The 256,268-nt window shown below is 33.1% G+C and overlaps 1 protein-coding gene across 2 annotated transcripts; it reads right to left on the minus strand.

The window, feature by feature from the left end:
• Positions 1 to 13,885: 13,885 nt before the first annotated feature.
• On the minus strand, positions 13,886 to 122,959 carry LOC140452511 (synaptic vesicle glycoprotein 2B-like). Of its 2 annotated transcripts, none has more exons than XM_072546819.1 (7): positions 122,813 to 122,959; positions 33,135 to 33,445; positions 25,724 to 26,047; positions 21,268 to 21,810; positions 18,878 to 19,140; positions 17,693 to 17,852; positions 13,886 to 14,381 (listed from the first exon to the last, which is right to left on the minus strand). In XM_072546819.1, exons 2-7 carry the CDS (start codon positions 33,329 to 33,331, stop codon positions 14,198 to 14,200), a joined length of 1,671 nt encoding a protein of 556 aa, XP_072402920.1. In that variant the 5' UTR covers positions 33,332 to 33,445; positions 122,813 to 122,959; the 3' UTR covers positions 13,886 to 14,197. The 2 variants fall into 2 exon arrangements, with proteins under 2 accessions (XP_072402920.1, XP_072402921.1); XM_072546820.1 differs by lacking the exon at positions 122,813 to 122,959 and adding an exon at positions 81,857 to 81,881.
• Between the last annotated feature and the right edge of the window lie 133,309 nt (positions 122,960 to 256,268).

Genomic DNA, 256,268 nt, shown 5'->3' on the forward strand with positions numbered 1-256,268 from the left:
TTGTTTTTTGTCTAATCTTAAAATACAGTCAAGTTTATGTCATTAATTTGGTTTTTTTTGTGTTTTAACCATTTTTAGCACATGTAAGCCTATTAAATGCAAACGTTTATTAAGAAACAGGTTGACTCCCGTGGGACATGGTAGATACCTCAGTTAGTTAGAGCATAGGCACGGATCGCTTAGATTGTGGGTTCCAACCCAACCCGGTGTCTGTTGTTTAGACATTTATTACTTTGGTTGGTCTTTATTATGGCTACGTTAATTCAAGCTTAAAATGTACCTACTCTGTTGCGTTGTTCTAAGATCTAAAGTAACGCTTACTAAATAGTAATAGGCTAATGGATAACTGCGAGACTAACAAGACTCTTGCTGCAAAAGCAAGACCAAGACCGGGAGCGGAATACCAAGACCAAGACCAGGTGTATTGGCGCAAGACCAAGACTGTCTAAGTCTCGTCTTGTTCTTGCATTTGAGCAACACTATCGGAGACTTTTGTTGAAAAAACGTAGTACTTTCTTATTATAAATCGATACAGTACCCACATACTCTTGAGCTAATTCTCATACTTTAGCAGTTTGCAAACCTAACAAAAAGTTGCTTCCTTTATCCATGTGTATAATATGTTGAGTCTTATTTTTGGAGTGATTCTACACCTGTTCTTTCTTGGATTCAACGTAAGGATGACTGGTCTGTTTTTGTTTTTAATATAGTTCAGGAGATTAGAAATTTAGCCAATCCTGAGTGTTGGAAATAAGTACCTGGTTCTCTCAATCCTGCCGATCTTCCATCAAGAGGCTGTGGTGTTCGGCAATTTTTCGACTCTCGATGGTGGGAGGTCCCGGAATGGTTGTAGAGAAAAGAAAATGATTGGCACCAACAAAAATTAGAAGTTGATGAAGAAGAAGTCTGTACCGAGAAAAAGAAAAATGCCAGTTTGTCACTATTGAATATGACATCTGACGATTGGCATCTGCATTACTTTTCTCAGTACATAAAACTTTTAAGAATAATAGCTTGGGCGCTACGATTTTGTTATAATGCAAGAAATTCAAACGAAAAACGTACAGGTGAATTGGTCGCTGAGGAAATCGATAAAGCCGAAATATTTGTATTGAATCTAGTGCAGAACGAAGCGTTTGGTTCAGATACGAAACGAATTTCCTCGCTAAACTCGTTTCTCGATGAATTTGGAATACGTTTAAAAACTCGCGTTACTGAGAGACTTGACACGAAAGATTTTCGTCTGCCTATCTTACTTCCGGGTGAACATTTTTCTTTAAGTTAATTTTGATCCTACACAAACGCTCTTGTCATGTAGGCACACAAGGACTACTTAGTGTTCTCCTCGAAAAATATTAGACTTTAAAAGAATGGAGGCGGTTCCAGAGACGTTACCCCAAGAGAACGTTGGTCGACTCCAGTTTGAGGAAGAACTCAGTAAAAAGAGTGCGGGAGTGATAAAGAGCAGAGCACCCGATTTAAATGAAAGATATACGCATTGTGACCGGGTGGTGAAAACTCCTTTAAGATTTAAGTGGTATTTTCATGACTTTTTTTTTATTTACAAATTCGCATCAACCCGAAGGTTATTAGCGAGAATCGGATTTACAATATTAAATATATTATATATTAACAAAATTAATAGCTTTTAAGTAGTTTAACATATTTGTGAATGAACAATTTGTACCAAGTGCTTTCTCTAAGTTTATTGAGATACCATAATTGATTCTTGCTGTGGAGAAAACTGGACAGTCTACAACAACATGTTTCACCGAGAGTTTAGCGTTACACTGCTCACATTTTGGTTCGGATTCTTTAGTAATTAAGAACTTGTGCGTGGCACTGGTATGACCTAATCTAAGACGAGTTATTGTCACTTGATCCCTTTTTTTAGTGGGGAAACATCTCCATGGTTTAATGTCCGGTTTAATATTCCGAAGATTGGACACTGAAAATTCCCACCGGTTTTGCCACTCACTTAGGATCCGCGATTTGATAACACTTGAAACATCACTAGCTATCACGTATTTCACAGTAATAGAGTCAGCGGAATTGACGGCTTCACGCGCACACTTATCTGCTTCTTCATTACCTCTAATACCATTATGTGATGGGATCCAAATAAAGATTACCTCCTTATTACAATTTTCTATCTCTATCAGATTTTGTTTTATTTTTTCAAGAATATGATTCTCTGGGTATATTCTTCCTATAGATTGTAGTGAGTTTAGTGAATCAGTCAAAATTATATATTTCTGATTTGGTGAGGATATAATATATGTGAGTGCCTCGTTAATGGCATATAATTCTGCATTAAGAGTACTATAGTGTATTGGCAACTTATATTTTTGACACATATTAGAGGATATAACTGCTGCGTTGATATTCCACTATATTAATTTATTGAACTCTATTTTATTAAATAAATTTATTCAATGATTGGTTTGTGAGCAGTCACTGCCTGTATCGGATACTAGGTCGTGTGGGATTTGCATCTGTGTTTTAGAAGAATTTTTCTTAATTTGGTATTTCGTGTCTTTGTAGATCTGTCTTGAGTATAGGGATATATTTTGCTTAACATATCGATGAGAGCTGTAAAGTTGTTTGTATAATTTTCAACGGTAGTAAGTGGATCGGGTGAATTCTTTATGTTGTCGAATAGGTCTTTTATCTGAACATCTCTTAAAATAAATGATGGTGACTGCTGGTTTATGAATTATTCTAGAGATTTACCTTTATTTTGTTTTTTCTTAGGATTAAATGGTATTTCTGCTGGACTGGTAAACTTCGGTTTATTAGTGGTATCATTGGAAGGCGGAGAAGGACTTAAGGTATCGTCAATAGTTCTTTTTGATCTGTTCTGTGGAGATTCAATTTTCATATGTAAGGTAGTTGTTTCGTTCGCAGTTTGTTTTATATTTAGTTGATTTTCTGTAGTTGGGGAGTCTGTTTGACTTGAAGTAGATGTCGGTGTGATGGTTGATATTTCTGGAGGGCTACATGTTGAGATTTCTTCTGCTGTGGTTGGAGAAGTAGGATTTGGGTTTGGATTGATAGGGTTTTTGCAGTTAGTTGCCGTATGCCTATTTTGTTTACAGTTGTAACACGTTAGGTTGCCGCTTGATAAAAAGATTTTATATGAAGTATTATTGTAATTAATTAAAAACGATTCTGGAATTGTGAGATCTGTTGGGCTGATAAAGATTTGTCTCCTAAAGCCCATTATATGATTAAATTTGGGTAACGGTGCACCAATTTTTAAAAAGGACATTGTAGATAGAATAACAAGCCCCATGGATTCAAGTTCTTTAATTAATACATCATGAGGAATGGATGGGCATTAGAGAGAATGATTCTTTCGGAGGGAGTTATATACCGTCGAGATTGTATAATCTGGTTATTAACTTCAATGTTGCCGTTATTTTCATTCATGAATTTTTCTACGATATTTTCAGATGATAAATATAAACATATTCTACTGTTTGATAATCTAGAGCAGAATAGTATATTTTTTGGATGGATGATTTCTCCCAGGGGGAGGAGGTAATCTTGCATTTTCGCATCTTCAATGGAATTAAAAATAATAGCTTGCCGTTTTGACGGAAATTTTTGTTGTGTTAGTGCGGTAGAGTAACTTCTTTGTGTAGAATTATCCATTTGAGAATTGCCTGGTAAATTTATTTCATTGATTTGCGACATATTCGTTGATGTTTAAACATTCCTAAAGACGGACCTGTCCGCCGCCAGAAAAAAACCGGCCGGAGATACAGGTCAATGGTAATTAAATGTTTTTGTTTATCGTCAAGCAAATGTGGATATGAAAATTTTCAATGATGTTAAATACGTACTAATTACATATTTTCGGTGAAACTCACAGCAAAACTGCACCTACAGACTAGCAAAAGTGAGTTCAGTTGATCACTAATAACTTCACAAAGCGTAGTCAAATTTTGAAAACTTGTTCTCACTTAATTTAAACTATTTTGGAGAGTAAAAATAAACACATCGTTCCGATATACTATCAGCGACCTGGTCTTTCATGCCTTTTTCGTAACTCTGTTTACGACATTTTCGTCTGAGAATATAGGGAGTATCGAATATCATATTATAAGAATATATACAATTGCGTAGATATAGTTATGGTTAATCATTAATCAGTCGAATTTGTACCACCGAAACAAACTGAATTAAATAAAACTTTAAGTCACATTTGTGTATTTTAATACAAAAGTAATTTTTTGTAATAGAAATTTAATTTTGTATTTTTTCGAACCAGGAGTCTCTTGCGAAAATTAACCGTAGGACATTCCTAACGTAATAAATGGGGTCTGTGGAGAAGTCGATATAATTTCAAACTTTTTGGCGATGCAAATATCGTAAATCCATCAAAATAAACCGCTTAAGATGGGTGCGCCACGTTATGCGGATGGATGAAAGTGATCCTTCTAAAATAACCATACTAAATAGGCCGGTCGAAAGAAGAACAAGGGGCGACCTAAACTCATGTATTTGGTATTAAGGGAGATTTGATTAAGGGGATGGAGAAGACAGACACTCGACAGGGAAGAATGGAAGAATGTTATGAGGCACGTCAGGGCTCACGAAGGGCTGAGGCACCAACTGATGATGATGAAGTCTTAAGAAGGAAACAACTTTGAAGTAAAACTATTTGTTGTATATAATGCCGTCTGGTGTTGGCAGATTAAAAATGGATAGATATACTAAATGGTACAAAAACATTATCTGGAAGGTATATGATAGACTAAAAAAAGGACTTCCTTCAACGGAAGCTGTTATTCGTTGTTCTTGTTTGACAGGATTAACAGTGGTTACAGTTGGACGTATTGTGCGTAAAACACTGAAATATTTTAAAACTTTTAAATACAAATCAATGCGGACGAAAACCTATTAAAGAAACCCAAAAAATATTCTCCGCGGGACTGTACATACGTTTTTTTTTGACAATAGGGCTCCAACTCTCATAGCTGTAGTAAAATAGACGAAATCGATAATTAGCCTAAAATTAGATGATCTTAATTATCGATATATAAAATGCTACCGGAATTGCATTTTAACAGATAACGAGGAAATAATATCTTCCTCTTCTTATTGCGCCGTCTCCTTTCGAAGGTTGGCGATCCAAATGGCAATTGTAGCTTTGGAAACTGCTGCACAAAAGATTTCTGTGGATGAGCAGTCAAACCATCTCCTCAGGTCTTTCAACCACGAGTTCTGGCGTCTTCCAGCTGATATATTGCCCTGCACTTTACCTTCCAATATGATTTGGAGTAATTCATATCTTTCACCTCTCAACACATGACCCAAGCATTGTATTTTCCTCTCTTTGATTATGCTGAGTAATTATTTTTATTTACTCATGCGCCGAAGTACCTCACCATTAGTAACTTGGCGTAAAGAAATAATATCATGGCACCATAATTATCTACAATCAATTCGGGAATATCGTGCGGCGAATAGAAAGATTTATTACCTTGACGAGACTCGGGTTAATGCCGGATATATAATTGTTAAAGTTTGGCAATTGTGATGTATTGGCAACCATGCAGTGCGGTTACGTCACAATCAGCTGGGAAGAAACACGGGACGAGACCGACGGAATGATCGTTAAATTAATGTATATTTATTTGAATTAAAGTCGGTAGTATTTCCTATACTGTTGTTATTATTTACAACCCGATCCGATACATATTATTTGGCGACGAGGATGGGATCCGTGTGTGTGAAAGTTTAAGTGCATTATTCGTCCCGGTGATAAATAAAGCAAATTGTGTGCAAGATGGCGGCATTCGGAAACATCGAACAGTTTAACGTGGGTGACTCCAAAGATTGGGAATCATACGTCGAGCGTATGGATTTTTTCTTCACGGCAAATAACATTACGGACCCTGATAAGAAAAAAGCTACATTTTAAGTTTGTGCGGTCCAAATACATACGAGATTATTAGATCTTTGGTCACGCCGTCCAAAGTGTCTGATAAAACTTATGACCAAATCATAGTCCAGTTAAAAAAGCATTTTTCTACAAAAACGTCGGAAATTGTGTGCAGGTAAGTTCTATCGTCGAAATCAACAGACTGGTGAGACAATATCTGTGTATCTGAAAAAATTACGAAAATTGGCAGAACCCTGTGGTTTCGGAACTAGCCTTGACATAATGCTACGTGACCGACTCGTTTGTGGTATTACCGACAATCGCTACAGCTAGCCAAAGCTAGCAAAAACTAGCAAAAGTTGCTAGCCACAGATAAGTTAAAACTTAAGGACGCGCAAGCCACGTGCCTTGCACACGAGGTGGCCGTGGAAAGTTTGACGGTGCTACGAGAAAGTGAGTCGAGGACAGATGTAAACGCGGTAAGTTTTCATAAAAATCAACTGGGCCAGTTCAAACAACAATTAGCTAATCGCGAAAGAAAGAAATGTTTTCGGTGCGAAAGGGAACATTCTCCTGAAATTTGCGAACACATTAAATCAACCTGTACATATTGCAGGAAAGTTGGACACATCGAAATAGCTTGTTTTGCTAAAAAGAAGAACCAAAATCACAAACGCAAAGTACATCAGATTAGCGTTTAATCTACGTCCAATACCGAGCCGGTTCAGGGGAACACTCAGAATATTTTTATCAAAGTGGTGACTATGAATTTTCGTTAAATAACGTGACGTCTGATAGCATTACCGATAAATATTTAGTAGATGTGCTACTCAATGACCAAAAAGTGAAAATGAAGGTTGACTCGGGCGCGAGTTATTCAGTGATAAGCAAATCAACCTACCATAAAATCTTTAGTAAAAATCTAGAAAAAATAGATAAATTTAGTGTTATTTTACGGGACTATCAAAACACAGTGTTACCCACACTGGGTAAGTGTCAAGTGGAGGTAAAGAGAGGTCAAAGATCAGCAACACTTCCTCTCATAGTCACGGACGGCAATCGCGCCAGTCTACTCGGAAGAAACTGGTTTGATAGTTTAGGTTTAACAATAGCTGGGGTAAGTCAAATTTTATCAATGAATAATTATTATTCAGAAGAATACCCATATTTATTTAATACAGATTTGGGATCTTACCGGGGTCTCCCAGTAAGTTTTTCGTTGGACAAAAATGTAAAGCCGGTTATGCGTAAAGCTCGTAAAGTTCCATTTGCGCTAAAAGACAAAATCGAAGTTGAACTGGACAGGCTTATTGCGCAAGGGGTTTTAGAGCCGATTACGCACCCAAAAGGGTGCACTTTTTGTGACTGTTTGCAAAGAAAACGGGGAGGTTAGGATTTGTGGTGACTACAAATCCACATTGAATTTAGCGTTAAACCCGGAACCTTATTCAGTGCCATCGGTACAGGATATCTTATCCACACTTGCGGGCGGTAAAGTTTTTGCAAAACTGGACATGGCGCAAGCTTATCTGCAATTAAGTGTCAACCGCGAAGCTGCTGAAGCACAAACAATAATTACTCATAAAGGGGCTTTTAAATGTAATCGTTTACAGTTCGGTATATCAGTAGCTCCACAAGTTCTTCAAAAATTCATAGACACTAGATTAACGGGTATTCATGGTGCACCACCTTATTACGATGACATTTTAATTGTCGGTAGCTCAGAAATAGATTTAGATTAAAAGACGCAAAGCATTTGCGCAAAGAAAAGTGCGTGTTTCAAACAAAAACTAGTTTCTTGTGGTTTACGCCCATTAAAGACAAAATCGCGGCCATAACTGGTGCACCTGCGCCAACCAATAAAACCGAGTTGCAAGCTTTTCTTGGACTTTTAAATTTTTATCATATTTTTCTAAAGGACAAGGCAACAATTGCGAATCCGTTACATGCACTGCTCCGAAAGGATGTTCCCTGGCAGTGGCGTGGTATAGAACAAAAAACTTTCGATTTATTAAAAGAAATTTTCGTGAAAGAACCTGTGTTAGGACATTACAGTAAACAAAAAGATTTATTCTTGACGTGTGATGCCAGCCCTTACGGAGTAGGTTGTGTGCTTAGTCAACGTGATGATGAGGGACGTGAATATCCAGTGGCGTACCATAGCCGTACTCCATCATCTACTTCGACAAATCGACAAAGAAGCACTGACCATAATATCGGGCATTAAAAAATTCCATGAATATGTATATGGCAGGAAAATAGACATAAGAACGGACCATAAACCATTGTTGGGTTTTTTTAATCCGAAAAAACGTGCTCCAGAGATACTGTCACCCAGAATGCTTAGATGGGCTCTTATGTTATCTGCTTATGATTACGAATTATGTTACGTACCAGGTTCAAAAATTCAGAATGCAGATGCTCTTAGCAGGTTGCCACAAAAGACGTTTCAGATGACGTTTTGATGCTTGAGAACATCCCAGAAAAACTAACCTGTGCCAAAGACATTAGAAAGAAAGACCCAGTATTATCTAAAGTTTTGCAGTGGGCTTGGAAAGGTTGGCCTGATGAGAAAATTAAATTTTCAGACGAATATACTCCTTATCTACTACGTAAAAACGAAATTAGTTGTTATCAAGACTGCCTGTTATGGGGTATATGGGTAATAGTTCCACTTGTAGGGAGGAAAACAATACTGAATTTGCTACACTCAGCACACCCCGGAATCGTAAAAATGAAGTCACTGGCACGCTCATATGTTTAGTGGCCAAATCTCGACAAACAAATCGAACACCTAGTAAATACGTGCAGCGAGTGCCAGGAGTCTAGAAACATGCCAAAAAAGGCTCCAATCCATCCGTGGGAGTGGGCTAGAGCTCCATGGACAAGAGTACACCTCGATTTTGCCGGTCCATTTAAAGGAAAAATGTTTCTGATTATCATAGACTCGTACTCGAACTGGTTGGAGGTTAAAATCGTTCCAAATACCTCTAGTGTTGTGACTATAGATATATTACGGGGTTTATTTGCCACTCATGGCATCCCAGATGTCGTCGTATCAGATAACGGAACTTGTTTTACATCAGCTGAGTTCCAACAATTTTTAAAGAAAAACCTTATTAGCACATTACACCCCATTGTACAACAGGGAGATGCCCATCAGAAATATTAATGAGTCGAAAATTGGGTTCATTATTTGATCGTTGACTTTAGAAAAGAGATGTTATCTAAGCAAGAGAGTAAGTGGTCAAAAGTGGCTTCCTTCCAAAATAATTGAAACCACTGGACCGTTAAGCTACAAACTTTAAACCCCTGATGGTAAAATTTTACGTCGACATTCTGACCAAATCAGAATGTCGATTTGGTGTGTGACCAAGAAACAACAGACGAAGTGACACCGTCAACCTCGATGGAAACAAAATTACTCGTTACTCCGCAACCGCTGTTTCTGCATCCAAACGAATTTGTTCAGCTCAATCCAGAACCAGAAATTGTAGAGCAGGCCGCTGAAGTTAAAAAGTCACCTGCTCGAATAAGGAAACCTCCAAGGTATTTGGAGGACTATGATGAGTAGATTCATACAGGAGGGAGGAGTGTAATGTATTGGCAACCATGCAGTGCGGTTACGTCACAATCAGCTGGGAAGAAACACGGGACGAGACCGACGGGAGGATCATTTAATTAATGTATATTTATTTGCATTACGTTTTGGAGTGATAATTAAAGTCGGTAGTATTTCCTATACTGATGTTATTATTTACAACCCAGTCCGATACATATTAGCAATATAGAACAGTAACAAATGCTTGGCAAGCTTTTGTTATAAACAAAGGTTTATTGACAGAATTGCGAGTACCTTTAGACAAGGGCCAGGACCATAATTGTCGCCCATATTGGCAGTGATACTGGTTTTCTGCAAAATGGCGTCTTGTTTTTATATCGAAGAAAATAGGGTATTGACTTATAAGACGTGAACATGCTTCGAGAAGTGGTTCTCGAGGGTATTGTTAGTAATTCTATTATATTGTTGGATAATGTATCTTATCACAGCCGCCTTGTTGAACGCATTCCAACGATGGCAGATCGAAAATCCGTCAAGTAGAGCTTCCTACGACAAAAATGTATTCCATTTACAGAGGATAGGGTCAAAGCAAAACTAATGACAATAATCAAGGAGCATCGTAGTAAATATCGTCAAAGTGCTGTTGATTTGATGGCTAGACTTCGTGGCCTATCTCAATTACGATTTTTTTCGATGATTATATTATTAATTTATCGTTTTTATTTGTTAGAAATCGTATTATTGTATCTTAGACTACTAGTCACGTTTACTTTCCTATTTGCCGATATATTAAATCTACGGGTTTTCATGTTGATTGTTCTTAGCTATTTTTCCATGACCTATTTTCTGCTCTTATTTTAATCAAATCGTCTTATTAAGTAACCCATTAATTATATTAATTGGTTAATTATTAATATTAATTAAACCATCTTAAGCATACTATATACATATATCCTTTACTTTTTCTCAGGGAATGTTTGTATCTTCATTATTATATATCCGTAATTATTCAGAGATATCTATATGGATAGATATCCATATCGATAGATTTCTCTCTTCAATCCTGACCCCCCGGAGGGAGTGTAGTGGTCATCGTCATGTCGTGTATTGTCCGTCTCCAAAGATCTCTGTTTCTGGTCATTTCTTTTAACTCACGCATAGGTCTTTGGCATATTCTTGTAATTTGATCGATCTATCTTCCTCCCGATCTTCGGCCGTCTACCTTTCTTTGGATAATCTCTAGATCTTTCCATGTTTTTTGTGTCTGCTCTTATAACATGTCCAAAGTATTTTAATTGTTGGAGATGGACTTTGCTGGATAGCCGTTTGCTGAATTTAGCTCATTTAGAATTGAATTATTTGTCCTGTGGACGGTCCACCAAACATTCTTGTCCAACAGAACATTTTAGTGGCGTCTATTTTTCTTCATTCCGCTTGTCGTAGGGTCCAATATTCACATCCGTATGGTAGTATTGAGAATAATAAGCAGTTGATCAACGTCATTTTTAGAGTTCGTGGAATTTGAGAGTTCTTCCATAATTTGGCCATCTTTCCTTTTGCGACTTTTTCTAGATCACATCTACGTTTTATTTTTTCCTGTAGTGACCCTGTATTTGTGATCATTGATCTCAGATATAAATATGACCTCACAACCTCAAACCGGTTAATCGTTGTTATGTGTGGAGATCCTATGTAGTCTATCCACTATCATGACCTTTGTCTTTGATATTTGTAACTGCAGACCAAATATTTGACTTTTGTTTTCAACCAGTCGTATGAGATCAATTAACTCATTTTTAAGAAGGGCTGTGTCGTCTGCAAAACGTTGGTTGTTTATTTTTCGGCCATTTATTGAGATGCCCTTTTCCCATCCTTCAAGCGCTCTTCTCATAATATGGTCACCATATATATTAAACAATTGTGGAGACAGTATACATCCTTGTCTGACTCCTTGTTCGTTTGAAGTGTATCAAGCACTTTAACTGTTCGAGTTGTGTGTTCCAGTAGTTCAGTTATAAGCGAAATTAACTATTGTGGTACGGCTACTTGTTTTAGTATCTGTCACAAGTGTTGCCATTGACCCTATCGAACGCTTTGCGATAAGCTATAAAACAAATGTATAGTGGGATATTGAATTCTCTGGATTTTTCTTTTATTTGTCTTATGTTCAGAAGATGTTCTCGAGTATATCTGTCTTTGGCAAATGCAGTTTGCTCTTGGGGTATTTATCTTTGTAGAAAAGTTTTCAGTCTTTCATTGATTATGTGTAGCATTATTTTGCTGGCACGTGAGATAAGAGAGATGGTTCTATAGTTGTCGCATTTATGGAAGCTGTCTTTTTTATGTGTTGTCGTTATTGTAGATTTTGTCAAGTAGTCAGGCCATTGCTTGGAATGCCATATTTTGTTCATGTTTGTCAGAGCAAGTGAAGCAATTTTATTCCGGTTTCGTCTGTAGCTTTGAACATTTCTGTTGTTATCATAACTGAACCTAGTGCTTCGTTATACTTAAGTTTACTGATCGCCAGTCTTACTTCATTCTCGAGTATGTTAGGTTCTTCTTCGATTTCTTCAGGAATTTGTGGAACAAGTTCCTGGCGTTGATCATCTTTATATAGATCCTGGCAATATAATTTGCATGTTGCTATATATTCTCTGTTGGTTCTCAGGGTTCCTGTGTGGTCTGCAACGACCCAAGTTCTGTTTTTAAAGTCTTTTGTTATGTATCGTATTTTTCTAAATAGCCTTTTGGCTGATTGTTTTGATCATGGGTCTCAATTTCTTTGCATATATTGTGATAGTATTGTTGTTTATCAGCTTTGCACCTTCGTTTTATGTCTTTGTCGAGATCTCTTAAACTAGCTTTTCCCCTTTTACTTTGTACGAAGATTTGGCAAAGATTTCTTTTTAAGGATTTCATCTATTATCCAGTGTTATTGTTTCACTGGATTATATACCTTTGAGCGATTAATTGGTATTGTTACACAATGTTTAATAGTCTTCCATATTTCTTGTGATGTAGCCTTACCAGTAGAGGGCATACTTTTTTGAACTTCTTGAAGAAGGTCGTCCTTCTTTCTTAGTTCTATCCTCTTTGTCTCTCTGCATTTGTTGGGCGCTTTCAGTTTGAGTTTTACTTTAGCTACTACGAGGAGAGTATGGTATGATCCACGTATCGCCCCTGGATATAATCTGACTGTTTGTATTGATGATCCCCGGCGAATATTAGTGAGGATTTAGTCAATTTGATTTCTAGACCTATCTCCAGAACTTTTATAAGTATAACGTCGGCATACATGGTGTTTAAATCGAGTATTCATAATAAAATAATTATTTGTGATACCAAACTCCATTAAGCGCTCTTCTCTTGCGTTTCTCTGACCTATGCCAAACTTTCCTAGTACATTCTTTAGGTCGTCATTCTCTGTAGTGTTGCCGACTTTTGCGTTAAAGTCACCACATATTAAGGTTAGCTCTTTATTTGAAATGTTGGTAATTGTTTCCAATTTTTCGTAGAATTCCTCGACTATAATGTCGCCACTGTACTGATTGGCGCATAAACTTGTATGATATTGACTTTTTGTGGTTTCCAGTTTAAGGAGGCTTTCCAGTGGCCTTCCAGTTTAAGGAGAACTATCCTATCGCTCACAGCTTTATATTTGACTTTACTTTTGTAATCTTGGTAAGAACAAAATGGCAGCACCTGTATAGTTCTGGGTCTCACTGCCAGAGTTGCCATTATGTGTTCTAAAATGGCCTTCTTCTAACCAATGCGTTTTAGCTAGTCCAGAGATGTCAATGTTATATATTGCCAGCTCTCTTCCAATAATTGATAGTTTACCTGTGATTATCTTTAGCTCTTGTATGTTCCATCTACCGACATTAATTAATTTTCTGAGTTTTAATTTCTGTGGACTAGTAGCTGAATTTCCACACGATGCCTGATCACTAACATTCGCGTGGCCGTTGGCCCATTTTGCACTCCTTGACCTGGATTCAAGGAAGCGTCGGTGGTCACCCGGACTGCGAGACACCATCCGAGGCATTTAAATATTGATAGCTATCCATATCATATTAACATTATTTGTGTTTTTATGCTGTGACTTCTATTTTTAAGTAGTTTCTGTGGTGATATTTTTTTTTCTGAAGTTAAGATTCGATTATCTGTATAATGACATAGTTATGTTAATTCGTATGCATCGCATTCTATATCCTCTTCCTGTGGTTTTCATTTTTATTTGATTTTTTATTTTCACGTTTGTTTGCTAAGTTGTACTCAGTTATTATCTACTTTTTCTAGCTACATTTCATTTGCAATCTTATAATTTTTTATGTTTCTTTTCTATTTGTTTTTGATTCTACTTTTGTTTGTTGGGCCATTTTATATTATTTATGTTAACATATAGGTAATACAGGTTTTCTGAATAATAATATTTATGTATATATTTATTTATTTATTTATTTATTTATTTATATAATACATGACGAAAATGTATAAACTCTATCAACTAAACTAATTTTTCTTACGTTACTAATACTAATTATGAAGATATATTTATCTCCAGGTGAATTACAAAATGATCATTTTTTTATTGATTTATGACTTCCTTAAAACGGTTCATCTAAATCACTACAAAAATGAACCAAAATGTAAATAAATGGCAAACATATTTTCTTAACATAACAGAAACTTAGAACGCAAGTCAATCTTCATAAAATATGGTTAGATGTGGATAGTTTCGTCTATTGAAGTGGTTTCTGAGTGGTGTTTGGAAGGAACAAGCAGAGAAGACCTCCTCCTATCAATAAACCAGTCACGATAAAAGTAGGTGCTGGACAGTATAAGTCAAGTAACTGAGCAATTACTATGTTTCCGATTATGCCACCAAGACGAGCAGCAACCATGGATACAGCAATACCTGTAGCTCTGTAAGAAAACATAAACAAGTGAAAATCTTTTTTTTTTTATATTTTTGCATTGGTTTAAAACATTAAGTCAGTAATTCCATACAAATATTAGTATTCATTCATTCAGGATTGTACAAGGAGGACACTTTCACTCTCAGGGATGAATACCATAAAAATCAGGGATGAAAACCACGGATAGATAGGTGGGTAACAAATAGGTACACATAAAAGGAAATATCCATTCAAACTATCAATTTTTCATTTACATCTTTAATTTAATTTTTTGTATTATCTTACTTAATGGTACATTTCAGTTTAATGGCATCTTTAAACCTGCTTTCAGCAATTCTTCAAGCAGCCACGTACTGGTATTGAGATGTAATTGACAGTTAAAGAATATGTGGTTTAGATCAGCTGTGCTAGTTCTCCAATCACATTTATCTGTTGGGAGAACTCCGATTTTATGTAGATGTTTCGGAAAACATCCATGATCTACTTTTATTCTTAGTTTATTATAGTTCACCGATCTGAATTCAACGTCTAACCCATTAAAATTGGCTATACTGTTTCACATATGCAATGAGATCACATGTGGTCAATTCTTTAATCAATATATGTGAGTGCTTTAGTGGATTTTTAGCTATTGAATCCGCAATACTATTATCCAATATATCTAAATGTACATTAACCCATACGAATTTAACATCATATGATAAATATATGATGACATATGACATATATTTTAATATGAATATATCGCTGTTAACTGTAACTTTAAAATGTTGTAATGCATTTAATACTGATAATAAATCACTGCATATAACAATTTTGTTCCACGGATTCTTACAACACAATTCAAGGGCTTTCTATCTAACACATGCTTCAGCGGAAAAGATACTGGATTGATTATTTAGAGTAAATGCTTTTTTAATCTTCATTTTTGGTACAAAGTAAGCACTGGATGTTACTAATTTTGAGCCATCTGTATAGATTGTAATATAATCTGAATAGTTACTTCTCCTAATCTGAATAATAAGATCTCCTTGAGAGTATTATGACAAAGTTCAGTTTGGTATTTAGGAATAATAATGTTTGAGGATAGAACACTTGTCAGGTGTGGTATGTCCAATAATTCCCAAATAGTCCAATAATTACAAGGAGAATTTATTAAATTAAGTTCATTGCAAGTTACAAATGCTTTTGCAAGTGGTGGGGAATTCTTTTTTAAGAAAAATGATCAGCTGTACTTAATTGATTAATTATTTTGGCTTATAGTTGCAGCGATAATATTGGATTAGGAACTATTTGCTTGCCAAATATTCTCTGCGTAATGAGAGTGGGTTTTTAGAGGTGGAACCAGTGTGCTTTATTTAGAGTGCTTTTCATCAACCTTAACACAATTTTCCAAGCTTTAAATTGGATTCTATCAAGTTTACGTAAATTAGATAAAAATTTAATGCAATATTTTGATTTGCACCCCACGATCTCTTACAAAGATTTTAAGAAAATTAATACATTTTTCGCAGCGACTAATTGTGTAGTTAAAGTCCAAAGCAGTTTTCTGTCAAGTATTACACTATGGTATTTGAATTCTGAAACAACTGTTATGGCATTGTCCTGTACGGATACAGTGTAATCTTTAATGGGGTGTTTTAGAAAAAAATACTACGGTACACTTTTGGTACAAAATAGTGAAGCCATTTCACAAAGTGGAGCTAAAGTTGTACATTATATGTTTTAGTTCAGCAATACGTTCGATGTACGTTTTCTTCTCTAAAGAGATGACAATATCATCAGCATATTGTAAACAAACAATGTTGGTTAAAAGTAGTGGACTTAAAAGAGCTCCCTGTGGAATGCCTTTTGATGTAATCATTGGCCTTATGATATTATGACCTATTCGAATCGATAGGTTTCTGTCTTTATATAAATCTGATAGTAAATATGCCATGGATTTTGTAACTCCAAGAAATACAAGTTTATTACACAGTATGTTTAAATTAATATTGTCATCAACACTTTTTTATGTCGATAAACAGTGCACCTGTTGTCATGGAATTGTAAAAACCAGTATTCCCATTTTTCGTAACATAATGTATGAAATCTGATCTGGACCCAGCGCTGTGTTGTTAAATATGCATCTCATCTTAATAGCATATTCCAGTTCGGATGATGTTATTTCTTTTAGTAAATAATTTTTTTCGTCTATAAGTCACCTGAGCGAGGTATACGTTTGTCAACAAAGGGTGGAGATAGCTTCTGTAGAATATTTTCTACAACTGAAGGAGGAGCATGTTTAATATTTGTGTTGTTGTTGTTCAATTTGTAAGTGAAAATTTAAATTATTAAAGTACCATTCAAATTTAAAAGAGAAATTCCCAGTGGTCGACTGTAGGTATACCATAGTTAAAAAAAAATTACAATGAAGTAAAAACTTCTTTTTGTACAATGGTATAAAATTTTATTATTAAAATTTATTAAAAATTATCCAAAATGGATTTAAAAATTTTTCCGAGCGTTTTCGATCCTATTAGATCATCCTCAGTAAGTTTTTTATAGGTACCATTATTCTCATCAGTTATTTTATCCGTAAAACAATGTAGCCATTACAACATCGGTCGTGACATCCTACACTTATTGACTCGGTAGCTTGTAAGCTACCTCTTAATTATTCTAATGGAATATTTTTAGTTGAGGGAAATTTCTGTTTTTTAGATATTTGAAAAAGTGGTTTAAGCTTAATTTCTATCAATTATTATTTGAGGTGAAGGAATTCATTCCTGTTTGTACTACCTTAAAATTCCTAGCTGTTATCTATTATCGATAACTTCATTATTCATAAGAACTCTTGAATCTCGTTTGTCTTGCTAATCTTATGAATCCGTAGTGATTTCCGTAGCACTTGCCTTAGGATAGTTGACCCTTCCAGATGAGAAGATAATCTGATTGTTTTTCCGATAACATTGTTTTTTATTTCATGCTAAGCCTGAGCACTCGGTGTCAAGTATTATTATTTGTGATTAAACTTTTTTTTATTTCTAACTAATTTTTCTCTCAATTTGCTAACCACTTTAATACAATCCATACTGCTACGACCTGGAGTCTATGGCGATGGGTTTTGGAACATTGTATCATCTTTGAATTATGGAGATATCTTTAAGTGCAGGTATATTATTATATGGAGATATTTTAATTTATGTTGTGTAGAATATCTTACCTTTTGTAAGACTTTTATGTTGCGAAAATCCTCTTAGTATGAGGCTGTTTATATGGAATAATTTTAAATAAAGATGTTGACAATGATAAAAAATATTATTTGTTATCTTTTACCTTAGATGAGTAGGGAAGATTTCAGTGATGAGGGAATCTAAAGCAGCGTTACCGCATGAAATAACACTACTGAATACTGCAGATACAATTAGATTATGAGTCTTGTTGTAAACGAAATACATGCATGCTGAGCATAATCCAGATGATACTGTACTGAACACTGAAAAAGAAAAAATAATTAGCTAATTAATATATGTATTACATAGAAATGTAAGCAATAAAATTACATATCCTAATCAATATGTAAAAGCACCTTTTAGCGCTACAAGCCTAGGTGGGTATTGGCTGACTGTACAACTTTTTTCCAATTGTCTCGGTCTTGTGATGTTTATTTTTTATAGATCTGATTGGATGTTGCCGCTCAGAATCTCCCTAAATCAGTTTAACAATTTTCCGTTATGAAGTCTATGTATGTGCACACTTTAATCGTTGAGATTTAATCTCCTCAGGAAAGAGGTTTAAGAATAAAGAGACGTGGTGGTGGTTAAATGGAGTACAATAAAAAATAAAGGGGAAGAGAAAACTATACAAAAACTGGCAAGAAAATAGTTCCGACACATCGTCAAAATTATAAGGTCGCCAAAAAGAAAGCTTAAACTATCGACAGCAAAAGCTAAAGCATGAGCGAATACAAATATATATGATCAACTTACTACCAGGAAGCGTGAACCAATATATAGAGGGTGATTCGTTGGGAGTTCTAATCAGATGTTTTAGAGAAATTTTACATAATTAACATCTGGAAATTTAGGGTATTGGGTTTTTAAAAGATGTCAATGAAATTGAAAGGAAAATTCTATAAAACGGCCATAAGACCAGCTATAATGCACGAAACTGAATGTTGGGTAGTTAGAAAGAATTAGGAACAACGAATGCATGTGGTAGAAATGAGAATGCTTAGATAAATGAGTCGAGTGACAAAAAGTTTGGACTACTTGGGACTAAGCTTTTTTCCCGAGTGTTAAATCAATTTTATTGATCTTTTCTTTCCGAATGTATATTAAATATTGATTGCCTTTAACCGAATCCGAGCTTCAGTTAGATACCAATTTCTTAAGTTGTAATACACTCTTTCACAAAGAACCGTTTAGTGTAATTTGTGTCGAAATATACTAAATTAATTATAACCTAGATTTCTGGATAGTTTTACACAATTTATTAATAGATATTTTGTAATAAACTTACCTAAAAAGAATTTTCTACCCAGTCTGTCCATTCCCAATACAGCAATAATGTTACTTGGTAATGCAGCAGACACTGTTATCAATGATTCTAAAAATACAGATGATGAAATCTTGTCACTGCATAAAACGCTGTCACTATGACTTCCACTACTGACAACGTAGTCCACAACTTCACATACACCAGCTTCTGCGCCGTTGTGAATTTTAGCGTATTCGTCAAATCTGTTAAACATTTCAGGGAACCACATCATAAGACCGTAGTATCTAAAAGCAGAACGAAAAAAGAGTTATGAAAAATCATCTATACATAAATCAGTTTTTTCCCATTCTTTTGAATGTGGACTTAATCTATTAGCCTAAAAATAAGTTAATTTAATAAGAAAGACAAATAAAACAGTGGGTATAGTGGCAGAAGGTTTAACTCGATCCGTTTACAATTTAAATACCAAGTGAGAAAGGTAACAACATTTAATATTGAGATGTGCACAAATGATATGTCAAAAAAATTAAACTTTGTGAAATAATGAATTGCAAAAAGAGATTATGACAAGGTATAAAAACAGTTATTCCTAAAATCAGTAAAAAGCTAACAAAGGATTAAAGATGACTATAAAATAGCAAAGGGAACTGGCAAAGAATTTAATGAGCTAAGAACTAGTTATCCAGAAGATGAGAAATATGGGAAACAAAAGATTATTACAAGATTTAATAACCAGTCACTAATGCGATGAATTTACGTGATCAGTATATTTACAAACAAATCCACCCAATTGGCATCTTACGCAGATGATATCAATATAATGAGCAGAGCAAAAGATACGATAGAAGAAACTTACGTTGAATTGAAACAAAGTGAAGAAGTTGTAGGGCTAGCAATAAATACAAATAAGACAAAATTACTCGTACAAAACAGATCAAATAGACTACAACGACGACTCTTTATAGATGATATAAAACACGTGAACAGATTCAAGTATTTAGGAATAAGGAATAAGGTCGCAAATAATAAACAAAAACCTGAAATAAATAGAAGGCTTATGCTAGAAAATAAACGATATTTCGCCATGAACCACATATTCAAATCGCAAGATATTCACCGGAAAACAAAACTCCGAATCTATAAACCAATAAGCAGGCGCATAGTATGTTAGTAATGCGTTAAATGTGTTCAAAAAAAAATTACGGAAGATACTGGACCCAATCAGTGAAAATAACAACTGGCTAATTAAATGTAATAAAGAAATATACAAACGATATAAAAAACCAGCACTAGCACAATACACTAGGCTGCAGTGATTACGGTAGGCACGACACGTGGTCCGGATGCATGAGAGAACAATTCCCAGAAAATTACTAAACGCAAGAATGCAAGAAAAACGACCTGTTGGAAGACCAAAAAAGAAATGGAAGAACAAAGTAGATGAGGATGCCAAAAACCTCCTAAAAACACGTTCATGGAAAATACCAGCAGTAGATCGAGATCTTTGGTGAATCTTACTGAAGGAGACAAGGCCCGACTAGGGCTGTAGTGTCATTGGATGGATGGAAATATAGTTTAGGAAGCAGTAAGTAGATCCATAAAAAAATTTATTTTGAAAACTCTTCTGACTTGGAAGCCAGCAGCATATAATAGACTATATTTTATACTACTTAATAAACTAATTAGACAAGCAACGCTTATTGATGTGACGATCACTAACAAAAATAATTTGTGTGTTAAGTATAATCGAAAAAGTGCCAAGTGTAGATATCTTCAGATAAAAATAAGTAGACAATAGGGAATAGAAACTGTACAGATGACACCTATAACTTTCTCAACTAGCGGTGTTAGTCTGAAGGCCCTCTTATGGAAGAGAAAACATCTGGGTCTTAGTGAACATCTCTATAGGACCATTTAAAAGCCTGCTAACCATGTTCAGATGTGTCAGAAAATTTATTTTTGGTGCCACGCCACCTGAGGGAGTGAGAGCTGTACCTATAACTTAAATCCTGATACGAATAGGTACTATTATAAATACTCTATGGACACGTTTATTTAATAAAATATCTGAAAACACTCAATCTAGTTTATGAAGCAACATGTAGACTGCAAAAAATATATTTTGAAACATAAAAAAAATAAATATTTGTTTTATTTCAAAAATTTTAGTTAAATTTATATACGTATAAATTACATAAAATACGTAATTTATGTACGTATATTTTCAAATTTAATCCTTAAAACCCCAGGAAAGTTGTTTACTAAGCCAATCAAGCGAGCACCGTAATTATCCCGCATTAATCAGAAAAGTAAGAAGAAAATCCACAGAAGTATATAGATAAATACATATGCGAATCTAAACATAACAAACAGGAAATCTACTTTGATAAAAGAAATAAAAAAGTACTTACCCAATGTGAAATGTAAAGTTGATGGTAATTGAAATAACTGTGAATTTCAAAATTGGTGAAACAAACAATTGTTTACTATTATCTAAAATATCAACAAGCATATTGGTATATTTGCCTCTCTTTGCAATTTTGGCTTTTTGTTCCAGAGTGAGCTCTTCTTGTTCGAAGATGAGATGTTTAACTGGATAGTCTTCGGGATCATTCCCGGTGTTTACATGGTAAATGTACTTAAATATTGCAAGAGCTTCTTCACTCTTACCTTGTGTAAGTAAGAACTTGGGACTTTCTGGCAAGAAGAACAGTAAAGCCGCCACAATAAAGGATGGAAATGAGCAAATGAGAAGAAATATTCTCCATGAATTATACACAAAATACTGGTTCTTGAAACCAATATCTGCTGGAATAATCAACCATGCTAATCCAGCTACAAATAAGTTACCCAAGGTCCAGAAAGCTGCCATGAATGAAAGCATGGAACCTCTCTTGGATTTAGGTTGGAATTCCGCAAAGTATGACCAGATTACTGGTCCGCTGCCCCCTAATCTGGAAACAAAAAATAAAAAACTTTGTTAATAATCTACGTAAACTAGAATATAACTTAATTATAGCATATAATGAATACAATATTCTGTACATTTATTAAATACAATATTGTAATAATTGCAACAATGAATACAATATTCTGTACTTTGTACAGTTTTCTCATTATTTATTATGGGCTATTAACCCATAAATCCCTCAAACTTTCCGAAAACAGTCATCGGTGCTCTCCGTTTTGCATGTATATTTTATATACTAGAAGCTCCTAAGTAATCGAATTTAACTTGGTGTTTAATTTATTCTCCGTCTATTTAAAATTTACTTAACCAGTTCCTGTGATATTTCATAAAAATTTTGTCTATTGAACACACATAAATAATCAAAATTTTTATTTAAAAAAATGCTTTATAAAAGGTATAATAATAAAAACCCTATCGGGCTACATCACAGAACGTTTTCGGAATTAATATTCCATCATCAGTGCTAACTGGATGTACATGTTTGAAGCCACTAAATATATGGGTAAAAACACTTTAAATATTGTTAGATTAACGCCAACTACAGGAATTTAGTTTCCTTGTGGACATACATAATTGTTCCTCTTCTACCGTTAAGTGTCGAAGGCAATATGTGTTGTATATTGAAATTATCAGAAATCTTTATTTTCTGTAATTATAATGCCGATTTCCACGAAACGGTTGATTCAAAGATTTCTTTGTGACTCAATACCATTGTATAGTCGAACATTTTTATTGTTTCTTTTATCCACATAAAAACACGTCAGACTGATGTTGTAAATATTTTAAATTTCCAGCAAAGCAAGTATACATAGTTTCCTTCTATCTTTCATATAATAGATGTGGGTACCTACTACATAGTCTTTTGGTCGTTCTAACGACCAAACGTAGACGTTCTAAACATAAAAAGTATATTTTTTTCTATTATAAGAATGTAAAAACTAAAATGCGGAGAATAGAAACCAACCAGATAATAAATATTATACAGATTATGAAACTGATTTAGTACAATAAAAAAACATAGTCGGTACAAGAACTACTCAGAAAATCATCATCATCATTGGTGCTACAGCCCTATAAAAGAGCCTCGACCTTCTCAAGTCTATTACGCCAGTCAGTTCTATCCATTGCCAACTGTTGTCAATTTGCTGCGCCTACTTTTCTACCATCCTCATCTACACCATCCCTCCATCTGAGTTTTGGCCTACTCCTACTTCTACTTCCCACGGGTTGTGACATAAGGATTCTTCTAGGAGGGTTGTTCTGCTGTGATCTTGCCAGATGTCCTGCCCATCTTAGTCTTCCTATTTTTATAAGAGATACTACGTCTTTACCACCAAATATATGTTTATATCTGTGATATATCTCGTAGTTGTACCTCCTTCTCCAAACACCATTTTCACAGATGCCACCGAATATTCTTCTCAGGATCCTTCGTTCAAATATAAGCAGGAGGTTTTTATCTGCCTTGGAAATGGTCCATGTCTCCGATCCATATGTCAACACTTGTTTGTTGGCTTAAGTTTCTGCTTCTCATATGTCTACTCAGTCCAAAATAGCTTTTGTTTGCTAGGATTATTCTTCGCTTGATTTCTTCTGTCATGACGTTCTCCTTGGTGATCAGGGAGCCTAAGTATGTGAATTTGTCCACCACTTCAAAGGTAGAGTTATCGACCGTGAATTGGTGGCCGATGTTTCTGGCTCTATTGTTGGGTGTTGATGCCATTATCTTAGTTTTCTCCTCATTTACTTGCAGGCCCATATTTTGACAAGGTGGTATACATTTCTTCTAGCTTGCGTGTTGTGCGGGCAACTAGGTTAACATCATCTGCATATGCCAAAATTTGGGATGATTTATTAAAAATGTTTCCTCTGTTGTCTATTTGGGCATCCCTGACCGCCTTTTCCAGAAATATGTTGAAAAGGAGACACGCCAGCGCATCTCCCTGTCGCTGCCCAACATGCGTTTCCGATCCCAATACACCACTCTTTCGGGATTTGTTTCTCATTACAGGCTCTCAGTATGATTATATATATATATATATATATATATATATATATATATATATATATATATAGATATATATGATTAGTCAGAGTAGCACCTCCATATTTAATGAGTTCTGCGGGTATACCATCACTTCCTGGAGATTTATTATTTTTTACGTGTTTTATTGCATCCCGTACTTCTTGAATTGATGGAGGCTCTAATGGTGTATTGTTGTTTGCTCCTGGGGGTGGTTGATTTGGATCTTCTACTTCGATAGTAAGTAGTTCTTTATAGTGTTTTCACCACCCACCTTTTCAATACTTCTTCTTTTGTATTGAGTATATTTCTATCCTTATCCTTACATAGTCCGATTCTTGGTTTAAATTCTTTTCTTGCATTATTTAGATTTTTATAGAATTTTCTTGTTTGATTTTGCTTTTTTAATGCCTCAAGTTCTTCCAAGTTCGCGTTTTTCTCCGATAGATGTACTTCTCTTCTCTTCTGAGATCTTTATATTTTTGTTCTTTTTCTTGGGTTCTCCTTTGCTGCATCAGTTTATATGCATTGTTCTTTTTTCTTGTAATGTCTTCGCACTGAGCATCGAACCACTCATTGCGTGTTGGTGGTCTTTGCGGCCCTAGAAAATTATTTGCTGCGTCTATAATATAATTTTTACACATTTCCCATTGTTCACTAACAACTGTTAGATTCTCTTTAGTTATGTTACTCAGAAAATAACCATTCAAAATAAAAAAATATTAACTTTAAAACAGCTGATTGCTATATATTTTTGATTTACGCAAAAACACGACATTCATTTTACTTGTTTGACTCCAAACAGCACACAACCCCTTAATGTAGCATTATTCAATCAATAAAGAAACTCTGCAGGGAAATTCTATCGAATTATATAGAAACTCATGTAGGTAATAGATCAAACGTTCTTGAACAGCAGTGCTTCTAAAATTGTTAATGGGGAAATACAAAAAAATCACTAGGTATTGAAGTCTGAATTCAGAAAATGTATGTTGCCATGTAATTTTGCACCATTATTACAACGTTTAAACCAAATTATCAGTTCAATGTGATTGAAACTAGTAACAAATTGAATCATAATACATCAACGTCATTTGATATTGAAAAGCTTTCATTCAATTTTTGGAAGAAAGAAAAAATAGGAAACCACTGAGTTTAAAATTCGTAGAAAAAAAAAGAAGGCATATATACCTGCAGGATTCAGTATGGCTCATTCTCAAATCAGCCAAAAAACATCTAATTCTATTTCAAATGTTGAAGCAATAGATGATGAAATCGTTGCAGAAGAGGCGAAAGTTACTTGCTACTAAAAGGAGATTCGTCCGGTGAAGAAATAGACGAACTACAAGAAATGGAAGAGGATATTGAGTTTAATCAAAAGACACAGGTTTTCTACCGACTAATATTACTAACAAAGTATATCCTGGAGTCATTACAGTAGTAGATGGAGATGGCGGACTAATATAGAAAAAACAACCCTAGGTATCTTTCCTGTTAGAATAAGTTTATTCTAAAGCGTTTATTTAGAATATAGAAAAAACAACCCTAGGTATCTTTCCTGTTAGAATAAGTATATTCTAAAGCGTTTATTATATTATTGTAATACTACAAGCATCCCTGGTATGTTCAATTCTTATTCAACCCAGAAAGGTTTGCGCAGGATTTTTATGCCTAACATATCTGAAAATTGTTTTGTTTTCCTGTGTAACTGTTGTTTACGCTTAAATACTTTTGTAAAATCATTTTGTGATTGTTGACTCATTAACGATGAAAAATAGTGGATCTGTAGATGATCCTCCAGGTTTTAAATTTTGCAGTCAGTATAACATAAATTTTTGTACACGTAATTCATACTTAAAAATTAAATACTTACGCCGCCCCGTTTAGAAATCTGAAGACCATGAACAGCTCATATGTTTGACAGAAGCTAGAAGCTACTATACATAGAGCATTCATGAAGGAACTCACAATAAGCACCTTCTTACGACCCAATGAGTCTGCTACTGAACCCCAAACGTAGGCTCCTGCCATCATACCAATAAATATGATGGAATTGAGCCACCCTTTGGTTTGAGTGTTGAGGTTTAAGTCGCACTGGGCCGAAGGGAGGATGAACGACATCGAGATGACGTCCATCTCCTCGGAGGTGCTTACGAAGCCGCATATTGCTAGAAGTAAGAAGTGGAATTTCCCATATCTGCAAAAAAAGCCAAAAATAGTATTGCAGTTATAGCATTTAAAAAGTTTTGTAAAAAATAGTTTTAAAAATTTTTTTGAAATGAAACGTTTCTTTGATATGTTTAACACATCACCAAAGTTAGATACACAATGCAGAGGGAGTAAAGAACAATTTTTATAAGTGAGTGGGAATATCAGAACTTCTAGGAGATAATATTTCTTTTTGTGCCCTATTAGAATTATCCGACGTGGCAATTACCATGGCAAAGGCTTCACGGTCTTCTGTTATATGAAAGAGTTCTGCTGCATTTTTTGTATTTGCATTTCCGTCCAATCTTCAATGTTTGTCAGCCAAGAAACTTAATTGTTGCCTACATTTCTTCGACCTTCATTTTGCTTTCGAGAATCAGCTGCATTATTTCATATCTATCTTGTCTCAACATATACCCCAAATAAGATATTTTCCTACATTTAACAGTCTTAAGTAACTCTTTGTTCTTGTTGACTCTTCTCAATCCTTCGACGTTATTTATGTGTGTTGTCCAATGAATCTTTAACATTCACCCCTTTATCTAAATTTCTAATTATTCAATCCGATTCATCGTTGGTATTTTTAGCGTCCATGCTTTTACTTCATACAGCAGCACTGGCCAAATATAGCATTTGCTCATTATCTGTCTTAGTTCTAAACTGAAATGGATACTAGAAAAAAATGTTCCCATTTAAAAAAGTGTTTTTTTTTCTCTGTATTTATTTCTATTTCATCATTTTCTTTGGGCACTTATTTCAATTCATATGGCATACATGACCGTACCATAATAAACAACTCTTGGCTTCAACAGTGTCAAAAGCGAGAAGTTGTAGCAACGTGTCTGGTTCGTAGTTTACGAACATTTGTTCTATGCGGAAAAATTCCTTTAGGTCTGTAAGCTCGTTTATTTTTTATGGCCGTTAGGATTTCCTTCACTTCACTTGGTGTTGTTGAGTTCTATAAAAGTTGTCTCTGTCTTGAAAGACTGTTATTATTTTCAGAAATAAATTTTGGACGATTTGGATTTGGTTCTGATAATAATCTTTCCAATTTTTTTAGCGTTATTGGCTGATATGAACTTTTTCCCTTTTTTTGTGATGTTGGACATAGTGGTTATACCCATTTGTGTACGTTGTCAAATGTTGTTGTTCATACCACCCTTTGTTATTGACGGTCCTGCCTAAATAATTGCAACTGTCAACTGCTTAATATCGAGCAATGTTCTGAATTTCCATTTTGTTGTTGTTGGTTCTATCGACAATGATTTTTCTTCTTCTAGTTCCATGACCGTTATTGATCGTTGGATATCATGTTGGCTACCATATTCGCTATCGTGACTTTATTGACAGCAGCTCTAAATAGTGATGTAGACGATTTTCCGTACCAGTCTTAGTTTTTTTCAGCCATGATGTTCTTCTTCTACCAGGACCACGTTTATCTTGGATCTTTTACTGAATGATCAGATGCAAATGTTCATATTTTTCAGGGTGTCTCATAATGTGACCAAAGTATTGGTCTTGCGTCACTTTATTATATTGACAGGTTGTGTTGTTTGGTTCAAGCGTCTAAGGACCTCCTCATTTTTAACTCTGTTGAGAAGCTTTTGTTCCGTTCTCTTAGTGAGTTGCCAGTTTTCGCATACATAAAGTACAACGCTTTTAAAAATGCTGTTATATATGTAGCTGTATCTTTTTCTGTTTAGAGATAGTTTTTGGCCAGACTAATTAGTTTAGGGCGCCTATTATTTGTTTTCCTTTTATGATTGGTTCTTCGATTTCGAAGATCGTTGTAGAATCGTTGTGTTGCTTTAACAAGTGCAATATTAATAGATGGGCTTTCCAGTACGTGCCATAGTCTACATAGGGATATTGTATCATAAGCTTTCGTTAAGTCCACAAAATAGATGAGTTGGTCTACCTCTATCCCTTCTTTTTTCATTTAGTTGGGTTAAAGTGTAGATGTGGTCGATGCACGATCGTCCAGCTTAAAATCATGCTTACTGTTCCCAGCTCACGTGGTTCATATTCGTTTTAGGCTAGGGTTTTTATAACTTTCCGTACAACCTACTGAGAGTGCTGCTAACTGAGATGCCACGGTAGTTTTTGCAGCCTGCCTTATCCCCTTTTTTATAGATCATCGGTGTAATCCATCCTTCGTTCCTATATATATATATATATATATATATATATATATATATATGTATATATGTATATATATATATATATATGTATATATATGTATATATATATATATATTTATGTATATATATGTATATATATATATATATATATATATATATATATATATATATATGTATATACAATACAAAAAAAGAAAAACAAAAGAAAAATCAAAGATACTGTCAACTTAAACCTGAAAAGGAGATGGTGGAGACATCAGGGGACGAAAGGGACAAAACAGAACAACTATACAAATTTTTGAAAACTTCAAATATTACACCCCCATAAAGAAATAGTGTCAAGAAACTACAGAGAGGAGTGAATAATAAATAAAATTCTGTATCTAATGGAATAGACGAGAAGCTGCAAAAATAAAGATGAAAGACAGTACAAAGAGTTACAGCTCATATATAAAAAATATGAATTTGAATAGAAGCGTATTTGTACAGAAATAGGAGAATTAGGAGAGAGTGAAGAAATGGTGCGCACCGGAAAATTTCAAATTACGCGACAAGACAACTTAGACAATGCTGTACCTCAGTGACCTTCCAGTGAACAAGTGCCACCATTATTTATATCTTTAGTTAATTCAAAGACAACAGTACTTACTCAAACAATAGTAAAAATCAGAAATGATTCATGATTGAAATGCAAAGGGTAATAATACAAGGGCGTGTATTATCGCCCCTATTTTTTAATGTAGATTCGGAAGAAATTATGAAAAACTCTTTGGAAAATAAAACAGCTGGCATATAAGTCAAAGATATAAAGAAGAAGAAGGTGCTCTGATGCTATAATGCTACGGTGACGATGGCGATAACAACGCCTTTAGTTAATTGAACAAAATTAAATTGATACACAAAAAATATTAGATGAAGATAATAATAGAAAGGAAGTAAGAACTAGACAAATAAGAAGAAATAATCTATAGTAAATATTTTATGGTTAGTAGAATACAATATTATACTCACACATACATATCTTATAGTAATCAAATAATTATTAGTCAATGATATTATTAATTTATATACTATTGCAAAAGTAGCAGATATGAATAATTGTACCTATGAAATATTCCAAATTTGGTAAAATTTTCTTTAATATTTTTAATATTAGAGATACATGTGTGAATATGTAACGAACACTGGATGGTACACATTAAAAAAACATTAGTCTAGTCTAATCTTTCTTCTTTATATATTCACCCAATTATCTTATTAAATAAGCCAGGAAGTCACTTTTTTCCTCATTTGAATATTTTTATCAAGAACCAATTGAGCTAAAATTATTTTTACGGCGAGTGGTGTTTAGTGATTTATATCGTATATTTCCATTGTAATATTAGATATTTAAATTTGTCTGACTGATATTAACACATTATTACTTATAATAGATACAGAGCCATTCAACAGTCAGAATTGGAATCATACGTAAAAATGTTTTAGGTGGGAACATTACATTCGATAGTTTCACAAAATGAGATTTGTAACGTGGTTGTTTCGCGTACACAAAGTATTTTGTCTTAAAAAATCTTATAGGTTTATATTGCGAAATATAGTTGGACATGAACATGCGAAATATAGTAGGAAGAACTCATGGCTGAAAGACCTGAGGAGATGGTTCGACCGCTCATCCGCAGAAATCTTTCGCGTAGCAGTTTCCAGAACTACAATTGCCATTTGGATCGCCAACTTTCGAAAGGAGACTTCGCCATGAGAAGAAGTTGGAAATTGGATGTCAGAGTTCCTTGTTATTATTATGATATTCACAAAATTCGCAGGCAATAAGTGATTCTATCTAAAAGTATGATGCACTACCATTTTGAAATTGAAAAAAATTTCAGATGTATGTTGAACGGCTTCAAAAGTTTCAGCTGGGATGTTAATCTTATGTTCGAATATTTTCTGGTTTTTGATCAATCCACACAATTTGTGCAAACAAAAAAACATTATTGTTATACACTAATTCAGCCTTATGTATCGCTGTCAATAATTTTCTTATCTGGTTAGTTTGTACGCTGAACAATTTTGATTTATGCTCAACTTTTCGCCACCAATCCATTTCTGTGGCCTTTAAAGCTATTAATGTTTCTTTATTGACTGCTTGTTACAAGTTTTCATATTTACCTATCTGAAAATATGGTTTGTCGCGTAACTTATTACTTTTCTAACTTGATCTAGATTTAAGCCATATCGCCCTTAATCCTTCTAACGGGAAAATTTGCGCATCCCAGATAACTACGGCATTAAATGGTTTTGTGCACCTTTTTTGTGTTATCGATCCTTAGGTGACCTGGTACGCTTGATTCATCATCATAATTCCGGCTTTACAACCCCATGTCAACCCTATGTGGGTCTTAACGTCCTCAAAAATATATTTCCAGTCGTCCTTAGCCATCGTCTTTCTTCGCCAAGTACGTATTTCCACATGTCTCATGTCTTCATCGATGGTTTCAAGGAACCTTGTTCTAGGTCTTCATCTTATTCTCTTATCTATGGGTCTATCAGGAGCGTTTTTATGGTTGGGCCAGTTTGTTCCATCTGCATTACATACCCTACCCACCTCAGACGTTTTATCTTAATGTATTTTAGGACATCTGGTTCCTGGTATATTCTATAAAGTTCGAAGCTGTATGGTTTTCTCCACAATCCATTGTCATTCACCGTTCATGTATGATTCGTCTTAGTACTTTTTGTAAGAATCCAAATCTCTGAACCATATGTTAGGACTGGGCGTATTATTGTTTTGTAGAGTTGTAGCTACGTATTTCTTGATATAATTGAGGATTTAAGAAGGAGATTAAGCCAAAAATAGCACCTATTGGCCGTGCAAATTTTGCGGTTTATCTCTGCAGTAGTGTTATTTTTAGTGTTAATGAGCACTCCCAGGTATCCAAATTCGTTAACTGCTGAGATGATTCGTCAACTACTTTTTCCGTTCTCCTAACAATATTAATATCGTCAGCATATGCTTTGCACTTAGTTGTTATACATTGAACCAGTGGTTGTGACTTGTGACATACGTATTACTTTTTCCAGAGCCAGATTGAATAGTATACAGGAGAGAAGGTCTCCCTGGCCTAGCCCGTTATTTATTTTGAAAGGTTCAGTTCCCTGGATTAGTCCTCTACATTCAACTTTTTCAAAGGATAGTTTTGTTAAATTTACTAACTGATTTGATATTCCTACCTCTTTTATTGCCCTGAACATTTCTCTTCTATTTACAAAGTCGTAGGCTGCCTTGTAGTCTATAAATATGTGGTGAGTATCTATGCCATATTCTAGAGTTCTTTCTAAAATTTGTCTCAGTGTTGCAATCTGATGAATCCTCTCAAACCAGCCTGGTATTTTCCTATAGTTCGTTCTGCATATGGAGCTATACGTTTGCATAGTATAGAGAAGAATATTTTATACGCTGCATTTAAAAGCGTAATTTCTCTGTAGTTAGGGGGTCTTTTTGCATGGCGCAAAGTATTCCAATATTCCAATCACTGGGAAGGGGTTTCTGTGTCCATATTTCTTTTATGAGCTGCTGTAGTGCCACCTTCTTTATATAGTTAGTTCTTTTTGGGAGATTATGTATGTATTCTGGGTAATTTATTTCTGGCTAGTTTTTTAACTGCGTCTTTAACTTCAAGAATCTTTTATGGTTTCTCTTCTCTCTCGTCTGTTCCGCTCACCTTATCTCTTTCGTCTTCCAGGTTTTCTTGTTCTTTCTCTATATTAAGTATCCGGTCAAAGTATTCTACCCATCGATCTAATACTTCTTATTTGTTGTTAATAGGGAATCATTCACCTTCAATAGGACTTCTGCGTTTGTTTGTAGTTGCCTGGAATTTTTTTTGCCTGTGCCCGTAAAAATCATTGGTCAAACCAATTGATTTTTACGGGCACCAGTTTCTGTTCCTATTATATCTTTTGCTGTTGCTTCAATATCTTCCTTTATTTTGGTCCAATAGGAGTCTATATCTTTCTGGCCTTCTTCATTTACATTTCCATTTCTTAGCCTATTGGTGATGTTTTCCGAGTACTGTTCTGAAATTGTTGCATCTTTCAGCTTTTGCACGTGCCATTTCTTTCAAGCCATTTTATTTTCCTTGCTGACGTTTGAAATTCTAGCCTTTAATGTTGAATTTATCTGAGTCTATGTTTGCGACTCTATAATTTCTTTAGTTCATTATGTCTGTTCCCTGTCTTAAATCTATTAAGATGTGTTCAATCTGAGTCATTGTTCTTCTATCAGGAGTGGTCCAGTTTACCTTGTGTATATCCTTGTGTACAAAATAGGTGCTAGCTACTGACGTGCTTAGTGGTGCTGATAAGTTTATCAGTCGTAATTAATTATCGCTACTGACGTTGTGTAGGTTATGCCTTCCTGGATTACCCCCCGAAACTTTTCTTGTAGACATGCGTCTAGACCACTTTTTGCCGCGTGCACCAAGACTCTCCTTCTCCTCAGCTGTTTGATTTTTCCAGATATGAGAGGACAGTATGTATGGTATGAGTATTTTCCATTCTCTATTGTCTTCTTTTTTATATTTCAGAATCTCTATACGTTAAGATTTTCTCGTTATATTTATTATGTGCTACTGGATAATCTGTGAGTACAGTACGGCACAAATATAGCTTATAGTTGTCATTTTCAAGCATCGTATGGCGGTTATATATTATAGTAAGGAATATGGTCGGTTTGGACAAATCCCAGTTTGTAGGGTCGGTATGTCGTTAATTTCACGGTTGTAAAATAAGTTGATTTTGGCGTCTTATTTGTATCCAATCTTTTTGTTCAATATTTTTTGAAATGGGTCAAGGGGTAGCAAGAGGACATCAGATATTACATCCGATCTGGATTAAATACCGACATGCTTACCATTAAGTTTTAAAATATGTACGTACCTGGTGAGTTCGATGGCTTTTTCGAAGTCAGCTTTATCACTGGATTTATCTACATCCGACGAGACTTTCGATGGGATATCTTTGGCCGTTGTGAAGTTTCCAAGCTCCAGATCTTTTGATCCGCAGCCGTTTGCTAGGTGCTCGATTTTTACATCAGAGTCTTGCTTTTGGTTTCTTGGTGGTTCACCTTCTACCATTCTACGCAGTAAGCACAGATAGTTTTGTGTTGTCGGCGACGGGAATTTGATAATTTGGGCGAGTTCCGGGGTGCGGCTCAGTGGGGGCAGCGGACGGGGTTTCTAGCTGAAGCTCTATAAAGAAAACAATTATTTCATAACTTATTTGACCAATATAACTAATTATCATTATATTAAGTAGCATATTGCAGGACAAGTTTGAAGTTAGCAAAATGGTCACAGAAGGATATTCAGTACCAATCATTTTACCAGAATACATTTTAAAAATGTTAACATGTTAAGAATAAACTAGTGATAGTCTTTAACAAGTAGTAAAAGATAGCAAAAAAGTGTGTTGTCATTATAAACTAAAGCATTATAAACTATTTGTATTGTATTTTTAGCAATTTTACACAGTATTGCTTTTCTTTCTTTTCTTATTCCAATCTTACAGTAGTGGCAGAAATACATTTCAATTCATTCATTGTGCAAGATAAATTAACACAAGGCCTTTTGAACTTAAATGGATCTAGCTATCAACAAGTACTCGTAGACACTTCGTCTCAGGACTAGCAACTTCCAGTGGAGTCTTACGTTAGGGGTTCTCAGGAGCCCTATGAGATAACTAAATGATTCAAAAAACATTTGATATCAATCCACTGGATCTAGATAAGCTGGTATAGGATACCAGAATTCGAGAATCGGCATATTGATTAAATGAAAGACGAACGGCAGTCCGATCGGTTTTTAACAGATGGCTTTCGAAAATATTAAAAATAATTAAACTGGTAAAAGAATAAAAAAACTTAGTGAGACTTACATCCAAAATATCCACAAAAATGAGATATGAGGCAAACATATTGGGAAAATATAGATATTGATACCAAGCCAAATAATTTTGTTAAAAGATTAAAAAGGGAAATATTTTTAAAGTTTGTAAACAATTTTGATTCCTAGCTGATTGCTTTCGGCTATCTTTTTTATTGTGTTTTTGTGGAGTCTAGTGTACAGTCCTTTTTGTTTTTTTTCATTGTTAATATAATCAGCTTTTTTTTGTAATTTTCTTACCATATGATCTCTCCTATCAGAGTACTTAAATATTTGACCATAGCTCTGAAGATGGCTTTGTAAGCCGAAAGCGCTCAGTGAGGAATTAAAATTGTTTACACACTTCAAAAATATTTAACCGAAAAGGATGTTTGAATAATTAACATACAAGTATTATTTTATAAATATTGTTATTAACGTATTATTTCTCAGTACTATTGATACAAAATAAGGTAATTGTAATCTGTGTTAATTTTACAGCAATTACCTAACAATCATTTTAAACTTAAATATTGTGTGTGTGTTATTTTTATTTATAGTATAGTAAATGTATAATTAGGTTTCCGGTAATATATAATACGTACGACGAGGGAGCCATAAACGATACACAAATATACATACCAACCACAATGACGACGAAGAAATATGTATGACGCGAATTAACAGGTTAACTGCCAAGGTAATTTTCGTAAAATTTTTCTCTGGCATCAAAGTGAATATTGTAATAACGAGACAATAAAATATTATTTTACAAAAGCAAAATAATTTCCACAAAAAAATTAAGAAGTTACCTTTCAAAACTCAAAATCAGCCGATCTGACCGCTTCGGCGCCAGCAGTGGATAATAACCTCGTACGCCGAGCGGTTACGGGTCAGGTTCAGAAGTTACCTTGAGCTTACATACTTGTGTTGTGTTGAAGTACAAGAAAACGGTAAGTTTTTTTTGTTATTTACTAGCTCTTGAAAGTGAGATTAGAATTATTTTAATAGGAAGGTAACGACTCGGGCACATTGGATTCTGAGAAAGACTTGTATGTACCTTCAAGTTCAGAAGATATTGATTTATCGTCTACTTCACATGAAGATACTACTCCAAAAACATGAACATGAAAACAGATGTCTGGATAACGGGCCGGATATTGAAAATGTTTTGTTTGAAGACCCCAATAGACAGTCAAGACAATCAAGTCACTAATGAGCAGCAATTGACGAACCCAGTTGGCAATCACCAATCAGACGAAGATACTACTACGCGAAAAAATTAAACTAGTGTTGTTGATAGATAAAAAATCATATGTCAGATAATGAGACGGATATTGAAAATGTTTTGTTGGAAGACCCAGTACACACTCAAGATAATGAAATCACTAATCAGCAACAATGGACGAATCCAGTCGGGAATCACCAACGATTCAAATTTGATAATACTTTCGGTCTCAATCCAAATTATGCAGCAGCTATTTTTTTAGATGAAGTAACATCGGGGTGTAGAGTTGTGTTATAGAGGTAGCACCTTTTATCGGAACGACCACATCGAGCGTCATAGACGGGAGATGGTTCTTGATAACTGGTCCTCATAAGACAGCTAACTCTCACTTATGGCTCCACGTGCCACACCCCGGGCAACTGCATTGGTCTGCAGGCTAAACTAAGTGAGGGTAGCCAGATATGGCGAAAATTCCACCGAGCGATTGCCGGTATAAGCAATCCCACACTTACTGGCCAACGGTTTCGGGCGGATGAGTTGGTAAGTGGAAGGGCACTCTTTTGTCCTAGTGCTAAGAAATTGGCACCAAAGGCGAATGAATCAAGTAAATGGTCAACGGCATAAGGATGCAGAAGGCAAGGAGAAACCACTGCATTAAAGATCCAATTGGATATCTCTAGTACAATTATCATGGCAATGAGTACTAAAGGAAAAAAAGAAACTGATCATGGGAATCGGAGCCCAAGATCCGGCAGGGGAGGAACAGACAAGGACTCCCAGGTCGTTAACCGGCGAAACCCTTGTCAAACTTCGAAACAAGACAAACTAAAATTATCAAAAACAAAAATAGGTACGTGGAACGTCAAAAGCATGTATCAACCTGGTAAAATGCATAACATCCTTCAGGAAATGGGAAGACTGAATATAAATATATTAGGAGTAAGCGAAACATGGTGGCCTAACTCAGGATATCTTTCAACAAAAACCGGTACCTTATATTATTCGGGAAACACTGATAACCAACATAGACGTGGAGTAGCAATTATTGTCGATACAGAGGTCAAAAAGTCAATAGAGGGCTTTGTCCCAATCTCAGAAAAAGTGATGCTACTACAAATAAGGACATCACACACAAAACTAAATCTGATCCAGGTATATGCGCCAACGACGGATGCAACAGAAGATGAAGTAGAAATATTCTACCAACAAATTGAAGATGCACTGAAAATGACAAAGAACAGGGAAATCACGGTAGTTATGGGCGATTTCAATGCAAAAGTCGGCAAAGGAAGAGCTGGAACAGTAATGGGAGACCAAGGACTAGGGGAACGTAACGATAGAGGCGATCGTCTAATACAATTCTGCCAAGAACAAAGTCTAATAATCACAAACACGTTCTTTAAATTACCAATGAGACGGTTATATACATGGCGCTCACCAGCAGATAAACCGGAAAAAGTTGTAAGAAACCAAATCGACTATATAATGATTAAAGAGAGATATCGTAACACCATCAAATCAGTTAAAACATATCCAGGAGCAGATGTCGCATCAGACCATAACCCACTAATCGCTAATGTCACGCTTAAGCTTAAACGTATAAGAAAACCACAAAGAACTCCAAAATTAGATGTTAGAAAACTGAAAGAAGTTGATATAAAAAGCAAACTTCAACAGAAAATATACGAAAACATTGATAAATTAGATACTAACCCTTACGAGATAAACGAACAATGGGAAACACTAAAAAACTGCCTCCTCGCTCCATGCAAAGAGATATTAAAAGAACCGACACGAAAGAAAGACAATTGGATGACCGACGAGATACTCGGCATGATGGAACAACGAAGACAAGCCAAGAACAAAGACAGTCACAATTACAAAATCATTAACAACGAAATCAGAAAAAAGATAAGAGAGACAAAATAAACTTACTATGAGGAAAAATGTAAAGAGATAGAGGATCTTCAGAACAAATACGACCTATTCAACATACATAAAAAGGTTAAAGAAATGGCAGGACTGCAAAAAAGAAACCACAATACAACTCTTTTAGATAAAAATGGAAATACTATGATAACGACTGACGAAAAACTAAAACGATGGGAAGAGTATATGGAAGAGCTCTTCGACGACGAAAGAGGAAACCCACAAGACTTGTCTTTTGAGGACAGAGAAACAAGTGCAGAAATTACAAAGGAAGAAATAATGTATGCACTAAAGAACACCAGAAACGGAAAAAGCCCGGGGCCAGATCAACTGCCTATTGATATCCTTAAAATAATAGAAAATGAGTACATTGATGTCCTCTTAAAGCTTTTTAATAAAATTTATCAATCGGGTGACATACCCAACGAATGGTTGACCTCAACATTCATTTGTCTCCCAAAAAAGAAAAATGCTAGAGAATGCACTGACCACCGTACCATAAGCCTGATGTCTCACACACTTAAATTGTTTTTAAAGATCATTCATAAACGCATTTACAAAACACTTGATATGGATATTGAAGAAACTCAATTTGGATTCCGTAATGGCGTAGGTACCCGTGAAGCTCTATTTGCATTCAACGTACTAATCCAGAGATGCTTGGATGTGAACCAAGATATGTACGTCTGTTTCATAGACTACAACAAAGCTTTCGACAAAGTCCGCCACAAAGAGCTAATGGACATCCTCAAAGCAAAACAAATACAACACAATGACCTTCGAATTATAACAAATCTATATTATAAACAGCAGGCACACGTACGAATTATTGAACACACATCAGAAGAGTTCGAAGTTAAAAGAGGAGTGCGACAGGGGTGTGTATTGTCACCACTACTATTCAATGCATACTCTGAAGAAATTATGAAAAGAGCTCTTGAGGGAGAAACAGCAGGAATCAAGGTCAATGGAACACCAATTTACAACATTAGATATGCGGACGATACTATCATAATAACAGACAACCTCCGAGACCTCCAAAAGCTAATGAACAAGATAGTTGAGTATGGAGAGGAATATGGATTATCAATAAACACCAAGAAAACCAAATTTATGAGGATATCAAAAACCCAAAATAATGGTGAAAGCCTGACAATTAACGGTAGTGCTTTAGAACAAGTTGAAAACTACCACTATCTTGGCACAATAATTAATCACACAAACGATTACTCCAAAGAAATCAAAGTTCAAATAGAGAAAGCACGTACAAACTTCAATAAAATGAGAAAGGTACTATGTGCAAGAGAACTAAAATTGGACTTGAGAGTTAGGCTGGCAAGGTGCTATATTTTCTCGACTCTGCTTTATGGGATAGAGGCATGGACACTTAACGCGTCGACTGCTAAAAAGTTGGAAGCATTTGAAATGTGGGTGTATAGAAGAATCCTGAAGATATCATGGACCGAGCATGTAACAAACAACGAAGTCATGAGAAGAATCAACAAAAGAATGGAAGTATTGAAAACCATCAAGACACGAAAGCTGCAATACCTGGGGCATGTTATGCGTAATGAGAGATACAACCTACTTCAATTGATTATACAAGGGAAAATCCAGGGCAAGAGAAGTGTTGGAAGAAGAAGAATCTCATGGTTGCGTAACTTGAGGGAATGGTACGGATGCACATCAATTGAACTATTCAGAGCAGCAGCATCTAAGATCAGAATAGCCATGATGATTGCCAACCTCCGTCGCGGAGATGGCACGTGAAGAAGAAGAACATCGGTTTCCTGTTTTTATGCATTTCTTTACTTCAATATTTTCGCTTTGATGGTCGACCAAACAAACTTATATGCAACGCAACAAGTGCCTTCAATAAATGTCTCCACAAAATCAAGGTTACATGACTGGCAACCTACGAACAGGGAAGAAATGTTGAAATTTATTGGCCTACTTGGGTACATGGGCTTAGTTCGAATAACGGGCTTTTCTAATAACGATTGCGAAGAAGGAGACCGCTTACACAAAATTAGGCCGTTTCAAGGCAGACTCGCCATAAAACAATATATACCCCAGAAAACACACAAATATGGGGTGAAACTATTCAAGCTGTGTTGCATAGTCGCACAAGCGGCTTATTTGACCGCTACGGCAGTGAACCTGTTAAAGAAGAATTGTATGTATATCTTCCAACTTTATTTCTTTTCAAAGACACTTCATCACATTTATTCGTTCGGTAAAATTATTAAAAGTGTTTTTAAAAAAATCGCTGCCTTTGACATACACCTTTGTAGTTCCATTGTAGTGAATCGGTACTGTAAATATTAAAATACAAAATATGATATTAATATAAAAATTGTTTTCTGAACAAATTTAAGCTTGATAATAATTAGAATTAGACTAAATCGATCTTCTTATTAGGACCATCATTTGATGCTGCCGTTACAACAGACAATACTGTATAAGTATAGGGAATTTATCCTGATGGCTATCAACGTGTCAAGTTATTATTAATTCTAATTTTATTATTTCTCCGTTTATTTAAGACACACGGTTTGATTGAGTTGTTTTTAGGTTTTAAAATTAACTCAATTGGTAATTCTATTGTGATTGGTCCAAGATTATAGGGGACATTTGCGTTTCAATAACGAAACGAGGTTAGAGATACTTGAAAATATGTAAACTGCTGCATGGAAGTAAATATTTTTAACAGTTTTATGTTTACTAATATATTTAATGGGAATATATCACAATTTTAATTAAAACTACGTTATATTTCAGAACCGTATTAACAGTTTTATCTAATAAGATGTTTTAAATAAATTGGTAATAATCTGTATCATAAAATAGATATTTCACAAATAATTCACCATCTGATTACAGAAATTTGGATTTAAAATTAACAATTCCATACTTCATCTACATACTATATAAATAAGAGGTGCATACACCTCACCATATGTAGAAAAGTTCTGAAGCCCACCTGTAATGATATATTATGTTTAAATAATTTGTTCAAATTTTGTTCTTTTTCATCTTTTGTCTGTAATGACCTGACCAAGCAAGTTGCACAGTTCTGATGTAATAAAATATAAAAATTTAATGTATATTAACGGAACTTTTGTATCTATCTTAGTCTTTTTGTTAAATTTTAATTTTTACTTGTATAGTTCTAATTTGTTTTTGGTTTATGAAATGTGTGTTCCGGACACGGAAATGAATCAATGATGTTCAAATATATACCGACCAAAACGAAATTAAATGATAGAATATGTGGAGAACTTTTAAAATGTGGAGGTAATGCACTAAACAAAAAAAAATGTGATCTCAAACAAGATGAAGAGAAGAATCGAAAATGACAACAATAGTAACAATATCAAAGCAAAATGACTATAATAACAATATGAATACAAAACGACCATAAAAACTGCCTGTTATGAAAATACCCTTATTTAAAAAGACAACTTACGTTTTAGATACGATGTCTTAGGTCAATCAGTCAGTCATGGTTCTGTCAATAAACAAGTTAGTTGAATCCACGTGTGTCTTATTTATTAGTACTAATAAATATACATTTATACTAATAAATATAACACTGCCTATACATCAATTTAATGAATTTAACATATAAAATAATAACAGGTATAATAAGAGAAAAAAACTAACAATTTACATGAAAAATATAGTTTTAGATTTCACGTCAGTCTGAGACTGCCAGCAATCCGCGAATTGATCTATATAAATTTTGCGTTTTACTCGACTTAAAAATAAAACCGTATACATCATATTTTATATAGTTTTGAACATTTAAATATATTGTAATACTAATATTAAGGAAAATATTAAAAACAATTAGCTCGTTATATGCACCACATAAAAGTTAAATATTGCGTTACAAAACATGTATAAAAAAATTCTTATCCCATTAGAATATTCAACAGACTTAATCATAATACTAATAAATAAACCAGCTGCTAATTACTATGAAGACAAAAATATCTAAACTCCTGGCAATTCAATATACCTACTAAGAATTTTATTACTGTTGACAGGATCTATGTATATTTTTTATTGGGATGTTCGGGAACTGTATTTAGTGTATGAACTTTCAAAACTTCTTCAAAACATACTTCATATATTGTTTAAAAGCTGTTATACACAATATATCTTAAACCTCAAAAGATTAACTTTTTAGTTAGAGTTCGCTTCGGCAAAAAAGTTTTTGATAGATCCTCTCTCCAAACTTTGGGTATCGCTTCATTACGCCGAGTGTGACAAGATTTCCTTCTGCGACTTTTTTTGTTCTGGGGCGTTTTTCCTCTAATTGTGCTCAAGAGTACCTGAAAAAACGTATCATCTCTAGGCAGAGCAACATGCAGATTCTGCGAGAGTATAGAGGTAGCGGCCGAAAATGTTATCTGCAACTACAGGATTATTATTCGCCAACTCCACAAATACCTGGTAGGTCTTTTTAGATCCTGAGCAGGTACTAAAATATCTTCGAAAATTCCTGTATTTTTTAATAAAACATAGATGTAGGTAATACACAAATTATCTTTCTTGCTGCAGTGTAGAAAGATCTACTAGCCCAAACTAGGAGCCTAGGAGGAAATTGTCTTCAAAAAAAATTATTTTAAAAAATATGCCAAGAAAAAATAACCAAAAGTTGGTTAGCGGTAATGTTTTTCAAAACTGACGGGTGACATACTTGGCCTCGCTCTTGTAAGCAAATAGCTATTTTTTAGTTGAAAAATCCTGAGAGTAGTTTGTGTCCTTAGGATGATATCAATTTCTAATTATTTTGTGTATTTTTTATTATTTGTTTGTGCATTATGCGTTTGTGTATTATGCTTTTATGTATTATATTAGTAATATGTATAATGGTAGATAATGTGTTTCCGACTTTCTATTAATCCGCTAATATTGCTATTTTCTTGTTGCTGACTTCTTTTAGTATTAGTAACCAGAGTATGCTACATTCTGTTAATAGGTTTGCTATATATTTTTTTTTTCGTAGTAGGAGTTTCGAAGTAGGATGAGAGTTGCTTCTTCGATCTTTTGAGCTTTACTCTCTTTCATGTATGTTTCTTTAATGATGATTGATATATCTTTCTATTATACTCTGTGGTCATTGTCCTGGAATGTTTGTATACCTGTGATTTGTCGAAGTCTTTGTTTTTGATATATGTTTCATGCTTGTTTATCCTGACACTTGGTGGTTTTGCGGTTTCTCCTACACAGAAATTGTTGCATTTACAGGGTATTTTATAAATGCAGTTCATTCATCTCTCTTGTGTGTTGTTAGGTTTCATTTTTGACAGGACGGATCTCAGTGTATTGGTTGTTTTAATGTTGTTAAGATGTTATACTAATTTCCTATCCTTTTTAATTTTTCCGATAAGCCCTTTACATATGGTATTGTTGTCATCTTTAAATCCCTTCTTAGGAGCGTTTCTGGATTGCTTGTGGTGTTTTGTTGTGTCCTTTTTTCAATCTTATGAAATTCATTATTTATAAATGACAATGGGTAATCATTTTTTAGTAAGACCTTTGTAAGCAGGTTTTTCTTCCTAAAATGCATTTTTATGAGAGCAGGTGTTTTGGGTTCTCCCATATAATGATTTGATAATTTCATTTTTGATGTTTATGTTGTGGTTTGAGTGGTAACTTAAATATTTGTTAGTGTGGGTTGGTTTTTTATAAACTTTGGTTGCATATCCTGTATCCTTTTTTCTCCACCATACTGTGGGTTGTTTGTCTTGTTTGTGTACAATGTTTTGATCTAAATCTTCTATGAATGTATCTGCTAAGAATGGAGACGAAGATGCAAATGGCGAATCCAAAATTTTGTTTGTAAATATCATTATCTAGTTGAAAATAAGTGTTGTCTGTGCAAAACGTTAGTAGCTCCTTGATAGCTGATACATTCAGTTTGGTTTTTGTTGTCAATGTATCATCCCTCTCTAATTAGTTTTAAAGTTTTCTCCAATGGAACATTGGTGAAAAAGCTGGTAATATCGAAACTGCCTAGCATATTTTTGGAATTGTAATCTAATCAAACTTCCAGTTGTAAAAAACAATTGGTATCTATATATCCCTATAACTATAAAAATTCTTGGTTTTTATAAATTTGAATATTAGTCTTAGTTTTGTACTATTCTTTATTAGTATTAGTTACTATTCTATTATCAAAACATGTTTATACCTAGTATTTAATCATTATATTTAAGTAGCTCTTACTACATATTTGATTTAAAATAGCTTTAATTTTTTAATTCACTAACAACAGAATAATTTCAAAGCCGTTAACATCAATCAGTTCGTGTTCGTACTGGCTTTATCCAGTAAATTTGTCCGTGCACCAAATGTTTAAGGGATTAACAGTGGAAGTACATCTATGGACGAAATCTGAAATCAATAGTCATTGTAACTATTGTTTTTACTACAAACGTAAAATGGAGTTAATAAATTATATACTAAAAATAATATCCTATTCCTGTTCTTGGTCTTTATGACGTTATGTCTTGCAGCTTGTATTTGGTCTGTTGTTTGTATTAATGTATTATGTGTGTATATCTTATACATTTCACGTCCTTCGTATAAGTTCACTTTCGTCCTTAATACATTTTTCTAATATTTTTAGAAAATTGTAATCTTATTTTTTTTATATAATTTTAGATATGGGGTCAATGGTATAAATTGTATACATTTGGATAATATCCAATATCTGCCCAATCCAATATTATCCAATGGATAATTTCATTTTGCAATTCACACAGTTTCTTTTGACCTCTATATAAAAGTAATATTTGTTGCTGTGTTGAATACCGGTAATTTTCCGAAAAATGCCTGTTCAAAATAAGGGCTTAACCTTAATCAAACTTTATATTAATATGTCAAACCATAAATGTCACGTCGCTCAGCATCGTGGCTAAGCTACTACAGACTGGTAGTAATAAATAATTCCATGGCCTCCTTAAATTACGTTTTTTTTATGGTTCTATATTAAATCCAATCGATGAATTCCAAACTGAAATTCAATAATATCTTGTTCCAGGAAGGTTCTGAAACTACTTTCTTGTGGCATGTTTAATAATTAATATTATTTTTATATAGGATTAAGCCACAATTATTGGTTGTAATAAAAATTACTTTCTGTTGGAATTCTGCTCGTGACTTTATTAGATTTTTATAAATCCATAACATGTATTAATTCATCCTTGTTATACATATTTAGCCCTATATCCTGTTCTTCGCAATTCTTGTTACTTTATTATTATCATTTTAGTAGTTGATAAATACCAACATTAATTAACAACTTCAATAATTACATTTAGCTGTTAATTAACTGTTGATATTTAAATTAATTAAGAGAACAAACTTCTTTTGCGTATTTAAGACATTTTTCTCAAGATCGTTACATTGAGATTAATTCAAATTTTCTTGTGATGTAAAGGAAAATAAATTTTATTCAAGGTTTAAAAGGGACATATTATTGCTGCTAATTAATTCATTCATGTTATTTTCATTAAAATTCTAATTAGGAAATGTTTTGAATAACACAGAATATACGTATATAAATATATATATATATATATATATATATATATATATATATATATATATATATATAAATATATATGGCAACAGCGTAAAAGGGACACAGTACTGTTGGTTGTTTAGCGCAACTGAGCCCACGTTGAAATCTGCTGTTTTTCCCATGCTCAGTTACTTTCGTTTTCGCGAAGTGATTGCTGCTATTATAAATGAGTTTTGCATTTTTTCGCGACAGTAGCGCACCTGGAATTGCCTCTGGGGGGGGGGGGGGGTTTGGTTTGGCACGGGAATTTTTTTATGATGCTACCTCCGTTTTGAGTCCTTAAAATGTGTGAGTAACAATGTCGGAATAGGGCCCTGGGGGGGGGGGGGGGTTAACCCCCCAAACCCCCCCTGGGTGCGCCACTGTTTTGCGATATTTTCATTATTTAGCACGTTTGAAACTCGTGATCACCATGGTCGAGAGAGACGTGAAAACAGAGGTCCAATTGTCACAATGGAAAACAAGAACATTAAGCTCAATATGTTTATATTATGTATGCACACTAAGTGACGTGCGGTGACATTTTCGGAAAGGGAAGCCATTCAATAAGGGTATAAAAAATATTTTCTTACGAGGGTCGAGGTCAACATATATACCTACTTAAGACTTATCAATATACCTAATATATTACTAACAGTTAATTTCTAAAAACTAAAAACAAAAACTATAAAAAATTACCTCTAAAAACGGTAGTTTCTTTAAACTTAAAAATAAGAGTTTTATTTAAAATTGTTTTTATATTCCGATGCATTTTCCACAACACACAACATTCAACAACAATATGACACTTATTTATACTTGAGGTCTGTTGTCCTATCAACCAATGCAAATTTATTTATAATTTGTCTGTCAATTTGTCTTATAAAAAATGAAATATAGTTTGACTTTGTTCTGTCAAATAAAATATCAATAAAAGGAAAAATCTCTACAAAAATATGCAAAAAATTGAAATTAAAATTTTCCATTCAAAATCCCATTTTTCTTTATTATCTGAAACGTCTTGAAAAAAGTCTATTAACGAATTACTGTATTAAAATATTGTTTGCACTAAACGTCCATTGTAGTTTTATCACGTCTGAGCACTTTTTGGAAACCTTTTCTGAACGTGTATATTCAAAGCATGCTTTCTTTTTGATGATTTTAAAAAATAAGAGGCCAAGTCACTTAAAAAGTCAAGATAAAACCAAATTATCTATGTGTGATAAACTTTCTGTGGCTTATTCTCAAATGATTGTTCAATGCGATATGTCCCGAATGTTTTTTCTTTAATTATAGCACTTAAATACTATTTACATGGGCGTTTTACACTTTTGTGAAAATTATTTAAATCTGTAATGCCGGCTGAGTTCCAATTTGTTTTTTCGCTTGTATTAAAAAGTAAACAAGGCGAGCAAAATAATTTTAATACATTTTCGCAGCCGGTTAACCATGTATGCTTCTCATAAAAACCCACGTGAAAATGTTGGTCGATTTTTCCACTTTTGTCCCTAAATTAATGTGGTCCAATGACCTAATAGACTTCCTAATGTCCAGTTTCTCTTGATAACTTCGACTTGAAAATCGTCTTTTTAATAAACAACACACAATGCAAACACAGTTTTCTACATTGCTCACAAACCCACACGACGGTTCTTCACTCACTTCTTCTATTACGGAAAAAGATAAACAACAAACAAGTAAAGCAGCACAAAATTTACAATTTTTTCAACCGTCAGCCATCACTGATCGTACATCAACTGCTACTAAATAAATAAATGTGCAGGGCGGCCGAGAAAGTACTGCCTGTTTACCAAATTTCCGCGTAATTCGACATGATTCGTGGGTGAGGTCATTAATCGCTGAGCCACTTTAAAGGGGATAAGTGCAGGTATTTGGGAAGCGCTTCTGTCAACACAGGTGCGGACAGGTTCGATGCGTTGAATTGTGTTGCCGGGGCATTGCCATATTCGAGTTCGTTTATGTGATCAATTTTTAATATTTTTCGAACCCTATTGCTTAAATAATAAATTACTTAGATAAGGGTAAAGGTTTTTAATAATTAAATACTAATTAATAATATATTTTCTTATACCGAAGTATAGGAAAACCGTGCTTCCCCCGCTTCCATGGACCGCACGCCTCTGGTATATCTATAACGGTCGAACATTTTAGGTAGAGATGATTTTGTGAAGATATGATAAAATATTAATTTTTATTATTTTTCACCTCTGTATCAAAACCAGTATCCTTTAATCTAACTCCGTAAAGTCAAAGAGCGAAAGAAGCAAAAATGCGATGATATCTATTTTAAATATTATGTTTAAAGAATAGACGTAGCAAACATTCTAATTTTAAATAATTAGAAAAATACAGTCGTTGTTGTAATACTGTAATGAATCGTTTTATCAAAGTCGCCCACAACACTAGTTATGTTTTCTTGGACGTTTATGAAGTTAGCCTCTCTGAAACGTAACTTTTCCTGCTAGTTGTAAATTATAATTGCCTATTTTTGTTATCACCGCATCTGATGATTGCCGTAAACATATATTTTGATGGTGTTCGTTACATGCAGGCTTTTTAGATTATACCATCTCCATTAAGACAAATTAAGTGGCACGCCTCTGCTAAAACGCAGTTCGTTCTTATTTTGTATGAGATAGATTCATTCATTCTGACTCATTGCCATTAATTAGACAAAGACAGTTTTTCTAATTAATTTATAATTGAAGACAATTCGTTCTACAACTTGAACACATTAATCTTCCCTTTTAAAGTTGCAGTGTTTTCTTTCCGTTACCTGTTGCTGCCCGAGTATGTAGCAATGAACACGAAAATATAGTTTTCCTTCCTGATGTTTATACTTTCGGCAGATTATAATGTAATGCTAATGGTAGATATCTAAAAGTAGAACTTTTCACAATCTAAGGATATTATATGCAGTAATTCTGAGAGGGATATGCAGTATCTAATTCTAGAGAGGGAAAGAAGAATTTAGACGTACGGAGTAGTTAAAATATCAGAGAAAAAATGCCTACATGGCAAAATGGATACAAAATAATTTGCAAAAAATATATAAACTTTAAAGAAGATGATAAAAAGCCTAGACGGTTATAATTTTCGTATTTTTTTGTATTATTAAATGTTTTGTATTTTATTTTATTTGAATCTTATTTTAAAACTGTTTCCTTTTAGCATATTAGTGCTATTAATGATACAGTGTATTTACATATACTGCACACTAGACTTATGTCTAAAAATCATCTAAATCACTATCATTTATTGCTGGATTGCTGGAAAGACAAAAAAAATAGATACAGAAATGAAGAAATTAGACAAGAGATAAACCAAAAACTCTACTGGAAAAAATTGAGAGGAAACATTTGGGCGGTTTATCATCACCATGTGTTAATGTTCATTGTGCCCCTTTCAAGCTCCTGCATATCTCTCGATTCTGGGCTGTCATCATCCAGTTCCCAGCTATTCTTTTTACATTGTCGCTTCAACGCTTCGGTGGTTGACCTCTGCTACGTTTGTCTGCTCGTGGTCTAATAGTCTAATATTCTTCTAGTCCATCTGTCGTTCGATGTTCTCGCCACATGACCTGCCCATCTATATTTCATTGTAATTATTGGGTATTCTGTATCTTTTAGTGATACCAAGTATGGCTCTTTCCCTGGCTCCCTGGGCTACTCTTAAAATTTCTGCTGTCTTTTTTGAAAATGTTAATTTCTTCGCTCTGTAACACTATGCATATATGGCTACAATACTCCTAAATATTTCCCATAATTTTCCAAAAGCAGCCCAACCTAAATCTATTCTACACTGTATCTCATGCGTTTGGTTGCGTCGACGTCCCCTATTCTGGTGTTTTATGAGACCATTATTTGAGTTTTGATTTCATTTATTAGGGGACCAACTGCCAATGAGGCCTTTAATAATTCGTTAAGCATCTGCTTTACATATGCGATGTTGTCTGTGATAAGAATTATGGCATCTGTGAATTTCCAAGACAGTGATTCAATGGCATATTCGAGGACAGTTATAAAAAGCTTTGGCTAAATGGTACTTCCTTATCGAACTCTTCTGCCTACTTTAATTACCTGTTGCTTCATGAAGTTTTACAGTTGTGGTGATATATGTATTCTATAAGTCTTACGCATCTGCAATATTTATTCTATATTGTTCCAGTGCTGCCATTAATGATGTTAGTTCTACTATGTCAAATGCTTCATTGAAATCGATAAACACCAATGATAAAGGCCTATTATATTCCACAGATTTTTCTGCCAGGACTTTAATTATTTAAAGATTTATCATTTATCCCGTAACTTTTCCTGAAATCTGCTTTTTCTCTTGATTGATAGAAGTCCAGTTTACCTTCCAAGCATTTGGGCTGATATGAAGATCTAATGACGAAAAACCAAACCAATTCAACGAAGAGGATAATAAAATCAAAGAGAACAGAAAAAGGCAGGCCCAGGAAAAAAAATGGATGGATAGAAATTAACAAAATTGGACAAAAAAGAGAAAAGACTATTGAAGAAATGAGTGCATTGAGTGTTGAGTGTAGACTGGAAAACAGGGAGAAATGGATAAGCAACAAACGTTAAAATAAACAATCCGACGCTAAAGGATATAAGGACCCAAGCGAAGAAGAAGTATAATTATTTGAAAGGTATACTCTACATTCATTATTTACTACAAATATATTTAAAAGTTTATCTTGTTCATAGCTAATATAAGGAATAACATTATGTGTAATTATTATCAAACAACGGAATATTAATTAAAGTAAAGGTAACACGATTAAATATTAAAACATAAATATTCATAACGATATGAGTAGACCAGAAACACTTCGCTCTTAATTGTATATAATATATTCATGTCTGTAAACATAGCAATTAATTATTAATAAAACGGATAGTTAAAAGCAGCTGAAAAGTAAAACAATTCAACTCACTTTTCCAACCTGGCAGACCTCGGCACAACGCTATTGTTTATTTTTCCATTTGTTGTTACAATAAACCGAAATTAATAAATCAGCAGTTGGCATTTCATGTGAATTACATCAAGGTCGATTTCATATACTACCGAATCTTTCAATGAATGTGTGTGCTCAATTACTGTGGACTAAAAGTTTTAGATATACTTCAATATGATAAAAGTTGAAAATAAAACTCTTCCAATGAAGAATGCAGTAGTATAGTAACCAAAGAAATAAGCCAAGAATCATAGCATAAAAAGTGGTAGTAATAAAAAATTTAGACGACAATAACATCTTCAAGATATTAGTATGGTCAGTATATTCAAAATTGATGAACACATCGATTTAAAATGAAAATTGGCGAAAACAGTGCAGATTGGATAAAAAAGTTCATTAAAATAATTACAGCATACGATGACGACACGTGGAGATAACATTGAGAATGCAAAGTTACTAGAAGAGACATCATCTCACCTACTGTTGTCATTCCGAAGAGCCTCCTAGAGAAAAACAGTTGAGTCTTAGTCAATATCTTTATAATACTATCTAAAAAAGACTTTTCAATCATATCAAGGCCCATAGAGCTCGATAACACGGAAATAGTCTCCCAAGCCCAATTCTTTGGAATATGTGGGTATCTGAGAGGATAAAGTTTCAACAAGCTACATCCAATACCAGAGAACAAAATATAAAACTAAAAAGCAAACAAAATATAGAATTATGAAACAAAGGAAAGATGTATCTTTTTGATACATTTGCCGAAAAAAATTGTTCTGGAAAACTTCTGGAAAGAAAACTGTATTCATAAATTTTGATAATATAAATGTTCAATTATTTAAATTTAGCTAATTATTCTTACCCAAGTTTATATTTGACCTTATTAACGAAATTAGCAGGATTTTTAATAATAAAATATTTATACATTGCCCTATATTGCTCCTATTTTCTTAATCCCCAAAAATTAAATTCACTACTTTAGCACTTAGCGATTTAAGACATAAATGAGTAATAGCTTTGTTCTTACTTCGGATGAAAATCTTTTATTGGTCATTGTAAATATTTGTTAAACATTTAATAGGATTATTTACTTGTGCAATGTGGGAACGTTGATAAAAACAACTGTTTAGATTAAGTTGAAACGTGATAACAACGCTTTTTGATGGGGCCTACAAAATTATAATGGAATAGTATATTCAATTGCATTACAGTCTTACATTACATACTATATATCTAAATATCACCACTGATTTTACTTGAATGTGTCCTTTTATAATCAGTTTTGAAGAGCCTTTATTTTTGGTCTCAAATTCTTGCATCTCTTACTAATTTCGGCAACTGGATAGTCAGCTTTTCTCCATATTGAGTGATCCTTCTCTCCTATACATCCTTCTCAAAATTTTCTACATATATATCGGTATATATAAAATCAGTTTAGAACTTTTTTCGACGTTGTGCGATACCCAATTTCCATACATTTTGGTTGTTCCATTGTCTTTTATTAAGGTCTTTGGAGCTCATTGATTTTCCATCCTTTCATTCATTCCTTCCATCCATGTTTTCTTCGGTATTCCTCTCTTCTGTCTTCATGTAGGTGTCCATACGAGTACTTTTTTTGGGAAGTCTACTGTTTTCCAGTCGCTGCTTTTAGCTGCTACTTTGTTGTATGTATTTTAAAATGAAATTGTGGTTAATTCCCAATAAAAATATAAAATAAAATAAATAAAGCCTGAACTGCTCATGACATCAAGATGTTTAACAAATTCTATGGAAAAATAATTATTTAATATTTATTGTATCATGAATAATAGAATTTCTTATTTATATAGTATTTTAATACAAAAAGGGGAAGAAAATATTTTTGTTTTTTTTATTGTTTTGTTCATTCAACATTTGGACTAGCAACATTGTGAAACCAGGTCCTCAAGGTCAAAATATAATTTAATCAAACGGATTAAAATATTTTCTCATAACTGCTACAAAGCAACAGGTTTACGGTTCATCAAACTGCCGATTGTCTGTCTATAGATGGCCAAACGAAGAAATCGTAACATACTACTTTTCTTGGGTCTAGGGAGATGATTTCTGTTAAACTGTACTACAAGGCTAAAAGTTTATTTATAGATTAATTGTAGTAGGTTATTTCAAATATAATATTCTTCTTATTGGTCACAGTGTCAAAGAAAAATTTGCATAATAAGGTTTCTCTTAAAAATTTATTATCAATATAATATTTACCCAATTTATTCAAATCACTTGGTAAATTTATTGTTTGGTAATCACTTTTTATGTTTCTGAGAAATTCATGGCATCAAATAAACATATAAAACATTTCTTGAAACTACATTTTAACATCAACAAAATGAAACAATTACAGAACATTAAAAAAATTAAATCCATAAACATTTACGCATACCTGTCTTAAAACAAATTAAAGTAACAGTTGAAAAAGCAGGACAAGTAGAATAAAAGTCGGTTTAAATTAATAACTTGGATAAAAATGTGCTTTGTATTTAGTACTTTTTTAAATGTAATGGAGACCTAGTTTTTCAATAAAATAATCCAAAATAAACTTAATTCAGTGAGTGAATATTCAGTGCGAATACTTAAATGAATTTTTTCCCAGTCTCAAGCCCACCCATTAAAAACCCCCTCCCACTATTATTTTCACCCAAAACCCCGACTAACAAACAATCTGTAAAAGCTAGTAAAGCCAAATCAAATTAGCAGGACATAGATCCTACTCATTAAGCCGTCAGGCAGAGGCCCCTCAGGCAAAAATACCCTTCAGGAATAGCCCTTCAGGACTAAGTTGCCTTAGGCAACTCGCGAAAACTGAGCATCGAGGCCGTGTGCGACATACACGGGCTCCGATGTAACAGTTCATAGCCTCCTCTGAGTATGTCAGACGTAGAGGAGGGGTGGTGGAAAAACCTGGGGGTCAGATAGGTACCGAGCCAAAATGACTTGCTCTTTTGGAACGAGACCGGTCTGATCTTCGGACATGGGGGTCCCACTGAGTAGCAGTGGTAAACATATATTCCTAGGCGTTGGGATGAACTCATGTGTGTGTGTGTGTGTGTGTGTGTGTGTGTGTGTGTGTGTGTGTGTGTGTGTGTGTGTGTGTGTGTGTGTGTGTGTGTGTGTGTGTGTGTGTGTCTCAAGTCCGGATGAGAATGGAGGAGTGCGACGTTTTGGCGACAAACTGGCAGTAGTTGTCAATGGATACGATTAAATGGGCAGGAAGACTTGGGAAGGTCTGAGCTCTAGTTTATAGTCTAGCACCAGTGATAAAAATGGAGCTAAGCTATTTATTTATAATTTTTTTATCGAATTAAGTAATGCAATCATTAAACATGCTGAACAGACGCAATTTTGTGAGATCATTTTAAACGGCATCACATGGCAAGTAATATATTATTTTTAAAGATCCCTACACAATTGAATATTTCTGCTCCCGTTTAAAAATATCTTACAAAGTGGTATCCGTCCACCATTTGTAACTACTACGTCATTGAATTGCATCAAAAATCGTAAATGTCTACCTTAATTTAGTTATGACAAAATTATAAATCCAACATGAGACAATTGTTTATAAGTAGTTAAAATGAATTCGTTGTGGTTTTTGAATTGAACTTAATAATTTTCGTGAAATAAGTGTCGTTAATAAAAACTTCGTTAAAAAAAGAAAAAGGAAAGTCAAAGTAGGTATTACTTGCCATATGATCCTATTTAAAATACCTTTACCAAATGGTGCCCGTCTACCGTGCGATTTTTACAAAATGGTGTAAAATAAATAAAATATGGAAATACCTATGTTAACATTTATGTGTTTAAAAATAGTGTCAAGATAGGAAAAAAAAAGAATATCTTAAAATAGAACATTATTAAAACGTAAGGTACTCATTTCAATTAGAAGACAATGAAAGAAAAAAAGCATAAGACAGACCCGCAAATTCAAAAATATTAATAACAGGGTATTAAAAGGAAAAAAGAGGGGAAAAATCAAATTAACAGAATGAAATAGTAGTGAGAATCGCTCGACATAAATAATTAATAGGTCATCTGAGCACCCCGAAAAGCTATCCACCCGGAAAGAGATGGAGCGAAAATCTAAGATCGGCAATTGGCTAAAATGAAGAAAGAATAAGAAGATTAATTGTTCTGATATGTTCTTATCGGAGTCAGCATGTGTGCCATAGGTAAATAAATTCTTTCATAGTTTTAACCTTGTATCAATTTTAACCTATCTATAGCAGTCAAAAGGCATCAGAAGTGAATGACATAAATTTATTGTTGTGTTCGGTAATATGCCACGTCCCTGACAGTCCTGGTTGTTAAATATGCAAATTGATTTTTTAAAAACAAAATAAAAACTGGAAATGCATTTGACTTTACTAAAAACAAAGTATACATTTTGGAGGATCAATAACATTAATGACGTACTCGTATATATACATTGCAATATAAAAAATAGTCCGGCCAAGAGTATCTTTCGGACATATTAGTCTATTAGCACACAAAAATAATTATTACTACCTCAAGTACCAGTAGACAAACAAATTTTTTTCGATCATATATTATAATGAATTTTTTAACTATGAATTAATTAACAAGTAGCAACCTCTTATATTACAGTTTATTTTAATAAAAGTGGTATAGAAAAAAATATTCCACGGTTAAATTTTATAAATTGAGGCTGAACACGCATCAGAAATTACCGGTTTTTAATATTCATTTCAGATTCAAAGGTTAGGTTAGGTTAAAAAAAAAAGAAACTGCAGGCTTGTACAAGTCTAAAAGAGTCCGTTGTCTGACTGACAACCAAGCAGACCTCTGTTAGGTGTAGCAGAAAAATAGACACTTAGAAGAGATATGTGAAAGTAACTTTTGTAGATGAACGATATAACACCGTTAATAATACGGAATGCCAAACAGGACCCACCATAAAGTTCGAAGAAATCAGATCTGCTACAAGAAAAATCAAAGATAGTAAGCTGAAGTAACTGACAAGTTTTGTGCAGAATTCTTGAAACTTGGATGAACAAGGAATAAAATGGTTAACAACTATATCTAAAAAATCTGTACAACTGGTAAAATTCCACATAAGAGGATGTTGAATTCAATCTTTGTAGCTATACCTAAAAAGCAAAGTGCAAAACATGTGAAGACTATAGAATAATTAACCTGATGAGCCATTTAGTTACTTACTTACTTTCCGTATTCCGGAACAACAATAACTTAAATCCTATATTTCCAACGGTTCGCTACATAGATGGCCCTGTCATTTTCCATTTAGTTAAGATCTTAGAAAAATTGATAAATAAGAATATACAAAAAATACGAAGAACAAGTGTGATGGACGCAATTTGAATTTTGCAACACTTTTGATATAGGTACATGAGACTCTTTTCGCTGTACAAGTCCTGATTCAGAGATGTAAAGATATCAACTGCGATGTATGTATTTGTTTTTGTCGACCACAAGAAGAAGTTTTATGAAGTAAACATGATAAGCTGATAACAATACTAAATGAAGCGGTCTTAGATGATAATATTTCTACTACAGCCAAACTTGCAACACCAAAGTGGATGACCGGTTGAGAGAGGGAATCACAATAGATAGAGGAGTAAGACAAGGGTGCAAGTTAAATATTTCTTCGTACAAATGCTCGAATAACAAGAGGAAGGCAGGAGCAGAACAGCCAGACCAGTAGAATGGGTGAGACTAGGCTAGTAAAAATAACACGGGATAAACCAACAAACGCCGGACAAAGTACTGGGTGGCTGAGAAAAATATGTATGATAACATTGATATCTAATAAGAAGATATCATTTAGATAAGACAGCGGAACAAGCGCAAACCTTTATTCCTATTAAAAAAGAAACCAGTCACATAGTTAACCGTCTAAATAAAAAAAATGAATGCGGAATAATTGATCGCAAAAAAACAATTAAAATAAAGTGATAGTTCTGAAGAAAAGGAGAACTGTAAATCGTCAATATGAAAATAAAGTTCAGAATTTGCCCTCCATTCTAGGACATATGTTGCCTTTAATTTTATTTTATCTATAATTTATCCTGGTACATGAGTTCCTCTAAAGTAATGATGACCTTGTTAATACTTGGTTTTTCTGCGATGGTGTTGTGGATAGAGAATTATCAAAATATATTGACCGTGGCCGCAATTTAGTGGGTATTCTATTGAAAATTCAACATAATCCATAAAGTGTGTCTAATTCGAAAATAATTTAATATTGTTAATACATATTAATGCAGAGGTCGTGGACATAAACCGATTAAAATAACGCAACATTTTAACCAAAATCTATCGTGTAGAACAAGGTAGAAATAAAAGACTAAACGTGCATTTTTAAGAAAACTGATAATATTACTATTGTTACCTCATTGTATTATAAATTATATATATCGTTAGTATATATTATATTTATCGTCAGTAAGGGACTAAGACAAGTATACTTTTTTACCTCTCATGTTTTTACCATCACATTGAGATCAATAGTGATTCAATGCTGTTTAATATATGTCACACAGTCTTAATAGGTTTTTAGAGGAAAGGACAACAAAGCAGGATTTTAGATAAAAATAGATAGACGAACGACTGAACGACTTCTGAACAAGATCTGATCTAGTCGGCTCTAGGCGACTGTAAGATGCGTGTTATTAATTAAGGTGAGTGTCAACGCTACGATTAATAATGTGTATTTATTCTTTAAACTTTCAGTAGATTGGTTTGTCTTCTTGTGATATAATTTAAAATTTTTGACATCTAGCGACATATTGATAATTGCTCCACTCTTTTAAAATGCTTTAGCAAAATATTAATTACAACAGTATATCTTAAACTTAGATGATACTATATTTTTTTCCTCGAAAACGAATCTAAATCCGCCCTTATGCAAAAATCTGAACGATGTGAATAAATGATTTCGTTAGATAGCAAAGTACATAATAAATCAAGAATACAATAATGGAAAAAGTGAAGTGTTCTTGAGCAGATAAATATTTTCACCTCCTTCCAGTTTTATAATTCTCCACAACTTGTTGATCTACTTATTTCTCGAAAAAGTAATGTATGCGACATCGAAGCTGCGTATCTTTGATTTCAACTGTCAATTTCATTTTAAACTTACCACAAGGTAACACGGAAGCTCTTTAGTTTTCGAAAGCCGCCTGTTATAAACAGATCGTATTGCACCCAATTGGCTTATTCTACTTCTTCTATTTATTTATGATACCTATTCCATGTGTGATGTTTTTGAAGTTAGTTGGTAGTCTTAAAAAGTGTTTTCTGCCTGCGATCGAGTGTCTCGCTAGCGTGTAAGACATGTGTGATTATTCTGTGATAATTCTGATTAGTCTGCATTTAACTCTGTAAAAAATTATTTCATTGTATGAAGGTGTCTCTTGACTGGCTCATGTCCAATAAGGAAGCCTGTGTATGCTAGTCCAATATATAATTTGTTATGTGCTTGACCGGGTATACTCTTACAGTAAGAGTTCGCCGACAGTGCTCTTTGGCACTCCTACGACTGGCTCTGGACCGAAGTATTTTATAACTGATTTTCTTCTGGCAAGTTCGTCAGATGTTTCATTGCTATATATTTCACGATCTACTAGCATCTATGCCACGGCGACACTGTTATGTTCTGCCAATTCTATTCTGCATTCCCACACCAGCCTACTTTAAAATTCCCAAGAGTCTTTATAGCCGCTTAACTATCTTTATATATATATATATATATATATATATATATATATATATATATATATATATATATTGATCGAGTTCGAAAGCCCTCATGTTAGTTTCTCTTGCACAATGCAAGATTGAACAAATCTCTGCCTACAATACAGATGCATATTTTCTTGACGGAATAGAAATATTTACATTTTCATCATTACTGTATATTCCTTCATCCTAACCTTCTGCAGTTTTAAACCAGTCTGTGTACCAAGCATAACACTGCAGTCTTGATGGGGTAGATGTGTTTCATCTACCCCATTTTTCGCAGATGTCCACGTGTATCTGGTTACCATATCGTCATGATCCATACGGTATCCCTTATTCCCCTATTATCCCTTAAAATATACATTCTTGATTTGGCGTGTAGCTGCAGCTGTAAATTTACTTATTTCAACTGTGAGTTCTATCTCTCAGACCGTAAAAACTAATACATCTCTAATCACCACCCAAATACGTACTAGGCCTAAGAAAGTTACCAATACTTAAATATTAAATAAAAGCGAAATTCGTATTACAATTTACAGTATGTATGAACGTAAGATACAGAAGTATACTTTTCGTTAGATATCATAGAGTGTATTGTTAGACAGATCTGCTTAATATAAAATCAAATTTAATTCTTTTCAGAAGAACATGTGACTTTAATATCTTTAAGGATTCAATTGAAGGAAAAAAACTGTTTAGTGGTTGTTGTATGTCACTTAGTATTGTAATGAAAGACATTTGTTTTAAATGGGTAAAAGATAATCCAAGACCAGGACTGATGGAACAGTCTCATATTACTGTGAAGAGAGCAGAACTTTTGAGATTATATCAAAAATATAAATATGAAGAACTATACAAGTTTGATTTTAAACATGAAAAGTAACGAAGAAAGTGTATTTTTGATTATATTTTACTTCTTTATACTATACAAGCGGCTCAAATTTTTTTTACGGCTTTTTAATTTACATTAAATTTAATATTAATTTGTTTTGTAGTGTAATTCGCTTCTGCAATAATTATGTGATATATTTGACGTAAAATTAATTCAGGAATTTTTGTAATTTGACAGCAATGTCACTTGAATCTCTGACGTAGATAATGACGTAATTCGGGATTTATACTGTACCAACTATATATATATATATATATATATATATATATATATATATATATATATATATATATATATATATATATATATATATATATATATATATATATATATATAATATAATATCAAATATTCGTGGTGCTTAGGTGTGCCATGCAATATGCAAATAGTATGTAAAATAATTTTTTGATATTCACCCAAAACTAATAAAAACTATGTAATCTGTGCATTCCTCTTATATCGAGGCAACTATACAATTCTATTCAGTAAAGAAATCTATAAATGTCGTCAAGGACCTTATAACATATAAACTTGGGCTCTAAAATAGACCAATGAAAAATAATTGTAATTTAAATATCTAAAAATATAATATATCAGAGTTGTTTAAAGATGACAGGAATATTATTGCCGAATTCTACCAAAACTTTACTAACGGCCCAGAAATTATGAAATGCGAGGTAGAACACGCTATAAATAATGTTAAATTAGAAAAGCTGGTGGTCCAGATGATACACCAACTGAGTTGCTGCAAATAATAGACGATGATAACATAAAAGTAGTAGTAAGACTTTTTAATTCAATATATAACACCGGAGTGATTCCCACAAATCCATCTTTGTCGCAATACCTAAAAAACACAATGCGAGAAAATGCTCAGAATATCGATTAATTAGCCTAATGAGCCACACTCTTAAAATTTTGCTAAAAATACTTCACAAAAGAATTAGACGCAAATGCGAAGAAGATCTCGAAGATACCCAATTCGGTTTTAGAAATGCCATGGGAACCAGGGAGACACTTTTTGCGCTTAACATCCTATTACAAAAATGCCGTGACCAAAGAAAAGATGTATTTGCATGTTTCGTAGACTTCGAAAAGGCATTCGATAAAGTACAGCATGTAAAATTAATGCAAATACTGAAAAATATCGGAATAGATTACGAGGATATTCGTGCCATTAAAAATTTGTACTGCTATCGTAAAAATTGGAGATAACTACACCGATGAAATCTCCATACAACGAGGAGTCAGAGAAGGTTGCATTTTGTCGCCAACATTGTTCAATGTTTACTCAGACCAGTTATTTAAAAAGGCACTTGCGAGACAAACATATGGAATAAAAATTAACGGGGAACTACTTAATGTGATTAGATATGCAGACGATAAAGTAATTCTGTCAGATAATATTGAAGTTCTCCAAATTCTGCTTGATTGTATTCACGAGGTAGGAGAGGAAATGGGCATTAAAATAAACTCAAACAAAACCAAATTTTTAGTGTTTAGTCGTGACCCACATCCCGATGCAAAGCTTCAATTACACAGAGTCCAAGTTGAGAAAGTTCAGAAAATGACATATTTGGGAACTGTGATAACGGACCAACTAGATCCAGACATAGAAATAAAACCTAGAATAGCAATGACTAAAACTACTTTTATGAAAATTAAGTCATTTCTTTGCAATAATCATCTCAGTTTAGAACTAAGACAAAAGAATGGTTAAGTGCTATGTTTAGTTCGTATTTTTGTATAGTAAAGAAATGTGGACGCTAAAAATATTGATCATGAACAAAATTGAAGCATTGGAAATGTGGGTTCATAGTACTAAGGAGCGTCAACAAAGATAGAGAACTGCTAAAGACTGTTAAAGATCGAAAAATGTCTAATCTGGGACATATAGTAAGGGGAAGTCGATATAAAATATTACAACTGATCATTAAAGGCAAAATAGAGGGCCGTAGAGGTGTAGGAAGAAAACAAGTTTCTTGGTTAAAAAACATTCGTGAATGGACTCAGATATCAAATGCAGGACAATTATTCCATATTGCAGAAGATCGAGAAGCCTTCGCAATGGTGATCGCCAACGTCGGATAATTCTGATATGGCACGCGAAGAAGAAAGAAAATATAATTTTTCAATGATCTATCAAAAGACTTGAGTTAAGTAGAAAAAGGCTGAGCTGAATCCTTCCATGAACCCAAATGTATAAGAGAAGAAGAGAAAGAAGTACCTGCCTTAATATATAGTATATATAAAAATATTTAAACAAATAAGTAAATTTGAAAATGAAGAGCTTTGAGGTTTCAAATAGCCAGATGGAAGGGTTTTGTAAAAGATACTACATCAATTTTAAAACAATTTCGGTGAGCCTGCTTTTGCAAGATTGGACAATTAAATTGTCATCAATTATCAAAGACTATGAATCTAAATATATTTCTATTACTTTAAAGGAACCCGTACTTTATTAAAAAACCTATTGAAGATTATATATTGGGTATTTTGCTAGTTGTTCAGGTTTTTTAAAATACAATTGGCGTTGGCAAACAATTGTCCTACAGATTCAATATTTAAACAAAATTTTTACCTTTAAGAGTGATAAATACGCAGAAAAAAATCAACTAAACAGCATAAACCAAATGTACAGAAATAACTCATAGAATGAATAGAATGGGTATGCAATAAAAAATCTAAGCGATGACAGATAATGACTTTTTTTCTAAAAATCTGCCGAAAAATGAAAAGCAAATTAAAAAAAAGCATTTTTAATTTTAGATAATGCTGCTTTCGAAGCCTTATTTCATCTTATTAAATGGCTTGCTAGTTATCAAACAGAAATAAATAGCAGCTTTAGTGTTGATATAAAAGAAATAAATCTGTATTCGATTTGAACGATCCTTAATTGGGGTCAACGAGGCAATAAATTCATTAGGTTTGCTATCGACTAGTATCAAAATATTAAATATTTAAGTATAATCGATTTGTGAATACATCAATACGATGCAAAGCGATCAGATTAATTGGAAATATACTAACCGATATCAATAAACTGTTTAAATAATTATTTAAATTTTGTTCTATTATGAATAACATACTAAACTAATATTGTAGAAAATATTTTTTATTGTTTAAAAAACAACAAAAGATAAATCAGGAGTTTACCTAAGTTTCTGTAAGCTCTCGTTCTATTCCTTTACCAATATCAAAGCGGGATTAGGGCAAAACAGTTCATATGAACAGGTTCATTTATTTCTCTTATAAGTTAAACGACCGAGCGTCCAGACATCACGATAAAATATGATGATCATAGATAAGCAAAATACAAAAGATAAATGAATGATGTGTTACTGAGTTTAAAGAATTTGAGGATAAAATGAAATATCTTAAAGCTAAAAGTAAATTAACAAACTATAAACAACATCGTGAACTAAAAAAATGGAGAAAATTTATCAAAAGTTAGATGCATTAACCTTCGATACCTAATAATATAAGGAACGATTATATTTGAATTTATGATGACCATTTATTTAAGGTCGAGATATAGTGAAAACTGTAACTGGTGAGACCGTAAATGCTTGGAACTCTAAACAGTCTCTTAAGCAACTGACCAAACAACACAAAATAACTTCATTGTAAATGTCAGGGCATAAGAAAATTGTTAGTAACGAGAGTGTCCCGCGCCAATCTCATAAGTTATCATCCCTGATACGAAGCATTCTAATGGCTAACAGGGAACATAAATATATGGGATCGTAGGAAAGGTTTAAATAAGATATAATTAAATAAAAACATAGCACACACTCACACATATAGGCACGTACACACACGCACATGCTCACATATAAAATACACACAGCTGCACTACAAATGACTAGAGCAACTTGAACAACAATGAGCGTTGTTCTGCGAATAATGCGCTCCCCAATCACCACACAATCAGGGGATCCATGGCACAGCCAGAAAAATTGAACAATTTTTCGGCATCTCAATAAGCCGTATCGTGTAAAATGCCCGAGAATAGGAAAAGGAAATTGGGTAGCGTATAGTGAAAAATACTAGGGCCAAGTCAAACAAAAAGTTTATTATAACCGTCTGCTCGGTTCGTAAAAATACTCTTAGAAATTCAGAAATCTAAACTGAAAATAATCACAGATGATATAATTTTTGTAAATTAGCAAAGTGGACAAACAGATTCTGCGAAAATGCAAAGTAAAACAGTCAGATATATTGCCTGCAGCTAAATGTTACTTGTTTTTCAAAGCAACCAATACCTGAAACAAGTCTTTTAGAGCCTTATCAGGTAAGAATCATAGCCTCCCAAAGGATAATGGTCTTTTTTTAAAGGTTCAGATATTTTGTACTACAACATAAATATAGAATGTACATAAAATATATTTTAGGTCACATTATGGAATGGTTTGTGAAGCCAAACAACCCCTTTGAAATCTACAATTAACAATCTAGAAGGGTAAGGTAAAACTAAACCATATTTTATCTATTTATTTATTTGTGGATAAACATATAAGTAACTAATTATTTCTAGAAGCGTCAAGTAATATATTCAATAGATATCTTGATTGCTGGTTTGCAAATAATGCTGTTGTTTTAATTTAAATAATACATATTCGGTAATATTCCAAATTACTTATTTTACTTAAAAATTGCGAGCGAAAAATTAAGTCTTAATTTTATATATACTTAACAATTCGCTAAATAAACACAATCCTTATTAAACCTCACCTTTGCTACAATATACTCGAACAAAAGTGTACAGGAGAATGGAATATGGGTGTGGCGCTATAATTTTGAGCTCTACGGCCTCTACGCTAAACTTGATAGACTGATCCATCAAAATTAACAGTTTATCATGGCTAGGATATCTAAAATGGCTAAAACTTATAAAGCTAAAATATAAAATCCTTTTTAACATAATTTATACACGGTTGAGACCATACTCTGAAGAAATTCTGGGTGAATATTATAATGAATTCAGACCTGATTAGTCAACAATAGACCAGATATAGCGATCAAGACAGATCCTTGAGAAAACCAGGGAATTTGATATTGATTCCTTTCATCTGTTCGTAATTTCAAACTAGTATATTTATGATACCGTAATACGAAACAAGTTACAGAAGAGAATTCAAGAGAAGAGTTAGAATTCCTGTTAAACTGATAAGGTTGGTAAAGATGATAATTTTAAAAGCTATATGTAAAGTAAAAATATAAAAGTTGGGTAAATGTATAGAAAGATAGGAAAAAAGAAGCTGGAGAAAGTTATAAGAGATGTAGAACTGAATAATCGAGGACAATATTTAATAAATCTACCCAGATATTGGCCTTTGTAGATGACTTTGCCTTTTCACTTTCGGGAGAACCTGTAACTCCTAGAGAGTGCGTCCCCATGTGGCGGATAAGGGAATTAGGAGGGAAATAAAATATTTTCCTTGGACCAACAGGTAAGTCACCGAATGATTGCCGGTATAAGCAATCCCCCACTTGCTGACCAACGGCTTCGGGAGGACGAGTTGGTATGTGGTAGGGCACTCTGAGAAACCGGCTCCAAAGGCGGAAGAATCAGTAGTTTGGTTAACGGCATAAGAATATAGAAGGCAACGAGAAACCACTATAGTAAAAATTCCTATGGATATCTCTAGTACAATCATAATGGCTGTACAACACAACACAAACTCACTTACTGATCATGGACATCGGAGACTAAGATCCGACAAGAGAGGTGATTCCCATGACCACAGGGTCTCCCGGGTCGTCAATATGCAAAATCCCTGTGAAATGCCCAATAACACACCTATAAGAAAAATCCACACGAATTGTCTAAAGAGAATATCCACTTGGAACGTAAGGTCTATGGCTCAATCAGGAAAAATCCTATGCGCAATCAAAGAAATGGAACGCATAAAAATAGCAATAATGGGCACAAGCGAAATGAGGTGGCCTGCTCTCAGCAGTTTACAGCAACTAATAAAAAAAGTAAATGAAGTAAGTGAAAGATTTGGAGTACAAGTAAACGTATCAAAAACTTAATTTATGGTTATCTGCAAAAATAAAATTACAGACGTCCAACTGCTTATCAAGAATACACCATTGGATTGAGTAAAACAGTTTACCTATCTTGGAACAATAGTAAACGAACAATGGGATCACTCACAAGAAGTAAAATGTAGAATAGAGAAGGCTAGGAGTGCATTCAACAACATGGCCAAATTCTTTAAAAACCACAACCTTAATCTGGATATAAAAGTAAGGCTCCTACGATGTTATATCTTCTCGATATTATATTACGGAGTTGAATCCTGGACACTGACTGAAGCGATGGAGAAAAAACTTAAAGCCTTCGAGATGTGGCTATACAGAAGAATCCTAAGGATATCATGGACGGACAAAATAACCAACGAGACTGTACTAAGAAGAATAGAAAAAAAAAGAGAAGTGATGTATACAATTAAAAGGAGAAAGTTAGAATATCTCAGACACATAATGAGAAACGACATTCAATACAGATTACTAAAAATAATCCTTCAAGCAAAGTATTCGGAAAGCGAGGAATTGGGAGAAGAAGAGTATCATGATTAAAAACCCCGAGGAAATGGTTTTCTACAACAACTAATCTATTTAAAGCATCAGTTAATAAAATAATTATAGCCAGAATGATCGCCAATATTCGAAGCGAATAGGCTCCAAAAGAAGAAGAAAGATCAACAAAAGCAAAAAACAGTTCATGACATCAGGGACAGATTACATAATCAGAAACTTCATACAAAACAATTAAGTTACATTGGTAACATAATTTTTAAGTGGTTAGTTACGGTAGACAGGACATCTGGTCATAGCAAATGAAAGCTACTTTACAAGACGTACTCTATTTTGCCATAGCACAAGATGATGATGATACACATTGTACTGTTGATCGTTTATTAAAAATGGTTCTATTTTTTGTGTTTTTTCTATTTGATATAGTTTGTTATTTATTAGGAACAAATGATAATATGTTTTTACCAAATTAAGGTTTGTTAATTAATTAAACGAAGGTTTGTTTGTTTTTTTTTTGGCGATTTGAATTGTAATGTAAATATCTGTTAGTATTTTTTGATTATATATATATATATATATATATATATATATATATATATATATATATATATATATATATATATATATATTATAAATATATATACTTTTGGTTAAAATTTTAACATCCTTGTTAGAGATTAGCATATATAGAAAGAATAATAATTTATTGTTCGCCGTCTTTATAGTACCTAAATGTTATATAAGAACATCTTCTACATGCAGCAGAAACAAGTAGACAATAAAAATGTCTGGAAGCAATTTTTCTTAGTTTTAATAATTAGTTATAAAAATATATTAACTATTTATAAACAAAATTTTCAAGACTTCATAAGATCGTAAATAAAATGTTTGCAGTGAAGGTTTTCATTATAGTTAATTAATCAGATAATAGAAAACAAACAACAATATCTTGTAAACAAATAGTAAAGTATGTTTAAATAGAGTCCATGCAAGGTCGGGTAACAAAAGGCGTGAAGAAAATTTAGACGAGAGGATTTAATAAATGAAGATGGCAATTCCCATTAAAGCTAAATTATACTAATGTAGGATACATGAGTTGGAAATATAAATATTATTAGCCAAGAAGCTATTTCAAACGAAATACAGTCATGGACTGCTGGCTCACAGCAAAGAGGAGGAAAAATTATCAGAATTAAACATTAATTGGTATGAAAATGATTTCTTATTTACTGTACGGAGACGGGAGAAGTTGTGTAACCTCTTTACCAAAAACTGCTCCTTGTAAACTTGTACCAAAAAGGTTCGATAAATATGCTGACACATCAAAGGGATGGAAAAGTCAGTTACCGCTCGCCCAAAGATGCATGAATTTCCTTTTCATTGCGTCATTAAAACTTTTTAGAACTTAAATGTAAAAAATATTTGTTCATTTTCAAATTTTCGAACAGAATTCTTAAAACTCACGTTTTTGGTGGTCCAAGATCGCATTGTGCAGATATTTTACGTGTGTGTTGTTGTGTTGGAAAGTTGATTAGAACATGGTTGACCTCTGAGTCATGTTCAGCAACAACATAATACCACAAATATTAAAAGGTAGAGTAACCAAAACATGCTATTATGAAATGTATATTCTATATACATTCTAGAACGCGGTGTTACATCTGAATCATGTTTGGCGAACATTAAAAAACAGTGTAAAACAATGCATGCTGTTATTAAATATTTATATTCCACTAAAACGTGATTCACCTCTGAATCATGTTGTGAGTGTGAAAATTAAAAGAGTGTAATTCCAATGTATGCTATTACCAAATATACATTTTCTATTATTAACTGCGGTATATGGAAAGTTTATACCGTTGTTACCAATACATTTTTACAAAGCTACTAATAACTAGACTTAGGCAAATGTGCAAATAAAAAAGGAAAATATAATATTCAGTAAACGCAAATATATGAAAAATATAATCATTAAATGAACGTATTCTAGCAGAAACAAACGAAATAAATTATCTGGGGTTAACTCTAGAATGCACTTTAAACTTAAAAAGCCATATACATACCTTGCAAAAACAAGCTCAACTTAGGGTTAATCTGAAAATTCTCTCAAACTGTACGTGGGGAGCAGATACAAAAACCCTTTTTAAACTTATACCAATCACTTATAACCAACAAATTACCACTTCCACCCAAACGTAGTGAACAATTAATAATAACTCGATTACGATTATGACATACTATTCGCTATGTGCAAGTTCCGACAAGCGACATCTGGTGGCATAAATCAGCGAAGGTGTTAGTACTATTCATATTTTAGTCATATATTAGCTGCAAATCAAGTGACTTAAACTTGTTTATCTATTACAATAATTATTGTTATTATAAATAAGTAAATATTATTAAATTGCAGTATTACTATTAATATGGATGCAATAATAAAAACTGGATTCCAGAAAATAAATCATAAAATACCTTTTTAACCAACTATCATATCCACTGCAAAATACAATTAATAATTGCATATCATAACAATAGTTTGGAGCGACATTAACGCCCGATTTCATAATGACGACCTAAAGAACACTTTAACTAATGTTCATTTTAGACTAAATTAAAACAACTTGAACCAACATGATTATTATTGAAATTTACACTTTAAAATGAACTTTATATCATTGAAATTTACTCTTAAAGTGAACTTTAATTTAATGTTCACGTCAAACTTATTACGAAATCGGGCGTAAGAATGTAGAATTTGGGTTATGTTACTTACTTCTGCATTATTATGATCCATGAATCCAATTTTCTCGTTACATTAATTTATGCTTGGAAGTTGGAAACCAATAGACCACTTGACCACTTGACTTTACTATTTTTTGTTGCGTTTTTACAATTTCTAACACAGCATTTGCCAAATCCAATTTTCTTTAATAACTACTTATGAAATATCCTAACAAAGTTGCAAGATTTCACCGCTGCACGCGCACGATCGTTTCTCGTATGCCCTCCAAGTACTTGCACACAACGAATACAATCACATATCCGCTTAATAAATAAATAAACCAACCACTTTCTGTCACAACTGCACTCCCAGTCTATATTAAAAATATCCTTTTAGAATTCCAAGCATTCATCAACGAAAGAAGAAAAAACAATCTGACTACAAACATGAAGGATCTACTAAGCTGCCAGTTTAATCAAGAACTGAAATATTTAAAAGACAATAAATTTTACAAAATTTAAAATAATATATTTAAATTGTATCCTTTGTAAAACTTGAAAAATTGTAATTTGTTTTCCACCCCCTGCTAAAAATTCTCAGTAGTTGATGAAAAATATGCACATAAATATGCACTGATTTATTCATTTTCTAGAAAATATCCATGCAATAATAAAAAATAAATATAAAACATTATAATACAATCGCCGTTTTATCGTTAAGAAAATGTCTTCTTACAATACATTAATTAAAATTTATTTTATTAATAGATAACATAGTACTTATTAAATCATTAAAAAAGTTTAGCTAATTGTAATTACTTAATTAAGTATGAATTGAAATGAAATGAAATTGAACAATATGAAAAGAAACACGATACATTTCATCTGCACAAGAAATTAAAAGACGTCGCTGGAAACAAACGGAAACAAGTATCCCAAAGTTTAGAAGACAGAAACAGACACAGAATATTAGACATCAATGAACAGTTAAAAGAATGGGAAAACTACATTTCTGAATTATTTGAAGATGAGAGAGTAGAACACTATACACCGATTGCTATATCAGGTCCATCTATAATAGAAAGTGAGGTTACACGTTCAATACAAACGGCAAAAAATGGAAAAGCACTTGGCCCCGATGAAGTAAGTGCTGAAATACTAAAGTTTTTGAGAGAAAATGGAAATAAAGCTCTGTGTAATCTCTTTAACAGAATTTATGACACTGGGATATTACCAACTTATTGGTTAAAGTCGACATTTGTCACAATACCTAAGAAACTTCGTCCAAAGACATGCGGTGATTATCGGACAATAAGTCTGATGAGTCACGTTTTGAAGATCTTCCTGCGAGTAATACACAGCAGAATTTACACGCTGTTAAAGGACAGAATTAGCAATACTCAATTTGAGTTTAGGAGTGGCTTGGGTACAAGAGAAGCCTTGTTTAGTATACAGGTGCTAGTACAGAGATGCAGAGATAAATCAAAATGTGTACATTTGTGCAATCGATTTTGAAAAGGCTTTTGACAAAGTCCGACATAACAAAATGCTAGAAATATTGGAAACAGCTGGATTGGACGATAAAGATCTACGAATAATTACAAATCTATACTGGCATCAAGTGGCAAGAATAAAGGTTGAACAAAAACTGTCGGATGAAATAAATATAAAAAGAGGAGTGAGACAAGGCTGTATATTGTCGCCTTTACTTTTTAACTTATATTCGGAGGAAATATTTAAGGAAGCCTTAATGGAGACAACCGAAGGTATTATTGTGAATGGAGTAACCGTCAACAATATTAGATATGCCTCAGATACCTTAGTGTTTGCTAATTGCGGAGAAGACCAAAATCCAATGAACAAAATAAAACAGACTTGTGATCAGTATGGATTAAAACTAAACGTTAAGAAAACTAAATATATGATAGTTAGCAAACAAAATTATATACAGGATGACGGTATAAAAGTCGGAGATGCCACACTGGACAGAGTAGAGAAACTCGTGTATCTCGGCAGTAATATCAATGAGAGCTGGGATCCAACCGCAGAAATTAAAAGCCGAATAGAACAAGCCCGAGCTGCCTTTGTAAAAATGAGAAACGTACTTTGCAGTCAGGATCTTAGCATTGACCTTAGAGTTCGAATGACATCTTGCTACATCTTTTCAGTCCTGCTGCATGGAGTGGAAGCGTGGACTCTAACTGAGGCTATCCTTAGACGCTTGACAGCCTTTGAGATGTGGGTATACAGACGACTACTAAAAACAAGCTGGGTCGACAGAGTTAGAAATGAGAAGGTCCTTAGACGGCTGAACCAAACAACACAACTGGTCAATATAATAAAGAAACGCAAGCTGGAATACTTCGGTCACATTATGAGACACCCTGAAAAATATGATCTTTTACATCTGATCATTCAGGGAAAGATCCAAGGTAATCGTGGTCCTGGTAGAAGATGAACATCATGGCTGAAAAATCTAAGGCAATGGTATGGAAAATCAACTACATCGTTATTTAGAGCTGCTGTCAATAAAGTCACGATAGCGAATATGGTAGCCAACATGATATCCAACGATCGATAACGGTCATGGAACTAGAAGAAGAAGAAGAATTAAGTATTCAAATTATTAAATAAGGTTCCCTAGACTCATAGCAACAATAAATAACCTGGTGCTGTTCAAATATCCTAACACAAACTTATGGCTTCTGAGTACATATATGTATATTTATACACTGAAAAACATACCAACACACCAACGGATGGAATGGGACCTTTTTTAATAAGTACAAAAATATTTGGTTCTAAATAATTTTTTTTTGTACAAATTCCCAACTAGAACAAACCTCAGCTACTTCCGAAAGCATCTGGCAACCATCGCTTTTTTGAATAATGGCTTAACATTTTCAAAAAATATCGTTTCTAATATTATCTTCAAGTTTTTGGCAACATTATTAAAATTCTTTTACTAATGCTGTGCTTTCTGTAATGGCAATTTTGATGATTCCAATAAGTAATAGTTTTTAGATGAACCAAGATGAGCCAAGCTCTTTTTTGATTTTATAAAGGAAAGTTAATGTTGAATAACTTTATTATTTACAAATTATTTAGCATCCAAAAAAGATTGAAAACTTTCATCCGGGAAAGCGCCAACCACCTTTTCCCTCGTGTTGAAAAAGTTTGTGGCCAAAATGAAATATAAGGAAGCATTATTTACAATAATGTGCAATTGTTTACAATAATGTCAAATTGATGATTAACTTTAACTTTATTTAACATTTAACAAAAATATATTATTTTTATTAATTTTTATCATAATCAAATTTTGTATATTTCAATACGAATTGTTTAAGTAGATCTGAAAGGTTAAGTCTCGTGACTTAACCAAGAACGGTATAGGTAATTCCTAGAAACAGAAAAACGAGATTTTGTATATTTCATATGCGAGTCACAAAATAGGCAAAAAACAAATTATAAATAAAAATTACTCAACTACTTATGTTATTTCGGACAAAATTAACATCTTCGTATTTATAATATGTTAATGAATTTATATTTGTTAACAAAATATTCTCATCAATAGTTTTTCATTTCTTTTGACGCAGATATAGAATATTACGCGTAAATATCTCATTTAAATGGTTTTATATACGATATTTTGAAAAGAAAATTAAACTAATAAATTAAATCGTATATACGTAGTTAGGTATATGTTCATTAAAAAACGACAACAATTGTTGGCCTCCTTGACTATGATTTTCCGATGATACGTTTATATTAGCTACATATTAGTACTAAAAACTTCAACCTATTCAGCCTGTGTATTAATTACTTTTAAGTTTTAAAGTTTAGGTCTTATGGGATTAGCTCCATGTATAGCCTTGACTTTAAACCAATCAGCCACAGACCAAGTATGCTAAGAATTAAGAGCAAATTCTTTAATGTGAGTAAAATCAAAGTACATTTACCAAAAGAAAAAGCGGATGAGGAACAAAAAGACCAGTTTTATGAAGAATTGGAATCCGCTTATGATACATGCCCCCGAAACGATATAAAAAGTGTTATTGGCGACCTAAATGCCAAAATTGGCAAAGAAGATTGCTACCAAGCATATATTGGTAGATTTGGGGCTCATGACGCCAGAAATGAAGACGGAAGCCTAATAATCAACTTTGCAGCCTCGAGAGGCATAGTCGTTGGTAACACTTACTTTTCTCACATAAGGTGACATAGACATCACCGGATCGACTCACAAAGAACCAAATTGACCATGTTCTTATACATTTCTCTACCCTTCATGTAGAGAAGCGTAGGATTAAAACTACATGCAAGAATATCACGTGCAAAGAACATGATAATAAGTGGGTACCTTAAATTCGGAACCCGAACCCACAATAAGTGTTGAATGGGAATTGTATGCAAAGAAGTCATAAATTTTGCAGAAAATTAGATACTAGAAAGAGAAGAGTTTCAAAGAAAGAGAGGTTGGTTTAATGCTGAGCGTTAAGAAGCTACTAGAAAAAAAAATCATGCATATTGAATCTTACAACAGATAAAAACGATAAGAACGGTTGAATCTTACAAGAGGCTGAGAAGAGAGGAAAACATATTTACAAGAGAAAAGAAATAATTGATGGATTCGACCGTTACTTGATGGAAATTCATTTTATGTAACAATAAAACACTGAAAACTTTGTTTTCAAAACTTCCACAAAATTTATTTTAAATTCTTATCACTACAGCTGTTTCGGCTGATTGCCTTTCTCAAGTGATCTGTTTTTGGCATGGGTTTACACTTTATAGTCTCTAGTGTAAACCCATGCCAAAAACAGATCACTTGAGAAAGGCAATCAGCCGAAACAGCTGTAGTGATAAGAATTTAAAATAAATTTTGTGGAAGTTTTGAAAACAAAGTTTTCAGTGTTTTATTGTTACAGAAAAGAAATAAAAGAGAATGTGAGACTAAAATGATGGAAGAGTTGGAAACCCGTAGGAAGCATAATAATACGAGAAGCTTTTACAGAAAGATAAACGGCACAAGCAAAAAACTCAATGCGAGACTAAACCTATGTAGAAACAAGGATGGAAACATAGTAGCTAGTAAGGAGAATATGCTTAATAGATGGATGGAGTATTATAAGTACATGCTATGTACTAATAATGATAACGTTGACTGAACCACCTGTGCATATATAAATCCTGATAAAAATTCACCACCCAGGAAACAATTGAAGCTATCCAAAAAATGAAAAACAACAAAGCATCAGGAACTGATGACATCCTGATAGTATGGGTGTGAGCACCTAGCCAAGCATGCCCACAAGACTACAGAAAGAGTATGGGAAGAAGAGTAAATGCCTAAGGATTGGAACATCAGTGCGCTGTGCCCAATACACAAGAACGGCGACTAGCTTGAATGTGGCAATGACAGAGGGATAACACTTGGTGGGATCCTTGAAACAACCAAACAATTTGATATCGAAACCTTTTACCTATTTGTATATTTAAAAGCATCATATGATAGCATTGTATGAAGCAAGGTATATGAAACAATGCAATACTTCGGAATTCCTGTCACACTGATACGATTGGTAAAAAATAGGCATTAATATTCTAGAGGAAAGTCACGAGGTAAATATTAGGTCAAATAAATGAAAATTGAACCTTATGTCGTCGATATAACTTTAGACTATGCAATAAGTAAGTAAGTAAAAAGTAGTAAGTAAGCAAGTAGTCTTTCTTCTTAAGGTGCCCTCTCCATTACTGAAGGTTGGCTATAACTACAGCAAATTGCTCTCTATGTGCCCATGCCTGTCCAGTCTTTTACATTTTTCAGCCAGGAGCATTTTCTTCTGCCTGGACTTCTTCTTCCTTCCACTTTTCCTTTCATTATCAGTCGTAGGAAGTTGTATTTTTCTCCTCTGTAAATATGTCCTAGATAACTCTTTTTTCTGGTTTTTACAATATTTAGGAGTTCTCTGTTAGTCCCCATTCTTCTTAGCACCTCGATGTTGGTCACGTGTTCTGTCCAAGAGATTTTCAGTCCATGTTTCCACTCCGTATAGCAATATGGAATAAATGAATGTTTTTACAAATTGGTATCGGATACCCAACGATAAGGTAGAGTTTATTAGGAATTTTTTCATTTTTTGAGAACCGGTCCTAACATACTCTATACGAGCACGTATTTCAACTTCGTCGTAAAGATCGTTTGTTATCTAGCAACCAAGATACTGGAATTTTTGTACGGGTTCTATCTGTTTGTTGTAGATACGAATATTAATGTAGGGCAATTGGTGTACGTATAACGGCCATTACTTTCGTTTTGTTTGTGTTTATATTCAGCCCCAAGCTATCTCCCTCTCTCATCCCTTCAAAAGTCGTTGCAAACCCTCAGCACTGTCCGCAATAATGACGGTGTCGTCTGCGTATCTTATGTTGTTTACATAGTAGTCACTGCAATCAAAATTAGAGGCCTGCAGTGGGTATCTAACGAGAACGAATGAAAGCTATAATAAGCGGATTTTACAACCAAATAGAACGAAACAAATAAAAAAAAAGTTTTACCAAAACCTGAAAAGAAGATTCTCATTTTAGTAAAATCAAAGAAATGTGTAAAGGAAGAACGGTGAGGGAACATGAAAGTGAAACAGAAAACTTTAAATGCAATAATAGAATGGTCTTAAGACAGAAAAATTTGAAAACAATTAAGATACGAAACCGAATTCCTATAACCACAAATCTAATAGACGCCTGAAAAAATAAAATAAAGAGTAAATTATACTTATATCATTTTTATAATTTATGAATCCTTGTTTTTGAACAATTTTATCGGAAAAGTTACCTAACCTTAAAACATTCTATCCAATATGACGTATACAAGGTTTCTTTAAAATATGATTCTCTGAAAATTTTTGTAAAAATAAACATTTTGCTTCCTTAAATCGTAAGTAAATAAACAATCAATATTCATATATGAGTAAATAATCTTTGTATGGATAGTTAATTGATTACGCTGAATAGTGACCTTCTTATTCAAAACACAGAGGTTTAATTAATCACAACTTTCACGGTGGAAAATAGACATGAGATTGTATCATTTGCATTGACCTTAGAATTATTTAGAATAAATATTTTATCTCAGATTTTAATTTTATTTTCAAAACAACAACAAAAATATGGCTTTAATGGAGTTTGAAATGAATACCATAAATTTTGACGTTTCCATTTCCAATCCGGTGGTTTCAAAAAATATTATAAATAAAAAAATTCTTAACCAATGATGTTTAGCAGTTGGCGCTTTGTATAGAGCAATAAATTTGAAAGATGAGGGTTGCTTCTTTGATTTTTTCTTTTTGCTGTCTCTTTATTTTATAACTATTAATGCATCTTTTGATTGTACTCTGTTCTCCTTGTCCTAGACATGCTTGCATACCTGAGATCTGTCGAAGTCTCTGTTTTCGATGTATGATTTATGCTCATTTATCTTAATCAAGGTCTTGAAGTTTCTGCCTCATACAAATTGTCGTATTCACAAGTTATTTTATACGGGCACTTCTTTGATCTCTCTTGTATGTTGTTTTCTTTGGTTTTGACAGAACATATTTCAGTGTGTTGGTTGTTGTGATATTGTATTTATTTCCTATCCTTTTTAATTTTTCTGATAAGTCCTTTACATATGGTATTGTCGTTATCTTTAAATCCCTTCTGTGAGCGTTTCTGGTTTGTTTTTGCTGTTATGCTGTATACTTTTTTCAATCTTGAGAAATTCCTTATTTATAAATGACAATGGATAATGATTTTTTGTAAAGATCTTTGTTAGCAGCTTTTTTCTTCCTGAAATGCATTTCGGTTGGAGCAGGTGTCTTGGGCTCTATCATATAATGATTAGATGATTCCCTTTTTAGAATTTATATTGTGGTTTGAGTGATAATTTAAATATCTGTTGTTGTGGGCTAGTTTTCGGTAGATTTTGTGAGTTATTTTTTTCTTTTCCTTTGGTGAATCTAATTGATTCTTTTTTACAGCTGCTGTCAATCAAAGATTTATTCAGTGCGTCTAGTCCATGAGGCTAAAAGGAGAACACATCATTCACATATCTCCACCATATTGTGGAGTTTTGGTCATGTGTGTATACAATGTTCTGCTCAAATGAAAAAATCTGCTAATAATGGAGATCATGAAGACACCATGGCTAATCCAATATATAATAAAGGTTGTTTGTTTTATGCTTTACAAAAATTTACACAGCTTTAGCAAGTTACAATTCACGAGTAACTTGACTATAACATGTTAAAACATGTTAACATGTTTCAAAGTCACGAGAATTTACTGACATCATGAATAAAATTATGGAGGCTTAGATATTATTAGCAGATTAAAACGAAGCTGTAAAAATTTACGGAATCAATGAAGTTTATTGTTATTGTCAAAATTGTTACCGAAATATTGAGCAGAGAATACAACCAATACAATAAAATAAACCAAACTTTAAAGACCAAACTAAATGATAGTTGAAACATGACATTGAAAATGTCATTATTTTTAAGTCCGTGCTAAAAAGACTTAATAGGAGGATCGGTTACATACCGGTGGTTTCATATTTGTTATGGTAGTGATGTTATAATTTGAGGTATTATTAGTTTTAAAAGAAGAATTGAGGTCATTGCACGAAAGAGTTTTTGAATACAATTCAATACAGCCCAAATTTCTCGAACTATTGTGCTTCAATATACATAGATTGATTTGCTTCGAGGTATTTTCGAACGGTCATCGTATATATCGCATAATCCAATGTTGTTTTATTAAATGTATTACATAAATACATACTATTAAAAATAATAGTAATATACATTAATCATAATGTATAAATGAATTATATTCTAGTATACTACTAACGATTTTAAAATTTACTCAATCACTGAGCATTTCTATACATTATTTTAAAATGTAAATATCAAAAGGTAACATTAATTAAACTTGTATGAATACAAGAAATGTATTTTATAGATGTATGTTTATGTTATTATTCCTAAATAAAAATTGGTCACTGATCTATTTAATAAATTTTATCTGAAAGCGACAAGCGACAAGAAACGCTGAACAAAAGTTCCACTTTGTTTCATCTACAAAAACCGCGTTTTTTATCGCCACGCGACAGGCGACGAAAAACACGTGCATAAAAGCGGCCTTAGATTTAAACTAAATATATTTTTGTATACTAAAGCATGCCCCACTAATTTATTCAAATATAATTCTTATAAATTATATTCTTTCCGCTACAGTCTCAGTATCGAATATATAAGTAGGTCCTGCAATCAAAAAGAGTAAAAGTGAGTCCTGGAAATACTCAATTATCGACGATACCTCTGCATTTGAAGTGTGGAAAAAGATCCACATAATTAAAGGTATTCCATATAGTGACATGGTCAACTCTCTTAAGATGAAGGGAAATCAAATAACCAGTGACGAGCAAATATCAAATGCCTTAGCAGTCTCATTTCAAACATACATCCATGATTCTATGCATGATCCTATATTCATCCAACATACAAAAACTAAGAACAAGAAATAATCATTGCTAACAACAACCGTCCACTGAATTCATTAATAGCTATCACTGAATTAAATGAAGCACTTCAGGGTGTTAAAAACTAGCTCGGGACCTGAAGAAATCCCATATACTTTCCTTAAAACTTACAGCAAATGCTAAACAATATGTTCTGGATATCTACAATCTGTTCTATATGAAACATTTCCCAAAATCTTTCAAAGCAGTAATTGTAATTCATGTTTTAAAACCTAATAAAGTAAAGACGGATCCAAATTCGTGTCGATGTATATCTTTAACATCCTCCCTATGTAACCTAATATAAAAAATATTTAACATACGTTTGCAATACTCTCTGGAATCAAAAAATTTAATACGTAAACAAAAAAGCGGAATTAGGAAAATAGATGTACAACTGACAACTTAGTTAGCCTAGAATCTGTTACACATGAGGCATTTTCAAGTAATTGTCAAATACTGTCCGTCTTTATTAAAATAGTGAGAGCCTACGACACTGCGTGGAAATATGATATCCTAACAAGATTAAAATGGGGAGTAGATGGAAACCGTCTAGCATTTATTAAAATTTTTATTTATAACAGTTTTAGAGTTAGACCTAATAACAATAACCAGTTTTCAAGTTCGTGTACCCAAGACAACGTAACTTCCCAAGAATAAACACTTAGCTTAACACTTGTTTTGATTGCGATCAATGAAATAGTAGATAACATTAATACTCCCGTACCAATTGGTTTATATGCAGACGACCTTGCTTTTTATGTAAGTAATAAAAATAGCCACATAGCTACAACTATTTTTCAAGTGTCCATCAAGTCTTTAGAAAAGTGATCACAGAAAACATACCTTTGTTTTTCTATAAACAAAACCAAAACAATATGTTTTTCAAGAACTAAACAAATAAGTTTACCAAATTTAACACTGTATAATCAAGATCTACACAAAAATATAAATATAACTCAGTTTAGAAATCTTGTTGAAAGATCACTGGGATTGTGTCGCTTTAGTCTTCGATTTGGTAGTCTCCACAAAAGGTTAGTTGCAAGATGTTTAGGATAGTTTTCCAGCAGCAGAGCATATTTTTGGGAGCAATTTGTGATCTGTTCTTTAACAGTCTTGACTTGAAGGTCATGTGTAATAAACTGATTACGTAAATACCATGGTGCATTTGTAATGGCGTGAAGAAAATTCTGATTTAAGCCTCTTTAAGATATCTAGATTAGATCTGGACGCTGATTACCACAGCTGGATCTCATAACTCCATACTGGCTTTATGACTGATTTATAAACAACTAAAACCTTGACTCATGTATACCTGGTAAGAATACACTAATGATGGACTTTTTAGTCCGAAAACGTTATATGATGTAGCCCGAAAGGGTCTGTTTAATTATGTATCTTTTATAAAGCATTTTTAAATAAAACTTTTTTTTTTAACTAATACCTTTTTATGTAGAAATAACTGTGATCTTAAGTCTGCTAAGCTTAAGGCCCAGTTGTTTTCTTTTCATGAATATATGCTTCTTCCAAATTAACCGCCTGTCAAGGTGCATATACAAAGCAAAACAAAAATAATGCTAAAACCTAAGAAATAAATCATCAACAAAATAATATCACAATTAAAGAATAGACAATCATTATCACTGCATATACTTAGAGCCGACAATAAAGATCTACAAAGAAATACGCAGTTAATAGACATTACATCTTAATAGACGCATTCGAATAGCATAGATTCATTCGGAAAATTAAACCACATCCTTGGAAATAAAAGCAACGAATTCACCATGAATTTAAATAACAGGGCACTGATACCATTCATAATGCTGTTTCTGATATACGGAGTAAAAACTTAAACACCCACACACAAAATTGTTTATAAACTTCATAAACAAGTAACTCAACGACGATAATCGTTTGAAACAGAAAAACAGTTCGATAATAAACAAATATGGAAGATATAATAGAACCATGAATATTTATACTCAACAAACAGTGGTTAAATTAAAATGGAGATGACCAGGGCATGTGGCTAGGATGCAACTGACAGATGATAAGAAGAAAAACCAAATGGACCTAAAAAATACTTCGTCTAAACTACGTCCTTTAATGATATTTTTTATTATGTTTTAACTTAACCGTTGGAGGAGTTATATATATATATATATATATATATATATATATATATATATATATATATATATACATGTCCAAAAGTTTGGAATACGTCAAATAATAGAATCTACGCCTATGGTGGTTTTAAAACTGTTGTTGATATTCATTCTAGAACGTTTTTAAATGAAAATGATAAAAAATTTGAATCGTTTTTGTATGATTTTGGTCACATTCAACTGATTAGCGTATTTACACATTATTTCAGTCTTTGTTTAAATTTGAATTGAGCCGTTTAAAAATGCCTAGAAACGTGATATCTCATTTTGACAGATCTAGAGTAATTGCTTTGTTACAACAGGGCTTTAGTCAAAGTTATATCGCGAATATTGCTGATGTTACTCAGAGTGCTGTATCGAAAATTAAAAAAAAATCCAAGATACAAATGACGTCAAGGATCGTCCCAGAAGTGGTAGAAGTCGATGTACAACAGCAGCACAAGACCGGCAAAGGCAAATAACATTGATAGCTTGTAGAAATCGTCTGGAATCTACAAGTGGTATATCCAGAGAAATTTCTAGGCTTCAAGGACTGAATATTTCACGGCAAGCAAAAACACGCAGACTAAATGCGGTAAATTTATATCGTAGAAGACCGCTACGTGTTCCTAAACTAACCTACCAACACAAAATAGTAAGGTTGCAGTGGGCTAGAGAAATAGTGCATCACTGTTCTAACTGGAATAACGTGATGTTCTGTGATGAGTCAAAAATTGGCTTGGTATCTGATTTGCGAAGAACACTGGTTTGGAGGGCCCCAGGACGACAAGCCCGACTAGAAGCAGCCCAACCGCGTGCCCCATTTGAAGGTGGCAGTATTATGGTTTGGGGTGGTATTATGAGTGGTACACGGACGCCACTGCTGGTTCTGGAGAGAAGATTCACTGGTGCTGTGTAGATCGAGGAAGTTTTAAATCCTGTCGTACGTCTATTCCGAGGGACAGTAGGTGATGAATTTGTGTTAATGCATGACAAACCTAATCATCGAACACAAGCAGTACAACATTTTGTGGAAGAAGAAGGAATATATACACTACAGTGGCCCTCACATGAACGTTATTGAACATACTTGGTAGATTCTCAAAACACGCATCAAGAAGTGAAACAATCCCTCTATTACACTTCGAGAACTAAAAGATGCTGCTCGTGAAGAACGGGAGCTCGACCAGTTAATCGGCAGCACGCCAAATCGCCTACAGGCATGCATACAGGCCAATGGAGGAAATACTAATAATTATTAGTTTTATTAAAAATTATTTTTTTCTATACTAATTTATTTTTAAATGTAAGTTGTATTGTTGAGGATTGAAACAAAATTATGTTTAACTATTCAGAGTTTATATATAAATATCAATATAAAGATGAAATATTCTAATATTCCAAACTTTTGGACATATTTGTATATACCTACATACAGGCATTCTACTTTTAAAAACTACTGAGATATTTAGTGACTTAAAAAAAATAAAAAGAAACTGGTGTGACTTTTAGTCCGTTTTTGAGTGTAAATTAAGCTTGCAAAACTCCACTTTATAGTTATTAAACAAAATCTAGATAATGCATCGAATAATGAAAATTTGAATCAGCTGTACTTATGTATAAAATAAATCTGGGTAGCATTATAAAACTTATTTCAAGAAAAAAATCTTTAGCCGCATTCAAAAACCATTTCAAACAAAAAAAAAAACAACGCCAAGTCTTCTTTTTTGACATCTTTAAAGGACAAAATAGAAAGTCACCTGGTAGAGCTGGTAAAGATATCTGAACGGTAGAGATATCTGAAAGATATGGAGGATAGCTTCAAGCAAAAAAAAAACCAATAAGAAACATTACCTGAATTGAAAAAATTAAACAAACTGGAGTAGATAGAGGTAAAGAGAGGCACAGAGAGAAATTTGTAAAAAAAATCTTAAAGATACCTCTACTTTATTTTTCTCCTTTCTGTTACACCAGCGAAGATGGTGAAATGAAGCTAAAACAGTCATATATATTATGACAAAAAAGTATTCATTGATTGAGTACACTGTGACTAGATGATGAAAAAATAATTTAATATAATACAAAATATTGATTAGATTATAATATGTTCTTATTACTTATTATTTGAAACTACTATGAAGACATCCTTTATGAATATGAATATACAAAGTCGATCGACAAAACTATTAGTCTTAAGTTTGCTTATATTTTATCAAATAGTATGGATCTTTTCGAAATGATTATTTAATAATAACTATATGATGCACTAAATAATAAAATATTGTCTTTCCTCCAAATTTAAATAGTTTTTTTAAAATTTAAAAGAAGTACTCTTGTATAAAATAAATGAGTCCAATATTTGTTAGGCGTTTACAAAATTTGAAAAATCTTACCTCATTGAATAGACCAGAAAAAATCCGTAGGAAAAGTAGTAAGTTGGGTAACAATTAAACGTTGGTCAGTTCCTTTTGTCACAAACGAAGCACATTTCACAAAATTTTAAGTATTGATCACGAACAACGGATAAGGATGGTACGGTAGTCAAAGAGTGGTACGTACTATGGTACTAATAACACCTTTCGCTAATGTTGGCAGACCGACTGTTACTACTGTTGATATTTGTGTACGATAAAACTATATACTGCAGCTTAAGTGTTTGTTTATATTTTTGTTTCACGTGTGAAACTGTCTAGAGGTGCACGGTTTTGTTTTTTAAGCATTAAATGAATCATCGATTGATTTGTGATTGGCTTATTTCGGAATTATACGATCACTGTTATTTTTCTTTAATATCACGGGAACTACTGAAATCTTCTCAGTGAACTGTGGTATATAACATTGTTTACAATTTACAATATTTATATTTGCATATCAAGACTTAATGAGATACTTTAAATATTGATTTAATTTATTTATTATCATAATAATACTATACCCTAATGGTATAATAATGTCCAAACAAGAAAATACGTAAAAAATGGCAAAACGTTATAAACAATGGTATAAAAAATGGAATATTTTTTAATTAATAGATTCTGGGAAATCATATCGTCAAAATTAAAATACTTTCTTTGACGTTTCGACTTCCAATTCAATGGAAACGTTTTTTTAACTGTACCGTATTTTGAAGTAAACACAAATAAAGTATTTTTAACTTTGCTATTGCAGTTTCCTATAATTTTGTTTTATTCTGCCGAAAGAAAATGCTTCTTTCGGAAGAATACCAAACGAGAAAGTTACGATCTGCAAAAAAAAAATAAATATCCAGGTTAAATTAGATGAAATTCCTGGAAAGTGTGGACAGTATTAGAGGAAAGAAGAACAGATGCATACAAACTACTGCGCCATGAAACCACATACTGATGACATAAAAATATAGAATAGGTATAGTAATTGATAGACGTATATGAAAGGAAACAGAAATATGTATCACAAGATTTGTTTTGGGATGTACAAGGCACATCAAAAAGGACGCAATTTTCATTATCAGATTTTCATTATCATTATCATATATATATATATATATATATATACATATATATATATATATATATATATATATATAATATATATATATATATATATATATATATATATATATATATATATATATATATATATATATATATATATATAGCAGCGCTACAGGTCTTGTAGGCCTCTGGCTTCTAAAAACTTGATTATTTCCCTCCATTTTTTTCGGTCTCTTGCATTCTCTTTCAAATTTCTCGCGCCTATTTCTGACAAGTCTTGCTTTACTGCTTCCAACCACTTCTTCTTTGGACGTTCTCTGCTTTTTTCCTCATTTCTTTCTCCTTCAGTATTGTTTTAACATTTCGATTCTCTGGTATTCGTGTATAATGTGACCAAGCCATCTAGCTCTTTGAGCTTGTATTTTTGCCACTCCACGTTTCACTGACATACATCACTGTGGGTCTGATTACTGTCTCGTAGACTCGCAGTTTAGTTATTCTTGACACATTTTTTGCTTTCAGTAACGTATTTAGTGACCCTATCGCTCTACTTCCCTACATTAATCTTTTGTCTATCTCTTTTTCTTTCTTTCTTTCGTTATGGTTACTCCTAAGTATTCAAATTCTGACACTTTTTCAAAACTATAGACAGTCTCTGCTGATATATTTGTTATTATTGTTATGTCTCCTCTCATTTCCATGTATTGAGTTTTTGTTTGGTTTATTATTAATCCGGATCTTTTCGCTTCTTCTTCCTTTCTTCTTTCCTGCTTTTGAAAATAGTCCTGTTTGTGTTTCTATTTGATCTTCTTACGATTTGTTCTAATACTAGGTTAAATAAATTCGTTGATAGTGGATCCTCTTGTTTTAAACCTCTATTCACTGTAAACTGTCTTAAAAGCTTCCTTCCATTGTTACCCTATTCATCGTGTTCCTAAGCGTTATTCTTACTAGTTTTATAAGCTTTTCTGGTATTTCTAATGTTCTCATGGCCTCATATAGCATCGTTCGATTTAAAGAGTCATATGCTTGTTTAAAATCGATAAACAGCACATGTAATCCTTTTTTGTTCGTAGCTATTATTTTGTATTAATTTTAACATATTTATTTGATCAGTAGTTGTTGTACATGATCTAAAATCTATCTGGTATTCTCCAATCACTTTGTTATTATATTTTATTAATCTTTTCCTAATAATTTTTGCAAGTATTTTATAGACTACTTCTCATAGCGCTATCCCTCTATAGTTTTCGCATCCCATTTTGTCTTATTTTTTATATACAGGACAAATAACAGCACTATTCCATTCTTTCGGCATTTCTTTCTTTTGCCAAATTATTAGTGTTAAGTGAAATATCCCTTCCTTCAATGTTTCGCCACCTTCCTTAAAAATCTCAGCTGGGATACCACTTTGTCCTGCACTTTTGTTATTTTTTAGGTCTCTTATTATTTCTTTGATTTCATTCAGAGTTGGTTCCTAGCACGTCCCTTCTTCAGCTTCTTGCCAATTCTCATTTCATGTCATAGGTTTTAAAGACTTATCTCTAAAAATGGAAAGTTTACTACGACTGGTCAATGAAAGTGATCAATTTTATTGATCTCACAAGAATTTTAAAAAATGGCAAAAATCTCGCCACGTTTATTTATTTAACACCTTTATAAAAACTGAGTTTATTCGCGGTAAAATACAAAAACTGCACACAAAAGCTACACTATTTATCTTTAAAACTCATCTTGATTTTTGTCGATAGGACATTTGGATCAAAAGATATCGAATTTTTACCGTCCCGCTGATACAAATTTTATTGAAAGTTGATTTCGCGCGAGTAACTGCCATGCATAATCGACGGTCGCTTCAAGCGTTGTTTCTAATAGAACGGTTCATGCTACATAAAAAATGCTTATAAACATTTTTGTTTAAAATTATTCCAGCTACATTTTTTATTTGAAAAATTTTTTTCTACGGCGTATAGATTCTTGGTAAATCGATTTTTTGTGTGTTTTTATCCCCCTACGAGGGGAGTTTTAAAGGGGGAAACGCGGGGGTAAAAGTAGTAAACTTTTTTGCACCTTTTTTGGGGTCTCCAAATTAATATTCTCGGCAAAATTCAGCTTGTTTTGTACGATTGTTCGTATGATTTTTAGGGGTCAACTCTCTGACGACTGGACAATGGCTAGTCATTTAGTTTTGGAAACCTGGAAATTCCTGGATCTTTAACAGACAATAAAAAATATAGTAAATTAGTGATTATTTGTTGATTCCAGCCAGAAAGGATAACGAAATAGATTGTAGAAAAAGTAGAAAAACATACAAATGGTAAAGCCTAATTCGACCAAACTATTTAATACAGAACTATTTTACAAAGCATTATGATAAATAATTCACTCTCAGAAATTTGAGAGTGGATAATTCACTCTTTGTTCATGTGAAAATGCATTATTATTTCATTACAAATTACTGGTTATTTCATTGTGATTTTCAAGTGCAACTATTTTTAGGTAAACATAAAAATGCTATGTGTCAAGCGAAATTTCTCAATTATAAGGTCAATGTAAAAAACATTGTTTGGGTGCGAGATACAGTGGCGCACCCAGGGGGGTTTGGGGGGTAACCCTCCCCACCAGGACCCTATTCCGACACTGTTACTCAAACATTTTAAGACTCAAAATGGAGGTAACATCATAAAAAAAATTTCGGTGACCAACCAAAACCCAGCCCCCAGAGGCAAATTCTAGGTGCACTACTGGCGAGAGATCCCGGTTTAAAATCCTGGTTGAGCCAACCATTTTATTTTGATAATGGAATACTGTAATAGCAATTTTTAAAATAACTTAATTTTATTAAAAGTATTTTTTGTAACCTACGCTGACGATGAAGCTTGAAGTATGAAGAAAAAGTGCTGTTTTGTTGAATTTCAAAGAAAGGTATAATTAAACATGTTAAATAATTACTTGCAATAAATCATAATAAAACTTTAAGATGGGGTCTTGACCAGATAAAACAAAATTACTGCTTCTACATTTTAAAGTTTGTCTTAGAATAAAATTTACATCAGACAAGTTTTAAGAACGTACACGAGAACGTAAAAGGTTCAAATATAACAAAATCTCCACGTAAACACCTTCCCATCCTGTAAATGAATTAATATTTAGTAATAACTTTACAGCTGACGTTAAAAGAGGTATTGGTTAAACCTTATTAGAATCCATAGAAATCATAAATTTAAAAACCGCGCACATAATTCGTGATGGCAATAAATAAATTATTTCTTTCTTAAAATTCCTTTACTACCAGCCCATGAATATAAAAAAAAAATCGAACATCCAGAAAAATCGTTCAATTTGAATGAAATTTTTTATGTATCTCTGTTTTGCTCTTAGAGAAAAAAGATAACAATTTGAAGGATGTTTTATTAAAGAAGTAATTAATATGGTTCTAAAATAGATCTATAATGATACTTTCAAATAAAAAAGTGCAAACAGGGCTTGTGCCTCCAAGATCGAGGCCACGTAAGTGTAACTGCCAAGATTTCTTTCTTAATTTTATTTCAGGCTTTTTTTGAAAACCATTTCCGCATCTGAAATCGAAATGTCAAAACAAACAAAAAATGTAAATTTTATTACAATTTATTTTTCTTCTCATGTATAAAATATTAAAAAAAGACCCACGTAAAAAATATTCAGTGCAAAAAGGATTTTTCAAAGAATTTGATTCTAACAAAATAATTTAATTTCAGAAATAAGCATGAGATAATTGAATAGGTGCAAATAAATTAGAACACGAGTTACATGAGCAGCATGTTGGGTCTGGTTCTTTATTTGCTATACGTGTATTACAACATGATACCATTGCCACTTTGGCTGATGATAGTGTCATTTTACACTAACAGCAGACAGGCCAAAAACAAATTATAAACATTGTATTTTTGGAAAAAATGGGAAATCCACAAACAAACAGCAAATTACATTTTGGACTAAAAATGAAAGAACTTAGCATAAGGTAATGCAAAATATATTGGATGGTTGAAAGAAACTCAACTTTATAGGTAGGTACACAATACGCTCTCATTTTTCAAACAAATATTGAGATATATATGGACTATATGATAGTCAACTCTGCGAGTGTGCCAAGGAAAGCAAAATAATACAGAAATTTAAGTGAAAATTACAGACAAACGTGGATGATCCTGAACAGTGATCTCCATAAGGACCTGGGTATGGAAACTCCTTGACAACATACAGCTAACTAGAAGATTGAAGATAAGAAAGCTCTGACTTTGGTCATTATACTTGCTTATTAGTGTATATGACCGGATTATAACTGGAATCAAACGAAAGAAAGGATTTTTTATAATTCTATTTTCTTTAATATGAAGCAATATTTAGTAGAGATGGTCACTCATATATGTCAAAATAAGGGCAATTATTCCTATGCGCCGGTTGTTGAACAATTGTGGACATTTTAGAGTTAAACAAGAAGATGCATACACTGATCTCAAGGATATTGAAGCAGGTGTTCCACAAGGGAGTGTATTGGGTCCAGTCCTATATCTAATATACACGTGTGATATACCTGAACTAGAAGACGACACCATAGCTACCTTCGCAGATGACACTGCTGTCTTAGCGGTAAGTGACACCGTCGAAGAAGCTACAGAAAAACTACAAAATTCAATAAATAAAATCCATGAATGGACCAAAAAATGGAAAATTAAACTGAATGAGAATAAATCAGTCCATATAAATTTTACCAATAAGAGAATTAATAATATTCCTATTAGAATAAATGATGTCCAAGTGCCTATTGCAACATCAGCAAAGTACTTGGGGATCACTCTTGATGCGAAACTTCGCTGGAAAGCTCACGTGAAGAAGAAAAGAGAAGAACTAGGCATCCGCTACAAGAAAATGTATTGGTTAATGGGAAGACATTCCTCTCTATCCATAAATAATAAACTCCTAATCTATAAACAATTACTGAGACCAGTATGGACCTATGGCTGCCAACTCTGGGGCTGTGCCAAGCCTAGTAACATCAAAGTAATCCAGATATTCCAGAATAAAGTACTGAGGAACATCGTAGATGCGCCTCGGTACGTTAGGAACAACGACCTTCACCGGGACCTCAAGATGGAAGACGTCAATCAGATAATCTAGAAATTTGCAGGGAGCCATGAACAACATCTCCATCATCATGTAAACGTCGAGGCTATCCAGCTCCTCAACAATACGAACCTAGAAAGAAGGCTCAAAAGAACAAAGCCTTTTGAACTGGTATAATGAGTGAGTGAAAAGCAGAGTAAAGTGTTGTGCGAGTATGCATGCTAAATTTAATGCTAGTTATTAGAAATAATAGGAAAGATACTAGTAAGTAGACACCTAATTTTAAGATTTCATTAGTAATTTAAGCTAGAAACAAATTGATAATTGGTCTTACTGACCAGATTTTAATGTAAGTACACTTCTGTGTCTTTAGTAAACTGTGTTTACTGTGTTGGTACAGGTAGACTGAAGTTGTGGTCCATATTCGTTGTCATATATCTTGACAATCTCGAGCAATTTTAACTCATCAAGAACGATATTTAACGATTGCAGTTCTACGAGAAGACATTTTTCAAGAAGACACAATATACCTTTCCAAACAACAAACGTTACTACATGGTTCGTGTTTCATTATGTCTACAAGAATATAACGTAACACTGCTCTTATGGCCTTCCTGTTTTCCATACTTATCACCAATCGAATATGCAAAATGTATGTATATGCGGCATCCAATTAAATTACTTATTTGTATATGATACTATTTTCCTGCTTTAATGGCTTCGAAATATTATTAGAAATAATATTTTCTTTATGAGGATACTTCAAAAGAAGGGCTAAATTTTGTATTAACAATTTGTGAAAAACATTTGAAAAACACAATTTTTTTTCTCATTTTCGATGGTATATCACGGCAGCTATAGATTTAGAAATATTTTGTGAAGTCAAGAGTTTTGCAATTAAATATCCTACAAGATAGAAATTGAAATAGTAATTATTATTATTGCCAAATTAGCAAAACCAATAAAAAAGTGTCAAAAATCAATGTTTTCTTCAATAATCTTTTACAGGTATTTAAAAGCCTATAGAAACGTTATTTACCCAGAAAATTCTTTTAATATAGAAAAATACTACACAAAATACTACACAACCTATCAAATAGTTTTCGTTAAATAATTTTGCGATCTAAATTATTAACTTCAACATTAAACAAGAGAAAAATTACATCCGGAAAATTTATTAGCTTCTATTAAAAGTCTACTAAAATCAGTAACTTTTTTTAAAAATTTAGAATTCAAAATTATTTTACGAAAACTACTTGATCGATTGTGCTAACATTTTGTGTAGTGTTTTTTATAATAAAAAAAAATCTAGGTAAATTTCGAAGGTTCTATGTGGCTTTTAAATACCTGAAAAAGATTGTTGAAAGAACATTGCTTTCTGACAGTTTTTTTGAATGGTTTTTGCTAATTTTGCAATAATCATTATTTTTTTAATATGCAATAAATTTTATCTTGTAGGAAACTTAATTGCAAAACTTTTTGGTATTCACAATTTATTTCTAAAATGCATAGCTGCCAAGATATAGCAACGAAAAGAAAAAAAAATTTTCAAATTGTTTAATAAAAAAAATTAGCTCACCTTCTAAAATGTCCTAATTTATCATTTATAATAATACTTCGAAGCGATTAAAGCAAAAAATAGGATTATATACGATTTACCCAACCAAAAACAGATATCGCCTAGTCTATTAAGTCTTTAACTTCTTTCACAGAATTCAAAAACTTTTGGGACGATATTCCTTAGAATACCATAAATCAGTTAATTTCAAGCATATCTTGAAGAATTACAATAAAGTTGTTTTCAGTGTTTTAATAAAGAATATTTAAAAAAAATTCTCGATAATTTTTAATAGTAAAATGTTAATGAATATTAATTTAACTAAAAAATATGTTTTGAGTTATCTAAATCTAGGTGGCTTTAGTATAATTTTTTAGAAATTTATAGTATAACAAGAATATTTAAATCACATCAGGTGTTTTGCCTTGAGCTCTTTACAGTTTCATTGATATCACTATCGTATTTTTGACAAATAAGTACGTAAGCGTCCAAAGTTGAACAGCCATTTTTTGTCTCTTTTCCAATAATTTTATATACAAACAATGTAATTATTTTCTAAAATTGTTGTCTCTTCTACTTATTATGTTAGTCTGTGAGTCATTTGATACTGGTTTTAAAGAACCTCGGTAACCCAAACTGCAAACAAAGATTTGACATAAGTTCCAAATATATTAAAGAGGGAAATCCCCCAGTTTTAGAAGAAATAAATAAAACCCAAAAGTCTTTGTATTTCAACAACTTTGTTTTTTATATCGTATTTTATACATTTATATGGAAATTACCATCGTCTTCTGTGTCACTCCAGAAAACCTTGTCCAAACAAAATATACAATGGAAACCATAAGGTAACATGAAAAGAAGGATTACTCAATGAAAACTGGTTGTTTTTGGCAATTATTTTAATTGTTTCACTGACTTAATAGGATTTTTTTTAAATTTTAATTTACTACCTATGAAAGTAGCTTGATATTTTCGAGTTATTCTTTCTGCATATGGTGTAATACAATGTTATAGTAAATGGGAGAGTATTTTATACGCTGTATTTAGAACAACTCTTGTGTAGTTAGCGAAGATATCACCTTTCTTGTGTATAGTACAGAGTATTCCAATATTCCAATCACGAGGGAGCTATTTCTGTTTATATATTTTTTATCCAAGTTGTTGTAGTACCGTTGTTGTATCTTGGCCTCCATCTTTATATACATAGTTCCACACGGAGATTATCTAATCTTGGTGATTTATTTCTGGCTAGTTTTGTAACTGATTCCTTAACTTTAAGAATCGATGGTGATTCCTCTTCACTTTGGTGTATTTCGTTGATTTCGCTTACCTCATCTCTTTTGCCTTCAATGTTTTCTTCGTCTTCCTATATACTAATTGATCATTTCGTCTGGCTAAAATGCTCGACCAATCAATTTAATGCATCTTTCTGTGCCATTACTTGCTCTACACTGGCGTCTACACTGGTTCGTAGTTGTCTTAAAGTCTTTGTGTTGATGTTAACTGTCATAGAATCTTCTAAATTCTCTCTATTAAGGTTTGCTATATATTTAGTTTTTTTAAGTGGTTTCTTCTCTTTTTTTGTCTTCGTTTCTTCCCTTTTCCTTTTCTGGTAATTCTCTCTCTCTGGTTTTAGTTTGTTGGAAAAATATTTTTTGTAGTCTTCATTTTTTTGAGAGAGAGAGAGAGAGAGAGAGAGAGAGAGAGAGAGAGAGAGAGAGAGAGAGAGAGAGAGAGAGAGAGAGAGCGAAAAAACGCAGCGAGAATATTCTAATAATAGACTAGTCGAGTAGATGCCATAGAGAACAGATGAGGAAGTGGAAGGGGCGTAGTGAAAAATTACCACGCAGATGTTCCACAATGCCCTCCTCAACAGGTGGTGGTTTTTGGTGAGTAGAAAATCACGTTAACTAGAATGGGAAGCCTATTGGTAAATCTTTGACTTGTATAATAATACTGCAAGGATTGTGATTTAGGATAACTGGATACATAAAGTTAATGTATTCTTTCTATCAAGAAAACCAAATATATCTGATAACATTTTATCTAATACAAAAGCCAGCACATTAAAAAATGTCGTTACGTTTTATATATCTAAACAAATTATTTATAGATTAACCCGGTACTATTTATCTATTTTCTATTTGTTTTGAACAATTAAACCAGAAATATTTGTCTTATAACATCTCTATAAGGTGACGTCTTTCTTTTGTTACGACAACTAAAATAGTATTTCTTTGATTATACAATTAGGGAGCCAAAGTTCAATGATAATATTAATAGAATAACAAAAGTTTAACAAAAGTATTAATATTTTATTATATAGACTCTTGTATAAGTATAGTGTAAAAATAGCGAAAGCTGAAGATATAGAAGAAGGTATACAGAAGCTTGTCCTCTGCTGCTCGAAACAGTCTATACGTCAGTAAATGACTGAAATTTGGAATTTAATTCCTCTTACGTCTACTTCACTTTTGGACCTAAGCTCAGGGTTTCTTTTATTTGGGGGTGAAATCCACCCTTTCTCGGCGGTGAAAAAATATACGTTCCAAATAAGTCCGGAATAAGTCAGTACTTTTTGAGTTATTTGCGATTGAAAATATTCATTTAAAAAAAAAACACGTTTTCAGACGGTATTTAATAAATAACTCAAAAAGTAAGTATTTATCGAAAAAAATATTTTTAGCAAAAATGTAGCTTATAAAAAATTAAAAGAAGTGACGTATTTATGAAGTATGTAGACACAGCTTATCGAATTACTTGAAAAGAAAAACTTAGATATGAGAGATATCAGGATCATTAGCGCTATTATAATCAGATCGCTGTGCTAAAAGAGAACGTCTTTTTAAATGAAATACAGATTGAGAGGGGCGTCAGGCAGGGCTGTGTCCTGTCTCCTACTCTGTTCAATTTGTATTCAGAGGAAATAATCCAGGAAGCACTAGAAGAACTAACTATGGGAATAAAAGTAAATGGCCGACCAATCAATAATATACGGTTTGCCGACGACACCCTATACATAGTTTGACATCCTATACATAGGTATGCAAAAATATGGCACAGGAGCTAACATTTTTGGGTTTAATTGACTTTAAGATGAACTTGATATTAATCGATCCGACAAAATCAACAAACTAGGCCACGCAGAAAAAATAAATGATATAAAGCCTTTAAACGTCATATATAACAAACAGTTGAATGGAAGTAGCATAAAAGATAGGCATAGATTAAGAAGTACAGTTCCAGAAAACCTAAATGACTAGAGGGCTGAAAGAAGAAAGAAGTAGATAAAAAACCTGAAAGCATATTCCAGATAAATGTATTTCAAGTCCCAAAATAATGCATCATATATAGATATCAGCACGTGCGTCTCTCTCTTTATGACTACAGAAGATTCTTATTGGCCTTATCCTAAATAACATAATTTGCTAGAAGCCTGTAACTCCAAATCATTTAAATAAAATTTCAATCACTCAATGATAGAATATCTCATCGATTTAAAACCCCGCAATATCTAATTGATTTTGTAAATATACAGGCAAATTGGTAAAACTACTTGATTCAATACAATACAACATAACAGTTTTCTAATATTTCTAAGTATAATGGTGCTCTGTTCCTAATTGAAGACGTATTAACGTATGTGTGGGTTTGTTTAATGATTGTTAACACTAACTACAGGGAGAAATCAGTATTGAATTGACGTCAATGTGGATTTTCTATTATATAAATATTCGAAGTATCAATTATATTTGTCATTATAAATTTAGGATGCAAAGTAAATAAAATTACGACAATTTTTTGGTAATCAAAAATAGATCTGCAAATATACCACAGTGATCAAGGTAGATATAAAAATATACGAAAATAAAGAACAATGTATCAAAGGTGTGTTGAAACAAGTCACTTTTAATATTATTGCATTAGCATGGTTCTTTAGTTTTAGTATGCCTTTTTTGCTTATAATTTCACTGCATCTTAAGAATTTGCATATTTAAACAGTAGCATTTCATTACAGGCGACTCGACGGGAATGATTACTGATGATGAGATCGAGTCGAAACTTTTTTGACGAAAGTTTATAGTAATTTTGTTATTGCTGTTTAAACATGATACTTTCAACCATTTTCTAGAAAAACGCAATTGGCCAATTTAGAGTCACAGAAGGACATTTCATTTATGAAAAGTGTGCCTTGGGCTATCAGATGTTTGTTCTTGGTAAATGACATTTCTTATCAGTAAATTATCACTCACAAAATCAAAAATTTTTTGCAAAATTCTTTTATTGCTTAAGTGAAACAGTAATACCTAATTAAAAAAATGAAACTTTGATGTTAATGAATAAACCTTCACTGCAATATCACTTTACTCCTATTTAAAACTTGTTAGTAAGTAAATTTTTCTGTTGGCTACGAATAATGGAAACTCACTGTAGGCATATTCATTGACTTTAAATAAGCTTTTGGTAGTGTAAAAGAATATAAATGAAATATATAAGTTTGGAATTATAAAACTAATACTCCGAAATACAATAAACATATTTAACGTACATGCTGTTACAATTATTTAAACTAACTGTTCAATGTATATACAACTTTTATTTACTTGTGTAATTATTTCTTAAATCTAAAATACAGACTCAATAAAAAACCGGCTTTATATGATTGGAATATAACGTCCTTCCTCTCAGAAAGTTTAATCTTTATAAAATGAAAAAGACAGAAAAGATTTGATTTCACGTTCAATTTTTTGTTTCGAAACTATCTTACCGATTTTTCTTAATCTTTATCTTAATCTAGTAAAAATATATAGAAAGATTTGAATACCTACAAGCCAGATACACTAAGGGATCTAATATATTATTCAGGGAAAGAAATTCAAATGAGTATGGCTATCAGTACAAGTCATGGTTCAAGTGTAGGAAAGAAAGGCCCATCTGAGATATTTGGAGTTAACTCTATGAAATAGGGTGTGAGTAACAAGAACAAATACAGAGTTAAATGAGAGGCATGTAAGATGCCTGTAATATATAATATAATATATATATATATATATATATATATATATATATATATATATATATATATATATATATATATATATATATATATACTAATATATAATAACATATAATAGACCACCATTTCTGTATCTGATTGACTTAAAGAAAGCATTTGACAGAGTAAGACTTAAAGATGTAATCCATCTTCTTTATAATAGAGAAGTTCCCCTAAATATTATAAAAACTATTAAAAACATCTACCAAAACAAACAAAAATGAAAGTCAGAATAGATGAAAAACTTACAGAAACTATAGAAATGCAGCGGAATAAGACAGGGGGACTCATTGAGCACTATGTTCTTCAATTTAATCATGGATGAAATCATCAAAATCGTTAACAAAGGAAGAGAAATAAAGAAGTAAAAATACTCTGTGACGTAGACGACGCTTTGTTCCGCTGCCTATTTCTATAGTTTCTGTAAGTTTTTCATCTATTCTGACTTTCATTTTTTTGTTTTGGTAGATGTTTTTAATAATTTTTATAATATTTAGGGGGAACTTCTCTATTATAGAGAAGATGCATTACATCTTTGAGTCTTACTCTGTCAAATGCTTTCTTTTATCAGATCTGAAGTCAATCAGATACAGAAATGGTGGTCTATTATATATTATAATATACATATATATATATATATATATATATATATATATATATATATTGTGCTAACAGAGGCTTATGCTCTCCATTCTTCAAGATCCTTATTTTTTCCTCTGATCTCAATTTCTAACACCTTTTTTTTTAAGGTTCTTTTCTGCTTCATCGAACCATCTCTTTCTTAGTCGACCTATTCTTCTTTTGTCATCCATTTCTGTTTTTTTAATATATCTGGTATTTTTTCTTCTTTCGTTCTTTCTAAATGTCCCAACCATCTCAATCTTGATGCTTTTACAACTTCTAATACCACAGGCTCTGTAAAAAGAGTTACGATCTCGGCATTGGTCTTTCTTCTATATACGTCTCTGTCTTTAATACCTCCAAATATTTTTCCCAATATTTTCCTTTCCCATATATTTAGTTTTTCTTATTGTGTGTGGTTTAGCAACCGTGTTTCACGTGTACAGAGAACTGTCCGTCTCAAAACTGTTTTGTATATGTCTATTTTGGCTTTTCTCGATACATTTTCCGTATAGTTACGATACGTAAGGATTTTGTGCAAAGCTCTTCCCTTAAGATTCCTTTTTGTATTTTTGCGTCCAGCTCACAGTCATCTTTTCCACTCTCATGCCTGTCAGTTCCTAGGTAAGTAAAATTTTCGACTTATTCTAATTCTAGGGTGTTATCTGCATTCTCGTTGATCTTGAAGATTACCTATTCTATTATTCTTGTTTAAGTTACTGTATTACATGTTTTTTGATTTATTTTCATAAGTGACTTAGTTGAGTTTTTCTGCTAGATTTGCCATACACTGCATACGTCTCTCAATAAATCTGCAGACCTGGCCAGAATCTGAACATCATCTGCAGAAGCCAATATCTGATAGCTCTCTGTTCTTAAAGTCACCGTTCTGTTTAAATGGTTGTCTCTTAGCACCCATTCTAGACACAGATTAAACATGGTTGCAAACAGAGTATATCCTGGCTTTAAATCTTGTTTGGTTATATATATATATATAATATATATATATAATATATATATATATATATATATATATATATATATATATATATATATATATATATATATATATATATATATATATATATATATATATATATATGTAATATAGTAATATAGTAAGGTAGTAAATATAGTAAATAATTTGCTTCTCAGATTTTCAAAATGTTTTTGCAAATTTGAGATTTGTGTGTCTAATGCTAAGCATGTTAGATGTCACAACCGAAAGAATTACTGTAAATCAAAAACAGTTACATTACAAATTTTTGTCATCACACATGCTAATATTTTTTATTTGAAAGGCAAATATTCTTTGGAGGTCTGATTCTGCCAACTACCTCTTAATATATGTTTGGCTTAAGGCATTATTGTTTATTTTTAATTTAGGACTAAATATTCAAGTTTTATTTTTAGCTAAAATAATTTGGCTAACGTGTTTTACACGTTTATCTTATTCAAAATTGAATATGTAGACTTGAGTCGAAGTTTCTAAGAAATTAGTAAAAACAGTTACAGAAGTGTTCAAAAGCTATAACACTTAAGTTAGCTTTAGAGACACAAAAGATTTTTTTAGTCCTCCATCATACCACAAGCATTATTGCTTAAATCAAAAATTTAATAACAAGACTGCAGGTTGCATTAAAATCATTTTGAGTGTAGACCTATTCCTCCTAAACGACATTGCAGTAGTATTGTCATTATTTATGTATATATATATATGTATATATATATATATGTATATATATATATATATATATATATATATATATATATATATATTATCGTCATCGTCCTTCTCAGCGTTGCCCCCTTTATTACATAGTCGTTCATCATTTCTGCCCACGATTGTCTAATATTCGCTTTTCTGTGGCAAGTTGTATCAGCTTGTTTCGTTATGTAATATTCCTTATGTAATCCTTATATAATTCCATCTTAAATTTGGTGGACGTCTTTTTGGTCTCTTAAGGCCTCTTGGATATCACAGTAATTCTAGTTGACCATATTTCGCCAAATGTCCCGCCTACTGCCATTTTAAAGATTTAATTCTCTGGATTACATCAGTGACCTTGGTTTTCTGTCTGATCCATTCTATTATTTTCGATCTCTCTTTGTTATAACTAGCATGTATTGCTCCATTGATCTTTAAGTGACTTTGGGTTTCGCTATTATCTCTTTCTTTAGCTTCCAAGTTTTGCAGTCGTATGTCATGATTGGTAGTATACACTGATCGAATGGTTTTTCTTCAGGTAAAGTGGCATTTTCGATTTGAATATAACTACATTTTTATCAAAAGATGCTCAAGCAAGTTTCATACTTCTGTTTATTTCTGGGAGTAACGAGCCATATTTATGTATTAATTGTTGCAGGTATACATACTCGTCGACTGTCTTAAGTGCAGTGTTGTTTATTATTACATCTTGGTCATCCACTAGCTCGTTGTACATGGTTTTTGTTTTTGTCAACGTTCATTTTTAGGCCAACTTCATTGCTAGCTACATTTAGGTTGCTTGTAAGTTCTTGTAGTTCTGTAGGATTATTAGCAATCAGAACGATGTCGTCTGCAAATCTTAGATGGCTGAGGTATTCTCCATCAATGAATAGGCCTTTTTTCTGCCAGTTCATTTTGCTGAATATATTTTCTAGAGTTGCAGTGAAGAGCTTTGGTGATATTGCGTTATCTTGTCGGACGTCTCTGGTAGTGGGAAATTCTGTGTTTTCATAAATTTTTACCTTTTACCTTGATTGTCTGTATATATTTAGCGTATGGATATGATTCAGGGTACTGAATTCACTTCTGAAGCCAGCTTGCTCTCTTGGCTGTGCAGCATCTAATGCGTTGTTTAATCTGTTGTTGATGATCTTTGTGAATATCTTGTATATTATTGGTAGTAGACTTATAGGTCTTTCTCTCACTTAATTAATGTTAGAGTTCTCACTTAATAAACATTATATATTTTGTCTATTCTCTCACTTAATTATACAGTTGTTGGGTTATATTAAATTTTAACTTTAATTCTTGTTTTTGATTTAGTTGTTAATTGTTTGTTTCATGTTGTTTTTAGCTTATAGATTTGTGAAAACAAAGACGTATATACTGGGGCCTGATGATGGAGGGTATGTTGTAAGCTTCGAAACCGGTAGCCAAAATTTAACACCAATCAAAAAACTATTTAAGATTGTGAAACTTATCTCCTATACATTAGTATATATTTTCAATTTATTCATGATACCTATTCCAGAATTTTTGAGCCTTATATCAGTTTATACAGGCCCAGTGGGTTGGTACCATATGTTTTTTTAGTCACCTGGTAGTATCCAAAAAGAGTGTAACGATATATAAACGATACTTTTTAATTTAAGTACTTTACAACAACCAAGGTTTTATAATTAAGAATGAGAACAAACCATCATTAATGCTATTATAGAGATAATAAATAATGCCATGTTTTTGTCAGTGACATTTTGATTCAAACTGAAATAACATCCTTATATAAATATAGCCTAATAGGATCCCAACAAGATGTTTTAAAGCTTAATTGGTTAGTCATACGTACGTTAAAGACAGAAAATTTAAACTGCGTTTATTTATACTTCGTGGTGATTTTTTAATCAAGCATGACTCCGACTAAACTAACAATATTAATAGAGAAATTGCCTTACGTGCCAGAGCTTAATCAAGAGCACATCCGATTTTTAGGTGCTTTGTTTCATTTTTATTCGTAATTTCAATTCTATTTTATTTACTGGATACGTCCAAGCACTCATCAAGTATTTATGTCAGTAAATGTAATACGATAATCTCATTACTCTCATGAGAATTCACAAACGGTACGCCGCAGCAAAATATTTTTATTATACGCTTATTGTTTATATCCCTCTCTCCAGAAATCAAAGCGAAGAAAAGACTGCTATAATATTTTTACAAAACTAATACAAAATAACTGTAAACTATTAATGCGAAAGGCATCAATTTCTTCATTTTTTATAAAATTTTTTTATAAAAAATGAAGAAAAATGGAAAACTACGAACAATGAACCGCTAGATAAGAGGTTAAATAAAGTAAAAGAGGACTTGACTCTCTGATTAAGGAAGTTACTAGGTGTAAGCCAAAAACACAAAGCTATTAGGAACATAAGAGGATTAGATTATTAGAGGCAGTCAAATAATGAAAGTGGGAAATTGAAGAAACTATGTAAAAATAGGAAAGAATGCTCCTATACGCTGAACAAATAGTCAGGAGATACCAGTGCGGCTTCCTATCTAACAAATTAAAGGTTCAAGTACACGGGACGAGCTTATAAGCTAATAGTCGAGTATACACAACTCAGTAGCCAACTATCTAGCGTGCGGAAAAGACTTTAAGACAAAATCTACTGGCTACTTGTGCACAGGCTAGCTCGCTCAAACGCCTGCGAATGGCGTGTTGAATCACCAGCAGTTCAACTTTTTATAGAGCATTTTTCAAGAAGGCAACAGAGCAAGTGCATCGAGTACACTGGACTAATTTATGAGCTGCATGTGAAAAAGCCGGCTTGTAGCTTGTAAACTCGCCCCATGTACTTAAGCTTTAACAGCCAACCAAATCTTTACAGTATGGAGTTTAAATGTAGGGCTTAATATAGAGCATATAAACCCTAAAAGTCTGAAATGATTAAATTTACTAGAAGGAGGAATTTAGAGGGATTAGGCTTTCTAAGCCTGAATGGTACAAATCTAAATCTGGCGAGTTCAGGTGTATACTGAAATCAGCATATAAATTGAATAAACAAGAGAGCCGTATATTGTTATAATAAATTGATAACATGATAGTAAAACAAAAAATACATGCGCATCACTGTTATAGTGATCAAAAGTGCAGCAAAAAAGTACCATCCTCAAATTAAGCAAGGTGCAATGGCTTGCTTGCTTTGAACTCATAGGGACTCTGAGAGGCACATCAACGCAGCTATGGGGGCCCTACTTGAGCTCTCTGCACATCGTTATAAGGGGAGAAGCAAGAATGGGATATTATAGATGCTGAGAACACCTGAGCAACGAAATTGTTAGATCAGGATATAATATCAGAAATGAAATCAGGACTACCGAATGAATGATGACTTCTAACCATATAGTACGCAGATATAGGTCTAAAGTATCTTTCCAAGCGAATATATACCCACGAGAGGCGTGGGGTAGATGAAACACAACTTAGGCTGCAAGCTTATAAAGACAGGTCTAAAACTGCAAAAAGTCTGGCTGTATGAATATTCAGCCACCAAATTAAAAATTTCTATTCCACTAGAAGAATATACCACTATATTCATGTCAGAACCCATGGGACAGAATGCGATAATAAGGCTAAAGTACCGATGAAACAAGCGGGAATCAGATTAGAGTCATAACAGACTTCCTAACTAGACATGCACCAGCAAAGTCTGCATGTAGCAGAGAACCTGAAACATACAAGATATGGTTGACTGTTAACCATATCTTGTATGACTGCGGGGTCATAGATTGCAGAAGACAAACACTTTTTAAAGACCACTAAGTGACTCCAAAAACATATGGTACCTATCCACTAGACCTATACAAGCTACTACAGAGTTTCGGTACAGAAAGTATAACTGGTACGAGCAGTACGACCAGTTTATAATCCGAAAACAAAAAAATCTTTACAGTGAGGTAAATTCTGAGAAACCTGAGAGTTAGATGTCGATTCCTACCACATATTTGTGAATTTTAAAGCTGCATATGACTCAGTAAATAGACGTAAATTACTTCAGGTAATGCTGGAGTTTTAAATAACACCTTAGCTTGTTCAACTAACAAAGGTTAACACTCGCAGGCACAGACAGCAGACTCAGGGTCCAGAATGAGAGATTAAGGCTCTTTATTGTAAAAATGTACTAAGACAGAGATAGACATATGGAGCAAACATGTGATCACTTATGCAGAAGTATCAAGAACTTCTTAAACGCTTCGAGTGAATAATTGTAAGAGAAATATATAGAGGAGTAAAATGGTAATAATCGTGGCGTAGCAGTTATAACTTTGATTTATACTGAAGTTATGAGGAGCCTGACGTCGTGAAGCTTTCAGCACGTTTCAAAAGGATACGGTATGGATAGGCGAGGAGATGCAACTCTTAGAAAAGTTTTTGATTGACGACCATTGATGCCAAAATTTCACAATACATTTACAGTAAGTAACAATTAATTGTATTTTAAATGATATTCTGCAATTTGTAATATACTTTTTTCCGTCTGCCCGTACACGTAAATCCTGTAGATTTATCTGTATACAATAATCCCTATTTTGTCTTCTTTATATTTGATTCAGTGTAATCATTATCCCTTGTCATCTAATATAATGCCATCTGATCTTATCTCTGTTTTATTATTAAATGTAGTACTTAGTAACAATGACAACGAACAGTTGACGTTTACTGTGAACGTTCACTTTATCGCTCTACATTAAGATTTAGATTCTTAAAATCAATATTTAAACATTTTAATTCACTTATTTAAATGTTTGCACAAGAAATAATGTTTTCCCGATTTACTCGCTTTACCTGTGCTTTCAAATGTACAGATAGGTAAAAATTCCAGTTACAAAAATTGACAATTTACTATTAGAATATAGAATTATTTATTAATAGCGTAGGTATCCCTACGCAATAGGAATTACTATTAAGGACTACAAATTGACTTCAGATTTTAAATTACAAATAATACGTAAATTAGAAATTTCTTACAGTATTTACCATAAATATTAATTAATTTTAAATTTATTTTATCACATTTTTTATACTTAAATTAAGTTTCAAAACATAAACATAAACAAACTAGTAAGTATTCTAAAAATTAAGTAAATACAAATATACTCTTTTATAAAGAATATCCTAAAAATATTCTAAAATTGTTTTCTTGTGGCATGTCTACATATTATGTTTATATATATGATTAAGCCATAATAGCTAATAGCATGGCTATTTGCCTACAAGATCTAGTGGACCAGTCTGGTTATGCAAAAATCATCGATTTCACGGCTAAATTTTTCGCAGATATCTGAAGCTTTTAAGAGATAGGTGGGGGTTAGTAGATGACGAATAGATGAAAAAGTACTCGTATTTTTACCATAGCGTTTTTTTAAACAATAATTTATGGTCAGAATTTGATTTTTTGTATACTGTCTAAGTTTTTTCCCTTATATTTTACATAAACAATATTTATATCATTTTTTATATCAAGAATATCTTTATTTTTCCGTTTTTTTAATTAAGTTAAATTTTTTGCCCTAGTTATAAATTTTTTAAATTGTTTTATTAACAAAATAAAATGTTATTAATACATTTGAACATCGAGGAATTCCCGTCTTTTAACTTTGTACGAAATTTCCCCCCGATAGGTCAAAAAGTTATTTAATTTATTTATACCTGAGGCTAAATATTTAATCTATCGAACTTGCTCTATTAATGATGCTAGACACATTTAGCAAATTTCATAGGATTCTTTAAGACTTAAACTATCTCGGAAGTTAAATGCATATTGCGTTTTCATCGAAATTATTTACAAAATAAACGTTTGAAAAAGGGGTATGTTTTTTACTTATAAACAATTGTAATAACTTCTATATTTTTTAAGCTACAGACTTATACGTTTAACCATTGGATAGCTGGTAAAAAAACCCACATTAAAAAAAAACTTATATGAGCAATAGGAACGAAGTTAGGAACTATTTTTTAAAAAATCATATCTGCGTTGTTTATAAACATTAAGAAGTAAAATTTGCACAAATTTTGAATGAAACTCTAAGCTTTATATTCAAACTTATAGCTATAAAATTCATCCAATTTTTCGAAACTTACAGCCCTTCGAAACGAATGTACTTTCGAAAGATCGACATAGGAAAGTGGAGAGGATAACTGTTTTTTTTTTTCGAGATCGGAACTTCAAATTGAAACACGTAGGAAAAATTTACATTATCTCAGCTTCCACTGCAGCTAGAAGCCTCTTTTTTTAATCTGGGGGTAGCTCGTCGAAATATGAATAACTACATAGGTTTCACTGGCCGGGAAATATGGGAAACCTTGGAAAAATTGAGTCCATTTGAAATTCACCGTAAAAACTTACTTTTTTTTTTAATTAGGCTTGAGTAGTTTGTCGCAGTATTAATAATGATGACAAAATTTTCACTCCCCCGGAAAATCCCGGAAAATCAATATAATTAAATAACTATAACTATAATAAATTAAATAACTTTTAAACTATTTGACCGATCGGGAGGAAATTTCACACAAATTTAAAACACGGTAATTCATCGATGTTCAAATGTATTGTTAATAAAAAAATTAAAAAATTTTTTAAACTAGTTCAAAAAAACTGCTTTTTTTATAAAAAAGAAAAAACTTATAGACAAAAAATCAAATTTTGACCATAAATTATTGTTAAAAAAAAACGCAAGGTAAAAATGCGAGTAATCTTTCATCTATTCGTCATCTAGTAACCCCCACCTATGTCTTAAAAGCTTCAGATGTCTGCGAAAAATTTTGCCGTGAAATCGATGATTTTTGCATAACCAGACTGGGCTAATAAGCATTTTTCACTTGTGTCATCGCCTAACCAAATAAATTTCAAGAAGCCAACAGTCTTCAATAAAAACAAGAAACAAGGTATTACGTATTTTTTGGAAATTAAGATTTGATTAATGAAAACTTAAATGTTTAACAAGCAAAACAAAACAGTGGAATTTTTTAATTGTCGTAACAGAAAAAATATAAGTACCCTCTATAAAAATGAGTCATGGTAATTCATTAATCTTATTATTGTTGATCAAAGAAGCGTTTAACTGATTGTCAGAAGCTTTTAGGAGAAACAAACAAATTGTGTTAAGTGAGGTTCAAGTGTGTTTAAATACAATTTTACATATGTCTGTTAATTTATTGAAACTTCTGTTTTTTAATAAAAATAAATGGACATTAAAAATACCGCGTAACTATAGTGTTATCGATAATTATATATTTATTTACACGTATATAAAATTATGAATACTAATCGAAGTCACGGTCAAGGTGTTATCTGGTGGTGAGTCTGGTGTAAAAGATGATGAATATCAGGGAAACTACCTTAACAAGATCCACCATAAAGTGGTTACTTTTGAGACAACTAAAAACATTATAAAAGTACTGTCTTAAACATTTAAGCTTGTTATATATATAGCTAAACGTATTACAACCATAGTGCTTCAGAGAAAGTCATTCACAATAGGATCATCTTTCTTTTTTTATCTTTCTATGTCATATTTTAGATGACCTGAGATCTTTAGACGACGATATAATAGTGCTACCAAATAATATGGAGGGACTGGAGGAAATGGTTAGTGGCTTACGCAGAAAGTAGGACTAAAATGAACTTATCAAAAAGAAAAGTAATGCTAAACCGGAAAATGTAATGCAAGTTGAGAAAAAAAAATAGAGATAATCACAAAATAAGTATATATATATATATATATATATATATATATATATATATATATATATACAGTAGACTCCCTCTATAACGAGAACTGAAATGGCAGACTAATTACCTCGTTATAAGCGGATCTCGTTATATCCAACAACAATAATACTGTGCATACATATGAATATGTAGTTTTCTAAAACATTAATTTTCTATAGTGAAGCCATTCGGAGCAATATAAGATGCAAATAAATATTGTTTGAATGGCATTTTTGAAAAAAAGTTGTTCACTTTTATTATCAATGATATACGTTAAAACAAAAAATCTGTATTCTGTAAGTCTGTATAAAGCGTATTTTCAAGAATAACATAAACTACTGCGTCTGTAATTGGAAGAAGTCTGTCATTTTTGACTGCTTTAAATTGTCCAGTATTCTATCTATCATATTTTCTAAAGATGTGAAAAATTTTTATGCTTCTTCATTTGCGTTTTTTCTTTGGATAAAGTTTCTGACAACCTTTAAAACACTTTCCACATCTTGTCTATTAGGACCTTATTAGGTGTGAATGGTCAACCCCCTACAATGACATTTGTGAATCATAAATTGTAAATTTCCAACTAAGAATCATAAATTGTAAGAATTTTATTGCGGGCGGCGCAGTTAAAAAGGGTATTTATTTATAGGTACGGCCGGGCCAAAATGTAAAAAACACGTTTTTCAATCTTATTTTATCTCGTTATAACCAAATTTACCTCGCTATAGAGGGTTATAGTTCAATAGAAATTTCACTGGACATCTAATGTACCTCGTTATAAGCGAAACCTAGTAATAACCGTGTTCGTTATAGAGGGAGTATACTGTATATATATATATATATATATATATATATATATATATATATATATATATATATATATATATATATATATATATATATATATATATATATATATATATATATATATATATATATATATATATATATATATATATATATATATATATATAGGCATTTGATCGGTAAGATCAATATTTAAAGTGTCACATTTCCCGCAACAAAAATTAAAAGTATTTACACAATGCGTTCTCTCTACTTGAACAGTGTTTTAAGTTTTGCGACCATCAGTGGGGGATTGTGTTATATTAGACTGAACGGAAAATTTTACAATATTTCAATTATATCTGAATATGCTCTGAGAGAAGATAAGGAGTAAACAATGAAAGAAGACTTGTATGAAGAAGTCGAAAAAAACGCTAGAGGGAATTCCCAAACAAGATATGCAAGTAATTTGTGGAAACTTCAACGCAAAAATTGGCAAAGAACCTAACTAAAGTCCGACAATAGGGAAACACAGCGTTCATGATATCTCAAATGACAATGGGCAAATGCTCGTAGAGCTGGCATCGGCTAACAATATACTTGTAAAGTCTACTATGTTTCAACATAAAAACATTTATATGCAGACTTAGGTCTATAACGACAACTCCACACGGAACCAAATTGACCACGTAGTTGTCGATGCCAGACATGGAAGTAATGTTCCGGATTTAAGAAGCCTCAAGGAAGTAGATGGAGATACAGACCATTACCTAGTAAGAGCAAAAATCAGGTTGAGCATATTGCCACAGAAAATAAACCAATTATATATAGTAGACCAGAGAAATGATGTCGAAAGACTGTAGAAGCAAATGAAAAAAACAATTACAGAGACAGCAGAACTAATAATAGAGAAAAGAAAAAAGAAGGAAGCTAACAAGAAAATGGTTTAATAAAGCATGCCAAAAAAACTAAAGACAGACAGAAAAAGCGAAGCATGATTCAACAAGAACAACAGAAAGTAAAGAAAATTATACAGATGAGAAACAAGAAACTTAATTAGAGAGAGACAAGGAAAATATGAACAACAGTAATATAAGAAAGAGAGAAATAGACAAGAGTCAAACAGTCGAGAATTTAACAAGTCGGTGCCAAATTAAAATAGACGCTTCCGACCTAACTGTGTATCTGTAATTATAAAAAATAATGTTGCACTAATAAAGCAATGAAGAGGAGCTACTCCAAATATGGCAAAAATATTTCAAAACGTTACTAAACATACATCAAAAGAATATATACCTTGGGGTGGAGTGGACCTACCGGTAGACCCAAAAATAGACGAAATATTGCAAGTAATTAACAAATTGAAGGTAGCAGAAGCTCTAGTCTCCGACAATATACTGGCCGATTTCCGAGACTTTAGATAGACCATTACAAAAACATATGGAATGAAAAGAAAATTCCAACAAAATGACAAGAAAATGAAATAATACCTATCCATAACAAGGGGGAAAACCAAGTGCTTCAATCATAGAGCAATCTCCCTACTAAATACAGCGAACAAAATCTTATCGAATCTTATCCTATTAAGCCCGATTCAGGAAAAATAGATCGAGCATAGATCAAATTTTTACTCTAAGGCAGCTACTTAAAAATGATTCAATAGAACTATCTATAATCTCTTCATAGACTTCCGACAAGCATACGACAGCAAAAAAAGGGATCAGATGTGGAATACAATAGCAAAACTTTCGCTTCCAAAAAACTGATCCAGCTCGTTCAAATTTGTGTAAATGGCTGTAGATCCAGAGAACAAATAGGTAACTAACTCTCAGAATCGTCTGAAATAAACAGTGATATAAAACAAAGAGACGCACTGTCACATCTTCGATTTAATATAATTCTAGAAAAGGTAGTAAGAACAACAAACATTGGAACAGAACTATTGACAGTAAATGCACCAAAACTACTATTAGCACAAGTGCACGACATTGATATTATTGGAAACACCATCACCACTGTAAAGGAAACTTTTAAGAAAATAGAGTAGAGGCAAAAACCGTTCTTATGGTCAATGAAAAGAAAACAAAATAGACAAGATAGAATAGGGCAAAATGTTACAATAGACCCACATAACTTTGAAAGAATGGAGCGTTTGAAATATCTCGGAGCGACAGACACCGCAGATAACGATATCACAAAAGAAATAAAGGGAGAACACTCCACAACACTATTAAATTCAAGAGCCTAACATGAACGTCAAAAATCAGGATATATAAAACAGTGATTAGAGAGGTGCTCATGTATGGGTGTGAGATGTGGAAGCTGACAAAAGCAATGGAAATAAAACTCAGATATTTTAAGTGAAAAATCGTCAGTAAAGAATGAAGCGAAATACCGAGGTCAAACAGATATATAACGCTAGCGACGTCGTCCAAGAAATTAAATCCCAATGCCTAAGATGGCTGGACATACCCATGTCCTTAATGCTTCCTAATAACCCCCTTGTTAAGTTAATCTAGGAGGAGGTCCCGACAGGAAGAAGGCCCTTAGGACGCCCAAGAATGCAGTGGATGTATAATCTTTGGTCAGATTTAAGAACAATGGGCAACTCACCGACCCAACTCTCCTTGGGTTGTAGTACTACGAGAACAAGAAGAAGAAGAAGAAGAAGTTATGCCTAGTATAACCAATACTTCCTAAACCTGTTTTTTACAAGTATTAAGATATAAAAAATAAAAGTAATCCAAATAAAAAAAATGGAAATTTTATTGGTATATGGACGGAATGAAACTGGAGAATAAATCTGGAGTCGCGATAAGATCAAGAGTTAACACCTCTACCTTAAAACGGAGATGAATAAGACACTTAATAAGGACCACACATGGAGTAAATGGGTGACTATTTGGACACCGACAACAAAAAACACAGAGGAAACAGAGGAAGATAACGAGCAAAGATAAAGGCAAAACATGGGGTCTGAAACTTAAAATGATAGTCATCGATAATGGTTGTCAAACTCACATTTACTTATCTTGTGCTAGTTTGAGAATAAAATACTCTTATCTCTTGAATTCTGTACAAATTCTTCGATTTATAACCGTATAGTAATTTGCAGTGCTCTACAATTCTATGCCGAAATATTATTTTACGCTGATTTTAAATTCTAGCGAGTAACCATATAAAATTATCAGAAACATGTATTGTATTTTTTTTTTCAAAATATACGTCAATTCAATCTGATAGTTTTACATTTGTCTGATTGTTCAATATTATCATCTAAAACTTATTTTTAACTAATAATCGCGACCCTGTTACTATTAACCCGATTCCCTTGAATCTTTAAGAGAAACCTTAATTTTCTGTTAGATATGTGGAATCTACCATATTTAACACATCATTTTGCAGTGCGGAAGTACATCTGCAATGGCGAATAAAAGCCTTGACAATGCCTTTTGAGATGTACCTTGTAAATCGTTTTATCAACACTAAAATCGACGGTTTTGCTAGAGAATTAATTTAATTTGGAACTGATCTATGTGACAGATTCTTGGGCATAAAAAAATTATTTGAGATAAAAATTTAAGATAAATCTAGTTTAAACAAATTCCTTAAAAGAATTGAATATATTTTTTATAATTATTAAGAATTGATTTTTATTGAAAGAAAATTTTTTTTAGAAGATTTTTTCTTGAATAATTGTCAATTAAATTATTGTATTAAACATCAAATCATCAATAACTTAGACTATAGTTTTTGTCTCATAGAAATCTACAGGTACCTATTAAGCCTGTTTCTCTTATTTTATACGAGGTCTCTATGTCTGTTATAAAATTATCTAATTTACATTTACAACATACAGTCAATTAAATGTGCTTGAGAGCCTGGCAAAACCCCTGGAATAGGACAAGCTCAAAACTTTATGATATTCAACCCAGAATCCCTACCTTAAAAATACCAGCATTTTGTAGAAGTGACAAAGTTGTCATAACAAGACTAAGAATTGGACATTGCCGGCTTACTCATGAACACCTGATGGGTCAAAGTAATCCTCCTTGGTGCCATATCTGCAATACCCGCGTCACTGTCAAACATAATATATTAGTTGAGTGCCAGGTACACCAACACTCGAAGACAATATAAACTGGATGAAAACCTAACAGCCACTCTTAGTGACAAGACAAACTTTAAAAATGTGATAATGTTTCTCGAGGATTGTCAGCAATACTGCGCCATATAGGTATTGTTCTTATCATTTTGCTCACATTGTAATTCATTTTAAATATAGTGCAATTTTTACTTTTTTAACCGTGTCAATGGCTTTTGTTGCTGTGAAACTTTAATTTAAATAAAAAAATGTGGCTCTAGAGGACGTTTTCAAGCAGCTTATCTGAGAACAAAAAGGTTTTTAAATATTGAAGAATATTCAGATATGTAAGAGAAATATTAGTAACGAGCACAAAAGACATAATAAAAACATGTCAGCAAGGGTGTAGAAAAGAAAGATCTACAATATAAGACATTGACATATTAAAGCAAATAATTGAAAAATCTTATGAACCTATCTATTAGGTTCCTATCTAAAGCAGTCAATGCATTATACATGTTGAACTACTTTAATTTTCGACCTAATTTATTAACTTTTAAATTAAATTTTTTCGGACTAACTAATTACAGTGAACCATGAGTAATCTGGACTTTACCCTCACGGAATTATATCACAGAAATTTTGGTTATTACCTGCAACTCGCAATCAAAAACTCTGACTTGGGTAACGCAGAATCCTGCCTTTAAGCTGGAAAATTTGTTCATGACTATGCAATTCCGTTTTACACAGATTTCACTGTATACGGTGCCATTTGTACCCAATATGAACATACTAAAATTATTAATAATACTGATAAAAATAATTACACATCCAATAAAAGTCTCATAGCATTTAATAGTAGTAGTCGAATGAAAATAAAATAATCTCATTGAATTTAACCTTTAGCTTATTGAAGATTTTTGTTTTTATACCATCTGCATTCAACAGTTTCTATTTATATTTTGAAAAATTAATTTAAAAGAACAATAATCACAGTAGTTATTGTTTTAATAGGTTTGATTATTGACAGCTTGATAACCACTTAGCTGGTGAATATCAATTGCTATCTGAAGGTTCTTAATTTTTATGTGTTTTTGTTTTGAATAAACTTACAAATAGACGGATTGTTTTGGAAATAATTAATATAATATGCCGTAATGTCGTAAATAAACTTAAAACTGGATTTATAGTTTTGGATAAATTAATAAACTAATTATCTTACAAATTACTTGGGTGATTTATATCGTTTACAAACATCGATAGCATTTATAACCGGTATTAGACAGGAAAACTCATTAATTCTCTCTCGTTAAGTATTAGGCATATTCGTTTATTGCGAGGACACTGTATTCGGATGTCCTAGAACTATTCTTCAAACGAGTGGATATTATATAAATATTATACTAAAGGTTTACAATATTTCACATTTTCCGATATCCAATGCCCATTTTTGTCATTTTTTTTTTATTAATTTTTTCTAGGCCACCTGGTCAGTTTTTTGTCAAGAATAATATTATTCACAATAGGTAATATTAAAGGTATATTTAAAAATTATTAGTCTAAATATAGAACCTGCTTAGCTTTCCTCTCCCGAAACGCACTAAGTATAAGTAATTGTAAAAAAATCAAATGGACTAATGTCGATGATGTAATTATTACAATATTTCATCAATACATACTATTATACATTCTTTTGTAATTTTTAAATTATCTACCATTAAACTACATGATAATTCAAATGTCTCAAACTGTATAATTAGTTAGAGTGACAATGAATAAACAACAAAATAAGAACACCTCAAACACAGAAACAAACGGAAAAGTATAAAGAACACGCTGTAGATTATAGGATGGGAAATTAGAGATGGGAAAATATAGATGGGAATTAAGAAAAATGTAAAAACTATAAAGCAAGAATAAACGGGACAAGAAATTTTTAAAAAGATGGAAGAAAGAAAGAATTTTAAGTTAGATACAAACGTAAATATCAAGGAATTATGAAAGAACATATGAAGCAGAAAATAAAAGAACGAAAGAGGCTTAATTCTCCTTCAGGTAATTGAGGAGTCCAATATCGTTGCAATATTTTTGTTTTATTTTTGGTTATGGACCACACTTTAAAAACTTTTCTTAAAATGATTACCATCATTCTGGCTTTACAACCCTGTATGGATCCCAGCCTCCTCACGAATTTCTCTCCAGTCATTCCTATTCATTGCCTTTTCCCGCCAAGCACGTACAGTTATAAAAAACTCAGCCCCTCCACCACCAACCTCAAAAAATATTAAATGGATACATTTTCAATCCTACCTAGAAAAAAAGACTAATCTAAATCTTCGGATCAAATCTTCAGCAGAAGACATAGATACAGTAGCTCAATACTTTACCACACTTGTGCAAAAAGCTACATGGCAATCTATATCTCAAATTGAACGCAAACCAACAAAAATATCACAAATATCCACCTGCACATTCGTCACCTTATAGATAAGAAACATGGCGCAAGGAGGACCTGGCAAAGATCTAGAAAGAATTTAGACTAACATGTATATATAACATGTATAATAGACTACGTAGTAAACACGCAGCAACCATTAAAGATGTAAACAATTAGTTTGAAAATGATATCATAAATCTCGCAAAATATGACGAGACACTATAGAAGGCGACTAATAAACTTAAGAATATACAAATATCCCTCCCATTCGTAAACCAGATGGCAAATGGGCCGCTTCAACAAAAAAAAGGACATCTTTGCTGCTCTTACAAGAGTATTTCAAACCAAACTACTAGATACTATTAAAGCAGTAGAATAACTAATTAAAGCAGCATTGCAAATGTCTCCCCCTAAAGAAAATGTTGCTCCTACAGAAGTTAATAAAGACATAAGTTAACTTAACTTACGAAAAACACCAGATTTTGACTTAATCTCGGACCAAGTGCTAAAATAACTTTCTCGTAAGACTATTATTTTGATTATATTTAACCGCATGCTAAGCTTGTCATACTTTCAAAGAATATGGAAATTCGCTGAAATAATCATGAAACCCCAGCCAGGAAAACAGCCAAATGAAGTAACATTTTATGTAACATTTTATCGACCCATTAGCCTACTACAAAAAAGGTACACAGATTATGAATTCCTAACATTACTACCAAAAGATCAGTTTGGATTTCGAGAAAACAACTCCACTATCCAACAGGTCCATTTAATGATAAATGAAATATAAAAAAGTATCGAAGAAAAGAACTATTACAACATGTGATGGATTCGACCGTTACTTTATGTAAGTCCATTTTATCCATTAATTAAACACTAAAAACTTTTGTTTTCAACACTTTCACAAATTTTATTACTACAGCTGTTTCGGCAGGGTGCCTTTCTCAATTGAGCTATTTTTGTTATTTTTAAAGCTTAAAGTGTGTAACACTTTATATTCAGTTAAAGAATTAAAGTCTAAAGTGTTAGACACATAACAAAAATAACAATAACAATAACAAAAAAAGCTCACTTGAGAAAGGCACTCTGCCGAAACAGTTGTAGTGATAATAAGCTATAACAAAATATCTGGAAGTGTTGAAAACAAAAGTTTTCATTGTTTATTATTTGATAAAAGACTACAACGCTCTATTCCTGGACATTGCCCAAGCGTTTGACAAAGTTTGGCAAAGAGGCCTACTCTAGAAATTAAGAAAAAAACACTATTTGGTAATTATTTCGTCAACTCTAACTATATTCCCTAACTCAATTCCTACATATTAAACAGACACTTATTCAATAAAGTCTCAGGGTAGTGTTCTCGGGTCGCTGCTTTTCTCTCTCTACACAGTCGATATACCAGAGTCTAATAATACTACAATCGCCTCTACTGACCACGTAGCGCTACTAGATGTACGCGGAGATCCCCTACAAGCTTCACAGGATCTGCAACATCACCTGGACTTACTTAATGATTAGTACACAAGATGGCAAACAACAGTAAACAAAGGAAAATCAACCCAAAAAATAACATTACCAACCGCTACAATACGTGTCTACCTGCAATAATGGATAATGTGTACACACCAACATTAACAGAGACAAAATATCTTGGCCTCCATCTTGACCAACGCCTCAGTTGGAAGAAATACATATATACAGATGGTTGCTTATGTACCATGATACAGTAGATATACCATGGTATGCAAGCAACCAGATACTTCATTATGACTTAAAGACTCTTTTCATCAAAGACAAAATCCAAAGAGCTACAAAGTCACAAAATCAACGCACAATAAACATGAAAATGAATTAGCCACAAGAAGACTAGATAGACCCTGACCTCAAGATCTACTTCAAGAATAACCCGAGTAGAATAAGGTGAAACATCAACAACAGCTAAAATACATGTACGCATTTACTTAATACTCTGTAATTATGTAGATTGTAAATAAAATATTAAATAAAAAAACTTATATAAATAAATCTGATAGATATATTTACAATTGCATTAAATTTTTTTTATACATTTTGTTAGGCACTTTATGCAGATTATGCAGTTCTGCTTATTCTTCTTTAAATGTCTCCTCTTGTTTTCTTGTTTTACGAACTGTAAAAACCTGGTATAACTACTGTATTTTATAGAAACTGATTGGCCAATGACGTGAAAATTATAGTAGTAAATCACCGAAAAAAGATTATGCAATTAGAAAATATGGATTGAGTATGCTGGTGATTGAGATATTGATTAACGATGCTTATGCTTAATTAAAATGAGATAGCCATAACCTTTATATTACGATTGTTATATTCAAGAGGGCCTGAAAACTGCCTGAATTCGACCAAAATGTTTATTGTCCCTGACAAACAAGCTGTACTTAAGATTCCGAAGTCTACAACTTAACAGCTTGGGATTACAAACAATCCCTTAAGCAATTGATAAAGTACAACAATATATTTTTTTCGGGCATCAGAGTATAAAGGAATTACTAGTAACAAGATTACTGAATATTGTTATAGAAGGCGATGATGCCGAACGACCCCTTTGAAATCTACAAAATACAACTTTTATTAAAAAAAAAAATTATTCTACCTTACTGTTTTTATAAGGATAAGAATTTGATAAGCTAATATGCATTTTACGATCTTAGTTCCTAATATAAATGTAATAATAACTTAAATTACCTTGCAGATCAATATTTACGGCCTTATGGTCAACACTTAACTTCATCATGTCCTCGCCTCAAAACCATTTTACATCTAATGTCTAATGTAAAAAGTCAATGACTACTGTAAACGTCAACCTAACTGATTTGGTATATTATCAACTAAATTATTAACCTGACTCAAAGCAGCCAATAGTTTTGAATTAATAAAATGAATGAATAAAAATAAGCTATTATCTGAATCACTCATGTATGAAAAAATTGTTCGTACTGTTGTGTACGAAAAAGTTAAACAAAATATGCGAAAAAAGTATCTTTGGAAATCTATAATCATCGGAAAATTTTTGTGATGTCCTAGTTTTTATCAGCGGGGTCAAATCAATCATGTTTGTATTTTGAGCGTACGGGTGTGCAAGATTAAAAATTAGTATTTAAAAAAGTGTTCTTACTGAAAATGTTGATAAAGAAGATTTAAAAGTGAAGTTTAAAGAGAAAGTCACTAATTTAAATAAAAATTACTGTTCATTTCATATAAGAAATAAACAGATGCATGTGCATATTATCTGTGAGGTAGAATCAGCTAAAGTAGCTATAAAGAAAATGTCTTTATAGTAACACCGACTCAAACGATATGACGTTGTGTTGTTTAGGGACAAAAAAAATTGATTAAGCCATTATCAGATACAAAAAATATAAAACACTACGTCACAAAAAAAATAGATTGGAGATCTGCAGCCTGGAGGCGAGAATATAACCCAGACCTATGTTTTGTTTCCACAAATGAAAACAATCAACCACTGGCAGCTTCACGTACAATACTGCCAGATTTTCCACATAGCCAACATAGAACAGTTGTAATAGAAATTGGCATCAAAATACCAATAATATCATCTTTTCCTCGACCTAGGTGGAACTTTCAAAACGCAAACTGGGCGACTTTTACTGAAACATTGGACAAATGTCTGGGATGGATACCCCCAACACGTGCAAACTACATGAGATTTGTTGGCGCGGCTATCTCTACAGCGAAGAAAACTATACCCAGAGGATATCGTAAAGAGTATGTCCCAGGATGGGATGAAAAATGTAAGAAATTGTATCAAGAATACAACGAAAGCCAAGACCGAGAAATTGCGGAGGAACTACTGCACAGTTTGGATGCAGCCAGACGACAAAAATGGATGAAAACTGTGGAAAAATTAGACTTTAGTAAATCAAGCAGAAAAACATGGTCTTTACTTAGAAAACTTGGTAGTAGCAGACTCCCAACTAGAGGCAAAGTACCAATAGCTGCCAACAGAGTAGCCTCCCACATTGTAGCAACCTCAAGAGCACCTAGAGATCGTGATCTCACCACCAAAGTCAAACAAGAACTAAAAATACTAAAGTCTGCATGCCCGCCTACATCTGAATACTCTGACGAGTTTACGCCAGAAAAAATTATTTCAGCAATATCAAAAATTAAGTCTGGAAGGGCACCCGACTCCGATAAAATCCATCCAGAATTTTTACTCCCCTGTGGCAAATATGCTAGGAAATGGCTGACTGATTTCTATACAGATATGTTAAAATCAGGAGAAATCCCCCATTCACTAAAAAAGGCCTCCATTATAGCCATATTAAAACCAGGAAAGGCAAATAATCAACCCCAAAACTACCGACCGATTGCTTTGCTGAGCTGATCTATAAACCTGTATCTATAAACTGCTGGAACGCTTAATCTACAACAGAATTAGTAGAAACATATTTGAATTGATACCTCTTGAGCAAGCAGGGTTCAGACCTAACCGCAGCTGCGCACAGATCAGATCCTATCTTTAACAACACATATTGAAGCAGGTTTTCAAAGAAATCAAAAAACATTAGTTGCTTTCAATGACCTACCAGCTGCATACGATACTGCCTGGAGATAAGGACTAATCTGCAAACTAATCAGTGCCATCCCATGTCAAAAGGTAACTAAACTCATTGATAACATGCTCACCGACAGACCTTTTCAAGACAGAATGGGCAATTTTAAAAATGTCCAAATGAAGCTCAGTAATGGATTGCCACAGGGATTTGTTTTGGCACCCTTACTGTTCAATTTATACATCGCGGACCTACCTGGGATAATTTTGCAGATATTTGGCTTGACGATTGGGCCATTTCAGCAAAACATATTAACATGGATATCACAGAAACAATACTAACGGATGACCTTGCCATTATGGGAGAATACTTTCGAAAATGGAGGCTACGGCCCAATGTAACGAAAACCGAAGTGTGCTGATTCCATCTGAATAATGCCCAAGCCAACAAAAAACTCTTCGTTTACTTTGACAACAGACTGCTCACTCATAACTCAACACCAAAATATCTTGGAGTGACTCTGGACAGAACATTAAGTTTTAAGGAACACCTACAAAGAACGGCAGCAAAACTGAAAACGAGAAATAATATATTCCAAAAGCTATGTGGCACTACATGGTGGTCCTCAGCCTCCGTACTCAGATCATCCGCTCTCGGACTTGTATACTCGGTGGCTGAATATGCTTCCCCGGTATGGCTCAATAGCCAACACACGAAGATTATTGACACCCAATTAAACTAGACAATGCGAATGATTTCAGGTACAATTATACCCACACCGAACTATCGGCTTCCCATTCTGAGTCACATTCCACCGTCGAAACTGCGAAGAAGTCATTCTATTCTCAGAGAATATCGAAAAATCGAGGCTAACCGTCAACTACCCATCCTCCATGATAAGCTTGATATCGAAATAAACAGACTGCGCTCCAGATATCCTTCATTGCTAAGAGCCAACTCCTTACACCAGGAACATTTCAACCGTACCAATGCTTGGAGAAGACAATGGGAGAGCGACTCGCCACAGAAAGCGCACCAAATGGCCTGTATCGATCAGAAACCGCCAGGCTTTGAACTAACCCGCAATACATGGACAACGCTAAACAGAATAAGAACAAGCAGCGGTAGATGTGCTGACAGCTTATATAGATGGGGAAAAGCCTTTACTCCTCAGTGTGACTGTGATGTGCAACGACAGACCGTCCGTTACATTGTTGAAGAATGCCCCCGAAGGTGATTCCCTGGAGTTTTCGATGAGTTCCTGAATGCGACCGAAAATGTTTTACACTATATTAATAATACATTAGATGTTCGTTTGTAATACTTCATGTAACGTTTTATATTAACTTTTAATTATGTGTTCTTATTGTATGCCATACGATAAAAAAAAATGGAGTTTTGCTCGTCAAACGATTTCCGGATTCGAAGTCGAAACATCAACACAAATGTAAAATGTTATTCTGATTACAAACAATTGTGTTTTAATCCCATATAAAATAATATTGAACTTAAACATTGCACAAGAAATCAGTTTCTGAATCACTATATCCATACTTTGTATGACTTTCCGTCATACAAAGAACGTTTAGGCTGTTTTGAATGTAAAATCGTCAGACATATTTATAAAGGCGTGCAGGAAAACGGATTATAGCGCTGTAATTTTAAGCTTTACCACATTTATAGTGAACCCAGTATCGGTAGGTCCTTCAAAATAAACTGGCTGCGATGGCTAGGTCACTTAGAGAGAATGAACGAGATGGAGCCGTCGAAACATATTTATAAACAAAAACCGGATAGAGTGAGGAGAAGAGGCAGACCCAGGCACGATTTAAGGACCAGGTGGAAGACAACTTACGAGTGTTGGTACGAAATTGGAAAACCAAGACGAAGGATAGGAAGGAATGGAAGCTGATGCTAGAATAGGCCAAGACCCACTATGGTTTGTAGAGCCTATGATGGTGTATTTGGCTTGGTAGACCTTTCCACACTGTGACTTAAATATCTTTTATGTATACCCTATATTTCTGTTCACTCCGACAGATATACGCTTCGAAAAATAAACGTTTAACCTAGTCAGATTCCAAAAATACCTGTTTCAGGTATTTATGACATTGGCGAAGAATTACCTGCATTTTTCATCTGCTTTTTCGCAGAATATGCATGTTGATTACGTCAGTTGCTTTAGGAACTGTGTGCACTTCCAAGCTGATACGAACTCATCAATTCTTTCATAGTTTTCAGTGCAGCTGGACTGTCTAAGAGAATACAATATTTTGGCCGAATTGAGTTTTTTCTTTAAGTATACTTATAAGTACACAATTCTATAGCAAAAATATTGTAAGAGTATTTCCGCTTGCTATTTATGGTCTGATGTTAGGACCAGTAATCCCTACTCCTACTCTCTTCTGCGTTTTTAGCCCACCAGTAAATACTTAAGAGCACCTCTTATGATTAGAGCGATTTCGTTTTAAGCTGTTTACAGCATTAAGCATTAATTATTTTGTTTTGTAGACATAATGCACGTGAACATATTTATGGAATATGTTCTTCGAATCCTTAAATCTCAAAGTCCATTCCTCCAACTCATAAAATAATACAAAGAATACATAATATCTCAGAAGTCTTATCTTTAAAGAAATTATAATGTCATTGCTACATAATACTTTTAGGAACCGTTGATTTATGAAAGTCAACCACGTTAACTTACATAAAAATTACTCAAATTAAAAAAAAATGTCTACCAGCTGTCACTCCATACACTCAGGTATTTATTATAAGTTTTTATCATTTCTTTCATAGCAAAATGTATCCGTTTTATGTTCACTTCTTGGAATTCCATGCCTGTCTAATATAATAATTTATTGTAGTACATAAACTTTGATGCAGCAACGTAACAGTATACGTTTGTAAAAAACATTTCAGGTGTTATACAGCTAATTTGATTTATTTTATCAACACAGTCTAAACTATTTTACGTGAATTTTATTACGTTTATGAATATAAATTATTACTTTATTAATAACAAATATCACATGCTATGGTAGCATTACAGAAGTGTCAAAGACTCTTATCAAAAAATACACTAAATAAAATTAAGTAAATACATTGTATTAGACTTCTTGATTTTATTTTTCATTTTATTTTTGTTTTCAAGGAAAGCTGTAAATCTTGATAAAAGTTAAACACAAAATTGTAAAAAATTAAAAAATAATTTTACACAGACGGGCAATGATTTATAAACAAAATATCCGTTTATGCTACTGTTTAAGAATGGTATTAAAAAAAGTAACGTCATAATCATGTATATATATATATATATATATATATATATATATATATATATATATATATATATATATATATATGTAGCTGTATATGTGCTGTATTTATATAGAAACTTTTTTAATTCCTGGGTATTCGGTCTGTTATAAATAAAACACTTTATTATTCCTTGAACGTTCAGCTAAAATACATAATACAAAATACACAATTATGTCTGCACTTTTTAATAGGTTCGAAGATCAAAATTCTATCAATAATAAAACTAATATCAAATATCTTCCCAATATGTATCATAATTTAATAAATTGAGCTGTTTTTTAAACGCACTATTGGTAGATGTTTATAATACGACCCTGAACCACTTCTATTTTGAAGTACTTGTCATATGTATTTAGGGTCAGATACCATGGTAAACTATCAAAAAGTACAGAAAAAATATAATTGTGTATTATGCATGTAATGGCAAATAGTCGAAACGTTTAAACAATATTTAAGTGTTTTATTTATAATAGACCAGCAAACTAAGGAATTAAAACAAGCTCTATTTAAAAATAAAAAGATAAAAGTGGAAGGCAACCATAAATTTCTGACTATTTGGTCGTCATCAGTATGGTGCAGCCAAGTTAGAAAAGGAGCAAATTACCTTGGGGAAGGATCTATAGGAGTCCTGCGAGCAATTATGGAGTACTGTCACAAGATCCTGCATTCCAGTCGGTGACCCTGCACCACAGCCACTGAGGGAGCTATAGCTACCTGAGGAAAAGATCACTACAGCAGCAGTATCTCACTTGTGGCAATAATGTCAACAGACCCTTCGTTCTAGAGCTAATGTTAACTGTGTTAGTTGTAGCTCTAGAACGTAGGGTCTTCTGACATTATTGCCACAATTGGTCACGTTGCTTCTGTAGTGATCCACGGTCACCAGACTAGAATGCAAAGACTAGTAAGGATAAGAATGACAGTATTGCCACCATGGATCGCATGGCTCCTGTAGATCCTTTCTTATGTTAATTTGCTATCTTTTAGCTATTTTTTTTTTGTATTTACGTTGCGAGTTTTGCCAACAATTTTCTCTTATGTATATTATATATATATATATATATATATATATATATATATATATATATATTATACTGCGATATATAAGAGGACATAGAATACAAAATGAGTTATATAGATTGCTCGATTTATATCGCTTATTTCTAAGGATTATTAAGCTGCTGTTACAATGCGTTTGTGGTATATTTTCTATAAAATAAAAGCAATGAAATAAAATGGTAATTTCCAAGAAGGCTTTATTATAAATCAAAAGTTATAAAATAGGTGCAATCTCTCAAAGCTATTCCAGATCAACTAGCTTATACTCGTATGAAAAAATATATTAAAAATGAAAAAAAAATCCTTAAAAACCATATAACGTTGAGCCCCTACACATAACCATAACGATATCGATAAGTTTTATGAAGACATCTCTAAAGCTATTATAGAATATAGTAAAGAAAAAGACATATACACAATCAATTCATTCAGTAATAAAAATTCTTAAGATGGGTGTCAAATATTCTATATACTAAATCAAATATTACAAGAGAAAGATGCCTTGAATAATTAGAACGAATCCGTTACAATAACTATGTATGAAAAGGAATACATGGTAAACATACAAAAATTCAGAAAGAGATTTATTACAAGTGAGCACTTACTAACGATTAAAATTTTAATTGAAATTGGCATACTAAAGATGGATGAATAAAGTACGTAACAGATAAGAAAGAAAGAAATTAGAAAAGTCTGATCTCAAATATTGGTCGAATAAAGCTGATACTTATGTAATATGAACAAGTCAGAGAATCTGAGTGTCGTAAATAAATAAGAACATGTAGATAACTGAATGTACTGTAGAATGAAGTCAAAAGTTAAAAGATCGGTTTTAGACAGCTAATTATATAATGCTAAAGCAGATTTACAAGATTTTTACCCATAGAACATCTTAAGGATATTTTTTTATATACTTAAATCCTTAAAGTTTTAGTTTTCAAGATACGGGGGTTTGAAGTGAAACAAAAATTAGTTAAAATTTTGTGAAAAATTGGACCAATAATTTATGAGCACTGGATAATTTTTAAATCGTTATGTTATTCGCTCCAAGTGTCATACCATGTTTTGGGGGTGTCATATTTGATGTCTTAAAATATTTTTATGTTTATACTATATTTATATTGTTTTCAAATTATTTTAAATCTGTATACCATCAATGTAGTAATTTCTCCATTATGTCTCTTTAAATAAAATAATTGGTCTAATAAATTTATTTTATATCGCACGAGGAAAAAGTCAAATGTTAATCTTGGAGTGGAAAAATCATGGAGATGGAAAAAAACTAATGTGAAAGATTTAATTGAATAAAAATAAAATAGATATAAAAATATTAGCTACACAAAGTAAGATGTTTAGAGACTGAGGGAATAAAACCATAAAAAGCAGGTTGAGCAGAGAAGAAAACGACGTATCTAACATTAGTTGTTTTTTAAGCGATATTTAAATAAGAATATAAAAATTACAACAAAATAAAAAATAGAGCTGTATGAAAAATAATTTGAATAAAATTTTTTTGTAGATGAAATTTATTAGTATATTTATTAATATTAATTAATGTTGAAAATTTACAATTATTGTGAAATTATTTTGTAAGAATAAAAACTGTAATATTTAGCTCAAAATGTGTATACATAGTCCCAAATATTCCAATAATATCACAATTCCAAAGTACTTAAGAAATCTTAGAATAAAAATCATAGCTTTATATTTCTATTAATTTTACCGCGGCCTGCATATGATAATTAACAAATAATTGTAAATAAAAATGTCAGTGACACTATCAAGAATTATAATTTGAAATATTTTGCAATTACTCACCGAAAGTGTTCAGAGATGTGGTTTGTATCACCACTGCAGGGCTAGATGGCCTCCGCAGTATAACTGGCATATGAAAACATCGCCAACTTTATATACTACTTGAAACAATAAGTTATTAACAGACTGATCAAAAAGTAAATAGACATGCGTTGAATCCAAGACTCAGTTTTTAACAATTTAATACCTTAATCTGTAACAAAATATGTGTTTTGTACCCGGTTTTCTCGGAGATATCAAAGTTTTGCGTTATTACACATCGTGGCGTAATTATTACGGTGGTTTTCGTGAACTCACGCACTTCAAACGGATAATTTGTTCCTATTTTTGAACAATCTGTCGCCATAACGTCCTAATTCATTAATTAATTCTCATTGGCGTTGTTCAAAGAGGAAAATTGAAGTCGGAGGTGATGAACGAACTCGTAACCAAAATTTTAAGAAATAAGTAAATACAACACGTAGGACTAAAAAATGTAGATCGATGAAGGAATTATGTAATTGGTGTTATAACCTTGTTGTTTATACAAAAGTGAATGATCCAATTAATATTTATACAAACAGTTACCGTTAGAAGACAGTAATAAAAGTATTAGTGTAGAAAAAGTTTAAAAAATTAAAAACTTTAAAGTGTTGTCAAAAATCATGGAATATTTCATTTCGGCTGAATTTTTAAATGTTTTATTTGATATCCCTAAAATTTATTGGAATAATTCCTCTAAACTATATAAAGAGAATCAAACTCATGGTCTTTAAAAACTACAGAGATACTTGATAACTACAGAATATTAGGAAAGAGAGGGAACTACAGAAACTTAATAACACGGGCAAATAAATTTTTTTTTGAAAACTTTATTTATATAAATATATTATTTTTATAGACTTTTATATGGTGAATCCAAATCTTGTGTTAATTTTTTTATGCCACCCATAGTTTTTGAGAAATCTGCTTTTTCTTAAATAGTATAAAGCCCCTATCTGCTATTGTTCTGAAGCTATTTTCTTGTGGCATTTAAATATAATTTACTATTTTTATTGGATTTTACAATTTTTTTACAATTTTACTTTAATATGTCTATTTTGACGTTTTGAGTTTCACTTCGAAATTCGTTAAAAAAAAAATAATCCGTAAATGGTACATGATGAAGTTAATAAAATGCTAGGTCATTTGATGCATTGTTTGTATATATTTACAGTAGACTATTTATAACAGTGATATAATGATATTATTACAGGTTTTGTAAGTCAGCTAGAATTGATTTTTTTTTCGAAGCTGCTTATATAGCTTTTCTACGATGAGTAGCTCGAAGAACTTCTCGGTGAAATGACCAACAGTGGAAGTAATCCAGGTGACTGTTCAATAAGTGAACAGTCGAGCTCATTAAACATACTAATGTTTGATACTTCTTTAACATGTTTATACATAAAATCATATTTTGGGGTTTTTTATTTCCCAAGAACTTTGTAACCACTTTCTTGAATAATACCCAAGCTTCCTTCTGATTTAGGATCATTTTAGATTCAAAGTTAGGATCAAACATAATTTTTCTAATGTCAGGTTCAACAAAGACGCCTTCTTTTAGTTTAATATCTGAAAGGGGTGGAAACTGTTTGCAGATATTAAGATTCTCTCTCCTGTTGCCGACAAGAATGTAGCGTAGAATCTTTTTAAATAATTTTAAACTGTTTGTCCTTGTTCTAGTGTAGTATTATGTACAATTTATGTTTCAATTTCATGTTTATTACATTCTGCACTTGCTGGATAGCCCAAATTTGACGAAATGCCCCTGATGATGCTGTAGAAAGCGAAAGTACTTGGGCAAGATTTGATTATTACAATTGTGCTCGATATTTGCCTTTAATTTTTTAAAGTTCATATATATATATATATATATATATATATATATATATATATATATATATATATATATATATATAAAATTTCAATCTTAGAAGGTCATGTCGAGTATCGAGAATGGAAAGAATCAGGAATGAGGAAATACGAAACCGTACAGGAATTAGAGATACTCTTTCAGATAGAATACAAGGAAGGCAATTACAATGGTATGGTCACGTGATGAGAATGGAGGAGGAGCGGTGGCCAAAGAAAGCCTTAATGTATGTTCCGCCAGAAAGAAGGAAAAGGGGAAGACCACCAATTTCCTGGAGAAGAGAAATTACAAAAACAATGCAATCTAGAGGCTTAGAAGAGGGAGATTGGAGAGATAGGAAAAGATGGAGGCTGAAATGCGGGAAGCGGCAATCGCCGTAGGACCCCCGTTATATGATGATGATATAATTTCAACGCGGTCTTGGAATAGAATAGACCATTTCGAAAGGCTTTAATAGATCAGAGAACTAAATATTTTCCCGTGACATTTGTTGACACAGGTATCTAACAACTGCTTTTCATAGATTTGGTGATAACAATATGTATTTAACAAAATATGCAAAAGATTAAACGTCATTTTTTACTTATAAACAATATAGGTATAAAGAATCTATTTGATTTTAAATACTAAAGATATTTAAACTACATACATATATGAAAAAGTGACTTACTGAACAAGCATAGAAAATCCTTTAAAATGAGAGTTTCCAAAGTTATTTTCATTAACTCGTTACTTAATTATTGCAAAAATAGCTTTAAAAGTTGATTTTTGAAAATAATTAATAACTTTTCTGAAACTGCACAAAAAAATTGATTTTGCTTGAGAATAAGGACCATGTCACAAAAATTTCAAGAAGTTTCACTTAATAGTTATTGTAAAATTGCAATTGTTTATCCCAAAAATTTTTTTGTACAACGTTATTATGCGTAAACTATTGGGTCTGCATTAGTTCTGAAAGCATCAGATTGATGAAAAAGGCTTATTTTATCAAATTAAAATATTTAAGGATTAAAAAGTTTATGTTAAAAACAATTCCAAAAAACATAATGTCCTACGACCCTTAAAACCCCTTTTTTCATAAATTCAGCAGGGCTTTGCTTATAAACAATAAGTAATTTAAAAAACCATTGGAAACATTAAAATTTCAAGTTAGGACAAAAAAAATTAAAAAAGATTTATACATGATGCTCCAAAGATAAAGGATTTAAAAGCGAAGCGATTTTACAATTTCGTTAGATACTGAAATGTCTTTAAAGTTAGCATATCCATTTAATAATGTCGAATTTAGACCAACACTACAATTTATTGCTAATTTATTACGGAAAGAAAAAAAATATTGCTGTATCCGCTTCCGAGAAACAGTGGGTATGCTAACTTCACTGTAAAGCTAGCATAGCCATAGCTATATCTCGGCAAGGAAAAAGGGTACAGGACCCATCTTGGCGGCATATTTTATTGCTAATTAATTGCTGTTGATTGGTATATTAACCAATCCCCGAAAGCTACCCCATCATCCCCTAGCTCAAAACACACCCCCGGAAAACCGAGACATCGGCCAAAAAGCGAAGCACAAGGAAATGATTGCTAACTTAAAATCTTAAATAATAAATTAACCAAAAACTTCAAGAGACGAGGTCCAACCTGGACACCAGATAACTTGGAGATCATTGCTGTCGTAATATTGGTGTGCAGCAACCCCGAAAACGCCCCGAGTAATTACTTTTGACTGATTTCGAATAAAAATAACATACAACTCAAGGAGTCGAGTGTTTTTCTTTAATTTGCTAAAATACTAACACAAATAATTTTATTCCATAAGTGGTTTTCAATCTGTATAATTAAAAAATTTGTTGGATATTAATTATCTGAACAAATGGATTGGAAGGAGAGGTCCTATTGAGTGGCCACCGAGGGCACCAGACTTACCGCTACTTGACTTTTTTCTATGGGGTTACCTTAAGTCAGTTTTTTATAAAACTCAACCTGCGTCACTTGGGGACTTGCGAGAAAGAATTGAGCAAGCATTTCGCGCTATTACTAGAACAACATTTGCCAAAGTTCCTGCAGAATTTGAAAATAGGCTGTATTATTGTTTACAAAACAACGCAACCCACTTTGAACATTTACTTAATTGACATTTTTAACAAATTTGTAGTTCAACAAAAACCGCATTAAATTTTCCATTTAAACCAAAGTTTCACAATTATTGCTTCACCCTGTATAATTATTATTTATACCATTGGATAGCATTTTTTATAGTCTTTTCAATGATGTATCATAAGTAGGGGTTTGCAATTTAAACTTTTTTGGTTGTGGTGGGTGGGGGCTGATGGGGGTGAGTTCTCTTTAATTTTATTTTAGTTCCCCCTTACCATATCAGCTTTTGTTCGTGAGATATATATGTTCTGTATAATCATCAAAATATATAAATATGAGGATTTGCTATTTTCTGGTTTTATTCTATGATGTTTCTTACATTAGGAACTTCTTCTCTAGTACCTCTACTCTTCACAAATCCAACCTGATTAGGCACTTTTTGTCAACTTATGAAGTTTTCTAGAAGACGTTGCAGGATGTAGAGAATCACCCTATTTATTGGCATGTGATATTAGAGCTAGTAGTCTATAGTTGCTACAATTATTTTTTGGACCTTTCTTATACAGTGTGTCCGTAAAGTATGGAATAAATTCGATATTTCCTAAATGAAAAGCCTTTTTAAAAAAATCTTAAACATGTCCATTTTTAAGTTTTAATGTCCTACATTTTACAATAAAATTTCATTATACAAGGTGATACACATTACAATGATGACGTCATCGGCTCTTTTTTTAAATGAAACACCCTGTATTTTGGGACATTTTTAGATCGATAAAAATGAGCTGATTCCAAAAAAGTATAATACTGGGGGTCTAACGAATATAATTTGAAAGATATGCGCTTAGAAAATTAATTTTTATTGATTTAAATATTAATAAATTATAATAAATAACTTGAAAGTAATCCAGTAATTAATTCATGACTAAATCTTAAATGTTCGAGTTGTAGCCCTTGTTGTATTTGACAGTAACCCAAACGTTGTACAAATTCTTGTAGAACCTCGTTTATGCTTTCTTGAGAAATATTGTTTATTTCTTTACGAATGCTTGTTTTTAAGTCTCCAATATTTTCAGGTTTCGTTTTATAAACAACATTCTTTAAATGACGCCACATAAAATAATCCAAAGGATTGAGGTCTGGTGACCTCGCTGGCCATTCAATATGTCCACGTCTTCCAATCCAACTGTTCGGAAAAATTTCGTTTAGGTACCTTCGAACATCTAAAGCATAATGCGGAGGCGCACCATCCTGTTCAAACCATAAACTTTTATCAAAACCTCCAAGATTAATTGTACTGGGGAATAAATTAACTAAAGTAGGTACGAGATACCCACTTAAAAACTGAAGGTATGCTGGCCCGTTTAAATTACCTTCGAAATAGTAGGGTCCAATGATTTTAGTTCTTACAATGCCAGCCCACACGTTTATCTTTTGCGGGTATTGTGTATGATGTTCCCGCATCCAGTTGGAGTTTTCTTTGCCCAGTATCTACAATTCTCACGGTTGACCTCGTCATTTAATTTGAATGTAGCCTCATCAGAAAAAATAATATTTTGAACCAAGAGAGGGTTTCGGTGGCTGTTATCCATCATTATTTCGCAAAATTGTATTCTTTTATCTGGATCATCCTCGTTTAGTTCCTGTACAACTGTGCATTTTACTTACTTTACTTACTTTTACGTACTTTGTGTACCGTTGTTTTGCAAACATCGAGATCACTACTAAACTTACGAACAGAAGTGTGCGCATCTTCTTCAAAAGCAAGTAGAACATCTAATGTAACATAATTTACAGAGAAACGACCTGATTTGCGTGCATTTTCAACCGTACCAGTTTCTCAAAATTTCTTTTCAATCTTACTTACTGTTGACTGCGTGATGGGTATTTCTTGATATTTATCATTAAATAAATTACACACTTCCATCTGAGTTCGCGATTTGTCTCCATACCCAATTATCATGAGTATTTCAATTCTTTGCTTTACACTAAAATTAATTTCTACTTAAAATTAATTCTAAGCAATAATACAGAACATTCACGAATTAATACAATTATTGTAGTACTTAATTGTTATTGAACGTTACTAAAAAATAATTACAGTTTACCAAAAACTAGAAATAGGCTACTTTTTTGCAATTGATAGTAAATAATTTATTTTCTAAGCGCATATCTTTCAAATTATATCCATTAGACCCGAGTATTATACTTTTTTGAAATTAGCTCATTTTTATCGATCTAAAAATGTCCTAAAATACAGGGTGTTACATTTAAAAAAATAGCCAATGACGTCATCACTGTAATGTGTATCACCATGTATAATGAAATTTTGTTGTAAAATGTAAAACATTAAATTTAAAAATCGACGTGTTTTAAATTTTTTTAAAAAGACTTTTCATTTAGGAAATATCGAATTTATTCCATACTTTACGGACACACTGTATGTATTATTTACAATCAATTAGAAGTACGATGAAATCCTGAATGGTCAGATATAGTATAGACTTATTTTTGTGATAAGATTTTAAGAATTCAGTATCTGGAGTTATTATAGAACTATGATGGATGGTTATTATGTATATCAGTACCTTGAAATATAAACCTTAACATCACATGAATTTGATTCTACTTGAAATTATCGTATTTGTTAAAAAAGAAAATAGAAAAAAAAAAGATAGAAGAGGCAGAAAGATTCAATTGTAAGTGGAATTATACAGTGCATAGTACAATGCGTTTCGCATGGAAGTGGGGACTAAACCAAATTTCGTCTACTGCGCCGTGGTCAGGAGTGCTTGCACTATCTCTACCAATAATTATTGTTGAAGGAAAATTATTGTTTTGAATATTATGGGCTACAAGACTTTCCTTTAATTTAACTAATAAATCGAATAACTCAGTGGATGAGATTGTTGTCAAATAATTATCCATTATATTACAATAGTTATATTTCTTTTAATGATTTTTTAAAACAGTAATCTCATTTAATTCGATTTTGATACCTACTGAATCTAATGAGATTTTCAATTTTTTTTGATATAATTCGGTAATGCATTGTCGGCGGGAAGAAATAGAACAATGTTTTTATGAATTTGCTGAAATCGTCAGCTGTTTATTGTACTGTGTCATAATAAATTCATGAGTTTTTGGACTTCACATATTTTATTAAAAATAATTTATAGACAGTGGTAGGTACATACAATAACAAATAAAGCAAATCTTAAATATAATATTATCAATCTTAAAACATTACTTATTCTGCTGAACAACAAATCTTGTTTACATAGGTAACTTATTAAAAAAAGTAATCACTAAATCGGGATTACCTTTATTAACTATCTTTTGTGAAAAATACCTCATAAATTGCAAACATACCGTTGTTTATTATCATTTTTACGTGAAACTTTTATCAAACCTTGCTGGATCTTGTATATTGATTTGATTATTTGGTATTAAGTTGTTCCCTAGATATTTTCTGTGGATTAAAAATATCATGATTGATTATTATTGCTGTGTATTAAAATTGTTAAGAATGGACATTGTACGTCTTTTTAGATTTTTTTTGTCTTCAATAGCTCCTGCCTCATGGAATTCCTTTAATATATTTTTTAAATTCCTTCCTCGTAACAGATAGCTCAGATTATTTTTTAGAGATTTACGTAAAATTCACTATAAAAAAAAGCAGGTTTTTACAAAGCTGAATTTTATTGCATTTTATGAATTAAATAGTAGGAAGAAGTAGAATCAACAATTACAAAAATGAAAAGCGGCAAAGCAGCTGGAATAAATGGCATAACAGTGGAACTGCTTAAATACGCTGGCAAAAAAACTACAAAATCTTAGCAGGCATATTTACGAGGTGCCTAAGATCAAGATGCATATCAGACCACTGAAATACAGTAAACATAATTCTCATTAATAAAAAAGGTAGTAAAGAGGATATCAAAACTACAGACCCATAAGGCTACTACCAATCTCATACAAGAGATTCACATCATCACAAGATCATCAACAACAGATTAACAAATGCATTAGGTGCTGCACAGCTAAATCCAACGTCAAGTACAAAAAAAACCGCGTGCGACCCGGGCGGTAATCCGGGAAGACCAGACCAAGCCAGGAGGAGAACGAATTCTCTCCCTGACGTGCGAAATTACCTTAAAAGAAAGGCCTCCCCAAGGAGCAGCGATAGCCACAAGAAACGGACTTGCAGTCAAGCCAACGAATTGATAGACTTCCTAGACGATGTAAGCAGAAATCTAGATTCATTCATGAATCTACTAAAAGAATATCCTAACATCCCTAAACCGGTAAAGGAGATATGCCGGCTGATGCATAAAAGACAATCCATGCAACAGATGCAGCACATAAGACAATGGCTACAAGAACGCTCCACGGAGCCTGTGGATAAGATGTACATAGAAGCTGACATACAGACAGATATATGTCTCGACCTTGAGACGAAAAAAGACAGACTGCCAAAAGCCGCTACAGCGGAGATTGGTACGCAAACGGATGCCTGGCATGGTCCTTCAAGGCCCGTTGGGCTGGCGAGCCTCGAAGGAGTCAGTACTTATGCCGACTTCCAGAGGAATGTCCAGCGCGATTGGCCGGAGAGCCTTTACAGGCAGACAGAGATCACAATAGGGAACCCCGTCGAGTCCCAGTGTAATGTGAAGGTCGTTATACTGGAAAATACGGACCTATCCATGACCCACAGCGTCCAGCGGCTATACAGGGATAAATTCCCTGAATTAGCTGGCCTTGAAGAGAATTTTGAAGTGCTGGAACAGACAACAACAATACGAAAGGGCGCAGACAGACACACCAAATCTCAGAAGATTTTAAAAATTAGAACGGCTGGCACGCAAGAAGACATGTGGCATATCCTAGAACGTGTCAGAGAGGAGGCCTTCCCAAATGCCTCTGTGGCCTTACACCACGTGAGTTTTATGTCAATTGGAGATTTGAGGAAGATGGCAGAGGTTATCTTTAAAGCGACTAGCAACATGGTACAAGTACATACTACTGCCACAAGAAAGGACAGGCCGACCTACGGCTTCATCGTGTCGAAAAAAGACACAAGCTACACCCAACTCCTAGAGGGGGTACAGGATGCCGTGGGCAAGACAAATGCTATTCAGGCAATCCGTAGCCTCCGGAGTACTAGGGATGGTAAGTTACTTATCACCCTAGATAAGGACCCAGATGCCGTCAAGGCAATAAAGACTGCCATCGCGTCCAAAGATAGCGGCTTCAAGGCAAGACAACTGGGACAAGATAGGTCCACGGTTATACATGTCAGAGGTATGACCGCGAATACAAACACAGAGACATTGCAAAATGCACTGTCTGTAGTGATAGGCAAGTGGGAAAAGGACTTCCTGATTAAAAGTCTAAGAAAGATGCGAGGGGACACGCTGGCAGCCACGGTTGTTCTGTCTACCGAGGCAGCCAAAAGAGTGTTGGAGATAGGACACATTAAAGTGGGCCTTGCTAGATGCGAGGTCGAAAAAAGATACGTAGTTAGGAGATGTCAACGGTGCTGGTCGTACACACATGACATCTCAAAGTGCGACGGTCCTGACCGTATTGGCCTCTGTCTTAAGTGCGGAAAGAAGGACTGTAAGGAGAAGGACACATGCAGAAATGAGGAGTGGTGTGTTCTCTGCAAAGAGGGGCACCACATTGGAACCGCGCGGTGCCGAGAATTTAGTGGCGCTCTCCAAAGGGCGCGACTAGCCGACAAGACGCGCGCAAAAGAACTAACAGAAAGCGTGCCCGCTAAACCGCCATCGACACCCTTTCCCCAACCGATAGTTGAAGACATCGCACGGGCGAAAAATGACATCTGCGCCAAATCCTGATGACGATACTATAGATGACGACGTTTTTCGTAAGGCTAAGTTCCCCTCATTAATGGAGGAATTCGAGAGTATGTGTGCCGAGGTAGTGGAAATGGCTAGCAACATAGCGGAAAACAAAAACAACAATCCCGTCCCCGACACTGAAGGACCGCAGATGTCTGGACTATCTCCGGACAACACTCTGCGAAAAATACTCAGTTGATCCCCGATAACTCTCATCCTAGTGACCTAGAAGAGCTAGTTGTAACGACTTGAAATGGCTTCGATCCAGACAAAAGGACTTAGAATACTGCAGGTGAACATCGGAAGGGCAAAGGTGGCACACGACCTGATTTACTCAAAAGCCCTGCAAATTGACGCAGATATCATCATAGTCCCAGAACCGAATAAAAATATCTCAAAAAAAATTGGTTGGATCTCCGATAACAGAGCAGACGTTGCTGTATTTTTGGTAAACAACAAAGTGTGCATAAACAAAATTACCAAAAAAGAGGGATTTCTAAAGATAAAAATAAACGAACTAGCAATCATAGCCTGTTATATCTCACCTAATATAACCATGACACAATATGCTGAGCGGGTTGAAAAAATCATTGAGGCGTCACAGGGAGAAACAACATACATAATTGCTGGTGATATAAACGCCAAATCTATTCTTTGGGGGTCCCCAAAAAATGACAAAAGAGGAGAAATTTGGAACGAATGGATCTCCTCCGCAAACCTGACTGTGCTAAACAATGGTAAACCCACATTCGAAAGAGGTGAGTCGCGAAGTCACATAGACATTACACTAGCAACCAACAACTGCGCCAAGAAGATCTCGGGATGGGATGTGCTTGATGATAACATCTTTACGTTTCACAAGTACATCTCATACGAAGTCGGCATTAAGGTCACAACCAGGCACGGCAGGAAATTACTCGAGTTCGATAAGAACAAATTCAGGAATCAGATACGGAACTTACAAGAAGAAACTACCAACTTTAATAACTTTAGAGACAACATAATAAAAGCACACAAAGCGAGCAGCAAAAGCAAACATGTCACATACACAATACCATACTGGTGGAATGAAAACATTCACCAAAAGCGGACAGAATGTCTTAGAATCAGGCGTACGGCACAGAGAAATAGGACGCAGCAAGTTAAAGAAGAGTATAAGAACGCCAAAAAGGAACTCAATAAATTGATCAAATGGGCTAAACGTACATGCTGGCAGAACTTGTGCGAGGCATTGGAGAACGATATATGGGGCGAAGCATACAGGATCGCCACTAAGACGCTGAGGTCAGAGACCCCATATAACCTATGCGATGACAAAAGAAGGGAAATAGCGAATACCCTGTTTCCTAACAAGCCTATAAACGACTTCCTGATTAGAGACGATGAGAACTGTCCCAAAGAATTAACGGCGGCTGAACTCACCAGAGCCGCCAATTCCATCAAAATAGGTAAATCCCCTGGACCGGACCGTGTGCCACCAGAGGCGATAAAAATACTAGTGAATGAATGCCCAGAAGCTACTAGAATAGCACTCAATGAGCTGCTAACAAGACAAGAATTTCCAGACCAGCTGAAACTAGCTAAACTTACACTAATACATAAACCCGGTAAAAACCCGGACGAAGCCAATTCGTACAGGCCTATATGTTTATTAGATTGTCTAGGAAAACTATACGAAAATATTGTCAAAAATCGCCTAGAAGATGAATTAAGTGAAAGAGAGACTATCTCCAACAGACAATACGGATTTAGAAAAGCTAAATCAGCCATAGACGCGGTAAAAAGTTTAACCGATACTGTAAAAAACACAAAGAAAAGATGGGCTATACTGGTTATGTTTGATGTAAAGAATGCCTTCAACTCTGCCAACTGGGCACATATCATAACAAAACTGGAATCAGCACGAGTGTCAGGATATCTCATCAATATCATTAAAAGGTATCTTACTAATAGATACGTTACAGTGGCAAAAAATACAGAACAGAAGTTAACAGCCGGCGTACCGCAAGGTTCTGTATTAGGTCCGACACTCTGGAATATATTATATAACGGGGTACTAGAAATAGACTATGGTAGAGATACTCTAGCTATTGCATACGCAGATGACCTGGCGATACTAGTCATGACTGACATGAACTGGAAAATCGAAGACAAAGTCAACACATGCTGCAGAAAAGTCAACAGCTGGATGGCTAGAAACGATCTCGAACTAACAGGAAGCAAAACGGAAGTGGTCATACTAAAAGGACCACGACGAAGACCCGAGATGACTTTTCAAATTGGTAGTACTATTATAACCCCTACAAATTGTGCAAAATACCTAGGCATATACATCGACACAGGTCTAAGGTTCACAAAACACCTGACAAATGTAGTCCAGAGGGCGGAAGAAAGAACGGCAGCCCTACAAAGAATCATGCCGAATATAGGAGGCCCAAGCAGCCAAAAACGAAGAATGTACCTGCAAGTGGTACAGTCAACTATATTATACGGAACCCCCATTTGGGCAGACGTACTAAATTACAAAAAGTACAGAGACATGATAACCAGAGCCCAGCGAAAGCCTCTATTAAAAGTTACAAGTGCGTACAGGACCACTTCAACGATGGCCCTACAGGTAATAGCGGGCACGCTCCCTATTCACCTCCTAGCTAAAGAACGGCAGATGCTTTATAACTCTCGAAACGGCCACCTACCTCAGGTCAGAGCCGCCATTAGAGAACAATTACTAACAGAATGGCAAGCAGAATGGGAGGCACAGATAGACAAGGCACAATGGACCAAAAAACTAATACCCAATGTGATAGAGTGGTACAAATGTAAGTTCAAACGAGTAAATTTTTATTTTATGCAGTTCCTGACCGGACATGGATCTTTCAGGTCTTACACGTATCGTATACGAAAAACCAGCGATGATAATTGTGTCATATGTAAAGTAGAAGACGATGCGGAGCATTGTATCTTTAGGTGCAAGGTGTTTGCGTCGGAACAACACATAATGCGAACAAAGCTAGGAGAGATATCCTCTGACAACTTGATACGTGTCGCTATGGAAAGCAGAGAGAACTTTGAATTTCTTGTAGACCAAGTAACAAAAATTATGAAGAGAAAGTCCATGATAGAGAAAGAAACTGAGACAGGATGAGAGTGATCTGGGGCAATCCACCTCCATTTAAAACTAGTTATCATTGTATGAATATGTATGTAAATATGTGTATATGTGTATTTGTGTGTTCGTAGGTGTGTATGTGTATGTACGTATGTATGTGTGTATATGTGTGTAATACACTTGTTTATTGCATACGTATGTATACTTACTTATTGTTACCTAATATTACCTAATACCAAATATTCTTACACCTTATTGTTACCTTGTATACCTATACATTCCATATACTCTCCCCCTGGTTCCTTACCGCTCTTAGGTAATACCATCGGCAAGGCCATTTACATATGGGCCTATTTTACATACATTTTTCTTCTGGTTCCTTACCGCTTCTAGCTAAGAACCAGCAACAAAACTTTATTACTAATTCAGGCAGCGCAAGGCATCTCTAAGTTTCGTTCGCTAACTGAACACGTACGGGGGTGTCTTGACGAAGAATGGGTGGTTTTAGTTGGTAGGCAGGGCAACAGAAAGGCATCCGTTTGCAGGACCTCCTCTACATAGGGGGAAATGGGCTCAGATGTTTTCCTCTGCCCTGAATCCAACACACGCCGAGCAATGGTATGGTGTTTAGAACATTTCCACCCTCATCAAAAAAAAAAAAAAAAAGGTGCTGCACAGCCAAGAGAACTGGCTTCAGAAGTAGATTCAGTACTCTGAATCATATTCTCTTCGAGAACTAATGAGTAGAGCTAATGAATATGAAATACCGCTAGCACTAACCTTCATAGATTTTAATAAGGCTTTCGATTCTATATATCCCAAGACAGTATTAGAAGCTTTGACCGACCAAGGCATTGACAAACAGTACATAGAGAATTTAGCGAATATATACAGAAAAACAAAAGCTTAGGTAAAAATTTATGAAAACACTCCAGAAATTTCCACCACCAGACCAGAGGCATCCGATACGGAGACGCAATATCACCAAAGCTCTTCACTGCAACTCTAGAAAATATATTCAGCAAAATAAACTGTCAGAACAAAGACCTATCCAATGATGGAGAATACCTCTAAGATTTGTAGACGATATCGTTCTGATTGCTAATAATCCTGCAGAAATACCAGATTTTGTAAGCGACATAAATGATCTAGCAATGAAATTGGCCTAAAAATGAACAAAAACAAAAACAATGTACAATAAGCTAGTAGAGCAATGCATGCTAGGTATAACAAAGAGAGATTGAAAAATAATGGAATGGATCAGACAGAAAACCAAGGTCACTGATGTAATTCACAGAATTAAATCTTTAAAATGGCAGTGGGCGGGACATTTAGCGGGAAGAACTGAGAATAGATGGTCCACTGGAATTACACTGGTATCCAAGAGGCACCAAGAGACCAAGCAGACTTCTAAATTTAAGATGGAACTATGATATACAGAAACAAGCCGGTACAGCATGGCACAGAAAAGCGAATATTTGAGAATCGTGGGCAGAAATGAAGAACGACTATGTAAGTGACGCGGCACCATAATCGGTAGAATACGCTTAGAATAATGATGATGATGACTAGCTATGAACAGATACATGAGCAAATTGATGAAACCATAACGAATAAAGCGAAATCTAGAAAGTAATCTAGACAAAAAAATCAGAGCGAACAGAAATACAAGAATATGAAAAAAATTAACGAAATAATCTACCAATCTTTGATGAAGTTCGACAGGCGATACAAAAATTAACTAACAATAAACACTAGAAACAGACAACGAAATCATAGACGAATCCTCCTTACTAACAGCAACCTAATGCTACTTAGGTCTATCAAAACAACTAAAATCAAGGAATGTTTCGAGAAGCACAATAACTGAAGCATAAGCTGTACTGGATATACAAGAACAAAAAGATAAGAGTGTACTACAAACATTTTTTTATTTATTTAACTCCACTGAGTACAGAAATCTCCGATGTACCGCCGATTAAAAGCCAGTGCGTTTTTTTTTTCACTGACACTGGGGATTTACAGTTTTACCGTTATTCACCATTATCCTGGGAACAAGCTTCATCACTCTACAAAATTTTGTTTAAAAAGTCATAAGTGCCTTGCAGCATCACTTGCATTATGGCGATGAAGATTAGTCTTCTATCCAAATCAGTGGATCGCAATTCATGAACCAAACACTGTTTAAATGGATGGTAATAATGGTTGTTTTTTAAAATACTTTAAACTGTAGTTAAAGACTCCAGTTTCTGCTCTAATGGACCTTATAGACACATGTGAATTAATCGTTACATGCTAAAACGTGGAAAGTCCCCGGAACGATCGGGGAGATACATTTAAAATTTTTGCGGAAGAAAATCAATTAGTAATAATGAACACCTATTTTAAGCTACACCCAAGGAAATTGTATATCTGGAAATCTTCACAGGATTATGTGGGAATTATTCTAAGAAATCAGATTGATTACATGCTAGTAAATAAGAAGTATAGGAACAGCTGTACATCTGTCAAAACATATCTGGGACAGACATAAATTCTGATCACGTACCAGTTGTAGGTAATTTCAAAGTCAGAATGAAGAAGGTTACAAGTAAGTCGATGAAGAAGTATGATATTAGAAAACTGAAAGATCCCAATGTTCGACTGAAGGTGAGTCAAAACCTCAATACAAAGGTGCTAAAATGCAGAAATGCAGGAACTATAGGGGAAAGTCTGACCATTATAAAAGAAACAGTGAGAGAAATAAAAGAACAACACCTGAAGAAAGATACAGAAAAACGGAAATCGTGAAAGACCGATGAAATACTTGAACTTAAGGATCAGAGAAAAAAAAACAACGAAAATCTCCAAGAATATAAGAGAATGTATACCATCGTCAGAAGAAAGATAAGAGAAGCCAAAGAGAAACAAAAAACAGAACAATATCAAGGAATACAGGAGTATCAGAGTCGATATTGTAACTTCAATGTCCATCGAAAGGTGAAGGAAATAGCTGTAAAGTTTCTAAAACGCAACAGCGGAAAAATAACAGATGATGAAGGCAATCTTGCCATAACCAAAGAAGATAAAAAGAAAGTATGGAAAGAATAGAACTTGGAGAAACTTTTCCACGACCTTGGAACAATACAAGAACCCACCATTGAAGAAAATTCGGGTCCCGAAAGCCTACCAAAAGAAATAACGGTAACCGTCAGACAAATGAAGGATGGAAAGCCACCGGGAATTGATGAAATTCCTTTAGAACTGCTGAAGCTATTAGATGCAAAACAAAAATAATAACTGAAATATTTAATGAAATATACAAAGCAGGAAAAATACCAGTAGAGTGGCTCACATCATAGTTCGTACCATTGCCCAAAAAGCCGGGAGCAAAAGTTTGTGAAGACTATAGGACCATAAGCTTAATGAGCCATCTGCTGAGGCTGTTTTTAAAAGTCATCCACAAAAGAATTTACCGGAAATGTGAGGAACAAACTACGCCCAATCAGTTTGGAATTTTTGAACGCCGTTGGTACGAGGGAAGCTTTATTTAGCATTCAGGTATTATTTCAGAAATGTAGAGATGTCAGCTGTGATGTTTTTGCATGCCTGATTGACTACAAGAAGGCTTTCGATAGTCAGGAATGAACAAAATGATGGAAGTGCTGAAGATGACAGAGATTGACGGAAGAGACCTAAAAATAATAGCTAACCTGTATTGGAATCAATCAGCGGTACTCCGAATAGATGGAGAATATACAGATCAGGACAAAATCTTAAGGGAAGTGAGACAGGGGTGCATAATTTCACCACTGATATTCAATATGTAGTCGGAGCACATTTTTGAAGAGGCTCTAAAAGATATTGATGAAGGCATCTCAATAAATGGAGTAAGCTCAATAACCTGCAGTATTTTATAATAAGCTAATTATCATCTGCAGCGAAAACATAACTGGACCAAATCTGTATGTGAACCAAACGAGAATAACGTGTCTCACAGTACAACTACTTATGAACTATAATCAATGAGTCGTGGAACAATATCCAAAAGATTAAATGTAGCATCTGAAAGGCAAAAACTGCATTCTTGACTATGAGCTCTGTGTTCAAGAGCCATGACCTCACCCTAGAAACAAAAATAAGGCTCCTTAAACCTTACGTGTACTCAGTGCTTCTGTATGGAGTAGAAACGTGGACATTGAAGGCGGAATCTCTATCAAAACTTCAGGCTTTTGATGGCTTCAACTATGGTTATACACAAGGATCCAGAAGATACCATGGACAGACAAAGTCATCAATGAAGAAGTACTACGGAAGATGAACATAACCGCGGATTTGGTCAATGAGCTACTGCAATGCATTTTGTAAGGTAAAATTAAAGATTAAAGGCTATGTATCTGTTTATACGTATAAACAGATACATAGACACTTTGTACGTAAAATCAAATCTTGACTGTCTTTTTCATTTTATTCGGATCTACTCTGTATGAGTACAAGAAACCAATTCGCTAAGGATTTCTGCTTAGTTGAGGAGACATGTCGTGGAATGCAAATTTTAGATTCCCCATGTCTCTATTAACATCTTTATCAACGTCTGTTTTGCCTTGCAATTTTTAGAAGGCTCAGATTAAGGCAGAAATCTGAATTGTGTTTCGAAACTATTTTACGGATTTATTATCAGATGTCGCTATTGCGTCCATATCGCAGCCATTTTAGTGTTGCTTCTTAAAGACAGAAAAGATTTATTTTTCACGTTGAGAAAGCCTATGAATAGCTGTTCTGATGAGCCCTATTAGGGCGAAATACGTATAAACAGATATATAGACACTTTGTACGTGAAATCAAATCTTGACTGTCTTTTTCATTTCAAATTAGATAAACATAACATTCACAACATAGACTCTCGGAATTACAAGTATGAGGTGTATAGAAGCCTTTGAGATGTGGGTTTTTCGAAGTATGCTGAAGATCTCTTGGACAGAGCACGTGACCAACAACGAGGTGCTAAGAAGAATGGGTACTGAAAGAGAACTCCTAAATATTGTAAAAAACAGAAAAACGAGTTATCTAGGACATGTTTACAGAGGAGAAAAATACAATTCCTACGACTTATAATGGAAGGGAAAGTGGAAGGAAGAAGAGGTCCAGCAAGAAGAAAATGCTCCTGGTTGAAGAATGTAAGAGACTGAACAGGTATGGACACACATTCGATACTAAGAACAGCTCAAGATAGAGAGCAATTTTCTGTAGTTATAGCCAACCTTCAGTAATGGAGAAGGCACCTTAAGAAGAATGTTACGATAGATAATGACGCATCATATGACTCAAAACTGAAAGAAGAACATTCACAACATTCTAACTTACGAAATGGTGTATTTTATTGTATGAAACACACATCAGAGCAACGCATCTACGAACGAGCAGAAAGGCACCAATTTAGGTTTTTTCCGCATGTGTCATTAGGTCAAACGAGTTTTATTATCAAACCAGATGTTAGATATTTGTTAGTTTATCAGAATTTTTAAATATTGCAGTATATTTCGCTTAACTTGCAAGTGTCTGTTTATAATTAATTGACTTTTTTTGTTTATGTGGTACATTTGGAAAAATAGTCTGTTTTTATAGTTATTTTCTATATTCAAGATCTTGAAATCTGGTAAATTAAATGTGTGGCCTGTTGTTTTAGAATGGTGAGCTACCGCAAAAGAATTTTTCTCTGATTTGCAATCACTTTTCTGTTGCATTATTCTTTGGTTTAATCAATGCGGTGTTTACCCTATATACTGCCCATCACATTTGAGATAAGAAAGTTGGTAAATGAGATGACTCTGATTTAAGCCGTGGCTGGTCTTTAAGCTTCGAGAATAAGCTATAATTGGATATGCTGTTGTATTTAGCTATTTTGATTTTGGAAATTCCACTCAGCAGCTTGATTATGTTACCAGTTACGTAGAATAACTTTTTGTAAATAATGGGATCTGTTTGTCTGTTATCACAATATCACATTGTGATAACAGACAGGATAGCTGTTATTTAGCAACATGTTTAATGTTTTTAAATTCTCTTGTAAGAACATATTATTGCCAATGTGCAAAATTGTGTTCTTCATCAAAACAGTGGTATGATTTTGGCTTTTGAGTGCTGGGAGAAATAATTTAAAAATCTTCCAGAGTCAGTTGGTTTCTAATACCAATCAAAAATGATCTTATTATCTGATGTTTTCATCGCTTTAGTGTCTAAAAACGAAACAATTTTTTGTATTCGTATTTAGTTTGTCTTCTTTGTATCAGTGTTTAATTAGTTGTATGTAGTAGAATCCTGATGAAGAATATAGATATATATATATATATATATATATATATATATATATATATATATATATATATATATAAAATAAAGTTTTATATTGAGGTTGCAGTCATTAATAGGGCAGGAAAGTAAAACTCTTTGTTCTTTAATCAAGCTTTCGCAAAATTTATTTGCTTCTTCAGGATATGCTAAAATATGGTATCAGTAAATACAACGAAATTAGAACTAAATAGCATTGTATAAAACTAGTAAAAAAACTTACAACATGAGGTTAATCCATTAAATTTTCAAATTTGCAAAACATTAAAACTTAACTTATTTTAAAAATTATACAGTTATGTAAGTACAATATTCCAATTTAATTTAATTTTGTAAAAATTCATTTTGACATTGATTATGTTGATGTTTGATTTATGTCAGAAAGACACTCGTTTCTGTTTATTATATTTTTTGTTGTTGATAACTAGCTCTTGATTGTTATTATGGTTACGTACAAAGTGGCGCCAAATATGAATATTTAAATTTTTTGAAATTCTAATATTTATAGTCAGAAAATCTAATATTGGAAAATTATAGTATTAATTTTCGTAAGACAGAATGTAATTATAGATATTGCTTAGTTTATCAATATCAGTTTTTTTATTAACGCATTGATATTTATTTATGCATACCATTTCTAAGAATTCTCTTTTATTTAATTGGTTTTCGCGTCTTAATATATTAGTTTCATTGAAATTAAATGAATGATTTTTATTAATTGCATGATCTATTAATGCACACGTATTTTTATTATTTCTAAGGTCACTTTTATGTGATGTTAGTCTGCCTATTAGATTTCTAGATGTGTGTCCGATGTATGACTTATCACAATTTTCGCATGGTATTATATAAACTACATTTGAGCTTTCCATAATGCTAATAGGTGATTTAGTTTTTGTATACAATGATGCTAATGTTTTAACATTTTTAGTTGCAATTTTAATATCAGAATAGTTAGCAAAGACTTTAGTTAGTTTGGGTGTTAATGTTGGTATGTAAGGTAGTGATGTGAAAGTAAATTGAGATTGCACGATTTGTTGATTTGGTTCTCTTGTTTGATTCATGTCAATCATTCTATTATTAGGATTATTAAATAAAAATTTGTTAATTATTTTAATTGGGTACGAATTCTCTAATAAAATGTCTTTAAGTTCTAATAACCCTTTGTTGATGTTATTGATGTGTGATAATTTGACTATTCTGTTATTTAAAGCCAATATAAAATTTATTTTCATATGAGGTGGATGTTGTGAATGATAATTAATAAATCTGTTACTAAATATAGGTTTTCTGTACCATCCAGTAAAAAATTTATTTTAATTTATTTTACATAACGTGTCAGTCAATAATACCTAACTACTTTATATATATATATATATATATATATATATATATATATATATATATATATATATAGTCCCTGGCCAAATTATTAGACGCACTATAAGATTTTATAAAAAATGTTAATTATGAGCTGATACTAAATAGGTTTTTTCTATATACCAGAAACAGTGTATGTTATTTGGTTGTCCATTTAATTGTCTATATTTTATTACTAATAAAACATCATTATTAATGAACAAATATGTATTTATTGACTCTTGAAAGAAAACAGAAATAACGACAATTAAGTATTAATATTTTGTTGAGCCACCTTTAGCCGCTATTAGAGCTTTAATTCTGCGCGGCATACTATCAATGCAAGCCTGTATTGTCTCTTGCATTTGAGGATGATGATTCGTCACGTAAATTATTCATTCTAAGAGCTGCGTTTGGTTTGTAATCATCTCTTAAGCCACTTATCTTTTCATCAACTCCCAAACGTTTTCTATGGGGTTCATATCGGGGCTATTACCCGGCCAATCCAACAAAGAGATATTTTGTTCTGCCAAAAAAGCTTTGACAGACCGTGCTGTATGGCAGGGAGCTCCATCTTCCATAATAATGAATGGTTCCCCATTTGGAAACCAGTCTTGGAGCTGCGGAATCAACCGCCTTTGCAGACATCTTTGTACTGGTCTTGCCGCATCATTCCTTTTACCACCTACAGACGTCCAGTACCCTTGCCGCTAATGACTGACCAAATCATCACTTTTGTTGGGTACTTCACAGTCTGAACAACACAGTCAGGATGAAACTTTTCTCCATGACGACGACGCACAAACTGAGCTTTGTTTTGCAAAATTTCAAATGTGCTTTCATCACTGAAGCAGACCTGTCAACAATAGAAAAAAAATTATGTGCTGGTCTTTATGTTTGTTAAATGGTTAAATGCATTATTTGTGAAAGAAATATGAAATATTATGCAAGAAATTATGAACTTACCGACCTCCAGAAGTCCACATCTTTATCGCGCAACTGTTTGGCCCAATTCAGACGCTTTGCTTTCATTGCAGGTGTTAACTTGGGCTTCCTAGCGGGGCGTCAGGCCATAAAACCCAAATTTTTTATTTTTCTTTGCACAGTACGTTCCGCAGCATTCACATTGACATCTTGGAGTTGCGATTTTATCAATTTTGTGGTAGCAAATCTGTTTTCCAGGCAAATTTTTTTTAAAGATCTTTCTGACCTTGGAGTGAAAATAGACTTTCTGCCGCATTTTTCTTTCGTTTTGGGCTCAATTCTTTCCCTAATTCAATCTTCTTCTTTATGCGTCGTACACTAGTTTCAGAAACCTTTAACCTTCGTGATATTTCGCGGTTTGAAAGTATTTTAGTATTCACTAGGGCCTTTATCTCAGCTTTTTTAGATAGGTGAAAGATCGCGTTTTTTACCCATGATGAAAGCGTACAAACAGATTATTTAAACTTTGCACACGAAATAGTGCAAAGTTGCGTGCAAACTTGCAAAGCAGGTGCTTCAGTTGCGAAGTTCGCAACTAAAGCACCTGCGAACGCGATGGGAGCAGGTTTAGACTTGCTTACGTTCCGGCAAGAATTGATTAAGACAGTGTTGATATCTATGACAAATACGAAATATATAATAAATTTCCTGGATAAAAATCCATTTCATATATGTTTGTATGTGAAAGAACTGCTTATAAACTCGAATAAAACATCAACTTATTAAAAAACAGGAGTGCGTCTAATAATTTGGCCAGGGACTATATATATATATATATATATATATATATATATATATATATATATATATATATATATATATATATATATATATATATATATATATATATACGTTTGTATTGGCGTTATATTAACAAATACTATATCCGTTGGTAATATACAATCGACCTTGCCCTCCTGTGGTTTTACCCAATCAAAAATTATAACAACGCATTCAGTTACGGAAAAAGTAACGAAATACCTCACACGAAATAATGATAGTAACCATGGTAACCAGAAATATTCGCAACTATCTGGTTGTTAATCTGACTAATTTCAAAAGTTACTGCAATGATAAAAAAGTCGTAAAAAAGATTTGCTAACAGTTCTAGGAAACAATTATGTTATACTCGATCCGGGAGTCTTTGCATATGCGTCATCATGCAATTTAAACAAATTAAATCAAAATTAAGTTTTCGGTGTGAGGATTGGGATGTGTTAAATTATTAATTAGAGGTTATAATGAGTTATAGATATTGATTAGAGCTTAGGTTATTATTCTCATTATTATCTTATAATCGTGTACGTACTCCAAGAAATCAAACTCTAAAGTAATAATTAGTTGTTATATCAGTTTGTTTTGAAAAAAATATGACATTTTTTGAGCTTTCATTTTAATTTTGTTAGAACTCGAGGAACCCATTATTAGTCACTATCCTTTATCAAATTGTTGTATTTTAAAACCCCACCCCAAAACCCGACCAATAAAAATAAAACGTGGGATAAGGCAAGGAGATACATTGTCACCGAAATTATTCATAACGGCATTAGAGTATGCCTTTAAGATGGTCAATTGGGACCACAGAGGAGTAACAATAGTTAACCATCTCCGTTTCGCAGATGACATTGTCCTTATCACAGATGATTTAGGAGAAGCCACAGATATGTTAAATGAATTGGACTTTGCATGTTCGTAAGTGGGTCTCAGAATGTATTTGTCCAAAACTAAGTTTATGACAAACATGGTCCCCAATAACCATTTAACTATTCAAAACAAAGTGGTAGGACTGGTGGAGAAATATACGTATTTGGGTCACGAAATAAGAATTAGCAGGGATAACCAAACATGCGACATCCAAAGACGAATTACTTTAGCGTGGGCAGCCGTTGGAAAACTGCGAGACACACTTAGGGCCAACATACCAATTACCCTCAAAAGAAAAGTATTTGACCAATGCGTATTACCGGTCATGACCTATGGGGCGGAAACTATGACTCTAAACAAGACTACGGCTTCGAAATTGAGAATGGCACAGAGACGAATGGAACGATCTTACTGGGAGTGACGTTGCGGGACCTAATAAGAAACGAAGATCTGCGAAGAAGGACGAGTATTGCTGATGTTGTGGAACGCATAGCGGAACTTAAATGGAATTGGGCAGATCATGTAGCGAGAATGCATGAGCCACGATGGATAAGTAAAATTACACATTGGAGGCCAAGAGCAGACAAACGTAGTAGAGGAAGACCACCTACACGTTGGGTTGACGACATCAGGCGTATTACGAAAAATTGGCAACAAAGAGCACAAAATCGCAAAAAATGGAGGAGTTTAAGGGAGGCCTATGTCCAGCAGTGGACGTGATAAATGAAGGCTGGATGATGATGATGTATTTGATGTACCAGCCAAACCCGATTTTAGGACAAATTAGTTTCACCTAGGCTAAACTAGTTCTTCCTATGCGCGATAGGATTAATTGGTATAACTTAGTCCAAACTAATTCATTCTAAGCTCGACGGGATATATTAGTGTGACCAACTAGCCCGAAAAATCTGGAACATGGCCCGAATTACGAAATCGTGTCCCGGCGTCCCGGACAAGGCTTCCGGGCCATCCTAATTCTTAACTTTTTGGTAAAATTCTATTTTGAAATTTTATAATACGTTATTCTTCTAAGAATTCACAAAGTCGAAAATTTCTAGAGTGTAATACTAATACCACATCCAAAATGCATGATTTTGTCAATAGGAAAGTCAATAGGATGTGCATAGGAAAACTCAAACTGTGCGCTTTTTTTTGTTTCTGTATTTTAATTATCCTCTTCCGAAAAGATTATTCAAAAACGATAGCAATTCATGTAATACACATCAATCATGCCAACCGAGGTGTGCTGCATTCAACGATGTAATGATTGCTGATAAATGTTTTTTTTTTCGATTTTGTCCACCATTCTAAGTAGGTAAACAAACTTCTTGATTTCATTCGCGCTATATTCTTGAAGAATAAATGATTCATTTCCAAACTGTTATGTGCTTTGAACCAAGATCAAATCTGCTGCGTTACAATATGATTTTATGTAAACATTTATTTTATGTCACTAATCAGTTTGAAGCCTCAAATAGATTAGTGATCATCTACGAAGGTCCGAAGCATTGTTTAGTTGACTTTACATTTTTCATTCCATTCTATTGTTAATATGGAACCAGAACAAGAAAGTAAAAAGAAAAAACGCTATTACACTTTTAATAAAACATTGCAAGAAGAATTCTCATTTTTGAAAAAAAAAGTAATAGTGACGTAAAATGTGATAATTGTGGATCCGAATTTTCGATCGCCCACAGTGGTAGAGCGGATGTAGTGAGTCACATCAAAAGTGAAAAACATCAAAGAGGTATTAGCTCCGCGGCAAGCAGCAAAAAATTGACTGAATTTTTCAAGGCAACAGCAAAATCGAGCAATATTGATTTAGAGACAGCAGCTCGGGAAGGTGTTTGGGCGTGGCGTATCATACAGTGTGACCCATTTAGATTGGAAACACCTCTATAAAATTTGAAATTGTTAACCGATTTTAACCAAATTTTTTTTAATGTCATGTAATAAAAGGTCTATTGCGGGACAAAATATGAAATATTTAGTTAAATTTTCACGGCAGTCTACGATACTTTTTCTTCGTCAAAAATAGAGAATTTGTATTAGCGATTTTTTTATTAAAAAAATTTCTACGCCACTGGATTTAGAGTTGCTTCAAATAGCTATGACAAAAATTTCATTAAAATATATTTATTAATAACGAAGTTATGACAACTTAAAATTTTAAAACTCACTAAGCTACGAAAGCTAAAAAGCTAAAAAGAAGCTAAAAAAGAACACCCTGTATCAACAGATAACCATAAAACTAATTATTTTTCAAATAATTTTAATAATAAACCACTACTAGATAAAAAAATGTTTAAAATAGCATAAAAATTTAATGCAAGTAACGCACTTACATTATTATAAATTTTACATGCTACAACTTAAATCTCAGTTGCCATGACAACGATATTACTGTTTGACATTATTTGTGTCATACAAATTTCAGTGCTAGCATAAATTTATCCATAATATCTGCAACAATATTTACTTCAAATACTTTTATTAATATTTTGTGTCATGGCTGCAAGATTAAGTTTGAGAGAAAAAATTGAAATTATAGGTCTTTTGGGAGATAACGATAGAAGTGCCAGGGAAGTTTGTACAATATTTAATGACAGACATGTGGATCGTCCTAATATTAGTTGCGGTACGGTAAACAAAATAAATAGAATATTTTTTAATGAATATGGTGCCGTATCAAAACTAATTTTAAAAAATAACCCGTTACAAAGAAGAAGAGGAAATGATCAAATCATTTTTGAATGTGCCTCGAGAGAGTATTCGGCGATGTCTTAAGGTAAATAATATTAAACCTTTCAAACCAAAATTCTTACACACATTACAAGAAGGCGACGAAGCAAAACGTTTAGAATATTGTTTATGTGCCTAAGGGGAATATTTAAACAATATAAATTTTCTAAAAAACGTGTTGTTTGCCGACGAAGCCACCTTCACTACAAATGGAGTAGTATCATCACAGAATTGTCGCTATTGGACAGCAGATAATCCCCATTGGGTAATAAACTGTAAAAGCCAGTATTCTCAAAAAATAAATGTCTGGTGTGGTATACTGAACGAACTAGTTATTGGTCCTTTCTTTTTTGAAGAAAACTTGAACTCACAGAACTTTTTAGAATTTTTAAACACCGACTTGTGGGATGCTATTCATGAGCTCCCAATTAATGAACGATTAAATTTGTATATCCAGTTAGATGGGTGTCCTGTACATTACGCCAGAACCGTGAAGCAATGGCTAAATGAAAATTTTCCGAACCGTTGGATAGGCCGGGATAGTCCTGATAGATTGGCCACCCAGATCTCCAGATCTCACAATTTTAGACTTCTTTCTCTGGGGAGTTATCAAACAAAAAGTTTACCAAACCCGTGCAAGAGACGTAAACGAACTTCGTGCAAGAATTCGACAGGCATGTGCAGAAATTACTCCCCAACAACTAAGAAATGTAATTAATTAGAAATATTCATAAACGCTACGACAAATGTATCCAATTAGATGGTGGATTGGTAAAGGCAACTAGGATTTAAACTAAAATTGTTTCCATGTTTCTGTTAATACAGAGTGTATTTTTTTTAACGATAATACAGTGTTTTTTTCTTAGTGAGTTTTAAAATTTTAAGTTGTCATAAGTTTGTTATTAATAAATATATCTTAATGAAATTTTTGTCATAGCTATTTGAAGCCACTCTAAATCCAGTGGCGTAGAAATTTTTTTAATAAAAAAATCGCTAATATAAATTCTCCAGTTTCGACGAAGAAATAGTATCGTAGAATGCCCTGAAAATTTAACTAAATATTTCATATTTTGTCTTGCAATAGACCTTTTATTACATGACATTAAAAAAAAAATTTGGTTAAAATCGGTTAACAACTTCAAATTTTATAGAGGTGTTTCCAATCTAAATGGATCACACTGTATGACTAAGGAAAATGAAAACTTTCGCTCAGCTAATTGCTCATCGAAAATATTTCGGAATTGCTTTGGATTGACCAAATTTCAGTCAGCTCGTACTAAATGTAAGGCAATTGCTAAAAATGTCTTTGGTCCGTACATCGAAAATCAATTGGTCGATGCAATGAACAACGCAATATACGTCAGTTTAATTACCGATGCATCTAACCATGGAAATGTAAAGATATTCCCGGTTATGGTGAGATATTTCGTTACATTAGAAGGCATGAAGGCGAAAATATTGAATTTTACGGCTGCAGATGGGGAAACATCTAATATTATTGTGCAGCTCTTGAGGAACACTCTTGAAAAGTACAACATCTCAAGAAAGTTAGTTTCATTCTGCGGCGATAATACTAATACTAATTTTGGTGGTAAAAACCGAGGTGGGAAAACAGTGTTTACTACAAACTAAAATCACAGGTGAATCCAAGTTTGATGGGAATCGGTTGTGCGGCTCAAATTATTCACAACACTTTGCAATATGGCTGCAATATGTTACCATTTGACTTGGAATTAATTATGGTGAAAATCTATTCACATTTTTATCGTTTCACTGTTCGTGTCACACATTTGAAAGAGTTTTGTGAAAACATAAACGTTGAATACCAGAAAATTCTTAGTAATGGGAAAACTCGCTTTTTGGAAATATTCACATGCGTGTAATCAATCTTACGAGTTTATGATGGACTAAAGGCGTATTTTCAAGACTTCAAACAGCCCAAAATTACTGAAGGATTTTTTCAAGGACCCATGTTTGAAAGTTTGGTTGTTGTTTATTCTTGATCAGGTAAAAGCAGCTTTTCATCTAGGCAATGCAAGTCCCATGCTATACAAGTCTGTCTTGCATGGCATATCTCTTGCCTAGCCTGTTTACATCAGAGCTATTTCTGTGCAATTTATAATACCACTATCATTGTTGCCAACAAAAGAAATATACCAAATCATTAACTTTAGATATTTCACCTGGAAATTTCACTGCAGCATTAAATATATTAAAATATAAATCACAAATTATTATATCCAATAAATAATATTATAAACACAATAATATGTGATAATGTTTAGTTTTATTCTAAACTATAAATTTTATTATACTGGCAACATGAATTTTGATATGAAAAATATGAAAAATTGAACACTTTTTAATTTTTCCTATAGCACAGAAATTCCATGAAAATATCGCGTGGGCATGCGCTGTTGCATAATCTGTCTTGCTTGGCTCTTGCCTAGCATGAAAATTTCATAATGTAAAACCATCCCAAGAAACGTGTTCAAAAATTACTTTTAACCACTTCATGACTTGAATATTTGAATCTAACCTGAATTGCAATTGTTTTTTTATAGGCTAAGATTTTCAATCAGGCAGTCTTAAGAATTGAAGGTGAAGATGTAGCTGCGCTGCGATTGAAATGACACAAGCTTTGGACGATTTCCTGCAGTCGTTGAAAACAAGAGTGGATTCACAGTTTTGGAGCACATGGACTTGGAGTCAAAAACGAGAGAGGAGACCTCCTAGAAAAATTCGCAGAAGACTCAGAACTTGTTGTCATCAATACATTCTTCCAATTACCACCTCGCAAGCTGTACACGTGGAAATCCCCTCAAGACAGACCCGGGAGAATTATTAGGAATCAAATAGACTACATTTTAGTAAATATAAGATTCCGAAACAGCTTTACATCTGTCAAGACTTATCCTGGAGCAGACTTGGAGACAGACCACGTTCCACTGGTGGGAGTATTTCGAGTCAAACTCAAAACAGTGCAGAAAATGAAAGCACAATCATACGACCTACGTATGCTGAAAGATCTTGATACGAGGATGAGAGTCCAAGCCACGTTAAACGAGCAAGTGACTGCAATTAGAGACGAATCGAACGAAGAACAAACGATCAAACATATTACAGAAATAGTGCAAAATGTAAAGGATAAACACTTAAAGACATATAGATTAATGAAGAAAAAATCATGGATGACAGATGAGATCCTGAAACTAATGAACGAGAGAAGAGAAGCCAAAAATGACCTAGACAAATATAAAACCATAAATATATTAATAAGAATGAAAATCAGAGAAGCGAAAGAAAAAGAAGCAAGGGAAAGATGCGAAGAGATTGAGACTCTGCAGTCAAAGGACGATAGTCATAATGTACATAGGAAAGTTAAAGAACTCACAGGGGGACTAAGACGAAGGCAGAAAGAAACTATTACTAATTCTGGACATCATCTTGGACAAACACAGTAAAATAAGAACGTGGAAAGAATATCTAGAAAAACTATTTGAAGACCAAAGAGATAACACCTTTGAGCTAGAAGAAAAGGTAAATGATGGACCAAGAATATTACAGAAGGAAGTTTACTCCGCAATAACACAGTTAAAGGATGGCCAAGTGGCAGGCCCTGATAATATACAAGCAGAATTACTCAAACTAATGGACAACGAATCAATATCAATAATCGCAAAGATATTCAACAACATATACAACTCTCGAGAAATACCAACAGAATGGCTAAAATCTGAGTTTATTGCACTTCCAAAAAAACCAGGAGCCAAATAATGCGAAGATTACCGTACTATAAGCCTCATGAGTCATCTCCTAAAATTGTTCCCAAAGATAATTCATAAAAGAATCTACAAGCTGTGTAAAAGTCAAATTTCCCCCAACCAGTTCGGGTTCACAAATGCTGTTGGTACTAGAAAGGCTTTGTTCTCAGTACAAGTCTTATTCCAGAGATGCAAAGACGTCAACTACGATGTATACGCATGTCTGGTTAATTACGAGAAAGCGTTTGATCGAGTACAGCACGCCAAGATGATGCAAATACTAAAAGAAACAGGAATTAACAACCAAGATCTGAAAATAATTAGAAATCTTTACTGACATCAGACAGCAAATCTCAGAGCTGAAGGTGAACACACTGACTATGTGAAAATCAAGCGTGGAGTGAGGCAAGGCTGTATTTTGTCTCCTCTAATCTTCAATTTATACGCTGAAAGAATATTTATCGAAGCTTTGTACGAAACTGAAAAAGGTATTCTACTAAATGGTTACCGGCTAAATAATATCAGATATGCAGATAATACCATAGTATTTACGGACAACTTAGAAGACCTACAAGTTCTTATGAACAAAATCACGTATTACAGTCAACAATATGGACTCAATTTAAACGTTAAGAAAACAAAACTTATTATAATAATATAATATAATAATAATTAACAAGAAAAGGATAACAGAAGGTCAACTCTACGTCAACCAATCCCCTGTGAGGCCCACACCGTGAGGAACTGACCACCATCAAATCTCGAAAGTTGCAGTTCTTCGGATATATTATGCGAAATTAATCCAGATATGCTCTCCTTTAAACTATGGTGCAAGGAAAAATATTTGAAAAACGAGGTCCAGGAAAAAGAAGAACATCTTGGTTAAAGAACCTCAGAATCTGGTTCAATACAACATCTGTGCAGCTTTTCCGCGCTGCTGCAGATAAGATAAAGATTGCCATGATGATCGCCAACATTCGTAATGGATACGCACATCAAGAAGAAGAAGAATGTGATTGGATGTTAGCCGAAACATCAAAAAAGTATGCCAATATTACAAAGAAATGATACGCTTGTATTTATCTAAGTGTTGTGTCTGTCATCAAGATAAAACAAGGCAGGACAGTGGATTAGTTTCTAAGCCCCTTAGAAATGAATAGTAGGTGACATATAGATCTGATCGATTTTTAAACATAACCAGATAGAAATTTTATATTTATTATAATTTACCAAGACTATCGAACAAAATTTGTGCTACTATACGCTTTACAATTTAGAGAGTGACAGCGATGATTTACCATTTGAATAATATATTTCTAACTATAAGAGCGCCATGCATTCTTCAATCGTACAACGGTCGGAATTTGTCAATATGTTATAAGTGAGTGTATCAGTCTCTGGCCAGTTTGCCAGTCTCTAGCCAGAAAGCCCAGGCACAGTCAAAGACAGGGCTTCGTTGAACACACCAATCAAGATATTGAGAATACGATCGGTTCTTGGATGAAAGACCACGTTTCAATGAAAATGGTCATAAGGCTTGAGATATATCCAAATCATGAAAAACCGCGCCTACCATTCAGGGATAAAATAATCGCCATACAAGGCATTATTTGGAATAGAACCAAAAGTAGGACTTACGACTTTCTCTTTGTCACAAGAAATCATAAATGAAATTCAGGATGAAGATGACTTAAGCAAGGTAATAGAGGATAATTACAATGTTAACCTAAGAGAAGATAATGACATTCAAAAATCTAGAAAAAGTGCAGCAGAAAATCTTGTGGAACAGGCTAATGCAACTTCTGACAAGTCCTATCCACCAGCCAACCAATTAGAGATAATGTGACTATACTGATTCCAGATGTTGACAAAGGCAAAGGTGATCTCAGAAACATCATTGGGGTTATTCTTTAGACAAATGACGAAGGTTTTTACAAAGTTGACACCAAAAATAGAGTCCTTCAGAAACTGTACTGCAGGTTTAATTTTTTTACCTTTTTTACTCCAGTAAATAACCGTTTTGGATTGTAAATTTTACTCTACTTTACTTTTGAACTCAAGTCCAGGGTTGCTTTTACTTATGGGGTGAAAGCCCACTCAAAGCCTTCTCGAGGGTAAAAAAACATACGTTTAAAATAAATCCGGAAATGGACAAACTGACTAATTCTAAGCAACTTTTATTGTATTTTTTCAGTATATTGAGTTTTTTCACTAAGTCAATACTTGTTGGCGAGTTGTTGAGTTATTGGCGAGTAAAAATGTTCATTTTTCAAAATAAATACCAAGATTTTAGACGGTTTTTCACAAATAACTTAAAAAGTAACTATTTATCAAAAAAAAATATTCTTAGCAAAAATATAGCTTATAAAAAACAAAAAAAATGTGTATTTATGAAGTCTGTAGACCCAGTAGAGGCAGAGCAGCTCATGAAAAGTAGGTTCTTATTTGTCAAATTCCAAATCAAATATATCAAGGTAAAATAACCAAAAAATAAAACACTTTTCGGGAAAATCCATCAAAACTTTTTGAAAGTGTTTTAACAAAAGCTTTATTTACGTTTTTTAAAATTTGCTAGGATCAAAACTAAGCGACTTACGCTCAAAATAAAGTTAATCCTTTTTTTTATAAAAACATCGTGAAAATTACCCCTTGATTAGCACCTTAAATAAAATTATTCGTAACAGCTTTACAGTTTACTTTTTTTATGTATTGTTTATATGATCTGTAAGTTTGACCAATTTAAAGTGCCTATTAAAAAAATATATGGTTTTAATTACACAAAATTTTTGAAATTTTGTAAAATAATGCATTTTTTTCAAAATATCTTAAAAAGTATTAGTGATACGAAAAATCTTGAAAAGTAAAAAAGTATAGGTTTTGCATACACTAGTGATTAGTGACTTGTTCAAACCCTTTCAAATATAACCCTTTTAAAAAATAAGTGTCAAAAAAATTAATTTAAATGATCGTATTGCCCTTAAAAACACCTACAAAAAGGTTTTTTAACTATAGTTTGGTTCAAGATATAAGAAATTTGGCCTGAGGCTGGTGGGGTGACCCAGTCGACCGCAGTATTATAATAATGAACAACACCTATTGATGTTACTAATCACTAATGTTTTGGAACAGCTTACTAGGACCAGACTTTATATTATTTACAGAACTGTCTCGTTACATATCAGTGCAAATAAATTGTTAAAATTAAAACTTCTACACAATGCTTCGTATTAAAAAAATTGCTATACACGAATTAGTCATCTTTGCTTACTCATCTGATTTACTCATCTGAAATTAAGTTGCTTGATATCAATTATTATTAATGATCACAAACAATTTTCATCTATATTTCTATCTTTAAATAAAAGAAAATTAAAAAATCATTAGCAAGTATATTAGTTAAAGATAAAGTATACCTCTTATTATTGTTCTATAGCTTTACACATTATAATTCTCGTGCTAATAAGTATTTAGGTATAATTAGCTATCATTTATTTATCTAGAAAACATAATTTATGAAACATTATGAAAGGGGGCAAACATATTTAAGTTTGACATTTGCACATTCAGGCAGTTATTTTTTGCATTTAGATTGGTGGTTAGGTCATAACTATTCAAGTAAAATGTCAGGAATCGGTGAAGCTAGTGCCAAGTGTAAAACAAGTTTACATTTATCTGATGATGCCAAAGAAATTATTAGGAATGTTTATCAAACAGTACAAGAAGATAATCCAAATCCAGAAGACGCTAAACTTCTCATCAAGGCAACATCTCGATTGAAAAGGATATACAACAGTGTGGAAAATTGTTACAGATAGAATTCATCCTCGTAAAAAGCGGAGTGACTTTTCTACATATAAAGCAGTAAATGAAAAAGACGCTGAGGTAATTAGAAGAGCAGTTTATAATTTCTATAATTTCACCAGCGTCAGGTAAAATTTCTTATATCTTGACGGAAACTATACTTCATAGCTTAAAAGCTAACCGGGTTATGAGTAAAAAACCAATCACATATTTTAGGAGATATCAGAGTGCGTATACTGAAGCATTGTAAGATACATATAATGTACTATTAAGACATAATTTTGCCCTTCTTTACACATTAATAAGGGTTCTTCTCTGAGTTGAAATAAAATAAATTCATAACATTTTGATTTCAAAAATATTGTATTTATAGATTCAATGAAAAAAATACTACAACTATTCGAAGTTCTTCTCATGGGTGCTTTTTATAAGGGCAGAAATTATGTGGTAACAGATTAAAATAGTAAATAAATCTAAAATTTAAGGTCACTGTATAATTAAATAATTCTAAATCGCCGTATTTCACGTTCATTTACTGGACTATGTGGAGTATTAACGTAGCTAATATGTTTTTAATATTTTTTCAGATCAAAATTCGACATTTGCCATCAATTTTTTTAAGAGGTAGAAGATGTAAACCAAGGCTCTGAAATATCGTTAAGGGTTGCAGCTTCAAGATATTCAGATGGATTAGGATAAGGTTTTGTCAGACGCAGTTACAACAAAAACTGTTTTTCAAACAGATGCAAGCGCAACAAGGCAATGATACTCAATTTTACGTGTCATCAAAGCACTCCATGTAAAAATAATACATAATTTTAATAACTGTATAATTATTACTTTTATAAAAAAAACACTTATTATTTGTAATAATATTATTGTTTGTATTACTAATTGTCCATTAGTTTTAACGACGGATCATTATGGTTTTAATAAAACTGATTATTTTTACAATTACAGACTATTTTATTCACCTAATCTATTTATTTTGGCTTTATAGGTTTAGTATAATATCTATACTACGCCTCACATGAAACCTCATACGTCACGATGCAACTAGCCGTTCTACTCACACCACAAAAAGAGCCAAAAATATAATATAATACACGTTTATTCAAATCAATAGTTATTACATTAATTTACAATTTCAGTTTACTTACAATAAAATAAACGTAAAAAAAAGTCTTATAAGCATAAACATGTTTGTTGACTTAATCTGTCTAATATTGACAGGTTTTATGTTTATTGTTTTTTTTTATAAATCATTATTTTATTTTTTACAGTTTCTAATTTAATTTCAATATTTTTTTTATCTAGTATAATTTAAATTTATTAAATTGTTACACAACTCCCTTTTTTCTTTTGCCCAAGCAGTAACTAATTTTTTATACAAATAAAAATTTTGGATATTTTTATAATTTATGGGCAATTGATTGTATATTCTTGTACCAAAATATTTAATTGACCGTTGCGTGATTGTTTTTAGAGTGTGAAGACATTCGACATTCAATTTTCTTCTTGTTTCATATTTTGACACTTTTACTTTAAGAGGAATTTTATCTTTATGAATATTTTTAAGTAGCTCTAAGCAGTACAATTGCCGAACATCAAGAACCTGAGTTTCATGAAAAAGTTGGTCTGAGGGATATGTTTTTCGTTTTCCATATATTAGTTAAGAAACCATTTCTGAGTATTTTGAAGGTTCACCAGATGGCAATCAGCTAGTCCACCCCATCCTAAAATCGTATACACTAAAGATGAGATTTTACTAGAGATAGGTAAAGCATTTTAAGCTGTTCAACATCCAAAAACTCTTTTAAATAGCGGAATTTTGGTAGCAGCCTTCGTATTTTTCTTATACTTTTTATAGGTAAGTCCCATTTAAGGTGCCTGTCAATTAAAACTCCTAAATATTTTATGTACTCTGCTTTAAATATTTGTTGTTTTTTATTTATTTTTAATAAATTAAAAGTTGGCAGAGAATTTTTATATATTGCAAAAGGTATATATTTAGTTTTTTCATAATTTAATGTGAGTTTGTTTATTTGCAACCATGTTTTTATAATTTTACAGTCTTTTTTTTTGGCAATCGGGGTTAGTGCCCATCCAGCCAGCAGCAAATGTGTAATAACGTTCACTTAAATTAACCTATTCTAACTAAACAAAATACACTACAATTCTGGAAATTAAAAGAAGACTACGATGGGAGAGGAACTAGGATTACTTTTCGCACCTAGGGGTCATTCAAGGTGACTCACAGACAGAAAGTGTAGACCACGGAAAGTATAGGAAAAAAAGGTAAAATATTTGGCGATTCAACAGAGGTAACGAGCTTAACACCTACACGAAAGTTTTAAGTTACACATTTTAATAAACTTAAGAATAATTTTATATACCTTGTACATATTTAATGATATCAAATAAAGTAGATTGAAAGGGGAATATAATTTTTGCAATAATAAACTATTAATAAGTTCTTGTCTTTGTATTTCAAATTTACTACAAGCATAAAAAATGTGATCTAAGTCGCAAACCACATTACAAGTTTCACAAAGTTCGGTGTTGACTACACCGATTGTATATAAGTGTTAAGGGAAGCTTGCATGTCCGAATTTTAGCCTACAAATGGTCACAATATCATTTCTTGTAAAATCAAATTCTTGGTGCCACAAATCTGTCGGAATACTTGGATGTAATAGTGTATATCGTGTAAGGTTATTAGAGCAATAGTTTTTCCAATGCAATTCCCATTTTGCCTTAAAATTACTCTTAGATTATTAAATATTCTTGACCACCTAAATTGTTGTTGAGATGCTCTCCAGTTGTAACGCTTTCTTTGGCTAAGGAGTCTGCAACTTAATTGCCACGAAGTCCTATATGAGCTTTTACCCAAGTGAATTTTAATTCGTATTGAATTTTTTTTAATTTATGAATTCTTGCTTTTAATTATCTAATAAAAGGATTTGTATCAGTAGCCATCACATTAATTGGGTTAGCGATGCATTTAAATTTTTTTTAAGTCTTGTTCTGCTATAATTTTAAGATCTTCCCAATTATCGACCTTATAAAAAATTGCGGTGTCATCAGCAAAACTAATTATGTTTCCAACAGTTTTTAGTTTGTGCATATCATTAACATAGAGTGTAAAAAGTAGAGGGCCTAAAACGGTCCTTTGCGGTACGCCATAATTAATTACTTCAGGATCACTTTTGACACCATCAATTTCTACAAATTGTTTTCTGTCAGCTGAGTAACTTTTTAGTAATGTCAAAACCCGTCCTCTCAGACCATACTTCTCAAGTTTTTTCAACAAGATCTCGTGAGATATCGTGTCAAACGCCTTAGAGAGATCGACGAATATGTATAAACTACGTTTATTAGACTCAAAAGCTTCTGATATTTGTGATGTTAGTTTACAAATAGCATCTTGTGTCGATTTTCTTTCTCTAAAGCCGTGTTGGCAATCCGATATTATACTAAACCTATCCAAAAAACTTACTAATCTATTTTTTAAAATTTTTTCAAATATTTTGGAAAAAACAGATAACAAAGAGACTGATCTGTAGTTAATCACGTCTTCTTTATTTCCTCTTTTAGACAGAGGTTTGATTTTGCCTATTTTCAGACATTCTGGAAAACAACCATCCTAAAAACATGCATTAATGAGAGAAGTTAAAGGAGTAATAATTTCTGCCTTAATTTGTTTGATGGTTTCTGTCTTGATACCATCCCAGCCAGGAGATTTTTTGTGTTTTAAAGATTGTATTGCATTTACTACTTCTTTTTGGTCAACGAGATACAAGTACATGCTGCTTTCTATCCTATCTATTTCCTCAATCTGGTCATTACAGATGGGTATTTTTTGTGTATACCTTTATCCTAATGTACTGTAATGTGTATTAAATTCATTTGCAATTTCTTTTCTATCAGTTATTGTTTCTCCTGTTTTGGTTTTAACCGATTCAATTTTTGTATCCCCTTTTATTTTTCCGCACAATAAACTAATTACATTCCAAAGTGATGAAGAAAAGGTCTTATTTTTTCAATTCGTTGTTTTATATAATTTCTTTTTGCAGTTTTAACTAAAAGTCTTAATTTATTTTTATAATCTGTATATCGTTGTTTTTTTAAGTTATCTGAGGGATCTTGGATTAGCTGATCATACAATCTATGTTTTTCATGTACAGACTTAAATAGTCCCTCTGTCATCCAATCTTTTTTAAAAGTGGTTTTTAGATCATTTCTTTTGAAAATAATTGTATTTTTGTTAATTACATTTAAAATTTTGTCGATGAAAAGTTTTACCGCTTCATTTTTATTTGTTTTATTGTAAATATCCAACCACTTTTCCTGCTTTAAATTGTTTTTTAGATTTTTGTAGTTGATGTACTTCTTTATTGTTATTTTGTTTTCTTTGGTTTTGGTTAGACTAGGGATGGAAACTGCGATTGGATAATAATCTGAAGTAGTATTATTTTCAAATATAAATAAAGTTATGTTAGTGCAATCAGCAGGTCTTTTTTATAAAGAAATCGTCTATACAAGTTTGACTTCTAGGTATAGTTGATTTATTTATATAAGACAAGAAATTTTGTGAAGCTAGAATATTTTGGTATTCTTCAGTGTGATCTAGATCCTCAAACAAATTAATATTGATATCAGCAACTAATATATGAAAAGACATTCGTTTTTTACTAATGAGGTATTGATGCAAATCCTGATTAAAACTATTTATGTTTACTCGGTGTCGGTGAATTATAGATAGCGCTCAAACAGATTTTTGTTTTATTATAATTTAAAATGACTTCAAGTAACTTGATGTTCCCCAATGGTACAACAACACAATATTGATATTTTATAGAGGATTTAATATGAATAATAAATCATTTTTGTTTAAATCACCATAATTGTATAATAAATCGTAATCTTTTAACAAAAATGGTGTTTTAATAATATCATCTTGAATGTATGTCTCCGTAAGAACTAATATCAAAGCTAACATTTTGAGTTGACAAAAATAAACAAAGATTATCAAAATTCTTACATATACTGCTAACATTACAATAAAATATTTTTAAGTCATTTTTTATCGTCACACAAACATTACATAGATTGTTCATTTGTTCGGTTATTCGTTTGACCTGGTTTCTTTTCTTCAGACGAAGGATTTGATGTAGTGTATGACTTTTGTGGCTTGGTTGATTTTCCAGTAACAGCAGACACAGATGGATGTTTTTTTGGCGTTGGCTTCTTTTCATTGCCTTGGGTATTTTTCGGTTTATTTTGTTTTCTATTTTTTTTTCTGTCTTCTGTCCAATTGGGGCGGCAAATATATCCTCTTCCTCCGGAAAAGTTGGGTTTTCTTCAAGTTCTTTGGGTGTACAACTTGGATGGTCTATAAACAGTTTTTTGCCCCGTAGATAGCTATTTTCTCCTGGTTCTTCTTCTCTTACAATTTTTGAGTGTTTTTTTAAGATCTTATGATCTTCCTGCTGACTTTTTGTTAAATTAGGTGATATAAATATACCTGTGCCCTTTAAATTTTTTCCATTTTTTAGAATTTTTGTTTTTTTTTTTTAATCTCGAGTTAACTTAATTTTAATTGGGCATTTATCCGTACTACCCAGGCAGTATATGTCACTTATATCTTTTTCTGAAATGTCTACTTTTAGCGCGTTGCTTAAATCACTACAGAGCTTCGGGATTTCCGAAATTGCAGATTTTTCTAATCCAAATACTACTAGATCGTTTTTTTTTTGCAAGTTATTTTCACACTCTCCAGAGCTTTTCGCAGAGATACATTTTCATTCTTCAGCCGCTTAATTTTATCGTTTAGGCTTTCTAAGATTTTGTTTGAATTCTTCTATGGCGCTTTTTAATTCTTTTTTGATAATATCTAACTCGTTTAGTATTTTGTTTGTGTCGCTTTCAGACATTTTCGTGTATGGCACGCTTTATATATATTTCGTGAATACAATAGATATTTTGTTTTCGAGCGCAGTTATCATTTAATGCATAACATATTTAAATAATTATGTTCGGTTGCTGGCCTGTCTTCGAAATATAATAATTATAAACGTACTGATAAGTTTTTGTGAGCAGCAGTTAAGTTTTTTTTATTTCAGACAATTAGGAAAGTCTATACTTCAAATTGTATTTAAATGCAATTATCTAAATATCCAATTATATAAATGAAAGATGACTTACGGATTAATGAAGTCTACAAATTTACTTTTATTCTGGTACTAAACAACACTATTTAAAAACTAATAAAACCACTCAAATTACAAACTATTTGTAGTCAACAATCAACAACTTGTTCATTAAAACAGTAATGAACCTTATTATACCTTAGAATGAACCGTAGAATTTTTTCAAATTCCCCAGAATCTAGGGAAAATTTGATTTTCTCTCTTAGTCTAATACACTGGCTCCTATGGAAAGCGCTGTTGCCAGTTGTTGCAAAAGTCCCGTTTGTCAGTAGATCTGGGGAAAAAGTATTATTGTGAAGCCGTAGGCACATAGCGTATTTATTATGATTTGCTGTTATTTTTCCTTTAGTAACCAAATTTGGGATACCATTTTTCTTTTTTCCATCGATAGCAAGTATTTAAGGGTAAGTTGGAAGAAGAGTCATCACGCTATTTTTGCTCCAATTGTTTCTTTTCTTCTTCTCTAACCAAACGTGCGATCCGTACAATGTTTTGATGAAAAAGTATCATGGTCTTTCACTACTTAATCATTTGAATGACCGTCAAGGGTCAAGTTACTTGGGACTCCTTCAGTACTGTTATGTTGAAGAAGTCGATATGACTCAACTCATGCACTTGGTAAGGTGTGCCCATTTTTTTGACAGTTTTCATTGCGCCTTCTCTATAGCTCCTTTATCCCTTGACTCTATGCTTAAATGCATATCCCTCATTTTGGGTGTGAGCTTTAATCAGAAATTAATGAGTAATTGATCTTATGGTTCTCATTGTTGTTGATGGACATCATGTTGTTTTTTTTTTGTGCCCACAACAGTTGTCACTATTAAAGATTACGTCAATCGCCCTGTCAGCTTTGTCATATATTTGAATACACAGCTTATAATTTCTGTGGCTCTTCTTTTTCCTTCTAATTCATCCCAGGTGTACCATTGCACAATTTTGTGGCCCTTCAGTTTCACAATCGTTAAGTTACAAGCGGCTAGTTTAAATATGTAATAAAAGGATGAAGAATTCAGGACAAGAAAGCACTGCCTGAAGGTCGTAGATCATAACGATTGTAGAATCAGTTGTATTTTATTATTCTCATTTTCTTGTCTAAATAAGTCTTTTTCAAAATATAATTTTCATATTCCACACTATTATTTTTTGTATTATTGTAAATTAGATAATGTTCGCATTGATTATTTTCGAGTTTGTAGAAACTTGGACAATATGTTTGAAAAATAGCTCTATATTCGCAGTAGCTGACTTCTGGGAGGTTTGTCTCTTTCTTTTGTTTCAGGTAATTCCTGTTCATACCTACAATAATAATTCGGAATCCTTAGAATTTTTTTTAAGTGAACTTGTGCATTGCTCACCAGTTACTCATTCAAATCTTTGTCAACCGTTTTCCATCCACTCCTGAATGTAGGTCTCTCCCAATTGCGTCCATGTTCCTCTATCTTGCGCCAATCTAATCCACTGTTTACCTGCCACTGCTCTTATGTCATCTACGCATCTTTTTTGAGGTCTTTCCATGCTTCTTGTTGTCGTTCTTTGACTCCATTCTAGAATTCTCCGTGTCCACCTGTTGTCATTATATCGGGCTACGTGACCTGCCCAGTGCCATTTCATTTTTGTAATTTCTTCCATAATATCTCTAATCTTCGTTCTACGTCTTATCTCGGTGTTTCTAATCTTGTCTCTCAGTGATATTCCAAGCATGATTCGTTCCAATGCTCTTTGCGTTGTTTTTAATTTATTAGCAGATTTTTTTGTAAGGGCTACTGTCTCCAAACTGTAGGTATAAACTGGTAGTATGCATATGTTATACACCTTTTTCTGTAAGTCTACAGAAATAAAGGTGTTTTTCAAGATATATGTTAGTTTGCCGAAAGCGCCCCATGCCAGTTGTGTTCTTCTTTTAGTTTCAGCATCTTGATTTGGTTTTCCTAGTTTGATGACATGACCTAGATATACATAATGTTCAACATTTTGTATGGTATGATTTTGTATTGTTATATTTGTCTGGTCTCGGCTTAGTATTTTTGTTTTACTGTAGTTCATTTTTAAGCCTATCGCTCCTGAAACTGCATTTAATTGTTGCAACATATCATTTACTTCTTGGATATTATCGGCTATTAAAACTATGTCATCTGCGAATCTCAAGTGGTTTAAGTATGATCCGTCGACGTTGATACCCTTGTTGTTCTATTCTAGTTTCTTAAAAATGTCTTCTAAAGCAAGGGTAAATAGTTTGGGAGAAATGGTGTCTCCTTGTCTTACTCCCCGGGTTAGTCTTATGGGATTAGATTTTGTACTTTCGTCCAGCTTTATCTGCATGGTGGCATTTTCATATATATTTTTAATAATGTTAGTGTATCTTGAATCTATACGTGCACTTTCTAGAGATTCAAGCACTGCCCATAATTCGATGGAATCGAATGCTTTATGGAAATCGACGAACGCCATATGAATTGGAACATTATACTCGGTGCATTTTTCTATCAGTGTTCTTATGGTGTGTAAGTGATCTATGGTACTAAAATGTTTTCTGAATCCAGCCTGCTCGATAGGTTGATAGAAATCGAGCTTATGTGTTAGGCGGTTGGTTATGATTTTAGTTAGTAATTTATGCAGATGTGATAGCAAGGATATTGGTTGGTAATTCTCGATGTTTGCTTTGTCTCCTTTCTTTAATAGTAGAATGACTTCGGAGTTGTACCATTCTTGAGGAACCTTTCCTTCATCAATTACTTTATTAAATAAAATATTTAATACCTGTTTACATTTCAACTGTAATTTTATACTTTCCCGGATATTTATTCATTTTTAGTTGATTTAGGGCCATTCTTATTTCATAGTCGGTTATGTCCGGTAGTTCTTCTGAGCCGGTGTTAATTATTGTTCGTTCAATACTTCATCCAACATACAACACTCAGATATTCATCCAACATTCATCCAAAATTTTACTGTATGGCCAATAAACTATTTATCGATATAATCATGTGTATATATCTATGCTTAAAACATCAGAATATATTACAGCAATAGAAATAATCGGCGTATCTTTCAAAACGCCGAAAAAACTGGCATATTTTCTAAAACATGGATTAAAATTCTATTTTAAAATCAATAAAACTGAATTATTGACACTTAATTCCGTTTTAGTTGATATTTAAATTATTTTCTGGGAGACAATTTAACAGAAAACAGGCATCTTGTCTTATGTTCCAGTTTGTTTTAAATGGCACCACATTAATGTTAATAAATATTAAACCGAATTATCTGCCAATAATTACATTCTAGGATGACGAGAAAAGGTACTATTGGTAAAATAGACAAAAGAAAAAAGAAATTTTTTGATACCAATAAGTCAACAATCGATTTTTTGCACTTATCCGGTTTTATTTCACAGCGACGAATGTACATAACTTCAGAACGTAAAAGCTGCTGACCCTAGAGATATATCGGCTGAACTAATCAAATATACACCAGATAAACTAACATAAGAAAACATTTTATTGGTGCAACAAATGGAGAAGAAGTGCCAAAGAAATAGAAAACATCTTGGATATCTGCAATTTATAAAAAAGGCAACAAAGGCAACTGCGAAAACTACCGAGGATTGTCTGTTACCAGTAACTTCAGTGGAATATATAGAAATATTAAACATAAAATTAAAGACGAATTTAGCGACTTAAAAGCAGAACAGTTACTCCAAATTTCTTTCAGGATTAAAATAAATTTTTTTATTCATATTTTATTTAAACGGGCCTCTAAATTTTAAAATTTAATAAATTATTTACAAAATTATGTAACTTGGTTTTAAATAATAATAATAATTAACACATACGTAAATTGTTTTTTTTATCCAATAAATATGGTAAAACCCACTAACATGGGAGGATCCCTACGTCTCGACATCCGATACACTTGTTTATTTTGAAATATTTGTCAATAACTTAAGTATTAGGATGTTATGGACAAATCTAAAAGCTCTATATTTAGCGCCCAATTTTAAATATAACTCTCAAAGTCACTTTAAGTTTGGTTCTGAAACTAGCTTATTGTGGTTTTTCCATATCTACTGTATTTAATGGGAATAAACGACAATTTTAATTCATCATCAATGGCATTACAACTTTTTGTTAGTCTTTGCCGCATTTAGTATTGCCTTCCATTCTTGTCGGCCCAGTTCCACTATTTCCCATTGTCTCACTCTCATTTTCTCTTTTTCGCTAATTGAAACAATTTTAATTGAAAATGTAATATTTGACAAATCATTTAAATTTTTTTTCTAATGGCAAAAATTATTTAAAATGTTAGAGCAATACCAAATCTTAGCATTGATTAAAAGAGTGAATTAATATCTAAAAACTGTAAATTTTTACTAGTTTTCACTAGTCTAAAACTGTAAATAAACAGTGGCATCACAGCTCGTTATGAGCCAAAGCCTTCTTCACAATAATCCTCCCTTTGTCCTCTAAGTTGTCTTAATACTGATTTTAAATTTTCCTCTAAGTTGTCTTAATACATAAGTCTCGGTCTTCGCTTGGCTCGTTGTCCCATCAGCCCTCTTCGATCAAAACATTTTCTGACTGTTGCACCTTCTTCTCGCCTGATTACATGCTCTATCTATCTAAGGCGTTCTACTTTAATGAATTTTACAGGTTAGGTTCCCGAAAACTTCTATGCAACTCAAAGTTATGACGAGTTCACCACAAAACTTGCTCTTTTATTGCTCCGTATATTCTTCTTACAAGTTTTCGCTCGAAAATGGTGGGCCTTGTACAAATTAAATAACATTTAATTAATTAATTTTATTTAACATTAAGCTGGAACACAAAAAAGGAAATTGGAAAATAAGATACAAAAATGGAACAAAACCTTCAAAGTTTTTGCAGAAACCGAAAAGGACAGATAGATAGCGAACGTATTTCTTCTTTGGGTACCATATGCTATGCAGCGTGTAGGCTTTTTCTGGTTGTCGAATGTACAGAGATCCTTCTTCTGCTCTTCTAAATAAAAATAGCGAACCAACTGAAGTAAAATCAGTTTGGAAAATCCACTTGCAAACTCTATTAGGAACACAAGATAATAAATAGCTTCTGGACTTGTGGAAGGACTTATATATTGTTACGATAAATATAAGTCATATTAAAAACCTGTAAACATTTTGTGATTCTCACTTTGTTCTAGTATTTTCTCCGACCTGCTAGAAACCGGTCTGGCGTTCCCTTTCATTCGAGACAATTCAAAGGTCAACATCAGTGGGCTTCGAAGGAATTTCCGAGCAACGGCTGTTTGATATATATAGCGGAACTTTCATTGTGTGAGGCAGTCTGAAAATATAATCGAGTCGAGTTTCTAATTGTAACGCGGAAATAAATATTGTAAATAAATAATATAAATGAAAGTATTTGTGATAAGTGTAAGAATATTGTATAGATAAATTAAATAAAGACTTTAATAAACTAAGTGTTAGAATATTTTTACAATAAATAAAGTTAATAAATTAGACTAATAAACTCAGTTCAATATGGAGGGAGGAAATAAAGCAATAGGACCTCCGACTTTTAAGATCAAATTTGACAAACAATACATGCATAAAAAACAACAAAATACAGGATCATGGGAATCGAAGCTCAAGATATAGCTAGGCAGAAATAAACAAGAACTTCCAGGCTGGACATTTATCGAGGATGGACAATAATAGGCAAGCAAAGATAGCATAAGGGATAAAACCAATACTGAAAAATAGAATAAATAGAAGAAGAGGACGTCTTGTTATAACCTGGAACAGTGAAATGACATAAATACTTAAAAGTAGGGGCATATTATGACAGAAAGCAAAACAAATAACACAAAATAGAAAAAATTGAGAACATTTATCACAAGTTACATGCACCAACCCTCGATACCTAACAGTATAAGAGGAACGATTACAGTATGGTGCAAACACCAACAATACTAATTTATTGAAACGTCAAAGTTGTTATTGTAATAGTTATAGCTAAAGAGCGGATAAAATGCAAAGAAAATCTTTTAAAAATGCGCATTTTAATGCACATATTTTTGTAAAAAAATGTAAGATTATGCTTAAAATAAGCAAATAGCGTTTTAAATATGCAGATAATGCAAATTGTTTGTTTTAATATTTGAACCATATTTAGATATTTAAATACTAACTACTTTTTGAGAATTTAAAATCTAAAATATGCTTATATAGTTTTACTATACGGGTGGTTCTTAAGTAATTGTACAAACAGAAACCGTAGATTCTGCACTTTAAAATATTACGATTTAAGCCAACTTGCTTTAATAAACCGAGGTGAACGTCTCATACAATTTTGCCAACAAAAAGAATTTGTAGTAATGAACACAATGTTCAGATTACCAAACCGTAGATTGTACACGTGGACATCACCAAGGGATAATGCAGACAACATCGTCAGGAATCAAATCGATTATATACTAATCAGAAGCCGGTTTAAAAACTCCATCACGTCTACAAAAACCTATCCAGGCACTGATATAGAATCGGATCACAAACGGAAGCTTTGTTTGGTCTGAGTGTGTTAATGCAAAGATGTTTTAATGTAAACCAAGACCTCTACGTAGGTTTCACAGATTTTGAGAAGGCCTTCGATAAAGTCAGACACCAAAAGCTGTATGAAATCCTAAGAAGCAAAAACATCGACAGTCGCGACATTAACATCATGTCCAGGTTGTACTGGGGACAAACAGCAAAAATCAAAGTTGATCATGAGTTAACCGAAGAAATTGAGATTCGTCGAGGTGTGCGTCAGGGTTGTGTGCTTTCTCCACTATTTTTCAATATATATAAGTTATAGAGCGACGCCTATGGGTTTATTCAGGCCATGGACTCAGGAGTGCTGACATTGTCAAAGACATTGAACTTAGGAGTGCTGACGCTATGTTTCGTAATATTGTGAATTGTATAATTGCAAATGTATAATGTTTTATTTTAACTAATATTTTATGCAGTTTAGAATCTGATTTTATTGTAATTAGTCGGTTTAGCTCTAATAAATTCTTTTTAAAAAAGGACTTTTGGCATTCCCAAATTTGAGTGGCGCAGTCAGTAGCTAGGTCAAACGGGTTTAACGAATATAAATTCGGTTCGTTTCAACGATTTATTGACCTTAATTCGGAAGTGTTATATTCCTGTGGGTGGATTGAGTAGCCCTTTATAACAGGAATCGTGTTAAGTGGACTTTTCGAGTGAATATCGAAGATACCTGCCTAGACAAACCTTCTGAGTGAACCAGCTTACATGGAGTGGACAATTCTTCTCTGGTAAGTGCTTATGTCGTATAGAGAGCCTAAAATTCTAATAAATTCTGATTCATCAGACTCAGATTCTGACTCAAAACTCCCTATTAAAGATAATTTTTGTTCTAATTCATCCTTAATAAATAATCGTACTTTTAATTTAAATTTTTACTCAAAAAATAAAATAAAAATGGCAATCCCACAATTAAAAAAGGAATATCTTGACATGATTCCAGATTTCCACGGAGAAAATACATTACTTCCTAGATTCGTGGAAATCTGTGAAAAATTGATTAATAAATTTTATAATACAGTTGATTCAGATGATTTTCAGAATGAATACCTTATGTCTAGCATATTAGCAAAAGTAAAAGGTGAAGCTGCTATTAACATTTCAGCATGTGTAGTTAGGACCTGGCAAGATCTTAAAGATGCCTTGCTAAATACATACGCTGATAAAAGAGATATTTATACTCTTAGTATAGAAATGTCAGAATTAAAGCAAAATAATGAAACTCCCTTTGAATTCTTCAATAAAGTCCAACATCTTTTGAATTTACAAATATCTTTAATTACTACACGTTCTAATGATCAAGAATTATTAATTTTATCAAACTATTTTAGAAATTTAGCCCTACGAGTATTATTACGTGGTCTAAAAGAACCACTTGGCACCTTCATGGGAACTAAAAACCCTAAAGATTTAAATTCCGCACTAAGTATTTTAACTAACGATTTTCAAATTTATTTAAATGAAAATAATTCTTCACAATCTAGGCAAACAAAGCCAAATTTTCAAAATAATCGTAATCCAAGACCAAATCTTAACTTTCAACAAAAATTTCCCCAAACGAACAGAATTCAAGCCCCACCTATAACAAACTCCACACAATTTCAACAAACAAGACAACCATTAGCATCAACCTCTTTTTCAAATAATAACAGAGGAACTAATATTTTTACAAATAACAGAAGTAGTAATGTCTTTAAATCAAATCCAAATCAAAGATTTCAAGCCCCAACTCCAATGAGTACCACTAGTCAAAATACTTTTAGACCAACAAATTTTGGAAATCAAAGACGCTTCAATAATACATTTTCAAGTCAACCACAAAATACCATAGCTGAGGAGCTACATAATATTGGCGATACCGAGGAAGTTGAATTAACTAATGAGAATCATTTTTTAGAGAACAAAGCCTCGGAAAATCCATAATTACTCAAGTTGAACTTTTAAATCTGATAAATAACGAAAGTGAATTGCCGTACATTGTATTTCCTGAGCATAATCTTAAAGTACTAATAGACACTGGGAGCACAAAATCGTTTGTAACCCCAGAAGTCGCTGAAAAATATTTTAAAAATTCAATTTTTCGTAAACCCTTTCAAATTTCAACAGCACTTGGAGCAAAACAGGAAAATTACTGTACTGAAATTCCCTTATCGAAAATTTTTAATACTAAAAATAAATTCAATTTAAGTTATTGCGTTTTTAAATTCCATGACTATTTTCACTGCTTATTAGGCCTCGATAATTTAAAAAAATTAAATGCAAAAATTGATTTGGCCAATAACGTTTTAATTACCTCGCACAGTAAGATAAAATTGAATTATTATAAAGCCGGGAATAGTGGCAACACGAATTGTATAGTAGTGCCGCCACGAACCGAGCAAGTTATCAGTTTAAATATTGAAAATATAAAAAATGGCGATGTAATTATACCATATACACAAATCGGTAAATTAGAAATTCCGGAATGCCTTACGACGGTAGAAAACAATAAGGCTATTTGCACGATTTTGAATTCTTCTGAATCTTATTTTAAATTGGATGTAACTTCCCCAATCATGGTGGAAAAGTTCGCTGAATACGAACAAATTTTAAATCCAAATTTTAATTCCATAAATGCTGAAGAATTCAAATTCGATATTTCTAAAGTTCGAACAGATCATATGAATTTTGAGGAAAGAAATTCAATATTAAAGTTAATAAAAGAATATTCCGATATCTTTCATGTCGAAGGTAATCAATTAACTTTTACTAATAAAATTAAACATACAATAAAAACAACAAACGATATACCAGTATATTCAAAATCCTATAGATATCCAGAAATTTATAGGAAGGAAGTGCAAAATCAAATCCAGAACCTGCTGGATCAAGATATTATTAGACCTTCAGATTCCCCTTGGTCCTCTCCTATATGGGTGGTCCCAAAAAAAATGGACGCCTCCAAGAAACCTAAGTTTAGAGTCGTAATAGATTATCGACGTCTTAATGCTATCACACTTGGTGATAGATACCCTTTACCTAACATTAGTGACCTATTGGATAAACTTGGACGGTGTCAATACTTTACGACACTCGACCTCGCTTCAGGGTTTCATCAAATCGAGATGGATGAACGCGACATTCAAAAAACTGCATTCAATACAGAAAATGGTCACTACGAATTTTTGCGAATGCCTTTCGGACTCCGTAACGCCCCAGCGACATTCCAACGGGTTATGGATAATATCCTAAGAGGTATACAAAATGAAAAATGTTTGGTTTATCTTGACGATATAATTATATTTAGTACAAGTCTACAGGAGCATTTAGTTAATTTAAAAGAAGTGTTTCAAAGATTAAGAGAATCAAATTTCAAAATTCAAATAGATAAATCTGAGTTTTTAAAAAAAGAAGTAGCATATTTAGGTCACATCGTAACGCCACAAGGTGTTAAGCCGAACCCAGACAAAATAAAAGCGATAAAAAATTTTCCAATACCCAAAAATACTAAACAATTAAAAGGATTTTTAGGACTTTTAGGTTATTATAGAAAATTTATCAAAGATTTTTCTAAACTTACTAAACCACTAACTACTCGCCTGAAGAAAAATGCTGAAATCAATGTAAGTGATTCAGATTACATCCAATGTTTTGAAACTTGTAAACAACTTCTCATAAATGAACCCATATTACAGTATCCTGACTTCTCCCGTCCTTTCAATCTCACTACAGATGCTAGTAATTTTGCGCTAGGAGCCGTACTTAGTCAAGGAAAGATTGGATCCGACTTGCCAATTGCTTATGCAAGCAGAACTTTGAACAACTCAGAAATCAATTACTCAACGATTGAGAAAGAGTTACTGGCAATAGTATGGGCTGTCAAATATTTTCGCCCGTATTTATTTGGACGACGCTTTACTATTATTACTGATCATAAACCACTGCAGTGGTTATTTTCATTGAAAGATCCCAACTCCAAACTAGTAAGATGGCGCTTGAAGCTAGAAGAATATGATTATGAAATCATTTATAAAAAAGGATCTTTAAATACAAATTGTGATACATTATCCAGAATAGAGCTAAACGTCAATGAAACAAAAAATTTGGAAAACACAAAAAATATTTTTGAATATATGGAAACACTTAATGAACAAGCTCAACAAGATCTTAATAATGAACCAGATACAGAATCGCTGATTGTTGAAATAGATGAAGATAATAAACAAGAAGAAAATCCTGATGACGGTGAGACGATACACACCAATGTAGAAAATCCTACCCCCGGAATTCCTATTTGTTGTTATCCAAAAATATTTTAAAAATTCTTAAATATCATTTATTAATTGCACTAAGAAACTTATCGATGTTCCTATAAACGAAATTAAAGAAATAATTCAAAACTATCATGAAGGCAAGCAGAATCATAGAGGTTTAGATGAAACAGATAACCGAATTAAATCATTATATTATTGGCCCAATCAACGAGCTTCTATACAAACTTATATTAATGAATGCGAAATATGCCAATTAACAAAATATGATAGGAATCCCATAAAGCCAATATTTAGCATTACTCCTACAGCAATTAAGCCATTTCAGATTTTACATTTAGATTCCATAACTCTTGAAAATACCAAATTTCTAACGATAGTCGATTCTTTCTCTAAATATGCCCAACTTTATAAACTTAATTCTGCTCAAGGTATCGAAGTAGCAAACGCTTTGATCAGATTCTTTACACATCATAGTATTCCAGAACAAATCATTTCAGACAATGGTACAGAACTAAAAAATTCAGTCATTAAAGACTTATTAGCATTACACAAGGTAAAAATTCACTTTATCTCCTCCCAGCATCCAGAATCAAATGGTATCGCTGAAAGATTTCATTCAACTATTATAGAACATATCAGGTTACTAAACAATCAAAATGAGTATAAATCCGACCCAATAGAACAAAAAGTAAACTATGCATTATTAGCTTACAACAGTAGTATCCACGCCGTAACAAAAATGAAACCCCATGAACTGGTCACGGGACATTTAGACATCAACTCCCCATTTAACATTGACCTAGAGCAACAATTAATTAATAATTATATTTCTAATCATAAGGATAAAATGAAATTACTATATTCTAATATTAACAAAAAACTTCAAGAAAACAAAGCAAAAGTTATAAATAAAGCAAATGAAACACGCGAGGAATTACCAAATGAAATTCCTACCGAAGTATTTGTGCGAAACAGACAAATAAAAGGAAAAACTAAAAATAAATATCAAAAAGAAAATATTAAATCCATTAATAAATTTAAGAAAACAGCAAAACTCATTAAGCGGCATAAAAATACTACCGAAAACATTCACCTTTCAAATGTAAAACGACCTAAACGGAAACCTTATATTTTTCCAGGTTCGTCACAATCGGACATACAACAGCCGAAATAAAGGATATCACCCACAACCTAGGCATTCTACCTATAAAATTAGGAACCGCAAAACTCCAAAAATCTAGTCATACATTTGTACATTTTTATAATTTAAAACCACTTGTAACTGAATATGACAACCTGAACAAGCAATTTGAGTATCTTAAAACTAACATTTCTAACAGCGAATTCTTTAGATCAGAGACGTATAACTACGTTAATATTATTCAATATATCAAAAACAGCATACAAGAAAAATTTAGCGGTCTAAATATTCATAATAATTTAACAAGAAGGAAAAGAGGCTTGATTAATGGCTTGGGTTCAATAGTAAAAGCAATCACAGGTAATTTAGACGCCGAAGATGGCGAAAAGATAAATTTAATACTAGAACATTTGAAAACTAATCAACTAAAATTAGAACATCAGATACTTAATCAATATTCTCTTAGTCAACAAATCATAGATAACTTCAATAAAACCATTCAAGATATTCAAACAAATGAAATAATCCTTAAAACAAAGATTTTTGAAATAAAAGACATTGTCGATTTTCAAACCAAATTTGAGAACGTTATTTATCTAAAAGACATGTTCAATGAACTCATTATCACATATAATTCCATACTTGATGTAATGGAAACTGTAGAAAATTCTATTACTTTTTGTAAGCTCAAAACCTTACACCCTAGTATTATCAAATCTAGTGATCTATTTCGAGAATTACAAAGAATCTCTTTATTTTACAAAACACAATTACCATTTGAATTAAAACACGAAAATATTTTAGATTTTGAATCCATTCTGGAAATCACCTGTAAAATAGAGGAAAACCAAATTCAATATTTTCTGACAATTCCTATCGATTTTGAGAACATCTTTGATCTCTACTATTTATTACCTATACCCACAAAAATTGAGTCAGAATTTGCAATAATAATACCTAATACAAGATATTTGCTAAAAAATAAAAATACAATAATACCTCTCAACGACATCTGCACCCACGGTAAAATTTTCCAATGTGCAAGCCGTCTACAAAATAACCAAGAACTCATATGCGAAAAGGAAATAATCTTACAAGAAAACTCCAGTAATTGTCAATATATTAAGGCAGACATCCAAGACAATCACATCGAAATCATACCAGAGATGAACCAGTTTTTGGCAATATTTCCTATGGAGGAAAAATTAACTTTCAAATGCTCTGAAGGAATTCAAATTAAAACACTGACAGGCATTTTCCTGATCGAAAATACACAGTGTACAATCCTTTTTAGAAACCAAGAATTGTTGTTCCAAGATCGAACCTTTGGACAACCAATATTAATCACCGAGCCGAAATTAAAGTTTAAAGAATTAAACGTTTCACCCATGAAAATAACTTTGAAGAATTTAAAATTTGAAAAAAATCCTACAAACAGAATCACACCCATCATGGAAGAAAGAGAAAATTACCACATTCCCAGCATTTGGACGATCATACTATATCTTGCCATCGTTGTAATAATCATCTACATTATTTATAAGAAAATAACGATAAGAACAAGAAAAGAAACCAAAAGAAAAGAAGACATAAGAATGTCAAACATACAGGACCCAGACGATTCCAGTTCGAAAATTCACCTCCCACAAGGAGCTTCAATCTAGGGGAAGAGGAGTTATAGAGCGACGCCTATGGGTTTATTCAGGCCATGGACTCAGGAGTGCTGACATTGTCAAAGACATTGAACTTAGGAGTGCTGACGCTATGTTTCGTAATATTGTGAATTGTATAATTGCAAATGTATAATGTTTTATTTTAACTAATATTTTATGCAGTTTAGAATCTGATTTTATTGTAATTAGTCGTTTTAGCTCTAATAAATTCTTTTTAAAAAAGGACTTTTGGCATTCCCAAATTTGAGTTATATATAGCGAAAAAATATGTCAGGAAGCGCTCCTAGAGCAAAACATTGGTATGAACATTAACGGAGAGTTAATTAACAATATACGATACGCTGATGACACGCTAATAGTAACAGATAAGCTAGCAAATTTACAGTTTTTGATGGAAAACATAAACACCCATACCAAAAAGTATGGTCTAAAATTGAACATCAAAAAGACTAAATTCAGATTGTAACAAAGAAGCTATACACCAATGTGAATTTAACCATAAATAATCAGCCAGTTGAAAGAGTTACGTCCTACAAATATTTAGGGGTTTGCTTCACTGATACTAATGACCAGACAAGAGAAATCAAGAGGCGAATAGAGATAGCAAGACAATCGTTTGTCAAAATGAAAAAGCTTCTATGCAGCCGGGACATAAATATAAACTTAAGAACGAGAATGTTAAGGTGCTATGTTTTCTCCGTTCTGCTGTACGGCATGGAAGCCTGGATACTGAAAAAGATAAACATCAAAAACATTGAGGCATTCGAGGTGTGGTGTTACAGGAGAATGTGGAAAATACCATGGACAGAAAGAGTAACAAATCAAGATGTTCTGCTGAAGATGGGGAAGGAATGCGAAGTCATAAAAACCATACAAAAGAAAAAACTGGAATATCTGGGCCACATAATGAGAGGAGAAAAGTACTCTCTGCTTAGACTCATAATCCAAGGAAAAATCTCGGGAAAGAGAAATGTGGGACGTAGGAGGATTTCCTGGTTGCGAAATTTAAGGGAGTGGTATGGGTGCAGTTCAATACAGTTGTTCAGAGCTGCAGCCAACAAAGTAAAGATTGCTGTAATGGTAGCCAACCTCCGATAGGAGACGGTACTGCAAGAAGAAGAAGAAGCTTTAATAAAATGTTGATATTAAGAAAGATACAGGGTGTTAAAGTGGAAATTTAAAATTTTATTTTTCGATATAACTTTTACGTTCGTAAATATTTTTGGACAAAAATTTACAATTAAATGCTTTTGAGTAGGATAAATTATAATTTTATACATACTTTAATGTAACTGACAGGAGTAACTGACTTACATCTTTCGAAAAAATAAAAAAACTGCTTTGTGATTCTCGAATAAAACTCGAAATTCGACTACGTTTATCAAAATGCTACGTCTGGTCGACTCTTCTATATGCAGTTGAAACGTGGACCCTAAAAACATCAACCGTAAATAAATTGGAGGCCTTTGAAATGTGGATCTACCGGAGAATGCTCAAAATTTCATGGACATCGCATACCTCAAACGAAGAAGTGCTGCATAGAATAGGCAAGGAAAGAGAACTTTTTAACACAGTAAAAGTTAGAAAAACATCATACCTAGGCCACATACTGAGAAATAATAAGTACCAATATGCCCAACTTATAGTGAAAGGAAAAATCGAGGGAAAGAGAGCCCTAGGAAGGAAAAGACTATCGTGGCTCAGAAACATCCGACAATGGACAGGGCTAAATTTTGAACAGCTAATAAGAACAGCTGAAGATAGAGAAGATTTTAAAATTGTAGTAGCCAACCTCCATTGAGGAGAGGGCACTTTAAGAAGAAGAAGAAGAAGAAGAAGACAGAGGGCGCCACATATGCCATATGTGTGGCATAAATTTGCGCTTAACTTTTTGCACTTTAAGATAGCTCTATTTGTGTTAAAAAATATTAAAGATACATTATTTTTACAAAGAAAAGGTATACTTCTCAGTAACCTCAAAATTTAACCGTTTTCGAGATAATCGCATTTTATAAGTTAGTTGCATAATAATTTTTATTTGTGATATTTGTGCCCTAAAGCACTGAATATCTGTAGATAAGCATAATTCATATTTTATTCTTATTAAAACAACTCAAAGATGATAATGTAACATCACAAAATGCTTTGTTATGGCTGCTAAATGTCTGATTGGAGAAAATGATGCTTGATTGAGACATGGCTCAAACCTCCCAAAATAATAAAAAAACTGTTTTCCAGTATGTTTTCTTTCTTTTCAATATTAAAAAATGTGGGCTCACAATCGTTTGCTCTTTCTGCTAAAATGTGACTACGGCATCTACAATATTCATTTTTTTACAGATGCCTTTTAAATGGAAATTTTAAAAACGCCGACTGCCTACTGAAATTTTGGAAACTGCAGCACGAGAAATATGTAGCACTAATAGGTAAAATCCGCACAGTCGCTAAAAAATATAATATTGATAGAACGACTCTATCTAGATATGTAAATAAATTCAAATCAAACGAAAATGTGTCGTTTGTAGCAAACTTTAATTCTTCAAATTTTAACTAATCAAGAAGAATATTTGCTAGTCCAATACCTACTCAAATGTACTGACTTACATTATGGACTTACTTCAATCGCAGTAAGAAAGTTTGCTTACATCTCTGCAACTGAAAATAATAAAAAAATTTCAGCAGCTTGGGAGAAAAATAGAGCTTGTACCCATGACTGACTAAGAGGTTTTATGTCACGACATATAACTTAGAGCACCAGAAGCCACGAGTGTAGAACGTGCCACTGCATTTAATAAATATATCGTTCGGCTATTTTTTGACAATTTAAAGACAACTGATATCGAGGAACAGATTCAACAAGAAAATGCTGAAGAAAGCTTTATGAATCAAGATGTTTGTAAGAATGACTATGTTTTTGTACGATTTTCTACCAAAAAGACTTTCCGACATTACGTTTCTAAAGTCATAAATATTAATGGCAACGATTACGACCTATTGTGCATGAGAATAAAACCTCCGGGATACAAATTTTTTTTTCCCGATGTTGCAAATGAATGTTGTGCACCGAGGAACGATCTTGTTAAGTTACCAAACCCCTCCTTTACTGGAGGAACAGCTAGAACACATAGGACCCTTTCTTTTCCAGTTGATTTTTCTAAATATAAAAATTTATTCTAATTAGATACATAATATTTTGGCATATTTTTTAAATGTTTCTATTTTTTTTATTATTGTTATTACGGGATTAAATAATACCTAGTTATTTTCTTTAATAAATTTGATTTTAACTCATAACTTTATCGTTACCTACTACTCTTGTCTCAACCCTCCCTATGCTTGCCTCAAACCTCCCTTTGCTTGTCTCAAGCCTCCCTTCATAAGAGAGGTTTGAGAGAAGTGCATGTTGTACTTAAATCATTTATTTTTTGCTTAAAAAACAATTTTTAAAATAATCATACTATTGCGTTAAATATGTAATGATAGTTAATCAATATGTAAAAAGCTTTATGCAATTACTAAAGCAAGGCAGAAAATCAGGTCGTTGAAAAAAAGTGGCTCAACCCTCCCAAGTCTCGCCTAATATTTTAAAGTGTAGAATCTACTGTTTCTTTTTGTACAATTACTTAAGGACCACCCTGTATAATAGAATAGATACAATATTAAAAAAAACTATAAATTTGTATTATAAAAATGTTCACTCTTTAATTAATTACATTTAATAATATGAAATGAGTTCACCATAATATTATGATTTAAATGGGAATAAGCCACAATAAAAGGTTAAAGTACGTTTATTGACGTTTCAATTTCCACTTCGGAAATCGTTCTTAAAATACAAACATTAGTATTAAAATACAAACACTTGAGATGTTATCAATTTAAAGCTTTTTCTGTACATATATTGTAGTGCTAAAATAATATTTTGTAAAAACTGTAGTTTTCACAAGGGAGAAATCATTAAAAACATTTGTCAACAGTTTTTAGTATTATAGTTTTTTGGGCGCTTAAAACTCTTCCAAAAAAGACTCCCCGAAAAATCAGGCACCCCGCCTACCCTCAGAGCGATTTAGTCCCGCACGGTGCAATATCTCTGTTTGTAGAAAGAAGCCCTAAAAAAAACTCATCAAGGATTTACTCCTGATACATTTATACAGTGCTCTCCGAATCTGTAAGAGGTTTGTTCAACTTATGGTATAAAAGCAATCAATAATAAGTTTTAAAAGTTTTTGCATTGGTAGCCTTAGACCCAGTGGTTGGTACATCTTTACATTCACAATCTTCGTGATAATGACTTGGATAGACAATAGTGCAAATACACTTTTCAAAGACTTGTTAACTAGTAAGTAGTATTTAGTAGTAGGAATTTTGTTTAGTTCTTTATGTATTTGTACTGATTTTATTTATGCTATTTGTTTTTTTCTCCTTTTCTCTTTAATAAATCGTTTTGTACCTTTGGATAGCGTATTGAACCATTAGTGTTTAAGACATTCTTATATTACAGGTAAGAGCTCTCATATTTTGTAACCTGCACTCTCTATCTCATTTTAGGACATTCTTCATGTTTGTCCTATTGTGTAGATACTAATTTTATCTATATAAAGTGGAAATTGAAAAGTCAATAAACGTACTCTAACCTTTAATTGTGGCTTATTCCCATTTATATAGTAATTACTTTAACATGCCACCAGAAAATATAACTAATGCTTCAGAACAATATAATATTATGTTCTTCAAAATATTCTACAAAAAATGATTGCCTCTTAATATATGTTTATATAAGGAAAAGTTTCGTTCCACGTCAACTGAAGTAATGGGCATAACTCAGAAAACTCACCCAAAAAAGTTTTTAAAACATTTTGCAGTATTGCAAATCCTACAATACTTTTAATAACATTTTTAAATTTGTGTAAAAATTTTGCTCCTAATGGACCTCTTACATTTTTACAATTTGTGTAAAACTTCACCAAATCAAGGGAGTTGATCGAATGTACAGAATTGGTTTCCAATTCTAAAATGGTATTCATCATCATCATCACTGGCTCGACAATCCTTTTTGGGTCTTGACCTGTTCCAGGATTCTTCTCCATTCTGATCTGTTTCGTGCTTTTTTCTCCAGTTTTTTATTTTTAAGGTTGTTATATCATTTTCTATTTGTTCTAAGTATCCCAGCTTCGGTCTTCCTCTTGTTCTTTTTCCTACTGGCATCTGTTTGAATATTTTATTTGGTATTTCGCCTTCTTCAATTCTTTCTACATGTCCTATCCAACGCAGCCGTCCCATTTTAATGAATGTTATAATATCCGGATCCTGGTATACTTTGTATAGTTCAGAGTTGTATCTTCTTCGCCATATTCCGTTTTCTTTTGTGCCCTTATATATGTGTCGCAAGATTTTTCTTTCGAAGGTGGCTAACAACGTTTCCTCTCTTTTAGTGAGTATCCAGGTTTCTGAGCCGTATACAGCCTTTCGCTGTGACATAATGAGTTTTGACTATATATATGTCAAAGAATTCTTGTACAACAGAATTTTTAAGTTCCGTTCCACGATCCATTGTTACTAGATCAGGCACCAGATCAGGTTTTATGGTGTGTCATAAAATAAGGAAAGCTCCTACGATTTCTGTTCATGTAAGTGGTGAAAGTGGGTATGCTTGACCATATTCAGAAAATGTATCTATTATAATAAGACATGTTTGACCTTGGCTGTGGAAAGTGTCAGCAAATATTATTTCAAAAGATTTTGAAGCAGTGAGAGTAATTAGTTCTTGATTTGGACGATTACGATCATTAACTTGGCAAATTTCACATCGATTAATAAATTGTGTTACATCATTGGTTATTTGTGGCCAATAATATGTACGTTGGATCCTAGTTTCTGTGTTTAAAATACATCGGTGGTTCGTTTTTCCTTGTGTGTCTACTATATCTTCTAAGATTGTTTTACATTTAACTAATTTATAAGCAGAGTTTTTGAAAGTATTTTTAAAATTTCTAATACTTGTGATATAAAGGTTTCACCTTTAAAATATACAGTATGCTTATATTTGGGCTCAACATAGTTTTTAAATATTTTAATGGTTTCTTCTTCGATATTTCTTTTAGAAATTTGAATCTATTTCCATTGGGATATAGTTTATCAATCAATTTTTGGTTTCGCAGCTAAGTGTAAAATAAAATCTATTACAATTTTACAAAAAGAGCACCTAACGCCACATTACTTGCATATGTGATCAGCATAAAATCTTTATTAAAGTCAGGATATTGAAGTATGGGTTCGTTAGTCAACAATTTCTTACAATCTTCGAAGCGTTTAATAAACTCTGAATTATGTTCTATTTGAGCACCTTTCTTTAAACATTTAGTTAAGGGTGTTGTTAATCTAGCAAAATCTTTTATAAACCTTCTATCATCATAAGCTGTTTTATGTCCACCGGTAAACATAGGCCTCCCGTAGTTACTTCCATTCCATCTGATCTTGGTCACCCTGAATCCAGTTGAGCTGAATGCGCTTGATTTTGTCTGACTACATTGTTGGAGGACGTCCTCGATTAAGATAAGTATCGTATCTAGGTCTCCATTCTAAATTTTAAAATGGAAATTTAATAGAGAAATGGGTTCAGAAAAGAATATGTATGAGGAAGTGTACACCAAAGTAAGGACTGCTGAGATCGGTATCTCTACGGCTCTTCCCCGAGTCCTTACCTATTTAATCTTGATATGGATGCACTGACAGAGAAAGTAAGGGAGGGGGCTCCTTAGTCAATGCTCTTTGCTGATGATATCGTGTTAGTAGAGGAGAACAAAGCAAGAGAAGTTGGAGTGTTGGAGAAGGGCTATTGAAGAGGGAGGACTTAAGGTTAGCAGATCAAAAACGGAGTATGTGTTTGGGAGGAAGAGGAATATTTGGGGACGTAGAATTACTTGGAGAAAAGCTAGGACGAGTAGTACATTTTAAATACCTTGGCTCCTACATAATGGAAAATGGGGCACTAGATCGAGAAATTGCCCACAGGATACCGGCTGGTTGGTTTAATTGGAAGTGAATGAGCGAAGTACTTGGTGATCGAAAATTCGGGGAAGGGCTGAAAGGAAAGATATACAAGAGTATGGTGAGGATAATAAAAAAGGAAAAGAAAATGAAATAATAAAAAATGATTAGGGATTTAAAGAAAAAATTAAAAGGATCGGTACGTCGAACATTCGAAGCATGTACCAAGCAGGCAAAGCAGCAAATACTATTCAAGAAATGACTCGCCTGAACATAGATATTTTAGGATACAGTGAAGTTCGATGGCCAAATTCTGGAATAAGAATTATACATGAACACCATATCTATTATTCTAGAGACGACACAACAAGAAACAGAAATGGGGTAGTGATCATAATAAAAAGGTAAATAGCTAAAGCAGTAATAGGATTTACGCCCATATCAGACAGAGTTGTGCTATTGAAAATTTAAGACTCAAGTCCCTCTAATATAAACATCATTCAGGTCTACGCACCGACATCAGAATCCACTGAAGAAGAAATAGAAAATTTCTATCAAACTCTAGAAGACTCTAAAACTGACCAAAAAACATGAACTTACTATTATTATGGCCGATTTCAATGCCAAAATAGGACAAGGTACAGTTGAGAATGTCGTGGGGTCATATGATCTTGGTATAAGAAACGAAAGAGGAGAAAGAATAATCCAATTCTACCAAGAGATGGATATAGTTGTAACGAATACACTTTTTAAATTACATCCAAGAAGACTTTATACATGGAAAGCACCCGGTGATACCCCAGGGAAAATCATAAGAAACCTAATTGATTTTATCAACATAAACAAAAGGTTTAGAAATTCTATCACATCAACAAAAACATATCCAGGTGCAGATGTCTTCTCAGATCATAGTCTATTGGTTGCAAATATCAACATATGACTCAAAATAATTCATAAGAAAATGAGGTCCAAGATAGATATAAGACTACTAAAAGAAAATGACATCCAGAAAAAAGTAAAAACAGAAATTAATAAAAATTTTGCGAAAATAGTTCAAGACACTACTAAAGGCATAGAAGAACAGTGGAACGAAATGAAGACATCTATTACCACAATTTCTCATGAATTTTTAAAATCAAAAAGAGAAAAGAAGCAAGAATGGATGACCGATAAAATATTGCAGATGATGGAAGAGCGAAGAAAATTAAAAGATAGAAATGAAAACGAATACAAACAGTTGCATAAGACTATACTAAAGGAGATAAAAGGAGCAAAAGAAGCATGGCTGACGGAGAAGTGTATGGAAGTTGAAACACTACAACGCAAACATGACGATTTTCATATGCACAAAACAATTAAAGAGGTACAGAATACCAGAAAAAAGGCAATACAGGCATAGTTGTAGACATTGAAGGCCAAATTTTGACTACCGTTGAAGATAAATTACGAAGATGTAAAGAAACGTATATCCTGGCTGGCCAATCTTAGGAAATTCACTGGTCTAACATCAACCGATCTATTTCGAGCTGCTGTGAGTAGAATAAGATGGATCAATGTGGTCGCCAACATCTCTAGAAGATATGCACATTTAGAAGAAAAAGATTAAAGATCAAATCCTACTCATGTACCATATTTTTTTGTAGAAAATAAAATATTAATTTAACTTTTGATACTTTTTAATAACTGAACCTTTTAGAACTATAAACAATATTGTTATTCAATTTTTTAATCTAAATGTGTAGAAATCTACAAATAATATAATTAAGTTTTTGCAGTCATCTACATGAGTCTTTTGAACTCTACTATTCGTGACCATTTGAAATGTGCTTCTATGTATATGCGTCTGTATTCGTTGGTTGTCCACAGGAAAAAAAATGGGAAATTTTATATAAATCTTAAAAATATCCACAACTCAGATTTTTTGACAAACTCAGATTTTGTAAAGAATAACTTATTTCATAGAACTAAAAATAAAAAAGTTTTCCATATTGTGCAAACTTAACTAGACCATATGGGAAACTTTTTTATTTTTAATTTTATGAAAAAAAGTTCTTCTTCATAAAAAGTTCTGAACCTCAAACCTAGAATTCAATCATTAGATATTAATTTTTTTTAATCATATACGCGGTTTGTCTAAAAGTTAGAATTTTATGTGAGAGTTAACAATATCCACAATTTATATTTTTTACAAACCGCGTATTAAAAAATGTAATATTTGATGATTGCATTTGATGATTGATTAGGTTTTAGAATATGCAGTAATTTTTATAAAAAATAAGTAACTTTTTTCATAAAACTAAAAATAAAAATTTTTTCCATACGGCGCCGACTTAATTGGAGACACACTGTATGCATGTATATTATACAGAGTGACCCAAACGTCTGGAAATGACCAATTCTCGTAAATTACTAGTCATAATTTTACAAAATTTAAGGTACACCTATTTTGGGATACGGAGATTCCATATTTGATATTTGCAATGTAGCCAGATTTGCCGTTTCTCTTATATTATTAGTAACTTTGGTTTTTCAAATTCATCACTCTGTATATTCAGTCATTATTGGAATCTCCTATTCTATACGAGTTCAATCATATATAAGACTTATGATTTTATGTAGTCTGGAAGGTCTTAAATACGTAAAACAGAGCAAAAATTTGTAGATTTTAATAAATTTAAATATTTAAATGTAGAATGCTGTGATTTTGACAGCACGTCACATGTGCTGTGAACGAATTACTATTCTAATGATGAGAGGGTACGGTGACAGAAAAGATCTTATTGTGAAGTAGCCAACTTGTTCAATGATACTTTCCCAAACCGTTCTCCTATTCATAAGGCGACGGTACAAAAAACTCTAAAGCGATTTGAGGAGTCTGGAGAAGTAAACGATAAATACCGATCAGATAGACCGAAAAGAGTTATGAATGACAACTAAACTTTAGATATAATGCAAAATTTTGTTAAAGATTAACATAAATCCTCATGAAGCGTTGAAAAGTACATGATGTAGGTCGTTCTTGTGTCTTACGTGTAATAAGTAAGATAAATTTAAACCATACGAAATTAACTTCTTGCAAGAATTAAGTGAAGATGACTTCGATCGTAGATTAGACTTTACTGAGGTAATGATGTTTTTAAAATAGAATATGTTTTTTCCGATGAAGCAACCTTTACACTGTGTGGAAATGTAAATCGACACAATTAAAGGTACTGGAGTGACGTAAATCCACACTGGATGCGTGAAAACCATACTCAAACATCACAAAAATTAAATGTATGGTCAGGTATAGTAGGTACTCAGTTAATTGGGCCATTTTTTATCGAAGAAAATTTAACGTCAGATAGTTACGAAATGTTACTTAGAAATGAAATTGTACCTACACTGAGAAACTTTTTTGGGGCCCAATTTTAATCAGATATGGTTTCAGCAGGATTGAGCTCCAGCTCATTTTGGTGTAAATCTTCGGCGTTATTTAAATGAGATATTTCCCGGACGATGGATTGGTAGACGAGGTAGAATTGAATTGAACTGGCTAGAATTGAAGCCTGGATAGTTGAAATATTCAGTTTACAAAACTAAACCAGCAAGTCTTGCAGAGCTAAGGCAATGAATTATCGATAAATATCGAATAATTTCTAGACATTTATGGAGAAATGTAGTAGACGCATTCTATTATCGATTAGGGTACTGTAAACTCACAAATGGAGCTAATTTTGAACACTTGATAACGTAACCATTATGTTAAAAAATGTTGTAATCTATTAATTGTTACGTTTTAATTTAGTTGAAAATAGTTAGTATTAAAAAAATGATTAAGACAATTAGGCGTTGCCAGACTTCTGTTTTATGTATTTAAGACCTTCCAAACTACATAAAATTATAAGTGGTACATATAGTTGAACTCGTATTGAATAGGAGATTCCAATAATTACTGAATATACAGGGTGATGAATTTGAAAACCAAAGTTACTAATAATATAACAGAAACCGCAAATCTGGCAACATTGCAAATATCAAATATGGATTCTCCGTATTCAAAAATAGGTGTACCTCAATTTTGTACAATTATGACGAGATAATTGGTCGTTTCCAGACTTTTGAACCATTCTGTGTATATATATATATATATATATATATATATATATATATATATATATATATATATCGCACCTTGAAAACAAAAGTGGCACTATACTGAAAACATCAATTTTTAGTTATAGTGACATCTGCATAACTTTTGACGCCCCTATTGCAGAGACTCCTGTTCTAATAGCTCGCATAGTTTCTCCTAGAAGTCGCTAGTGTCACTTTTGACTTTTGGGTGTTTTGTCAAAGTGGTAATTTAGAAATTGGCACTATATCAGTTTCCGGTGGATTGTTGAGGAAGAAGCACGTCGTGGTAAGTAAAAAAGTGACATTTTTTCTTTAGTACCGGTTTTCACGTAAATTATGTACAGTTATTCTGCCTAGTTAATGAATAAAAAACTGACATTTTAAGTATAGTGTCGGTTTTTGAATAACCTAAATGACTAAGTTCTTATATCAACGAATTAAATAATAGCATTTTTCGTTAAGTTATTCGGAGTTAACTCATTCGGATGACCAGTCTGTATGGAGGGTGGAATATCTAAAGTACGTGTAAATAATAAGCTGTCTGGGCAGCTTTGAAATCAACAGTGGACTCAAACAGGGTGATGCGTTATCTCCACTACTTTTTAACCTTGTATTAGAGAAAGCCATGAGGTCGGCCGAAATAAAATCAGAATTGCTATCGGTTCAAGGTCCCAAGCTATTACTCGCATATGCAGATGACATAGATCTCGTTGGAGACTCCATCCTATCTACTAAAGACATCTTCAACAAGGTGGAGGGAGCAACAAGTGAAGTAGGGCTGAAGATTAATGAAGAGAAGACGAAATATATGTGTATAAATAGAACGACACGAAGAGACAGAATAGGACAAAATGTGACGGTCAACACCTTTAATTTCGAAAGAGTACAACGTTTTAAGTATCTGGGGGCCGTAATCACAGCTGACAACGATGTTACTGAAGAAATAAAAGACAGAATTCAATCTGCAAACCGCTGTCTATTCGCACTGGATAAGCTCATAAAATCAAAAAATCTTACAAGAAGTTCAAAGATAAAAATCTATAAATCCATCGTCAGACCTGTAATAACATACGGATGCGAAACGTGGACCATGACCAAAGCAAACGAAGAAAAGCTCAGACGCTTTGAACGAAAAATACTTAGAAAAATTTTTGGACCTCACCATGACATCACCACAAACCAGTATAAGATCAGAACCAATATCGAATTAAAAGCACTCTAAAATGACGCCGATATTGTCCAAGAAATTAAATCACAGCGACTAAGATGGGCACGCCACGTGCAGAGACTGCATAAAGAGAGACTTGTAAAACTGGCATCGGACGAGATTCTCACAGGCAAAAGACCACTCGGACGTCCAAGAATGCGATGGAGAGATAACATCCAAGCAGATCTCCGGAAAATGAACATTCCATTTGACCCCAGGTTGCTGGAAGACCGAACAAATTGAAAAAAAGTTGTACAGTCAGCCAAGACCCACCCAGGGTTGTAGCGCTACGTGATGATGATGATGATTTTTCGTTAAGTGCCATTTTTTCTAAGAAGTGGAATAAGATTATACTGTTTTTTGTAACTAGATTAATGTCAAATTTAGTTTAATGTCAGTCTTTTAGTAAAAATAATAGGACAATCATGCTGTATTTTAATAAATAAAAGACATTTGCAGTTTTTCGTGTGTAGTGGTTTTATAAGAATGTTACATAAGTGATTATTTCTTGAAAAAGTACATAATTTTAATGTTAAATACACCACCAAAATATTGCTAACTGCATCTACTTTTTTTGTTTAAGGGGATATAATTATGGACAATTCACACAGTAGAAGTAGAAGGATATTACAATTAGTAGCTCAAAATAGAGGTAGTCAAAATCCAATACCTGGAAAAATGGAATAAAAATGTCGAAGTTTAGTTTTTACAGAAACTAAATCCAACCATTTACAAACATCCAGTCTTTGGTTCGTTTAACAACGAAAACTTACCCAGTGGTGACAGTGGTGACTTTTCATCCGCGTCGGACGATGACAGAACTTACGCACCCCCAAAAAAAAGATGCCGCAAATCTAACTGTTCATCTACTTCCAGATCTTCATCTTCTTCGAGCTCGTCCTCCTGTTCTACAAGATCTTCTACATGTTCTTCAAGTTCTTCCTCACATTCTTTCACTAAATGTGTAGCTTAGATGAAAAAAATTCATAACTTTCTAATAAAAACGAAATAATCATACATGAAAAAGTAAGTAAGTAAAAATAGTGGTGATTTGACGACAATTATAAATAAAAATAATTCAAATTCTTCTTAACGAGGATTTTAATGAACATGTTATATCTAACAACATTGGTGATGAGTTGCTAACTATAATATAACAGATAATGAAAATATTCGGATTGTAAATAATAATGTCGTGGAGGATATTCCATCCGCTGTTGGAAATAGGATCGACAAACCTAGGAAACAAAAAAAAATGAACGATATGCCAAAACTGCTAAGTCTTTAAAAGACGCTGGACAATAATATGATTCGAGTTCTAGATCAAAAAAGTGTTCCCAGCTAAAACTATAAAAAGTTCTTGTGGAGAAAGGTGTTGCCTGAAATGCCCAGAAAAAATTAATGAGGAATCAAGAAAATGATTATTCCATGATTATTGGGCAATGGCTTCGATGATCAGACAAAGGGATCGCGCGTAGTATTGAAGAGATCCATCCAAATTATCAATACAAGAAAGCAGATTCGACTAGAAAGTTAAAAAGTGCGTTCTATTTTGATATCAATAGTACTAGAAGCAAAATATGTAAAAAAATTTTTAAAAATACATTAAATATAACAGACAGATGTATCAGAACAGATATTGAGAAGAAAAATAATAATAGAACTGGTATAATAAAAGGTGAACAGAAAGGTAAACAATGAAAACATCGGAAAGTGCCAATTAACTTGACAGAAGGAGTAAAACGTCACATCAATAGTATACCTCGAATTGAAAGTCATTATCTGCGGAAACAAACAACGAAGGAATATATAGATGGCGGAAAAACCTTAACAGATATTTATTTTGATTATAATGAAGACTGTATACAACAAAGATCACCCTATGTAATGATACACACATATCGAAACATCTTTAACGAGGAATTTAATATTGGGTTTGTTGTACCAAAGAAGGATCAATGTGAGCAATGTACTAAATACAAGATTGCTGAAGGTTGTGAAAAAGATGCACAAAAAGAAAATTATGAGCGACATTTGGCTGAAAAAGAAAAGAGTCGCGAGGAAAAGGCTAATGATAAAGGGAACATGTCGCACAGTTTTATTGTGGCATGACTTGCAAGCAGTAATGCCAGTTCGAAATGGTGAGGTATCAACTTTCTATTATGAGTCTAAAGTAAATTGCTTAAATTTCACTATCTCTGAACTCAAACAGGACACAACTGAATGCTTCTTTTGGGATGCTAATGAGAGAGGTAGTTGTATTTTAAAGTATCTACAGAAAAAGTCTCTAACTGCTGATGAAAAATTGAATGCCATCTTTTATTCTGATAACTGTTGTGGACAGCAAAAAAACCAGTTCATTATTGGGATGTACATACATGCTGTCCTAAATTTAAAAATAAAATATATTACCCATAAATTTTTAATAGGTGGCCATACTCAGAACGAAGGAGATGCTGTACATTTTTTGATTGAAAAACAGGCTTTCACGGCCATATCGGGAAGCGGTGGAAATATACAAGCACCCAAACAATTTCAATAGGATAGAAGAAGGACTAAAAATCAACAAAACATGGATACCAGTATTAAAATCCACAAACGCCCTTCCCGCCAAACACGGAGATAGAAAAGCTACTATAAACAACGACACGCCCCCTCAAGCCGAAACCAGTGGAGGGGAGGCGAGTGGGAATTATAAATATTGCCTCCGTAGTACAACGCGTCGTCAGTTTCTGCTTACAAGCGAAGCATCAACATCTCCAGAAGATGCCAACCCCTAGTGTTGGCGAAACGTCGAGAACAAATCTCAACAGAAGACAACGGCCCAACAGCCCGAATAAACAGTTTAATAAGTCAAAAGATGTCAAAACAAGTCAAAAAATGTTATTTTTTCGTAAAAACATTGTTGTATCGAAATGGATACAAGTGGCCCATTTTCATAAATTGACGCTGTTGGCCACTTGTATCGATTTGAATTCAGCACTATAAACTATAAAAAGGGGACCTTACGTTCAAAACAGAAAAAATAATCTTCCTGAAGTTGTGAAAGCAGAGTTAGAGAAGTATCAGTCTACGAGTTTACAAAGCAACACAGGTTGTACTGTTTTAAAATGGAAGGACAAAAAAGATGTCTTGGTGATTTCAACAAAACACAGCAATGCAATGGCTCCTGTAAGAAGACCTGGCGAGGAAATAGAAAACCGGATAATAATTTTAGAGTACAATAAATGTAAAGCCTTTATCGATCTTTCTGAAGGCATATTTACTAGTTCACAAAAAGGGGTCAAATGGTATCGAAAATTATCAGTAGAATTACTAACAGGAACTACGCTAATAAATGTGTATTGTGTACATCAGATGGTAACGAAGAACAAAATGTCCATCACCAAATTTAAAGAACAAGTTGTCACTCAGCTTTTCGAAGAAAATTTTACAAGACCTTCTCCGCCTAATAACATCAACGAAAATCATATTTTTGTGGATAATAATAAAAAAAGAAGATGTATGGCTTGCTACGAAAGGCTAACATACGTCCGTTATGGGAAATATGCCCAAGCCAAATCTTCGCAAACTCGCCACAAATGTAGTGCTTGTAAAAAATTTGATTCTCAAATGTTTTTTTATTTCTCATAAATCCGAACTACTTATTAATGTAATAACATTCATTAAAAGAGTTTTTATTAATAGCCACTAAAAATAAATATGTTATTTTTTTATTTAAATTAATTATATTTTATTTTTAACAAAATGTGTTTAATTATCACCTTGTAAAAAAAATCGTTGGCCAAGAACAAATTTTGAACCAACCGGCTACGCTTTATAAGTCCCCCATTCAATTAAATACAAACCCTGCATTCTTTTGAATTCAGCTAACCTAAAGTTAACGTATTCCTTTGTATCCGTCTGGATACAGGTGGCCAAAAATGATCGAAGTCATTTGTATCTAATAGGATACAAATGGGGCTGAAGGTGTTAAGTCAGGACCAATATACGTACCTTCGCAATATGTTTGTGCTATTCGAAGCTATGGCGAAATGAAATGAGCTATGGCGATTTCTTGGATATAAAACAATTACCGGTTCTGAGGCTGAATAAGAGCGTAGATGGCCAAGTTGTAAAACTGTTTGATTTAAAAGTCATCAAAGTTGAGAAAAACGAACAAAAAAATAAGCTACAAAACATCTTAGTTTGATGATTTTAAAGAGCTTGACTTAAATAAAAGAACCAATAGAAATAGTCTTCCTTCAGAAATCAAAACTCTTTATCAGCGTAAATTGGATATATCACAGAGAAAGAAAGATGATGTAAGAAGTCTTATTGATGCTGGCTTAATTCCCAATTATTACAAATCCTATTATGAAACTATGTTTTGATAATATTTAAGTTTTTTAATTATTTTAAGTTCGAAAAAATGTTAAGTTTCATTAAGTATTATTAATAGTTTGTTTACTTTTACTAAATAAACGATTTTTCTTTTTAAGATCGGAGGCGCAAAATTTCGGGTCGATGCTTTTTAAATGCATTCATTTTTTTCGAATCCTGAGAAAACTAATAAGTATTTTTGAAAAGTTTAAACGCAGAATGAAAGATTACATTATTAATGAGGAACGAAAGTGCCTGAAAACTTCTATATTGTTTATTTTTAGTAAGTTACAGGGGTGAAAAAGAAGAGAAATTTAAGTGTGATTTTTAATTTCAAATATCTCATTCAAAAGAAACTTTTTGTTTATTCTAAGGGACTTTCAGCTCTCTGTAATAATGTAATCTTTCATTTTGCGTTTAAATTTTTCAAAAATATATATTGGTTTTCTCAGGATTCGAAAAAAATGAATGCATTTAAAAAGCATTGGCCCGAAATTTTGCGCCTACGCTCTTAATATAACACAATTTCGTTTTATTTTTTTTTATCATAAGGTAAATATTAACTTGACTTTTTATTCTAATAATCAGAACTTTTATGTAAAACAAAAGTGGCATTATAAGGAATTTTTTTTAAAGATTATTTTCTAAATTAGTACTTAGTTATATTATTAACTTGCCTTCTTCGGTAGAAGTAAGTGAGTTATTAGTGCGACATTGATCGATAATCCAGTTATGATACAGAATATCCAAAAAAGTTATTTAGAAAAATGTAGGCACTGATATTCTACAGGATGGTTAATAAATACGTGATAGAATCTATGTATATAATAAAGTAAACATATATAAAGTAAAAATAGTAAAATATATTCTAGTTTTCAAATTATGTTTAACAGAAACCGTTGACAAATATCCGTATACTGGGTGAACTACAAAATAAAATTACGATTTTCTCATATGTTTTAAACGTACAACCCTATATTTTATTTTTTTAGAAGATTACATTTATGATGCTCATTACTTTATGAGATGTTTTTAGTTGTCTTTATATTTCGGGAATACCTTCAATTTTTTAAGTAGAAATAACGTAGTAACAGAATTATTCTCACACTTCGCAATAAATGTATCAGTTTTTATATTAATTAAATAATTAATTTTTTGTAGAATTATTAACAGATATGATCTGGCTATTAAGAGAAAGTTAAAAAAATTGTCTACTTACATGCCGAAAAATATATCAACAGCGATGTCCTGAACGGAGGGAGCCAAACGTAAGAGCTTTTGAAAAAATAATGAACCGTTTTCCACGCACTAAGTTGCAAATGAAAACAATGAGAGAACCAAAACTGTTATAACTGAAGAAAAGGAATTTGATGTACTGTTAGATGTTACTGAGGATCGTCAAATGAGCACTCGTGAAATTTCACGTCACTATGACTTAGTCAAACTTCGGTGGCAAAAATCCTCCGTAGACATAAAATGCATCCCTACCTAACACAGTTATAGTTGCATACAAATACCAGCTTTATTCCAGACAAATAAAACAATAAAAAATAAAATGATATTTTTTACCTCCAAAATGAGATATTTTAAACAAATAATGCTTTAAAAATATAATATGTGCAGAATCATTTTGAATTAGGTTCCGCTAATAAGCTTTTTTGTCCTTTAAAGTAGAAAAAAAATTAATTTATCTTGCTTAATATTTACCTATCGTCTATTAATTTTAACTGTGCTAATATGCAAGTGTTTATTTTAAGTTCTAAAATGACTAATTAACAATGAGTAATATGATTGCTAAAATACGATCAAGTGCTTACCTTTAAAGGTAATAAAATTTTAATTGTATTATTTGTATTATTTTTAAAGAAAATGTTTAAACCATGAGAAAAATCAACTACAGTTTTTCGTCAATGAGAATAAGAGAACCCAAGTAGTAGTGGAGAAAGTGTAATAGTTGATAATAATTTAAGTGATATAAAAAACAACGACACTGAGACTGGAACTGTACAAAAAAGTTTACGACTTCCAAACAAAAGGATTGTTTTGAATGAACAATCCAAGAAAACTTGTATGTATGAACGACAAATTACAAAGATCTGCAAAATGATCCTGAAAATAGTTGTAAAGGCAGTATCATAAGAAAAGTGGCCTTTCTCACAAGAATTCCATATTCCACCATGCGCAACATTGTGAAGAGTGGTGTTAAAAAGAGGAACAAGATCGGATGCTGGAAAACCTAAACATTTTAACCCATCAAAGCCTGAATTAATTTTGTTGGTAAACTGGTGGTTTTTTACCAAGTATAGTTTAGGAAAAACACAAATAAGCAGAAAAACCTATTAAATATTATTTGTTTATCGAATATACGACATTACAAAACGTGACCATATAGTAACACTAGGTCAAAATACTATAAAAATATTATAAGATTTACTCTTTATGAAATATGGCAAAGCATTCAATGCAGAGTCCAATATCGCGTTTCTCACACTGCATACGTCCTACTGAGCAGCACCCTTCTCCTGCGCAGCGCCTTCGTTTGTTGTTAGGAACATGTATAATGAGATGGTTACTACCATCTTACTTAATGTTGTCAGAGATTCTGTTAAAAGATAGACTATTTCTACTTGTTGTTGGTTTAATGGGAAGGTATCTGAATTTGGTAAGGTAAGTAGTCGCGATTTCACGTCGAAAATTCAAATTAGTTGTCGGTCTTCCTGAACACTTTCAAAGTATTCACAAATTTTGCACTGCAGCATAAATTAACCATGTAAGTATAGACCAATACCATTTCTTACTATGAATCTTATACGGTATCTTGTTAAATCCTCACCCATTCTATCAGTGCCTCCTATAAACTTGTTACACATTCCAACAACATGTGGGCGAGGAACTTGGACAACTTTTTTTTCAAAATGTGAATAACGTTTTACTTGTTGAATAGGATGCACACCATATGAAGTTGATGCCATTGTTACGACGGTGTTATCCATCCATCTTGTCAACATAATACCATCTTCCTTGTCAATTTTTGAAACCAAATAACCTCGAGTTTGTTGGGACATAGTTTTTTATCGACAAGTGGAACATCTTGTGGTATTCTGTTCCCTCTTATTGTTCCTGTGACACCATATCATATTTCTTATAAATACACCATTAAATTTAATTCAGTAAAAAGGTTATCTACATAGATTTGGTAAGGTAGCCTTTGTTGTGGCAAAGTGTCCAACATCGAGACTAGGGGAGCGGCTGCTTTTCCAAATGCAAGTTGGTAAAAATCGTTCGAATTTGTACTTTCCCTTAATAGATCTCAAAAAGATTCGGAGTTAAGGCACCATACTTTGTAACCCAATCTTATCGGTTTTCCCCTAATGAATTGTTTACAATTATGGCGACCATAATATTTCACCATCGACTCATCATAATTCATATTTTCAGTTGGTTGATAATATTTGAGAAAAGAACTCTGTAATTTTTTGATTACCGGTCTCAATTTCCATATTTTATCATTTAAATCCAATTGCGTATTATCAGCACAGTGCATGAAACGCATTATTTGGATAAACCTGTCGCGACGCATTGCATCCTTCACCATTTTATTGGAAATTTCTGTTCCATTGTTCCAATAAAACTTTTTCCAGGAAGACAGTTGTATCCAGACACAATCAAAATACCCAAAAAACATTTGAGCTCGTCCAAGGTAATCTTCGGATCAGGACAATTCACAAAAAGAGCGTATTTTCTTATTTCGTCTAAAATATGGCCTAGCATTTCGTTATCGAAAAACAACTCAAATACATTTATAGGGCTCATATTTTTAAATTGTGAGTAGTCTGCTTTGCTACAGTCGGATGTTTTTACAAAATCTCCATCGATCCTAGTTCTTTTAGTATACTTTTTCCCTTTAGTGAATTCAAAAAACTAGTATTAGGTTCTGTATCAAGTGATGACATACGTGGTGTTTGCTCGTCTTCCATCTCATTAAAAACACTATTGTCTTCTGGTGCACCATCAAATAACCCAGCTCGGCTTCTGCTAATAATTGTCTTCGGGACCGTTTATCTACAAATCCACCATTATCCTCGACAGCCGAATCTTCATCAGTCAAAACGTTTAAAGCTTCTGTACCAGTCGCTCTGATGATTCCTAGTAGGATGAATTACATATAAGCGAATATACAGAGGCACTATACGTGAAATAAAATCTTAACTGTCTTTTCTTGAACAATTTATTATTTAGACGAGACATGGTATAATGCGCATGATACCGCTAATAAGAGTTGGACTGATGGTTCATTTAGGTGTCAGCTGAAAGGCGTACCTCCGAATAAAGCTTCTCGAATTATTATTGTGCATTGTGGATGTTCAAATGTTTGGGTGTCAAATGGGTTAAAGCTTTGCGGAAAAAAATAGAACAATATAGTATAGATTATCATCAGAATATGAATTCTAATATATTCGAGGAGCGGTTTGAGAATACATTACTTCCTAATATAACATCCAGCAGTGTGATAATTATGGACAATGCCAGCTGTCACTCAAGACTTCTAAAAAAATTTCGAACAGTTCGTCTTCAAAACAGGAACTACAAGACTTCCTCTCAGATAATGATTTGTTCTTTTAAGAGAACTATATTAAAAAACAATTACTTAAAGTGCTTCGCACTAAAACTTATAAGAAACAATATATACTGAACACGATTGCAACAGAACATGGCCATATTGTTTTGAGATTACCACCTTATTTTTGCATTTTCAATGCCATAGAACTTAATTGGGGACAAGTAAAAAAAGAATTCGGAGGAAAAATATTTTTCCAAAATTTGACGCGACAATGATTGATTTAATTTGATATGAACTATCGGAGATAAGTGCCGACTGGAAAAAAATAGTAAACCATGTAGTAGTAATGTAGAAAATGAATACAAAATACTAGGAAAATTAACTTCAAGCAGTGGACAATTTATTATTGATCTGTTGGATAATGACGATGATAAGAGCTCGTCTGCAAAAGAAATATTTTAGACAAGCTACGCTAATATGGGGACCATTAGGTCCATTCAGTTAAAACCATTCAGTTTTTCATTATAAATTGTTAACTTTTGTTTAACAATATTATTTTCTTAAATGTAAAATACTTCCGCAGTTTAATTTATGTAACATCATCGTTAACCGCTAATAGAAAATGCGGGTGTATTACCTAATATTTTTTTCCGATAGGGTGGCAGATTGATAATTTTATGACATTTTACTTTTAACCATTTAAAAAATAAAGAAATGTAACGTTTTGTTTTTTTTTTTCCAAAATCAGATTTCTCTGCTTTCTAACTATATACATACTACACATTGTTATTTTATGATTTAACATTTACATCAATAAAATTGTGTCGGTGAAACAATCAATATTGCAATATGTCCTTGGACAATGACTACTCGAATTTCTTTAAACATTTATACCGCCACTTTTTTCGATGGGAGGTAGACATATGGAGGCAACTTTATATCAAGAATTGACAGTCGATGATTATCATCGCAGATAATTAGATTTGGACTTATTTCCTTAATATCACATTAATTAATAATAAAAATAATTTGATATATTATTACTAAAATTTCTGCTGCCAAAAATTCCCGAAATTTAAAGAAAACTACAAATATCTAGGGTCAAAACTACAAAGAGACCCTGGATCTACAAAAAAAGCTCAAATCAACTGAAGGACAGTGGTTCAATGAAGAGTGTTGTAACATAACAGAGAGGAAAAATAATGCATATCAACGACTACAACAACGACATAGAACACGAAAGGCAGAGGAGGAATATAGAATATTAAGGAGGGAAGAGAAGAAAATACATGGCAGAAAGAAAAGAGAACACAGAAAACAGAAAATTCTACCAAAAACTTAACAAAAGTAGAAAATTCCAAAGTATTCCACTACATAAAAAGGGAAATCAGCTTCAATGTAAAAACTACCGGGCAATAACGCTACTAACTGTGGCATATAAAATACTGTCAAATATTGTCTGGCAGACAGAAATCCACAATATATCAGATTTTCGTCTTGAGGCAAATCTTGAAAAAGACTAGTGAATTTAATATAGACACACATCATCTTTTCATTGATTTTGAGAGTGCCTATGATAACATCCATCAAGAATTTCTGATTTAATATTCCAACTCAACTCATTGATATACTAAAAGAAACACTTAAACTACAAAGCAAAATTCGAGTTCAAAACGCACTAACAGATACAATCCATGTGAGAACGGGCCTACGACAGGGAGATGCCCTATCCTGTATTCTATTCAACATCACATTAGAGATAATAATTAGAGAATCAAAAGTCAACAGCAGAGGAACAATAATAACAAAAACTGTACAAATATTGGTATTTGCAGATGATGTTGATATCATAGCTTGGAGCGAAAGAGAGATAATAGAAGCATTTAATGCGATAGAAAGGGCGGCACAAAACAGTGGCCTAAACATTAATGAAATAAAAACCAAATACATGAAGGCCAGCAAATCGACAGACCAAAGAAACCTACAGAATCTGACAATAGGAGACTATAACATCGAAAGCGTGAAAAATTTTACATATCTAGGTTCACTAGTTACCGCAGATAACAATGTCAGTGAAGAAGTTAAGAGAAGAATACATATCGCTAATAAAACATATAATGGACTAATTAAACATCTAAGATCTAACATCACAAGAAAAACCAAATGCAAAATATACAAGACCTGATAAAACCAGTCCTTGTATATGGATCAGAGATATGGACACTGTCGAAAAGCGATGAGAACCTATTAGGTACGTTCGAACCAAAAATCCTTAGACACATATATAAGGGGGTGAAAGAAAATGACATATGGCGCAGAAGATATAATTTTGAACTATACACAGCATACAATGAACCCGAGGTCATAACATCCATAAAGATCGGACGTCTGCGCTGGATGGGCCATGTTGAACGGATGTTGGAGACTGACACACCAAAACATATAATGAGGCAAACACCAGTAGGGAGATGGTCAAAGGGAAGATCCAAACTTAGATACATGGAATAAGTGGAACAAGATCTGAAAACACTTAAGATTACCAACTAAAAAAACAAAGCAAGGAACAGAACAGAATGGCGAAAAATCCTAGAACAAGCCAGGACCCAGAAAGGGTTGTCGAGCTACTGATGATGATGATGACAAATATCTCGGAAAGTATTGAGTTTAGGTATAGGGAATGCTTTATAAAAATGAAATATTTTGAAAATATTTATACATATATATATATATATATATATATATATATATATATATATATATATATATATATTAATATTACATATATTATATATATACACACATTTATGTATATGTAAATGTATAAAGTTGAAAAAAGTAGAAAGTGAGACTTTCTTTTTAAAAATATATGAGTAGTGTGGAAATTTTTTTAAACTCTACTATTTATTATATCTATACCAATATACATAAAAACAAAGTTACCAGAAGCACAATACACATATAACCACAATTAAGTTAAATTTATCAAATATTTTGTTAGGATTAGAAATGACAATGTTCTCATTTTTAAAAAGGCGTTTTATTTTATTCTAAATAAATAGTTTAATATTCAATGAAATGATAACATTGTTTAGTATGATGGCGTAGATTTTATTTTATTATATTATTTGTAAACTTGGGGTACGTGTCGTAAAAATATAAGAAATCTTCGTCCTATCGATTAATATAAAAATTTTGAGTTTGTTTTTTAACAATATTAGCACATATTTATTACAACCCCTAATCTTTCAGAAACAACCTTTGTAATTACATTTATGGAGGATGGCGTATATATATATATATATATATATATATATATATATATATATATATATATATATATATATATATATTATAAAGAAATATTAAAATATTAAAGATATCACTGTGCTCCCAGCTGACAATGCCACGGTAGTAATGAATATTCTTCAAGACTACGAAGCAAAAATAAACGACATCCTAAACGATACGACATATCAAAGAATCTCGTCGGACCCCACAACATATCTAGAAAAAGTAAAAAAAGCCAAGATTAAAGCATCAGTTACATCTCATACCTAGAGAGAAGTCGTTAAGATGTCCAAAACTTTACGACCTACCCAAGGTACATAAGGCAGGATTACCATTGCGACCAATAATTAGTTCTATTGGATATCCTCTACAACCACTAGGCGTATAAATATAAAGCCAGTGTGGATTTATGGAAACCAACTAAAGGGATTAGCGGCAAGATCAGATATAAATATCTTGGAGATATTCCAATCAAAAGTTCCCCGTATCATTAAAAATGTACCTGGGTATGTGTCTAATTCTCTTATTACTCGTAATTTTTAAATTAAAATATCAATGAGATTGCGAATTACTCATAAAAATATGACACACGACTAGAAAATCATCTTAGCAGCTTATTACAGAACCTTCCGAGACCACAACCAAAATGAAGACAAGCGACATACTTCCAGTGATCTTCCAACAAGGCGTTTAAATTGACTTAATTTATTTAATTATATATGTATTTATTTTATTTTAGTTTAGTATTTATTCTATCTTTTAGCCCATCAAATTTTGGATGGAATAATCAAAAATCAACTAACACGGATCACTGAAAAAAACCTTAGACAATATCAATGCGGGTTCCGAGAAAGCAAATGAATAACTGGCCAAATATTTAATTTAAAACCAATAGCAGGGCCACATCATAAATCAAAAGCTACCAGTATACAGTGTGTCCGTAAAGTATGGAATAAATTCGATATTTCCTAAATGAAAAGCCTTTTTAAAAAAAGTCTAAAACACGTCGATTTTTAAATTTAATGTTCTACATTGTACAATAAAATTTCGTTATACAAGGTGATACACATTATGGTGATGGCGTCATCGGTTCTTTTTTTAAATGTAACACCCTGTATTTTAGAAGATTTTTAGATCGATAAAATGAGCTGATTCCAAAAAAGTTTAATACTGGGGGTCTAACGGATATAATTTGAAAGATATGCGCTTAGAAAATTAATTTTTATTGATTTATAATATTAATAAATTATAAATAAATTATAATAAATTACTTGAAAGTAATCCAGTAATTAATACATGACTTAATCTTAAATGTTCGAACTGTAGCCCTTGTTGTATTTGATAGTAACCCAAACGTTGTACAAATTCTTGTAGAACCTTGTTTATGCTTTCTTGAGAAATATGGTTTATTTCTTTACGAATTCTTGTTTTTAAGTCTCCAATATTTGCAGGTTTCGTTTTATAAACAACATTTTTTAAATGACCCCACATAAAATAATCCAAAGGATTGAGGTCTGGCGACCTCGCTGGCCATTCAATATGTCCACATCTTCCAATCCAGCTGTTCGGAAAAATTTCGTTTAGGTACCTTCGAACATCTAAAGCATAATGCGGAGGCGCACCATCCTGTTGAAACCATAAACTTTTATCAAAACCTCCAAGATTAATTGTAGTGGGGAATAAATTAACTAAAGTAGGTACGAGATACCCACTTAAAAACTGAAGGTATGCTGGCCCGTTTAAATTACCTTCGAAATAGTAGGGTCCAATGATTTTATTTCTTACAATGCCAGCCCATACGTTTACCTTTTGCGGGTATTGTGTATGACGTTCCCGCATCCAGTTGGAGTTTTCTTTTACCCAGTATCTACAATTCGGACGGTTGACCTTGCCATTTAATTTGAATGTAGCCTCATCAGAAAAAATAATATTTTGAACCAAGAGAGGGTTTCGGTGGCTGTTATCCATCATTATTTCGCAAAATTGTATTCTTTCTGGATCGTCCTCGTTTAATTCCTGTACAACTATGCCTTTTACTTACTTTACTTACTTTTACGTACTTTGTGTACCGTTGTTTTGCAAACATCGAGATCACTACTAACCTTACGAACAGAAGTGTGCGCATCTTCTTCAAAAGCAAGTAGAACATCTAATGTTATAACATAATTTACAGAGGGACGACCTGATTTGCGTGCATTTTCAACCGTACCAGTTTCTCGAAATTTCTTTTCAATCTTACTTACTGTTGACTGCGTGATGGGTATTTCTGGACATTTATCAATAAATAAATTACACACTTCCATCTGAGTCCGCGATTTGTCTCCATACCCAATCATCATGAGTACTTATTTCAATTCTTTGCTTTACACTCAAATTCATTTCTACTTAAAATTAATTCTAAGCAATAATACAGAACATTCACGAATTAATACAATTATTGTACTACTTAATTGTTATTGAACGTTACTAAAAATAATTACAGTTTACCAAAAACTAGAAGTAGGCTACTTTTTTGCAATTGATAATAAATAATTTCTTTTCTAAGCGCATATCTTTCAAATTATATCCATTAGACCCGAGTATTATACTTTTTTATCGATCTTAAAATGTCCTAAAATACAGGGTGTTACATTTAAAAAAAGAGCCGATGAGGTCATCACTGTAATGTGTACCACCTTATATAATGAAATTTTATTTTAAAATGTAGAACATTAAAGTTAAAAATCGACGTGTTTTAGAGTTTTTAAAAAGTTCATTTAGGAAATATCGAATTTATTCCATACTTTACGGACACACTGTGTATAATTTTCATACACTTAAAATATTCAAATGGTATAATAAAATTTGGAAGAAGTATTGAGAGATTTGGGAACCGAAATTTATGTAATAAATTTAAGGTTACCAGAGGCGTAAAGCAGAGATACTGTCAACAACTATCTTCAACGTACTCCTAGATACAGCAATTAGAGATACTCACAAGAAGAAGACCAAGACTACTGAGAAGAAGTATAAGCCTAAGAAACAAGTAAGGAGCAGGAGCATTGGGGATAAAAGATCCAGCTCGAAATCACAGACTCCTAAAAGTGACAAGAACGAAGTCAAGATGTGTAAAATCCTCTCGAAAGGGGTTAGCTACAGCAAAGCGGCGAAGGGCATTAGAATGTCGGTAATACATAAACACCATCCCGATTCTACGTTGAGACAAGAACAGGCAGACTTGGTACAAATCAAACTGCTGGAAGTACTTTATGCTATCCCTTCGGATAGCGACAGCGTTCCTCAATTTGAAATATCCTCATTTAAAGTAGGAGTGACCTGCGCAAATAAGGCCACAAAGAACTAGCTTAGTTGGAGGAGGCGAGATTGACAGTGGTTGAATTCAAGGATCTCCCAGTAAGAACCAGGGTTCTGTTCTTTATCTCTGAGCCAAAATCCATAGTTACACACATGATTAGGACGCGCTTTGATAACTGCTTTACTATGGACTTGGTAGGGTAACCTTTAGAGATCTGTAAGTCAAGAAAGATAGGTCTAAGGGTAGTTTAGATTAACCTCCAACATTGCAAGGTAGCCTCGGTAGTCCTTGTAGCGCTTGAACAGACGTTGTAGGAAACAACAATAAGCAGCATACAAAACAAGCTTCAGCTTCAGTAATAAAAGACTGATAGCACCTGTAAAATATTGATTTTGTCAATTGTTGGTAAATGAATTATTGATAGCTTAGATTTATGTTATCTCGATCTTAGTGATAAAAGTCATGCATTACACTTATACAGGGTGTCCCATAATTAATTGGACATTAGCTAATGGGTGATAGTTGACAGATAGGTAGTAGATATCAAAATAAAGCGTTTGAGCTCAAATTGCTTATGCAAAATGTTGCTAGTTTTCGTTTTACAGGGTGAATCATTAATATTTTTTTAAATTATTATTAGGGATATATTGAAAACTATTCAACCGATTTAAATGAAATTTAGTATCTTGCTATTATTGAGTATGCTTAATATGAAAATGATATTAGTTTTACCATCGGCACTAAGTGGCGCCACCTACTATAACATTGGTTCATTAATGTGGCCATAATTTTTTTGTCCGCCCTGTGTAAACATTCTAGGAAAAAAATGTAAAATAACATTCAATTCTACACAAAAATGGTATTCTTATTTCAAATGAAAAAAGTACACCGTTTTCGAAATAAACGTATTTTGTTAATGATACGCATGTCTGTATTTAATTTTTCGCAAAACAAGCAGGTACCTAGGCATACTGTGAACTTAATGGCAAAGTCAAGGCGTAAGTACGAATTTATTTATTAATAGTTGTCAAAGTGCAGTGCGAGTCATTATTTGTCAAAGTGCTATTAAGTTTTTTATAAACCACTTAAGATAAAGGTAAAATACCACGTCATAGTGAATTTTCTAATGTAGAAATGCGCGATATGATCTGTTTGTATGCCCAGGAAAATTTTTGTTCTCGTAAAGCAGTTTAACGCTATTTCAAACTTTATCTCAATAGAAGGCAACCAAACCATAAAACTATTAGATCATTGGTCGACAGATTAGGCGAAACAGGGTCATTTCATCCCAACAACAGAAATACTGGAAGACCGAGAGTAATTGATGCGGATATGGAGGATAAAATTGTTGTGTGTGTTGCAGAAGATCCAAAAACCAATACAAAGCTTGTTTCTGCGGCCACTGGTATAAGCAAATCTACGGTGTCAAGAATAATACGGACAGAAAATATGTATCCGCATCGTTTTACTCCAGTATAGAATCTTTTACCACAGGATTTTCCAGCAATGCTCCGATTTAGTCAGTTTATGATAGGGCGGTATTTAGACGATCCAATGTTTTATAATAAAATTTTATTTACCGATGAAGTCACATTTACTAGAAGATGTGTGTTTAACTGGAGCAATAGCCATAAATATGCAACAGAAAATCCTCATGCATTACAAGAACATCAATTTCAACATGAGTTTTCCATAAATATCTGGTGTGGTATATTTGGGGATTGTATTGTAGGATCATTCGAATTACCAACTAGGCTTGATGGAGTAATGTATCTAAATTTTTTGAGAGAAGATTTACCAACTCTTTTAGAAGACATACCTCTAAATTTGAGACGTAACTTTTGGTACATGCATAATGGTGCACCACCACATTATATCCTAGAAGTTAGAAATTATCTAGATGAAATTTATCCTCAAAGGTGGATTGGTAGAGGTAGTGTATACTCATGGCCAGAACGCAGTCCCGAACTAAATCCCCTAGACTTTCACTTGCCGGGCTATCTAAAGTCACTTGTTTATAAAATAAATAAATAATCGTCAAGAGTTATGGCGAAATCTTGTAGAGGAAGTTAACTTAATTAGGGCCCAAAGAAACTCATTATTTAAAATAAGACAAAACTTACACAAAAGATTTAGATTATGTCGTTTATCTAATGGTGAACATTTTGAACACTTATTGTAATTTTTTTTTCGTTTCGTATTGAATTATTTACTGTATCAATTGTTTTATATTCACTTCATTGTTTAATTTAATTTAATTTCTGATTTTTTTTTAAATTTGTTACGTTGTAAAAGGTTTTGTGTTGTTAGCCTAATTTAAGATATAGGTGCCGGAGTTAGGCAACACGGATGACGGGGGTTAGACATGGCATGTGAAGGTTGCCGAAGCTCGGGCATGGATCTATGTTTTAGGGTTGAGAATAAACTGATGTTTATGTGAAGTAACGATTATTATTTGTAACCCCTCTTCGATAACACGACATGGTGGCAGCTGGTGATTTGTTTTGTTAACATTAAACAAGCAAAGAGTGATCGAACGTGACAGCAGTGCAAATCTTATGCATAACCTATAAATCAGAGGGGACCTAAAATCCTTAAAATGGATGCACCTATCCAAGTAAATAAAGAAGTGTTTGCGAACATTTCGGCTCCAAGCGAATTTGATTTTACACAGCCCCAGACCAATGCACAGCACCAATGGAAGAAAAAAGTAGAGAGCTATATGTCTGTAAGTGGATTTGGACAAAAATCTGACAAGGATAAACTGGACCTATTGTTGTATTTAATGGGAAATAAAGCAGAAGATATTTTACTTCAAAATCAACCAGGGGAGAATGCATCCTTTCAAGATGTAATGCAGATTTTCGACAATCATTTTATCCCCCGAAGAAATACAATCTTTGAGAGATTTCAATTTAATTCAAGGGTACAAAGGCCAGGAGAACCTGTGGGAAACTTTATTTCAAGTCTACATACTCTTACAGAGCACTGTAGCTATGGAGCTCTTAAAGATGAGTTAATTCGTGACAGGATTGTTATCGGAATAGCTGATAAAAAGGTGAGCGAAAGAATGCAACTAAATGATGGTTTGACACTAGAGAAGGCAATACAAATAGCACGCCAAGCTAGTCTTGATAGTCACTTCAAGATAGTCAAAATAGAATTATGAGACAGGAGCAGTCAGTTAGTGCAGTAAACAGGACTACAGGGAGCGTAGTGATAAAAGACATCAAGGTAAGAGTTTTGCTAAACAAGAAACAACTCATGAGAAAGTTAAGGAAGGTTACAGATGTGGATACTGTGGCATACCTACATGTAAAAATAGGGAGAAATGTCCAGCCAAGTTCTCTGAATGCAGACCTTGTTCACGTAGAGGTCATTGGAGTGTGATGTGCAGGAAGAAAGCTGTCAGAGCTGTTAAGTGTTCAAGGTCCACCAGTAGCAGTAGTACAGACGACGAAGGAAGGGATTCAGTAAATCAAGTGGTACATACAGATTCCTTTATTGGCCAAGTGTACCTAGACAAGAAGGATCGTTGGTATGTAGACATCTTATTGGATGACAAATTTAAGGTACCTTTTTTTGTGGATACAGGAGCAGATGTTAACTGTTTTCCCTATGAAAAATTACCTCCAGATTATATGGGTAAAATTGTGGCATGTGATGCAATTGGTGCAGCGGACGATCATAAATTGGACACAGTGGGTAAGCTACATATAAAATTTACTTATGACGGTTTTACAAATGATGAAACAATATATTGTATTAGGAAGTTGAGACAACCTATATTAAGCAGAGAGTCAATCATTAGGTTTAATGTTCTAAATTTTTCTAAATGTAAGCTTAAACAGGTAAATCAAATCAGTTGCAGTGTTGTTCATTGTAATAAATCTAAGAGTACTAATATGTTTTTAAAATTTAATTTACCTCTTCCTTTACCTCTGTTACCAAAATTAAGAATTGAAATTGATAGATTGCTAAAATTGGGGATAATTGAGCCCATTGAAGATCCTACTTCTTGGGTCAGTCCAATTGTTTGTGTGGACAAGGGAGATTGTGTACGGCTTTGTGGTGACTATACTAAACTTAATGAAAACGTGTTACGGTCACATTTTCCTCTCGGGAAAATATCTCATACACTAGCACAGTTGAAAGGGTCTAAATTCTTCTCAAAATTGGATACCACAAGTGGGTTTTACCAAATAAAATTGAATAAGGAAAGTCAGTTGTTAACAACTTTTATAACACCTTTTGGCAGATTTTTCTTTAAAAGGCTTCCATTTGGTATATCTTGTGCCCCAGAGTATTTTACTATGAGATTTTCAAAAATCTTAACTGGCATTGAAGGCTGTGTTGTCCATATAGATGACATTCTTATTCATGCAAGGACAATAGAGGACAATAGATGACAATATTTTGAACACACTTCATAAGGAAGGTATTACACTAAATAAAAACAAATGCTCTATAGCAACAAAAACAGCTAAATACTTGGGTCATATGGTCTCTGAGCAAGGGATATTAATTGATCCAGATAGGGTTAAAGCTATCCGTGATTTTCCTGAACCAAAAAATAAGACCGAGCTGTCAAGATGGCTGGGTATGATTAATTTTGCTGCAAAATACATTCATAATAAATCTGAGATTCTTGAACCATAAACACACTTACTAAAAAAAAATATTAACGTTTTGTGGGGTCCAGCACAAGATAAAGCTTTCAGCACTTTAAAACAAAAGTTAGAGAGCCCTCCAAATCTAGCATTTTTTGATGCTAATAAAACCATAATTGTTAGTGCAGACTCAAGTTGTTTTGGTATAGGTGCATGTCTATTTCAAGAAAATGTAGATCATACTCGGGAAATAGTGGCTTTTACATCTAGGCTTCTGAATTCAGCTGAAACACGATATACTCAGATTGAGAAAGAAGCTCTTGCACTTACCTGGGCAGCAGAATATTTTTACGATTTTATTTCAGGAGTTCCTAACCTAATTTTTGAAACAGACCATAAACCTTAAAGTATACTGTAATCTACACGCCGGGAAAAAATTTAATTGTAGCAGATACTTTAAGTCGGGTCCCTTTACAAACAGATACGTTAGCTAATAAAGAACTAACTGCAGAAACTGCAGCATATGTGCAGTCAATTATTCATAATTTACCAATTAAAGATTATTTTTTGAATTTAATAAAAACAGAACAAGAAAATGAATATATTTGTAAAAAACTAAAAGAATATTCTTTGTCTTCTTGGCCTGAAAGATCTAAATTGCCATTTGAATTGTTGCCATACTATCAATATAGATATGAAATTTCCTATTCGGAACAATTACTTTTAAAAGGGTCTCGCATAATCATTCCTAAGAGTCTTCAACTCAAAGTGTTGGAATTTATTCATACAGGCCATATGGGAATTATAAAATGTCGAGATCGTGCCAAACAGAGCGTTTGGTGGCTGGGTTTGTCATCCCAGATTAATAACCTTGTCACACATTGTCCCCAATGTGTTGAACACAGAGTAAATCATAGAGAAACATTTCATAAAGACAATACTGTACAAAGGCCGTGGCAAAAACTGGGGGTTGATTTGTTTAAATGTTATGATAACTGGTACTTGATTGCCACTGACTACTTTGAAATTTTTACTTTAACCAATATGACAGAAGATGCCATTATTCCTAAACTTAAAGATATTTTCTCTCGTTATGGTATCCCAGAGGAAGTTAGATCCGACTGTGGTACTCAATTTTCATCAAAATTTATAAAGTTTTCAAAAGAATATAATTTTGTTCATAAGACGAGCAGTCCACACTGGCCACAGAGCAACGGTGGAGTGGAACGCACTGTACAAATTGCAAAAAGATTAATTCAGAAAAATAAAAAAGAGGACCTAAGTTTGGCATTGTTAGCATACAGATGTACACCCCTAGAATGTGGTGTTTCACCTTCTGAATTATTAATGAATAGAAAATTAAGATCTAACTTGCCCCAGCTTCCAAGCTTATTAAACTTTTCAAAAGAACCATACACTGAAAATAAAAAGAACGAAATAAAGGATTATTATTTGTAACCCCTCTTCGATAACACGACAGGTTTAATAAAAATAATTGTTTCAATCTTCTGCATTTTGTTTGCAAAAATTATCTACTACTAATACGTTTAATATTCACTGGTATTTAAGACCTTTTGAATAATGTTTGAATTTACATAAGTTTTTGTAAAATTTTTTCATTATATGCACGTCTCTAAAAAATACGTTTATTTGAATGTTTAATTGAATGTTTTTTCATGTTTTTTTTTAGAATGTTTATACAGGGCGGACAAAAACATTATGGTCACATTAATGAACCAATGTTATAGTAGGTAGCGCCACATAGTGTCAATGGTAAAACTAATATCATTTTCATATTAAGCATACTAAATAATAGCAAAATACCAAAGTTCACTTAAATCGATTGAATAGTTTTCAATATATCCCTAAATAATAGCAAAATACCAAAGTTTACTTAAATCGGTTGAATAGTTTTCAATATATCCCTAAAAATAATATAAAAAAATATTAATTAATCACCCTGTAGAACGAAAACTAGCAACACCTTGCCTAAGCAATTTGAGCTCAAACCATTAGCTAATGTCCAATTAATTATGGGACAGCCTGTAGAGCTAAGTTTTAAAAAGTATTATTGTACCCTAGATTTCTATCAAATTCTGATCGTTTTATTCTTATTTTTAGGTATATCTTATATTATCCTTAATTACATGATATAATTATAGTGATCTCATTAGTGTTAGTATTTTCTTATTGCTACAAGCAAGTTAATGGCATTTCACCAACAATTATCCAGTCGACCTCTCGGATTAGTTTTATGAACCGAATTCATCGGCAAGAAAAATCTTTAGCTGCGCAAAAAATTTTTCTTCCAAAAAAGAAATATTAAAATGGAAACAATGGTAAAAACTTATAAACGCATAACATATAAACTCTGATGGCTGTTATTAGCACGCAAGAAAAAGAGATATCCCGACGGAGATAAGATAATTAAAAATAGTTTACTAATATTTGTTCAAAACGTCGATGATTAAAACATATGGTGTAGTAACTCGATTTGTCCATAAACTGGTTTTCTGTATATTTTGGTTACATATCCTGCATTCTCCTTTGTGATTAACAAATCCAGAAATGGTAGTTGGCAACCATCATGACTGGTCACCAACATCCGAAACGGATAGGCACTACAAGAAGAAGAAGAAGAAATGGTAGTGAATTGTTATTTTTCTTTTCCGATGTAAATATGATCGATTCTTCTTTCCAATTAATGTCCATCAAGAATTCGTATAATGGTTCTATATCTAATGCGACAACATAATCTACATACTCCCACCACAGTGTGTTTGTGTGAATAAAAGACCCAGTGTAAAATATGCCACCAGAAAAAAGTTTCAGGAGCTTATAAACCAGTATCGGGATAACATGGTCACAAAATTTAAGCCTGCAAAATGTCCGTCACATTCAAAATTAAATATAAAATATCATAATATCTCAAAAAATAAACTATCATGGAAAACTAATTATTTTAAGTCTAGTGATGCAAGTTCCCCATTTACCAAGAAATAACCCAGAAAATGCGACAAAATATGTCTCGTTTATTACAACGTAGTGTGATTTTTTTTACAGATATATAGAATTTTTATTACGAACATTCAAAGATAACGAGTAAATATTTCAAAAATGTTTAAGTAGTTTATTACTCGTACAATAAAAATGTATCTGTTTGATTTACTTTGTTTTATGTTCAGAGATTTGAGTAAATAGTGAGAAACACGTTAGGTACGCTACTGCTACATTTGTAATAATGAAATTATTGAGCGTAACATCAAATACATATTTTAAAACATTAGTTTCATAACGTTGCAGGTCATACTGCAACTGGTACCACTTTAAGTAATAAAGCGTAATAATTGAATTAATCTACTTGGGCCCCTCTAAAAAGTCTAATGGTATTAAACATATTTTATGACGAATTCAGAGTTTTTCGTTAATAAATTATACGGTGAAGACTTAAAATTATTATGTAATAGATACTATTACAGAAAATAAAAGTAAGGATAAATTTAAAACCTAGTGACTTTGGTAGCGGGTAGATACTCTTGTACGATCCCGGTATGATATAGATCTACTTCAGGTATGCAACCCTGCCCACGCGAGCCATGGCTATCCCCCAACCCGTGCCGGGGGAAGTCATGTCCCCACCCCAAGATCCCTACCAAAAACAAATAAATCCTCTCACATATCCAAGGAGTAAACCTCACACGAAAGAAAAATCATTGGGAAAGGCAACGGGAAACCACCAAAATTAAATTTCCCTAGTATAATCACAATGGATCAAGTCAAAATAGGAAGTTAGATGGTCCAATTTAGGCCAGTGCGAAATAGAAAACCATACAATATACTACTGTGGAGATACTACAACAAGAAACAAAGACAGAGTGGCTATAATAGTAAATAAAGAACTTAACAAATGTGTACTTAGTTTTATAGGAATATCAGATAGAGTTGCAGTACTTAAAATGTATGCTAAGCCAGTTAACGTGAACATTATTCAAGCATATGCTCCAACTTTGGAAAGCCTAGAGCAGGAAATAGAAATATTCAATTGAAAGAATCCTTAAAACATACCAAAAAACAAGAAGTGAATATCCTGCTAGGAGATTTCAACACCAAAGTAGGCAAAGGAGGTGTTGGCAATACTGTGGGACACTTTGGACTGGGAACGCGAAATGATAGAGGAGACCGCCTTTTCAGTTCTGCCAGGAAACGAATAGTGCAATAATGCACTTAATTTTAATAACACCTTTTTCCAATTACCACCTCGAAGACTCTACACCTGGAAATCTCCAGCTGACTGTCAAAAAAAAAAATGATTAGAAACCAGACTGACTACATCATCATCAACAAACGATTTCAGAATTCCGTAAAATCCACAAAAACATATCCGGGAACAGATGTTCCATCAGACCATAATCTTTTACTAAGACGTTTCAAACTCCATATAAAAAAAGTCCATAAAAGAAAGGCACAAAAACGTCTGGACGTCCAGAAGTTGAAAGATAAAACCATAAGAGAAGAAGTCAAAGTTGAGATCAACAACAAAATAAACAGGATGGTAATCTCAGATATCTGATAATCAAGAAATCATTAGTGTGGATGATATGTGGAATAAATTCAAAAATATCTGTAATTCAGTGGTAGATAATAAACTTAAACCAGAAAAAAATATAAAAAAACAGCCATGGATAAGAGAAGAAATATTAGAGCTAATGGAAGAACGAAGAAAACACAGAAATAAGAATGAGTAAAGGTACAAAAAATAAACGAAATCATTAAGAAAAAGATTAAAGAAGCAAAAGAATCATGGCTACAAGATCAATGCATACAAATAGAATCCCTAGAACAGAAGCATGACACTTTTAATCTACATAAAAAGATCAAAAACTTAACGGGAGGAAACGGATCACAAAGTCATAACTTAATACTAGACGAGCACAACAATCTGCTCTACGAAAATGAGAGAATACTTGTGAGATGGAGGCAATACATGGAAGAATTTTTCAAGGAAGAGCAAGAGACAGAAGTCAGTGTTTCTGGATGTTCAGGACCAAAAATAACGAAGTAATATATGCAATAAAAAGGCTAAAAACCAAAAAGCACCTGGACCTGATAACATACAAGCTGAAATATTGAAACTATTTGAAAACAACCAACTCAAACTCGTAACTAGTCTACTAAACAAAATCTATGAAACTGCAGAATTTCCTACAGATTGGCTAGTTTCCACCTTCATCCCTCTCCTCAAAAAGGCAAATGCCACCAGATGCTCTGATTACAGAATTATAAGCTTAATGAGCCATGCACTTAAAATCCTTCTTTCTGTTATTCACTCTCGCATATATTGAAAACTTGAAGAAAACATTAGCAGTGTTCAGTTTGGGTTCATGCTTTATAGACTTTGAAAAAGCATTTGACAAGGTGCAACATCAAAAATCATTTCAGATACTGAAAGAATCTAGTTTTGATGACAAAGATTTTCGCCTTATTAAAAATTTATACGTACAGCAAAGGGCAACTGTACGAGTACACAACGAGACCTCACAAGAATTCACGATAAAACAGGGAGTACGTCAGGGCTGCATTTTATCACCGACGTTGTTCACTACTTACTCGGAAATGCTGTTCAGGGAAGCTATTGATGGTTTAAGAGAAGGTATAAAAATCAATGGTCAAATCATAAACAATTTAAGATATGCGGACGATACGATTTTGATTGCTGATAATGCGGAGGATCTGCAAACATTAATAGACCGCGTAGTGGAAGCCTGTGACAGATACGGCATGAAATTAAACTGTAAGAAGACCAAAATTCTTGTAGTAAGTAAAAACGACGTAATACAGTACCAATTCACAGCTAATAATGAACCCTTGAAAATAATCGACAAAATTACATACCTTGGATGCAGCCTAAATAAGGAATGGGACCACTCACAGGAAATAAGATGTCATAGAAAAGGCGAGAGCTGTCTTCAATCGCCTCAGGAAGATTTTATGTAATGTGCACTTAAAAATTGATATAAGAACACGAGTCTTGAGATGCAATGTATTTTCTACCCTTTTATATGGAGTCGAAGTTTGGACCTTCACAGAGGCAACATCCAAACGATTAGAGGCTTTCGAAATGTGGTGCAACCGCCGCATGCTCGGAATTTCCTATATCCATCATGTTACAAACAACACCGTGATCCAACGTATGAATAAAGATCTGGAGATCTGGAAATTATGCGTATCGTTACAATCAGAAAGATGACATACTTAGGGCATGTGATGCGCAATGAGAAGTATCAACTAATTTTACAAGGCAAGATAGAAGGCAAAAGATCTCAAGGGCGCAGAAGGACATCGTAGTTGAATAATATCAAACAGTGGGCAGGAATGACTACCATACATCTATTTAGAGCAGCTGTCAACAAAGTTGTATGGACCAACGTGATTTCCAACATCCACAGAGGATAGGCATAAAAAGAAGAAGAAGAAGTGACTTTGTAGCCTAGGTCTTGAGTTAATTTTGTAGCCACTTCAATAGAATGACATTTATTACTAGACATTTACTTTGAAAACAAATTTTATAATCTCCAAATGATATCTACATAGATAAAGGCTATTTTTTTAGGCCCTAAGGCCCTCAGTTTCCGGAAGACATTTCATAGTCAGAGAGTGCTAAGAATCCCCGGGAGAAATTTAAAAATTGGAACGTGGAACGAAAGAAGTCATTTTCAAGCTGGTAAATTATATAATTTAAAAAAAAAAGAAATGGCCACACTGAAAATTGATATTCTTGGATTAGTAAAGTCAGATGACCGGGTAATGGTAAATGCCCTACAAGTAATGGGATGATATACTATTCTGGAAGCGATAATCAGCAGACCCATTCAAAGACCCATTTTCATTGAAGAAAAATTGTCCATAGATCAATCACTAGCTTTATTTCTCCATCAGAAAGAGTAATGATATTATTATTATTATACCCTGTGGGAGTTTTTTGTCAGTTCTTTTATCAGGCGCGGCCCCCTGCGAATGGGGGATGCTCTCTGGGTATTCTTAGAACCGATACCTAGAGGGTAGCAGGGATACCTGCTTGGAACAAAAACTGACAGCTGGCAGTAGGTATAAAATGCACACCCATGAAAATGGAGTTAAATAGTTTGAGTTTAGGGTCGCTGCCTGGGGAACGCCAGGGCACGTTTATTATTATTATTATTATATAACAAATAAGGGCAGAGGAGCGAGCTCCTATTATGCCCAATAAGCAAAAATAAAAAAAATATCGTTATAAAACTAATACCAATTATAAAGTTAAGTAAACTTAAACAATTAAGTTTATATCATACAAAAATTGAATTGTGAAACAATAAATAAATAAATAATGCTGTCCGAAAATAGCACAATCCTATAAATAAAATAAAGCGCTATCAAGTTTTTTTTAAAGATGTTAACACTACTTGGCGATATGGTGTCTTGATCCAAATTGTTCTAGATATTAAAGATTCTATTTGGCAAGAAGTTCACCCTGGACCTTGCAGTAGTTTGTTAACTCTTTAATATGTATCGATGGCCTCTTAATCTTTTGTCTTGATTCAAAGTTAATATGGTGTTTACGTTCCCAAAATTATATTTTAAAATATAGAAGGACATAATTAGGTCACCTCAAAGACGTCGCTGCTCGAATGTCGTAAGATGTGCCATGGATAGTCTATCTTCATAGTTAGGTCTTATACAGCCGTATGCCAGTCTTGTGGCTTTACGCTGAACATTTTCAAGTAGGATTTTATCGCGACTGAGATCTGGATTCCACACTGGTCCGGCAAACTCAAGAATAGGTCTAACGTATATTGAGTAAAGTTTACTAACAGAAGTTAGAGATATACGTGTAAAACATTTACGTATCAAAAACAGTTTCGAGTTTGCACGTTTACACACCGACACTATGTGATCAGACCAATTTAAGTCACTATTAATTATCATTCCGAGATCGTTGTGGGAGGTTACCGAGTTTAAGGGATGTCCATTAATAAAGTACGGCAGTGATGTGTTATTTTTGCCGATATGTAAAACAATGCATTTTTCAATATTAAGCGGAAGTAACCATTCTGAAGACCATTTAAATATTGCGTCAAGATCTTGTTGAAGAACATGTTGGTTAATAGTTGGATTCACACATAATTTCGTGTCATTTGCGTAAATGGAAACCTTACTGGATATAATGAGCGGAAGATCACTAGTGTAGACACAAAAAAGTAGCGGTCCAAGTACTGATCCTTGTGGAACTCCACTCTTGATTGGCTTATCTAGTGAGTGGTCTTCCCTAACGCGAACCCTGAAGTATCTGTCCGATAGAAAATCTTGAATCCAAATGTTTAACTATCCGCGGATACCATAGTGATCCCAATTTAGTTATTATTCGACGTTTTGAAACATGGTCGAAAGCTTTGGAGAAGTCTAAGTCTAAGTAGACTACATCGACAGGATTCCGATTGTTTAAAGATAAGGACCAATCATTTACACAACTAAGTAAGTTTGTGATCGTTGAACGACCTTTGATAAAGGCATGCTGTTGGTGAGGGATGACATTTTCTTGAAGAAGAAACTCAGACATAGCTTCCGAAATAATCGATTCCATGACCTTGCCAACGATAGGAACCAGGCTGATTGGACGATAATTATTGCAATCAAGTTTATTTCCTTTCTTGAATATAGGAGTAACCGAAGCCAATTTCCAGGACGAGGGGAGAGAACCTTGATTAAAAGAAGCATTCATTATGAGAGATATAGGGATGACTACAGATTCTGCACGTTGTTTGAAGAAAAAGGAGGTAAGTCCGTCTAATCCAGGTGATGAATTATTTCGTAGTTTCCTTAAATGATGTTTAATTTCATCTGGTGTGAAAGATATATTGTCAAGAGTTTTAGACAAACGTGGGCATATTATTTGAGGAATGGTATCATTAGGTTTATTTGTAAAAACCTGAGAAAAGAATAACGATAAACATTCCGAAGATTCGTTATTCGTAGAGCATAAAGACCCGTCAGCTTTTTGAAGTAATGGTATGGAAACTTTAGAAGATAAAGATGTACGAATGTACCGATAAACTTTTTTACTATTACCACTTGCAATGATAGATTCTTCAAATTCTGTTCTTAACTTTAGCAAAGATTGTTTGAATCGTTTAGAAAATTTACGGTGGGCGAGAAAATCATCAAGGGAACCAGTAAGTTTATATCTTCGCCAAAGCTTTCGATTATGTCGAATTAAGTGGGTAGCTGAGAGGTTAATCCAAGGTTTTAGTCGATTTTTGTATAGCTGCCGTGCGGTTTTATGATCAGAAATTGTTGACGATCGATCAGAGTGGTTAAGAAAAATAGATTGCCAGTTTAACTGGGAAAAACTAAATTTACATTAAAGAAATCAGCAGTGGCATATGTTACGAAATAATTTTTGCAAGGCGGTGTTAAACTAAATTGAATGTGAGCAGTAATAAGCGAGTGGTCAAAAAGACCCACAGGAGAGGACACTTCAAGTGTAGAAATTAAGTGATCGTCATTTGTGAAAAATAAGTCTAAAATTGAAGGATTATTGTTGACTCTAAACCTTGTAGGTTTAGTTATCGGTTGTAATAAATTTGAGTTCATGATAAAGTTTTTAAACAAATTTTGGGAATTGATAGTATTAGTTTTGGAAATAATGGGCAGCTTATCTCTGGAAAATTGAAATCTCCAACAACAATGAGATTTTCAAGGAATGATAATTCCTCAAACATATTGTCCTGAGTAAGTACTATATCCGGATGTCGGATGCATACTCCTCCCACTCGATGAGTACCTCTATCTCTACGAAATATATAATAGTAAAATTATCAATGTTTACAATAGCATCGGGGATAGAATAATTAAGCCACGTTTCTGTTAGGACAATAATGTAAGGTTTTAAAAGTTGAACAGTACTTATAAATTCATTGGATATAAGAGAGTTTAGATTCATATACATAAGAAGCCAATCCGTAAATTTTGGTGCACAAGAATTATGAACGAAATTTCATTATCTTTGGACAGCCATTCACATATTTAATCGTAAGGTCATTTTCTCCATCATTTTTACGAGTTTCAAGCTCAGTAGGAAGTTCCTTTAAACGAAGTTACTGCATAGGTGTCTTGTCATCAATAACAGAATAAGTTTCAGTAGATTTGTTTTCCAAAAGTTTATTTTTGTTACGAAGAATTTGTCGAGTGTGGTGTTCAGAACTCATTATCACTTTTATCATGCGGCGATAACGTTTATTTTGATTTGGTTTACCGACTCTATAAAATGTAATAGGACCTGACATCCAATGACTTCTAGGGCTAGATGTATTTTATTCTTATCATGATCTTTTTTTTTTGTGCGTCTCCTGTCGGTTCAGGGACGCCTCTAACCAACCAAAAAATTTTTGGAACGAGATATGCGGTCAGCGGCTTCATTGACAATGCTGTCGGTAAATTCTGTTGTTGTAATAGAATCAAGTTGATTTAATTTATTGCTGAATTCAGATAGTTTAATATCAAAGTCCTCAATTTTCTTTTTAATGTCAGCTTTAAACTCGACTAGTGGACTAGTAGACTCTTGATTTCAGTAATATTCTAAATGTTTGAACTACATGCATTGCAAAGGATACATATCCCACGTATTTTTTGCCTCGTAACTCGATCATCGACCGACAGATCCGTACAAGCAATGTGTATTGGTTTCTTACAGCCATCACACTGGAGCTTTCTATCGGAGGTAGAAGTTGGTTTTGAACAATTAGCGCAAAACGATGTGTTATGCACGATTACCTTTGTGCTAGTTCTAGATATGAATTATAATTATTGGATTGATAATAAACAGCAAATTTATCGTTATCACTTACTTGAATGTTTAAAAACACAATCACAATGAAATGTTATAACAAATATAATGTTACAACGTTATAACCCAAAAGTTAAAATAAATTTTTCTAAATTTTAAGTCATTAAGTCCATGCACCTACAGCTGAGAGTGAAGACAAGGATATGGAAGATCGACGACAAGAATTTTACGGTCATATTGAATGAGTATTAAAATATGTTAAGAGATATGAAATATTTATTATAATGTCGAATTTGTCCAAGAAAAAGAAATGGTAATCAGAAACACGTCAAAAAAGCTTACACCAAGAAGATTATATACTTGAAAGTCGCCTCATGATACAGAGTGTCAAATCGTAAGAAACCATTTATCAAATTCGCAAAGATATATCCAGGTGCTGACATAGTTTCTAATCAAAACCCAGTTGTTGCTGAATTCAGGTTAAATCTAAACAAAGCTCAAATAGACACAACATCCATCTCTTCATTTTAAGAAAGACGGAAACAAAATTTAAAGTTGAAAAAGGGATAAATCAATAACTACTACCAGCTACAATTGATAACAGAAAAGGTCAGAATGCAAACATTCAATGGAAGAACATAAAAGATACTATATTATAAATAAGTAAATATGAATTCAATAACAAATACCAGAAAAAGAAAAAAGACTGGATGACCGATGAAATACTTATAGACCAATGAACTAAGGGTTTTCTCGTGACATTCGCTGATACAGGTATATAACAACTGTTTTTGATAAATTTGGTGATAACAATATATAACAAAGAAAATATGCAAAAGATTGAATGTCATTTTTTACTTATAAACAGTGTATAAACAATTTAATATCGCTATTTGATTTTAAATATTAAAAAAGGTGAAGACCAGTAAATTATATGGAAAAGTGACAAAATTTTACTAAAAAAAGCATAGAAAATCCCTTAAAACGAGGGTTTGCAAAGTTATTTTTGTTAGTTTGTTGCTTAATTATTGCAAAAATAACTTCAAAAATTGATTTATTAAAAATTATTAATAACTTTTATAAAAATAAACAAAAAACTTTAATGTTGCTTAAGAATAAGAACAATCTCACAAATATTCAGCTTTAAAAATTTCAAAAAGTTTCACTTAATAGTTATTGCAAAATTGAAATTTTATCCCGAAAAGCTTTTATATACAACGTTATTATGCATAAACTTTTGGATATCAATGGAATACTGAAAGTACCAGATTTAAGAAAGAGGCCTGCTTTATCAAATTAAATCATATAACGATTAAAAAGTTTGTGCTAAGCATTGTAAAATTGGTTTGCAAAAGTACTGTGTTTTTAAGCTTATAAAGCATTAAAAACGCAATAAATAATATAACAAACCACATAAAGCTTCCCATAAAAGCTAATCTTTTTGCTAATGATCTAGTAATATATGTTAAAAGTAAAAATATAGAATTAGCTACGCAAACTTTACAGAGAACATTAAACAGCTTAGAAATGTGGTCTTTAAAGACTGGTTTAAACTTTTTCAACTGAGAAGACTATAGTAATAATGTTTGACAAAAGAAGAGCGGAATACAATTTTAACTTGTGTCTTAATGGTCATTCTCTGAAACAAGTCCGCGAAATCAAATTTTTGGGTGTAATATTTGACTCACAACTCACATGGACTTCACATATCAACAATTTAATCAAATCCTTTTTGAGTTGAGTTTTATCCAATCATAGATGGGGTTCAGATAATAAAATTCTTCTAAATTTATATCAGACATTAATAAGAAGCAAACTCGACTACGGATGCATCTGTTATGAAACAGCAAATACAAATCAACTAAAAAACTGGATGTTATTCAAACCACATCTCTACGACTAATCTTTGGAGCCTTTAGAACTACTCCAACAAGAAGCCTTCAAGTGCTAGCAGGAGAAATGACACTATACCTCAGAAGACAATATCTATCACTATGCTATGCTTCAAAAATTCTAAGCGCAAAGGATCATACCTTTCTCGCAAGTTTAGTATCAGAAGAATCACTAGAACAATACACAAATTACACCGCCAAGACAGTACCATTTTACGAAGGAGTTAAAAGACTATTGTATTATATCAATTAAATCACCTTGACACTCATAAAAATATACCAGACACCTCACTGGACAGTTTCTTTGTAGCGTTTTATATTTAATATCTATATAATAGTATAAATTCGGTTTTAAGTTTTGGTATTCAGTTGTTTCAAAATATAGATGTATTTGTCTCTGTTACATTGTCAGGTAAAAAATTATTCCGGTTAAAACTAGGAATCGAGGACGTTTAAAATAATCAATAAAATGCGTTTTGTTTATCTCGTAGTAAAGACGTATTAACGCTGAGAATATTTTTTGTCTTTGTATACATTAAAATCCCCTTATTCTCTGTATGTAGTGTGAGGTAAAAAATTTCCAGTTAACCAATTTAAAAGTAAATAATCAAGATGTTTTTTTGTCGGTTAGTTGCTAAGAACGAGGTCAAGAGGGGTAGATTGTTTGTTTAGGTTCGGTGGGGTATACGGCTATGAGCGGACACGACAAGAAAGGCAAGCCGGTATCTAGGTGGAGAGTTTTTTGGAACGAGTTCAGGTTAGGAATGATAACCAAGTGAGGCAGACGCTGTGGTAAAACTCACCAAGAACCGGTGAATTCGTAATAATTTAGTCGAAATTTACTCTCTGTAATATGGCAGATTAGGATAGAGTAACCACTATTTTTGTTGAATATTTAAAGGATTTTGTGCAGTGTACCAGAATATTGAAAATGTTTAAAGCAGCGTACCTATATGGTGTGCCCCAGGTGCCGGTGAGTTGGTTCCAATCTCAATTTTATTTGTCTCTGGTCGTCTTCCCAGACCAGTTCGAAGTGAAGCAGCCCCTTTTGTATAGCAGAAATTCCAATAATTCCGTTTAACCCCCAGAAATGTTAGTGATATTTTATGTGAAAATCAAGGTAACGTTTTTTTGTGTTTAAACTTTCAAAATAAAAATAGACATTTTTTTCTAATAATTGGTTTCATGTTTTAAATAGTAAATAATATAAATAAAAGGTTTTAATAATTTATTGGTACTGTAAATCTTAGGGTGGGGCTATGCTGTCATTTTTGATTTTATCTGTTAAATTAAATATTGACATATGACAGCTAGCCTTTAATTTGTTGTGACATATTTTTGTTTGTTTGTAGAAAAGGTTAACCTTTACCTTGATGGGATTTTGATTTTAAAAACATATCTCTAATTTTAATAATCTATTTCTGCCAGCTATAAATAACTTAATAACAGTTTTGTAAGTTTTTTGTAGCAATTCCACTTGTGAGTTTGTAAACAAATAGACACGTAAGTTTTTTTTTATTCTGTATTTTGCAACTATTTATATAGTATATTTTTTGTGCCATTTGTATTTTTGATAACTGTTTGTGGTGACACAAAAATAAATGTTAAATTTTGTTTCTTAACATTTGTTTATTTTTTTTAAACTAACCTTTCCTGAGTTTCCATTTGAAAAAGATATATATATACCCGGTATTTAGGCGGCACACGCCCTTCCGGTGGGGATCTATGGAGGAGTATCACCGAGACGCAAGCCCTTATCTCTTGCCGTACTGCTCCACCATAGGCCGATCAGATACCAGCATATTCCAGACTAAGCCGCAGATTCATTTAGAATTTTAAACTGCTGCGTTAGCCTTTTTGTTTTCTGTTCACCGAGCTGGGGATTGAACTGACATCTCTCGCATTGAAGCGAAGGAGAAGCCAGCCGCCCAGCCCGCTTGGCTATCCGATCGACATTGAAAAAGATATGTTTCTTTATGTTTGATAATTATTTCCCTAGTTACAACTAGCTGTTGTAATGGTTATAATTAGGCACCTCGAAGTGGCGCTTTTTATAAATTACTAGAGGTGTTTCCTGTTTCCTTTTGTTTTGTTTGTCCCAAATGATTCATGACCCTTTATTTCATTGTGTAGGTACCCCAATCCGACCCATTTATTTCAACTTATCCACGACCCCAGCTCTCCAGCTAACCCCGGAGTGCTGTTCGCACATATAACGATTGTTTTGCTTGCCCTATCTTTGCCCCCATAGTTTCTGTCCCCAATTTTCTACCCTTATGTTTTTACCCTGAGGTAGGCAAAATATTTCGTTACATCTTTACCAATAGTACACCTCTCCTTACTTAATCATGACAAGCATTCACACATTTCTGATGAAATTTACTCAAATATTCCACTTAAAAATTGTTCTTCATTGATGCCTCCAAAGATTGCAACGGAGTAGCAGCTGCTACTGTATCAGATAACGTAATTTCTGCCACTAGATTAACTGACGGCTGTAGTATTTAGACGCAGAGCTCCAAGCAATACTTGACGCACTAAATCATTGTAAAACCACAAATGAAAAACAAATATTAATATTATCAGATTCATTAGGTTTTTTACAGGTCATTAAACATGTTGATCCTACACACATCAATATATTCCTAATTAAAGAAGCGTTGCAACAGCTCCAATTTTCTGGGAAAACCATATCATTTATGTGGGTCCCATCTCATGTCGGAATAACTGGTAATGAGCTAGCCGACAAAACAGCGTTTGAAGCAATAAACAATGTGCACATTCCGACTACAACAGGTATACCAATATCAGATACTAAAACTTTATTCAAGGCTCATGTAAGCAAAATCTGGCAAGAAATATGGAATCAAACAAACACAAATCTTAAAATCATCAAACCAGACGTATCTTCATAAAATCTTCCTATACCACTAAAAAGAAAAGACCAAGTAATTATCAGCAGACTCCGGCTTGGGCATATACGACTTACGCACGGTTACATAATCTCCAAAGAACCACCACCAATGTGCGAAAAATGCCAAACACCTTTCACAGTCAACCATATAATAATAGAATGTCCAGAGTACACCTCCGCAAAGGCGATATTCAAGATACCCAACAGCCTAAAAGAAGCACTGGTTACAAAACTCAATGAAGTTCTGTCTTTTTTAAATTACTGTAAACTCTATAATAAATTATGATTTAATTTTTGTTACATGTACATTGCACCATATTGTTGTAAGTCATGACTTCTAAAATGTATCTTATTTTCTCTATTTGTATCATAAACCTACCGCTAATAACCCTATTGGTTGATGCGGATAAATAAAATAAAAAAAACCATTAAAATAACTCAGATGAAATAAAAGGTAGGAAATTAATTTGTCTGTATTAGTTATGTTGTCATTTTTACACGAATTCCAAAAAATATATATAATGTCCACGTCGCTTAAAACCCGAGTTGGCCCTTTTTCTTCAACAATTCACCGAAGCTTTGTTTATAAACAATAAGCAATTTATAAAAGAACCTTTTGAAAGATTAAAAGTTCAAGTTTAGATAAAAAAAAACTAAAAAGGATTTATTTAAAAGTGAGCCATCCATGAAGCGCCAAAGAAAAGCCCATTTAAAAGTGAAACAATTTTAGTATTTCAAAAGCTGAAATCATAAATTCAAATTTCTAAAAGTCGCAATATGTTCGGATTTAATCAACGAAAAAATGTTTTGTTTAATTAGCATAGATAATAATAGATAATTGGCATAGATCATAAAAATGCATTTAGTTAATTTGTGAATTATTCATTTACCCGAGTAATTTATTTAAACAATTTAAAATAAATATTTATGTTGCAAAATTTGACTTTTCTCGTATTATTATTAGTAGAAAAGGTTATAAAATAATAAGAAACCTAAATATTTATGTATTATAATTATAAATAATATGTTGTACCGATAAATTTTACAAAAATTAATTTTTTATTGAAAATCAAATCTGTACGTGTTAATATTTTTCGAATTAAGCTTATTATTTTTACAATTACTTTTTCTCGAAAACGTTAAAAATATATTACATAAATTTATTTGTTATACACTTTTTATATAATTAAAAATTATGGAATTAATCTGTTAATTAAATTAATTATTTAACATATTACAATTTACATACTTATTATTTTTATTTATAATTATAGAAAGTTTATAATAATTATTTTTTTTAAATATACTTGTAATATTTTTCACTCAAGAAAAATAATTGTAAAAAAAGCATGATTCAAGAAAAATTAACATATATAGATTTGAGTTTCAAATAAAAAATCAATTTTTTTGTAAAATTTATTTTTGAAAGATACGAATGATTTATAACTATAATACATAAATATTTAAGTTACTTCTCCTTTCATAACCTTTTCTATTACTGCTCGCAGTAAATCACAGTACTTTTATAAACCTAGTTTACAATATTTTACATAATTTTTTAATCATTAAATGATTTAATTTGATAAAATAAGCCTTTTTCTTCAATTTGTATATAATGTATATAAATGTGTATATATATATATATATATATATATATATATATATATATATATATATATATATATATATAATAAAAACTCATCTAGAAAAGAAAAAAAGTTTAGATGGTGAACGGACGATAGATTCAATGGTAGAATCTCTAGAAGATATGTGTAAGGCAAGCAATATAATAAATTGTGAATAACTATCAAGTCAGCTTAAAGAAGAACAAGAACGGGTAAAAGTGATAAGTAGAGCATTAGATTTGGAAATCAAAAGAAGGCCGAAAAGGAGACTTCTAGGAACAGGCCTCACAATTCAAAACCTCAGACGAAAATGATGTTACAAACGATGGTTTTGATTAATTCTACAGAGGAAAGAATAAATGGACAAATAAATAGGTTCCGAGAAGCACTGATAAAAGGAACCAAATAAATGTCTAAAGGCCTAAGTGATGTCTCATATAGACCTGACACATTATAAAAAGAGTACATACGACTGGAAGTGGAAGCGGCCTATGACCGTGCAATGGAATATGGAAGAGAATATACGAACATATACGAAAAAATATTAAACCTTCATTACAATCATGGACACTACATAGATATTATAAAACCCGGACAAATAGAGTCAATTATGTTGAATGCTACAAAGTTCCTTCCACAAGGGGTAAATATAAGAAGGCAGCCAATAATAGATACGGTTGTACAAAATGAAGAAGGAGACATCGTCATTATTGACTATTTCCTAATAATTGAAAACACTAGATACAACATACTGAGAGTCACAGCTTTTCTGTGGTCGGTGATAAGTGGCGTTGTTCACTCGTTGTTGGTCACAAGGAATCTACTTGCAGCAGATTACAATAATTTACACTATTTTGAAGTGACATAAGAAGATAAAGAAAGGAGTATAAAATTAAACAAAGGAGAGTTGGTATGTTCACCTATGGCAATCATTGATAGAGTAAATGATAAAGGAACCAGTTGGTTGAAAATGAGCACACTGAACCTCTGGCTAGTCATTACATCATACGCTATAAATTTAGCTATAATGTGCTATGGTTCTCGATCTAAACATATAATAAATCAAACGAGTTTTATAAAGCTGTCACCAAACTGCGTTGTCCAGACCCGAAACATGCCATTACTCACATCCCGTAATAGATTGGAAGCAGCAATTAGAAGTTACTTAAAGACTCCCGTCAGCCCCATTCAAGAGCTTATGCAGAGGCCAATAATAAAACAAATCAACATTCTCAGACATTCGGGGAGGTGAGTTGCCAAATATAGTACTTAAGGCAGAGCAGTTGGATCAAGACATCTCCGAACACACGAGGAAAACCATTGCCAACCATCAGTGGATCTTCATTTATCCACAGGGCTAGTGACTATATTTATTATGTGAAAGTAGTCAGATATCTTCGGAATGCCAATAGAGCCAAAAAACAAAGGCATTAAGGTTCCTGCATCCCAATCCATCCAGCGCCTCGAAAACATACGATATCACAACCAAATTTACGTAGAACTTTCGGGACAGTCCCACCTAGATCAGTTTCACTTAATGAACTTAGATTTGAATTAGACAGTATAACTGAATCATAAATTCTAAATATTCAAGTTATAGGTAGCACTGCTCGGGTGAGATAATAATTCAAAAACCGAGTAAATTAATATTATGATGTTATGAAGTGTTGTGATTATTCTAAACTATTAATATTATTTTATATTTTATGTATTTCGATATTTTCTGTTGGTTTTCTGGTTCTTATAGAGTGGCCAATATGTTCAATCACAAATTAGTCCAATAATTTGTAATCTCACATTAATCTTAATTTCCTGAATTTGTATAGTTTCACCGTATATAATTGTAAAATATATCGATTATTAGCTTAATTACAGTTAGTTCAACTTTCTGCAAACTATAGATTGCCTAATATTTATTGAGGAAATGCCTACAATCATTTCTTCGGTTCAAATTATATTTGCTAGCTTTCAAAAGTCAAAGATTTTTGTTCTATGCAGAGGGCAATACACTTATTTGATGAATCGTAGCATTTTAGTGAGATTATAAATATAGCTTCGGGACTAGTTTGGGACGCAGTTTATTATACATACAACAACAATGGTGTAATAATTCAGTAGCTGTCAATAAAACTATATTTTACTCTACGACTTCAACATTTTATTTTATCATCGTCGATTAAGAAGAATCTTAATAATTACATTCTAATTTATCCACGAGGTATGTCAAAAAATATAAATTTCGTAAAAAATATGATATCGAAAATTTATATTATGAAAAGTTGATTGGAATTAAAAACTATGTTTTAATAATTAATTATTTCTTTCTAATTGAAAAAAAAAATTTTTCTATAGAAGAGAATAAAAGTCTGAAAGTCCTGAGAAGACGACTAAACAATGAAAAAAGCGAAATACACAAACTTAAGAACAAAGAAGGAGTCCCCACATCAAATAGAGAAGAGCTACTACACATAGTTGAAGACTTCTATCAAGAACTATACACAAGCCAAAGAGAAAACCAAAAGAACTTGGAAGCCGCCGCATCACGCAAAATTATCAACTAGGGTTCAGAGCTCATGCCAGAGATCACACTAAGCGAAATCCAGGACGCAATGAAAAAGATGAAAAACAACAAAGCGCCAGGAGAAGATGGAGTCGTAATAGAAGCTATTGTTACGTAAAAATATGAGTCATAGTTTTAACCTGTAAACATGTTTTTATTTACTAATATGTTTTAGATTATACGAGACCTTTCGACCATAAACCCCAAGTAATAAAAAAACTGGTTCCGTTCGAATCTTCCGGAATTAGGCCTGTCCATTCGAGGCAAAACCAGGTCAATTGAGGTCAACATCCATGCAGTTCTAGAGCAGCTGTTTTCGTATAAATATGAGGGAACTTTTATTTTGAAAACAGTTAATAAAGAAGATTCGCGCTCGCGATATTGTTGTTACGCTCGCCTACTAATAAATTATGTATATTTAGTGATAAATAAATTAATATCAGTTATTGTGCTTTTTAATAAATTTAGATAAGAACCTTTAGAACAAGACATTATAAATTAAATAGACATAAATAAATATTATAACAAGTGGTGTAAGAAGTGAGATCGAACATAAATTAGACTTATAATAATAATACAAGTGAATATAAAATAAATGTGAAAATGGCTACGATTTATGAGCTGACAGTGACTAATTTAAGAAGACATCTCGAAGACAGAGAATTAGCTTCTACCGGAAAAAAGGCTGAGTTAGTCCAACGACTAAAGAACGCTTTGCTAGAAGAAGGTCTAGATCCAGAGACTTATATATTTGAAGATGCTGTCATCTCGTCGATTTCGAAATTGGAGAACAAAGTTTCTGACGATATTTCGAAAGTTTCTTCAGATGTAGCCAAAGTTTCTGGTGATGTAGCCAAAGTTTCTGGTGATGTAGCCAAAGTTTCCGGCGACATCGCATCATTGGAGAACAAAGTATCCGGCGACATCGCTTCTTTAGAAAGCAAAGTTTCTAACGAGATTTCTTCTCTGGAAAGCAAAGTTTCTGCTAACATCTCTAAAGTCACTTCAGAGATATCTGCTCTTGACGATAGAGTGTCTTCGTTAAAAAACCAAGTTGCTGCCGATATGTTGGCCTTCGAAGAAAAGATATGGAAAGAGATGGAAAGGAAGATGGAGGAAACAGGGACAGCAGAGAGAGGTAACAATCCGATTACAGTGGAGATAAAAGAAGACGAGACGAAATGTAAGTTGGAGACACGGCCGAAATTTGAAGGAAGTGGAGGTTCTATTCATGTTAAAGTCCCAACTTTCGATGGAAAATCGTCATGGAACAACTACATGAAACAGTTCGAATCAGCCGCAAGAGCAAATGGATGGTCTGAAAAGAAAAGGCGGTAAACCTGACTATCGCTCTTCGAGGAGATGCCTTAGATGTGCTTCAGACCATAGCCGTAGAGGAGACCGATGATTTCGAACAACTGAAGAAGAGGTTAAATATGCGATATGGCCACGAACATTTGGAGCATGTATATCAGTCGCAGCTTAAAAATCGTAGACAGAAGAAAGATGAGGCTCTTCAAGAATATGAGGTAGATATTGCCAGATTAGTACGATATGCTTATCCAACAGCTCCCGAAGACATGATGGAAAAATTGATTGTTCAAACGTTTATTGATGGTCTTCGTGATCATGAAATGCAGAGAACACTGCTATTAGCTCGTCACAAAACGCTGGTTGATGTCTTATCCGCCGCCCTCGAATACGAGTCAGCTACGCAGGCCTCTGGCGGGTACAGTAAAGTTAGAACTGTAAAAGAGGAAGGAGATGAAGATAAACTTGACCAGCTCGTTAATATGATAAAAAGCATGACATACAAGAAAACGAAGACCATCAGATGCTGGAATTGTGGCGAAATAGGACACGTACGAAGCTCCTGTAAGCACCCTAGGTACGACGCAAATCAAGAAACTCACCATCAGGAAAACTAGAACGGGTCAGCCTAAGGGGGGCAGCTTCGACCCAGAACTTTTCCAAAGACCCTCTCATACTAATAGCTTCTTTGAAATGTCGTGAAGATAGTGTATATGTAGATGGAGACATAAATGGTAAAAAGCATACGTTGTTGGTGGATACCGGAGCCACCAGAACCATTATACGCCCGACAGTTATAAACAGCCGAAAGAAACTGTTACCAACGAGGTTACGACTTCGGACCGCTACAGGTGAAAATGCCAACATTCATGGAGAAATCCAGGTACAATTGGGAATTGGGGCAGAAAAGTTTGTCCATACTGTTATAGTTGCTGACATCGAAGAGGATGTTATATTAGGAATGGACGTAATGAATATGCATGGATTCCAATTGGATTTTAAGAATAAGGTAATCAAAGTTGGCAACGAGGAGGTATTTCTCCATCCACATAATGACAACACTGTGCAAGCAGCCATTACAGAAGATACAGTCGTGCCTGCGAGAAGCGAAACGATCATAGTAGCGCGACTACAGGGAATTGTAGACAAAGGGAGACCTGTTATGATGGAGCCTTGGAACCACGACGATGAGGTTGGCCGTGGAATCATAATTGGAAAGGAATTGGTGACTTCGGCTAAAGAAATTCCTGTGAGACTTATCAATGTCAACGACTACCCAGTGACCATAAAGAAAGAGACAAAAGTAGGAACTTGTGTACCTGTGACATCCATAATCCGTCAGGCGACAACATCTGATAATTCCAACGACAAATTCGACCAAATGGTTGCAGTTGCAGGACAGTCTCTAAATCAGATGGAGAAAAGGAAATTAAGGGAATTTCTTCGGAAGTATCGTGATATTTTCGTACCGAAAGGAGGAAAGACGGGAAGAACTACGGTTGTTAAGCATAAAATTGATACTGGTAATGCTAAGCCAATTCGTCAAACAGCTCGACGATTACCACAGGCGAAAAGAGAGGAAGCTGAAACGATTGTCCAGGAAATGAAGAAAGACGGGGTGATAGAACCTTCTACGAGCCCATGGGTCTCTCCGGTGGTCCTGGTTAAGAAGAAAGACGGAACGACGAGGTTCTGTGTGGATTACCGTTTGCTGAACAACGTTACCAAGAAAGATAGTTATCCTCTACCTCGGATCGATGACACATTGGACACATTGGCTGGAAGTAAATTGTTTTCTACTTTGGATTTGAAGTCTGGATACTGGCAGGTAGAAATGGACCCAGTAGATAAAGAAAAGACAGCCTTCACCACAGGATCTGGATTGTGGCAATTCAACGTTATGCCATTTGGACTCTGTAATGCTCCTGCGACATTTGAGAGGCTTATGGAAAATGTGTTGAGAGGGTTATCTTGGAAAACATGCCTGGTTTATTTAGATGACATAATCGTCTTGGGGGAGACATTCGAAGATCATTTGAGGAATTTAGAAAACGTTTTTAATCGACTTAAAGCTGCCCAATTGATGCTAAACCCCAAGAAGTGCCAGCTATTTCAAGGTAAAGTCAATTATCTGGGTCATATAGTCAGTAAAGAAGGAGTGGCCGTGGATAAGGGGAAAATCGATTCCATTAAGGAATGGCCAAAACCAACTGACAAACATCAAGTAAGAAGTTTTCTTGGACTATGTACTTACTACCGGAGGTTTATTAAGAAGTTTGCAGATATCGCTAAGCCATTAACGCGACTTACGGAGGAAGCAAGAGATTACCGCTGGGATACAGACTGCCAAAATGCCTTTGAGACCTTGAAAAAGCATTTAATAACAGCACCAATTTTAGGGTATCCACTGCCAGAAGGAGAGTTCATCTTAGATACAGATGCAAGTAATGTGGGAATTGGAGGAGTGCTGTCTCAGATTCAAGGAGGACAGGAACGAGTCCTCGGATATTTTAGTAAAGTTCTTTCAAAACCTGAGCGGAATTATTGCGTCACGAGAAGAGAACTTCTGGCAGTAGTGAAATCAGTAGAGCACTTCTATCAATACCTCTATGGAAGGAAGTTTTTAATCCGAACCGACCATGCCGCCCTTAAGTGGTTGATGCAGTTTAAGAATCCAGAGGGTCAGATAGCCAGGTGGATCGAACGACTCCAAGAATACGATTTTAAGATTGAGCACCGAGCCGGAGTTAGCCACAGAAATGCTGATTCTCTTTCCAGAAGGCCATGCCCAGCAGAGTGTTCCCACTGCAACAAAACGGAATCCAAGGAAGCAGCAGTGCTAAGAACGACGATTGTCAACGACGACTGGACGCCTACTAAGATAAGGGAAGAACAAGAGAGAGATCCAGTTATACAGAAAATTCGAAAATGGAAAGAGGAAAACCGTCGACCACCTTGGCAGGAAATATCAAACCTATGCTCAGTAGTTAAGACGTATTGGGCCCAGTGGGACTCATTTATCATCGAAGATGGCTTGCTCAAACGAGTCCTGGAAAATGATGACGGTTCAGAGAAAAGAAGACAGTTGGTGATCCCAAAGAGCAGAATAGCCGAAGTACTTCGTCAGTTACACGACAGTCCATCGGGAGGGCATTTTGGTGTAAGGAAAACCCTTCAGCGAATTCGGGAACGGTTTTATTGGATGAACAGTTCCGACGACGTAAAAGACTGGTGTAAGAAATGTACTATTTGTGCTACGAGTAACGGGCCTCACCGGAAAAGGAGAGCTCCTATGAGACAATATAATGTTGGAAGCCCGTTTGAAAGAATAGCTTTGGACATTGCAGGGCCATTTCCAGAAAGTGAAAATGGGGGCAAGTACATGTTGGTAGTAATGGATTACTTCACTAAGTGGGTCGAGATTTATGCACTTCCAGACCAGAAGGCCGCCACCGTTGCAGATAAGTTGATCCAAGAATATATCAGCCGATTTGGAGTGCCTTTGGAGATCCATAGTGACCAAGGCAGGAACTTCGAAAGTGATCTATTCCAAGGAATATGTGATAGACTAGGCATGAAGAAAACAAGAACTACCGCGTATCATCCGCAATCGGATGGTATGGTAGAACGAATGAATAGGACAGTTGGCAAGTATTTGACAAAGATGGTGTCCGATCATCAGCGAGACTGGGACCAATACCTTCCGTTCTTCACAATGGCCTACAGATCTGCTGTTAACGAATCAACGGGCCAGACACCAGCCAGAGTCCTATTCGGACGCGAAATGCGACTACCTTGTGATCTAGAATTTGGGTGTCGACCTGGAGAAGATGTAGCAGGTGAAGATTATGTGATCGAATTACGAAGAAGAATGGACGATGTACATGAGTTGGTCCGTTCCCACCTTCAGATCGCTAGCGACCGAATGAAGAAACGGTACGATACACAAGCCGAAAAGGGTTGCTTTAAGAAGAACGACAAAGTATGGCTGTATAATCCCAAGAAGCGAAAAGGTTGTTCTCCCAAATTGCAGCAGTCTTGGGAAGGTCCATACCTCATCATGGAGAAGATCAACGATGTCATCTACCGAATAAGCAAGATTCCGAGGGGAAAGCCGATGATAGTACACCATAACCGGTTGGCATCTTTCGAAGGTGACCACGACGTAGATGAAGAAGTGAAAGTAAACCAAGTCCAAGATGTGTCTGACCTCACGTTTGAGGAATTCATGGGTGCCTATGGAGGTACCGGTAAAGCAAGACATGGTGTTACCACTGAAGAAAAGCAAGATCTACTCGCGCTCCCCGATGACCACTCGCTGGCCCTTACCATCCCGGCCAGTATCAAAGACGCACCAGGGCTGGCATCCGTCTTTCGAAGGAAGTTTGGTCGAGTTGCAGAACTTCAATGCCAAGTGCCAGCTCCCGGTAAAACCTTGAAACTCCAAGATGCATCACGTTACCTTTTCTACCTGGTAACAAAAGACACTGCCCGTGACCAACCTACCTACCGAGATGTATGGGAAGCCTTACTTCAATTGAGAGGGCACGTACTAGAGTCCGACGTGCAAAAGTTAGCCATGCCAAAGTTGGAGTGCCGCCAATTAGATTGGAGGGTTATACGAAATATGGTGGAGGAGATCTTTAAAGACACCGAAGTCCAGGTGTTAGTCTGTTGCAATCCGCATAGTTACTGGTGCGGAGAGAAAACCGTCCCTTGTCATTTTTATACAACTGGAAGTTGTAAAAGAGGGTCCAGTTGCCGATACGAGCATACCGTTCCAGTTCTAGTCCCGACAAGGTTCCAGGAGGAACCATCTTTTGAGAGGGGGGCAATGTTACGTAAAAATATGAGTCATAGTTTTAACCTGTAAACATGTTTTTATTCACTAATATGTTTTAGATTATACGAGACCTTTCGACCATAAACCCAAGTAATAAAAAAACTGGTTCCATTCGAATCTTCCGGAATTAGGCCTGTCCATTCGAGGCGAAACCAGGTCAATTGAGGTCAACATCCATGCAGTTCTAGAGCAGCTGTTTTCGTATAAATATGAGGGAACTTTTATTTTGAAAACAGTTAATAAAGAAGATTCGCGCTCGCGATATTGTTGTTACGCTCGCCTACTAATAAATTATGTATATTTAGTGATAAATAAATTAATATCAGTTATTGTGCTTTTTAATAAATTTAGATAAGAACCTTTAGAACAAGACATTATAAATTAAATAGACATAAATAAATATTATAACACTATAAAGATGGGCGGACGTGCCCTTCTCAACCAAATAAAAATGTTGTTTAACCTTTGTCTAACAGATTGTTGCATACCAAAAACATGGAACAATGCAGTAACAATTTTACTACACAATAAAGGAGACAAGGCGCACCTAGAAAACTATATACCAATCAGTTTATTAAACCACATCTATAAAATGTTTACCCGAATAATTACGACAAAACTAGAGAAAAAGTTAGATTTCTACCAGCCCCGAGAACAAGCTGGCTTCCGCTCAAAATTCGGAACAAACGGTCACCTACAAACAGTAAAAACCTTAATAGAAAAGTCGCTAGAATATAACAAACCACTGGTACTTATCTTCGCAGACTTTCACAAAGCCTTCGACACTGTGGAATTAGACAGCATTATAACTGCTCTGAATAATAGTAGAATAGATTACCGGCTCACAGTACAAGTTAGTACAAACATTATACCAAAATGCCACAATGCGTGTATATATATATATATATATATATATATATATATATATATATATATATATAATAAATCATATTTCAATATCATCAATCCAATTAATAATATAACGTAATTTAACATTGCCAAAATGAGAAATTAAACGATTAATCATATGAAACTCGTCATAATCATATTATATTATTTATTTATATTTATCGCCATGAGACCTACACCATCCTCGGTGGCGTTTATTATTCTATCTGACGACTATTGTTGTGATGTTGTTATGTTTATTTGTGATAAACAAATGGAAAGGAAATAAACTAAATTACTTTAGTAACATTAAAACAGCGATTGACTGTCCTAAGAATTTTCTTATTGCTTTCACGTAGCTACGATTATTGAGATAATTGTTTATCCTTTGCATCTAAATTTGTTTACCTTAATAAATATAAATTACCTGATTTTAATGATTGACCAAATCTGCAACGATGCCTCCCATAACATGTTTAATCGGTTACGATAAAATTTAAGTTGTAGGTACTTGGCAAGGAATTTATATAGAAATTAAGCAATTTTTAACATATATAAGCTAAATATGGACCTTACCGTAGGAATAATCCAATACTACCTTTTTCGTGTTTTCTATTATGATGTGATAAGAGTGATTATTTAGATTTCGTATATACTAGAAAGATTAATTATTGCTAGTAGTATTCAATAATATAAAATATGATTTAATAGATTGGGTCAAGATTATGTATAGACGAATATCAACTTATTGTTTATATTCCTAATATTTTAATAGATATTTTTCTGGGGTTGTTTTGAAGCTATTTTCTTGTGGCATTTTAAAGTAGATAGATTGGGAATAAGCCACAATTGAAGGTTAAAATAAGTTTGTTGACGTTTCAATTTCCACTTCGGAAATCGTTCTCAAAATACAAACATTAATGATGATTAATGAAACAACACAATATTAAAAAAGATCCTGAAACACTTACAAGAAGTGATTCGAAGGGAACAACAATACCAAATGTAAAGGACTTATCAGAAAAATTAAAATGAATTGAAAAGAAAAAAAATATGCTAACATTCAAAACCACCAATACACTAAAACTTATTTTTTGCCCAAACTGCGGTTAAAAAAAAGGTTGATTTCATGCACAAATTAGTGAATTTTTTAAACCTGCTCTGTTATAAAGGGTGCTGTCAGAAACAACTCCCCAGTCCGTAAAACTGCATATTTTTGGTTATTATTTATTTATAAAACTCTAAAGGTGTAAAATATGCATTTTTTTATTCAGATTATTGCAAAGCTTAAAGTCAACCGTAAAAATTACATTGGATAAACTTTAATTTAAGTTTGTATAAGTTTAATTTCGATCAATTAAATTTATTATTGCATAGTTACCGGAAAAACAGTATTTATCAAAGTGGGGCACGATTTGGTGGTTGCGACATGGAATATTCGAACCTTGTATAGATTAGAAGCTCGCTAAAATCTCCTAAACGAACTAGCTAGATACAAAATAGACATACATTTCATACAAGAAATAAGGTGGATTTTAAACAATATAATGGAAAAAAAACCATACGATTTTCTACAGCTGCGGTTCTATAGATCAGCGGTTCCTAAATGGTGGTCTGCGGAACCGTGGGGTTCCGTAGAAGGGGCGCAGGATTTCCGCGTCCATCCGACAGTTAAATAAAATATTCGTGGAAAAGACTCATAACTATATCTAATTACGACTTTTCGCTTAAACCCCGGTATGGTGAGCTGCAAAGATCTTAAACCATTTGGTTGAGTAGTGAGGGTAAGCCACAGGCTACCCACCCTTGAGAAGTGCGGGCGCAGCGGCACGTGAGCGCTTTTGTGTTGGGCGAGTTGCGCATCGCAACGGTACACAGAACCGCCAGTCGAGCGAGTCAATTACCGCGACACAAGACTATAAGACTTATAGACGTGTTCATATTAATGTTTAGAATAGGTGTAATGTAAAGAAAAGAGGTTACAGTGATATTAATTTTTCTGATCTTTGCAGGTAAGTTTTTGCGTATTCGTAAATATTTTTAAGCACACTGTTCGAAATCAAATGCAAATGATTTAATTTGATGTTCTTACTTATTTTTATTAAGTACCGAATGTATACATTTTGTAACTAATCAAAATTTAGGAACCGATTAAAATAACTGTCGTGTGCATCGTGATATTTTAATAAATTAAGGTTTTCCTTTATGTTTCAGTTTATAATATTGAATAATTGGCTCAAAACAGGACGTCTTGCAAGTAGCAAAAGTGTTCAATCACATTTACCAGCAGCGTCTACAGAAAATATTTCAAAAGAAGTCGTTGCTGGTTGTTCTGTAAGGAAGTTTTATTTATCTACCTATTTAATATACAATCTTACCAATGACCACTTTTACTTTTCATTTAATTTTTTTTTATTACTCCAAAGCTTAAACGGCATCTTGACACCACCCATCCGCAACTGAAAGATAAAAGTGTAAGCTTTTTTGAAAGACACAAAGAAGTACATAAAACCGGTATGGCTGCTTTACAGAGATATGTTAAAACAGATAATTAAAACGCAACACGAGCATCATTCCTGCTAAATTACAGAATTGCTCGTGCTGGTAAACCACACACGATTGCAGAGAATTTAATTAAACCATGTATTGCAGATATCGTCAGTTGCGTACTCGGAGAAGATTCAGCAAAAAAAGTTGCAGCAGTTCAGTGTTCCAATAACATCATATCTGATGGAATTCATAAGATTCCAGACCACATTGAAGATGAATTAATCTCTAGGTTGAAAGAGAGTGAGATGTTTGCTTTACAACTTGACGAAAGTACAGATGTCGCCGGGTTGTTAATACTGCTTGTTTTTGTGAGATACCCCTTCAAAGGATCAATTGAAGATTTGTTTCTCTATACACCCTTGGAGACCAACGCAACAGAAAAAGGAATTTTTAAAGTCGTTGATAATATATGACTAAACATCATATTGACATGAACAAATGTATTGATGTGTGCAGTGACGGAGCTGCAGCTATGGTCGGCAAAATAAAAGGAACTGTAACAAGAATAAAGAATATTGCACCCGATTGTGGTAGCAGTTACTGAGTTCTGCATCGCCATGCCCTTGTCGCGGAAAAAATTCCATCAGCTTTAAAGAAAGTTCTCGATCAAGCCGTACAAATTGTTAACTACGTTAAATCACCTCCACTTCAGTCGAGGCTTTTTAAAAAAGCGTGTGAAGTGGTAGGAAGTCAGCATCAATTACTTTTGCTACACACGGAAGTAAGATGGCTTTCAAAAAGAAAAGTTTTATCAAGATTATTTGAATTGCGCAACGAGCTTACGATATTCTTTGCTAAACAGTCCATTTCTGTATCTGTTAGTACGCTTGTTGAACTAATACATGATGAGCAATAGTTGATGATATTGGCCTACTTACCTGATATATTAGATAAACTCAACGTATTTTGCCAGTCCCTACAAGGAAGAACAGTAACCACATTTACAGTAAAAGACAAAATATTGTCCCTTAAAAACAAAATTTGCGTCTGGATAGAATTTTGGAACAAAAAAATTACCAATGTTTTACTCTTTTAAATATCTTCCTGGAAGAGAATGAGTTAGGAGTAACCTCAGATGTGGAAAATAACAATTGAACATTTAATTATATAATAGTCTCCCGTTTTATACCGCTGTCGCGGCTTTGGGAGTATAGCAGGGTAGTCTGCTATATCTAGGGCCTACGGTATACAAGGAAGGTAACATGGCCAGTGCTACGCTTCAACCGTCTATTATTACCCCTGGTTTTACCCAAGGTACTCATTTTTATTCAGGCTGAGTCGACCTGGGGCCTATAGACATTTTAAAATGTCTAGATGTTCTTGCCGGCGGTGGGATTCGAACCCCGGACCACCTGCTTGCGAGGCAAACATCCTACCGCTTGCGCTACGCCGGCCCAAACATTTAATTAACCTCGAAAAATCCTTGACAGAATATTTCCCGGAGAAGTTACAGGACATCGACTGGGTTCAGAATCCATTCACAAAACATACCAAGCCATCGACGCTAACTATGCCAGAGTATGAGAATTTGATCGACATTAAGTGTTCATCCCTTCTAAAACAAAAATTCGAATCAGAATATTCTAATCTGAATGACTTTTGGATTGCACTTAAAGATAAATACCCCGCAATCGTTGAGAAAGCTATCATGGTTCTACTTCCTTTTGTGACGATTTACTGATACGAGACTGGTTTTTCAGCTTACGCTTATACCAAAAATAAGTTCAGAAAACGCTGGATGCAGCTCCGGATCTTCGTATTCAATTGTCAGACATTAATCCTACTTTTTATACTATTATAAGAAAATGTGTGAAAAAATTTCATTCTTCACATTGAAATAGTTATAGTTGCTTACTTAATTGTATTTATCTATGTAAAATAAATATTTTGTATTTCTTATAATATTATTTTTCATTCATAATTTCTTCCTTTTTTTACAGTCTTACATGAAAAATATTCAATTCATATATATTTCTAGTTAAAAGATTTCAATAGTAGGTCGTAAAATATCTCTATTACCTTTAAATAAGTAACAGTAGGCCATAAATAAATCACTTGTATTTTTATCGTTCTAAAATATTTCTTTAGTCGATCATAAAAAACGATTTAATAATTTATTGTATAAACTAGAAAATAAAAAGGGCCATTAAAAAAGTTAGTTAGGACCAAAGAGGTTCTAAAGATGAAGTCAGAAGTCCGAAGCCTATTTAACAAAGCCAAAAGTAACCAAGACTGGGATGCCTACAGGTATAAGCTAACGCTATACAATAAAGAAATTCGGAAAGCTAAAAGGAATTCATGGAGAGAGTTTTGCGAGAAGATTACAGATATCCTGGCATGTTCTCGAATCCATAAAGTCCTGGCAAAGGCTGGTGCTACAACGAAAGAAGTAGGTTCCTAAAGAAAACTAACGGCATATTTACGGACACCAAAGAGGAAAGTCTTATAGAACTGATAAACAAGCATTTTCCGGGCTCAACAATTCTGGATGATGCATATAGACAAACCAACATAGACCAAAGACTGACTAGGCCAAGGTCTACAGATTGGGTAATAACCACATGAATCACAAAGCCTAACAGAATTAGATATAAGTTTCGGCCATATAAGTCTGATAAGATGGCATATATCCAATACTGTTGCATATGGGATTAGACGTATTGATACCACACCTATGCAAGCTCCTGAAAGCCAGTTTAGCATAGGGGGTCGTAGCGGAAATAAGGCAAAAGGTTAAAGTCATATACTTGCCTAAGGTAGGTAAAGTATCAGACCTAACATCAAACTCATAAAGACCGATAAGCCTATCTTTTTTTTTTATTAAAAACATTGGAAAGGTTTCTTGATAGGTACATCAGAGACGAAGTGCTAAAATATAATCCTCTAGGTAATCGTTAATTCGCATACCAACCTGGTAAATCTACGGACTCTGCTTTAGATGATCTAAATAGACTTATCTCAAAGTTAATGGTAGACAAAGAGATACCAATGGCCGCTTTTTTAGAAATAGAAGGGGCATTTAATAATGTTACTACCAGCTCTTTGATAGGAGCTATGAGTAGACGAGGCGCACCTGCGGTAATATGCAGATGGATAAGGGCATCCCTGAAAAATAGGACAGTAATGACCACTCTGGGTAAAGCAACCATCAAAGCAAAAGTAGGTGGAGGCTGTCCACAAGAAGGAGTTCTGTCCCCTCTACTTTGGGCAACCTTGGTAGATGATCTCCTCAGAAATCTGTCCACAGAAGGCTTTTATTGTCTGGGATATGCTGACGATATAGGCAGAGAAGACTGGAATAAAGGTCCATACAAGCTGCTGCTACCTGGTACACGGATGGCTCAAAAACATCGGAGGGTGTGGGAGCAGATATAGTAGGGACAAATCAAGGGATACATATATATATTTAGGGATTCTACAGTATTCACTGCCTTCCCTCGCTCAACCGTTTCCATCTCTCTCTGTTGTTCCATTAATCAAGGGATACATTTCCCGGTAAATCTATCTAAGGATGTTACAGTTTTCCAGGCGGAAATAACGGCAATCCATCACTGCGTAAAAGAAATAGAAAGGCAGGAAAGAACATTCCGTTCAGTTGCCATCTTCACAAATAGTCAGGCAGCGCTTAAGGCACTCAATTCTGTAGAGGTAAATTCTAAGCTAGTATGGGATTGTGTGTGTGCTCTAAATAAACTAGGAGATCGCAGCAAGGTTACGGTAGCCTGGGTACCGAGACACGAGGGTCATAAGGGCAATGCAAAAGCAGATAAAATGGCCAAACAAGGCTCATCAATGCCATTCATTGGACCGGAACACTTCTGCGGCGTTGCAAAGACAGTAACAAGAATGGCTACAAGGAAGTGGGTAGCTCACAAATCTCTGGAATGGTGTAACCCTTACCGTGCTACAATAATATATACAAGGCCTGAATCGCTCACTGTCGAAGAGAATTGGGCGGGGTTTTCTTAAACATATAGAAACTATATCGTATCTTAAATTCAAGCACAATTAGATAATATGAAATTATAATTTATTATTGGACGCCACCCCTGGTTTATCCTCGAAGGGGAAGAGCAAAAAAAAATTAAGATTTATTGAAAGTTCACAAGAAAACTATTCTTTATTATTTCTTAGTATTGAACAAAAAGAAAACATTAAAAGTTACGTCATCCCAAAGGGATTCCAAAATATTATTTTATGTTAACATTATCATAAACAAAAAATCTTTGTATCGTATTAAATTAAGAATTGGTTATAAAGAAAATGAATGTATATATATATATATATATATATATATATATATATATATATATATATATATATATATATATATATTAACCCCAAATTTCGAAATTTGTTTACATTGAAAATAATATAGTTATTTATCAACTAGGAACAATGAAGAAAATAAACCTTTAAATTAAATTAGAACACTTCACTATATTTTCATTTTTTTTTAGTTCATAATCATTTCTGTTGTCTTGAAAGTAGGTATAATAAAAATTGATACAACCTTAATCTGCTCTGTTTCTCTTCTTATTTAATCAGTCACCAAATAAACCATTGATTCAGCTACGTACTATATCAAATCACCACCATCCTAGATAAGAGGGGTTAGGGATTCCATAAAAAGATACTGCTACTGGGCCATGATCTGGAATAACTCCATAGCAATACTATCTTGCGACGAGTATTAGAAATATAATATCAGCATTATAGCCTCTCCAATAAGGGTCTCTGAATTGAGACCCACTTTGGAAACACCTCTTAACGGTTGGACGGTCTTAACAGAAAAAGAGCGAAGCGCTATCATGGCGCCTGAATCTGGAAATTGGGCGTGAGTGACAAGTTGAAAAATATGCTCATCTACCGGATATATTTGGGAATTACAGAAGAATCCTTGAGTCGGCTACAGATAGGTACTTGACAAATAGATGGGGCTATTAGTTTTATTAAAAAAAAATATAATCGAAATATATAATGAGTTTCTTTTAAATCTTTTGAAACGGTTACACAGCCCTTCCCACGATTTCAACTGGGTACCAGCGTGGAATCGGACTAGGCATGGTGGCACACCATACTAACCTTTTCAAAAGTGGGAATAGATATACGGAGAGGTAAGACAAACAGAATGGACAAATGTAGCTACAATCTGGACTCACAGAATCCTTCTTTCACAACTCACGTGGGAACAACTCAAAGATTTCAGAACAAAGCGAAACAGAACGCATAGAAATGACTCAACTATAAAAATGTAAACAAAAAAATTGCATGCTCACTCTCAAAATGCATAGGGTATTTCACCTATAACCAATATCATGAACAAAGCGGAATAAAACAAAACATATCTACAAATCATTATTTGAGACCAAATGCTCGCATTCAATTGAAATAATATAATTAAGATATTACCATTTGAAATTTCATAAGTAATATAAAGCAAAACATACTAGTGTTGTCACCAAGATACAAAACAGATAATTTACTGCGTAGTCGTTATGAGACCTAACACAATAAAACACAAAAAAAATAATGTTATCGTTTGTTCGGAAGCGTAGAGTCTTTCATCTATGACTTAATCCACGAATAACATAAGAATAATAATACAATCGTATCATTAACGCCATAAGATACAAAATACAAATGTGTCATCGTTTGTTCGGAAGCATAGAGTCTTTCATCTATGACTTAATCCACGAATAACATAAGGTAATAACGCAGCGCGTCATTATAGACACATTTAGAAATACACAAATAAAAGGAAAGAGTTACTAATAGTTCAAAATTGGGTACATTAAAGTTCTACAAAGACAAGCCTTAATAAGTTTACTGGGAAAGGTAGACATCAGAATTTCTATAAGACACATCTATATTTAGAAACAAAAAAAAAGGCTGATGTTTAGTTATTAGTATGACAACTAGAATTTGTGATAACTAACGTGTATCATCCGCCTATAATAGGGACAACATCGGTAGGTCAACTTCGGGTAGGGTTAACTTCGGGTAGGGTCTAAATAATTCTAGATTACATAACTAAACAAGTATTGGAGAACTAAAAAAGTTTCCTGACGCGGGAGGCTGTTATTCTAGATTTATTACTGAAATACAATTATGAATAACTTATCATTCCGACGAGTCAACTAGCGGGAATCCGCTTACTTCATCCCTAGCCTTCCTCAGTGTCTGGCCATTCAGAATATAGGATGTTAGACAGCAATAATCTTTTCAAACATTATTTTGGGGGGTTTCGAATAGAGAGTCGAAATTCGAAGGTCTTCACATTAAGAGTAAAACTTAGGCAAAATGAACAGATACTGTAATGAACTATCATTGGTAACTAGACAGAGGAATCTTGATATCTTTGGTATAGATACCAAAAAAAATTACTTGGATTTATAAATCCGTAAAATAAGATAAATTGAATTTTGTATCCACTTGAAGACAACTAAAGGTATGTACAATTTATTGTAATATAAACTACCATAAGCATAAAAATATCACATTCTACCAAGGCATTCTAAAAATAAAATGAGATTAAATTTTGCAAACACCCTTAAAATCAATATAGGTTCTTGGTCGGGGTAGCACAAACTCAAGATCTCGATCAATACAAACTAGAGAGAGAATAATACCGAAGTAGAATAAGATAAGTTAAAAATAAAATTTATGTCGAAAAGAAATACGACATATATACATATATATATAGACATATTGAACACAATAAATGATCAATATTATAATAATAAAAAGTAAAACAGTTCAACGAACTGGGGTGCGAGCCAAACTGAGCTGCTCTGGAGATCGACGTGCGGAGTCTCCTACACTACTTCCAGAGGCTCGTCTCTTTGCGACAACATCTGAGATACACAAAATTATTAATTGGAATAGGGATAGGTCCACTAATCCACTTGACTATAGCAGGATGCTCCCTGACTAATAGTCAACACCACCGACATAAAACAAGGGTTGTCGAGACAGCTCAAAAAAATTGAAACGTGTCAACTTCCTGAAGGGAAAGAAGCACTAGGGGACAGATTTGCCGAAGCAAAGTGGTATTCAATGTACTAAGTACTAGGGTATCAGTGCTGTACTGACCCCATGCCAAAAAAAATTTGGAAAGGAAACGAATCCTCTCCAGGATAAAGTTCGCGTTAGCGCAACTCTTCCTGTACACGGGCCACGGAGGGGTTGAATAGTCGCTGGAGAAGGTAGCAAAGATTAAGTACGCAAAGGCGTAAAGGGAATCAACTAAAAAATTAAAAATTAAGAATGGACTGAACATTTTAGAAGAAAGGTATTAAAAATTTAAGAAAACTGATTTATTCGGTTTCAGACAAATCTGAATTATCCGTCGAAACACTGACTGGTTGATAAGCTTTTAGGTCTAAATAAAACAATAAAAAATAAACAAAAATCACGACATATTTACATGCAAAATTAAACTGGATGCTCGATTTGATGAATCGACATCAGGTACAGTTCGTTGGCTATTAGGCACAACGACCAATGGCAGATTTCTATAAATATGGCTCTAACCTAACCAAAAGTGTGGAACAGACCAGTGTTAAAGTTTCTGGGAGCGAAAAGAAGGATGCTTCCAGCTCAACAAAGGCGGGTGGCCAACTAAGTAGTCTTAGCAAGCTTCGCTATGGTTATCCACTAGGTAGACAACCTAAATAGCATCAAACAATAATAAAGTTGACTATGACAGTCAAGCAATGAATGACTTTCCAACCACTGGTTGAAAATTGAACTAACGCAAAAGAAGAAAGACAGGATGGCCAATAGTTCCATAAGAATATCCTCTGGGATTGATCACAGTGGAAAATTTCCAAGCAAGAAGACTTCCAGAAGGACAAAAGAAGAAAATAAATCCAAACCGTTAACACACATCTTGGAGAAGAAGAAAGAAAATGGGTATATGGCATACAAGCCACAATCGGTACAGAAACAGTTCAGTTTAAAACTGTTGTTTCCAAAAGAAACAAAAAAAAATTGTAACAGTCTTCCACGAAACAAAACTTACGATAAGACTTAAAAGGAACGGAAGAATCATTACAATCTTCCTAAGAAATAGAAAAATATTACAGTCGATCGTCAGTAATAAAAAATCGTGATATTGTAACACACCACAACAATAAAAAAAGTTGAACAGTAAAACATTTTTGACACCTAATTGAATCCAATATGGTCGTCATACAAATCACAAAGAAATGTTTACCATTCTTTAGCAGGACTCCAACAGAGTCAAAATAATATAAACTTTTAATTCTCAGTGGGTCATTTAACGGTAGTACCAGAACTATTTCAATTATTAAACAAAAGTGGTCTTAACGTCGACATAAAGATAAAAGATAAATTCACAATAGGCGGCAGCGGGTTGTTTCACCTCTGTTTATACAAAGAGTCACAATAGACAACAGTAAACTACTCCAACCTTCACTTGTACCATATCATGAACACAAGATAATAAATGAAAGCTTTTGAGCCTTAGCCAAAAGTCTCAAAGCAAAAAGATATATGTGGTCTAATAAACTATTAGAACACCGCAAAAACGTCAACGACAAAAAAAAGAAAGCTGCTGGATATACCAGTAGTCTGACATCACACAAATAACTCAAGATACAATAATACAGGTCACGTGCCTGTACGTCCTACAGGACATCTCGAGAAAAAAAGGTAAAACCACAAATAACAATAAATTCCAGTACCAAAAACATACTTCTACTACATCTGACCACACAAAGACATAAAATTAACATAACAGAAGGAGAATAACAATATTTCCGCTCTATATTCTCAACAAAGACGCCTTAGGCAGAGAGAAACGAAGTCATATCATTACTTCCTTATACTTTCAAAACAAAAGAACAATGGACTGTAAAATATAGAAAGCATTTTCCTTTTCAGGAAATAAAATTTTCTTTTCAAAGTACGAAAAAGTTAAACTATGAAAAAATAAATTTTTAAAATAAACGAAAAACAAATTAAAAAGAAAATTTAACAGATAACAGACTTAAACATATTAAAAACATCCAAGATCAAGGAACTCAACTTAAATCCTCGCAAAAAAATATTTCGCGTAATTATTCTGCACGAAACCAGATAACACATTTTAAAATTAGGTAGGTCGGGACAGCCTGTATATAGATATAATTCCCAACTGTTTGCCGTAAATAGAAACCATGAATCAAGGTTAAGAAATAAAATTCACTTAATTGATTTTTCAAATAACGAACGCTAAAAGCCATTTCGTTTATTTAAAATAAACACATTGAGGAATATAATTATTATGGTTCCTATAAACAAAAAGACTGAACTGCAAAGAAAATGAATTGAGGACTAGAATATAAAATTAAAATGCTTGAACATATAAGCCCGAATAAATTCAAGCTAAACACTTCAAAGAGATAAACAAAATTCATTTTTCACTTATGGAATGTTTACATAGACGGACTGGGAATAAACAGACGATTTACCATTTAAAATACCGACAATAAGAAATTCGAATGTAAGCAGTAAATTATTACATCATTCCAAATACGTTTTAAGTATTTCACAAAATTAAAAATACGACGAGAATATTTCTACGTAATTTTACGAAGATTAAAAACGAATACATATAAATACTTTGCAAAAAATTCTAAAATAGTAGCAGTGTTGATTTAATGAAAAATTGGATAAAACAAATACACAATTTAACCAAAAAAATGGTTCAAAACATACAGACTTAATTAACCACATATACAGGGGGGTACAAAACAACTAATAATATTGAAAAAAAACTGAAGATACAGGAATATTCAAAAGCCCCACGTTGGGCGCCATTTTGTAACCCTTACCGTGCTACAATAATATATACAAGGCCTGAATCGCTCACTGTCGAAGAGAATTGGGCGGGGTTTTCTTAAACATATAGAAACTATATCGTATCTTAAATTCAAGCACAATTAGATAATATGAAATTATAATTTATTATTGGACGCCACCCCTGGTTTATCCTCGAAGGGGAAGAGCAAAAAAAAATTAAGATTTATTGAAAGTTCACAAGAAAACTATTCTTTATTATTTCTTAGTATTGAACAAAAAGAAAACATTAAAAGTTACGTCATCCCAAAGGGATTCCAAAATATTATTTTATGTTAACATTATCATAAACAAAAAATCTTTGTATCGTATTAAATTAAGAATTGGTTATAAAGAAAATGAATGTATATATATATATATATATATATATATATATATATATATATATACATATATATTAACCCCAAATTTCGAAATTTGTTTACATTGAAAATAATATAGTTATTTATCAACTAGGAACAATGAAGAAAATAAACCTTTAAATTAAATTAGAACACTTCACTATATTTTCATTTTTTTTTAGTTCATAATCATTTTTGTTGTCTTGAAATTAGGTATAATAAAAATTGGTACAACCTTAATCTGCTCTGTTTCTCTTCTTATTTAATCAGTCACCAAATAAACCATTGATTCAGCTACGTACTATATCAAATCACCACCATCCTAGATAAGAGGGGTTAGGGATTCCATAAAAAGATACTGCTACTGGGCCATGATCTGGAATAACTCCATAGCAATACTATCTTGCGACGAGTATTAGAAATATAATATCAGCATTATAGCCTCTCCAATAAGGGTCTCTGAATTGAGACCCACTTTGGAAACACGTCTTAACGGTTGGACGGTCTTAACAGAAAAAGAGCGAAGCGCTATCATGGCGCCTGAATCTGGAAATTGGGCGTGAGTGACAAGTTGAAAAATATGCTCATCTACCGGATATATTTGGGAATTACAGAAGAATCCTTGAGTCGGCTACAGGTAGGTACTTGACAGATAGATGGGGCTATTAGTTTTATTAAAAAAAATATAATCGAAATATATAATGAGTTTCTTTTAAATCTTTTGAAACGGTTACAATGGTGGAGGAATTCACCAGGACAAAGACAGGCGAAAGAGTTAATTACAGAACATTCGAAAAAAAATTACGGCAGACCTATTAAGCAAAGACAGGAAAGCAGTCAAAGCCATAGTAGGTCTTCTAACGTCACCGTACCCTCTCATCATTAGAATAGTAATTCGTTCTTTTTCGTTAGGAGCCATTTTAGAGAAGCAATTTATCGTGAAGAACTTTTCGAAACACAACTACTGTCAGTTTTAGTTAATAATGTAAATGGTAAAGAAATGTTAAATTAAATATTTAAATTTATTAAAATCTACATATTTTGCACTGTTTTGTGTATTTAAGACTTCCAGACTACATAAAATCATAAGTGTTACATATAGTTAAACCCGTATTGCATAGGAGATTCCAATAATGACTGAATATACACGGTGATGAATTTTAAAAACCAAATTTACTAATAATATAAGAGAAACGGCAAATCTGGCAACATTGCAAATATCAAATCTCCGTATTCCAAAATAGGTGTACCTCAAATTTTGTAAAATTTTGACTATCAATTTACGAGAAAATATGTATATATATATATATATATATATATATATATATATATATATATATATATATATATATATATATATATATATTGTTATTAACATTTAAATGGGAATTTAAAATGCCACAAGAAAATAGCTTCAGAACAATATATATTGTTATGCTATGTAAAATTGAAAATAATATGGGTTTGCTTTTAGTATATTTCAAAGTACAAAATAAAAGATATTTCGAAGAAATGAAAGTCCATTATCCTGGATTACCTGTAGTAAACAAAATTTAAAGATATGCATAAATTATTTTCTTTGTAAACTATATTCGAGTGACGTGAGTGAGCTTAGTGAAATCGTGAACAATGCGAGCGGGTTTTCCAAATAGACTTGTACGTCGATATACAGTAAATAAGACAATAGAATAGAAATATTTAGAAAATATAATTCTCCGTTAGTTCTTAAGAATTTGTAGAAACCGATTAGCATGTTAATAGTTTTTAGGAAATTTATAATTGTAGGTAAAATTGTAGTTTGTTATCTAAATGGTAGATGGGGATAAGTGTGACGAACTCTGATTGGAGGAGATTGAAAAAAGTGGGATAGGTATGTAGGAATGAGAGTTTAGCTAGATTTTTGAGGGAGAAAAGATAATCAGTTGTTTTTCCAAGGGTTCAAGGCGAACAGTCGTTGTGGTTCTCCAGAGGTAGTAAGCAGTAGAAGTGAATGTTTGTGAGTTTTCGTGGAGTAAGTGTATCTGACGGAAGCTGATCCAGTAAAATATTGTAAGTTATATTTTTCTACTTATATTCCAAGAGTCACTGTTCAGGCCGGAACGAGAGATTCAGTTTATCGAGAGGAGAAGAGGCTAGCATCATTTGAACGTTACGTGCATTTGAAGGAGATCATTAAAGACGATAGGCTCGCAATAATTTGTTGTAAGATTGCTGATTACCTAGGGGACTGCTAAGAATAGATAGTGTAGGCTACAAGGAACAAGGATTTGGACAACTCATCATCAGAGAGATAGTTTTACCATTCGTCAGTTTTAACACATTTTTTTAACAATTGCTTTAGAAAAGATAGGAATATTTTGATCAGGAGATTTAGAACAACAATTTTGATTTGAAATTTTAATTTATATTGTTAATACCATTAATTTTTGAAGGTTCACGTACGTAGAACAAAATTTTGATAATCATTATATGAGATATTTTTTATTGAAGATATTTGAGTGTGAATTTTGTTTCAATATATAATGTTATATCTACATATACATACATATATATGATAATGTAATTTTTTATTATTCCGGTATTCTTTGGACCTTACCTATCATATGTAAAGCATAGATATTGAAGCACGAGTATAACCCTGAGATAAGAAAATTAAATAGTGTGATAGAATCATAATTGCATCATTTAAATAAGTTTAATTATTAATTAATTAATTAGCTAATTAATTGCTTGGCGCACCTCAGACTTTTCATTAATATATATAAATATATAATATATAAATATATATATAAATATATATAAAAATATATATAAAAATATATATATAAAAATATATATAAATATATATAAATGGAAAGTTTGGATTACTATTTGTTTTCTCATTCATAATCTCACAAAACTGTAGTCGCCCCTATCTGCATCATCTTCACTTCATCGGTTTCACTTTAGTATCAAGTGTATTTTGTAGGGATCAAATTTGTAATCTTTCAGCACTCTGAAAAACGGCACGTGCGCGGCGAAAAACAAGATTCTTGAGCAATTTTTTTAGTACTTGAAGTAGGTTTCAAATTAATATGACCTAAAATTGCTATTTTTGCAGCTTCAGTCTTTACACGTTTTCATACTAACTTTTTTTTATAAGCTACTGATCCCGATCCCGTTTAATGAAATTTTTAATTAGTTTTAATAAATACAAGTGATGAAATTACTTATCTTAATGAAGTTGATTAAATAATTTCGCTGTTTTCCTAGCATCCTTATCATTTTCAAAAAAAATATTGAAATAATTTCAAGGCATTCTACGATAGAATAGACCTTTGCGAACGAATCTAAAAAATGCTTATTTAATATCGATGTCAAAGTCTAAAAACAACAGTTCAAATAACTAAACTTTTAGCAAATTTCTTTCAACGTAGTTTTTGACGAGATGGAAACATTTGTCATTAACACTAGCAAAACACAGGCGTTATGGTTAGTTTTAAAGACAGTAGTAAGTGGTAGCACTTTTAATAAATTGATACTTTTACAAGAACAGAATTAATATGAAAAGAAAAATCATGGATCCTTGAATTCTCCAGCGAAATACCTGTCTAATGATATGCCACACATCATGGGGTTGATAAATGACCGATATCTATGGGTAATTCCAAGATAACTTGAAATGTTGAACCAGAAAAAATAGAAAGAAATTGTTTTTTCTTTCTTGTTAAATTTGGCGATACACAACAGTAATTTAATAGGAGACCACAAATATAATATTAGCAGTGAGGTTTTATAATAATTTTTGTTTGTTTTTTTTTATTATTACGATCGTAACATAAATGACAGTCATATATGCTACTGATTAAATAAGGAAGTATAAACACATAGGTACTAAATAAACGTAAAACTACTAAAAATATATGGTTTATTTATCTCTAAAAACAAATAATACGTTCACAATTAAAAATGGACTTATAAATCTATGAAAATACTGATTTTGAAAAGTGGTAACATAAGTGAGCTAAAGTAACATAAATGGCAAATTTTGTGAATACATTAAAAAAACTGTATGTTTTCCGGAAGTGTTTCCCCAAAACTGTAACGTCCCCGCCTAATATGAGCTTGTGGTAAAACACAAATAATATTTTCAAATGTAACAACATTCTTGTCTTCAATATTAGAAAAAACAAATTAATTTCCTTTTTTCCATAAACAGCTTATAAAATATGAAGTGTCATCATTGACCTCGAGAATAACACCAACGAAATGTTTTTTGGTTTCATGTTTTGTTCCTTCATCATAAGTGAATCTGCAAACAACAAATTTGCCGTATGATAGTGGAATATCATCTTCCCAGTCAAAAAGCTCAGCTGTATTTTTTCGTTTAGCGGAATATGAGTTACTTCTCCAACAGTTGTTCTTTTCAGTCCTCTTCATTTTCTATTGGTAGCGTATTCGACTCAAAAACTTTAACTTCTTTGCAGTTAAAACACATTAAATCCAAAACTGGCAATTTTTTGCAAAAACATGAGTATTCTCGAATGTAAAGATTTTGTTTATGGCCAACTGACAAAACTTGATGGACTTTCATTATTCCTGGAATTTTCATTATTTGATTGAGAGTTTTTTCGTGTTCTATAGATGTTATGTCATCCTCAGTAATAAAAAACATTTTTATGGCTTTGGTTTGGTCTTGTACCAGTTGAAAGAAAGCCTTAGCATCCCCCCACATCGTATCCCATAGCAACAAGATTATCTGCAGTTCTTTTTACAGTAACACTTCTTTTGTAAGTCGTTTTTAATTCTCCAAGAAGAACGTCTTGAAATAACAATTTTTGTTTCACCGATTTTGAAATTTCTTGGTCTTTAAGTTCTCGATTGAGTTTAGATAGAGGACACTGAGATGTACTAGATGTTTCCAATTCTTTTTTCTTTCAACGCCGAACTTTAGTCTTGTATCGGTTAATTCGTTTCTTTGCATCTTCTAATTCCTTTCTTAGCCTTGCTATTTTCTATAAGCTGCTGCTCGATCTCTTCGTACTTTTTTTCTGCCTCTTGTAGATGCATTGACTTGTAAAACTGGTAATTCGCATGATGGGCTACTCGGTGGTGTATTGTTTACAATAGCTTCTAATCTTCTTCCACGAACTTTCTTATTTTCACGATATTTTCGTTGAATTTCTTTCCAGTATTTTCTTTTGCGTCTCTGTTCTCGCTCCGATAACGCATTTATGGGTTTATCAATCTTACGTTCTTTCCGTCGTTTTGCATGCTCCCGCAATTTCCTTTCCAGAAATTCACTTCGTCGCTCTGGGTCTGCATTCACTCTGCTGCTGTTAAGCCCATCTGTAAAAAAAACCTTCATAATAAATAAAAAAAAAAATAATAAAAAAAGAATACTTCATAATATTTTTTTCTTGGTTAATCTTTAACCCTGTCATTTATATTACCTAGTGACAAATATGTTACCATGGATGTGGTAACATAATTGACGGTAACATATTTGACATTTTACAATATATATTTTAAAATTGCCGCCAAATTCTTTCAGATGTTGGCGGTTGCTTAACCAAAAGAAGCATGCATATGTAAGGTTATGTTTTACGACAATGTAATAAATTTGATTTAGAATGATTTAAAGTAATTGCAATAACATATTTGACATATAATAAGCATACGTACCTGATATCAATAGCTTGTTGCCAAAAAACTGTAAAGTTTTACTAAAAAACACTACTAATTTTTCACAAATAAAAACGGAAAACGACACTCGTGCATTCGGTACACTGACACTGAATCTAAATGCCCAAGTCTTACAAAACTCGTATAAAGTCAGTGGTAATATATTTGACTATGTTTGGGGTGACACTAAGAATTCTTCTTTATTTATGATATATTAGACAAACTGATAACTGTTAGAATAAAAGCAATACAAACAGAACTTATTGCTATCGAAAAAAAGTATTAATAGTTATCCCCAAATTATAAAGCGTTGATCTATTCGATGACAGCCAAGTGACAGGTAACATATTTGACATTTAGCTTATAAATAATCATTTTTTTTTTTGTAAACTATAAAAACAGGGCAAATTTTTTTAAGTATATATAAGGCAACTTTAAGTAGAAAAATAGTATGGTAAAAAAACATACATTAAAAAAATTGATGTAAAATGAACTGAAACACAAGTGTGTCAAGTTATCCCGGAATTACCCCTATATCGTTAAAAGATGTCCCTTTTGAAATAAAATTCGACCTGTTTTAGAATGTTCACAAAATCTAATGAATCCTACCAAATATCAAGATGAACTTTTTGAGTGTGCAACGATGTATATTAAGGCTTTATTAATAATTTATATTATAGATTTATAAAATGTATATGTCCTGCTAAAGCAAGAAAAAGGCCGAAGTTAGCATTAAAAGACACGTTTAAGCAGTTAGGTACAACCGATAATTTAAACAATCTAAAGCGGAAACATTTACACACTCTTTAAGAATACATTCTTCCACGTTATCATGCATATTAAACTACATGAAACTTATGAACTACATAAAAAAAGTAACATTAATTACAAGGAAAAAGAAACCGACAAAGTAACTTTAGAAAAAACAGAGAACAAAATATTGAAAATGAGGCCGTTTTTTTTTTTCATTCCAATTCTGAATAATGATTAATAGATTAGATTTTTCGTTAAAATAAATGCCTAGTTTGTGTGTACTGAGTTGTAAATAAATCATGTACTAGTAACTAACTTTGAACGTATTGTAGTCCAGGTAGTGTCATTATATGGTCTTTGGGATGTGTTGAGTTTTATTAGTAACAAACAGTACTTAGCAACCCTTGAAGGTAAGCTATTCCTGATCCTAAGCACCCAGCAGCCTGTCCGATATACATTTATTATATATATATATATATATATATATATATATATATATATATATATATATATATATATATATATTCTCATACTTCTTCTTTCCCAACCAAAGAAAAATAAATAAAAAGATCCATCGGAATAAAATTTTAAGATATCATTATAAACAAATTGTATATAGTAATTTAAGATAAGATGTAGTGTAGATAAGAATAGAAATTTGTTTGGCAAACGACCTTTTCCGTTTCCAACAAAATTATCAAAAAACCCTTTTTAAGAAAAAAGACATTTTACCTGTAAGTTAATCTTGTCATTGTTTGTGTATTAAATGACCATATTCTAATCTTTGGAAACAGGTATAGATTGTGTATTAACAGACTGAGGATAGAAAAATCAATTTTTATTTATTCTTTCTCTGAAACAGTAATTTGGTCTTCCCAAATGATACACAGAATTTTTAGAACAAACATTAACAGTAGTGAACAAGATTTGAGCTTTTGAGTGGATAGTCGTTTTTGAATGGTAATGGGGTTAACCTGATTAGGAGACGGCGAGAGGCAGTTGTAATTTGGCCATCGAAGCAAACAGTCGTTTGTTAGAAGATAGGGTGTGGTTCGTGAGCTTGGATACCGGCATTGTGAAAAGAAGTGAATAGTTTTGCAGAAGGAGATAACAAGTAGATTAAAAGAGGTCCTTGTATCTACCGTGGACATTTTGTGAAGTATATGTAAAAGTAGTTTTACGGCATCAAGTTGACAAAAGGAGGTCCTTGTGTCATAAATAAGTAGCTGAGTTTTTGAAGAAGTCAATCAGGTGTTTTTGTGTGGTCTGCAGGAGGTTTGCAAAGACGTTAGGAAGGAGCCGAGGTGCCAAAGAGGAGAGATCACATCGTTAAGGAGACTGGACTTTTCTGGGTATGTGCCAACATACAATTCAATAAGAAAAAAAAAGCTGTAAGTGTTTTGTACAATTGAAATTGGTATCTGTGAAGGATCTGTGTTGACATCATAGTCATTATCATTCAAATTTAAAGAATTGAGTTTTGTTTGACTAATCAAAAGTTACAGTTTTGTTGTTCTTTGTTTCAAGTAAAGGAAAGTTTAAGTAAAATTGGTTTTCACTTATTATAAATTTATGTT

The sequence above is a fragment of the Diabrotica undecimpunctata genome, chromosome 10 (assembly GCF_040954645.1).
Source record: "Diabrotica undecimpunctata isolate CICGRU chromosome 10, icDiaUnde3, whole genome shotgun sequence".
Classification (NCBI taxonomy): domain Eukaryota; kingdom Metazoa; phylum Arthropoda; class Insecta; order Coleoptera; family Chrysomelidae; genus Diabrotica; species Diabrotica undecimpunctata.

What these genes read in the sequence shown, in the direction of transcription:
- LOC140452511 (XM_072546819.1), bottom strand. Translation starts at nt 33,331, where the DNA reads ATGGTAGAAGGTGAACCACCAAGAAACCAAAAGCAAGACTCTGATGTA. An exon ending in AAAGCCATCGAACTCACCAG is followed by an intron (nt 26,048 to 33,134) that starts GTACGTACATAT and finishes CTTTTTTTGCAG; the next exon opens with ATATGGGAAATTCCACTTCT. An exon ending in ATCTTCCCTACTCATCTAAG is followed by an intron (nt 14,382 to 17,692) that starts GTAAAAGATAAC and finishes GTTTTCTTACAG; the next exon opens with AGCTACAGGTATTGCTGTAT.